Raw genomic sequence first — 288,358 nt, 5'->3', positions numbered from 1 at the left:
TATGTATGTATGTATGTATGTATGTATGTATGTATTAACACTGCACTTGGGTATACCTAACCCGGTTTCAGTTACATATATATAATATACAATAACATTACAATAATTAAAATAATAAAATTACAATAGTTACAACAATAAAAAATAAACGTAGCCTAAATTTAAAAAACGCAAACTTATGACAAAATCTGTAATGTTAATCTTCCGCTAGCCATATGATATTTTAATTGTATGTTACAGCGAGCATCCCGAAATGCGGCGGCTGCCAGGAGCTGATCCTGGACCGCTTCATCCTGAAGGTCCTGGACCGCACGTGGCATGCCAAGTGCCTCAAGTGTAGCGAGTGCAGTGGCCAGCTCAGCGATAAGTGCTTCGCCCGTAACGGCCAAGTCTTCTGCAAGGACGACTTCTTCAAGTGAGTACTCACTACAGATCAGCAGGAAGAAAATTGCTGATATACACCAATACTGACAAATAACTGTACCACCTTAATGTAACGATGGCAGAATCAGTCACGACCAAACAAGAGCTCTGCCTGTGGTGTGTACTCTTCAAAATACGATAAGTTATATCATTTTCTACTAACACTGCTACTGCTACTGCTAATATTTCTGCTACAGTTATTCCTCGGTATCTATTGGTTACCACGTGTGGAATTTGATCCAAAATTCACAAAATCAAAGTTCGGTAGAAGGTATTGGGATCTTAAGAAGTGATCAAAATCATTAGCACGTCTTATTGAGAAAGAAAGGTGTAGCCGGAAGATTTCATTCAATGGATTTACGGTGTATAAGACCACTCTATTCCTATAGCCTCTGAGTAAGGTTGCCAGATACTTATACACTGCTCCGTCGATATAGGAGAAAGTAAATGCTCTCCTACTTAGATATAACACGCGCAGAAAGTCCCTGCAATCGGCAAACGTCGTTTTTAGGTAGAGCCAATACCAGACTGTGTAGTCTGGTCTTGGTAGAGTCTGGTCTGGTCTTGGTAGAGCATGAAAATCAAGGAATATTATGGACAGGAAAACATCTATCATACGGGAATAAGTACAGTAGACTTTCCTAAGTTCCACAAACCAGAATTGAAATTTCAGTCCAATAAGGGTAGTGGGTGTGGCAGGTGAAATGAATACAAATTCTTATTTTTTATCCATCAACGAATACAAGACTGTACTTGCATTTCCTGCCCGCCCCGAGACTTGTGTATGCCCTCTAGTACCACAGTGGGTTTCGACAGTTCCGTCTCACAAACACATCAATTCACCGTCTCACAAATTCTCATTGTGGCGATATATAGATCCCCAAACAATTGTATAAATGAATTTTTAGACTATTTTGAACTATTTTTGTCTAATTCTAAAGACACAAGCAATCAAATCATTGTTGGAAACATTAACATACAAATTCTAAAAGACAAATTAGACAGTAATGGCAATAGGTACATGAATATCTTATTCACGAATATGGATTTGTCAAATTTTTACACATTATTACTCGGCCTGATTCTAAGTCTCTAAAAATTGTTCGTATCCTGCTTTTGTCCTCATTTCAAACAAATTTATTCTTTTTCATTTACACTGCTCCGCCGATTTAGTAGAATATTTTTGAGTCTAAAGAAAGCAGAAAACAATACAATGTAATCTGTAGTTGTGACGAGAATCCAAGCCCCCGCATAAGGGTATGGCGTCATGTCACAAAACGTTCACGTCTCAGTATTTCTGACAAAGTAAACATTATTCAACATCTAGAAAATAGTAAGGATATTACTGGAGAATTTAAGATAATATTTATTTATTTAATTCATTCATCTATTTATTTGTTTACTGTATTTATTTTATAGATAGATGTATTCTAGGAAATGCAATTAATTTTTATTAACGTTGTATCAGATTCACATTTTATAATGAATTAACAATTCTTAAATACAGTGGAAGCTCTTAAGAAATCACTGTATTCAAGAATTGTTAATTCATTATAAAAAGTGAATCTGATACAACTTAATAAAAATTAATTGCACTTCCTAGAATATATCTATCTATAAAATAAAATAAAATAAATACTTGCCTTGCTTTGATCACATATTTTTTAAAACAAATAGTAACTGGAAATTTGTGTCTGCAATTTTCTGTAGTGCTATTACCGACCACTATGCAGTTATTGCATTATTCGAAATTGGAATTAAAAACCCGAATACATCTCAGTATCCTCTCCATATAAAAAGAAACATAAATTACAGTAAGCTAATTTCGCTTATAGAAAAAGAGAATTGAGATTCCGTCCTTAACTGTGAAAATGCTGAAGTATGCTTTCAAGTATTCCAAAATTTAATATCTAATTATGTAGACAGAAGCACAGATGTATCTTACCTTAAAGTATCTTGTAAATTAAGAAGAATAAAACCCTGGATAACCACAGGTATCATTAAGTCAATCCGTATAAGAGACAAATTAGCCAGAAATATTAGAAAAGAACCTGATAATATAAATCTAATAAATTATTACAAAAAATACAGAAATACCCTAACTCTTATTATAAGAAACATGAAAACTCAGTATTATCAATATCAATTTCAGAAGTATCGAAATAATCCTAGGAAATTCTGGCAAACTATTAATGAAGCCACAGACGTAAATGTGAACCAAAATAGTATCATATTAGAGATTTTAAATGAAGAGGGAGAAATATTTAAAAACAAAAAGGACATAGCTAATGAATTTAATAAATATCTCTCAAAGGTTGGACATAGCATTGCATCGAAAATTAACAAATCGGCATTTAACACGGAAAATTATTGCAGTGGCCATAATAAGCACGCATCTTCCTCCATGTTTTTATCACCAGTAATCGAAGAAGAAATTTATAATATTGTTAAATCCTTAAAAAATAATGTCTCACCGGGAATCGACAAAATTACAAATAACACATTAAATATTATCATTAAACATATATTAAAACCGCTTGTTTATGTGTTCAATCTATGTCTCACCCAAGGAGTTTTCCCAGAATCTCTGAAAAATGCTGTAGTTGTACCGGTCCATAAGTCAGGGGAAAGAAAAAGTCTGAATAACTATAGACCTATATCCTTGCTCTCTAGCTTTTCAAAGATATTAGAGAAATGTTAAAAAAACAGATTAGTAAATTACTTAGATAAAAATGAAATTCTGTCCAAACATCAGTATGGTTTCAGAAATAAATAATCTACGGACGACGCAATTATTGCAGTCACTGGTAAAATTATGTAGGAGTTGGATAACGATTGTAAATGTTTAGGGATTTTCTTAGATTTAAGGAAAGCTTTTGACACGGTTAACCATCGTTTACTTGTGGACAAATGATTTGATATAGGAGTCAGAGGTATTGCGCATAAGTTATTTCAATCATACTTAAACAAAAGAACTCAGGTAACCAAAATTGATGATAATATCAGTGAAAAGCTAAATATTGGTATAGGTGTCCCTCAGGGAACAATTTTAGGTCCTATTCTATTTTTAATATATATGAATGATTTATTAAACATTGATTTGAAAGTACATAATGGCTCCTGTTATTCTTACGCTGATGATACGGTGGTGATTTTCAGTGGTTTAACTTGGGGGGACACTTATAAACATGCCAACGTAGGTGTAAATTTGATCAAAAACTGGCTTGATGCAAATTTGCTATCTCTAAATATAACTAAAACTACTTTGGTGCCATTTTCTTCAACAGTCTCTGGATTGAACAAATTGAAATCACTTTCCCATTTAAAATTAATAATCCACAACTCATTTTGTAAACTCTCTACAACCTGTAAATGCCCTTGCCCGGAAGAATCTGTAGATGTGAAATACCTGGGAATTATTGTTCATCAGCACTTGAAATGGGATAGACAAATCACCTTTTTATGTAACAGGATCCGTAAAACAATGTACAAATTTGTAAACCTTCGCCATTACTTGCCTACTCATGTATTACGTTTGGTTTATTTGGCTATAGTTGAATCTGAAATCCAATATGATATAATTGGATGGGGAGGCATTACAAAAACTGCTCTTTTTCCTCTAATTATGTTGCAAAAACGTATAATCAAAATTTTTTTGAAAAGGCGACTGGATTATCCAACAAATTTGATACATTCCGGATTGAATGTTTTTAGAATTGATCAAATTTATAAGTACTCTTTAATGAAATTCTATCATAGAAATAGAATGAATTTTGTAGCTTAGCCACATGATCATAATACAAGACGAAATGAAATTCTTAAATTATTTGAACCTAAATGTTTCACATCTGCTGCTTTACTACACAGCACAAATTATGGTCCACGGCTATATAATTCGATAATAAAATTTCATCCAGAATTGACTACTTTAAGCAATGAAATTTTCAGATCCAGAATTAAAAAAATATATATGACAGACTTCCCTGTATTTATATTATGTACCATGTATTGTAAAACAAGTTTATTCCTACACTAAGCATATTTTTACTATCTTATCTCGGTTACTATATCAAAATGACCTGTACTAGTTATACTACTAATAATGATTTAATATTAATCCACCAATCTCAACATCGTCTCTTTTTTCACTCAGTTATTACTAGTATTATTATTTACTAATTTTATTATCATCTTTATGTGACCTTTTTTCTTAAGTATTTCTTCTACAAAGTATGTATATTTATGTAACGGAACTGTCCCCAAACACGAGCTTTGCTCTTTCGGGATATTTTAATGTAACGTTTTTATGTATATGTTCTTAATTAAATTAAATTAAATTGAATTGAGTTGAGTTGAGAGTTGAGAGTTGAGTTATCCTGAAACAACTCCAGTCAAACTCGTTGCTCAATTTCTCGCCCAAGTTTTCTGCTCCGTATGCAGACGTCTCTACAAACTCTATGATACTTTAGTGTCTGTATAAATTTATACTGTTTCCAACAACAACAACAATAATTCTAATAATAATAATGATAATGATAATAATGGTTTTATTTAACCTGTTAGAGTTAAGGTCATAAAGCCTTCTGTAGTAAACTTTGAAATAGAGAACATTACAAATATACCAAATATAAGATAGTAGACCTATACAAAAAATTGAAAAACATGATCGCAATACTATGTGAACAATAGGCCTAAATCAGTAGACACTGTATATGACATTGCAACGATCTTCTATGCTTGAATCAAGAAAATAGGAAAAAGTCATTTCTTAGCACTGTTTCAATACAATTCATTATGGAAATTGTATTCCGGTGAGTCTAAATTGATAATTTGAATATTTTATTTGTGGTTTTTCAGTCTACTGTAAATTACTTATCTTGGTATAAATTTAAAAAAATTACAACATGTAACAATTTGTTTAATATTAATTTATATTGCAAAAGTTTTCGCCATTCTTGGCAATTTCAGGCATTCTTACAATATCTAAATATGTATTCATTTATAGATTAGGCTATATATAGCCAATGAAAATCTATAAATGAATACATGTATAGATATTTAAGAATGCCTGAAGATGCCAAGAATAGCGAAAACGTTTGAAATATAAATTAATATTAAAATATAAATTATTATATGTTTAAAAATTTGTTTTTTGACTTACACCAAGATAAGTAATTTAGACTAAAAACACACAAATAAAATGTAAAAAAACAACTGTTTCAATGGTTCAGAAGTCTTTCAAAAGATCGAGAAAGTTTGTGGAAAGAAAGGGAACTGGATTAACAACATTAGGAATTGGATTACAAATAGGGCCGTATTCATAGACATTTCGCAGCACGCGCTACGAGCGTACTAAGCTAGTCCCGGCTATCCACTGGTTATTAGTACAGAATTCAAATCATATCCTATCGCTAACACTGGTTTATGAATACGAAAAACGCTGATAATCTACCGAAAGCCCGCGCTAAAAATGTCTATGAATACGGCCCAAAGAGATTCGATTAAACTGAAATAATTATGGTTACTTCAACCCGTTTCTATATTTATTATGCCGCTGTGCTAGGGCATTACTAAAACTGCTACTTTTATTTCTGTGCTGCTACTAGAGAACTAGCGAAGGTGAGCAGATCTCCGCTATGCCATCGAATGGCATCATAATATTATTAATTCTTCACAGTTCAATTACCATGAAGGTTTAAATCTCATGTAACTGGGCAATATCAGCGTAGGCTTACTTTCCTGACACAGTTATAAATTGAAGGCCGTCCTTTGTGTCTATTAATTTACACTACTGTTCTTAAAAATGTTGGCATCTATGAATTTATCAACAGTAATCTCACTAGAGGTTTTGATTAATCTAGAGAAAATCATAACTCGAGTGGAATTCAATTGACTATTACACGATTAGAAGAAAGTATATAAAGATTAGAAGTAACGAAGTACTCCAATACAATAAAATATTAATTGATTTACGAAAATACAAAACTGTTTTCAAATTTATACCATCTCAACATTATAAATATTACGCTAGTAGATGGCAGTAGTGTGTTATGAATAGCTGTTTTCTTATCAGTTGTGCCAACTATGGAATCTTCATTGAACTCTGTGGACGGTTACTGGTCAAGAAGGCTTTGTTGATTCAGTTTCATTTTTATTAAAACAGTTGCATTCCACTTCAATTATCCCGATCCCAGTAATCAACGTCACTTGACAGATGATTTTGAATAAATCTTAGTATTAAACAATCTCTGATACGTGACTGTTCATAATATCATATAGCAGAAGCTATAACATAACCTAAATAATATAAACGAGTGTTAGAAAAGTTTTAATTAGGGATGATGAAATAAACAAGAAACATTTTAATTAACGATGACGAAATAAAAAATAAACATGAATGATTTTAAAAGAAACAATTATTGAAAGTAGGTATAATTTTCAAATTTGAATGTTTTAGTGGTTGGTGGTTCAGTTGATGTTATATTGGACGTGTGCGTAAAAGAAGTGAACTCGGTGATGTACATGGTGTATCCCTCAACTTACTCAGGATTTCCGAATGGTGCTCTTCATTTATTTGTAAACAGGGTTTCAGGAAAGATGCATAGCTATGACGAGTGATCTTTATTAATTCTTGTTCTTGTATGCCAATGTGAGTCATATTGGAAAGTGCTGTGAATCGACTGGAGTGGTTTGTAATTTTCTGTTTTTTGACGTCCAGACCATTGCAGTTTGAAATGTTGGCAAACAAAGAAATAAATGCTAGGGTAGTGATAAAAATAAACAAATGCTAGGGACGCGATAAAATTGTGCGATAAGCAGCCATGATTGGTTGAAAGACGTCCTTTCGTACCGTTTTATTGATAAAAAGTAGTGTGACGTAGTAAAAGTGTAATAGTCAGGGGAATGAGTCTTAAATAAATCGTGGTCCCGGTCTCGAAAAGGTTACGATTCATGGATTAGATACAAGCAAAACGGAAATTACATTCTCATGTAAAATTATTAATTGATGCTCACAGTCGAATTGTAATTAAGAAAATGACTGGCACCTGGAAAAACAAATGGTTATCAGAAATTGTATTAACTCTCATATAAAACTTGTAATTATCGTTACATATATTTGTTCTCAGGAATGTAATTCGTTTATTACTTACCGTCTCTGTTTGATTCGTTCCATGAGAGAGAACTGAATTGAAATTTTTACCATGAGTAACAGAAATACCCCTCAGAGAGGAATATAAATTTGATGGTTCTGTAATTGATTTTCTGGGTACTCAACGAAATTACGAAAAGATCGACACCGCCTTCAATTTTCTTTTCGAAGGGAGAAACAGTAAAAATAATCAGTTAATACATCAGAATTGTTGAGGGAAGTAGCGGAGTTCTTTATACAGGAACTACTCAGCTTGCTTCAAAATAAATATCTTTTATATTATTCAAAAACAGGATATTATAGGTCCTACAATTATATATTATATATACATATAATTCAGCTGAAATGAGTAAGAATTCCAGTAGAGTCAATTACTGTATATATACCGGGTGGCACAAAATTAACCTACATTCATTTTCTGTGTACTTACTTAAATGATTTAATTTATTTTGTGTTTAAATTGTTTTTCTTCTGTATTAACGCACAGTTGGAGTCTGTGTGAAACACTTTGACACACATGAACACACATCTCAGTATCTGTCCAAGAATTCAAAAGCATTCTAAATGTAACTCTCAGCTGTTCAAGAGATTCTGGTTTCCTACCGTACACTGAGTATTTCATCGCACCCTATAAGTAGGCGGTAGAAGTCCACTGGGTTGAAATCGGGTGAACGTGGTGGCTGCACACCTTCCTATCACTTTAAAGTTAAAAATTTGATCCAAGTACACAGGAACAACTGTAGCATAATGGGGAAGCGCTCCATCGTCCTAGAAGTAGAGTTCATGAAAGTTTTCCACATATATCATGAGTCTGGCACCACATGTAAACAAGCAGATCGTACCACTAACACTATGCCAACTGTCTGTTATACTCGGCGATAGGTTTTCGTTTGTTTCGTTACCATCCAGCAAAACTTTAATTATCTATGATATTAACTTTAAATGCCATTAGAGAAATTGCTGGTGCCAAATTACATACTGTACATTGTTGCCATGATATTACTACAATATTATACCTACATTTTAAGAGTGTAAAGTATCTTTTGCTCCATATATATATATATATATATATATATATATATATATATATAAATTATTGGACGTTTAAGAATTCCCCTTTTCAATATCTCGAATAATAATTGTTTTCTGATGTGCTTGATAAAAATATGAAAATATCCACTTCAGTAACAGATTAAGTTAAAACTCAGCAATTGAAATGGTACAATCAAGTAAAAAACAAAACGATGAACTGGAGACTGTAAAAAAATAAGTAGACCTATATTTCAACGGATAACAATTGAAAGAAGATACAGGTCCATCTGAAAGGAATGTTATTGGTTTGATATTATTAATGTTATTATTTAGTTATTTTCCAAACACATCTTAAAATAATGTATACGTCCGAAGTTTTGCCACTTATCTAAATTTTTATGAGATTTCTTGATCACATCTGTCAGTATAATACTCGCATTAGGCTATGTCCGTTTGCTATGTGCTTTTTGTCTTGTTCCAATGAACTTTGAATGCTCGTTTTGCAAAGACGTGAGAAGTTGTGTTTATTATTATTATTATTATTATTATTATTATTATTATTATTATTATTATCACCACCATTTATTTATTTATTTGTTTATTTATTTATTTATTTATTTATTTGTTTATTTATTCGCTCGTTTATTTATTTGTTCATTCATTCATTCATTCATCCATTCATGTATGTATTTGTTTGTTTGATTATTTATTTATTTATTTATTTATTTATTATTTTATTTATTTATTTATTTATTTCACATTGAGAGAAAATTTATTTTTATAATTTTTTTCTCCCTTTTTTTTAATTTTCTATCTTATGAAGTTGAATAAGTTATTCATAGTTAAGCAAGCACATTATTGAGTTCAGATTACTGTTTTATGTCCATCTTCACTCGTTGATAAGGGATCGGCATATTTGTCTTTATCGACTTTTATTTCAACAGCTTTACAAGAAATACCTTAGTGAATCTGAGAGCATTCTCTGTTGTGTTGCCTTTGAATATTTGTCCTGAAATGAAATGGGACATCCAGCTACTAGACATTCTATGGTTTCATCAAATTTTTACGAATCCTACACACGCTGTTTTCCTCTCTTCTAATTACTTTTATTGCGTAGCTCTTGGTCTTCAGTGTCTTATCTTGAGCAGCTATATAAAATATTCAGCTTCTCCCTTCAAATTACTGTAGGTACTTAATGAAAGTACTGTTTTCACAAATTAACTGTTCATCTGTCTTTTCTATTGTCCATGCTTGATTTTAATTACAATTTTCTCTCATCTCCTCAATTGGCTTCTGAATAATAATAATAATAATAATAATAATAATAATAATAATAATAATAATAATAATAATAGTAATAATAATAATAATAGTAGTAGTATTAATATTATTATTGGTATTATATTATTATTATTATTGTTATTATTATTATTATTATTATTATTATTATTATTATTATTATTATTATTATTATTATTATTATTCAAAATACTAAACTCACGAAACTAAACAAATAAAACTGAAGAATCAGTCATCGGTGTTTATGCCTAATAAAAGTATAAGCTTATTCTCTATTTATAATTTGAATAAAAATGTATTATAGGCCTACTACATTAAGAAACAGATAGGCCTATCCCTCTCCTGCTACTCATTTGAACTCCTCTTGTAACAATGACTCGTTCAGGCTTAAGATGTTATTAGGTTGACTGTTCGATAAAGATGCTTCAAATCAAGCAGTGAGTGTTTTTTTTTTTTCGTAAATATTAAATAACGTGTTCGTTTAAAACGCGCTAAAGAGCATTTTCAAACACTTTTAGTTGGCGAAATGTATTTTCAAAATATTGTAAGCAGAAATTAGTGACACGGGAAGTTCATCGATTAAGGAAGCTGTTTTATCCAGGATATAAGGTAGAAATTTCTAAGTTCGCCAGGTCTCCAAAGTTCGCCAATCGTCATTTCCATTAAGATACCATATTTGGCCAAAAGTTGGCAGCAGTAACTTGATGCATGATGCGTTAGAACTTCGTTGAATACACAAGGTGCCGATATAAGATTTGCTCTGCAAGTATTCGTTTCTTCCAACAGAATAATTAATGCATTTACAGAGTGCAATATATCATTTTAAAGCCTATTTTGTGTACTTCCTGGCTGTATTTATATATATACAGCCATATATATAGTGAAATCCTACTTTATGATATTATTATTATTAAATGTTGGAACTGTTCTTAAGTTCTCCACTGCAGCTTCTTTCATGGCCAACTTGGATCATTCGTTATTGCTTCTCTGGGATCGTTTTAAACATTTGGCGGTTTAAATAACTGATTACATTTTAATTTTAGTATTTAAATGAGTGATATTTTAGATATTTTATAGGTAAAATAATACTAAAATTATTAATAATGTGATAATTTATTAATGATAAAACTTTGTTTAATTTATAATATGACCATTTTTTTCTATATTAAAATATATTACATCTGTGCCCTGATGATATTAAAATATTATTTTAATTTACAATAGGAACACAAGTGGCGAACTTAGGGAACACATGCGTCTTAAGTTCGCCAGTTGCATGCCCCTGTCTCTTTCGTTTTTTGTAAGGTAAGGAGTACCTTACTCTTTACACAATTTTTATTGAAGATGCTCTTTAGTATGAACATTGCAACGCAATTTTTTTTATACTTTCGGAATATAATTTCATCATCAAATTAAAAATAAATTTGCTTAAGGTGGCGAAATTTGGAAGGTTTACATTTTATGTAAAGGTGCTTGCCCACTGAGGTGCGGTGACGAGAATGGAATACAATTTCTTCACCTAGGGAATCACATAAGGAGCGATTGTAGGCATCACCATCATAATTATTAACGGGGCTTTCTCAAGAGACTAATCTTCCATATTCTGCTTACATATTGCATCTCTCCTCTCCTGTCTATCTTGTGTCTCGTTTTCAAAATTTATCCACCCATCAAAACCTAGACATACGATCACAACACTCCTCAATATTATCCATTCCCTCCCACCGAACATCCTCATATTCTTGTTCTTTCACTGTGGCTGTTCCTCGGCTTTGGAATTCCCTACCGAGTAATGTCAGTGACTGTCAGACATCAAACCAATTTAAGAATAGGCTAACGCAATATTTTTCTAACAATTCTTGTTAACAATAATAGCTGTTTCAGGTTTCTCAATGTTTAATGGTTATATATTATATCACAGATAAATATCTAAATTATTTCATTATTATTATTATTATTATTATTATTATTATTATTATTATTATTACTACTATTACAGTAGAACCTCTATTATCCGTGGTAATGAAGGGGGTGGAGTGAACGGTTGATCGAAAAAATCGGATAATCCGTACCATGAAAATTTTGTAATTTCCTCCATGGTCTTGTATTTAACTCGCTAGATAGTGAATCAGAAGTTCACTAATTTAAGTCTGGTTGTCAACGACGGGTTTTTAAGGGACAAAGAAGCCCTTTGTAATGACTGTCTCAGGAAAGATAGGAATAAAGGAGGTCTCATGTTGTAGATTTACATACCTTTTTACACTTCATCCTTGTTTTTTTTATTAAATCGCGCAGTTGTAACTCCAATCTCGTCTTCTGATGCGAAATGAGCCACAGTTTCTCTTACTCAAACCATTCAATTATTTCCATTTTTTTTATAGTTAGCACAACACGTTTTCTGTTAACACCCGTGGAAGACATTTGATATACAAATTATATTATAGAACGGCAATTCGAACAGTAGACAATGCTGTGTAACGATAAAGACTTATAATAACACTCTCTAGCAAAAACATATGTAGAACCTACTAATATGATGTACAAAACAATACTTCATATAAGTTATTTATTTCTGAAAAAAAAGAGCAAGAAATAGACAGTCGGATAATCCGCCAATCGGTTAAAAGGGTGACGGATAATCGGGGTTCTACTGTATTATTATTATTATTATTATTATTATTATTATTATTATTATTATTATTATTATTATTATTATAACTATTTCTTACCAATGTTTATTATTGTCACACTAACATTACTTATCCAACTTTTATTATTTACTTTCATGTTGTTTTATGGTCTAGATATTAATGTAATAACTATGTAAGCAATTGTATTCAATTAGAATTAGAGTCTGGCTGGGCGGAAGAGAACGCCTATTGGCCTTAGCTCTGCCAGATTAAATAAATAAATTATTAAATTATTATTAAAAAAAACTGTTAAAGCAAAACTTTGATCATATCGTGTGACGATAGCTGAAGAATTGCTTCCGGATCGCATAGTTTTTGTATGTCGGAGGGAAACATTCTCCGTATGTGGGATAAACCTGATAAAAAATGGTCAATGTATTTACTCATAAATTTGCATTCTAAACTAAAAATATATAGAATATGTAGTGAATTTATTGCGGAAAGATTGGGATCTCTAGCGAGGGAATCGCTCTGAATAATACGAAGGGAAGATACTCAAGTAAACAAAGAAGTCCCCCACTGAATACCGTCTGGAAAAGCGAAACAATAAAAGCCGTAACCTAGTTGGTAGGATAGAATAAGAGACAGCATGCAGGGAAGAAACATGAATGATGAAGAATGTCTGGATGGCGGCCTCTGGAGGAAGAAGAGTGCATCTTACAGGCAAGGAAACCTAGGAAGAACACATAAATATTTCTCAGAATTGAATTAATAATAATAATAATAATATAATAATAATAATAATAATAATAATAATACTTACTTACAAATGGCTTTTAAGGAACCCGGAGGTTCATTGCCGCCCCCACATAAGCCCGATATTGGTCCCTATCCTGAGCAAGATTAATCCAGTCTCTATCATCATATCCCACCTCCCTCAAATCCATTTTAACATTATCCTCCCATCTACGTCTCGGCCTCCCCAAAGGTATTTTTCCCTCCGGTCTCCCAACTAACACTCTATATGCATTTCTTGATTCACCCATACGTGCTACATGCCCTGCCCACCGCAAACGTCTGGATTTAATGTTCCTAATTATGTCAGGTGAAGAATACAATGCGTGCAGTTCTGCGTTGTGTAACTTTCTCCATTTTCTTGTAACTTCATCCCTCTTAGCCCCAAATATTTTCCTAAACACCTTATTCTCAAACACTCTTAACCTATGTTCCTCTCTCAGAGTGAGAGTCAAAGTTTCACAACCATACAGAACAACCGGTAATATAACTGTTTTATAAATTCTAACTTTCACATTTTTTGACAGCAGACTAGATGATAAAAGCTTCTCAACCGAACAATAATAATCATTTCCCATATTTATTCTGCTTTTAATTTCCTCCCGAGTGTCATTTATATTTGTTACTGTTGCTCCAAGATATTTGAATTTTTCCACCTCTTCGAAGGATAAATCTCCAATTTTTTATATTTCTATTTCGTACAATATTCTGGTCACGAGACATAATAATATACTTTGTCTTTTCGGGATTTACTTCCAAACCGATCGCTTTACTTGCTTCAAGTAAAATTTCCGTGTTTTCCCTAATCGTTTGTGGATTTTCTCCTAACATATTCACGTCGTCCGCATAGACAAGAAGCTGATGTAACCCGTTTAATTCCAAACCCTGTCTGTTATCCTGAACTTTCCTAATGGCATATTCTAAAGCGAAGTTAAAAAGTAAAGGTGATAGTGCATCTCCCTGCTTTAGCCCGCAGTGAATTGGAAAAGCATCAGATAGAAACTGACCTATACGGACTCTGCTGTATGTTTCACTGAGACACATTTTAATTAATCGAAATAGTTTCTTGGGAATACCAAATTCAATAAGAATATCATATAATATTTCCCTCTTAACCGAGTCATATGCCTTTTTTAAATCTATGAATAACTGATGCACTGTACCCTTATAATCCCATTTTTTCCTCTCCATTATAATAATAATAAGAATAATAATAATAATAATAATAATAATAGCAACAATATTAATAATGATTGTATTTTTCAATAAGCCTACACCATAACTTACCATCACTATAATTAAGTACAGCCTACGAAGGACAATGTTCCCCGCTCTGAAATTGCAGTCAGATGGCTAACATTACTGTGATGGGTAGGACGTAACGTTGAAATATTTAAACGCATTCACGTGACTTTTCGCCCCTTTTCAGGATAATGAGTCTGATGCCAGGCGATAGTGCGCAGCGGTCTTTGTCGTGCACTCATGTTCGCGTGCACGGCCGTAATTTGAACTAGCCATATAGAAGAACGGTGTGATTTGAAGTGCGTCCCCTGGCCTTATTGATATATGATATTGCAGTCACACTTGCTCGGAACATTACTGACGGGACCAGGAGATTATGTTGTTTTTATGCCCTAAGCGTACTGAACAGAATGGGAGATTAGCGAGTTTTAATTACTGAAACATAATTTCAGCACTCGTTATTAAATAAGGCTTCGTATGACATTTTTACGGTCTCTGGAAGATCTTGTGTGATAAGTGGCCAACAAAACGGACACTCCGAGTAATGCAGCATTATTAACTATTTTACTTTCTCATTACTCGGGTTGTAAAGGGGGAATAACTTACTGTGGTATTGTGGAGCTACAAAAGTCAATTTCCAAATTGAGTGGAAGGATTCGGTTTTATCATCCCTGTCACCGAAGAAGTAGTTTCCGGCATGCGTTTGTGTGAAATGATTTCTCCTAAACTATTTTTAGGTTGTGCATAAGTTCGTAGCGTTTTTGTTTCGCATGTTAGTATTCCGGTTGCTATATGTTTATTTATCGATTGTCATTTTTTATTTGAAGTTCAAATGTTGTGCTTGAGTTTACATATTGAAGTTTTCATTTTTGCAGGTAGTGAGTGGAGCCGTGGACGCTAGAAAATGGAGTGTCTAGTTGAGAAAGTGGGACATTTCCGACACATTCTTCTTTTTGAGTTCAATAGAGGGGCGAAAGCAGCGGAGGCGGCCAGAAACATTTGCGTTGTGTACGAGACAATGCTATCGGAGAGATCACGGCAAGAAAATGATTTTCTCGTTCCAAGGAGGGTCGTTTTGATAATAGTGACACTCCACGTTCAGGAAGACCTTCGGGGTTTGATAAAGCGCGTTTAAACACGTTAATCCACAATGATGCACGTCAGTGTATCCGTGAACTGACAAATGTGGTTAACTGTGACCATTCCACCGTCGTGCGACATTTATTGCCACCAACTGAGACGTCTTGCACACACAATCCAAAAAAAAAAAAAGACCAACAAGACTGCGTGAAGTGATGCTACTCCACGATAACGCTTTTCCGCACTCTGCTAACCTGACACAAAACACTATCCAGGAGTTGGGTTGGGAAGTCATTCCGCACCTACCTTATTCACCTGATCTTGCGCCCTCAGCGTTTCACCTTTTCCGCTCTCTATCGAAAAACCTTCGAGGAACTTCCTTTCCGGATGAAAATGCGCTCCGAACATGGCTTGACGACTTCTTTAACTCAAAAGTGGAACCGAAAAATTACTCTAGCGTTGGCAGACTGTTGTAAATAGTAAAGGAGAATATATTGTTGATGATTAACTTCTCTCTCATGTGTATCTGATGTGTTTAATAAACTTATGAAAAAACTCTACGAACTTACGCACCAGACCAATATTTGACGGATTTTTTCATATTCAGTGCCTGTAAGTCAGTTTCCAAATTGAGAGGAAAGATCCGGTTTTATCATCCCTGTCACCGAAAAAGTAGTTTCCGGCATGCGTCTGTGTGAAATGATTTCTCCTAAACCATATGACGGATTAATTTTCATATTCAGTGTCTGCAAGTCAGTTTTCAAATTGAGCGGAAATATCCGGTTTTATCATCTCTGTCACCGAATAAGTAGTTTCCGACATGTCGTTTGTGTGAAGTGATTTCTCCTAAACTATTTGACGGCCACAATCTGTACGCCGGTCACAGCACGTTTTGAATTAACACTATTGAAATTATGAAAAATATTAAAATGAAGAGTTGGGATGGAATGGTGGAGAGAAATAGGAACACCCTTATAAAAACCCTCAAGAACCTTGGCGGAGTCGTATCTATGGTGGACAAAGTTATCACCGTGGTTCGAATGCGGGTCATCATAAGCCAGTGCTCCGCCAACTGATTTATCAAAGCGACTAACACATCCAATTTGTTTGAACTGGTTTGGTTTGTCGTCACATGTTATTTGAACCGTCAGTTTCAGTTTCTGATGCAGTCGGTTATTAGCTAATACTGCTGTAATTTCATAAAAAGTGTGGAATTAATGATTGTATGCGAATTGCGTCAAAATTTACCGGTTGGAGCTATTTTAAATTGCAATATCGTTCAAAGTCATCATTAATGCATGTCATAAATATGCATTCCTTTAATTTTGTTAAATATGACCTGTCTATTTTATTGTCGATAGATTTGAATTTCAGTCCGCGGAGTGCAGTAAAACCACTCTATCACTTGTCACCACAGGAATAGGGCCTCTCTATTGTGTTTCCGTCTGACTGAAGCAGAAGTGAAACCAAACAAACATATCCATTTATTTGTATTTGCCTTTCGAACCTGGAATAAATATCGCTGACAAACATGATGTACGGAACTGCTTGGAATTTTGTAGAATTTCGTTGCTGCTTGTGTTGATTTTAGAGTTGTTAGTTTGGCAATACCGTTAGTGACTACTTTAAGACTGATGACACTAATTAGTGCAATAAAGCAAAATGAATAATCTAAGAATGAGATTAATTGGTGTGAAGTATAAAAACACATAACAGGTAGTCCTACAGTTTCTCGCGAAAGCGCACTGATAAAAATACGAAATTAGTTTCATTTAAAAAAAAACTAATCGGAAAGTGTGACATAATAATGCATTAAGTTATGTCCACTATTTCCTTTCTTATCGATACAAAAATAGTACGGTCCACGCCTGTGGAGTAACGGTTAGCACGTCTAGCCGCGAAACGAGGTGGCCCGGGTTCGATTCCCGGTTTTTCCGGAGTTTTCTCTTAACCCAATATGAGGAAATGCTGGGTAACTTTTGGTGTTGGACCCCGGACTCATTTCACCGGCATTATCACCTTCATTTCACTCAGACGCTAAATAACCTAAGCTGTTGATAAAGCGTCGTAAAATAACCTACTAAAAAAATTAAAAAAAAATAGTACTGATGAGTCAAGTTACGTAGCAGAGACCGACTTCTCGAATTTGGATTATTTACTTTTACCAGTTCGATCACTCTTAAGTTTAATTTCTTTAATTCAGTTATTTAACAACGTTTTATCAATAGCGATGTTCTATAGCAGCGTTTCTCAAACTTTTTTGAAGTGGGGACCACTTTTTAAAGTCAGAACAGTTCCGCGGACCACCTTACTCTTGTTCCCTTCGAAAGCAAATTTATAATTTTTGTAACATATTTTGATACCAGTATACTTATATTTTTAAATAGAATTAAGATTCGGTACTTTGGTCCTCTGTTATGAATTCGGGTTGTCCCTGGCTGGGTTACAGGCGCAGTGCCAGATGTGCAGGGAAAAGATGGCGAGAAACACCACGTGTATAGTGCTTTAAATCCCTCTTTTGTTGCTGAGAGTAGAGTGGGAAGTCGATAGACGGATAGGGTAATAAATTTAATAAAATGTCAGTACTGGGAGAAAAAGTGAAATTCGATTGTCATTTTCAAACTTTGAAATTTTAAGCTACAGTGTGATACGCAATTCGTTTGAATTTTATTTTTTTCTGTCTTTTTTGAAGGACCACAAGGGCAGACCTCAAGGACCACAGGTGGTCCGCGGACCATAGTTTGAGAAACGCTGTTCTATAGCACCGTTGAAATTCGTGACAGCGAGATGGTATTTAACGATATGAGTTTGAGGATGGATTCGCCATGGGAATACATGACAATCTTCTCACGGTTAGGGAAAACCTAAAAAAAAAACATTAATAGGCAATTAATCCGAGCGGGATTCGAACTCACGCACAAGGCCACTTCGAATCATGAATAACGTTTATAATTAATTATTTCGATTTCTTAAAATTAAAAAATTCATATGATTCTGGATATGTAACTAGGTATTCTACAGAAAAACGTACACAGAATTTAACAAAGCCCAATTATTGTGTGCTACGTTCAGGCCTATACTCGAATTAAAGTAATGAAATATAATATGTAATTTATTTAAGAGTGTAATGTAATTCTATATTCATGGTACACGTAAGCCTAATCCATATGAGTCGCCTAGAATCAAACTGCACTTTATCCAAAAATCTGATTTGTCAGAAAAGGCGAAAAACTAGTGCAATTAGACTCCAAATGGTGATTTTATTACTAAAGTTAGGACAAATGAATTCCAGTTTGACTCCAAACGAGCAATTTATCACATTCCCTGCATATTTCTGCACTGAAACATAAGTACCTTAATCCCATATTTCATAATTTGAATGTTGTGTAGAATGGATGAACGAACGAACGAACGAACGAACGAACGAACGAATGAATGAAAAGTAGAAAGGAGGAAGTATAAGTTAGAAGATACATGATAGCCTACTCATCGCGTCATTGCAAGGCCTCTTGACACTCATCTTAACCTTTATGTGAGCTCCTAGCCTAAAGGCCACTTGTCCCACTTCGCCCTGTCTCACTTAAGGGACTTGACTAAATTTTTTCATGAGGAAAAACCGAAAGGAGTAGTCTACCCGCAACATCATATGCAGCTACTACCGCCGCTTCCCACATCTCCCGCAATACCGCTAAAGCCAAGTCCCCGAAGTCTGCCGAAAAATATTATCTTCCAGAGTCCTGAGACAGTTCTTGTCTTATTTTTAAAGTTCAATATAATTCTACACTTCAAAAAAAAGTCACTGACGTGAGAAAAAATGCTCAACAAATTCTGCAGGTTACAGTTAGGACACAAATGCAGGTATATTATACTATACTTCGGGTCTCTGCACATACATCTTTTATCATATTCAAATGTTATGTTTTATTTAACGACGCTCGCAACTGCAGAGGTTATATCAGCCTCGCCGGATGTGCCGGAATTTTGTCCCGCAGGAGTTCTTTCACATGCCAGTAAATCTACTGGCATGAGCCTGTCGCATTTAAGCACACTTAAATGCCATCGACCTGGCCCGGGATCGAACCCGCAACCTTGGGCATAAAAGGCCAGCGCTATACCAACTCGCCAACCAGGTCGACTATATCATATTTTTTTACCCTTAAAATGTAACGTTTACTCTGTACTTACTTAGAAATCATGTCCTACAGTGCCTTGAGTTGAGTTTTTGCTTGCCATTTTCATTTACAAATATTTGAAACATGCAGTGCAATGATTGAATCGATCTTTTTGTGCTTCCTGTAAGTCCCAACAGATGTCAGGAGCTTGATCTGTAATGATTCCACCTAGTGGCAAATTTGAAATTAAATGCATGTATGAAGTATAGTATACTATACTCCAGGACCCAGGAGGATACAAGAAGTTCTGCTACTGCTTAGATTCCATTACCAGTCGAAAGACAGAATTTGGAAATCCGAAATGTATACTGACGTGGAAAATCTGAAGGCTCATTAAATAGAAAATGGAACGAGACTGACCGCGTGGAAATCCGCGAGACATAAGTTCATATTGCATTTCTGTTTTCATGGTATCCCACATAAATTTCGACATTTTCCCAATTAAAGCCTTCACAAATCGGAGCCATGGTTTTCCCGTACTTCTGACCGAGCTTACTGAATCGTCACACTCTGCACAAGAGCTAGGATTCCTTTTCTAGCGAGGACAGCGACGACCTCTCTCACCAGTCGCTCTGCCCAGGTTTTTAACATCTTTTCCGACTCTGCCCTGCTGCTGTCCAGTTGTGCTGCTGATCATTTTTGTCGTACCTCGAGTGACGTCAGAGCAAACCTTTCATGTCAAAACGTTATAATTTCTCTCTCTTGTACCTTGAACATACATATTTCACGTCAGAACTGAGTGCACTATTAACAGGTGAGAAAACAGTTTTTACTGCATTTATTCAGAGGGAAGTGAATGAACACTGGTGGAAAGAGTACTGGCTGGAGTTAATTTTTTTATTGATTATTTTACGACGCTTTATTACATAGCGTCTGAATGAGATGAAGGTGAAAATGCCAGCGAAATGAGTCCAGGGTCCAGCGCCGAAAGTTACCCAGCATTTGCTCTTAATGGGTTGAGGGAAAACTCCAGAAAAAACCTTAACCAAGTAACTTGTCCCAACCGGGATTTGAACCCGGGTCCGCTCCACGATCAGGCATACTAACTGTTACTCCACTTGGTGGATGATACAGTTAATAAATTACAGAATATTTTATATGATGTTTTACACTTTCATTTAAGTACTATTATTATTATTATTATTATTATTATTATTATTATTATTATTATTATTATTATTACTACTACTACTCATCATCATCATCATCATCATCATCATCATCATCATCAACTGGCACTAGAACCCTGGGTGGGTTTTGTCCGCTCGTACAACAGTCCTCCATTCTGTCCTATCTTCAGTCTTCTTTCTCCAACCCCTCACTCCCATTATTTCTAGGTCCCTGATGACCCCATCCAGTCATCTCTTCTTAGTTCTTCCTTTCCACTCTGCCAGCGGATTTCTTGTAGGGCCACAACATCTATACCAAATTTCAGTATTTCGTTGCCAATCTCATTCATTTTACCTGGTCTCAACATCGTCTGTACATTCCAAGTCGCTATCCTTAAATCGTTTTTCCGTTTAGTATACAGGGGTCGTAGTCCGTTAAGTCCACCATCTGAGGCTGCTTATTACTACTACTACTACTACTACTACTACTACTACTACTACTACTACTACTACTACTACTACTACTTTATTTGGTTATTTAACGACGCTGTATCAACTACTAGGTTATTTAGCGTCAATGGGATTGGTGACAGCGAAATAGTATTTGACAATATGAGGCTGGGGATTCGCCATAGATTACCTGGCATTTGCCTTACGGTTGGGGAAAACCTCAGGGGAAAAAACCCAACCAGGTAATCAGCCCAAGCGGGAATCGAACCCGCAAGCCCGAGCGCAAACACCTTAACCGACTGGGTATTCCGGTGGCAGGTGGTTATATTATTATTATAATTAATATTATTATTATTATTATTATTATTATTATTATTATTATTATTATTATTATTATTGATACTTTATATAAAACTCTAGTTAGGAATAAGCTAGAGTTTGCGTCTGTAATATGGTCACCTCAGTTCCAGTCCCATCAGATGCAAATAGAAAGGATACAGAAAAGATTTTTACGTTATTTATATTTTAAAAAACATCACGTGTCGTCTTATAACAAGCAAATTTCATATAATTAGTTACTTTTTTACTTTAATTATAATCTCGACGATTAATAAATAGTCAAATTTTACTCTATAAGACTGTTAACGGTATATTGAATAACATTTATTTTCTTAAATTCCTTCAATTCAATGTAAAAAAAACAGAATTACGTCATAGGCAACCTTTTGTTATTCCCATTCCCTAACTGTTTTCTTCAAGAACTATCCATTGTTTGTTATGTATAATACTTACAATTCTCTATATCAGTAGTGTCAGAGTTGTAAGCTCCGAAATCGGTTGTGGTGCTAGAGACGTCCAGTCGGAGCGTGAACTTATGTCTGTGGAAGCACCGGAGCAAGCAACGAGTTATAGTGGAGTGCTCTTCTCCGTTTAGGCTGTGTCTGACAACGCTGCTCTATATTGACATTTGGCACTATATTAACTGCAATATTATATTCTAGCATCTATTACCGTTATGTATTTTCTTTCTTTCGTTTGTGTTGTTTGTTTTGTTTTTTTTTATCTTATTATGTATTTTGTGTATGTATCTGTGTAAGCCACCTGTAATTGGAAGCCTGCTTCTGTTGGTGGTGGATTTAAATAAATAAATAAATAAAATAAATAAATTATTATTATTATTATTATTATTATTATTATTATTATTATTATTATTATTATTATTTCGAAAACAAGCTTTTTACTCCGAAAACTTTTGTTCCCTGATATTTTAATCCAAATATTGCATCATATCAGCAACTCATTGTTTCTGAATTAGTCTCCACAGTTTGAAAGGGACCGAAAGTACTCACAATGTGTTCTCCTCGACACTGAAAGCCAGCCATTTCAGCTCCTCAGTGTGAGGAATGGTGAGTTGCAATAATGAGCGGTGCGCTTTGCTGTGGGTGCTCCAGGCGGTACGGGACCAAGTGCGCGGGCTGCGAGCAGGGGATCCCCCCCACCCAGGTGGTGCGCCGCGCCCAGGACAACGTGTACCACTTGCAGTGCTTCGCCTGCGTCATGTGCAGCCGCCAACTCAACACGGGCGACGAGTTCTACCTCATGGAGGACCGCAAGCTCGTCTGCAAGCCCGACTACGAGGCCGCCAAGACGAAAGGTACGTTCGGGTTCGGGTTCATTTCCCAATTAAAGTAACTTACATACTCACCTCCTAACCTTTCCAGTCTCTTTGGCACATACGACAGATCAGAAGAACTATTTCCCTTTATTCGTTCTTTTTTAAATAGTCTTTATTAAACACAAATGTGTGCAACTTTCAGCTATGTTTTATTTATTCTGGAGATCTGGCTCGGACCTCGCAGAGAGAGAGCGATTGTGAAATATTGGTGGAATTATGGAAATGGGAGAACCCAGAGAAGAGCCCTCAGGACCGTCTTGTCTACCACAAATTCCTTCAAGGCCCAGGGAGATTTGAACACGGGTCGCCACGATAGAAGACAAGCTACTCGGCCACGGTCGGACTTTTCGTCTTTTTTTCCCCCTCTCCTTCTGTGCGCCAGCCACGAAAACTTCTCTGACAAATAGCAAATAACATAAAAAGATCTCCAACTCAGTGTATGAGTATAGGCATACTTTCGGGAGGCTATTGAAGCGATGTTAAAACAAGCCAATAGTGGTAAAATCGGAACTATATCTCATTTTATACAGCCCTATCGGTCTTAAAGGTATCCATTATACAAACAATACTTACTATTCAAATCTGGCTTTCAGGTAGAAGCTCCCTGTGAAACAGGCTTGAATAATTTCAAGGAAAAAATTGTTCCGGGGCCAGGTATCGATCCCGGGACCCTTCGCTTAGCGCACGAATGCTCTACCGATTGAGCTACCCCAGGAACTATACACAACATCGTCATAATTCGTCCCACAACTCAAAATGGGTTGACAAGACGCCAAAACCCAACTTTGAGTGCACACAATTCTGTGTAACTTAAATTGTGGCTTTCTGTTAACGTACCTACAGTAATGGCTATATTATGCAAATCTGGCTTTCAGGTAGAAGCTCCCTATGAAGCAGGCTTGAATAATTTCAAGGATCCCGGGATCGATACCCGGCCACAGAACAATTTTTCTCTTGAAATTATTCGATACTTACTATTACTAGTTCATATTGCACTCCAAACGAGTGTAATAGTTTACACTTTACTCGTAAATGAAATATTTAACCATAATTTACATACAACATATGTTTTTTTATGTGTAGATATAGATATAATGGTTGAATATTAAACTGAAAACCATTGACAACACATTTTCGCCCTTACCCGATCTGATCACATCAACGGACTGTGTTTTTAATATTCAAACGTAATAGGACTAACAGATTTGCCAATAATTGAGTAGCTTAATATCAAAGGCGGACATCTGACCTCAGATCGAAATTTAGATAATGTGGATTCTTATACATTTTTTCATGCTCTTTTCAGTTATGGTGAACTATAGGCAAACTCTAACACTACATCTATAAAAATAAATTTTGTTAAAATATTACAAAGAACATTGTGAAACAAAAAGTGCCTCTAGATCAAAACTATGGAGACAACAGATGTCCGTCTTTGATATTAAACTACTCAATTATTCCTGACCATCTAAACAAATGTGGCTAACACAGTTACTTTGTCTTCGACTGAAATTGTAAATCGACTATACAAAAAGACGATTTTATAGTTCAGCAATAATAATATTAATGCCATAAAACTGACAAATCATATAAATAATGAGTTGGCTATTCATTATATACGTTAAAATTGTCAGATTGACAACACTTATAACCAGTTTCTTCCCATCATTCCGATCGGAACACAGCTACCACACCCCGACGCAATGCAGCAAACTATGAAGCATTTATGAGTATACAGCTTATATCTTAAGAGTTAAATCTCCTGGTAAAACTATACACCTGTCGACAGGTGACATCACCCACACGTAGTTCTATGTAAAGATATGCAGCAGAGTAAAGATAGACTATGCACTTGTCGACAGGTGATCTCACCCACACATAAAAGGTTTACCACAGTCTAATATATACAGTCACGAAGCTCAATACGTAGTAAATATGCATCCATAGATAGTTGCTAACCACTAGGATCGCTACTATCGCCTCATCACAGACAATGCGAAATAGTATCTGCACAGTCTATTGTTCCTAGCAACCTCAACAACTCAAGCTTCGTGACTGTACATATATACTAGACTGTGGTGTTACGTAAAGATATGCAGCATAGTAAAACTATGTGGATTTTTTAAATCTTAATATCTGACGCAGATGGGGGCTGCATGGACGGTGATCAGCCTAACAAGAGACCGCGCACCACGATCACTGCCAAGCAGCTGGAGACGCTGAAGCTGGCGTACAATAATAGTCCGAAGCCGGCGAGACATGTGAGAGAGCAGCTCAGCCAGGACACGGGCCTGGACATGCGGGTGGTCCAGGTGTGGTTCCAGAACAGGTCAGTAGTCTACCCATACCTTCAGTTCAACGAGAATCTGTTCATGGCGCTATGTTTCAGTTTTATCGTACAAGCTTATGTATTTCTTTCTTCTGGGCCAATATTAAGTACACTTGATGTTCATTCTATTTCTATTGGAAAAGCATTGCTCCGCCAATTAACAAACAACCTTCTATCAGAGGTACAGAGTTAAGGTAGGATTTTTCAGGTTAATTATATTGATCTATGTTGTCAAAGCGGCTGTAAGGGAGGTGTTCTCGAAGAATTAAATTAAACTAATTATTCTTGAACTACCAAGAGCATAAAATTATGTATAATGTATGTATGTATTTATTCACACTGCAATGGGTATATACCCGGTGGCAGTGATAACTAATTTCACTCAATAATGACAATAATAAACTTATTAATTAAAAATACAATTAATAATAATACTAATAATTAATACTAACAATAATTTATAATAATAATAATAATAATAATAATAATAATAATAATAATAATAATAACAGGGAACATCCTAAAATTAAATGAAGCACGATCACTTAAAATAACATTTAAAGTAAATCTAATTTGTATCTTAAACCTAAGTTCGAAGTAAAACCCACGAGTATGATATGTTCATATCTGCATAAGTTCCTTTCAATACTACACTCATTTCGCTGTCAACTCACTCACTGCACTGGAACTACGACACATTTCACTGATTCTATCCTGATTTCACTACCACTTCAAAAACATTTCACTGTTCAAATACTTTGCACTGCCATTATAAACTATAAAGCTTCACTGACAGGAAGACGTTTCACTTACACAACACACTTTACTGACACAACACATTTCACTGACACAACATAATTCTTCACTGATACAACACTTCAATAACAAAATATCATTTACACCCTTTAAATACTGTGTATAATTACCGTCTATTAGTAAAGTCCTTAAGCCTATTTTTAAATACATTTTTGGTTATTGGTAAAGCCTTTAGTAAGTCTGCAGGTAAAGCATTCCAGTACCTGATAGTACGATTGAGAAAAGAAAACTTTCCAGTGTCCGTCCTCTGTCTTCTTTCCCTCAATTTATATGAGTGGTCGTTCCTTGAAGAGTAATGACTATCAAATAACTACAAAGAGAAAAATATTGTAGTAATCATGACATAGAATAGATTTTAATACATTAGTAGTTTATTTCTTAAGCCATCGCCATTCAACAATTCCACTAATACAGTCTCTCACCTCCGAATTGTGATTATTTAAAACGGACATACACTAACATAATAACACGTAACTAAAATCAGACTATATACAGAGTATAACGAAAAAAGTGGGCAAAACTTCTGAGTTGGGCTTACAAGTATGATCATAATGTATTCCACTAAATACGCTAGATACGTTTGCTTGCTGGAATTATTTTGATGCATTCTGTTCACATTTCCTTAGATGAACTGTTCAAAATGTCGACCCCCTGACTGAATAGGCTACAGGCCGCAGTTCTCATAGAGGTCCTAAAATGTTCTCAAATTTCTGGCATAGTTTTTATTGTTTGACAGAAGAGTGCCTTCATTAACCACAGAAATCGAATACTCCAATGACTTTAAGTGCCCTTACAGGAAGTAGTGCAATGGGTGAGATCTGGTGAGCGTGGAGGCTAAGCATGTTCGACAAGCTGCGGCCTGCATTCAGACAGGAGGTCGAAATTTTGAACAGTTAATCCAAGGAAATGTAAACAGATTGCATCATAGGTCTAATAATTCCAGCAAACAAACATACTGGAGTGCAGTATGATCATATTTGCCATCCCTACTCAGAAACCAAGCATTATTAAATATTTGTTCTTCTATACATATGAGGAATCCATAACTGAATAAGTTTTGCCCACTTTTTTGGTTAGAAAAGTTCGCGTCCAGAGCAGAGCAGTTCAATTATATTCAATTAAATTAGTGTTTTGTTTCAGTTTTGTTTTAGTAGGTTATTTTACAACGCTTTATCAACATCTTATTGTTTAATCAAATTTAAAAGTGCCAAGATTTTATTGATAGTCTACCAATTTGATCGTAAAAACAGCAGACGATTATGGCCGGAATGTCTGACGAAGTTGTAGCACAATAATTAATATTCTAAGCGACGTTGTAGTTGGCGACATTTTCTTACACAGCGCTCTTAATTGATGATGTTTACGACTTTCCTTGTTTAAGACATTGTGCTGGAAGTCTGGGACAGAGAGGGTTGAGAGGTTGGGGTGGAAGCAACTACCCTGGTTTAGCTCCAGAGGAAGCCACCACACTGTGGGAGGAAGGGGGTGGTGTAGTCTCGTTCTTGTAAGGTTTTGGACCAACATCCCTGCACAGCTCCCACCCTCTCAAGACATTGCCTTCCGCCGTATATTGATCAAGGCAGCAGTGCGGGAAGGAAGAGGGAGACAGAAATTTTCTGAGAATAAATATGGCTTCTTTTTGACAGCCTCTCATATCAAGTCTGGGCACGCATCCTGATTGGTCCACTCTTCAATACGTCACTTTCATCCAACCCTCCCACCACCAACATTACTCTTTCTTTTTACTCGTTTCCGTTCTTTTCACGCACCCCTTCTCCGCACATCATTCCCTCTTGGGACTTTTGAAAAATCTAGAACGCTAAAGAGAGAGCTCCAAGAGAAATGGGGGTGGTTTAGTATAAGGAGGGTGAGTTGAAAAGGGGATGATCAGCAAATTGAAACGAGGCCGCCAGTCTACTGAAATGAAAAAAGGGAAGAAAAGAGAAGAAATCGCAAGGGGTGAAGAGGATATGTGAGGGTAGGGTGGTTGAGAAATAAAAGTATCTAGAAGACAAATGGAAAGGAAAAATCCATTCGACTTTGGGGTGGTTCCTATACTTCATGTATCCACCCTGTCTCCTCAGAAAACAAGCTAGTGCTTTCGTCATACAATTCTGGGCGCACGTCTTTCACAGCGCAGTTCGAAGTAGCAGGAATGGAGACACAGTAGACTCATTTGTTTCGAACTAAACTTTGCAAGTCTGTGTTTCTGTTTCCATGTCATGTAAATCAACGAGGCAGTAAAAAGTTTTTTTTTTTATCTGCGATTCGTTTTAAATAAATACTCGTAGTCTATTTGAACTTTCCGATTGAGAAAATTTAATTACAGATCCCCCACGACACGATTGCTAAAGCGCATGTATACTCAGTTGAATTTGTAATCGAATAACATTAACGATAGGCCTATTGCCTGATTTTTTGTTCATGTAAATGTGAACAATATGATGCTAAAAGATATCATGCGCTTTAATGTTCGGTGCACCATTTATAATCATCGATTACTTGCATATAGTTATTTGACACTTCATTTAACCAGGATAAAGTCTGTAGTGACTGACTGTTTCTACAAAAGTGACAAAAGGAAAACATCCATAACTCTGCAAAGATGATAGTTAACGTCTAAAAATTACTATGCTTACTCCGTCCGACATCCAAACAACGTATCCTATATTTTCGTGTTGTAGGCCTATTTCTTTTCATTTCGGCGCTGTTATATTTCCGAGTCGCATTTCTTTATTTTTCCGTGTTCTAAGATTAAAATCTTACAAAATGGAAGAAAAAAAAAACATAAAAAGTTCAAACAACTATAGGCCTATCCCAAAGTGAGTTTGAAATACAGACGTGGACAAATTATTAGACAAAATTAATTATATGTGCAACAAAGCTGTATTTATCGGCAGAAATAATAAACAAAAATATATTTTGGACAGAAATAATGAACAGAAAATTGAGTCTGGAGGTTACTAATATTTTGTGAACATTCCCTTATTCTTTATTAACACGTTGATTTTCTCAGGGATGCTGGAAACCAAAGTTTGGCACTTTCTTTGAATATCAGCATCATTTAGCCAGATATCAGACAGTGCTTAAATGATCCACGTTTTGTAGTAAGCCTCTTTTTGTTCACTTTCGTCTACAGTATAGATCACAGATTTTGAATTTTGTTCATGTCCCGTCTTCTTGCAGGCCATGGGAGAACAGACTGTTGAATATCTTCTGCAGTATATAATTAAAACACCAGTAGTACCAACACAGCCAGATTTTATTTTTTTATTTTATTGGGTTATTTTACGACGCTGTATCAACATCTAGGTTATTTAGCGTCTGAATGAAATGAAGGTGATAATGCCGGTGAAATGAGTCCGGGGTCCAGCACCGAAAGTTACTCAGCATTTGTTCGTATTAGGTTGAGGGAAAACCCCGGAAAAAACCTCAACCAGGTAACTTGCCCCGACCGGGATTCGAACCCGGGCCACCTGGTTTCGCAGCCAGACGCGCTGACCGTTACTCCACAGGTGTGGACAACACAGCCGGATAAAATATACTTAACCATTGGAAAAATATACCAGAAAATGTAAACAATCACATTTACAACAATAGAGACTCTATGAATTATACTGATAGTTGATATGACGAATTATATTATGTTTCCAAGAAAAACGTTTTAGTCTAATAATTTGTCCACGTCTGTAGGTAGTGATAGTTTTAATTACTAGATATAAAAAGTAATAAAAAAAGACAGGAATATCTATACCTCCAGGAAATTAATGCGAAAGTGTGTACAATTCAGGGACTCATTTACAAGAGAAAACTGTACATTACCCCAGCATCCATCCTTAAATCGGGTAATATCGGACAGTGAGTTTCTTTCATCTACCACCAGATGATAGTACCTGAATGACATGGTTACGTTTCTGTGATGTCGCATACAGAAACGTAACCATGTCATTAAGGTACTACAATACGGTGGTAGATGAAAGAAACGCACTGTCCGGTATTACCCGATGTCCGATACTACCCAACTCTCCCCTACACCTGAAGCCAAGCCTTGCTATTGCATTGCTCACATCACAAATTATTCGTACTGCAGATCTATGCATCCGTCCAGCGTTTCCATAATATCATTTTTTAATTAATGGCGGATACTTGACTTTTCGCCATTCGTCCATATGAAGCCAGTTATGTAGGCCAATTTACCGACAGAGTCGCTGCGAGAGTGCGCCTTAGGAGGCTGGTTCACTTTACACCCGTGATGAGATGAGATGATAATGGAGATTTTTTGGGATACCACAGGAGAACCGGAAGTCCCGGAGAAAACCCCTGTGTTACCTGGACCACGGGCTTGTCCAACACAAATTTAAATCGGAGTACGGTACGCCGGGAATCGAACTTGTGTCCACAAGAGTATGTCTAGTGTTTTAGCCACTAGACCACCATGGCAGCTTCTCTCTTAAAATATTGAAAATAGGCCTACCAATTATATCTACATAGACTCGTAATGTTGTAAGCAGCAGGATCAAAGAGTAAACAGGATTATCTCTGTTTTCGGAATATTCCCACATTACTGCAACCAAAGCCACCGTTTCTGGCGTGTGAAATAACAAATGGGAATGTTGAAAGAGAATATCATATTTCTGCCGCAGTGTGTGGGCGAGGAAGCTGACAGCTGTGATTGGCAGATTGCTGACGTGATTTATGTTTAGAAAGTGACACTACTCTCAGCCGAATTGGCAACAGATGCCACTGACTGGGCAATGTACTCAAGGACACACTCCAGAAACGCAAAATGCGAGTATCTTGCCTTTGCCACAGCCAGTGGGCAATAAGATTGACAACTGTGATTGGCGATTACTGATGTGACGTGTACGTGGATGGTACCGTTCCCAGCTGCACTGGCAACAAATGCTCATCGACTGGATTTTTACTTAAGGACACGCGCCAGAAATTCTGTAATACATCTGTTGCAACAGAAACGACAAGGCAGATTTCGAGAAACGACATATATCCTGAAATTTTCTGTTACTTGTTTCCTAGTAAGATTTCCCTCTTACACTAACACAACTTCAAGCTCACCGTCATTCCTATCCAAGTAATCCAAATAGAATAATTTGTCTTCCAAATTATCAGCTGTGAATCTGGCTGCCATTTTCATTTACTACCGTAAAAATTCTTAACTAGTGGTTAGGTAGTAATGTTACACTAACCGACATTGATGCGCTTGGACACTGTGCAAGTCTGAAATCATACTTACAAATCGTCATTTTTATGAAACCTCCTATGTGACAGGACAGAAAATATTTTTTCAGAAGGAAGAAAAAATTAATTAAAAATCATTATGCCCACACTGATCCTCGATGATATCATTTATGTTCATCATATTCACCAGCAGCACTGCAAGCCACCAACACCAAATGAAAGTGGAGAGGCCATGTTGCAAGACGGAAGATGAACTCAGAAAGTCACACTATGGGACCCCCGCATTGGCAAGAGATCAAGCGGAAGAACCAAGAAGAAGATGGGGCGACCTCTTCAGTGAACGTGCAGGAAGCCAATGGTTAAGCAGGGCAAGAAATAGGGAAGACTGGAAAAACATAAGAAGACAAGTGAACAGTAACTAAAAGCAGTGCGACAGAAACAGGATAAGTGAACAATATCAAAACAGTGCAGAATGTGAACCAAGTGAACAATTCGAAGCAGCAAACATCTCTTACGCGCAGCAGCTCACCGCGTGAGACAAATAGTGCTCTCCCTCTATAGGAGGAGGCCTTTGCCCTCAACGGGACATTTTTAGGCTAATCATTACATTTCATCATTTCATATTCACCAACGTTTTCTACCGAATTATTTTATCTTCTTATGTACGCCCATTAACTTTCAGTTAATGTCTTATTTCTCTTGAAAAAATTATTTTCTGCACTACCACATAATAACTATGTAACCAAATTGTATTCAATTATAATTAGAGTCTGGTTGGGCAGAAGAGAAGGCCTACTGGCCTTAGCTCTGCCAGATTAAATAAATTATTATTATCATTATTATTATTATTATTATTATTATTATTATTATTATTATTATTATTATTATTATTATTATTATTATTATTATTATTATTATTATTATAGGAGGTTTCGACGAAATACTGTTATGAAATTTCCGCCTAGTGTGGTCTATGGTCTTAATGTTAAAGAAGAATCCGGGAACAGAAAACATGATGGTAGAAAATGTTACGTGTCTTGTCTTGTTTCAGAAGAGCTAAGGAGAAGCGGCTGAAGAAGGATGCGGGGCGGACTCGTTGGAGTCAGTACTTCCGCTCCATGAAAGGCGGATCCTCGCCCCGCCACGAGAAACTGCACGACAAGGACGACAAAATGGACCTCGAGTCTAACTTCAGCCACACGCACGGTGAGGCAGGAATTTCTTATTCTGTATTAGAGTTCTTATGCTTTTTACTCCGTCATTTACTCTTATAGTATTTTACTTAAATTGCAGTAAATTCTAAATTTAAAATTACTGGAAAATGTTCACCACACATTTTTACAGTGCTTCCAGTAACATGTTGTAGTTGCTCGCCAAACTGCGTCAATTAGAAGTGCAGTAGTGGCAAAAAAAACCGGACCGACCCTTGTAGCTGATTTCAGAGCCTTGTTCACTCCAGAGCACGATAGACTGTTAACTAAGACTTTCGTGGTTCGAATCCTGCTTGGGAAGCTTATTCAAATGTATTACCAATACTTTTCGATTGCTGGTAAAATTCATGTTCTGGGAATAATAAGTTAATTAAGTAGTAAAATATCGCTACATTCGAAAAGTATTGAGAATAAATTTGAATAAGGAACAAAAAAAAGTTTCCTTCCCAGGCAGGATTCGAACCACGAAAGCCTTAGTTACCAGTCTATCGTACTCTGGAGTGAACAAGACTCTGAAATCAGCTACAAGGGTCGGTACGATTTTTTTTTACCACTAGGCTACTGTACATACAACAATTAAGGTAGGCGCTTACTTATCGGAAAAAAATTCGTTCGTTGCGTTCGCATTTGTATTATAGCATCGCTCATTTATCTGCATTTCCGAATAAATAATCAAATAGTGTTGTAATTTACTGCTAGAGCGCATTATTTCATTGTAGTGTTCTGAACTGAACCTGGAAATAAAATGAATAGCTCTGTAACTTAAATAAACTATGAAGGACATACCTGGTTAATTTAGTATTTTCCCAATCTCATCCCATATGTTCTAATTTCATAAATTATAAAGCTCTTCATACTGTTGGACTTAATAAAATAAGCTTCACGTCATCCATTTCATTATACCTTCAATATTACCGCGATTGGAGGTCTTGGAATCGATATATTTGCCATGATATTCTCTATTTCGATCTTGGTCCGTACCGGAAATCCGTTTAGAATTCTCTAATAAGAATTCTGATCGGAATCCGGTCATGCGAACAGAGGCGATACGGCCAAGTGGGCGATGCTCCATTTCAAATAATGCAAAGAATAAAAATCCGAACACGCCGTACGGATCTGTTGCGGTAAGTGGGCGCCTACCTTTAGTCATTTTATTTGCGTTCTACTGCTTGGCAAACCACAGTTTGTAAATTACGTTTCACGTCCAAAATTTACGTCACAATTACTGTGCTTAGCAGAACAGGTTCAAAACTCTAATGGCTTCTAAAGCCTCACTCACAGTGGCCGTTGACAATTCGGAATTTTCTTATTCCTCTTCTTCTTTTTCTTCTCCTTCTTCATCTTCAAAATCTTCATAATCATTGCGATCCTTATTTCTTACTTCTGTTACAATATCGTCCGTCATCTGTTTGTGTCTTTTTAACGTCATCATCGACTGTTGTTGCATATGCTCCAAAGTCACGGTGGTCCACGTCATCACAGTTACAATCATGAACGTCATCTTCTTTCTCAGTGATATTTAATCTTTGAATTGCTAAATTCTCTGCGTGGCGAAAACAGTTCTGGATCCTAATAATAGGCATATACGAGGGTGCTTCCAAAAGTACGGTAACAAGAGTTCTCGTGGACAAGGTTTATTTCATAGGCAGATATACTGATACACAGTAGTAGGGCACTGGTATGCATTACTTTTCAACAGTCACCATGCTTGTCCAAACACTTGTTCCATCGGTAGACCAAGGCATCGATGTTGGCATAGAAGAAATCTGTGTCAAGCCTCTGAAGCCACATCATGACAGCTTGTTGAACGGCCGTATCGGTGTTGAATCGCTTACCAAACAGATGCTTCTTCAACGGTCAGAAGAGATGAAAATCAATGTTCCAGGTCGGGGCTGTAGGGAGATTGGCCCACTACCTCCCACCGTAAGCGCCGTTTCGATACACCTCAACAAGTTGACGATGAATTTCTGCTGGTGAGATGCTTTCAGACGCAAAAACCGGATCGCACTACGCACTTCCGCTGTTGACTGTCTTTCCATGCTGGCAGTCATCTTACAACTGATATTGCGAGGATCTGACGCAATGCGCCATCTAACGACTGAGTGATAAGCTGTGGTCTGCTGCTGCGGACCTGGCGGAAAATTCGAAAAAGAGGGGGGATACGTCACCCGCGAGAGCTCTTGTTGCCTTACTTTTTGATTAACCCTCGTTTATGTAATTCACATTTAAATTGTTACAGTCTTCAAACAGTCATTTGAACACTTAAATTTAAATGTTACATATTAAATATTATATAATACTTATACAATAATTGTTTAATGTAGGAACTATAGGCCTAGGCCTACACGTTTCGAAGACGAGGCAGCAAGCCTCGAAACATGTATAGCTTGTACATTAAACAGCTGTATGTTATATTAAGGTTTTTAATATGTAACTGATTTAAATTTAAAAATGTTCAAATGACTGTTTTAAAATTTTATCATTTTAAATGTGAATTATATATAAAATAATGTGTACAGGATGGAAGTGAAATAACCCTGCAAATTTTCAGAGCGAATAGGTCATGTTGTATGTAACAAAAAACTATAATAGCCTACCATAAGGGTGGAAAGTTCGTAGTTTTCTCAGAAGAAAATGTTTTTTTCCTAAATGTTTATTACCCTTTTATTCGGTAACTATTGCCAGTAGGATCGTTATTTTTGTCCATATCTAATAAAGAATCATTTATCTGGCGTATTTCAATAGCGTGGACGGTGTTCATGTAAATTTAATTTAAAACTCACTAATTTCAAGCCACAGAACGATGCGAGCAGATTGCAACGTCGTAGCGAGAGAGGTAGGTTCGCGTCCAGAGACAGACCTGAGTTCGTTAACCTCTTACATCTATATTACGAGACGAAAGACGACTGTGTTAGCGGCGTTCTTGCCAGACTTTTGAAACTTCCAACTTAATTATCCAATTAACCGTGCATTTAATCACGAAACGTAATATAGGTTTTCTATTTCTTTAAGTGTACCCTGTCGTCCCTTTCAATCTGCAGAATTATTTCAATTCCACCCTGGATAATTAATATATAGGGCGTCCCATTTATCTTGTGCACATATTATAACTTTTTTGTTTGGATAGGTATTGGAATTTTTGTTTCTGAGAGTTATGTTAGAACGAGGGGCTAACATGAGTGTAGGTATTTGGTGCATGTAACTACATTATGGTACAAGATACACGTGACGTCATCAATTTTTCAAATAGCACTACATACTTTAATTATGTTACATTGATTACAACATTAAGACGAGTTCAAAAATGTATCACAATGTCACCTTCCCAATCAGTAACAATAACAAAATGCAAAATGAATGCCATCAGAATGTGCCCTTTGTTGTGGTACCCCATTCCTCTTGTGCATTAACTTACACAAAACGAATGACGACTGACGTCTGTACACGTCGTTTGCTGTGTGTTTGTTGTCTTAACATGTTAACAAACGACATTGTCGACGCCACAATCCACGTACAGTGGCCTGCACGTTCTCCGGACCTGTCGCCACTCGATTTCTTTCTTTGGGGAACTCTAAAGGACAGTGTGCACCAGAACATTCTGATAACACCAGACGACATGCAGCAACGCATTCGACAGATTTATGTGTCCATTCAGCCAGCGACATGCCGGGCAGTCATACCGTCTTTCGGGGAACGCCTTCGAATGTGCATTACTGTGAATGGTCACCATTTTGAACATCTTCTGATGACTCTCAAAGCATAATATTATCACATAGGAAGTACGTTTTGTTTCGTTTTGTTGTTGTTATTGATTAGGAAAGTGACATTTGATAAATTTTTGAACTCGTCTTAATATGTGTAATCAGTGTAACATGATTAAAGTATGTAGTGCTATTTGAAAAATTAATGACGTCACGTGTATCTTGTACCATAATATAGTTACATGCACCAAATCACCACACTCATGTTAGCCCCTCGTTCTAACGTAACGCTCAAAAACAAAAATTCCAATACCTATCCAAACAAAAAAGTTATAATAGGTGCACAAGATAAATGGGACACTCTGTATAGTGCATACACTTTACCTTCTCCCGCTCGCGGATGTAAAGCGGGCGAAGCAGTACACAGAGCAGCTGCACATATGAGAGCGGGGAAAGATAAAATGTATGCACTGTACATATAACTTATGAACACTGTAAAAATTGCATGTAACCTTCACACCATGCAATCGCAAAAAAAACTTCTGGATACGTTATTATTTACCATAGGCCTACATCAGATTGCTTTCACCAACGTTACAGTTTGATTCTGCTTCTTCTCGATGCATTCTATCATTCTTAATAAAATGAATTTGAGATAGTGGCATTTGTGGCTCGTTGTTATTTCTTGATTATTTCTTGTTCTTTTATTGCTGCTTCTTGGAATTAGGCCATAGCCTGTTTCCACTTGAAGAGACTGATTGTGAGTCCTTCTATCTTGTTAATGGATGGACAATAGATCTACTTCTTTCTTTAGGTAGGCTATAATATAATGCAGTAAAATGTGTAGTATTCTATCTGGTGACATTTTGTGTATATGTTCATACAAGATGAGTTTTAGGTTTTGTATTTTGTCCTTTAGGTTAAATATTTTCAATTATTCATCTCTTGTTCCTGATTATGTTTCTTGTTCATTAAAGTGTAGCCCGATACAGAACGCAGGATTTTCATTCGATCTTTCTTATGTCGGATATGTTAACTGTGTAGTTTTCACATTAATATATCAACATTGGTACCGTCATAAAAAAAAGGTATCCGCGTAACATGCCATGAAGGCATTTGGGGGGCATGGAGGTAGAGCCCCAAGCTTTCCATGACCTCGGCACTAGAATGAGGTGGTGTGGTCGGCACCACGCTCTGACCGCCTTTTACCCCGGGAAAGACCCGGTACTCAATTTTATAGGAGGCTGAGTGAACCTCGGGGCCGTTCTGAAAGTTTGGCAACGAGAAAAAATCCTGTCACCACCTGGGATCGAACCCCTGACCTTCCAGTCCGTAGCCAGCTGCTCTACCACCGTCATAGTTCTATAAAACTTTAGCTGCGTGGTTATTAGCCTAAAATCTTATTTTTGGTGTCCTCTATTGTCGTACACATGGGATAGAGCCTGTTTAATTTCTTGTTTATTTCGTTCCTTTGACCTAAGACATGCTGAATGCCGAGCAATCGGAATTACTTACCTGTGCTCTCGGTTTATCATTGATCGTTATTTTTCATCTCATGTGATCTATCTATAAGGTTGATTTTAATTGTTTTTGCCATTACCTAATGAGTTAATGACCTTACGGCGTGGAAGGTGCTAGTTAAATGAGAGTTTTTTTAAGGAACGAATTCTGAATGGAGGAATCGTCTATCATTTTGTTCCTCTGAGCTTAGATTGAAACAGCCTGCCTCTGGTTTAATTAACCCTGCCGCCAACCGTACAATAGGGTCAATTGTCTCGTGAAGGTGAGGTGAAACAAGTAAAACACTTAGAACAAATAATAAATTACCTGATAACATTTATTACGTTACAATTCAGGTAATAAGAAAATAAACAAAAAAACAACAAGGTTTTAGAGATATGAAAGATTACCTAAGATTAGAGAAATAAATGTATATACATAATATGTGAAGGGGAGGCTTAGTAATTATGGTCCACAAAGGGAACATACCATAAGAAAACAGACAAGATGGATGAAGCTGAATTTAACCCATCTACTGATCCTTCGGGACTGGCTTGCCAAATAATCTACCCTCAACTGACATTCGCCATTACAGACAAAAGCCGCATAATCTGTATTAACAGAAATTAAGTGTAAATTAAACTGATTCACAATCCTATCCTTAATGAATGTGGTAGAAGGTAGCAATATAAAAAAAAGCAAAAACAATAGGAAATATGCAACTGACTAATGTCAGCGGACTCTTTTAAATAAATACAAATTACGTAATAGTCTGTATGAACGTAAATATACATATATTAATGAAAAGAAACATACAATCACTAATAGTGAAAAACCTGTTACAATCGTGGGTAGGCCAGTCTCGAAATCAAGCAACAATGGTCTTCCTCCAACCATGATGCAGCCATCATCAAAGAATTTCAATACTCCACAGCCAGGGCACGACTATACAGTATGTAGTTAGCGACCATCCCAGCAGCAGTTCACATCTCTCCTCAGACCAGGTTATCCATTATACCATCACAAGCCACTGCTAAACTAAACTCCAGCCCCCAATGGCTGTCCCACAACCTCCCTCCTCGAGCGTCGTTCCAAGACTCTACCTCTCGTCAACCGTTCCTGTCTTCGGACAGTTGACTAGACAACAACAACATGGCAAATTCTCATCCCATTATCTGTAAACCACATTTACAAATAATAGCTTACATATTTTCTCAACATCTTTATATTAGAGTTCTCGGTTCCAACAAATAGATTAATTTCCTAATTGGAACAAGTTACCTGGTTGGGGTTTTCCGTAGTTTTCCCTCAACTCATTAAGAGCAAACGCTGGGTAACTTCCTGCTCTGGATCCTGGACTCATTTCGCTGGCATTATCACCTTTATTTCACTAAGACGCTAGATAACCATCGCAGTAGATAAAGCGTCATGAAATGAACCAATTAAAATAATTTTGCATAATATTTCTGTCACGTTTACGGTTTAAGAGTGTTCTAATATTTTAATTATTATTAAATCAGTTAATTAATGGATGTTTGGCAACATTGCTACGAGACGCTTGCTTCTAACGTCTAGCTACAGCGGAAAATAAGGATACTCACCCTGTGATGTTGATATTGACTACACAACCGTCCTCAGTGCTGCGAAGAAGGTGTTTCCATTCGTTGGCAGATTCTACTGCGATGTTGCCATTTTTTCTATAAATAAAGTTCATTTCCCACTAAATAAAAATAAATAACTCAAAATGGCAAAGGAAAATGCTGTTCCCTTGGTGTTAAGGATTTAGTCATCTAGGCCTACTGTTATTGAAAACCTTACATCCTTATATGCCTATATGTATGTATAAATATTAAATAATACAGGAAATATGAGAAAGCCTTGTCTAACTTAATTCATATTCATTGATTTATTACTAACAAGCAAACATTCTCATGAGGGCAGATAAAAAAAGTTATTTTTTTTCTTCCACGATGTTAATAATGTCAAAACAAGTGCTTATACAAATTTTGGCCACTCGAGCGCAATTACGAGGACAATCCAGAAAGTAAGTTTTCCTGGGGCTGTTTACAGAAAGAAAATACAATTTTTATAGAAAGGTTTATTGGAACAGATATAGCAATTGTTGAGCTATTTTTCAACATATTGCCCACTGGATTTGCGACATTTGTCATACCGTGGCATCAACAGAGAGGTGCAGACGGCTGTCACACACTGGTTCCGATCCCAGGCGGCAGACTTCTACAGCACAGGGATACAAAATTTGATCCACTGGTATGACAAATGTCTCAATTCCGGTGGAGAATATGTTGAAAAACAGCTTATCAATTGTTCCAATACATTTTTCCTTGATATTGTGTTTTCTTTCTGTAAACGGCCCAGGAAAATTTACTTCCTGGACGGTCCTCGCAATTGTGCTCTAGTTCCAAAATTTTATAAGCACTTGTTTTGACATTATTAACATGGTGGAAGAAAAAAAATAACTTTTTTATGTGCCCCCAAGAGAATGTTTCCTTGTACATTCAATTATTTTGTCAATAACTACGTTCGATCTAAAATATACCTAGACGTTTTATTGTTCTTTTTTATGATATAGATAGGTTACATTATTTTTAAGAGTTTCTTTTGCAACAACCTATCGAAAGCTTTTTCATTGTCTACGAATAAGTTATACGTTGGTAAGTTTATAGTACTTCTTGGTCCATGGGCTGCAATAGCGTTATAAACGAGGTAAATGTAGGATATGTCGTTTTATACAAGACCTAAAAGCATATACCTTATGAAAAATTAATGGATACCATATAATATTTGACTTTATAGATGAGGTGTCCTATTAGACTAGCTATGTTTTGTTTCCTTCCCTATCTTACATTTTTCTTGTATTTCGTTTTCCTTTCCCTTTCCTGTAATTTAATCTTCCTTGCCTTTTTTCCTTTTTCCGCTTTCTTTCGACATAACTTTTAGACAAATCTACAAAATTTGGTCTTCAGCACAAGTAGCTCTACTTTAGAAAAATCATGAAAGTCAACTTTCAAAATTATATTTTTCACAAGGTTTCCTCTTCGGTACGAAATTAACAGGCAGAGCAAAGCCCCTGCGTGCAGCCAGAAGGCCCCCCGGTCACGCTATGATGCGACATATGTGGAGGGCAGTCAGGTGGATAATACGTCACCACTACCCCTTACGTGACTTTTTATGTCGCTGCTGTAATTCAGGGGGAAAACAGCTTCTAAGGGGGTGGGCAAGGTGGATCTGATGTTTAACAACAGACACGGAGTCGCAGATACAAATCTGAGGACGTCCCGCATGAATCCCAAATGCGATTAAACCATCTGTTACATTATAATGCTATGAATAGCTGATACCATTTCATGGCTCGTCTGGTCACAATGTCCTCCCCCCGTTCGTGCAAACACACGCGAGCTTTTTTCTCCCTATTGGCTTTTTTAGCATCAACCTGGGCATTGGAGTGTGAATATCGTATTTGCGACACTTTGTGACGAATTTGAGGGATTCCAGAGCGGTATCTCTGTAGTCACATCATAACTTGTTACCCCGATACTGATGGCCTAATACCATACACAATGACGACCTTACGATACGAGCATTTTTATCTGTTGTACGACATATGACCTAACTTGTATCATGTTTTAGTAGGCCTATTTCATTAATTTATTTCTAGCTCCACTTGCTGTTCAAATACGATGTCCCTACTCTGTACTCTATAGAGCAGTGATGTCAAAGCAAGCGCATTTTTCTGACTTTGACGTCATGCGCGGGCGTCAAGCGCTAGGTATGGAAAGAGAAAGGATTACGTATATGAATAAGCAGCCTGTTGGATGAAGAAAACAGTGCAGTGGTGCACAAGCTATTTTCTATTGTCTGTAAAACAAAATTAGCCTACTAACACCAATTTCTTAATATTGCAGTTGTGTTCTAAACGTTAATAACATAAAAAGAGTTAAGAAGGAATATTCACATAAATCCCATGGTAGTACAACTATACTGTACTAAGTGAATGAAACACATCATTCATAAAGAAAATGATATCCCAAAGAAAGAGATTGAGTATGACATGGTAAGTTGGAATTGATATTGATGGTATCTTTAGCCTTGTAAAAGTAGTCAATAAACTAATCAAACCAATATTATAGTGCAAAGCAAAGTGACCTATGTATATGTTTTAATTGTAACTAATATTACATAACAAAAATCTTATCGCATTATGCTTTTAAGGTGATATTGGTGCGAAACTTCCCGTCATCAGAATATTAAATTATTTTCTCGAATTCTGCAGAAGCTATAGAGCTGACTTTTTTATAACACATGGGCATAAATATTTTGTTTATGATGTAACAGTAGTTGCCTTGTTAATTCAGTTCCTTACAAACATTTTCTATGCAAATATTTTCAAAAATTTTAATACCCTATCTTCAGTATGATCACGTAAGAATTATGACCATAGCATTTCTCAATACACTATCTTCAGTAATACGTATTTACGACACATTATATTTACGAAAACTTTCTTTCAGTACCTGTAAGGCTACAAAATAAACATATCTGAAAATTTCACTTTTCTGTAAAAAAGTTGAGAAAATATTCCTTTTGAATAAAAAGCAAGCTTGTGAAAAATGAGTATTAACATTAAAACTTACATTGTTATAATGCACTTATACTTCTCAGACAAATCTAATAATTAACATGGATACAGTTTTAATAAGTTCTCTTCCCTTTATCCATTGAATCAGTGCTGGCCATCCTGTATATAGCTCGACCAAGCGGCATATACTACCTCTTTCGTCTATCTCTTTCCCTGCCACTGTAAAGCGCTCAGGTTCTACTGAGCTCTAAAGGGCGCGATTGCGCCTATGGGCATCAATTGACATGACTGCTATAGAGTACAGTCTATTTTATTAACTAAAAACACCGGAAAATCTATAATGTAGTTGTGACATTAAGGCGGTAGTGCATAAGTGGATTAGTAATTTATCGGACTGCTGGAGTTGATGCTCTAAAATTCAAGAAATATGCATGTATTCTTGCACTTAAAATTACTGAAATATTCTAGGTATGCTCTAAAATCATTCATTCATTCATAGTTTTGTGCCCAATGGCAGATCTTTCACTGCAAACCCAGTGTTCTCAAATCTTTCCTATTTTACGCCTTCCTCTTAGTCTCCGAATACGATCCATATAGTACACTAGCTATCTTAATGTTGTCTGATATCTGATATCCTCTTCTGCCCCGATATTTTCTCTCATTCATCATTCCTACCAGTGCATCCTTCAGTAGGCAGTTTCTTCTTAGACAATGACCCAGGCAATTTCTTTCTCTCTTCCTGATCAATTTCAGAATTATTCTTTCTTCAACCACTCTTTCTAGCATAGCTTCATTTCTTATTCTGTCTGTCCATCTAACACGTTCCATTCATCTTCATAACCACACTTCACTTCGTCGTAATGTCCAGGTTACTGCCTCATATAAAGCCACACACCATACAAAGCATTTCACTAGTCTCTTACTAAGTTCGTTTTCCAGAGGTCCGCAGAAAATATTCTTTCTATTAAAAGCTTCCTTTGCCATTGCTATCCTCCTTTTGATCTCCTGGCAGCAGCTCATGTTACTATCTACTTACAGTACACTTCAAACATTTGAAAATGAAATAATTCATATGTCTGTAGTCTGACAAGCAAACATTCTGACGGGGGCAGATACGAAAGTTATTTTTTTTCTTCCACCCTGTTAAAAATGTCAAAAGAAGTGCGTATACAAATTTTTGCCACTCGACCGCAATTACGAGGCCGTCCAGAAAGTGGGGCCGTCCCTTGGGCCGTTTACAGAAAAAAAAATCACCATTGAATGGAAAGATTTATTGAGACAGATACAGAATTGTTGCGCTATTTGTCAGCATATCCCCCACTGGACTCGAGACATTTGTCATTCAATGGGCTCCATTTTTGTGTCCTTGTGTCGTAGAAGTCAGCCGCCTGTGATCGGAACCAACGTTTGACAGCCGTCTGAACCTCTCTGTCGAACCCATGACATGACAGATGTCTCAATTCCGGTGGGGAATATGTTAAAAAAATAGCTCAACAATTGATGTCTCTGTTCCAAAAATTTTTTTCAATGGAGTTGTGTTTTCTTTCTGTTAACGGTCCCTGACGAAGTAATTTTTTTAGGCCCTCGTAATTGCAGTCGAGTGGCCAAAATTTGTATAAGCACTTCTTTTGACATTATTAACATGGTGAAAGAAAAAAATGTAACCTTTTTATCTGCCCCCATCAGAATGTTTGCTTGTGAGCCGAAGTATTTATTGAGTTACTGATATATGCAGACCAAATATAAATTGTTATAATACAGGTAAAGTAATAATGACAATTTTAAAATAATAACATTTTCGTATTATCATTATAAAATAATACTGTTGGTATTAATATAAATAATACTTATAAAAAAATAAATCCTGGAACATATTTATTAATATAGTTGAATGGTTGCCCAGTCTATCTTGATATCAAAAATGACCTAGCAATTTTAATGGTAATCGCTCCTGAGGACCAGTGGCGGTTTCGGAAGGGTGAGTCAGAAGAGCCCAGGCTCACCCAGAAATATGATGTTTTTTTAATTCGAAATAACGGAGGTCAGACAAAGAACGTTCTTGACTATGATTGCGTCGACAATGTGCAAAATGAAATGCGACAGTGTACAGCAATAAATATTTAACAGGTTCAATAGGTATAGACCTACATGTATTGCTTTAATAATAACCTCAGAAAAACTGTAAAAACTTTGATGGTGTTTACAACCACTTAATTTTTTTAAATGTTTTTAATTTGTATAAAAAAGCAATTGAAAGCAGACATAAAAAGTTGTTTTGCTAAACAATCATAACTTTCTCACTGAAGCAAGAACATGAGTTGTGTCATATATGTAGGGCCTACTAGGCCTTTATTTAAGCTTACATTAATTGAAAACGCATGTTCATTTCAAAGTCTGCCATTCTCAGGAATAGGCCTATCATATGTTTGTTATTTCCTATGTATTCATCTCACTGACTATTACTTCAAGACTGATATATTTTACAGAACACTCCATTGAATACATTCAAAGAGTAACAGCTTCTGAATTAAGTTACATATTCTAAAAAATGAAGAAATACATTAGTACTATTGGTCAACAGAAAAGTTAACCAACACATTACGTTTTATCAGAATGAATTAGGTTAATGGTACATCTAATGTTATAAATTAAAAATAGTTGTACGGTACCTACGTAATTTGTAAATGTTGAGAACACTGCTGTAGATTGTTTATTATTGATTATGCCATACGTTTTAAGTTATCACTAGGGCTAGGATTTTGATGAAATTGCATCTTTTTTGTAGTAAGCCAGAAACATAGCTGCTTTAGTATTTATATGTTATGTGATAAACTGAGTGTTTTAAGACATATTTGTTAGGGCATTTTTTGCCTGTTTCAACTCACAAGAGCATCTTTTGTTTTATTCGGTCATTTTTTAGGCATTTTCATTTAATTTTGGCCATAAATCCCCAATATTAATGTAAAATAATATTTATTTCCTTTTCGATATTTTCTTTACATATTTTGTCCATAATACCCATTATTTTGTATAATATTCGTATTTTAATCATTTTTCTACACAAATATTGCCATTTTAACGTAGTACAACCCATGTAATGGATCAGTCCAACCACCCCTTCAATAAAGACTCCTCTATACCTGCTAATTTCGGATAAGAGTGGCCTTGTAGTAGACTACATGGAAACTAAAAGTAAAGTAAATCCATGGTGCTACAGCCCATGAAGGGCCAAGACCAACCAGCCGACTGCTGACCTCACGTCCATATGCCGAAGCAGAGGTGAACGATCATACATGGAAATTACATTAGGTAAAATAATTAATTAAAGTGTACTTACTTACTTACTTACTTACTTACTTACTTACTTACTTACTTACTTACTGGCTTTTAAGGAACCCGGAGGTTCATTGCCGCCCTCACATAAGCCCGCCATTGGTCCCTATCCTGAGCAAGATTAATCCAGTTTCTACCATCATATCCTACCTCCCTCAAATCCATTTTAATATTATGCTCCCATCTACGTCTCGGCCTCCCCAAAGGTATTTTGCCCTCCGGCCTTCCAACTAACACTCTATATGCATTTCTGGATTCGCCCATAGGTGCTACATGTCCTGTCCATCTCAAACGTCTGGATTTTATGGTCCTAATTATGTCAGGTGCGTGCAGCTCTGTGTTGTGTAACTTTCTCCATTCTCCTGTAACTTCATCCCTCTTAGCCCCAAATATTTTCCTAAGAACCTTATTCTCAAACACCCTTAATCTATGTTCCTCTTTCAAAGTGAGAGTCCAAGTTTCACAACCATACAGAACAACCGGTAATATAACTGTTTTATAAATTCTAACTTTCAGATTTTTTGACAGAAGACTAGATGACAAAAGCTTCTCAACCGAATAATAACAGGAATTTCCCATATTTATTCTGTGTTTAATTTCCTCCCGAGTGTCATTTATGTTTGTTACTGTTGCTCCAAGATATTTGAATTTTTCCACCTCTTCGAAGGATAAATCTCCAATTTTTATAGTTCCATTTCGTACTTACTATATTCTGGTCACGAGACATAATCATATACTTAGTCTACTTAGAAAAATATTATGTAAAATTTAATTTAATTACTAGTCTAAATATTAAGTAGTGCAAAACCTCTTTTCCTACTAAGCCAATTATGTAAGATCAATTTTTAGAGCATTTTAAGGGCATTTTTTAAAGATTTTTAGGTCATAAATGGATTGTTTTTAGGACATTTTTTCATGATTTATAGGTCATCAAAATCCTAGCCCTAGTTATCACATTTCATTAAGTTTTTACCAATTATTACCTCAGTGAAACAATGCATAATTTTAAATATATTTTTGAAAACTCCAATTTGCTTTGTTTCCTTATTTTAGACCTGAACAGCAACGACAGTTACGGGACTGTAGTCAACCTGGGGCTGGAGCAGGATGGGTCGTCGCCCCACAGCGCAGGGAGCCGCGCCCCGCACTTCACTCTCCACGGTGGCCCCGCCACGCCGCCCTACCTGTCGTCCAGCCATTCTCCCACGCCGCCCCACCCTGCGCTAGGACCCAATTTCCCTTATTCCACAGGAGAGGGCCTCGCCGTCTATACCACTTTGGGTAAGTATTCTACACAACGCTATCCTCAGACTCTGCGGCTTATACCCTCAGTTCCTTTCAAAGAGTTTGTAATGTATAACTAGAGACACCAACGGCGCTAGTTTCGCGTACAAAATTGAACCGGTGTTCGGTAGCCATTAAAGGGAGTTGATGCATCGCCAGGAGTGCGAGCAGTTCATGCTTATTGAGGAGTACGAATAAATATAAGTACACTTGAAGGGAAATAAGAAAATGGTGAGATACTGCGCCGCAAATAATTGTTCGTACATAGCTACTATTGTAGAATGCTCAGGAAAGCATGCATATCTTAATATTTGGAAGAATGTTCCAAATGCAGTTCCTCCTTTGAATGTGTTTACAGAATGTCGGATTATTTCTTGGATAAAGTTTTTCCAGAAACACATTAATCAGGTTTATAAGGTTGGTTTCAACAATGTATGTAAGGGTTAGGTGCCATCATATTACAGTGGATTATAATAGCAGAGTGAATAAGAAAATCCGCAGACTATATCTGTCTAAAACTGTTTTGTTTCACAATAAATGAATTAATCATGTAATTTCCGTATTGTACAGTATGTACTTCTAGTTTTTGGTTGTATTAAATGCAAAAAAGTAGTGAAAACATAGCTGATGGCCTAGCTAGGCCTATTATTACCACTACTACTAGGTTTACTATGACCACTACTACTACGCCTACTATTATCACTACTATTAGGCCTATTATTACCACTACTACTAGGTCTACTAGGCCTATTATTACCACTACTAGGTCTATTATTACCACTACTACTAGGTCTACTAGGCCTATTACTAATACTACTAGGTCTATTATTACCACTACTACTAGGTCTATTAGGCCTATTACCAATACTACTACGCCTACTATTACCACTACTACTAGGCCTTTTATTACCACTACTACTAGGCCTATTATTACCACTACTCCTAGGCCTACCATTACCGCTACTCCTAGGCCTACCATTACCGCTACTCCTAGGCCTACTATTACCGCTACTAATTCTATTAAAAAGTCTGACCTCTAACTTGGTGGTATCAACTACACAATTAATAGATTGTTGTATGATAAAATTTATTCTCATTATGTTTTAAATCAGTTTCCAGAATTTTTATGATCTCATATTTCACCACTAAATATTTTCTAAGCACCATATACCTTCACTCTTCCTTTGCATGAGAGGACTGAAATATAGATCATTTTAAATATTACAGTAAATAGCCATTATCATGTCCTTAAAACAATACTAGTAATACTGAAAATTAATGTTGACATTGCCATTATTCAATATTTTACATACTTATCCCGAGTGTATATGGGTGATTTAATTTATTTTTTTAGAATATCGCCAAAGATGAATCATTATAATACTTTAATAAATATAGCGCTCCTCTGCCATTCATGTTTATTTCATCACGATCCATCCTTGGTAAAAGATGTTTAAAACAGTGTCTATCACCAGGCTACATCAATGTATTGTGGTACTGTTTTCGAATTTCGCGCCGCAAACACTCCCTTTAATGGCGGATACTAGCCGATTCAATTTATGACATTTTTCTTGCCTGCCACTTACGGGTATGTGTCTCTAGTAAGTATTACAATCTCTTTGGTTCCTTTACTTTTATTTTTGTTTCGTCTCAAGAGACATTTCCCTGCGGAGACACCTCCAGTCTTAATTGTCGAGTCAAAGAGACATCTGTCCGCAAAGCAGGAACTTGGTAGAACGAGAAATAGCTTGTCGGTAATTTTTCCTAAATCAGAATTATTTTATTTATCCTGTGTAGGACAGCTACTCTACACTACCTCAATTGCATTACCGGTACCAGATTATTACTGTACTACAGCGGACAACTTCCGATTATCTGTGCCTGGATTATTCGGTTTGCGGATTTGATAGCCCGTAGTTATTTTTGTGATCAAATACTAACAACAACAAACACACGAAGAAAGACAGCGGGACGTCAAAGTACTGTTGTAAACGAGCTTGCAATGTTTTTTTCTTTACGTAGAACTACTGTACGTCGTTCTCCTCACTAGATGTGGGGGGGATAACTTGGAAATTGACCGTCACGTAACAATGCAACTCTTCCCTAGTGTTCTCCTTGTATTCCACTTTTGTAGTCCCCCTTGCCCTCTTTGCATTTCCCTTGTTCTCTTTGTATTCCCCGTGTTCTCCTTGTATTCTTCTTGCATCCCCTTGTTTTCCTTGTCTTCCCCTTATTTTCTCCACCTACCCCTCCTTCTCTTTGTCTTTCTCTTATTCTCTTTTTCCCCCATGTTCTCCTTGTCTTCCCTTTGTTATTCTTATCTTCCCCTTGTTCTCTTTATCTCCCCTTCTTCTCCTTGTCTTCCCTTTGTTATTCTTATCTTCCCCTTGGTCTCTTTATCTCCCCTTGTTCTCCTTGTCTTTCCCGTGTATGTTTTATTACTCTTGTCTTCTTGTATTCCTCTTATTCTGCTTGTCTTCCCCTTATTCTCCTTGTATTATCCATCTTCTCCTTGTAATCTCCTTGTTCTTATATTATTATCCTTATTCTCCTTGTACCCCCTTATTTTCCTTGACTTCATCTGTTTTTTTTTACATTCCTCTTTTTCTTATTGTTTCCCCCTTGTTTTCCATGTCTTTCCCTTGTTCTCCTCTTGTCCCTCTTGATCTCGTTGTCTTCCTCTTGTTCTCTTTGCTTTTCCCTCTTTTCTTTCTCTTTCCCTTGTCTTTCTTGTCTTCCCCTTGTTCTCCTTGTATTCCACTTGCCTTGTTCACCTTGCTTCATTTCTCACACCACCCACATGTAGTTCTACATAAAGATATGTACCATAGTCAAGTTAAGCACCTGTCGACAGGTGATCACACTCATATGCAGTTCTACGTGAAGTTAATTGTGTAGCATAGCAAAACTATGCACCAGTCGATCGTTTCCTCCACTCAGTCCCTCACTTCACACCTTCTCCCAAATACAGATCAAAAACATCTTCCTTGGAAGAGTTTAATCATATAAACAAGGCCGATATGAATGCATTGTTAGAAACTCCTTCCCGACCCATAAGTCTGTATACTAATATAAGAACATAGTCGCGAACCTTTTCATTCGTATTTTGCCTGTTGTGATATGCATTACTACAGGAGAGAAAAATGACAGGGAAACGTAAACGAGTTGTGTCAGTATCAGATAAAATAAATTGCTTATTTCCATATTATTAGCATTTTTCGTTTAATAGTGCATTATTATTATTATTATTATTATTATTATTATTATTATTATTATCATCATCATCATCATCATCATCATCATCATCATCATCATCATCATCATCATCAGAGACCGGAACTTTGGCAGAATGCTTTTTTAAATGTGTTAAATCTATCTTCATTTTGAAAGTAAATCTGTACGAATTATTATACCTTTGTGATTGAAACGTCACAGTTTTATGTTGCCTTTTCTGCCTTTTTTAATATAAATGCCTAATTTACAAAATAAATGCTTTTTTGCATTCATTTGATTATTTATCTATTATTTTTTAATTTATTATTAAAAATTGCTAACAGGTACATTTTAATTTATTTCTATAACCGCTACAATGAGAGTGACTTCACCAATAGTATTGTCTTTCAGTCTTCTTCATATTCTCTTTGCAATAACGAGTGCTGCCGTGCAAAAATGTATAACAGTAAGCGTTTTAATTATCGCTTGTGTTTATTTGACAAGGCAACAATGAGTGCGGGTCTAACGTTATTTTTAACGGTTATTTTTCTTTCAGTTTTCATTGCGACGTTATTGTAGCTAGCTAAATATTTCATATCGCAACGTATCATTAAACCAAACACAAAAAATGCACTTTCCAAGACTACTGGAAAGAAGATTTCTTTGCTTCCAACAGTAATTGCAACATCGAGTCGAAAATCTCAATTTGGATTCGACTTATGGAAAGTTTTTCTTGCTGCCGAAATCTCTTTGTGGAAAGTGCAAGGTTGTGGTGTAGTGCAAGGGTTTTTGTAATTGTCTTTTATTGCGTATTTTAGCTATTCATAATGCCTTTTTGCCTGCCTATTTTAGCTATTTGTGATGCTTTTTTGCCTGCCTATTTTAATGATTCATAATGCCTAAACTTCCGGTCTCTGATCATCATTATTAGGGTAGAGTAGCATAAATCGCACCGCTTCCTAAATGGCACCACTGTTAGTTTAAAACAAGTTACTGTAGTAGTGTAGCATCTAGTGGTATTGTTACAATCTACCATATGAACTTCCACCACGTCACTTGATTTCTGCCACTTCTTTGTGCTAGCAACGTGGTGATAGAGTATTTAATATACTCAGGTGGTTGTATATTTAGCTAACATTTTGTAACAAAATAACGGATTTGTATCCAAAGGAATCCGTAATCTTAAGATGTTATTGGTTAAAAGAAATATTAAAGAACATTTAACTTAGTACGATTTTCGAATATGTGGTGATTATAAGCTACAAATGAAGGAAATAATAACTTATGACGTAGTTTCTTAATTCGCATCACTTTGTAGGTGCCTAATTCGCACCGGTGCGATATGAGCAACTGTAGCAATTCTTGCCGTACAAAAAAGGCCCAAAAATTTTAACTGAACGAGGAATGCATCAGGTGGGTGCAATATCAAGTGGTGAAAAGGACGTTTATACAACAAGTGTGTGTTGTACAAGCGCACCAGATATTTTGTGCCATCTATGAAAATTTTTAAACGTCAAACTGTGCATCCTACATTATCAGCTGGTGTTCTTCCAGGATCGTTATTTGTTTGCTTTGATTCAGGTTACATCAACAGTGAACTATTTGTCGAATAGCTCAGACATTTTATTTGCCACTCAGACCTGCCATAGAAAAAAGTGCTGCTTCTGTATGTCCACCTATACGAACATTCCAAAAATTTAGAAGCTAGATTATCTCAGGAAAATGAAGTGTTCCTATTTCAGCTTCCTCGTCATAATACTCAGAGGCCCAGCCTTTAGATGTTTCTATCTTCAAACCATTTCAGACAGCTAAATCATGAAGCAGTTCTTAGGTGGCTTCGAGATAATCGTGGAGAAAAGGTGACTCAGTTTATAGTTTGAACTGCTTGGTGAAGCACATGGAAAATGTGTAACAATAAAAAAACGCATTCAGAAAGTTTAAATGTTAGGTAATTTATGCTCTATTTTTTCAATTTCATTTGAAGATGCGTTACTCTCTTTCATTAATTTCAATAAACCTGTAATTTGCATTTATTACATTATTCATATTAAATACTGTTCAGTATGTTCAATATTAAGCTTTCTTTCATCCTGTTCCCTGCAGTTAAAGAGGTGCGATTTAAGAAACCGCTGGTGCTATTTAGGAAACTAGTTGCCTACATGGCACCATTGACAAGTGTTTCGAAAATGTCATACTACTTCAAAAATATTAAATCAAATTCAAGGATTCTTTTTTATATGAAAGATAAATGTTCTGGGAATGTATTTCTGTAAAGGAATGCAGAAAATAAAAATTGTATTGTCCAATCAAAATTATAGATGCTAAAGTGGTGCGATATACGCAACCTTACCCTATAACTTACTGCATATAAGAGTATTGAGGCAGTGAAAGATCACAGATCTGTCCTTCAATGCAACATGTCTTCAGCCCAGGAAATTCTCTACATATCCCATGTTGTAGGTCAGGGGCCGCCACCTGGCACCCATCTGCCACCAGGACATCCGGGCCTTGCCAGCGGTCCAGCGTCTGACCTTAGCAACAGCAGCAGCACCCATGGCTACCCTGACTTTCCACCCAGTCCCGACTCTTGGCTGGGTGAAGTCAGCGCATCCTCCGGACCTCCTGCAGGAGGTGCAGCCCCCCAGTACTGACCCCCCCACCTCTCGTAGCGGAGGAAGAACTGTATCTCCAACGTATGTGAAAGGTGGAGTTACAGCGGACAGTCATTCTAGTCACTGTGCTGTGTGGTGCAATTAACTGATCATATAAGGGTCAGTACAAACATACAGATCGCATTCTGCCACTTCCTGGGGGATTATGAGTCTCTTCTCCACTATCATCACCCTTCTCGCTCAAGTTTTCATTAGGTTCTTGTGATGTTTTTGCTTAATACATAATATTTAGTTTGAATATACAACTCTTATCGCAGGCTTATAAGCTAAGTGATGAGCAACTGTACTGGAGAATGGGGAATAATGGTCATCTGAAACAAAGGCAGTAATAACTTGAAGACTTGTTGGCCTCTTTTAAACAATAGCGCGGTAAATCAATAAGGCAATTATAGTCCCATCGCTCTAATTTCCGGCAGCCAATCACGTTGCAGGTCGGCTGCATTTAAACGTGTGCGTCTTGTGATTCGCTGATGAAGATGTTAAGCATTTCCTAAGGCTGGATAAATACTTAATAAAATCGCCCGCCATTTTGGCTCTTTCGTTGGCGTTCGCAGAAAGCACATGAGGACGTTATTTGCCGCTCAATTATTTGCTGAATTACAGTGCGTTTGATTTATTATCATAGGAGCTACGACATGATAATGTTTAACGGTGTAGCAAATAGATCCCTCGCCTGGTTGCTCGGCAACGAAAGAACAAAAATGGCGAACGACACTACCTATCTAGACTTTATAGAGCCTTGACTCCCTAAGACGTAAGCAAAGAGGAGGAGTTACGCCGGGAATAACAGCGTCGCGACTATAGATTACTTGTTCAAATTGGTACACAGAAAATTTCCTGTATACAAATAAATGAACATAGTGAGCTTCGAACGATTAATTATTACCAGGGAACGGATTTATATGGACTAAAAATATATGAAATATGTAAATATATATGTAGTTATTTTTACCAAAATATGGAATTAAATATGGATTTTTACCAAAATATGGAATTAAATATGGACTTAAAATTATAAAAAAATGACTATGTACGTTAAATATTGGTACATTTTAATCAAACTAAACAAAAAATATAATGGACGTACCTTATCTTCCAATGTAGTTTCAACAAAACACAATTTTTATTGTCTGTTACCATAACAATAGGTTACAAACATTTCTTTCAAGTGCTGAAAAGTGAATCTTCTTCTATTGTCTCTGAGGATAGATTTATACTGACTAAAAGAGCGTTCGACGTCACAAGAAGTAACTGGTACATAATTCAATTTCACAATGTCTGCTGGGGATAAGTCCAAGTTAATCTTCACTGTTGATTCACCACTCATCACAGCAACAACCTTTTGTAGTTCTTCATATCCAGGGTTTTTTGAAAGTACAGTGTCCACCTTAGCTCTTACTGCATCTGCAACTTTACCTCTACCACGATTCAGTTGTTCCACAGTACTATTTATAATTTCAAAACTTTCAGATAGTGAAAGGTGCCTATTTTGGAGACTTTTGAGCGTTTTTATGATGCATGAAAATGTATGCTGAATGTGAGCTAAGTCATTCTTCACACTTATGTCACAGGTAACTGTTTTCGCAGTATCAATTGAGACTGCATCTTCAGAGTCCAATGCAAGGAGAACATTGTTAATAGAGTCTATATGTTCGGCATAATATTCAACTGCTTCTAGCCATGTACCCCATCTAGTTAAAATTGGCTTTGGTGGCAATGGAATTTCAGGGTACATTTCTTTCAACACGTTAACTCTACTGGGAGCTTTGAGAAATACTTTTTTCACTGATGAAATCAACAAATCTACTTTAGGGAAATTGTCTCTGACCACTTCTGCCACACGATGAAATGCATGCGCCACACAAGTAAAATGAGTCAATTTAGGATATACAACAGATAATGCTTGTCCAGCTTTGACCATATAAGGGGCAGCATCGCTAATAAAGAATAACACATTATCGTACATAATACCCTTTGGCCACAGGATACCCATAGCTTCGTTGAACAGTTTAACTATAGTTTTGTTATTGCACTTTTCTAGAACATCACAATGTAAAAGAATTCGTTCAGAATATTGTTCACTTAACAAACCGATAACTACATTACCAACAAGTCTACCTTCTTTGTCGGGAGTCTCATCAATGGAAACCCAAATTGAACTATCTTTAATTTCATCTCTTATCTTCTGTATTGTCTCATCGTAGATGGATGGAGCATACGTCTTCCTAAGTGTTGACTCATCCGGGATTGTATGTTGAGTATATTTTTCAAGGAATTCCCTGAAGACCTTATTCTTTAGTTTGTAGAGAGGAATATCAGCAGAGATGAGAGAACGGCACAGGTCGATGTTAAACTCAGATCTTACATTCGATGTTGTTGGTTGTGTTAAAAACAATTGTCTCTGCTTGGAATTTAGTTGTTTGTTGGCCTGATGTTTACTAGTTGTAATGTGTTGTTGCACCAGGAACTTTTGTGTAGATGATACTGCACACTGACACAAATTACAAAATAATATTTTATTGTCAGTTGATAAACCATCTTCTTTAAATTCTGAAATGTAACTTGTTAGTTTTGATTTTAAATTGACTGAATGACGTACTTTTGGCATATTTACCGTCTTTATAGTATGATTTACAAAACTGAACCTATGTGTACTCTGACTGGCATTTAACTGTTGAGCTGCACAACTGAAGTCTGTTAAAAATTTTAAATTAAATTAATACAGTTTTGTAACTTACTTTCCCATTGTTGATAGGACTGCTAATTTTCAAATAACTCTGATGTTAAAGGGATTACTGAACATGTGTTTAAATCTCTATTGTTGAAATGTATTTTTAAAAGTTAATGGAATTTTGTTTTGTTTTATTGTTAAACCTAATATAATATGGACTGTTTTATATGAAATATGGAAAATATATGGAAATTAACGAAAATATGTACTAAACTCTAAAATATGGAAAAATATGGAAAATAAAAGTAGGATTTTTCAACCCTACACATTGTGAAACATAAAGATAATGCAAAATATAAATTATATTAGCTTTATAAGTAAATATGTATTTACATATAAATCCTTTCCCTGATTATTACTCTACATTTCATATAACAGCAGCCACTTTTCTTTCTACAAGGTGTTTCAGGATAACTGTTCTTAATTTTCAGATGTGATAGAGGACATGTAATTAAACGTATATAAAGTAATGTCCGGAAATGTCTCTATATCGAGATAATGTGATAAAAATCAAACCTTTTCATTGACCTTCTTTTCGTCCATAGTAGTCTTCAATTGTGTTTCAATTATTCCTGCTGCCATGTAAACAATAAAATTTAAGTGGAACAGAAAAATTCTCTCCGGCACCGGGATTTGAGCCCGGGTTTTCAGCTCTACGTGCTGACGCTCTATCCACTAAGCCATATCGGATTCCCATTCCGATGTCAGATTGAATCCTCTCAGTTTAAGTTCCACTTCTTGGGTTCCCTCTAGTGGCCTACCCTCATGCACTGCGTCATAGATGTATGACAGAGGCACAATGTCCATACATGTGCAGAGGTGCACTCGTTATGAGTGACTAACTGGCCGGGATCCGACGGAGTTAGCGCCGTCTTAAATCACTAAGTGATTATTTTTCGCATATCATATATATTATTAATTCTGCATCATCATATGATGAAGGATGTGTGGAACAGAAAAATTTATCTCCGACACTGGGATTTGAACCCGAGTTTTCAGCTCTACGTGCTGACGCTCTGTCCACTAAGCCACAACGGATTCCCATTCCGATGTCAGATTGAATCATCTCAGTTTAAGTTCCACCTCTTGGGTTCCTAGTGGCCTACCCTCATGCACTGCGTCATAGATGTATGAGAGTGGCACAATTTCCATACATGTGCAGAATTTCTGCACGGAAATATCATATGTACTTAAGTACATGATAATAATAAATAAAATTTAAGTTGATTTGTTTTTTTTTTTTTTTTTTTCCTCGCTGTTATTTATACCCGCTTTAACATCTTTGATCATATCGCGAGTTAATCTTTTTGGTTGAAATCCGAAGGCCTGTGTACTATTGTTGAAACTGGTTCTATTGTTGTGAATTAGATGGAGACTGTATATGTATTACTGATTTGTTATGAATATGATTTTGGTGATGAATGAGACCGGTGATATTCAGGGATGTTGTGGCCCGAATTTCCTGGCATTTGCCTTATGGTTGAGGAAAAACCCTGAAAACCTCAACCAGGAAAATTCAACCCGACCGTGAATCGAACCCGGTTCCTCTGCTTAAAAGACCAGCATGTTGACCTCTACACCACAGATGTGATCTTGTTTTCATTGTATGTCATAAAATAACTTATTTCATATCTGTTTATAAAAGTTCAATCATTAAAAATGCATCGGTTCACAAATTTTAAGTTAGCGGACATGCATTATTGCTACGGAAATCCGATTTTCGCAAATGATTCATTTAACGAATTTCTGCTAATTGAGTCAAGAGATTTAAAATTGTTATAAATGTAAAAGAGATTCGTTCATACCTACGACAATTTAAGTTCTCAGAACTCAATTAGCAGAAATTCGTAAAAAAAAAGAAATCATTCGGAAAAATCGGGTGTCCTTAATTATTGTGGCTTATAGAGCAGCTTACGACAATGTTAATGACGTAATGAGACACGGCGAATTTATGCGAAGCGACATTCTGAGCGCACAATTCATGTTACACAATATTTTCAAGGCTTCAAGAAAGTGGCCAATTACTTTTCACGTTGAGATTCTTTGAAACCGTCAGTTCTTTCATATCGTTATATCTCAATATGAAATCATTTCTAGGCACCAATTTATAAGAAAAAAAGTATGCCGTGCCTTCTATCACATCTGAAAATTAAGAATTTATTCTAAAATATCCTACGCACATTTCTAATGGAAGAAATTTATTATATGTTTTCAATGGATAAGCAAAACAAAAATATTTGTATCTATTACGCAATTAGAAATGGTGAGACACAAAAATGTAATATAATTCTTCTTTTGAATGAATCCGGCTTAAACGAAGAATTTATCAAAAGCGTTTTCATTTTTAAACACGAAGAGAACAGTAGGCCTAAGCAAAACAATGTTTTTAATATTATTAATGCGACCATGAACGTCTCATTGTTATGATTTCTGTTACTCGTCATGCAAACATAATCAGAAGCAGAATTTCTTCTACGTATTTAAACACGCACACTATTTCTAATACAAAAACTAGCCAATTAATGCACAAAGTAATAGAACATTAAAACGATTCTAATATATTATACTTACACGAGTTTGTTTACGATTAATAAATTTAAAGCAATGAAGGCTTCATGAACAAGTGTTTTTATGGCAATGCTTCAGTCCAGAATTAGGCAAGGCTCCATATTACACGACCGGCTTATCCATAAGTAGGAAAGTGACACTTTCAAGTACGATTAATTATCACGAGTCAAGAAAACAGGGTGCCCGATGCTACCCGCTATCCTTTTCTATTGGAACGTTTTTAGTAACCAGAGGCGATTTTTAAAATTTGCATTATTGCTTTCTCTCTTCAAATTATATCATAAAAGAAACAGAGGTCCCATACTAATTTCTCACACTAAATTGCATAAATTATGGATGTATTTGTGTGTTTGTATGTCTTGTGTATGTTAGAGAGAGAGAACGAAAGAAATATATATATATTTTTTTTCTTTTCGTCATTATATATATATATATATATATATATATATATATATATATATATAATGACGAGAAGAAAATATTAAAGAAAGAAAAGAAGGATGAGAATGAAAAAAAGAAATAAGATTAACTTTTCATAAAACTACCCTTTAAACGCAAAGGAACTGTTCAGATTCTATTGAATTGTACCTTTACGTTAGTGCAATTGTATAAAGAAAATGACAGAAATCTGAAAGACTCGCAGCAAGTCGTACCAAATTCATATTGTCGGTGCAAATCTCATAGTGTGTGCTGATTGATCGAACTTCAGTCCCTTCGGTGATAAATTGTTAGCCAGTTGGCATAAATATGGCTAATCGAAAGGTAGAAAGAAAGAGAGTGGTAATAATACATTATCCTAACTTAAACGTACTCATATTGAAATTATAAAACAGTGTGCAAACACATAATTATTTTTTTATTAAAAAATTATTCCCTTTTTTTTTAATGCCAACATAACTTCGTGAAGCGTGCTTTAAAGAACATACAGTAAAATTTTCAGCTTCCTATCATAAATTTATGGAATCTTTAGTAATGTGAATACAGAAAAGTGGGCAAAATAAAAGTACGGAAAAAATAATTCAAAAGTTTGCATGCATTTTTAAACTTAATGAGCGCAACCTTTTTTAAGATGGCGTAATTAATGACACAACAGTCTTAAGGTTCTAAAACTTCATAAAAATGTAAAATAGGTATTATAACTTTATTTTCTACAAAAAAAGAATACTGTGATCTTTGACCAAAATTTGCCAAATTTCTAACAATCCATCCTCCCCTTAAAGAAAATCTTTAGAATTCTGAAATGATAAACCACACTTATTGAAAATAATGGGCTTATCTTATTCATTCTCGTCGAATGGACTCATACAAACTCGTTTCTAGAAAAGCCATAAATATTTGAAGTATAGGTCATTCGTCATCTCTTGAAACCTAACTGCGCGTCAGGGGAAGAAGAAAGTGGACTGAAGAGCTTCCCTCCCTCGCTAAGCTCCTACTTGTAGTCAGCGAGCTCTCTTCCCCCACCATAAGGTTCTTACTACATGCTACGGCGCACACAAGCATTTGGTTTCATGAGATAACGAATGATTTATAACAATTCGTTCTGTCGAGAGTGGACTCTTCAAGGTTCCGCCCGGAAATTTACCTACCATCACAGTATAAGAAGAATCAGTAGGGACAACTCTTGTCGGCACCTTTGATGTTGTTTGTACTAAATTCAAGCTCAGTAAGGTCTAGTTCTCAATGAATCCAACTATGTCGCTAGTATCAAATCACTATCAAAATATTAGTAAAATATTTATTTATTTATTTTATTGGTCAGTAATACGAATAATTTTGTATGTATATTATCTATCATTAGTATTATGTCGCTAGCAAGTCAAAATACTTACATCCATTGTTGACGTTCACGTTCGCACTTCACCGCAACGGACGCCATGATGTATTATGTTGTACTTGGATCAATTTTACCAACATAAACTTCAAACAGTGACTTGAACATTAGCGTCAATTAGTGAATATTTTCATGATTGCATACGGAAGTAATTATTATTATGGTTATATTGCCATTCCTTTGCCTCATGTCTTTAAAATTATTAAAAGATGAGTAATGAATGTTTTCAGTTAATATTAAATTATGCCAGACCTGTCGTACATGGAGATCCATCTGGTGGAGCCACCGGCGTGGCTCAGTCGGTTAAGGCGCTTGCCTGCCGGTCTGAAGTTGCGTTCGGGCGCGGGTTCGATCCCCGCTTGGGCTGATTACCTGGTTGGGTTTTTTCCGAGGTTTTCCCCAACTGTAATGTGAATGCAAGGTAATCTATGGCGAATCCTCGGCCTCATCTCGCCAAATATCATATCGCTATCACCAAACTCATCGACGCTAAATAACCTAGTAGTTGATACAGCGTCGTTAAATAACCCACTAAAATAAAAAAAAATCCATCTGGTGGAGGTTCCAGATAATACACCCGGTTTCGTGACATGCGCACTCAGAATTTGTTCCCACGAAATGGCTTAGGTGTCTTTACTGTATGTTCTCTATACTGTGCCTACCATGCGAACAATAGGGAGTGACGACGTTTCCTTTATCATGGCAATGTTACGTTTAGTAGCGCAGAAGAGGACCTCAAGTAAGAGCGCAATAATATTGCATGCTACCCAACGCCTCCAAGTATGCTACACGTGAAAATGACTCTCCTTCATTAGCCTCCACTGTTCTGTATTGTTCTTGACACTGTTGTATGATTGTCATTGCTTTGAATATGACGTGAATTTTTTACATATTTTATAGGATTTTGAAAATACTCGTGTGTTTATGTAGTCTATATTGGGGAAGGTTTAGAAAATATTGCACCAGTCATGAAATGGAATTATGCACAGGCTGCAATGTGTCTCCAACTCAAAGTTGCTCATCGCTTTTATAACGTATTATACCTGTTAAATAAAATTATATATAAAAAGTTATATATGCAGTCACTGAACGTGTTCTTTACTGCAATTTTTAATAAACAAATTTCGTTGTTACCAAATGAGGTACAGATAGGAGACGCGCCCATGTACATATGTCGGTTTTGCTTCAAGTAATACAGAAATGTCCGTTTATTTTGTTCTTAGTTCTTTGTTCCCGGGTAGAAATTCCAGAAATAACTTATCTTCATTACAATCAAATAAATTGCCCTGGACCAAAGGCTTTAAAGCAACTTCGGTTTTCGATTATTTGGTCTTTATTGAGTACCAGTAGACAATTTTCGGCAAAAAATTAAAGGTATTTTATCCTTATTGTACTCAAATACTCTATCCTGGACAATTTTTCTTAATAGATTAGTGTCTTTCATGGATAAGTCTCATATCAGTTTACTACAAATAATTATTTCATTATCCTGGGATATAGGCCTACAGCATAGAATAACTTACTAACTTTATATTTATATATTACAAATTTTTGTTTACACAATGAAGTATTTATTTCTACAGGTTGACATCCATGCAATTTTATAAATCATAATTTGTATCAAGAAAATTCGTAGGAAGAGATTCCGTAATCTCCAGACAGTGGCGAAACCAAATTACTTGGTTAAAGGGTCTTCTCTGTTGTATTTGTTGATAGCTCAGACTAACGAACAAACATATGAACAAATAAAGCATCTGATGTGGTGTTACGTCTTGTGTTATGATCAAGTTTTCTCTTCAATAATTGCCGTGTGTGACAAAGTTCTGGTAGATGTTTTCATTACAATTTTAAGAAGAAAGAGAGAATAATATCGAGGCTAGGAAGTGAGTTGCTTTCTAGACCTATGTTTCATCATGACACAACTCTGGTATCAAGGACTGCTGAGTGTGATGTACAGTCATATTGTTGCACGGTTTGTTTTTTTATCAGCTGTACTACATTGATCTGAGCCAGTATTGTCCAGGAGGTTTCTATCCATTATAACTGGTAGATGTATTATTTTTCTTTGTGTTAAATTATATTGTAATTTTTAAATTTGATTCAACTCACAAAGAAGTGTATCGCATAGGATTAAAAATATATAACAAGCTCAACAAGAAATACACATTTTCAGTAAGCCATATTTCCGGAAGTCACTAATTTCAAATCTCATACAGTCATACCTTTCTCTGAGGTTATTGGCGATAATAACATATAAATTTGCATAACGTGTTGAAAGAATGTTTTCGACATATTATAAACCCATTTATTTATATATTCATGGGAGTATAATTTAAATTACATTTGATGCAATTTCTAAAGGAAGAAATTTGAAGGAAATATTATACAGTTATATTCTATCACTTACAAGAACGACGAAGTTCAGAATGCTTCTGCATATACAAAATGATTTAAAACAGCAATGAGATATTTTATTAGAATAGAAGTAGGCTAACATTTTTTCATATACTTTAGTTTATCGCAAATGAAGTTAAACTGGTGATGTCGAAAAATATTTACGTTAACGTAAATATTTTTCGACATCACCAGTTTTCGATCACTCTTTAATCAATTCAAGAAAACATTTTTAAAAATACTCCTAAGTTTTAACTTTCCGTAAGGTTCGGATAAAAATTTATATAAATCATTTTGAAGAAATGATAAAATAATAAGCCACAACATTATTATCTTCGTTTCGGAAAATATGGCATCTTGTGAATTTGTGTAATGTCGGAATAGATCCACGCGGTTTGTCCAAAGGTTGGTAGATGGCAGTGATAATGAGTTCTAGACGATTCATTGTTCTGTACAAAGAGACATCGAAAACCCCTAGTTTGTTATTTGTCTGACGGGGATGTGACTCATAAATTATATAGGTCTGTGTGGAACAGTAGATCACTACAGGACATTAGAAGGAGTGGAGAGGAATGCGTAGTGTGGCGGCGAATAGTGGGACCGGCTTTTTTAGGAGGGAGGGAGGGAGGGAGGGAACATCCCACGCACTACGACCTGAGGTCTATTGTACACTCCCTGATATGGGATGAGTTGCGTGCGTACCGATCCTCTACGTGCACCCGACCTAACCACTTGACCCCCGTGGAACCGGCTTAGCCGAGGAGCACAGTCCACACGCAACTCATTCCATTACAGGTGCAAAAAAAAGTTCTTTAAACTGAAGTGCTTTAGGCCCTTACTTGCAACAATTTTATTTGTCAGGTTCTTAGCCATTTGTATGTAGGTTATGTTGACATCTTATAATTTCCTACTTATTTCTGTAAGTTATAGTGCCCGCCACATTTGAGAATGTGGTACGTAATTACAGGCAACGTCAGGCAATAATTTGTTGCGTATCATGCAATTAATTATTTGTATGTAAGCAGTTCATCTTTCATAGATGTTCAGCTAAACAATCACGTGTTTCCATACTTAATAATCAATAATTGTTGTATTTCTTGGCGTGAGTAATATACCACTTTTTTCTAAGATGAGACCTTAATACCTTTTATCTTCTGATATACAAAGTGTAAACGACATAAGCTGCCAAACTTATACAGCTGAACATTTAGGCCTACATTTAAAACTATTCAATTCATGATAAGTATATGTTAGCTAATATTCTAACAAAATTCACTTCCGCATCTTATCCTTACCGGAAGGATCCACTTGCTGTGATATGCTTCTTATGACAGTTATGTGATTGGTAATAAGATTATGGAAAGCTGTTCCAGACAGAGAAATTTCATGATAAGAAGGTTATGGAAAGCTGTTCTAGGCACAGTAATAATTTCAGAGGACAGGTTCCAGAATGCCGTTCTGCTGCATTCTGGCTGAAACATAGGCTAATCCTCGGTAATCTAATAAGTATACAATATTATTGTCACCAACACTTGAGCCAGCGAGATTGAGATATAACAAGATATTACTGCTGCCAATGCAAATTTTCCGTGGTAAGATCTGAAGCAAACTTCTCATCTTCACTTATACACGGTGTTCAGCAGTTGATGCTGTTATAGATTAACATCATACCACAGTCTAGTATATACAGTCACGAAGCTTGAGTTGTGAGGGTGCTAGGAACAATAGACTGTGCCGGTACTATTTCGTATTGTCTGTAATGAGGCGATGTTAGCGATCCTAGTGGTCAGCAACTATCTACGGATGCATATTTACTACGTATTGAGCTTCGTGAGTGTATATACTAAACTGTGATCATACCTCGGTGGCTTTATACTGGTAACAGTCCTCGTATTGTGAATATAAGCGTCACTAGTCGATAGAACTATGTGGATAATACTGGCTCTATTAAATCTTGTGGCCAGGTGAAATGTTTTCTCTTAAACGTGTTTAAATGAATAATTGTTTGCATCGGTGATAGTCACATGAACAATGAAAGCAGACAAACTAGTTTATGGTTTGTGTGGTTACTTTATGAGCACAAATATACAGTCACAAATACGAGAAAGATAAGTGTAAATACAGTCAATTACTAGATAAACTCTTGAAGTTGTAATCTCCTTTCCATTTTTTTTTGTATTAACCCTTTCTGACCTGAATTTGTTTTTTTGGATGAAAAAAAAATTATTTGCATCTATCTTGTATTCTGACCTAATAAAATAGGAATATTAGATATTTTCAGGAAAAAAAAGGATTTCAGATTCCATTTGGCATCATTGGGATGTCAGCCATCGGCGTGGCTCAGTCGGTTAAGGCGCTTGCCTGCCGGTCTGAAGTTACGTTCGGGCGCGGGTTCGATCCCCGCTTGGGCTGATTACCTGGTTGGGTTTTTTCCGAAGTTTTCCCCAACCGTAATGTGAATGCAAGGTAATCTATGGCGAATCCTCGGCCTCATGTCGCCAAATATCATCTCGCTATCACCAATCTCATCGACGCTAAATAACCTAGTAGTTGATACAGCGTCGTTAAATAACCAATTAAAATAAAAAATTGGGATGTCGATAAAGGGATGGAACAAGCAATGTACTATTATTCTGTTGCTGGAAAGGATATAATATTTAGTGATTCCAAATGGACTCATTCGAGCGGAAAGGGTTAAGATTTCTTACGAAAAGTTTTGAAAGATCTGTTTAAACTAATAAGTAATAACATGCAAACGTACTAATTTATTTTTATTTTATTTTCCAAAGTACTTTACAGTGTGTCCACAGGAAACCTCCGTGATTGCAAACGGGTTTATCGTCTATGTTGGTATTCGTATGTACATGAAAATGATGAAGTAAAAAAAAAACTTTAAAATGTTATAGTTCACACCTTACAGACACTCAATGTACGTCCTGGTTGTCACACAGCAGACATCAAAGCGATATTCCCACTCAAATCACACGTTCTCCAACATATCTATTGGAATGGACTCTTTGGCACCAGAGATACGATATCACAACTCAAAGATTTCTGAGGCGTTGGAGGTACATAGATGATGTTTATATAACTCCATAAGAAGAAGTCACAGACATTCAAGTCGGGGGACCTCGGTGGTCACTTGCAGAAGACGTTGTCTTGGTCTCCCACGCGCCCAATCCACCGTTCTGTCAGTTGTTTGTTAAGATGGTCTCGAACATTTGATACAATGCAATAAGCCAAAAATAACAAAATACTGGCAAACCCGAACAAACGAAACCCATAGTAACAGCTCCTATTCGCTTCTGCTGCCATTTATTGTTTATGCCGCCAATTAAACATACCGCAATATTCAAAACAGCAATTCTTTGAGTCGTCCTTTCTTATGACACTAGTAAAAAGTCCTTAATGTACATCGTTACGAAATTATAGTCGTTTTTAATCATGGAGGTTTCTGTGGACCTGGACATACTGTATAAAAAAGTTGTACTGTTCAATTCGACATGTTCACAAAAAAAATCACATTGTTAGCTTCTCTGATGCTGAAAATAAGATTTATGGCATGCCGTCTCGCATTTCCTCTCTCTGTGTACAGCTGTATTTTTCTAAACTATTGGACAAATTTTATTCAAATTCAATATCCACGAATTAATTCTTTCTGGAATTATATACATGAATTGCATTCATTTACCACAAAAAAGAAAATATTTAATGATTTAGTTAAAAATCAGCAAAATGGTGATTTGCACAGAATCGAATATAATGGTTTTCTTCTTCATTCTTTCTTCCACAAGATTAAAGAGAAAATATAACTAGTATATATAGCGAAAAAAATTGTCGCTTCATAATTAGTTATAATCTACAGAATTATGTTTCCATTTCAGATATTCCCTAAAGAGAAAAATAATGTCATCTTAGGCGTTTGGAAAATAGATCAAGAAATGACGTAGGCCTACGTGTTGCTTTATTTTCATATGTTCTGTGTAGAAATTTAGTTATCCAAGACCAATTTCAAGAAAAATAATAACGTTTGTCTACATTGCACTGTTATTAACATAGGATGAAATAATATATTTATAAATGGAAGTCTTGGGTAAGGAAACGTGATTTGAGAACAATAAAATAGGTTAACCCGCTGTAGTATAGGATGTGTTGTTGAGCATCGAATAAATTTACTTTTAACTGCTCCTCCACGCGTTAGAAAATGAAACGTGTTGGTTTGTTTTGTGTTCTCACTTACATTCAGAATAATCATTACCTTTTACCACAAAACTTACATGGGATACACTATTCTACTTTTCTGTAATAAAATCAGACAAATTTTAGTACCTGGAACATAATTCGCGCACCAACAAGGTTACATAGAAATGACTGTACACGATATATTTGCTTCTTCACTGTTTGGTATACTCTTTTAACACTTGTATAATCACTGATTAACATAACTTCTTTACTGTCTTAATATTATAAATACCTGACGACTAGTTTCGAGGTGGTGTCCCTTATTGTCCGAAGTCGACCACCTCGAAATTAGTCAGCCAGGTATGTATGGGTATAATATTAACAGAGTAAAGAAGTTATTGTTCGTCATTGATATAATTGCCTCATCTGTATTAAAATGGCTGTTTTAAATATGCAATAAGAACATATATGACGTTTCAGACGATATGCTTCTTTGAGATGTGAAATAAAGCTGTAAGCAATTTGAAGGAAGCCTATTTTAGTACTGGTACTTGTATTTTCGTGTGAAATTTTCTTTTACATCATTCATATAACAATTTCAATTCAGTGAAAATGTTATTTTACTAAATAATTAGAAATTAAAGCTGTAAAATATTTATATTGATTTTAGTTTATATTGCGAACATCTGTTGCAAGAAAAAGAGAAGAAAACTAGACTTTATTATAAGAATGTCATCACTTGAGAATTAAGTCACAAACCTGAGTATGATGTTTTATTAAATAATAGATGCAGGAAAGGAAATCAGATTGGAAAATTTTAGCATATATTTCCATAACTTCAAAAGTGCTTGTAATACGGTATGTTTGTTATTCACAACTGGCCACAAGATCCTTTGTATCATCTAGTCACTGCAGTGTATTGTCAACTTATTACATTTGCTTATCCAAAGATAATAATTCTAGTCATAATCAACTGGAAATGAATAATTATGTTTATTTTAATTTATAATAATATATGGGCTATTTGATTTTCAGTACACAATCTGACAAAAGAGTTTTTCTTCTCTTACCTCACCTTTTTACGCTCCTCCAAAAGTCATTTTCTTTACCGAAAACTTTCAGGTGGACGAGCTACTGAGTTTCAGTCTATTTGATCGTTTTCTTCATTTTTTTTAAATTCTAGAAATGTAGAAATCTTCTCACTATTCGTGAGCTGCCACAAGAGACAAAGAGTACTTAACCATACAAATGTTTACAAGTTCAGTGAACCATTAATTTTGTTTTGACAATGAAACTCCTACAAGTATATAGCTGCAAATACAAAAGATCTACGGTTCTTGAGTAATGTAATATTATAGTGAAGATATCATTATTCTAAGTTATAAATTCACTTTGCCCCGTATATGTAGGTGGTCGATAGCATTTAAGTGTGCTTAAATATAAAAAAAACATGTTTTAAGCAAATATAACATGTACATGTACTTATCGCGTACGCCCAAATGACACACATTTGGTCACTTAATATCAAAATCTGGGCGCAGGTATATTTCAAAACTTACGAGCAAACATTCTCACGGGGGCAAATAAAAAAAAGTTATTTTTTTCTTGCACCATGTTAATAGTGTCAAAACAAGATACAAATTTTGGCCACTCGAGCACAATTACGAGGGCCATCCAGAAAGTAAGTTTGCTTGAGGTTATTCACAGAAAGAAAATACCAGTTTCATGGAAATATTTATTGGAACAGATACAGCAATTGCTGAGCTATTTTTCAACATATTTCCCACTGGAATTGAGACATTTGTCAGGGAGTTGCGCGCGAAAGGATTAAAAATTAATCAGTTGCGCGCGAACTGCTTCGATGTAAACAAATCAGTTGCGCGCAGGCATTTTCCATGTAGGCACATCAGCTGCGCATGGAGACTTTCGTCCAACCAACGAGTTAGACGGGGGCAGATAAAAAAAAGTTATTTTTTTCTTGCACCATGTTAATAGTGTCAAAACAAGATACAAATTTTGGCCACTCGAGCACAATTACGAGGGCCATCCAGAAAGTAAGTTTGCTTGCAGTTATTCACAGAAAGAAAATACCAGTTTCATGGAAATATTTATTGGAACAGATACAGCAATTGCTGAGCTATTTTTCAACATCGTTGCGTCCAACAGTTTTCATTGAATATGTTGGCAACTCTAATCAAATCGATATTGGAGCTGTAATATCGACTAGTTAGAGAAGTTTTTGTTGAATATGTTGGTGACACTAATCTTATTGGAACTTTTATATGCAATGTGTGGCAGTGCTATAAACGTTTCGACCATAGACTTACTAAATAACCGCTCTAGACCAACGAGTTAGAAAGAGAGATATATAGAGTGGCCATTGCCCCGCCTTGTTTGAAGAAAATTGAACGACCGTCCGCCATTAACTTAAGCGCCCAAAACAAAGTGGGCGTGGCGATAAGTTAAATTGCAATCGCCAGCTGTCAAAAATTTCGTTTGCATAAATCAGTTAAACTGAAGTGGAAAAACCTAATATTTCGTCAAATATGTGCTAGTAACTTAATCTAAAATAAAGATCTTATGTACGCTAAATTCAAAACACTTGAGCTATTCCTAGAAGGAATAACCTAAGCAAAATTGTCATGTACGTATGACAAGAAGCCTAGCAAATATACTGAAGAAAATATTAATATTCCTAGGTTCTTTTAAATGCGACCCGCAAGATTACCTATAAAATGAACGAGTATGATTCGGTTGATTTTATTAAATTGTTTTCCCAGTCTCTACACGTTGCAAAACTATTTATTATATGATAAGATATAGAATGAAAGTAGGCCCTAACTCTAACTGTAGCAAACACCCTTTACCTCCAAGCTTGTAGTCGGCCTGGTTGGCGAGTTGGTATAGCGCTGGTCTTCTATACCCAAGGTTGCGGGTTCGATCCTGGGCCAGGTCGATGGCATTTAAGTGTGCTTAAATGCGACAGGCTCATGTCAGTAGATTTACTGGCATGTGAAAGAACTCCTGCGGGACAAAATTCCGGCACATCCGGCGACGCTGATATAACCTCTGCAGTTGCGAGCGTCGTTAAATAAAACATAACATTAGCATTCCAAGTTTGTAATTTGGATAAAACTAAAGTCGACCGTGAGCAGTCACTTATCTCTTGACCTCAAGATTGCGATGCGCGAAAGTGTTCAATTTTGGGTCGAGGAACAGCGTTCCTAGTGAGTATAGGTTAAACTATAAAACGTCTTTGGTGCTCGGGCCTGTATATTTATTTTTATATCCCACCCATTCCAGCTGCAGGTTACTTGCGACAGAGATAACAGCGGTGAGTAACTACCTCTGGAGTTCAGATTAACAAAATTCACCCTCCAAAATCTCTGGCACCCACATTTTTGTACTTCTGCGTTCCATATCATTCAACGCCATCAGAGTTTAATGTCATCATATCATGCAGGCTTGTATCGTCCTTAGCTCCTACTCCGCGGCAAAGTAAAGCACATTGTATTTATCTAAAAGGTATAGCTTATCGATATAGAGCAGTAAATTCTGGTATAAATTCAGTAGTACGGATAGTAACGCATAAACAGTTTCCTTCACAGTAACTTAAAGTGAACGAAAGGTACTTACATTACGTATGCTAAATTATTATTAGAACGAAATACTGTATTCACAAATAAAAAAGTGTCTACATAAAAATTCAGTTTCAAGTTGTGTTAATTATAATTAATGTTAATGTTCTGTATTTCCTTTTCAAGCAATTTAAAATATGCAATTCTAGGTTAAAAAGCAACATTACTATTGCATATAAAATGTGCCTTTACTGAGCGTTTGTAAAGGAATAGAAGACAGAGCTGGGGTGATACTGATGTGGAGGACAATAAGAATAAAAGATGACAACGATCAGGAGAAATAGTTACTACCATAAGTAACAACTTAACCACAACTTTTCGTTTACAGATACAACGTCCACTCTACATTAGGACCTACGTCCATTTTATTAGCTGTTTAATGTCTGTAAGTAATAAAATATCTCCTCAATTTTTACAGTTAAACATAGTCAATGGAATTATGCTTAAGAAAATCTTTGCGGTTATACAGTAGACGTATATGCACTTTCCTTAGAAAAGATGAAAGTATATAAAGAAGTATATTCCAGCATTTGAAAATTACAGCGCAAGGTATAAACTCGGATTTAAAGCTACAATTAATCTTCGTGAAATTCAAAATTAGTGCAATAAAAGCCGCTCAAGGATCGTTCCCAAATAGTATGGTAAAGGGATGTCTTTTTCGTTAAAACATTTGGCGTCACGCAGTAAATCTTAGACTTCAAAAATATTTCATAAATAATATAATTCGCATTGGCTTTTGTCGCCTTCTGATCTTTCCTCTTGTTTCATTGAAAGATGTAGAAGATAATTTAGACCAAATAGCAGACAGTTGTGAAGATGATGTCCAAGATCTTTTTGCATACATTGACAAAACATATGCAAGAGACCGTCTAGCAAAAGACTGAAGAGGGCTAGCTCCAAGATTTTCGCCCGCACTTTGGAATGTCTATGGCCAAGAGAAATGTTAAAATCTTATGTTTTATTTAACGACGCTCGCAACTGCAGAGGTTATATCAGCCTCGCCGGATGTGCCGAAATTTTGTCCCGCAGGAGTTCTTTTACATGCCAGTAAATCTACTGAAATGAGCCTGTCGCATTTAAGCACACTTGACATCGAGCTGACCCGGGATCGAACCCGCAACCTTGGGCATAGAAGGCCAGCGCTATACCAACTCGCCAACCAGGTCGACTGGCCAAGAGACAAATAGAGTGAAGAGTACTACTAAATTATGTGGAAGTGTGGCACTTCCGTTTTCAAAAAAATCATTAGAACACATCATTCAAACTTTCGGACGTTTTAGAACACATTGAAAAAATCGTCCGGAAATACGAGTACAAACGGCGATTCTACAGTTATCCGCGCGACACGTAAACATCAGATACCTTGTTAAAAAGGTAGTCTACATCCTGAAGCAACGATAACTAGAACAAATTGTGGGTAGATATTAAACATACTGTAAACATAACAACATTAACCTGTATTTGAAAATCATAAGCTACAAAATTAAATTGTATTCGGTAGAACCACAAGAAGAAAGAGAACATTAATAGCTAATGTTGAGAAGTCATCATGTTCATAGCTGAGAACATCAATATTGCTTCCACTTCCATCTTGGACCACGTGAACTTTGATTCACAGAACTTCTTCGCTAGGCCAAGAGCTGAGCACGGGTAAACCGTGGTCCTCCAGCCGACTACCTGTACAGCAGTAAGCCCACTAAGCCTACCCACGGTCCTCGTGAACTCTTGCTTCAGAGTTCGAGCTCGAGGCAGTGAACTCTAGCACAACAGAGACCGAGACCGCTAGCCCGCGGAGCCCAAGCAGACCTGCCTGCGAACCGCAGCGATTCCTTCACAGTTCGCTTCTTTACTTGATGCATAATATTTCTATAGCATAAATAATCTTATTCATTTGGGAATAGTACCTCAAGTTTCAAACAGTAGTCCCATACCTGGGCTGGGTGAAAAGAATTTTAGTACATCACGTTATTGTTTTACATCGAAGCTCCATAGTATAAGAATTATTTCATACTTATATAATTTTCCTTTATTAATTGTAAAATATTTTTCATTTGTTTTAGTAAGACAACATTAATTCTGTCATTAACAAAGGGATTGCAATACCGCATATTTTATTTCAAGATACAAAGTTACACAACATGAATTATGGTACAAATTGCACAATTAAATTATTAAATCGTATCCACATATCAGACCTAAATAAGAAAATTTCATATTTCAAGCGTATGATATATTCATATAGGTACTATAATTTGTATTCGATACATTCCATTCGGTGAAATCGCACAGAAAGAAATTCGCCTTGTTTAAATTGTTAGCCTACTTATTTATAAATGGCTTTCACAGAAACCGGCCCTCACATAAGCCACCATCGGTCCCTATCCTGAGGTAAATTAATCCAGTCAGTAGCATCATATCCCACCTCTCTCAAATCCATTTTAATATTACCCTCCCATCTATGTCTCGGCTTATCCAAAGTGTAGAGCGCTGAAATACACAACACAGTATGACGAAATGATATTGTTACGTTTTCATGGTTACCAATTACCTTTACGGTTATGGACATCTATTTCAAACGATGCATTTAATATCGTGCTAATTGTGACTTGATTAGTGGTTAACAAAGCGCGTGAAATGTGAGCATGATCAATCTACATCTGTAACAAATATCTAAAAGTAACGCTGTGACGTAAGTATAGCCTACAATGTGATCCGTAATCAAGTCTTCAGATAATTCAAGCAAGACATGGCATGGATCCTCAGTCTACAGCCTAACGTTTAGTGATCAATGAAACTTTTCATCAGAAAGATCAGTTTCATCCTTTTTATTAAATAATCTAAGGTTAGAAGTTTAATTGGCATTAAATTAACAAAGGCTATATGCTATGTATGCATATTACTTCCAGCACAATATGATTAATAACGTGGCAATAATTATAACTTGTGAGATACTAAAATTCAGAAGGGGTATTTAGTAAAACTTTACTTTCAGTGGACTTAAAAAATACAGCAAGGGACAATAAAATATAAATTCTTCCTACAATGTGATTTGTAATCAAGCCTTCGCTTACTTCAAGCAAGACATGGCATGAATCCTCAGTCTACAGCCTAATATGCAATAGGCCTATAGTGATCATCGAAACATTTATATACCGGTATCTAATATTAGAAGTTAATTCACATTAAATTAATAAGGTTTTATTCTATGCACATTATTTCCATGTAGACCTACTTATGTTTTCAGCAAAATATGGTTAATAACGTGGCAATTCTTATCAAACATATGCGATAATTAAATTATTTTCTGTGTAAATATTTCAAAATGCTTTGCTTTTCAGAACAGTAGGGAACAATAGGCCTAACGTACAATCTCTTACTACAATGTGATTTGTAAAGAAGAAACACGTTAATTCAAGACAGGTATGATTTATGAATCCTCAATCTACAGTATAACGTGTAGTGATCATCAAAACCTTTCATCAGGATCGCTTTTAATTTATATTGTAAAGTAGTCCTATATCTAAGATTAGAAGTTTCATTCATATTGAATGTGAATGAATGTATATTTGTCTTCAAGCAATATACTTTTTGGTGAGGCGGCACTTCACATTATTAGTACACAGTGCCGACTTACCGTTTTACACGCCTCGCGTACAAGTCATTTAGGAAATTACTTGTTTTTAATTTACTACTGCAATTCTTTCACTAGTCTTTTCTTGTCTGCCATCAATTCTTCCACAAGTTTACTCCTAACCCATTATTATACCAAAAATACTATAACCCCCTCCTGTATGACACATTTCCCCTCACTCTACATCACTAACTATTTGCACTTTTCACTGCTCACTTTTCCACATTGCTACTTTTAGGTCTTAGTTTTCTTCTCTCACGATTTATTTCCCCTCCACACCATTTCCTTAAGTCATACTGCTTTTTCGCCTTGTTTTCCCCTCTTCCTTCATCACTGCTCCCTGAACTACCTCCTACTTGCGTTACTCCACTTCTCGTCAGCCTCGATGTTTCATTCATATTACAGTATAAGGTTTTATTTCATGTATACTATTTGCGTGTAGGCCCAACGTTTCTTTCCAGCATAATATGATTAATAACGTAACAATCTTGTAGAACCTATGCGATATATAATTTCGGAAGAAGCATTTAGTACATAATTTTTCGGTATGATTATTTCAAAATACTTTGATTTTCATACAGTAAGATACAATCTCTTCTTACAATATGATTTGTAATGAAGTCTCCGGTTACTTGAAGAAGGACATGGCATGAATTCTCAGTCTGCAGCCTAATATATAAGTTAGTGATCATCGAAACGTGTTATCAGAAAGGCAAGTTCTGTTTTTTAATATGTTTTCTATATTTAAGATTGGAATTTGATTTCGGATTAAATTCTGATGTTTTTTTTTTTTTTTCCTATGAATATTAGCAATTCTTCAGAACTTGTGCGATAATTTAATTCGAAACGTGTATGAAGTACAAGTTTATTTTCAGTGTATGTATTTTTAAAAACTTTGATTTTCAGTACAGAAAGGAACAATAACGTAGAATCTCTTGTTACAATATGATTTGTAAAGGAACATCGCGTTAATTCAAGAAAGATATGTCATGAATCCTCAATCTATAGCCTAACATATAAGTTTAGTGGTCATCGAAACGTATCATCAAAAGGACCAGTCCTATGTTGGAATCCGAAGTATAATTCGTATTACATTATAAAGTTTTATTCCATGCATATTATATTTTGCGGGTACTTTTATTTCCAGCGCAGTATTTTTAATAACGTGGCATTCTTGTAGAACTTATGCGAAATTTAATTTCGGAAGGAGCGTTTAGTAGATAATTTTTCAGTGTGATTATTTCAAAATACTTTCATTTTGAGTCCAGTAAGATACAATAACGAAGAAACTTCACTGCAATGTGATTTGTAATGAAGGCTGGCGTTAAATATAGACATAGCATGAATTCTCAATCTGCAACCTAAGGTATAGTGATCATCGAAGCGTTTCTTAAGAAAAGCCAGTTCTATCCTGGGATTATAAGTTTAATCGGTATTACATTATAAGATTTTATTTTATGCGTATTATTTGCGTGTACTTTTGTTTGCAGCATTATATTATTAATAACGTGGCAATTCTTATTTAAATTCCGAAGGAGTATTTAGTACATTTTTAGTTGTTCTTTGCAAAACGTGTTATGTCCACTGATAATATTTGTTGGTTTTTTGCGACATGTTGTTCCTTATTATCTTCTCTATCGATAAAGCTACAAATAAACGTGTTCTGTCCATGGTAAAAAACGATTGCAGAAGTTAGGTGCAGATGCAAGGAATGTTTTGTCCTCCTACTATACAGTTACATAATGTATTAATTCCTCAAATATGTAAAATGTGTTTTGTTCAATCATAAATCCTCTGCTACCATTATTACATCTGCAACCAAAGTAATTACTGTCCAATAAATGATTCATTTGTGTACAATTCATGCTATTTCTTCTTTGTTGTGGTACCATGTTATTTTAATGATTTGAAGAGAATTTTAAAAAGAATGTTATAATGTTTTCAGCATTGAAGAACAGCTATGTACTGATTATTGTTAACAGGAAAAGTGCTTTTGTAGATACGATTGGAGTTTTAATAGTTGCCATTTAATACAGTGAATTGACAGTAATCATGAATGAGGAAAATAGAGTGGCAACCTCAAACAACAAAGTAACATCTGCTGCTCCCGACAGAGCTCGAAAAAAGACGAGAAATGAACAATCCTTGAAAGGAAACAAGGCGAAACGAATGAGGTTAGCTATGTTCAAATATTAGTATAAATAATTTATTTTATGCTCTATGATAACTTGTTTAGTTTATTATCGTTTCTATAATGCATGTAATTTTACAGTATTACTTTATATTGTTTCAGATACACTACAAACGTTTCCCAAGACCCCCAAATTGTCAGCATCCACAAATTCAAAATTCAGATGCTTTGAATTTACATTACAGGATGTGAGATTAATCAACCAGAAGTTCTTCCAGGAGCCAGATCTACATGCAAAAATGAAATGGTTCTGAAGTATGTGACGGTGCTATCACCAAAACGCAAACGATCTCGCAAGAATTCTTTCAGCAAGTCTGTATCAGTAAAATGTTACCGAGTAAATATGAAGGGAGGATAATGTTCACTCAGGTATGTACAGAGCGGTCTATGACATTCTCTACAACGCTCGGCAGCAAGTGAGCCCGGCACGGTGTCAGCGCTTGTCATTCCCGGTGAACGGGGTCCGCCACAGTCGAACGCTACATTCTTTCTTTCTCTGTCCCTGCTTTCTCTCTCTTTGCCTGCCTTCAAGGACATAGCACATGGCCACATTGCAACAGATAGCTGCTCTTCAGTTGTCTATGAGTTCTCTTGACGTTTGTAATGATGTACCTATGTCTTAGATGAAGATTGAAGATTGTGGCTAATAACTGTGGCTTGTAAACTTTTGTGATGCCATACTAAGCCCCAATCTTCATTCTTCATCTAAGACGTACGTACATTAATTCAAACGTCAACAGAGCTCATAGACAACAGAAGAGCAGCTATCTGTTGCAATGTGTCCTTGAAGGCAGGGAAAGAGAGAGAAAGCAGGGACAGAGAGAGAAAGACTGTAGCGTGCGACTGTGGCGGACCCCGTTCACCGGGAATGACAAGCGCTGACGCTGGGCCCGCTTGCCACCGAGAAGAGAATGTCATAGACCGCTCTGTAGAAATAATTCTGTTCCTAGAAGCACTTCAAATAGGAAGGTCTCGTCTTCAAAAATAATGTAACAAATTTCTCAAGCAAGGTGTTTGGTCTAAAAAACAAGAGGTGGCATTTTTCGAAATAACAAATTTGCCCATAAGAGACAATCAGTTAAAATATTAATTGAGAACCATCTCAGAGTCACTACTGCAGATCAGAAAATGCAAACCAACCATTTAAGCATTTCAGCTATGTGGGATGAGTACAAGAAAGCTCATGACTAGGAGCTTCATGTCAATTATGAATACTTTCGAAGTATATTTGTTAATGAGTACAAGATAAGCTTTGCAAGTCCTGCAACTGATTGTTGTTTAACATGTTTACGAATGAAGGAGAAAATTAAAAACTGTGCAAATCCTGCAACAAAAGATGATTTTCGATTACACCTTAAACTATATGAAAAGCGAACTGATGTATTTTTCTTCTACTTAAGTCTAACGAGGAAGAGCATCTTACTTTGAGCTATGACTGCCAAAGAAATTAGAATTAGTAGAATCTATTCCCATGATATCAGCCTCAACACTAAGTGCAAATTATATAAAACATTAATAAGACCAGTCTTGCTATATGGATCTTAAACCTGGGCAATTGGCAGTGCCGACAATTGTAGGCTGAGTATATTTGAGAGAAAGGTTCTGAGGACGATATACGGACCAGTAAATGATGAAGGCAGTTGGAGGAAAAGATATATGTAACTATGAATTATACCAACTTTTTAAAGCACCAGATGTTTGCAGAGAAATTAAAGCTAGGAGAGTCAGGTGGCTGGGCCATATCTGTAGGAAGGATGAAAAAGATCCTTGCAAGAAATTGACTCTCACTATACCTTTTGACACCAGAAAAGTAGGGAGACCTCAGCTAAGATGGCTGGATGAAGTGGAGAAGGATATAATAGCAGCAGGTGTTAGAGGATGGAAAACAAAGGTGTTAGATCGAAGGACATGGAAAAGCATCGTTGGGGCGGTCAAAGCTGGAACCCGGCTGTAGAACCAAAGAAAAAAGAAGAAGAAGAAGAAGAAGAATCTATTCCCCGTAGAATTGATGTAATTAAAAGTAAAAGTTGTCCTATAAAATACTGAAATCCCCTCTCTAAAGAATGAATGTAAAAATAACGTGAATATTTAAAATAAGCGTTCTTTTTTTCTCAGTAAGTTTTTATTATATTTATTTACTTTTCCTTCTCAGCATAAATTAGTTTAAAATTTTCTTGATATATTTTTAGCATAGAATGAATACGTCTTCTCTATGTAGATGGGTTCTGTTAAATTGTTGTGCGTTTATCAATATGTTTCATCATATGAAGCCAGTTGTGTAGACCAATTTACAGACAGTCATCCACGGTGCGCCATAGAAGACTGGTCTTCACTACACCCACTTCGAGAAGAGATTGTGGGAGATTTGTTAGGATACCTCAGAGGAACAGGAGCTTCCGGAGAATACCTGTGTTAATGGATGCGTGCTTATGCCGGAGATCGAACCTGGGTTCACAGGATTGAGTTCAGCGCTATAGCCACTGGACCATCGTGATGGTTTTGTATAATATGTATAAATATTGCTTGTGTGTGTGTGTGTGTGTGTGTGTGTGTGTGTGTGTGTGTGTGTGTGTGTGTGTGTGTATATATATATATATATATATATATATATATATATATATATATATATATATAAGTGCTCTGCCCATGGGCAGGTCTTTCATTGCAAACTCAGCATTTTCCAATCTTTCCTCTTTCCTGCCTTCCTCTTAGTTTCCTCATACGATCCATATATCTTAATGTCGTCTATCATCTGGTATCTTCTTCTGCACCCAACTTTTCTCCCGTTCACCATTCCTTCCAGTGCATCCTTCAGTAGGCAGTTTCTTTTCAGCCAGTGACCCAACCAATTCCTAAATATAATAATAAATTATTTGCAAATAAAATATACATATTTTGTGTCTATTTATGGAATTATCCGATTTACATCTTGAACACATTGCAATATTTGGTTTTCCCCGTTTGTTATAATTCTTACAACTTTATATGCAGCATTCAGAAGCCACCAGACTGAGGATCCTGATTTATGAAGGGAGAGTAAATGTAAGTGAAGGAAAAATGGAGGTAGTGCTCAAATGGTATTAATAGAAATCAAACTACTTTTGTATATTCACTAATACAATTTGTTTTGTTTTATTTTGTTTCTTTTGTTTCAGGCCCCGCTCATATCCTGTGCCTCATCGTGGCGAGCGGGTGAAACAAAGAATGATGCATGATGCCAGTTTTATTAATGGCTGAATTTTTTTTTTTTTTTTTTTTTTTTCCAATTTTCCGTGACTTGCCTTATTTAGGACACTCGATATTTTAATTAATTCATGTTTAGGCCTATAACAAATTTCTAAGATGTCACTTACATAAAATTTCTTAGTAAAACTTTACCTACCAACACAATAAATACTGTAAAATGGAAAGGTTAATGCGTCCTTCTTTGGCTAAACAGGATAACTACAAGTAGTGGTACATACATAAGGCCAGGTCATGGACGCTGTTGATCGGAGACTCATTAAAGTAAGTTAGAGATTACAAATTGACTTATTTTGTTTTTAAATACAAATGCATCATTGGTTATAATTTGTATCACACATCATTGACTTGAAATTATTTTTTTTCAGTAGAAATATTCAACGAAGTTCACATGAAATAGGTTCATAGTGAAGTCTTCTTTGTATTTGTTTCCATTTTCTCCTTTCGTCCATTTTCCCTGTGACTCAAGATTTCTTCATTTCCACACCTTCTCTGTATTCTATTGTTTCTCCTGCTGGTATCTTTATACAGCTTTTTAGACGAATCCAGTATTCATTGCTATTCTCAGGTGTGGATTTTAATGTAGCAGCTTTCTCTTGAAAATTTCTTCGTCACCTGTTTTCCTCTTATCTTCTTCAGACAAAAATCTACTTCGATTACCAACAGGACATGGTCTGAGTTAATATGGTAAAACCTTTGCATTTTTTTAAGCAATTTCGGAATATTTCCTGCACCAGTATGTAGTCTAATCTGATATCTGATTTCGTACCTTGGGCATGTCCAGATGTATCTTCTTCGTTTATGTTGTTGGAATAGTGTATTTTCAACATTCACTGCATTTCTCTTACAGATATTCACCAAAGATTCTCCTCTGTCATTTCTTTTTCCCAATCCACATTTTCCAACTGTTCGTCCATCTTGTCCTTCTCCTACTACTGCGTTCCAGTCGCCCATTAGGATTACGCAGCTCCCTTCTTCTCCTTCTCAACTATCTCTTCTATCTTGTCATAGCTTTCTTCCACTTCCTAATCTGCTAATCCACTACGTGGCATGTAAGTTTGCATAATAAATCCGCAAAACCAGGGTCGTCTTATATGGCAGATAAAAGAAAAAGAGATATTACAATTCTACATTAAAACCATTATAAAAAAACAACAGATCACATTCGTTGTCTGAGGCAAAGAGCTCGTAAAATATATCCTGACTTTCACTGTTGACAGCGCCATCATATAGGTCCCATTCTGAATGTGACGAGTCGGTTTCTACTGCGCCATAACCAGTCCATAACAGTCCTCTGTGCTATCCATCGCGTTAGAAATTCCATATTTCTTTTAAGGATTTTATCACTGTTTACACTTTCACTTTTTTCCATGACAGTTGATAGTTTGAGGGTATTTTAAAGGACAGATCTAAGCAAAACCATAATATTGTGCTTCAAATTTATACCTCGTATTATCTGAAGACCATCTTATTTGCGGATGCGGAAATATACGACAGTATGAATAACATTGGCGGACAACTGAATCCAATAGATTCAAAATCCCCTATATCTACTTTCACAAACTGAAGGATAAGTAGGATGAGTAGTGAAAAATTGAGGGAGTTTTCAACCTGACAGTGATTTTTAACAAACCTTTTGCTTTAAATTTAGTGGCTTTCTTAATTCAAACTATATAAATCATTATGTGGGCGTAACTCAATTATGAACAAAATGGTCTTTAGGGGGTTTTGAATCTAGGATTCAACTCATAGTTGTCCGGCTTTTTGTTACTGCTACAGAAAAAGTTTTTATAACTGTCATGAAAAACAGTCATGCTGTCTTCTCCTGTTATTCATCTTCTTGATTAATTCCTCGTCACGTACATGGGCACGAATTTGAGGTCCATTGATCTTACAAACCAGAAAAGGCTGAAACTATATGTTGCAAACAGTTACAATCAGTATTCAATGCTCTGAAAAACTGTTTCATCAGGTCAAACTTGATGTGAAGTGAGGGAAAAATGATTCTGTCTCGGCTAACGATTGGTTCATATCATATCATAAAGTCGACCGTGGTAAAACATGACCAAACATGCTTTCAGTTTTTTTTTTTTTTTTTTTTTTTTTTTTTTTTTTTTTTTTTTTTTTTTGTTACAGTAGAGTATAATTATTATCGAAATGTGAACGTGAGGCCAACAGCGGCTGGTCTGTCTGAGCTTTTGAAGGGCTGTGGCACCACAGATTATTATTAATGTTAATTGAGCACCCACGTGTAATAATGGGGTAAGTAGTTACGAAATATATTCATACTTAACCCATTATTGCATGTAGGTGCTCAATTATGTTCTTTCATGTCCTTTCAGTCAAAATACTAACAACAATACGGCCTACCACAGAGTTTTGCGTTATTTTGGATGCGAGTGTCGAAATACAATTTTAATATTTTATTGCTATCACTGAGTTTGAAACGGAATTGTAGCTGTTTTATCCGTATTTATTTTAACTTTATTAGTAGTGAATCATTTATTTGATTAATAGTTTGTCTTTGAAATAGGCCTACTTTTTATAAGCTACAGTTCATCGTCTTCTATAAGCAGTAAGGACACAAGGAGCAGAAATAAAGGATGCCGGTGTCGAAACACAATTTTAATATTTTATTGCTATTTGTTTTTCACTGGGTCTGAAACGGAATTGTAGTGGTTTTATCCGTATTTAGTTTAAGTATATTACTAGTGAACCATTTATTTGGTTTATCGTTTGTCTTCGAAATAGGCCTACTTTTTATAAGCTGCAGCTCATCGTCTTCTCTATAAGCAGGACGGACACAAGGAACAGAAATAAAGGATGTTCATATTACATAATTTTGTTCATTAAGAAAGCCCTCAACACTTAAAGATTTTTTCTTCAGAAAATATATTAATTACATATTAAATGTAAGAGAAAAACACTTTTCAATAATTACAAATATAATAGTAAAAATAATACACTGCAATTACTTACGCATTAGGTATATACAACAGAGAAACCTACACTTTTCCTTTAGAAAACAAAGGTTTGTTAAATCAGCGGATAAAAAACACAACAAGGGTTAAATGGCATCCCACTAAACACAGCTTCCTATGCTCTCCACATTCAGAAGACAAATATATGTACATGACAAGGAATAGGAGGCAGTTGTTGACAAGGCAGTACAAACAATTGCTGGTTTTCTTGCACATTTACAGAACAACATGAACTTCAGATCCTCACCTACGAAACTTAAAGCTTATGATATAATAAAGACAGTGTTAATTTCATTTTTTTTTTTTCAAGAAAATGCAGTTCACCAAAACTACAGTAAATAATTTAGGGACTTGAACAATAGGTTGTGTGAAACTGCATCATAAATTATAAATAAATGTTTTGATGGAGTACTGAAAGAACTTCTAGAAATTAACAGCTCGGAGAGACACCATTTGCCTCGTTTCACTTTATTAGCCACTGTTTCAACAGTTCCTATTTTTTCAAAGGGAATCTGCAAGAAAAGAAAAATACTGTACACGCCGCATGTTATGCCGGGCGTTGTTACACATTTATGCATGAAAAAAAAAATGCTGCTAACTAACAAAACTATGGACTTAACTTCATAAAATTTACATGAAATATGATAAATCAGTTGTCTTTTTCCTTTTGACATTGCAGTTATATGCGGCACATACAACAGGCATGTTTTTTCTTTGTTTTTTCGTAGTGCTTACCTCCGTATATACAACATTGTAAGCAGACGAATTTTTACAACAGTGGGCGCTTAGTTCATATCTGCTGTGTTTCGCGGTGGCACCGTAAAGAGCGCTGTACAGGACAACATGGCCACTCTATATTCTTCTCTTTCTAAGGGTAGGTACACGTTGGAGCAACGATAAACGATAAAAGAAATGACCTAGCGACGCTTTGGTATTATCCTAGATCATATATGTAACAGATATGTCGGGGTTATTGGCTTTGAGGTTAACAACTTTTGTCAGGTTTACTACGCTGCCATCTAGTTTTTACATAAGGAGTCACGTCATTATACCCATTTGAATTGCATTAGCGACTGTGCTGCCATCTCGTGTTCGTTTACGGCGGACGGGTGGCGATCCTGGCGGTTGTTCTCTTCAAAGTGCTGCCGATTTTAACGTAGGGAGGAGTTATCTGTTACATATATGATCTAGGGTATTATCAAAGAATCAAATGTTCATATCGGAGCGACGAGGACGCGGGAAGCGAACATTTTGATTTATCAGTAGAAGATATTCTATACATCCACTTAATGAAAGAAGATATATAGGAAATATCAGCTGCTAGGTTCAAGTTTAATATAACTTAAATACGTACAAAATTGAACCCGTTTCTCATCGTTGTGCTGTGATTGGTTATTGTGATCACATAATGTATCACGAATAAATACACAACTGATCAATTTGCCAATATCTACAACAATTAATTTAATATGCCGAAATAATAATAAATCTATTAATATTCGGATATATTGATAACCACCGGTCATTATACAGATCAATATTATCTTAATCAGAGATTATATGAACGACAAGAGCGAAGAAAATTTTCGTCGCTTTTATCGTGTATCTTCGCTTTTATCGTTACTTCAATATGCACACCTCAATGACAATGCATGCTTCAATTCTCTCTGATATAGCATCGCTGCTTCTTTTATCGTTTATCGTCGCTCGAACGTGTACGCACCAACGCGTTAGATACTATAGAGAGGCTAAAGACCTCTGATAAGCGCTCCCTGCGGAGGCCAACAGTACTATGGATCGTTCCCTAAAAAACATGGCGTCTATAGTACCGCCAGCCTCCGCAAGGAGTGCTTATCAAAGGCACACTGTAACGAGTTGGTACATGTATTATATTTTTCAGATACATCAATATTTAATTTAAACATTTCGCTATAGGTTTTGTAAAAAGCTGATTTATAAATGAAAAAGTAATAATTAAGACTTTAAAATTTCCAAAAATGTCTCATTCCCTCGGATTTAAATGAAATGTACCGTAAATCATAATATTCGTTGCTGGATAATTAAACCCTCTCAATACAGGTACCATTGCCGCAGAGAATTATAAGATAAGACAGACAGCATAAGCGAAATATCTGTATTAATAAGTTTGTACCATGAAGAGTTTAGTATTTATTGTGTTTATAGGGCCTACTCCAACTTTCTTTTTATTAATGCGTTAGGGCTCTTTTTGTTATCAAAGAGGAAAGATAGCACTTGCATCACACATAATTTGTCATTATTGTTCAAAATAATGTAAGAACAGTTTTATTCTGCAAAAGCCTCTGCTTAGTTGCGAGACACGTATGAGATCAATGCTTGTTTCAAATTATATTAGACTACACGATGTCTCCATCACGCGACAATATTTGTTTCAAACTATATTAGACTACATGATGTCTCCATCACGCGAAAAGAAGTGTACCTAGCTGTGGGTCCTGTTGTTTCTGATAACAATGTTAATCGTAAGTATCTTATCGTTTCAATAAATGTGGTGAGATATGATCGTGAGTAACTTTCTATTAGTGTCATTCTTTAATTATTATGTTGCATGCTAAGAGATTATTTGTAGTTTTAATAATTTCAGTTTTCAAAAGTTATCTGTGTTAATTCCAATTTCAAATGAATTTTTCTCAATAACTTTATTACTGGATATTTTTTTTTTTAATTTTCGCCACTACCTTTACTATATTTTACTCCTATTAGTTACATACGTCGTCTCTCTTGAAATCACCTGGTGAGCACTGAATTACATGATTTCATATTAGGTTAGACTAGCTGTAAGGTAATTAAATTTGTGACGAAGTCAAAAAATAATTTATTTTTCTTCTGCCGATTAAATTCATCCGTCTTTAGGTGCTTTGCTTTGGTTGCATCGAGTATAGCTTGTCATTTAATATCTGGGCTATATTTAGTGAAACTAATAAAACATAGGCCTACAGCTGTTATAAAACGTAAAGTTTTGTGTGTATTTTACTTTTTACTTATTAACATAGTCTTAATATGTAACTCAATTCACAATAATACTAACTTCATCACAGTCATTTCCTACAACATCCGAGCCACGCCCCTTTGTTTTGACTAACCGAAACATGGCGGACCAATGTTCAATTTTCTTCAACTTTCTGAGATCTTTGTCCTCTCTATAGTATCTAACTCGTTGGTACGCACCCTTACTCGTTGCTCTAGACGCAAGTGCATCAAGTTGGCCGTGGTTGAATGTAACAGTGGGTTTCAGTGTAGCCAACATAGTATGGTAGTAACATTTCTCACATTTATTTAGTATCATTTTGTTTTCATGTATTGTCCACCCTGCCAATCGTGTCGGTTGCTATCTAGTGGAAGTGGATCGTAGTAATTCTAGATAAATATGGCGAGTTTTAAAATATTTAGATTTTATATGTTTCGTGATATACTAAATGTGTTAATGTAATAATAATTATATATATATATATATATATATATATATATATGGTACAATAGGATTTGAAATGTGTTGTAGTTGTGATAAAAGTATTTAAAATTGGTTTATAGTGCCACATTGATAGTGATAAAAGTGTGCAATATTCGTTCAGTGGCTGGTGGATGCTCTAGATGACTGGTTCGAAAGTCAGTATGTTTTTGTTCCGTAAAGAAGAAGATTTACGCAGGGGGGTAAATAGTATTGTTTGAATGTGTATCACCAACCTCCAAATAAGAGGTTATGTAACATCAGTAGATGTGTTGTATAGCTTGAGAAACAAAAACTAATTAGTATTAATTTATTTCGCAAATACACGAGTTACATTTTGAAACCCAGAGTATTGAAAGAGAAGCATTAGTGATGATCCGAAGACTGGGAGATTAAGAACAACAATTATAACTTCCCCGTCTTAAGGAAGGTAAGGTGCAGTTTGTACAAAGAGAAAGTAATTAGGCTACATAATCTGGTAATTTCATAGAAGACGGGCACTTGGTTGAATATAGTAAGTATTACCAACTTCTTTATTTCAGGGTTAAATGTTAGTGATCTTTTAGTGACTTTTACATGTTAGTTCTAGGTTTTTGTACTAGGTGTCGCCGTGATTTTCTTTTAATTTTATTGGTTATAGTTGTCATTTGTTCTAGAATTTTCGTTAATTTTGAATGGATGATGACGTTATCAGTTGTTCTTGGTTGTTTGACGTGAGTGGTGTTATGTTGTGTCTGATGACTAAAGTTGAAAGTTTCTCATTTTATGATTTTTGTGATTTTCTTTCATTTGATTGATTATAGTTATCATTTATTCTAGAATTTTCATTAATTTTTCGTGGATAATGACGTCCTGTTGTTCTTGGTTGTTTGACGTGAGTGGTGTTACATTGTAGATTTGTCTGCATTTGTCGAATGCGCATCACCATGCTTACGAAAAGCCACTTTTCAGTGCCAATAATTTATTTTGTGTGCACAAGGTTGGAATTTTGAAGTAAGAGGGAAAGAAAGGAAACCGTGTTCTGAAATTTATCTATTAAATTTTGTGTCGATTTTGGTTTAGTTCTTTCGCTGGTGAAGAAGTATTGTGTTCAATGTTGAGAAGAAAACTGTTTTTCTGTGGTTTAAAGGAATTATTTACTGAATTTTCTGTAGATGTTAAGGTGTAATAAGTGTTCGAAGAGAATTTCATTTAGTGTAAACACGTGGTTTATTTATGCACAGTTGACTGTACGACAAAGTGTTGGTTTAGTTCTTTGCTCCCTGCATGGTTTAAGTTTAGATTGCCTTAAAGCCTGTGTCATTTGTACTGGAAGTGAAGTGGTTGTCGATGAAGACGTCGATGAGAATTGAATTTTATTTGATAAGATGATAAATTATTATGTTTTGTGTTTTAGTGATTTTTGGGGGTAAAGTGCGGACGAAAATTGCTAGAAAAGTACTACCAACTATGAAGTTCGAATGCCACCAAACGCCAAAAAAATCAAAGGCGAAAAATTAAATATATTTTAATTTTTTTTGGAGGGCTTGTTCTTCTTTAAAAATATGAATATATACATTTGATTTTTCATCTTTGATTTTGCGATGTTTGGTGACATTTGACTTCATAGTTGGCAGAACGTTTTTGGTAGTTTTCGTCAGCCATGTTGGGTTTTGCCCGTCTTCTAGGAAATTACCCATAATCTATAATAACTTCCTGTTCATTCATTCATTTATTTTATTCTCCACACCTGTAGAGTAACGGTCAGCACGTCTGGCTGCGAAACCAGGTGGCCCGGGTTCGAATCCCGGTCGGGGCAAGTTATCTGGTTGAGGTTTTTTCCGGGGTTTTCCCTCAACCCAAAACGAGCAAATGCTGGGTAACTTTCGGTGCTGGACCCCGGACTCATTTCACCGGCATTATCACCTTCATATCATTCAGACGCTAAATAACCTATATGTTGATACAGCGTCGTAAAATAACCAAATAAAAAATTTATTTTATTCCATAAATCTTACATGAGCAATGAAGCTTTAAGATGTAGAACAAGTCAAAATTTTACAATATTACAATTACAATTTTTACAAATTTTTATAGTTTAACAATTTAGTAATTTTCTACAATGTTCACAATTTTGTGCAATTTTTTACAACATTTTGGCGAGATGTAGTGAGATGAAGTGAGGTCCGAGGATTCGCCAAAATATTACCCGGCATTTGCCTTTTGGTTGGGGAAAACCTCTGAAAACCCCAACCAGGTAATCAAATCAAAGGGGTTGCTGCCAAGGACTCACCATAGACCATCCGGCTTCAGTCCCACGGCTGTGGAAAACCTCGGAAGAAACCAAAGACCAAAGGGGGATCCAACTCAAGCCCGAACGCAGCTCCGGATCAGCAGCCCAGCGAGTCTGCTGACTGAGCTACATCGATGGCTCTACTAAAAGTATACAATACATAGCCAATCAGATTATTAAATTTACAAACTCAAACAATCATTCATCAGTTGAGCTGTATGTATAATACAAAACAAGTAAGTTAATTACATTTAAGGCATAAACAATTCAACCAGTTGTGATATACAGAAATTGATAATACATATCATGCAAACTACTTCAAATTACAAACACAAACAATTTATCAATAGAGCTATATAGATTACTATTCAATTTAAAGCATATACAATTCATCGGCCAAAACTATACAAATATATACAATACAAAGTAGCATACTTTCATTAAGCTATACAAATTTGCACAATTAATATCAAGTAGATTAATTCAATTTATAATCATAAACAATTCATCAGTTGAGCTATACAGACTACTATACAATTTACAGCATATACAGTTCATCAATTGAGCTATACAGACTACCATTCAATTTACAGTAGGCCTATATACAATTCATCAGTAGAGCTACACAGACTAGTAAGATAGTAATTGTTAGCTAGTGTAATCTGTTAGTACAGTACTGTGGCTTGCTTACATCCTCAAAAATTCAAAATGATTGTTTTGCTCCAGATTTGAGGTTATGACCTCAACACTAATGAGACACATTGTTTACTGTTGTTTATGTTGCTTACATTTATAAACCATTATTAAATAAGAATAGCATAAATTCTTCAGACCATTTCCCCACTACTGCAGTTATGGCGTTTTTGCACACAATTGTATATAATCAATGTCGCCAATATAAGAAACAATTCGTCAAAAGTAATGTTAATATGTAATAATCTTCTAAATACTAAATACATTGGTTAATATGTCGATTTTATTTTTTTAATTGGGTTATTTTACGACGCTGTATCAACATCTAGGTTATTTAGCGTCTGAATGATATGAAGGTGATAATGCCGGTGAAATGAGTCGGGGATCCAGCACCAAAAGTTACCCAGCATTTGCTCGTATTGGGTTGAGGGAAAATCCCGGAAAAACCTCATCCAGGTAACTTGCCCCGACCGGGATTCGAACCCAGGCCACCTGGTTTCGCAGTCAGACGTGCTGACCGTTACTCCACAGGTGTGGACTAATATGTCGAAGGTTAGGTTTGGTTTGTTATGGTTTTTAGAGCTTGTTCTCATTAGAATAATCTTATAACAAATAATGATAGCTGGAGTATAGGAATTTTTTCCACGCCCTACATTAATTGCAAACTGGCATGATATAGTTGCTTCTGTTAGTAATGCAAAGACAACATGACAGATGTCAGTGGGAAATGGTCTAAAGTTTCTCCAAAGTCTTCACCATAGTTTAAGATAGTTTTCATATTAAACATTTATTTTAGACGCTGTGCCTTGAAAACATTCTGGCTGTCTTCATATATTTCTGAAGCAATATCATCCAGAGAGAATCCTGATGATCGTAGGAAACGTCTAGAAAACAATTTTCTTAAAGCTTCAGTAGAGGAGAGTTTATCTGAGGTATAATAAACAAATGGAAATTATATTGTTTAATTCTTTAGATGAACTTACTTATAAATTGAAATTGGACAGTGATTGGGTATTTGTGAGGAAAGATACCTGTGTGTGCTTGTTATTAATTTGTGAAGTTCCTCATCCCTGAATTCTGTGTTATGTTGTTATTAATAGTGATTTATTATTAACACTGCATGTGAAAGATAAACAAGTAAGAAGGATAGACAATGCAACTCTTCCAGTCATGGTAAGTGACATAAGTTAAACACTATACTGAATGACATTAGTGTTAGATTTAAAAATTTAGAATATACAGTTACTGACAAATTTGAATTGATTCAAGATTTGGTAATCAATTTGTGTACTGACCTGCCAGAAAAAGAGGAGACAATTAGTTTGCTAATTCAACAGGTTTCTTTATTAAATTGTAAGAGGTATTCATGGAAGTTAATAGTTTTCTGGTTACTGGTATGATAAATGTCTTAGTGCTCATGGATGAAATTCACTTAAAAGCACAGTTTGATTATAAGAGTGGAAATATAATAGTTGGTCAGGCAGAAGAAATTTACAGTGTGCTTCTATGTCAGTAGTGTCAGAGTTGTAAGCTCCAATACCGGTTGTGGAGCTAGATCGGAGCTTGAACTTGCTTATGTCTGTGGAAACACCGGAGCACGCAACCAGTCTAGTGGAGTGCTCCGCTCCGTTTAGTCCCTGTCTGACATTGCTGTTCTATGTATATGTTTTTATGGTACAAAGTTCGGACAGAAGTTATTTGGATGTAGCACACAACTTGTCTGTTGCAACCATAAAAGCTGAACATTTGTATTTGTTTGCAAGGGGTATTACTTATTTTAAAGCTGGAGGAAATAGATTTCTAGGTTTTTGATATTGTCTCAGATAACAATGCTATAAACAGAAAGACTGTTTCATTATTTAGTAACCTCCCAGGGCTGAAAGTAAAATACTAATTACCCAAATAGCAATGTCACAGAGTGACTCCTGTATACTTTATTTTTGACAGTGTACGTATTTTAAAGTGTGTCAGAAATAACTGGCTGAACCAAACAGATCAGTTATTAGATTTAAATGTTTCAGTGATGACATACAGGAAGGAGAGGCTTTTGCTGCTCTTAAGGCCCTTCATGCCCTAGAGAAGGACAATTTATTGAAATATAGTAAAACTCTGATACGTTAAATTATTAGTCATTATTCAACAGTATTTTGCATTAAATCATTAAAATGTTACAGTATTAAGGTAAGCAAGCCTTCGTTTATGGTTCAAAATATGGATTTTTGGATTTCTGGTGTTTATTGGTGTTTCAAGTGTTCTGAATGCGAATATGCGGCTTATAATCTATTCGGACCAAACTTGGATGTTTAATGAGCATATAATTGATTGCATGTCTTTTCTGACCACGCCCACTTTTGCAGACATTAATGTTTTTCGATATATTTCCTAAACCGTTGAAGATATTTTTATGAACTAACTCTTGTTTTTTGCGAGAAATTTCATATTTTCTGTTGATGCCTCTGTCAACTTTCTCTTTGGTCATGGTCATCTATGGTTTGGTTTCCAAGGAAACGGGAAGCGAGGTAAACGTAAATATTTGTTATTTTGTATTTGTGAAGGTAAAAAATGGGAAGAAATAAGAAGTTTGGAAAGAGAAAGTTTACTGGGAACACTTATACAAGAAAGAAGGAAGTTGCTAGTGATTTAATTAGTAATGAAAAAGTTAGTAATGTATTTAGTGCAGAAGAGGTTTGACCGAACACCCTTTGAAGCAAATGTAACAACTACCAGTGCCGGTAAGTGTATTACACCTCCTAGTTTATCGAAGAAAAACTTTCATCTTCCATAGAACTATTTGATGAGATGTGTGAAATGCAACAGTCTAATATTTGTGAAAATAACGTGTTGTTGTTGTTGTTGTTGTTTTCTAATGCCAGGCGTTTGACGAAAAGGACTTGCCAGATCATTAGTAATAGTGTGTGCAGTGTGGAGAAAGGAAGGCACTTTTCAAACATCAAAAGTTACCGCTAGTGGATATGAAGTGAATATAAGATTCATATATGGGCTACGCTATATTGGAAAAGGTTATGCTGGTAGATTGTGTGTCATGATGAATGTCTAAGCCCCATTCAAAATTTCATAAGGTGATTGGACATATTCAAGAATCAGCTGATAGTGTCTCAAAGACAGTATGTTAGAAGCATGTAAGGAAGCAGTGCAATGCAATGACAGTGATGATAAGATTCCAGTTGCAATAGATGGGATATGGCATAAGAGACGCCACATGTCAAACCATGAGTTGTGGTAGCTACTTCAGTTCATACAGGCAAAGTTTTAGATTCAGAATTGCTATCAAAATATTGTTATACATGCAAAAAGTTAGGGACTCATGAAGGTTGTGTAAAGAATTTTTATGGAAGCAGTGGTGGTATGGAGGCAAAGGGAGCTGTATGTATTTTTCAATGTTCCAACCAGACTCATGGTGTAAAATAAAAACAGTCCTTAGGTGATGAAGACAGTAATGGTTTTGTAAAAGTTGTGGAAAGTAAACCATATAATTAGGGACGATTGTACTGTGGAGAAACTGGAGTGCATTGGACATGTACAAAAGCGCATGGGTTCCAGGCTTCACAAACTCAAGAAAGATTTAGTGGGGAAGAAACTTTCAGATGGCAAAGGTGTTGGGGGATCAAAGAGACTTACAGATGGGATGATAGATAAATTACAAAATTACTATGATCAAGCCCTAAGAAATAATTTGCATAGTCTACAGGATATGAGGAGTGCAGTATGGGCTATATATTTTCACGAACTCTCCACTGACGATCATCCCCAACATGACCTGTGTCCTAAAGGTGACAATTCGTGGTGCCAATATAATAGAAAGGTACCTCATTATAAACACCATGGTTTACCAGAATCTGTTATGCTTGCCATAGAACCAATATATAGAGACTTGTACCATCCAGAGTTGCTAAAAAATGTTTGCACAGTAAGTTTCAAAATACAAACGAAGCATTTAACCATGTTCTGTGATGCAGAATCCCCAAAACAGTCTTTGGTAGTGTCAATACACTTAGATTAGGACTAAGAGATGTCATCATATGATCCAATGATGGAAATATTGGAAGAGTGGAAGTCTTACAAAAGTTGAGGATTGAACCAGGCTTCAATACCATAACATCTTGAAGAAATTAGACTCTCTTCGCATCAAAAAGCAGAAATGGTAATGGAGGAAATGGCAAAAAAAGGAAGAAAATTGAAGAGGAATAAGAAGAGAAGCCATGAGGACACAGAAGATCCAGATTATGGTGCTGGAATGTCCTAGCAGTGCACCTAAGTATGAGAATATTTGCCAAAACTTTAACTCCATTTTTCTCAATTGTACATTTTTTGTAACGTTGGTGTACGTTACATCAACACCATTAACACGTTGACTGCCACTTGACGTGTATATACGTCCCTATATGTGCTGTGAGACGTATATACGCTTCAAGCGGCAGTCAACGTGTTAAAGATAAATGCATGAAATTTGGATTGGACATTAGGAAGACCATAACTAATAATAATATGAAAGGAAATTTTTGTAAATTACTTAGAACCTGAGTTTTCAAATTTTGAATTACAAATTTTAAACACAAAATTAAACATTTAGAAAAAAATTAATAATTAAAAAACTAATAACATTTGATCAAAACTAGTTCGTATTATTAAAGATAAATGTATATTAAATAATCCCTGAAAATTTGGAGTTTGTACCTCAGATACATCCAGAATAAAGTGAAACTGAAATTTTAAAATTTAACATGGGCGGTATAGGGAGGGCTTGCTTACCTTAAAACACTTAAAAAGTTAAAATTCATGTTATCTAGACACGTTTCAGGACTTTGCCATGTTATCCTTAGTATTGAGTCAAATTAGCTATTCTTGCTGACATCTGGTTCTGATGTATATCGCTGGCTGACTCCAGCAATGCTACGTCCATAGATGCAAGTAAGGATCGCATTGGTAGTGCACGAGATGTCCACGCATGCGCACATTACCATCTCACAGCTTCCATGATTCTGGTGCAAGCCTCTCGTCGCGGAGGTAGTTCCCTTCGTTCTCCTCTTATACTCATTGTATATACGAATCTGTGACAGGTTAGGGGGAAATTTTCAGTAAACTATTACCTCACTGACAACAATTATCTTAAAATACTAAAAAGAGCAGATTTGTCTGTGTTTGTCGAATGTGCATCATCATACTTACGAAAAAGCACTTTTCAGTGTGCACAAGGTTGGAATTTTGGAGTAAGAGGGAAATGAAGGTATCCGTGTTCTGAAATTTATCCAGGTTAGGTTTGGTTAGTCTAGGCTTTTGTTAGTATATCTTGCATAGACGATCAACTGCATCTCCAGAAAAAAATCCCTTATAAATTCAACGATTTTCACTTCCGAAATCATAACTACTTCAGTGGTGCCTTGAGATGGGAACTGAACCTGTGTGAATATCTTGCAGGACTTGAGATCTCATTCAGGGAGGCCAGACGTGGAAGCAGAAGATGTTTACAAGAAAGCCAGAAAGAATTTGGTATAAACAAGAGGATAAGAAGATAGATTATGAAGATGCTGATAATCCGGAGTCTGAGAAGGAAATGGTTATAGGTTATAGTATAATAACTGTGAGTACTATAAATCTTTGCGCTTATTCCCTCAATTTTTATTATAGTCTTATATACCTATACTCTGAAATTAATTTTCCTTCTTACTCTTCTTTTCTGGCTCTACTTTCGGGGGTGGAAGTTAGCCTCTGCTGTGTGCCTCCATTTTTCTCTCTTCCATTCCGTGGCTTTCAATTCTGTTTTATCATAACAAGATCTGGCTCTAGACTACATGCATGTTGTCCTTGACCAGCATTAGTTTCTTGTCTCCTGGAGTGAAGTCCCCCTTTCCACATTTTCTCCAGTACCCAGGGGTCCTTCATTCACGTCATATATTCTATCAATCTTAATTTGTGAATGTATCGTGATCTTACATTGTAGTATTGAATTCTTTGTTATACATTTTCTCTGTCCATCTCATTGATTTCATGTGTGCTACGAATTGGTGTAGTTGTATTCAACCTTCACCGAAAATTTTAGCAGCACTGATTCGAAAAGGACCCCTAAATGTATTATTTTTTTAGGGCAAGGCATTAGAATTGCATGTTGACTTAAGATGGAAATTATAGCCATGTGAATATGTTGCAGATCTTGGGAAATTATCCAGGGAGGACCAGACTTGGAAGCACATCATGTTTACAAGAAAGCCACAGAGAATTTAGAGTAAACAAGAGGATAAGAAGACATTATGGAGATGTTGATAATCCGGAGTCTGTGAAGGAAATGGTTATAGCATATGGCTGTGAGTACCATAAATCTTAGAACTCGTTTTCTCAATTTTTATTACAGCCTTATACACCTATACTTACTTAAGGAACCCGGAGGTTCACTGCCGCCCTCACATAAGCCTGCCATCAGTCCCTGTTATGAACAAGATTAATCCAATCTCTACCATCATATCCCACTTTTCACCTCCCAGAGGGAAAAAAACCAAATGGGAGGATAATATTAAAATGGATTTGAGGGAAGTGGGATATGATTGTAGAGAGTGGATTAATCTTGCTCAGAATAGGGACCGATGGTGGGCTTATATGAGGGCGGCAATGAACCTTTGAGTTCCTTAAAAGCCACAAGTAAGTAATTATGTTAGGTGAAGAATATAATGCATGCAGTTCTGCATTGTGTAACTTTCTCCATTCTCCTGTAAGTTCATTCCTCTTAGTCCAAAATATTTCCCTAAGCACCTTATTCTCGAACACCCTTAACATATGTTCCTCTCTCAAAGTGAGAGTCCAAGTTTCACAACCAGTAATGTAACTGTTTTATAAATTCTAACTTTCAGCTTTTTTCAAAACAGACCCGATAACAAAAGCTTCTCAACCGAATAGTAACAGGCATTTCCCGTATTTATTCTGCAGTTAATTTCCTCTCGAGTGTCATTTATATTTGTTACTGTTGCTCCAAGATATTTGAATTTTTCCACCTTTTCAAATGACTATTTCGTTTATATGACGTCATTCCATTTTCGACCAATGAAGTGTAATGAAATTTTGAATTCCAACCAATCACAGTCACACTTTGCTATAATTTTTGCAGCTAGATTTATCGCTATCAATTTATCGCATGGTCGTTCTTTTGTTTAGTCATTGTCGCTGTTTCCCCGTAAATTGATGATCATGAATACATTAAGATGCACTACACAGTTAAACTTTTCTTTCAACTTTAAAGCAATGAATGCAAGGTTGATATTTAATATTAATTAATATATTTACACAGTGAAGACGATGTTCAAAACGGCGCACCATGTAGACACAAAATCTTCATGCATCTTAATTGAACGTACCTTTTAAACTTGATTCTTTCAATATTCTTCCCAGATTGCACACATACGCTATTGGAATAATGAACTATGTAGATGCAGCTTTAGTTCCGTTACACACTACAGCGAGATTGCATTTGTCGAGCTATAAAAAATGCTTTCGTGTAGCACTGATTGTGAGTTACGGTCGAAATAAGACACAGCTGACATTGGTCCTGCTCCCACAGGTAAAAACCTATAATTGTAGCCTATAAAATTTGTATTTTGTGAATGAAATTAAACAAGTAATAGAAAGTCAGATGTTCAAATTTATGTAACATCATCGCATATCAAACTCAAAGACCTTGCATAGTAATAATAAGGTCTTTGATCAAACTGCCTTCCGTATGGCGTAATAAAATTTGTGTTTTAATTAGGCCTATCCATACAGAGATGGCTTCGCTATGTAGCAACATGTCTCGCTGTGAATACATAAGCATTGGTATATAGCTGTTCCCACTGTTACTGTTAAATTAAATTATGATTTCAGCAGATAATGAAAATGTATTTATGTTATAATAATAAGAGAAAAGTCCAGTACATGTAATTAACATTGTTAAACCTGTATTTCGCTTTTCGCAATTGGCATTACTGAATAATAACATCGAATTTCTTTATTGCAGTAATTGATATTCATCTACGAGTATTTCAACTTCACAATGTCTGAATAGGTTAAGTATTCGTTAATATACAATTATTAACATTTCGTGATCGAATTTTAGGGATATATTATTTACATTTTTATTTTATTCACGAAATACTAATAAATGTCACTCGAGGTCTGAGATTTCCCAGATAAATCTCAGACCTCTCGTGACATTACTACAGATAATTTTCAATTTTTATATTTCTATTTCGTACTATGTTCCTGTCAGTGTTGGCATTAGCCTAATCGTTTAAATTTAATTGCAGTATGTCAAACAAAATATCTAAATTTATAAAAATCACTGGCGTAATTAACACCGTCTTCAAATCATCCCATGTTCAGAAACATACAAGGCTAAAGGTATATAAAACACTAGCTCGACCGGTCCTCACTTACGGTAGCGAGGCATGGACAATCAGAAAAGCTGATGAGCAAAGGCTGATGACAGCTGAAATGAGGTTCATGCGATGAACAGCGGGATGCTCTTTGCTGGAACACTGTAAAAATGTGGACATATTGCAGGAACTAAAAATGGATCCTATAATTAATTTTCTTCAACAATATCGACTTCAGTGGAAAAAACATGTCGAAAGGATGGATCGCACACGATGGCCTAAACAGATTCTTACTTATGTACCAAGAGGAAAGAGGAAATTGGGAAGACCACGCAAGCGCTGGCATGAGACCGTAACAGATCCTGCAGGGTCTAATACGTGAGGAATATGATGATGATGATTAAACTGCAGTTAATCAGTCAATTAAAAGTAATCAATTCCTACGTTATTTGCAATAAATTTTAATCATAATTAAATTCAATTGTTAATTGCAATTGAATCACATACTTATGTAATTGTTGTTAGTTGTTAATTTTTATCAGTGACTAAAAATACTGTCTGTAGCAGAAAGAGGAAGCTATTTTTACGAACTACTAATACATTCACGGGGAGATTTCTATACGCATCTACTGTGACTGATGACATGACTTCACCGAATGCCGTGTTGTACGTCGACAGTGCTGTAGTGTGTACTGTGTGCAGTGTTCAGCTGTTCACTACGTTGTAGTTGTTACCTGTGGAAACATAATGGTGGACACTGTGTATTACTGTATTTGCTGCTGTGTTTTCAACTTCCCATTGTGTATTTACAAATTGTACTACTTTATGGTGTTCGATTATTATTGTTATTGCCAAGTCAACGTTGTTTGAATATGAATGAATGGAGCCAAACGTGTCCCATTAAGGGCTATGGCCTCCCGAATGGGGGTAGCTTCTATTCCTAGAACCATATGGGGAGCTATTCCATGTGAGTTTTGTCTCTTCTAATAGTTGTGCTTGAGTCATTGTGCTTTGTTCATTTCGTCTTCACTATAATTCTATTTATACACTTTGTCACTACATTTTGTTCACTTCATTTCACTATAATTGTAGTCATACACTTTGGCACTCCACTTTGATCACTGGCCCACCGGATACAAACTAGTTCGTATTTTTCTTTCACTTGCGCTGTTTGATGTGGACGGAGGTGTGTGACTAATTAGTTAGCGTCTGCTCTTGTAATGCTCTCCAAGTCTGCCGGTCCCTCGCTGTTGTGGTCCAGTGTACTCCTATGACGTTCTTGAAGAGGTCCGTCCATCTCGTCTTAGGTCTACCCCTTCTTCTTCTTCTTCTTCCTGCTCAATCGTCAGGATGCCTTTATGACACATTGCTAGGGTAAAGTGGCTGGAAATACAAATGTTCGTTGCATATAAATCGCCAAGAAATTTGGAATAAAATTCCTGTTATCTAATGACTTGCACTGATGATAAATGTAACAATATCTTCGTCTTATGTGGTATATTATTCAATTCTAGGTTATACCGTATTGGCCCGAATCTAGTACGACCTCGAATATAATACGACCCCAAGTTTTCAGATGTTTTTTTTTAGGAAAATGAAAATATTACACTAAATACAATGTACACATTAAAAATGTTATAGAGTGAAAGAAAACTAATAAATTGTACCTTTATCTCCTGTAGTAGCGTAATTTATTTCAAATCCTTCATTACTATCGAATGTAGAATCTCATTGGTGGTTAGATTCCAATTGTTGACTAAATTAATAGCATGCACTGCATCTTTGTACAGTAAAACCTCGATTATTCGTTACCTTATTAACCGATTGGTGGATTATCCGACTGTCTTTCTCTCGCTATGTTTTTCTTTTTGCTGCACAAAATTATTAAGTACTGTGCAATATGTTAACACGCATTTTTTCTACGAAAGGTTATTACTAGCCATTACCGTTACACATTATGTAGTAGGAATGCTACTAAACCGGCAGTAGAATCACTTTTGGAAGGAGGTTTTTTTTTCACAACTTGTAAAATAGTCACTATCAGCTTTGAAAGAAATGACCCCAAGAACTTTCACACAACTGGAACCTATGCATCATTTAGTCATTCTGTGCAAAATTCTCAAAGAAAACGTGTTGAGCTGTTTGGGAAATGAAAAACTGTGGCTCATAGCGCATCAGAATACAAGATTGGCATTAGAAATATGCGCAATTTAATAGAATAAAACAAAGTAGTACATATTATTGTATTTCACTGTTCTCATTAGTTATAACCAGCATAACATTGTATAGTATGTAGTATGAAGGCACCAATCGTTGCAGTATGATAGGAATTTCAAATTATGAAACCAAGTATTATATGCTTAATTTATGAATAGTACATTATGCAACGAGCTTATAATGATAGTAAGTAAGACGCAAGTATGGTTGTTTATGAAACGAACGCAAGCGAGTTTCATAATATTCATACGAGCGTCTTAATTACCATTATAGGCAAGTTTCATACGACTTTTTATGCTCGACCATATTTCTAACTTGAAATTATTCAGATATATACATTTTATTTGTATCTGACAAGATCGGAAGTGACCTTGTTCTAGGTCGTGAATTGTGAGATGTGCGCAGACGCGAAAGTATTGATTTTTTCCGAGGAACAATAATGTCATTGACCTTGATGTAATCCCGTTAAACTTGATATAACCTTGATTATTGAATTCGACATTGAAAAATGAGATGATAAATTGAATTTATTTGAATATTATTTACAGTTAACGCTAATTATTATAATAACAGAACATAACCTTCTGCGACAGTATTGGATTTCCAGCCTCCGTGACTTTTCGCTAATTCTCTTTCGATTGCATATCCGAAAATAATCGATACTTGCGGTTTTATAACGGTACAAAGCTGACTTGTCATTGGCTGAACACCTGTAAGCTGAGTTGTCATTGGCTGAACACTTGTACTTTAATGAGTAGGTGTACTTTAATGACATGCATTAAAGGACTGCTACCAGGTGTCTAATTACTACATTTCGGCATGGTCGAGCATAAAATATTTTATGGTACAGATTATCCGATTTTTTCGATTAACTGTTCAGTCCACCCCCTTTATTACCACAGATAATAGAGGTTCTACTGTACAGTCATTTATTTACAGACTTTTGTTTTCGTATTTTACATGAATTTACTAAACCTACAAACAAACTTTAAATATGTTAAAATAAATTTAACCATTGTATGAGAGAGAATACAGTAATATTACAATACCAGTACAGTAACAAAAATCAGGAATAGGTTAGATCAGATTGAGTGTGTGACCTTGACAGAGCAGCAGGTCCAGTCCTGTAAGCGTCACAGAAGAAGACAATGCGCGATACGATGATAGTACAGTCTGCATAACGTGTAAGTAGACATCTTTCACATTTCAAATGGCTTAGGTCTCGATTATAATATCAGTCTGGTTTTCATGGTGCTGTTTTTATGCAAGAAACATTGTATTAGATTCTGGCCAATATGGTACATTTTGTCCGTCTGTTTCACTGATTTCATACGAGATGTGATCAAAAAATAAGGTAAGTTTTCAGCCTTGCAGATATATTTCATTTTACCATGACATAATTTTAATCCCTTTCAAATTACTCCCTGCCCACACACCACACTTATTCCTACGATCTTTCCACTGCTTGAAAGTCTCTTGGAAGTCCTCTTTCTTAATTGCACTTAAGACCTTCGTCACAGAGTGTTTAATTTCTTCTATGAATTGAAACTGCTGTCCTTTCAATACATTTTTTAATTTTGGAAACAGCCAAAAGTTACTGGTCCTAGATCAGGGGAATAAGGTGGTTGAGGGATCACTGTGATCGATTTTTGTGCCAAAAATTTAGTCACCAACAGTGCTGTGTGGCTGGGTGCATTGTCATGATGCAGGAACCAGCCATGATTTATGTTCATATTCTCTGGCAAAATGGTCTGAAGAAATCCGTAAGACAAAGAGGTCTCTGATGAGATATCTCTAATTGTCAGATGTCGTTGGCCCTAATCAAATCCCGAATTTTCGCTACATTTCCATCTGTAAGTGATGTTGACGATTGCCCATGGCCTGGTTCGTCATCCAGTGAAAAATTGTGGTTTGAAATCATTGAAACCACTTACAAACTGCCTTTTCTGTCACAGCAATATCACCATAGACCGTTCGTAGATTTTGGTGGGTTTCCCGATTCAGGAATCCTAGCTTTAAGCAAAATTTCATGCTGATGCATTGCTCAAATTTTGACATTTTTGCAAAATGAACAATGCTTCGAAACACGACTTGATTTACTCACTCCTCATGGGATTCTGGAATGCATCAGGCGAGTGGTTTATAGCTTGGCAGTTAGCTTGAAAGTCAGGGTAGACACCCCGCAAACTCGAACCACCCGTAACAGTTTGTGTAAAGCAGCGGTGGCTCGACTTACCTTATTTTTTATCACACCTCGTGCTATGAAGTGATATAGCTGTATTCAGTGTTCACCGAAAATTTTAGCACTATAGAATGGATTAGGACCCTTCAATCTATTAGTTGTTGGAGATGAGGCATTAGAATTGAGTGGTGATTTAAGATGGAAATCATAGCCGTGTAAAATATGTTGCAGGTCTTAGGAAATTGTCCAGGGAGGCCAGGCTTGGAAGCAGAGAATTAAGAATAAAGAAGAGGATAAGAAGAAAGGTTATGGAGATGCAGATAATCGAGAAGGAAATGGTTATAGCATAATGACTGTGAGTACTATAAATCTTTGACAAAATGTATAAGTGATTATTGTTCCGTCGAATTACTTATCTATTTATAATAAACCATGCTTTTCACATCAATTGCCCTGTAAATAGGCATTTATCACATTTTTCATACTTTTTGTATGCACGTTTTGAGACATTCAACCTATATCTTCCTAAATTTCTTCCTCCCTTATTATGTTTGCAGGACGTTGTCTCTGACACACTGTTCATACGCAATAACACGAGGAGGCTGTATAATACAACATGTTGTACCATATTGTACACCATGATTGCACAACATGGAAAATTTTTAATATCTCATCTTTGTGTATTCTATTCTAAAAACTTTTATATATATTCTGTCATTACCTACTGTTATTATATTTTTTATTAGGGACTTGATTATTTAAAACTCTAATGTTACATATATAACCTATATTCATAATTATATTTGTCACATTTTAACATTTTTAACATTTTACATTCTCATCAATTTACTTATACACATATATTAAGGATAACATGTTGAATTAACCACTTTTGAATGTGTTCATTACGTCTTATTTACCATTGTGAGACCTGATGATGCCATTTTCAATGGCGAAAACGTTTGTCTCCAATAAATCATTAATATATTTCATTTTCCTATATTTAAGGGCTCGAATGGTTCATTATAAATAGATAAGTAATTCGACAGAACAATCATACTTATTGGACCAAATATATCTTTGAAATAAATCTCTGAGCTCAAATTTTTATTATACCGCATTATTACCTATATTGTGCAGTTAATGTTCCTCCTTGTTCTTCTTATCTGGCTCTACTTTCCGGGGTGGAAGTTAGCCTCTGCTGTATGCCTCCATTTATCCCTCTTTCACTTCTTGTTTTACCATCCTGCTTTATAACAGCAAGGTCTGGTTGTACATGGTTGTTAGTCATTTTTATTCTCGGTATCCTGCAGTCCTCCATTTGCTCCAGATATCCTAGCAATCTTAAGTTTTGAGATTAATGAATCTAACAGTACTCTTTTCTTACATTATATTATTCAGTTCCTGATTATACATTTTCTTCGTCTCTGTTCACTGTCACTTATAGAACCAAAGACTATTCTAAGAAACCTTCATTCAGATAACTTTAGGATAAAGTCTAGAATCCGAATAATGAATTAAGACTTTGTTGTCCAGAAGTAAGAGTATATGCACAGCTCTTACGAGATTAAACGTTTAAAACCTTTGTTAACAAATTGCTTTGTATGCCAACCGTCACGTCTCTGATCCTCTTCCCCCTTTCTCTCTTTTCTTCTCTCCCTTCTTCTGTCAGCCACCACTTTGCTAGACTGCGGAAGTTTATGTAAATGCATCATTTTATTGTTGAATACAAGTATGTAAAAACATTGTATATCTTTGCTGATCATGTGTCATTGGTAGAGGCATAAAAATATCGCAATTGTGATAAACACAATAAAAATAAGAAGCTTTTTTTTGTATTTCATCATAATTGCAATCCTTTGAAGCCAGTTACATTATTGCGAATTAATGCTATTAAGGATATTACCGCGATGAGTTGTATTTTCGGAGAACTGCGAACGATTTTGAAGAATCTTTTCTTTTCAATTTAAGTTGAATTATTCAGATTTTGTTTTGTTCTTCAGGACATGGTCAGGAACTTTGTTTTTGTAGAGTCTGGCATACCATGAACTGTACATGCACACAGTATAATAATAATAATAATAATAATAATAATAATAATAATAATAATAATAATCAGGGAACGGATTTATATGGACTAAAAATATATGAAATATGTAAATATATATGTAGTTATTTTTACCAAAATATGGAATTAAATATGGATTTTTACCAAAATATGGAATTAAATATGGACTTAAAATTATAAAAAAATGACTATGTACGTTAAATATTGGTACATTTTAATCAAACTAAACAAAAAATATAATGAACGTACCTTATCTTCCAATGTAGTTTCAACAAAACACAATTTTTATTGTCTGTTACCATAACAATAGGTTACAAACATTTCTTTCAAGTGCTGAAAAGTGAATCTTCTTCTATTGTCTCTGAGGATAGATTTATACTGACTAAAAGAGCGTTCGACGTCACAAGAAGTAACTGGTACATAATTCAATTTCACAATGTCTGCTGGGGATAAGTCCAAGTTAATCTTCACTGTTGATTCACCACTCATCACAGCAACAACCTTTTGTTGTTCTTCATATCCAGGGTTTTTTGAAAGTACAGTGTCCACCTTAGCTCTTACTGCATCTGCAACTTTACCTCTACCACGATTCAGTTGTTCCACAGTACTATTTATAATTTCAAAACTTTCAGATAGTGAAAGGTGCCTATTTTGGAGACTTTTGAGCGTTTTTATGATGCATGAAAATGTATGCTGAATGTGAGCTAAGTCATTCTTCACACTTATGTCACAGGTAACTGTTTTCGCAGTATCAATTGAGACTGCATCTTCTGAGTCCAATGCAAGGAGAACATTGTTAATAGAGTCTATATGTTCGGCATAATATTCAACTGCTTCTAGCCATGTACCCCATCTAGTTAAAATTGGCTTTGGTGGCAATGGAATTTCAGGGTACATTTCTTTCAACACGTTAACTCTACTGGGAGCTTTGAGAAATACTTTTTTCACTGATGAAATCAACAAATCTACTTTAGGGAAATTGTCTCTGACCACTTCTGCCACACGATGAAATGCATGCGCCACACAAGTAAAATGAGTCAATTTAGGATATACAACAGATAATGCTTGTCCAGCTTTGACCATATAAGGGGCAGCATCGCTAATAAAGAATAACACATTATCGTACATAATACCCTTTGGCCACAGGATACCCATAGCTTCGTTGAACAGTTTAACTATAGTTTTGTTATTGCACTTTTCTAGAACATCACAATGTAAAAGAATTCGTTCAGAATATTGTTCACTTAACAAACCGATAACTACATTACCAACAAGTCTACCTTCTTTGTCGGGAGTCTCATCAATGGAAACCCAAATTGAACTATCTTTAATTTCATCTCTTATCTTCTGTATTGTCTCATCGTAGATGGATGGAGCATACGTCTTCCTAAGTGTTGACTCATCCGGGATTGTATGTTGAGTATATTTTTCAAGGAATTCCCTGAAGACCTTATTCTTTAGTTTGTAGAGAGGAATATCAGCAGAGATGAGAGAACGGCACAGGTCGATGTTAAACTCAGATCTTACATTCGATGTTGTTGGTTGTGTTAAAAACAATTGTCTCTGCTTGGAATTTAGTTGTTTGTTGGCCTGATGTTTACTAGTTGTAATGTGTTGTTGCACCAGGAACTTTTGTGTAGATGATACTGCACACTGACACAAATTACAAAATAATATTTTATTGTCAGTTGATAAACCATCTTCTTTAAATTCTGAAATGTAACTTGTTAGTTTTGATTTTAAATTGACTGAATGACGTACTTTTGGCATATTTACCGTCTTTATAGTATGATTTACAAAACTGAACCTATGTGTACTCTGACTGGCATTTAACTGTTGAGCTGCACAACTGAAGTCTGTTAAAAATTTTAAATTAAATTAATACAGTTTTGTAACTTACTTTCCCATTGTTGATAGGACTGCTAATTTTCAAATAACTCTGATGTTAAAGGGATTACTGAACATGTGTTTAAATCTCTATTGTTGAAATGTATTTTTAAAAGTTAATGGAATTTTGTTTTGTTTTATTGTTAAACCTAATATAATATGGACTGTTTTATATGAAATATGGAAAATATATGGAAATTAACGAAAATATGTACTAAACTCTAAAATATGGAAAAATATGGAAAATAAAAGTAGGATTTTTCAACCCTACACATTGTGAAACATAAAGATAATGCAAAATATAAATTATATTAGCTTTATAAGTAAATATGTATTTACATATAAATCCTTTCCCTGATAATAATAATAATATCATCATCATCATCATCATCTTCATTATCAATGTCAACGATTAGACAATGTCATATTGTTCTGGCGATGTCTCAGCAGGTGTCCATCTCTTCCAGGGTCTTCACACGTCATGTTCTTCTCTAGGACTAACTTTCAGGCAATGCGCTGACATCCATTCAGAATAGATGTTCTGTCCATTTATATTTATAATCGTAGATTTTATCTACCATATTTTGTATCTCCAAATCTTTGCTTATTTCAACATTCCGTGTTCTCTCCATATTACTTCCATTCACATATCTTAAGAATTTCGTTTCAGTAGTCTGTACTCTTCTTTTATTGTCTGCACTCATTATCTATGCCTGACTCCCATAAAGAAATGCTGGTATTGCTATTGTTTTACAAAGTTTTAATATTGTTTGTTTTCTTGTTTTTCTTGCTAGAGTCCTTTTCATGGTCCCATTTATAGCCTGGAATTTTGACAGTTTGATATTCAAATCTTTATCTTTTTCGTAGCTTATGTACCATCCTAGATACTGAATATGTGATATTTTGTTGTATTGAGTGGGGTCTTCCCTATTATTATTTTTGACCTCACTGAGTATTTTCCTCTAAAGGCCATCATTTTTGTTTCTGATGTGATATTTTACAATTATATTTATTATTGAGAAAGTCTGGAATTTGTATATGAATTTCTGGAGGTCGTTTCCATTCTCTGCTAACATGGTGATGTCATCTGCAGATAATATAGACCTGTTGTTTAATCTGTAGTTTCTACTAATTAGTATTCCTTCGTCTGCTAAAAGATTTTTCTAATTTGCATAATCTTATTTCTGCAATGTTCTGTATTCTCCTGGTCAGAATTTTTGCATAAATTTTATAACTACTATTTAGAAGGCTGATTCCTCTATAATTGATGGCAGAATAGTTTTTTGGTAGTTTTTTCTCAAAAAACAGCTTATGTTCGGGATTCCCATTTTGATGTTACTGTATCCGATGAGAGTCAAGGGGGAATACAACTCTGCATCCCATTCCTCGACATCGCCCTTATTTCAGGAGATTAGAGACTGAAACCTTTTAGGTAGGTCAGAAAATAAAGTTAGAGAAAAGTGCAGTGTATTTGGTCGATTTTACTGGTAATTAGTAGTAAACATGCGGGGATGCTACAGTTAAAAGGGCGGGTGTCTGAACCCCATTGTTGTCCTTGTGTAAAGTAAAGACTGTTTTGGAAGGTCAAAATGACCATTTTTTTTTTTAATTTGTTGGCCTCTACTGTCCATATGCCTGGGGCAGAGTGTTGTCCTCTACATTACTGAGAGATTTTGAGGCGCACTATTCACTGCTGCTATCAGATTTGTTCTCACCATGGAGTTATGGCGGCGAAAATGTTGGAGGGTTATGCGTAAAGCGTCGGTTGTTTTTTCTCGAAAATAAGGTTGTGTTCGCGATTGCCATTTTGATGTTATCGTGTAAGAAGTAAGTCAAGGGGGAGTACAGGGCCGCATCCCATTCCTCTGTATGGCCATTATTTCCGGAATTACAGACTCATATATTTTAGGTACCAGTACCCAAATTTCTTTTTTAAATTTGCCGGCCTCTCCCGTCCAAACGAACGGGGATAAAGAGTTGTCCTTTATACTAAACATAGAGTTCGACAAGCTGTATGCAACGCACTCTTCGGCTTTGTTGTCACTACACATACTGCGTAGATATGGCGGCTAGAATCTCAGAGGAAATGTTTTCTCGAAAATCAGAAAGTGTTAGCGATTGCCATTTTGATGCTATCGTGTAAGAAGTAACTCAAGGGGAAATACAGGGGCGCATCCCGTTCCTCGGTATGGCCATTATTTCCGGAATTACAGACACAAATATTTTAGGTAGTGGTACCCAAAACTTGAGGCCAGGAAAAAGTGTTATGGATTTGCCGGATTTTAGCGGTATTTACTAGTGAACAAGCGGGGATGCTACAGTTAAAAGAGTGGGCCTCTGAGCCGCTTCATTCCCCTTGTGTAGAAAAAATTCTGTTTTGGGAGGTCAAAATGACCATTTTTTTTATTTTGCTGGCCTCTTCCGTCCAAACGCGCAGGGATAGAGAGCTGTCCTTTACACTGAAGATAGACTTCGATGAGCTGTATTTAACGCACTCATCGGCATTGTTTTAACTTCACGTACTGCGGAGATATGGCGGCTAGAATTTCGACGGAATTGTGGTCTAAACCTTTCCCCTTTTTTTCTCGAAAATCAGAAAGTGTTCGCGATTGCCATTTTGATGCTATCGTGTAAGAAGGAAGTCAAGGGGGAGTACAGGGCCGCAGCCTGTTCCTTGGTATGACCATTAATTCCGGAATTAGAGGCTCAAATGTTTTAGGTACCCAAAACTTAAGGCTAGAAAAAAGTGCGACGGATTTGCTTGATTTTAACGATGATTACTAGGGAATTTGCGGGGATGCTACAGTTAAAAGGGCGGGCCTCTGAGCTGCTTCGTTCTCCTTGTGTAGAAAAAAGACTGTTTTGGAAGGTCAAAATGACCGTTTTTTTTTTAATTTTGCTGGCTTCTCCCGTCCTAAATCGCAGAGATAGAGCGTTGTCCTTTATACTGAAGATAGAGTTACATGAGCTATATTTAACGCACTCATCGGCATTGTTGTAATTTCCCGTACTGCGGAGTTAAGGAGGCTAGAATGTCGGCGGAATAGTACCTTCCCCTTTTTTTCCCAAATAACAGAAAGTGTTCGCGATTGCCATTTTGATGCTATGGCGTAAGAAGGAAGTCAAGGGGGAGTACAGGGCCGCAGCCCATTCCTCGGTATGGCCATTATTTCCTTTAGAGACTCAAATATTTTAGGTACCAAAAACTAAGGCTAGAAAAAGTGCGACAGATTTGCTTGATTTTAGCGGTGATTACTAGTGAACATGCGGGGATGCTACAGTTAAAAGGGTGGGCCTCTGAGCCGCTTCATTCTCCTTGTGTAGAAAAACGTCTGTTTTGGAATGTAAAGTGACCATTTTTTGAAATTTTTCTTCCCTCACCCGTCTAAACGCGCAGGGATAGATAGTTGTCCTTTATTCTGAAGATAGAGTTCGATGAGCTGTATTTAACGCACTCATTGGCATTGTTCTAACTTCACGTACTGCGGAGTTATGGCGGCTAGATTGTCGGCGGAATAGTACCTTCCCCTTTTTATCTCGAAAATCAGAAAGTGTTCGCGATTGCCATTTTGATGGTATCGTGTAAGAGGGAAGACAAGGGGGTGCACGGGGCTGCAGCCCGTTCCTCGGTATGGCCATTATTTCCGGAATTAGAGACTCAACTAATTTAGGTACCCAAAAATTAAGGCTAGAAAAAAGTGCCAAGGATTTGCTTGATATTAGCGGTGATTACTGGGGAACATGCGTGGATGATACTGTCAAAAGGGCGGGACTCTGAGCCGCTTCGTTCTACTTGTGTAGAAAAAAGTCTGTTTTGGAAGGTCAAACGATCACTTTTGAAATTTTGCTGGTCTCTCCAGTCCAAACGCGCAGGGATAGAGAGTTGTCCTTTATACTGAAGATAAAGTTCCATGAGCTGTATTTAACGCACTCATCGGCATTGTTCTAACTTCACGTACTGCGGAGTGATGGCGGGTAGATTTTCGACGGAATAGTGGTTTAAACCCTTCCCCTTTTTTTCTCGAAAATTAGAAAGTGTTCGCGATTGCTATTTTGATGCTATCGTGTAAGAAGTAAGTCAAGGGAGAGTACAGGGCCGCAGCCCGCTCCTCGGTATGGCCATTATTTCCGGAATTAGAGACTCAAATATTTTAAGTTACCCAAAAATTAAGGCTAGAAAAAAGTGCGACGGATTACCTTGATTTTAGCGGTCATTACTAGGGAACATGGGAATGTCGTCGGAATACCTTCCCCTTTTTTTTCTCGAAAATCAGAAAGTGTTCGCGTTTGCAATTTTGATGCTATCGTGTAAGAAGGAAGTCAAGGGGGAGTACAGCGCCGCAGCCCTTTCCTCGGTATGGCCATTATTTCCGGAATTAGACACTGATATATTTTAGGTACCCAAAAACTAAGGGTAGGAAAAAGTGCGACGGATTTGGTTGATTTTAGCGGAGATTACTAGGGAACATGCGGGGATGCTACAGTTAAAAGGGCGGGCCTCTGAGCCGCTTCGTTCTCCTTGTGTAAAAAAAAAAACCCGTTGTGGACGGTCAAAATGACCATTTTTTGAAAATTTGCTGGCCTCTCCCGACCAAACGCGCAGGGATAGAGAGTTGTCCTTTATACTGAAGACAGAGTTCCATGAGCTGTATTTAACGCACTCTTCGGCATCGTTCTATCTTCATGTACTGCGGAGTTATGGCGGCTAGATTGTCGGCGGAATAGTATCTTCCCCTTTTTTTGTCGTAAATCAGAAAGTGTTCGCGATTTCCATTTTGATGCTGTCGTGTAAGAAGGAATTGAAGGGGGAGAACAGGGCCGTGGCCCGTTCCTCCGAATGACCATAATTTCCGGAATTAGAGCCTCAAATATTTTAGGCACGCAAAAATTAAAGCTAGAAAAAAGTGCCAAGGATTTGCCTAATTTTAGCGGTGATTACTAGGGAACATGCGGGGATGCTACAGTTAAAAGGGCGGGCCTCTTAGCTGCTTCGTTCTCCTTGTGTAGAAAAAAGTCTGTTTTGGAAGTTCAAAATGACTATTTTTTTTAATTTTGCTGGCCTCTCCCGCCCAAACCCGCAGCGATAAAGCGTTGTCCTTTATACTGAAGATGAGTTCCATAAGCTATATTCAGCGCACACATCGGCATTGTTGTAACGTCCCGTACTGCGGAGTTAAGGAGGCTAGAATGTCGGCGGAATAGTACCTTCTCGTTTATTTCCCTAGTAACAGAAATTGTTCCCGATTGCCATTTTGATGCTATGGTGTAAGAAGGAAGTCAAGGGGGAGTACAGGGCAGCAGCCCGTTCCTCGGTATGGCCCTTATTTCCGGAATTAGACGGTCAAATATTTTAGGTACCGGTACCCTAAAACAAAGGCTAGAAATAAGTGCGACAGATTTGCTTGATTTTAGCGGTGATTACTAGGGAACATGCGGGGATGCTACAATTAAAACGGTGGGCCTCTGAACCGCTTCCTTCTACTTGTGTAAAAAAAACTCTCTTTTGGAATGTCAAAAAGACCATTTTTTTTAATTTTGCTGGGGTGTCCCGTCCAAACGTGCAGGGATAGAGATTTGTCCTTTATTCTGAAGATAGAGTTCCATTAGCTGTATTTAACGCATTCATCGGCATTGTTCTAACTTCACGTACTGCGAAGTTATGGCGGCTAGAATGTCGGCGGAATACCATTCCCTTTTTTTCTGGAAAATCAGAAAGTGTTCACGATTGCCATTTTGATGCTATTGTGTAAGAGGGAAGTCAAGGGGAGTACAGGGCCGCAGCCCGTTCCTCGGTATGGCCATTAGGTGCGTAATCAGAGACAAATATATTATGTACCCAAAAATTAAGGCTAAAAATAAGTGCGACGGATTTGCTTGATTTTAGCTGTGATTACTAGGGAACACGCGGGGATGCTATAGTTAAAAGGGCGGGCCTCTGAGCCGCTTCGTTCTCCTTGTGTAGAAAAGGCACTGTTTTGGAAGGTCAAAATAACAATTTTTTTTTTAATTTTGCTGGCATCTCCCGTCCAAACGCGCAGGGATAGAGAGTCGGACATTATACTGAAGATAGAGTTCCATGAGCTGTATTTAACGCACTCCTTGGCATTGATCTAACTTCACATATTGCCTAGTTATGGCGGCTACAATGTCGGCGGAAAATCAGAAAGTGTTCGCGATTGCCATTTTGAGCCTATCGTGTAAGAAGAAAGTAAAGGGGGTGTACAGGGCCGCAGCCAGTTCCTCGGTATGGCCATTATTTCCGGAATTAGAGACTCAAATATTTTAGGTACCCAAAAATTAAGGCTAGAAAAAAGTGCCACGGATTTCCTTGATTTTAGCGGTGATTGCTAGGGAACTTGCGAGGATGCTACAGTTAAAAGGGCGGGCCTCTGAGCTGCTTCGTTCTCCTTGTGTAGAAAAAAGACTGTTTTGGAAGGTCAAAATGACCGTTTTTTTTTAATTTTGCTGGCTTCTCCCGTCCAAAATCGCAGAGATAGAGAGTTGTCCTTTATACTGAAGATAGAGTTACGTGAGCTATATTTAACGCACTCATCGGCAGTGTTGTAATTTCCCGTACTGCGGAGTTAAGGAGGCTAGAATGTCGGCGGAATAGTACCTTCCCCTTTTTTTCCCAAATAACAAAAAGTGTTCGCGATTGCCATTTTGATGCTATGGTGTAAGAAGGAAGTCAAAGGGGAGTACAGGGCCGCAGCCCATTCCTCGGTATGGCCATTATTTCCTTTAGAGACTCAAATATTTTAGGTACCAAAAACTAAGGCTAGAAAAAGTGCGACAGATTTGCTTGATTTTAGCGGTGATTACTAGTGAACATGCGGGGATGCTACAGTTAAAAGGGTGGGCCTCTGAGCCGCTTCGTTCTCCTTGTGTAGAAAAACGTCTGTTTTGGAATGTAAAGTGACCATTTTTTGAAATTTTTCTTCCCTCACCCGTCTAAACGCGCAGGGATAGATAGTTGTCCTTTATTCTGAAGATAGAGTTCGATGAGCTGTATTTAACGCACTCATCGGCATTGTTCTAACTTCACGTACTGCGGAGTTATGGCGGCTAGATTGTCGGCGGAATAGTACCTTCCCCTTTTTATCTCGAAAATCAGAAAGTGTTCGCGATTGCCATTTTGATGGTATCGTGTAAGAGGGATGACAAGGGGGTGCACGGGGCTGCAGCCCGTTCCTCGGTATGGCCTTTATTTCCGGAATTAGACGGTCAAATATTTTAGGTACCGGTACCCTAAAACAAAGGCTAGAAATAAGTGCGACGGATTTGCTTTATTTTAGCGGTGATTACTAGGGAACATGCGGGGATGCTACAGTTAAAAGGACGGGCCTCTGAGCCGCTTCGTTCTCCTTGTGTAGAAAAGGGACTGTTTTGGAAGGTCAAAATAACCATTTTTTTAATTATGCTGGCATCTCCCGTCCAAACGCACAGGGATAGAGAGTCGTCCATTATACTGAAGATAGAGTTCCATGAGCTGTATTTAACGCACACATCGGCATTTATCTACTTCACCTACTGCGGAATTATGGCGGCTAGAATGTCGGCTGAAAATCAAAAAGTGTTCGCGATTGCCGTTTTGATTCTATCGTGTAAGAAGTAAGTCAAGGGAGAGTACAGGGCCGCAGCCCGCTCCTCGGTATGGCCATTATTTCCGGAATTAGAGACTCAAATATTTTAAGTTACCCAAAAATTAAGGCTAGAAAAAGTGCGACGGATTACCTTGATTTTAGCGGTGATTACTAGGGAACATGGGAATGTCGGCGGAATACCTTCCCCTTTTTTTTCTCGAAAATCAGAAAGTGTTCGCGTTTGCCATTTTGATGCTATCGTGTAAGAAGGAAGTCAAGGGGGAGTACAGCGCTCCAGCCCTTTCCTCGGTATGGCCATTATTTCCGGAATTAGACACTCATATTTTTTAGGTACCCAAAAATTAAGGCTAGAAAAAAGTGGGACGGATTCCACTGATTTTAGCCTTGATTACTAGGGAATATCCGGGGATGCTAGAGTCAAAAGGGCGGGCCTCTGAGCCGCTTCGTTCTCCTTGTGTAGAATAAAGTCTGTTTTGGAAGGGAAAATGACCGTTCTTTTTTTTATTTTTCTTGCCTCACCAGTCTAAACGCGCAGGGATAGATAGTTGTCTTTTATACTGAAGTTAGAGTTCGAAGAGTTGTATTTAACGCACTCATCGGCATTGTTCTAATTTCACGTAGAGCGCAGTTACGGCTGCTAGAATGTGTTCGCGATTGCCATCTTGATGCTATCGTGTAAGAAGGAAGTCAAGGGGGAGTACAGGGCCTCAGCCCGTTCCTCGGTATTGCCATTATTTCCGGAATTAGAGATTCAAATATTTTAGATACCCAAAAATTAAGGCTAGAACAATGTGCGACGTTTTTCCTTGATTTCAGCGGTGATTACTAGGGAACATGAGAAGGTCGGCGGAATACCTTCCCCTTATTCTCTCGAAAATCAGAAAGTGTTCGCGATTGCCATTTTGATGCTATCGTCTAAGAAGGAAGTCAAGGGGGAGTACAATGCCGAAGCCCGCTCCTCGGAATGGCCATTATTTCCGGAATTAAAGATTCAAATATTTTAAGTTACCCAAAAATTAAGGCTAGAAAAAAGTGCGACGGATTTGCATGATTTTAGCTGTGATTACTAGGGAATATGCGGGGATGTACAGTTAAACGGGCGGGCCTCTGAGCTGCTTCGTTCTCGTTGTGTAGAAAAAAAGTCTGTTTTGGAAGCTCAAAATGACCATTTTTTTTTAATTTTGCTGGCCTCTCCCGTCCAAAATCGCAGAGATAGAGCGTTGTCCTTTATACTGAAGATAGAGTTCCATGAGCTATATTTAACGCACTCATCGGCATTGTTGTAAATTCCCGCACTGTGGAGTTAAGGAGGCTAGAATGTCGGCGGATTAGTACCTTCCCCTTTCTTTTCCCAAATAACAGAAAGTGTTCGAGATTGCCATTTTGATGCCATGGTGTAAGAAGGAAGACAAGGGGGAGTACAGGGCAGCAGCCCGTTCCTCGGTATGGCCATTAGTTGCGTAATTAGAGACAAATATTTTATCTAAACAAAAATTAAGGCTAGAAAAAAGTGCGACGGATTTGCTTGATTTTAGCGGTGATTACTAGGGAACATGCGGGAATGCTACAGTTAAAAGGGCGGGCCTCTGAGCCGCCTTGTTCTCCTTGTGTAGAAAAGGGACTGTTTTGGATTGTCAAAATAACCATTTTTTTAATTATGCTGGCATCTCCCGTCCAAACGCACAGGGATAGAGAGTCGTCCATTATACTGAAGATAGTCTTCCATGAGCTGTATTTAACGCACTCATCGGCATTGATCTAACTTCACGTACTGCGGAGTTATGGCGGCTAGATTGTCGGCGGAAAATCAGAAAGTGTTCGCGATTGCCATTTTGATTCTATCGTGTAAGAAGTAAGTCAATGGAGAGTACAGGGCCGCAGCCCGCTCCTCGGTATGGCCATTATTTCCGGAATTAGAGACTCAAATATTTTAAGTTACCCAAAAATTAAGGCTAGAAAAAGTGCGACGGATTACCTTGATTTTAGCGGTGATTACTAGGGAACATGGGAATGTCGGCGGAATACCTTCCCCTTTTTTTTCTCGAAAATCAGAAAGTGTTCGCTATTGCCATTTTGATGCTATCGTGTAAGAAGGAAGTCAAGGGGGAGTACAGTGCCGCAGCCCTTTCCTCGGTATGGCCATTATTTCCGGAATTAGACACTCATATATTTTAGGTACCCAAAAATTAAGGCTAGAAATAAGTGGGACGAATTCCTCTGATTTTAGCCTTGATTACTAGGGAACATGCGGGGATGCTACAGTTAAAAGGGCGGGCATCTGAGCCGCTTCGTTCTCCTTGCGTAGAAAAAAGTCTGTTTTGGAAGGGAAAATGACCATTTTTTGAAAATTTTCTTGCCTCACCAGTCTAAACGCGCAGGGATAGATAGTTGTCCTTTATACTGAAGTTAGAGTTCGAAGAGTTGTATTTAACGCAATCATCGGAATTGTTCTAATTTCACGTACTGCGGAGTTATGGCGGCTAGAATGTCCCCTTTTTTTTCTCGAAAATCAGAAAGTGTTCGCGATTGTCATTTTGAAACTATCGTGTAAGAAGGAAGTCAAGGGGGAGTACAGGGCCGCAGCCAGTTCCTCGGTATGGCCATTATTTCCGGAATTAGAGACTCAAATGTTTTAGTTACCCAAAAATTAAGGCTAGAAAAAAGTGCCACGGATTTGCTTCATTTTAGCGATGATTGCTAGGGAACATGCGAGGATGCTACAGTTAAAATGACGGGCCTCTGGGTCGCTTCGGTCTCCTCGTGTAGAAGAATGTCTGTTTTGGAAGGTCGAAATGACCATTTTTTTTAAATTTGCTGGCCTCTTACGTCCAATCGCACAGGCATAGACAGTTGTCCTTTATACTGAAGATAGACTTCAATGAGCTGTTTTTAAAGCACTCATCGGCATTGTTCTAACGTCACGTACTGCGGAGTTAAGGCGGCTAGTAAGTCGGCAGAATAGTACCTTCCCCTTTTTTTCTCGAAAATCAGAAAGTGTTCGCGATTACCATTTTGATGCTATCGTGTAAGAAGGAATTCAAATGGGAGTACAGGGCCGGAGCCCGTTCTTCGGTATGGCCATTATTCCCGGAATTAGAGACTCAAATGTTTTAGGTACCCAAAAATTAAGGCTAGAAAAAAGTGCGACGGATTTGTTTGATTTTAGCTGTGATTACTAGGGAAAATGCGGGGATGCTACTGTTAAAAGGGCGGGCCTCTGAGCCGCTTCGTTCTCCTTGTGTACAAACGTGTCTGTCTTGGAAGGTCAAACGATCGATCACATTTGACATTTTGCTGGTCTCTCCAGTCCAAACGCGTAATGATAGAGAGTTGTCCTTTATACTGAAATAGAGTTCACTGAGTTGTATTTAACGCACTCATCGGCATTGTTCTAACTTCAGGTACTGCGGAGTTATGGCGGCTAGATTGTCGCCGGAATAATACCTTCCCCTTTTTTTCTCGAAAATCAGAAAGTTTTCGCGATTATCATTTTCATGGTATCGTGTAAGAAGGAAGTCAAGGGAGCGAACGGGGTCACAGCCCGTTCCTCGGAATTGCCATTATTTCCGGAATTAGAGACTCAAATAATTTAGGTACCCAGAAATAAAGGCCAGAAAGAAGTGCGAGGGATTTGCTTGATTTTAGCGGTGATTACTAGGGAAGATGCGGGGATGCTACAGTTACAAGAGCGGGCCTTTGAGCCGCTTCGTTCTCCTTGTGTAGAAAAAAAACTCTGTTTTGGAAGGTGAAAATGACCATTTTTGAAATTTTGCTTGCCTCTCCCGTCCAAAGTCGCAGAGATAGAGATTTGTCATTTATACTGAAGATAGAGTTCCATGAGTTGTATTTAACGCAGTAATCGGCATTGTTCTATCTTCACGTACTGCGGAGTTATGGCGGCTAGAATGTCGACAGAATAGTGGTTTAAACCCTTCCCCTTTTTTTTCTCGAAAATCAGAAAGTGTTCGCTATTGCCATTTTGATGCTGTCGTGTAAGAATGAAGTCAAGGGGAGTACAGCGCCGCAGCCTGTTCCTCGGTATGGTCATTATTTCCGGAATTACACACTCATATATTTTAGGTACCCAAAAATTAAGGCTAGAAAAAACTGCGATGGATTCCCCTGATTTTACCCTTGATTACTAGGGAACATGCGGGGATGCTACAGTTAAAAGGGCGGGCCTCTGAGCCCCTTCGTTCTCCTTGTGTAGAAAAAAGTCTGTTTTGGAAGGGAAAATAACCATTTTTTGAAATTTTTCTTGCCTCACCAGTCTAAACGCGCAGGGATAGATAGTTGTCCTTTATACTGAAGTTAGAGTTCGATGAGCTGTATGTAACACACTCATTGGCATTGTTGTAATTTCACGTACTCCGGAATTATTGCGGCTAGAATGTCCCCTTTTTTTCTCGAAAATCAGAAAGTGTTCGCGATTGCCATTTTGATGCTATCGTGTAAGAAGGAAGTCAAGGGGGAGTACAGGGCCGCAGCCAGTTCCTCGGTATGGCCATTATTTCCGGAATTAGAGAATCATATATTTTAGGTACCCAAAAATTAAGGCTAGAAAAAAGTGCGACGGATTTGATTGATTTTAGCGGTGATTACTAGGGAACATGCAGGGATGATACTGTTAAAGGGGTGGGCCTCTGAGCCGCTTCGTTCTCGTTGTGTAGAAAGAAGTCTGTTTTGGAAGGTCAAACGATCACTTTTGAAATTTTGCTGGTCTCTCCAGTCCAAACGCGCAGGGATAGAGAGTTGTCCTTTATACTGAAGATAGAGTTCCATGAGCCGTATTTAACGCAGTCATCGGCATTGTTCTAACTTCACGTACTGCGCAGTTATGGCGGCTAGAATGTCGACGGAATAGTGGTTTAAACCCTTCCCCTTTTTTTTTCTCGAAAATCAGAAAGTGTTCGCGATTGTCATTTTGATGGTATCGTGTAAGAAGGAAGTCAAGGGGGAATACAGGGCCGCAGCCCGCTCCTCGGTATGGCCATTATTTCCGGAATTAGAGACTCAAATATTTTAACTTACCCAAAAATTAAGGGTAGAAAAAAGTGCGACGGATTACCTTGATTTTAGCGGTGATTACTAGGGAACATGGGAATGTCGGCGGAATACCTTCCCCTCTTTTTTCTCGAAAATCAGAAATTGTTCGCGATTGCCATTGTGATGCTATCGTGTAAGAAGGAATTCAAAGGAGAGTACAGCGCCGCAGCACGTTCCTCGGTATGGCCATTATTTCCGGAATTAGACACTCACATATTTTAGGTACCCAAAAAATAAAGCTAGATATAACTGCCACGGATTTGCCTGATTTTAGCTGTGATTACTAGGGAACATGCGGGGATGCTACAGTTAAAAGGGCGGGCCTCTGAGCCGCTTCGTTCCCCTTGTATAGAAAAAAGTTTGTTTTGGAACGTCAAAGTGACCTTTTTTTTTAATTTGCTGGCCTCTGCCGTCCAAACTCGCAGAGATAGAGAGTTGTCCTTTATAATAATAATAATAATAATAATAATGATTTATTTTAGCTGGCAGAGTTAAGGCCGTAAGGCCTTCTCTTCCACTCAACCAGCAGAAAGTGTATATACATATGCATGAACTTACAAAGAATTCAACAATTTGATTTAGATGAGAGTTACATGTATACAAGAGTTATTTACGAATTAAACAACAAAATACTATGAGCTATTAATTAAACACTGAAATAAACTGTGTAGCAGAATTAAACTAAAATACATAGAATGTTAATATATTTCAAATGATATTAGATAATAGAAAGAGATTATTATGAGACAATTTTGAAAATGCAGCACAATCAGGATGATGTCTAAAGAAAAAAAGCAACAGTGTAATCAGTAATATTTTAAATCAGTATGAAGATAGAGTTCGATGAGATGTATTTAACGCACTCATCGGCAATGTTCTAACTTCATGTACTGCGGAGTTATGGCGGCTAGAATGTTGACGGAATATTGGTTTAAACCCTTCCACTTTTTTTCTCGAAAACCAGAAATTGTTCGCGATTGCTATTTTCTTGCTGTCGTGTAAGAAGGAAGTCAAGGGGGAGTAGAGGGCCTCAGCCCGTTCCTCGCTATGGCCATTGTTTCCGGAATTAGAGGCTCCAATATTTTAGGTACCCAAAAATTAAGGCCAGAAAAAATCGCTACGGATTTGCTTCATTTTAGCAGTGATTACTAGGGAACTTGCGGGGATGTTACAGTTGAAAAGGCGGGCCTCTGAGCCACTACGTTCTCCTTGTGTAGAGAAAAGTCTGTTTTGGAAGGTTAAACGATCACTTTTGAAATTTTGCCGGCCTCTCCAGTCCAAACGCGCAGGGATGGAGAGTTGTCCTTTATATTGAAGGTAGAGTTCAATGAGATGTATTTAACGCACTCATCGGCATTGTTCTAACTTCATGTACTGCGAAGATATGGCGGCTAGAATGTCGATGGAATAGTGGTTTAAACCCTTCTCCTTTTTTTCTTGAAAATCAGAATGTGTTCTCGATTGCCATTTTGATGCTATCGCGTAAGAAGGAAGGCAAGGGGAGTACAGGGCAGCAGCCTGGTCCTCGGTATGTCCATTATTTCCGGGATTACAGGCTCAAATGTTTTTGGTACCCAGAAATAAAGGCCAGAAAAAAGTTCGAGGTATTTGCTTGATTTTAGCGGAGATAACTAGGGAACATGCGGGGATACTACAGTTACAAGGGCGGGCCTTTGAGCCGCTTCGTTCTCCTCTTGTAGAAAAAAAGTCTGTTTTGGAAAGTGAAAATGACCATTTTTGAAATTTTGCTTGCCTCTCCCGTCCAAAGTCACAGAGATAGAGATTTGTCCTTTATACTGTAGATAGAGTTCCATGAGCTGTATTTTACGCACTCATCGGCATTGATTTAACTTCACGTACTGCGGAGTTACGGCGGCTAGAATGTCGGCGGAAAATCAGAAAGTGTTCGCGATTGCCATTTTGAGGCTGTCGTGTAAGAAGGGAGTAAACGGGGAGAACAGGGCCGCAGCCAGTTCCTCGGTATGGCCATTATATCCGGAATTAGAGACTCGAATATTTTAGGTACCCAAAAATTAAGGCTAGAAAAAAGTGCGACGGATTTGCTTAATTTTAGCGGTGATTACTAGGCAACATGCAGGGATGCTGTTAAAAGGGCGGGCCTCTGAGCCGCTTCGTTCTCCTTGTGTACAAACGTGTCTGTTTTGGAAGGTCAAACGATCACTTTTGACTTTTTGCTGGTCTCTCCAGTCCAAACGCGCAATGATAGAGAGTTGTCCTTTATACTGAAGATAGAGTTCCATGAGCTGTATTTAAGGCATTCATCGGCATTGTTCTAACTTCAGGTACTACGGAGTTATGGCTGCTAGATTGTCGCCGGAATAATGCCTTCCCCTTTTTTTCTCGAAAATCAGAAAGTGTTCGCGATTGTCATTTTGATGGTATCGTGTAAGAAGGAAGTCAAGGGGGCGAACGGGGCCACAGCCCGTTCCTCGGAATTGCCATTATTTCCGGAATTAGAGACTCAAATAATTTAGGTACCCAGAAATAAAGGCCAGAAAAAACTGCGAGGGATTTGCTTGATTTTAGCGGTGATTACTAGGGAACATGCGGGGATGCTATAGTCTCAAGAGCTGGCCTTTGAGCCGCTTCGTTCTCTTTGTGTAGAAAAAAAGTCTGTTTTGGAAGGTGAAAATGACCATTCTTGAAATTTTGCTTCCCTCCCCCGTCCAAAGTCGCAGAGATAGAGATTTGTCCTTTATACTGAAGATAGAGTTCCATGAGTTGTATTTAACGCAGTCATCGGCATTGTTCTAACTTCACGTACTGCGGAGTTATGGCGGCTAGAATGTCGACGGAATAGTGGTTTAAACCCTTCCCCTTTTTTTTCTCGAAAATCAGAAAGTGTTCGCGATTCTCATTTTGATGGTATCGTGTAAGAAGGAAGTCAAGGGAGTGAACGGTTCCATAGCTCGTCCCTCAGTATGGCCATTATTTCTGGAATTAGAGACTCAAATAATTTAGGTACCCAGTAATAAAGGCCAGAAAAAAGTGCGAGGGATTTGCTTGATTTTAGCGGTGATTACTAGGGAACATGAGAATGTCGGCGGTATACCTTGCCCTTTTTTTTTTCTGGAAAATCAGAAAGTGTTCGCGATTGCCATTTTCATGCTATCGTGTAAGAAGGAAGTCAAGGGGGAGTACAGCGCCGCAGCCTGTTCCTCGGTATGGTCATTATTTCCGGAATTAGACAGTGACATATTTTAGGTACCCAAAAATTCAGGCTAGAAAAAAGTGCGACGGATTTCTTGATTTTAGCGGTGATTACTAGGGAACATGCGGGGATGTTAGAGTTAAATAGGCGGGCCTCTGAGCCTCTTCGTTCTCCTTGTGTAGAAAAAATTCTGTTTTGGAAGGTCAAACGACAATTTTTTTTAATTTTGCTGGCTTCTCCAGTGCAAACGCGCAGGGTTAGAGAGTTGTCCTTTATGCTGAAGATAGAGTTCCATGAGCTATATTTAACGCACTCATCGGCATTGTTCTAACTTCACTTACTGCGGAGTTATGGCTGCTAGAAAGTGTCCGCGATTGCCATCTTGATGCTATCGTGTAAGAAGGAAGTCAAGGGGGAGTACAGGGCCGCAGCCCGTTCCTCGGTATGGCCATTATTTCCGGAATTAGAGACTCAAATATTTCAGGTACCCGAAAATTAAGGCTATAAAAAAGTGCGACGTATTTACTTGATTTTAGCGGTGATTACTAGGCAACATGCGGGGATGCTACAGTTAAAAGGGCGGGCCTCTGAGCCCCTTCGTTCTCCTTGTGTAGATAAAAGTGTGTTTTGGAAAGTGAAAATGGCCATTTTTTTTTAATTTTGCGTGCCTCTCCCGTCCAAACGCGTAGGGATATAGTGGTGTCCTTTATACTGAAGATAGAGTTCGATGAGCTGTATTTAACGCACTCATCGGCATATTTCTATCTTCACGTACTGCGGAGTTATGGCTCCTAGAATGTCGGCGGAATAGTACCTTCTCCTTTTTTTTTCTCGAAATCAGATAGTGTTCGCGAATGCGATTTTGATGCTATCGTGCAAGAAGGAAGTCAAGAGGGAGTACAGGGCCGCAGCCCATTCCATGGTATGGTAATTTTTTCCGGAATTAGCGACTCAAATATTTTAGGTACCCTAAAATTAAGGCTAGAAAAATGTGCGACGGATTTGCTTGATTTTAGCGTTAATTACTAGGGAACATGCGAGGATGCTACAGTTAAAAGGGCGGGCCTCTGACCCGCTTCGTTCTCCTCGTGTAGAAAAAAGTCTGTTTTGGAAGGTCGAAATGACCATTTTTTTTTATTTTGCTGGTGTGTCCCGTCCAAACGCGTAGGGATAGAGAGTTGTCCTTTATGCTGAAGATAGAGTTCCATGAGCTGTATTTATCGCACTCATCGGCATTGTTCTAACTTCACGTACTGCGGAGTTGTGGCGGCTAGAATGTCTCCAAAATCAGAAAGTGTTCGCGATTGCCATTTTGATGCTATCATGTAAGAAGTATGTCAAGGGGGAATACCGGGCCGCATCCCGTTCCTCGGTATGGCCATTATTTCCGGAATTACACACTACAATATTTTAGGTACCCAAAAAATGAGGCTAGAAAAAGAGGGGGACGGCTTTGCCGGATTTTAGGAGTTATTACTAGTGAACTTGCGGGGATTCTACAGTTAAAAGGGCGGGCCCCTGAGCCGCTTCGTTCTCCTTGTGTAGAAAAAATTCTGTTTTGGAAGGTCAAAATGACCATTTTTTTTAATTTTCCGACCACTCCCGTCCAAACGAATGGGGATAGAGATTTGTCATTTATACTGATGATACAGTTCGACGAGCTGTATTCAACGCACTCATGGGCTTTGTTGTCACTACACGTACTGCGTAGTTATGGCGGCTAGGATGTCGGCGGAATAGTGGTTTAAACCCTTCCCCTTTTTTCTCGAAAATCAGAAAATGTTTGCTATTGCCATTTTGATGCTATCGTCTAAGATGTGAGTCAAGGGCGAATAGAGGGCCGCATCCCGTTCCTCGGTATGGCCATTATTTCTGGATTTACAGACTCAAATATTTTAGGTACCCAAAAATTGAGGCTAGAAATATTGCGACGAATTTGCCGGATTTTAGCGGTGAGTACTAGTGAACATGCGGGGATGCTACAGTTAAGAGTGCGGGCCTCTGAGCCACTTCGTTCTCCTTGTGTAGAAAAGAATTCTCTTCTCGAACGTCAAAATGACCATTTTTTTTTAATTCTGTGCGTATTTTACCGGTGATTACTAGTAAACATGCGGGGATGCTACAGTTGCCATCCCCTTGTTTTCTCGAAAATCAGAAGAGTTCGCGATTGCCATTTTGACGCTATCGTGTAAGAAGTAAGTCAAGGGTGAATACAGGGCCGCATCCCGTTTTTCATTATGGCCATTATTTCCGGAATTATAGACTCAAATATTTCAGGTACCGGTACCCAAGAATTGAGGCTTGAAAAAAAGTGCGACGGATTTGCCGGATTTTAGCCGTGATTACTAGTGAACATGCGGGGATGCTAAAGTTAAAAGGGCGGGCCTCTGAGCCGCTTCGTTATCCTTGTGTAGAAAAAATTCTGTTTTGGAAGTTCAACATGACCAATTTTTTTTAATTTGCCGGCCTCTCGCGTTCATACGAACGAGGATAAAAAGTTTCCTTTATACTTATGATAGAGTTCGACGAGCTGTATTCAACGCAGTCATCGGGTTTGTTGCCACAACACGTACTGCTGAGTTATGGCGGCTAGAATGTCGGCGGAATAGTCGTTGAAACCCTTCCCGTTTTTTTCTCCAAAATCAGAAAGTGTTCGCGATTGCCATTTTGATGCTATCGTGTAAGAAGTAAGTCAAGGGGAAATACAGGGCCGCATCCCGTTCCTCGGTAGGGCCATTATTTCTATAATTACAGAATCAAATAATTTAGGTACCGAAAAATTGTGACTTGAAAAATATGCGACGGGTTTGCCGCATTTTAGCGGTGATTACTAGTGAACATGCGGGGATGCTATAGTTAAAAGGGCTGGCCTCTGAGCCGCTTCGTTCTCCTTGTGTAGAAAAAATTCTGTTTTGGAATGTCAAAATGACCATTTTTTTTAATTTTCCCGGCCTCTCCCGTCCAAACGAACGGGGATGGAGAGTTATCCGTTATACTGAAGATATATTTCGACGAGCTGTATTCAACGCACTCTCCGGCTTTGTTGTCACTACACGTACTGCGGAGTTATGGCGGCTATAATGTCGCCGGAATAGTAGTTTCCTCCCCGTTTTTTTCTCGAAAATCAGAAAGTGTTTGCGATTGCCATTTTGATGCTATCGTGTAAGAAGTCAGGCAAGGGGGAATACAGGGGCTCATCCCGTTCCTCGGTATGGCCTTTATTTCCGGAATTAAGACTCAAATATTTTAGGTACGTATGTTCTCACGAATTTGAAGACTCCTACGGATACGAAAATATTTACGTGTTCAGAAATCGTTCGAATCCAAATACCCTTTAATATTATAAAATTCGTACGAATTAGGAAATAAGTAGATTTGTGCCGATTCGAAAAATCACACGAATAATAGTAAAATTGTACAATTTCGAGTACTTATGAATCCAAATACTTCTTAGAATTTGAGGATTTGTACGTATCATATTATTTATGAAACCGTACGAATTCGGAAGTTATTTATTTTAAATTAAAATATAATAAATTAAATTAAAAGAAAAGAAATATTAATTAAGAGAGTTTTTCTCAAAAATCAGCTAGTGGTCCGGATTCCCATTTTGATGCTACTGTATCCGAAGAAGGTCCAGGGTGAATACAACACCTCATCCGGTTTCTCGACATCGCTATTATTTCCGGAGATCAGAGACTGAAAACTTTTAGGTATGTCAGAAAACAAGGCTGGGAAAAAGTGCCATGGATTTGCTCGATTTTACTGGTGATTAGTTGTAAACATGCAGGAATGCCACAGTTAAAGGGACGGGTGTCTGAGCCTCATCGTTTTCCTGGTGTAGAGCAAAGTCTGTTTTGAAATGTCAAAATTACCATTTTTTGAAATGTTGCCGGCCCCTTCCGTCCATATGCCTGGGGGGCAGAGGGTTGTCCTTTACACTGTAGATAGAGTTCGAGGAGCTCTATTCACCGGTGCTATCAGCTTTGTTCTCACTGTATATATGGCTGAATTAAGGCGGCGATAATGTGGCGGAATAGGGTTTGGTAGTTTCTTCTCGAAAATCAGCTTGTGTTCGGGATTCCCATTTTGATGTTACTGTATCCAAAGAGAGTCAATGGGGAATACATCACGGCAACCCGTTCCTCGACATCGCCATTATTGCCGGAGATTAGAGACTAAAAAAGACAATTTTCAAAAAAAACAAATAATGATTTTCCAAAAAATTTTTGAAAAATAATTTAAAAAACGAGCAGGATAGGGGCCGATGGCGGGCTTATTTGAGGGCGGCAATGAACCTCCGAGTTTCTTAAAAGCCACTAAGTAAGTAATTTCAAAAAGAAGTTTGTTGGGTTCTTTTATTTGTTTTAATTGTATTCTTTTTTTAATTTTTTTTGCTGAAATTCTTGTTTCAAAATTTTTTTTTCAAGAATTTATTTCGGAAATATCAATTTTTTTCAATTTTCCCTTTTTTTAATTCATGTATATAGTTTATTTGTTTTTTAATTTTACATTCATTATTGTCCATTGTTACATTGGTAGCCAATTTATACATTTTGCATTAGTATATTTGTACACTTATATACTAGTGCAATCGAACACTTTTGAATTCGTACATTCGTAAACTTGTACACTACACTACACATTCGTGCATTTGTGCATTCGTTCGTTTGTCATTCGTACTCTTGCATGATTTTATATTGATACATTCGTACATTTGTAATCATGTCCACTCGTACACTATTGCATTCGTGCATTTCTACCCCTCTACATTAGTGTACTGGTAGATTCGACCATTCTTATAATTTTCCTTTCGTACATTTGTAAACTTTTCCATTCGCACATTCGTACGATTCTCCACTCATACAATAGTACTCTATTCTTTCGTACATTCGTACTCTGTCAATTCGTGCACTCACAAACTTGTCAATTCTTATATTCCTATTGTCCATTCGGTCGTTCGTAAACATGCCAATCGCAGATTCATTATTGATAATTCTTATGTTTGTACGCTTGTCATCCGTACATTCGTACTTTCTACATTAGTACATTCGTACACTTGTGAATTCGTACATTTTGACACTTGCGCATTCGTACATTCATACACTATTCTATTCGTACATTTGTACATAAATATATTCGTACAATTGTCCAGTCGTACATTCGATCATTTTGCATTAGTATATTCGAACACTTGTGCGTTCGTACAAACGTACGCATGTTTCTCGTACACTTGTACATTCACTACACTTGCTCTTTCTTACAATTGTATACTTATCAATTCGTACGATTTTGCATTTTTATAATCGTACACGTTTGTATTTGTACATGAGTATGTTTGCCTTTCGTAGTCATACAATTGCCCATTCGTACGTTCGTACAATTGTTCTTTCGTACATGGGTTATATTCTCCATTCGTATATAAGTACTCTTCTCATTTCTGTACATTCATACTCTTGTCAGTTCGTACATTCTTAATCTTGTCTTCGTGGATTCGTTATACGTTTTCAACAATGGTACATCTAAATTACCACACTGCTACGAATTCATATATTCTCACGAATTTGTAAACTCGTGCGGATACGGGGATCTGTACGTGTTCACAAATTCGTGCCAATCCAAAGGCCCTTAAATATTCTAAAATTCGTACAATTTAGGAAATAAGTAGAATCGTACCAATTCGAAAAATCAAACGAATTCAAAGACTTACGAATCTAAATACATATATTCGGAAATTCGTACGTATTCGAAAATATGTACAATCGTATGAATTAGAAAAATTGTAGAATTTCGAAAATTTGTATCACAGCAAAAACTTGCACATTTTCGAAATTCGTACGTTTTTACATTCGTACGAATTCTGTTACTCAATCGCAATAGAAAATTCGTACGAATTTTAAATTACGTCATCAGATGAATTCAAATAGTCTGTATGAATTTAAAAAATTTGATAGACTCGTAAAATTTGTATGTGTTCGGAAATTCGTACGAATCCAAATATTCAGATATTTGAAAATTCGTATGAATCCGAATATTCGTAAAATCGTACGAATTCGAGTACTTATGAATCCAAATATTTGTTAGAATTCGAAAATACGTACGTATTGTATTATTTGTGAAACCGTACGAATTGGGAAATTATTTAATTTAAATTAAATTAAAGTATATTAACGTAAAATAAATTATAAAATAAATTAAATTGAAGTAAAAGAAATATTACATTACGGAAGTTTTTCTTCAAAATAAGCTTGTTTTTGGGGATTCCCTTTTTGATGCTACTGTATCGGAAGAGGATCAAGGGGGAATACAACACCGCATCCTGTTCCTCGATATTGCCATTAATTCCGGAGACAAACCTTTTAGGTAGGTCAGAAAATAGGTTTAGAAAAAATTGGAATGGATTTGCTCCATATTACTGGTGATTAGTAGTAAACATGCCGGCATGCTACAGTTAAAAGGTCTGGTGTCTGAGCCCCATCGTTCTTGTGTAAAGTCTGCTTTGCAAGGTCAAAATGGCCATTATTTGAAATTTTTCCCGCCTCTGCCGTCCATATCCCTGGGGGCAGAGGGTTGTCCTTTACACTACAGATAGTGTTCTAGGAGCTTTATTCACCGGTGCTATCGTACTTTACACTACAGATAGTGTTCGAGGAGCTTTATTCACCGGTGCTATCAGCTTTGTTTTCACTTTATATACGGCGGAGTTATGGCAGCGAGAATATTGGTGGAATAGAGGTTGGTAGTTTTTTCTCGAAAATTAGCTTGTGTTCGGGATGCTCATTTTGATGCTACTGTATCCGAAGAGAGTCACTGGGGAATACAACACCGCATCCCATTCCTCGTCATCGCTATTAATTCCGGAGATTAGGTAGGTCAGAAAATAGGCCTAGAAAGAAGTGCAATGGGTTTGCTCGATTCAAGTCGTGATTAGTAATAAACATGCGGGGATGCTACAGTTAAAAGGGCGGGTATCTAAGCCCCATCGTTGTCCTTGTGTAGAGTAAAGTCTGTTTTGGAAGGTCAAAATTACCAATTTTTGAAACTTTGCCGGTGTCTACAGTCCATATGCTTGGGAGCAGAGGGTAGTCCTTTACACTATAGATAGAGTTCGAGGAGCTTTATCCACCCGTGCTATCAGCTTTGTTGTCACTGTACGTACGGCGGAATTAGGGCGGGGAAAATGTTGGTGGAATAGGGGGTTGGTGGTTATTTTCTTTAAATTCGGGTTGTGTTCGGAATTCCCATTTTGATGCTACTATATCCGAAGAGAATCAAGGTGGAATACAAACCGCATCCCGTTCCTCGACATCGTCACTATTTCCGGAGATTAGAGACAGAAATCTTTTCGGTAGGTGAGAAAAAAGGCTAAAAAGAGTGCAATCGTACGAAATTGGAAATTAATTAAATTAAGATAAATTAAAATAAAATAATTTAATATAAAATGAATTAAATTCAAATAAAATCAATCAAAATAAATCAAATTGAAATTAATTAATTAAAATAAATAAAAATAAATACAAAAAAAATAAATAAAAATGAAATAAATTGAAACAAATTAAATTGAAATAAAGTAAATGATATGAAATAGAAGAAATGAAAAAATTGAAATTCAATAATATTACATTGAAATAAATAAAATAAAATGTAACTAAATTAAAATGTAGTAAGTCAAAATACATTATATCAAATAAAAATAAAGTAAATGTAATAAAATAAATTAAAAATAAAAGAAAATGAAAGAACAAATAAAATGAAATATTAAAAAATATAAAAAATGTTTAAAAAAATGTCTAACACAAAATTCCAACAAAAAAATGTAAATAAATGTGAAATAAGTCAAAAAGGAAATAATTAAATTGAATTAAAATGAATTATATGATAATAAAAGAATTTAAAATAAATTAAGATACGGTAAATAAGTATAAATCAAATTGAAATTAATTAAAATAAATTACAAAATTAAAATTAGATTAAAATAAAATAAATTAATTTAGAATCTAATTAAAATGTATTAAAAAGAAATAAATTAAACTAAAATAAAGTGAAATAAAATTTAAAAATAAAAAATAAATTAATGTAAATTAAATTATATTAAATTAAGATAAAGTAAATTAAGATAAATGGAATACACATAAAATGAACAAAGTTAAAATAAAGAAAATTTCTTTAAGTCAAATGAAATTAAAATAAAGTAAAACAAATTAAAATAAATTATATTAAAATGATAAATTGAAACATATTAAATTAAATTAAGTAAATAAAATATATCAAAATAAAATAAATTCAAGTAAATTAAATTAAAATAAAATCAATTATTTATAGTGAAATAACATAAATTAAAAGAAATGAAATTAAAATGAAATAAATTCAAACAAACTAAATTAAAATAAAGTAAATGAAATGCAATAAAAATACAGTTTAATATAATAAATTATAATAAATTGAATTATATCAAATTGAAATATATTAATTTCAATTAAAAGAAAACAAAAACAAATAAAAAGATTTAAAATTTAAAAAAATAATAAATTTCAAAAAGAAATAAACGAGATAGATATGAAAAAAATTTTGAAATAAAAAAATGTAGAGAAAACATCTTCCGAAAGGAATTGAAGGAAAAAAAATTTCAAAAAGAAGTTTGTTGGGTTTCTTTCATATGTCTTAATAAAAATTGTATTTTTTTTTTAATTCTTGTTATATAATATTTTTTATCAAATGTTTTTCTTTTTTGCAAAATGCCTTTTTTATTTCAATTTTTTAATTTTCTCTTTTTTAAATTTATTTATATAGTTTATCTAGTTTTTATTTTTACATTCGGTATTGTCCATTGTTAACATTCGTAGCCCATTCGTACAATTTTTTCATTATTACATTTGTACACGTCTAAACTAGTACAGTCACTTTTGAATTCGTACATTCGTAAACTTGTACACTACACTACATATTAATGCACTTGTGCATTCTAACATTCGTACGTTTGTCATTCGTACTCTTGCATAATTGCATATTGATACATTCGCACACTTTTCCTTTCGTACATTTCTAATCTTGTCCATTCGTACACTATTGCATTCGCACATTTGTACCCTTGTATATTCCTATACATGTAGATTCGACCATTTGTATAATTTTCCTTTCGTACATTTTTACACTTTTCCATTCGCACATTCGTACGATTCTCCATTCATACAATAGTACTCTATTCTTTCGTACATTCGTACTCTGTCAATTCGTACACTTCACAATGTTGTCAATGCGTACATTCGTATTGTCCAATCGTACGTTCGTGAACATGCCAATCCCACATTCATTATTGTCAATTCTTACGTTTATACGCTTGTCATTCGTACACTTGTGAATTCGTACATTTACACTTTTCCGTTCGTAGACTTCAACATTAATATATTCGTACAATTCTCCACTCATACATTCGTACATTTTACATTAGTATATTCGCACACTTCTGCATTCGTACGCTTGCCTGTCGCACATTTGTACATTTGTACACCACACTTGCCCTTTCTTACAATTCTACACTTGTCAATTCGTACATTAGTACAATTTTGCATTCGTACAATCATCCAATTCTACAATCGTACACGTTTTTATTTGTATATTCGTAGGTTTGCCTTTCGTACAGTCATACAATTGGCCATTCATACGTTCGTACACATTTTCTTTCGTACATGAGTCATTCTCCAATCGTTCGTAGGTACTTTTCTCATTTCTGTACATTCATACTCTTGTTAATTTATACATTTTTAATCTTGTCCATTCGTAGGTTCGTAATCTTGTCTTCGTGGATTCGTTATACGTTTTCGACAATAGTACGAAATCTAAATTACTACAGTGGTACGAATTCTTATATTCACACGAATTTGAAAGCTCGTACGGATACTTTAATCTGTACGTGTCCACAAATTTGTGCGAATCCAAATACCCTTTGTTATTCTAAAATTCGTACGAATTAGGAAATAAGTAGAATCGTATCAATTCGAAAATTCACGAGTTGAAAGACTTATGACGTTTTTACATTCGTACGAATTCTGTTATTCAACCGTAATAGAAAACTCGTACGAATTTGAAATTACATCAGATAATTAAAAAAAATGTATGAATTTAAAAAACCTGATACGGACTCGTAAAATTTGTATGTGTTCGAAAATTCGTGCGAATCGAGACATTCAGATATTTCAAATTACGTATGAGTTCTAGTATTAGTATCGTACGTATTTGAGTATATACTAATCCAAATACTTGCTAGTACTCGAAAATTCGTACGTATCGTATTTTTGAAATCGTACGAATTCGGAAAATATTTGAAATTTTACAATTTGTTACGAAACCGAAAATTCGTACGTTTTATAAATTCTTACGTTAGGGATATTCGTACGTTATCGAAGTTCGTACAAATTCCGCTATTCATGGCTAATACAAACTGCGTATGAATTCGAAATTTCTACAATAGTTCGAGTTTCAAAAAACACGCATTTAAAAACTCATACGGATCCGAAAAATAGTAAGTGTTCTGAAATCAGTACGAATCCAAATATTCAGATATTGGGAAGTTCGTACGAATTCGAAAATTAAAGAATTCGTGTACTTACAAATTCAGATACGAAACAAAGTGTTTGAAAATTCATACGTATCCTATTGTTAATGCGAATATTCATACGTATTCGTAAATTTGTGCCATTGTACGAATTCGAAAATTTGTATCACAAGAACTATACGTTTTCGAAATTCGTACGTTTTCGGCATTGGTGCGAATTTGAAATTACGAAGTAAGATGAATTCAAAAAAATTCGTACGAATATTGAAAAAGTCATAGGGACCCGTAAAATTTGTATGTTGTGAAATTCGTACGAATCGAAATATTCAGATATTTGAAAATAGTTAATTCGAATAATAGTAAAATCGTATGAACTCGATTTCTTATGAATCCAAACAGTTATTAGGATTCGAAAATTCGTGCGTATCGTATTATTTGTGAAATCGTACGAATTCGGAAATTATTAAATTTGAATTAAAATAAAATGAATTGAAATAAGATAAATTAAATGAAAATAAAATGAATATAAATTAGGAGAATTTCTCTCGAAAATTATCTTGTGTTCGGGATGCTCATTTTGATGCTACTGTATCCGAAGAGAGTCACTGGGGAATACAACACCGCATCCCGTTCCTCGTCATCGCTATTAATTCCGGAGATTATGTAGGTCAGAAAATAGGTCTAGAAAGAAGTGCAATGGGTTTGCTCGATTCAAGTCGTGATTAGTAATAAACATGCGGGAATGCTACAGTTAAAAGGGCGGGTGTCTAAGCCCCATCTTTGTCCTTGTGTAGAGTAAAGTGTGTTTTGGAAGGTCAAAATTACCAATGTTTGAAACTTTGCCGGTGTCTACAGTCCATATGCTTGGGAGCAGAGGGTAGTCCTTTACACTTTAAATAGAGTTCGAGGAGCTTTATCCACCCGTGCTATCAGCTTTGTTGTCACTGTACGTACGGCGGAATTAGAGCGGGGAAAATGTTGGTGGAATAGGGGGTTGGTAGTTATTTTCTCTAAAATCGGGTTGTGTTCGGAATTCCCATTTTGATGCTACTGTATCCGAAGAGAATCAAGGTGGAATACAAACCGCATCCCGTTCCTCGACATCGTCACTATTTCCGGAGATTAGAGACAGAACTCTTTTCGGTAGGTCAGAAAAAAGGCTAAAAAAATGCAATCGTACGAAATAGGAATTAAATTAAATTAACATAAAATAATTTAAAACAAAATAAATTAAATTCAAATAAAATCAATAAGAATAAATCAAATTGAAATTAACTAAAATAAATAGAAATAAATAGAAAAAATAAATGAAAATGAAATAAATTGAAACAAATTAAATTGAAATCAAGTAAATGATATGAAATAGAACAAATAAAAAAAATTGAAATGAAATAATATCACATTGAAATGCTGTGCCCATTTCTGACCCAACTGTTAGATTTGAGATGAGCCAGACCCAACCATCCGAGGTCAACAAAGAAAAACAACAAATTTATGAGCCTACTATTCCGTATTTTCGAGAAAAATATCAGATGGAAGGCACCTGGGAAGTACATGGTTTAATGATCGGAGCGAGGGGCACCATCCCACGATCAACTGTAAACACTATCAAAACATTTGGAATCCATGACATCATTCCAAAAATAATTACTTCATCCATTAAAGGGTCTGTGGCAATTCTGAAAAATCATTTATACGGAATATCATAATACCCCCCCCCCCTTTTCTATTCGTTAGTGTGTGATTGTTACAAATATATGTACAAATTTATTATTTCTTAAACTTAAGCTCCTAGTTCACATTTAAATTTGGCTCATCTATCTTACTGTAATCATTACTATTCTTATATGTGTGTTATTCTGTGTTTTTGGCAACCCAGGATGCCTGGGCAGACTATTTCTTGAAATAAATTATATATTATATATATTAATTCTGACACCAATATTTTGTTATACCATTTCTGACACCACAATTTATTGTTAAGCTCTATCATATCTGACACCAGTAATTTGTCGTGGCGCTTGCCGCGACAAGGTCGGATGGCTTATCTTCGAGATAATCGCGAGTTATAATCTCTATCAAAATAACACAAACGAATCAGACACTGCGTTATACTTTATAAACTGTTCTTTCTTGTGGATAGGAGGGATTCCTACTTAGAACGTGATTTCAGGTTTTCGAAATAATCACAAGTGTAGAAATTCACTATTACTAAGTTTATTAATAAGAATATCAATTTACTACAAATAAAATATTGAGTATTGAACGATTTGGAAAGTATGAAAATTTCTGCTAATTTAAAAGTACCAAGATGAACTAGTTACACGAAAAGTTTAAAGAATGATGTGATGATTTTACTTACAATAAATAGTAGGGCGAACCCTAATGCTGGTCCCAGTTGATGCCATATTCGTGAGTTTCTTCCTGGACGTCGGGAGCGCTACTCCATGACCGCTATGTTGACCAATAACTAATGACCGCGTTTTCCACGTTTCATGTCCTTTATAAACTCTCGAACCGCGTCCTTTGTGACGTAACAGAGTGACGCTATTTTACGCGCGAATCTTCTGAAAAAACGGTATTGCATTCGCTAAACACCACGCTTCTGATTCTTAACCATCATTTCAAATCGGCTTTTCCGGTCGTTACTTAGAACAATATGGATTTAAGGAACTTTCACGACTGAATCTGTTTTTGACTTGACCAATGGAAATTCAGAGTTTCGGAATCATCGCCAATTAAAATGTCTCGCGAGAGACGCTATATCTTCGCTATAAGTCAGCTGTTGCTAAGTTGACTTCGCGATAAAAATGCAAAATGCAAGCGTACGCATTTCTGCATGTTCAAGGCCTGGACTGTGCTGAGTTGCTGACGTTAACTAAACTGTGCTCTGTAATCTGTCGAAACAGGAAGCGAGGTCTATCGCATGTAAAGCATGTATGCATGTATTAATAATACGATTTCATTACTTTAAAATAAAGTGAAAATATATTGCTTATCATAATCCTTGGGCACAACAGAAATAAATAAAATAAAATGTAACTAAATTAAAATATAGTAAGTCAAAATAAATTAAATCAAATAAAAATAAAGCAAATGTAATAAAATAAATTAAATAGAAATAGTATGGAAATAAATTAAATCATATTAAAATAAATTAGAAAAAAAAAGAAAATGAAAGAACAAATAAAATGAAATAATAAAAATATACAAAAATTTATTTAAAAAAATGTCTAACACAAAATTCCAACAAAAAATGTAAATAAATTTGAAATAAGTTAAAAGGAAATATTTAAATTGAATTAAAATGAATTATATGATAATAAAAGAATTTGAAATAAATTAAGATACGGTAAATAAGTATTAATCAAATTGAAATTAATTAAAATAAAATAAATTACAAAAGTAAAATTAGATTAAAATAAATTAAATTAAATTAGAATCAAATTAAAATGAATTAAAAGGAAATAAATTAAACTAAAATAAAGTGAAATAAAATTTAAAAATCAAAATAAATTAATATAAATTAAATTATATTAAATTAAGATAAAGTAAATTAAAATAAATGGAATACACATAATGAACAAAGTTAAAATAAAGAAAATTTCTTTAAGTCAAATGAAATTAAAATAAAGTAAAACAAATTAAAATAAATTATATAAAAATGATAAATTGAAACATATTAAATTCAATTAAGTGAATAAAATATATTAAAATAAAATAAATTCAAGTAAATTAAATTAAAATGAAATAAATTAATTATAGTGAAACAACATAATTTAAAAGAAATGAAATTGAAATGAAATAAATTCAAACAAATTAAATTAAAGTAAAGTAAATGAAATACAATAAAAAATACAGTTTCATATAATAAATTATAATAAATTGAATTATATCAATTTGAAATATATTAATTTCAATTAAAAGAAAACAAAAACAAATAAAAAATTTGAAGTAAAAAAAAATTAAATTTCAAAAAGAAATAAAAGAGATAGATATGAAAAAAAAATTTAAATAAAAAAAATGTAGTCAAAACATCTTCCAAAAGGAATTAAAGGAAAAAAAAAAATTCAAAAAGAAGTTTGTTGCGTTTCTTTCATGTCTTCATAAAAATTGTATTTTTTTTTAATTCCTGTTATATGATATTTTTTATCAAAAGTTATTTTTTTTTTTGCGAAATGTCTTTTTTATTCCAAATTTTTAATTTTCTCTTTTTTTTAGATGTACTTATATAGTTTATCTAGTTTTTATTTTTACATTCGTTATTGTCCATTATAACATTCGTAGCCCATTCGTACAATTTTTTTCATTATTACATTTGTACACGTCTAAACTAGTACAGTCACTTTTGAATTTGTACATTCGTAAACTTGTACACTACACTACATATTAATGCATTTGTGCATTCGAACATTCGTACGTTTGTCATTCGTACTATTGCATAATATTATATTGATACATTCGCACACTTTTTCTTTCGTATATTTGTAATCTTGTCCATTCGTACACTATTGCATTCGCACATTTGTACCCTTGTATATTCCTATACAGATAGATTCGACCATTCGCATAATTTTCCTTTCGTACATTTGTACACTTTTCCATTCGCACATTCGTACGATTCTCCATTCATACAATAGTGCTCTATTCTTTCGTACATTCGTACTCTGTCAATTCGTACACTCACAATGTTGTCAATGCGTATATTCGTATTGTGCAATCGTACGTTCGTGAACATGCCAATCCCACATTCATTATTGTCAATTCTTACGTTTATACGCTTGTCATTCGTACACTTGTGAATTCGTACATTTACACTTTTCCGTTCGTAGACTTCAACATTAATATATTCGTACAATTGTCCACTCATACATTCGTACATTTTTACTTTAGTATATTCGCACACTTGTGCATTCGTACGCCTGTTCGTCGTACACTTGTTCATTTGTACACCACACTTGCCATTTCGTACAATTCTACACTTGTCGATTCGTACATTAGTACAATTTTGCATTCGTACAATCATCCAATTCTACAATCGTACACGTTTGTATTTGTATATTCGTAGGTTTGCCTTTCGTACAGTCATACAATTGGCCATTCATACGTTCGTACACATTTTCTTTCGTACATGAGTCATTCTCCAATCGTTCGTAGGTACTTTTCTCATTTCTGTACATTCATACTCTTGTTAATTTATACATTTTTAATCTTGTCCATTCGTAGGTTCGTAATCTTGTCTTCGTGGATTCGTTATACGTTTTCGACAATAGTACAAAATCTAAATTACTGCAGTGGTACGAATTCGTATATTCACACGAATTAGAAAACTTGTACGGATACTAAAATCTGTACTTTCCACAAATTCGTCCGAATCCAAATACCCTTTGTCATTCTAAAATTCGTACGAATTAGGAAATAATTAGAATCGTACCAATTCGAAAATTCACGAATTGAAAGACCTACGAATCTAAATATATATCTTCGGAAGTTCCTACGTATTCCAAACTATGTACATTCGTACGAATCCGAAATATCGTAGAAATTCTAAAATTTGTATCGCAAAAAACTAACATTTTCGAAATTCGTACGTTTTTACATTCGTACGAATTCTGTTATTCAACCGCAATAGAAAACTCGTACGAATTTGAAATTACATCAGATAATTAAAAAAATTTGTATGAATTTAAAAAACCTGATATGGACTCGTAAAATTTGTATGTGTTCGGAAATTCGTACGAATACAGATATTCAGATATTTGAAAGTACGTATGAATTCTAGTATTAGAATCGTACGAATTTGAGAATCTACTAATCCAAATACTGGCTAGCACACGAAAATTCGTACGTATCGTATTTTTGAAATCGTACGAATTCGGAAAATATTTTAAATTTTTACAATTTGTTACGAAACGGAAAATTCGTACGTTTTAGAAATTCTTACGTTAGGGATATTCGTACGTTATCGAAGTTCGTACAAATTCCGTTATTCATGGCTAATACAAACTGCGTATGAATTACAAATTTCTAAAATAGTACGAATTTAAAAAAATTAAGCATTTAAAAACTGATACGGATCCGAAAATAGTAAGTGTTCGGAAATTCGTACGAATCCAAATATTCAGATATTGGAAAGTTCGTACGATTTCGAAAATTAATGAATTTGTGTACTTACAAATTCAGATAGGAAACAAAGTATTTGAGAATTCATACGTATCCTATTATTAATACGAAAATTGATGCGTATTCGTAAATTTGTGCTATTGTACGAATTCGAAAATTTGTATCACAACCAAAACTATACGTTTTCGAAATTCGTACGTTTTCGGCATTGGTGCGAATTTGAAATTACGAAGTAAGATGAATTCATAAATTTCGTACGAATATTGAAAAAGTCATAGGGACCCATAAAATTTGTAGGTTTTGGGAAATTCGTACGAATCCAAATATTCAGATATTTGAAAAGAGTTAATTCGAATAATAGTAAAATCGTATGAACTCGATTTCTTATGAATCCAAACAGTTATTAGAATTCGAAAATTCTTACGTATCGTATTATTTGTGAAATCGTACGAATTCGGAAATTATTTAATTTAAATTAAAATAAAATGAATTGAAATAAGATTAATTACATTAAAATAAAATAGATATAAATTAAGGAGAATTTTTCTCGAAAATTAGCTTGTGTTCGGGATGCTCATTTTGACGCTACTGTATCCGAAGAGAGTCACTGGGGAATACAACACCGTATCCCGTTCCTCGTCATCGCTATTATTTCCGGAGATTAGGTAGGTCAGAAATTAAGGCTAGAAAGAAGTGCAGTGGGTTTGCTCGATTCTAGTGGTGATTAGTAGTAAACATGCGGGGATGCTACAGTTAAAAGGGCGGGTGTCTAAGCCCCATCGTTGTCCTTGTGTAGAGTAAAGTCTGTTTTGAAGGTCAAAATTACCAGTTTTTGAAACTTTGCCGGCCTCTACCGTCCATATGCTTGGGAGCAGAGGGTAGTCCTTTACACTGCAGATAGAGTTCGAGGAGCTTTATCCACCTGTGCTGTCAGCTTTGTTGTCACTGTTCGTACGGCGGAATTAGGGCGGGGAAAATGGTGGTGTAGGGGGTTGGTAGTTATTTTCTCTAAAATCGGGTTGTCTTCGGAATTCCCATTTTGATGCTACTGTATTCGAAGAGAATCAACGTGGAATACAAACCGCATCCCGTTCCTCGACATTGTCACTATTTCCGGAGATTAGCGACAGAAATCCTTTCGGTAGGTCAGAAAAAAGGCTAAAAAAGTGCAATCGTATGAAATTGGAAATTAATTAAATTAGAATAAATTAAAATAAAATAATTTAATATAAGATAAATTAAATTCAAATAAAATCAATAAAAATACATCAAATTGAAATTAATTAAAATAAATAAAAATAAATAGAAAAAAATCAATAAAAATGAAATAAATTGAAACAAATTAAATTCAAGTAAAGTAAATGATATGAAATAGAAGAAATAAAAACATGAAATTAAATAATATTACATTGAAATAAATGCAATAAAATAAAATGTAACTAAATTAAAATATAGTAAGTCAAAATAAATTAAATCAAATAAAAATAAAGTAAATGTAATAAAATAAATTAAATAGAAATAGTACAGAAATAAATTAAATCATTTTAAAATAAATTAGAAAAAAAAGAAAATGAAAGAACAAATAAAATGAAATATTAAAAAATATAAAATAATGTTAAAGAAATGTCTAACACAAAATTCCAACAAAAAAATGTAAATAAATTTGAAATAAATTAAAAGGAAATAATTAAATTGAATTAAAATGAATTATGTGATAATAAAAGAATTTAAAATAAATTAAGATACGGCAAATAAGTATAAATCAAATTGAAATTAATTAAAATAAAATTAGATTAACATAAAATAAATTAAATTAGAATCAAATTAAAATGAATTAAAAGGGAATAAATTAAACTAAAATAAAGTGAAATAAAATTAAAAAATATAAAATAAACTAATATAAATTAAATTATATTAAATTAAGATAAAGTAAATTAAAATAAATGGAATACACATAGAATGAACAAAGAGATTTCGTTTCTACACCAGGGACCCATGTTAACACCTCATTAATTAATGGTTGTCTAAAGCAAGCGAAAAATAATAAGTCTGATTGTTTTGTTGCTTTTCTTGATGTAAGCAAAGCGTTCGATTGCATAGGACACGAGCATGTTAAAAGATCACTAGCTATGAATTCTATGCCCTGTAACTTACGAAATTTAATAATTGAATTATTAATAAGGAACCAGATTCAAATTGAAATTGCTAACGGGAAAACTAAGCCCATTGAGGTAAAAAAGGGTGTTCCTCAGGGCAGTCCACTTTTTCCTACTCTATTCAACTTAGCAATCGACGGTATCATTAAGGACCTTACTGATAATGAAGTATCCCACGCCCATGGTTTTTCATTAGATCCTACTCTAGACAATCTCTCTGCCGTTGGTTTTGCTGATGACATTGCTTTGATTTCAAGTAGTGAAAATGGAATTACATCTCTGATTAGTTTAGCAGAAAGTAACCTTTCTACTCTTGGTTTGGCTATTAACCCTAGCAAGTGCAATTTAATAGCGATTAAAAGTGGTGTCCTATCCCAGTTTAATGTCATGTCCGGTAATGGTTCGCTCATTCAATCCATTTCTAATCCTAATGACCGCATTAAATACCTTGGTATTAATTTTAATGATGAAATCGTTTTTGATAAATGTGCAGTTTTTACCACATTCAGTAAAAATATCTCTAAACTTTGTATCTCCCCTTTATTAAAACCTGATCAGAAGGTCACGATTATGAATCAATATCTCTGGCCCACTCTTACTTATTCCTTACAGTGTGCTTCACTCTACCAAATCAAAACCAAATTTCTTAATGATTTAGATAAAGTCACCAGAGGAGCATGCAAAGAGCTTATTGGTCTTCCTCATGACTGCCCAGACGGAATGCTTTACTCCCCTAAAAAATATCGTGGTCTTTCGTTAATGAAAGCATCTTGGGAAGCTTATGTGCAACACATAAATATCTGTAATACTCTTCTTCGTGTTGATGACTCCCATCTCCACAATGTTAGGGACCTTGTAAGTGAAAAAGTTTCTGCTCTGTCAAAATTGAATATCACAGCTATTGATGCTATCAACTGGTCAGGTCGTAAAATTCGTAAACACTTAAGAAATGACGCATTCCAAACTTGGACAAACCATACCTTGCGTGGTAAAGGCGTTATTGTTTATAGTGATCTCCCCAAGGCTAACTCATGGGTAAGCAATCGAAAGGGCCTATCTTCCTCAGAATGGACCAATGCTTTAAAAATGTCAAGCAATATTTCGGCGGTTCGCGCAATACCGGGCAGAACTCTAAGCACAACCCGCTGCCGTCATCCAGACTGTAGCGAGCTTGAAACACTTGGACACGTGCTTGGACAATGCCCCAAAGGCGAGCTGCTGATCAATGCTAGACATCGTGTACGACATGCTTTGGCGATATCGTTAAAAACTTTAAATTGGGAGATTCATTAGGAAGTACATTGTGTATCATCAGATGGTTCTTTTAGACGGGCAGACATTATTGCTATCAATGGACGCTTAAAACGGGCTCTTGTTCTTGACCCTACTATCCGTTTCGAAAGAAACCTAAATCAGGCCACCGAAGTTGATATTGAGAAGAAGTCAATATATGAACCTTGTCTGCCGTATCTTTCTCAAACGTACAACGTCCCTCTTAAACAATGGTCCGTCATTGGTTTGCTGTTTGGCAGTAGAGGTTCAATCACAAAATTCACGTGGAATTATCTTAAGGAACTTCACATTCCTTTTGATTATGTAATGTCTATTCTTATAAATATTATCAAGGATTCTCTTCAAATATTACATCATCATCTCTATTTCAATTAATCAACTTATATTTGCCTTCAACAATTAAATTTCATTTTTCTTTAATGTATCACATCACATTATATTGTACATGTTTATTGTATTCAGGACCCTTGTGGTCACTCAAAATTCTTTGAGCTGATGTCTATAATTTAGAATTTTATTATTATTTTAAAGAAAATTTTTTAAGTCAAATGAAATTAAAATAAAGTAAAACAAATTAAAATAAATTATATTAAAATGACTAATTGAAACATATTAAATTAAATTAAGTAAATAAAATCAATTAATTATAGTGAAATAACATAAATTAAAAGAAATGAAATTAAAATGAAATAAATTCAAACAAATTAAATTAAAATAAAATAAATGAAATACTATAAAAATACAGTTTAATATAATACATTATAATAAATTGAATTATATCAAATTGAAATATATCAATTTCAATTAAAAGAAAACAAAAACAAATCAAAAAATTTAAAAATAAAAAATAAATAAATTTCAAAAATAAGTAAAACAGATAGATATGAAAAAAATTTTCAAATTAAAAATGTAGAGAAAACATCTTCCGAAAGGAATTAAAGGAAAATAATTTTCAAAAAGACGTTTGTTGGGTTTCTTTCGTATGTCTTCATAAAAATTGTATTTTTTTTAATTCTTGTTATATAATATTTTTTATCAAATTTTTTTTTGCAAATTGTCTTTTATTTCAATTTTTTTATTTTATCTTTTTTTTAATTTTTTATATAGTTATCTAGTTTTATTTTTACATTCGTTATTTTCCATTGTAACATTCGTAGCCCATTCGTACAATTTTTTCATTATTACATTTGTACACGTCTAAACTAGTACAGTCACTTTTGAATTCGTACATTCGTAAACTTGTACACTACACTACATATTAATGCACTTGTGCATTCGAACATTCGTACGTTTGTCATTCGTACTCTTGCATAATTTTATATTGATACACACTTTTCCTTTCGTACATTTGTGATCTTGTCCATTCGTACACTATTGCTTTCGCACATTTGTACCCTTGTATACTCCTATACAGGTAGATTCGACCATTCGTATAATTTTCCTTTCGTAAATATGTACACTTTTCCATTCGCACATTCGTACGATTCTCCATTCATACAATAGACTCTATTCTTTCGTACATTCGTACTCTGTCAATTCGTACACTCACAATGTTGTCAATGCGTACATTCGTATTGTCCAATCGTACGTTCGTGAACATGCCAATCCCACATTCATCATTGTCAATTCTTACGTTTATAGGCTTGTCATTCGTACACTTGTGAATTCGTACAGTTACACTTTTCCATTCGTACACTTCAACAGTAATATATTTCTACAATTGTCCACTCATACATTCGTACATTTTCCATCAGTATATTCGCACACTTTTGCCTTCGTACATTCGTACGCTTGTCTGTCGTACACTTGTACATTTGTACACCACACTTGCCCTTTCTTACAATTCTACACTTGTCATTTCGTACATTAGTACAATTTTTCATTCGTACAATCATCCAATTCTACAATCGTATACGTTTGTATTTGTATATTCGTAGGTTTGCCTTTCGTATAGTCATACAATTGCCCATTCGTACGTTCGTACACATGTTCTTTCGTACATGCGTCGTTCTCCATTCGTACGTAGATACTTTTCTCATTTCTGTACATTCATACTCTTGTCAATTTGTATATTTGTAATCTTGTCCATTCGTAGGTTCGTAATCTTGTCTTCGTGGATTCGTTATATGTTTTCGACAACAGTACGAAATCTAAATTACTACAGTGGTACGAATTCGTATATTCACACGAATTTGAAAACTCGTACGGATACTAAAATCTGTACGTGTACACAAATTCGTGCGAATCCAAATACCCTTTGTTATTCTAAAATTCGTACGAATTACGAAATAAGTAGGATCGTACCAATACGAAAATTCACGAATTGAAAGACCTACTAATCTTAATATATATCTTCGGAAGATCGTACGTATTCCAAACTATGTACAATCGTACGAATCCGAAATATCGTAGAAATTCTAAAATTTGTATCACACAAAAAACTATAACATTTTCGAAATCCGTACGTTTTACAATCGTGCGAATTCTGTTATTCAACCGCAATAGAAAATTCGTACGAATTTGAAATTACATCAGATAATTAAAAAAAATTGTATGAATTAAAAAAACCTGATATGGACTCGTAAAATTTGTATGTGTTCGGAAATTCGTACGAATACAGATATTCAGATATTTGAAAGTACGTATGAATTCTAGTATTAGAATCGTACGAATTTGAGAATCTACTAATCCAAATACTGGCTAGCACACGAAAATTCGTACGTATCGTATTTTTGAAATCGTACGAATTCGGAAAATATTTTAAATTTTTACAATTTGTTACGAAACGGAAAATTCGTACGTTTTAGAAATTCTTACGTTAGGGATATTCGTACGTTATCGAAGTTCGTACAAATTCCGTTATTCATGGCTAATACAAACTGCGTATGAATTACAAATTTCTAAAATAGTACGAATTTAAAAAAATTAAGCATTTAAAAACTGATACGGATCCGAAAATAGTAAGTGTTCGGAAATTCGTACGAATCCAAATATTCAGATATTGGAAAGTTCGTACGATTTCGAAAATTAATGAATTTGTGTACTTACAAATTCAGATAGGAAACAAAGTATTTGAGAATTCATACGTATCCTATTATTAATACGAAAATTGATGCGTATTCGTAAATTTGTGCTATTGTACGAATTCGAAAATTTGTATCACAACCAAAACTATACGTTTTCGAAATTCGTACGTTTTCGGCATTGGTGCGAATTTGAAATTACGAAGTAAGATGAATTCAAAAAATACGTACGAATATTGAAAAAGTCATAGGGACCCGTAAAATTTGTATGTTGGGAAATTCGTACGAATCCAAATATTCAGATATTTGAAAATAGTTAATTCGAATAAAAGTAAAATCGTTTGAAGTCGATTTCTTATGAATCCAAACAGTTATTAGAATTCAAAAATTCCTACGTATCGTATTATTTGTGAAATCGTACGAATTCGGAAATTATTTAATTTAAATTAAAATAAAATGAATTGAAATGAGATTAATTAAATTAAAATAATATAGATATAAATTAAGGAGAATTTTTCTCGAAAATTAGCTTGTGTTCGGGATGCTCATTTTGATGCTACTGTATCCGAAGAGAGTCAAGGTGGAATACAAACCGCATCCCGTTCCTCGACATCGTCACTATTTCTGGAGATTAGAGTCCGAAATCTTTTCGGTAGGTCAGAAAAAAAAAGTGCAATCGTACGAAATTGGAAATTAACTACAATAAAATGAATTAAAATAAAATAATTCAATATAAAATAAATTAAACTCAAATACAATCAATAACAATAAATCAAATTGAAATTAATTAAGAGAAATAGAAAAAATAAATAAAAATGAAATAAATTGAAACAAATTAAATTGAAATAAAGTAAATGATATGAAATAGAAGAAATGAAAAAATTGAAATTAAGTAATATTACATTGAAATAAATAAAATAAAATGTAACTAAATTAAAATAGAGTAAGTCAAAATAAATTAAATCAAATAAAAATAAAGTAAATGTAATAAAATAAATTAGAAAAAAAAAAAGAAAATGAAAGAACAAATAAAATCAAATATAAAAAAATATTTTTAAGATGTTTAAAAAAATGTCTTAACACAAAATTCCAACAAAAAAATGTAAATAAATTTGAAATAAATTAAAAGGAATTAATTCAATTGAAATAAAATGAATTATATGATAATAAAAGAATTTGAAATAAATTGAGATACGGTAAATAAGTATTAATTAAATTGAAATTAATTAAAATAAAATAAATTAAATTAGAACGAAATTAAAATCAATTAAAAGGAAATAAATTAAACTAAAATAAAGTGAAATAAAATTAAAATGTTATAATAAATTAATATAAATTATATTAAATTAAGATAAACTAAATTAAAATAAATGGAATACACATAATGAACAAATTTGAAATAAAGAAAATTTCTTTAAGTCATATGAAATTAAAATAAAGTAGAATAAATTAAAATAAATTATATTAAAATGATAAATTAAACATATTAAATTAAGTAAATAAAATATATTAAAATAAAATAAATTTAAGTAAATTAAATTAAAATAAAATCAATTAATTATAGTGAAATAACATAAATTAAAAGAAATTAAATCAAAATGAAATAAATTCAAACAAATTAAATTACAATAAAGTAAATGAAATACAATAAAAATACAGTTAAATATAATAAATTATGATAAATTGAATTATATCAAATTGAAATGTATTAAATTCAATTAAAAGAAAACCAAAACAAATTAATAAATTTGAAATAAAAAAAATAAATTTCAAAAAGAAATAAAAGATATAGATACGAAAAAATTTTTGAAATAAAAAAACGTAGAGAAAACATCTTCCAAAAGAAATTAAAGGAAAATAATTTTCAAAAAGGTGTTTGTTGGGTTTCTTTCATATGTCTTCATAAAAATTGTATTTTGTTTTTTTAATTCTTGTTATATAGTATTCTTTTATCAAATGTTTTTTTTTACAAAATGTCTTTTTTATTTCAATTTTTTTAAATTTTTTTCTTTTTTTTTAATTTATTTATATAGTTTATCTAGTTTTTTTTTACATTCGTTATTGTCCATTGTAACATCCGTAGCCCATTCGTACAATTTTTTCATTATTACATTTGTACACGTCTAAACTAGTACAGTCACTTTTGAATTCGTACATTCTTAAACTTGTACACTATACTACATATTAATGCACTTGTGCATTCGAACATTCGTACATTCGTAATCTTGTCCAATCGTACACTATTGCATTCGCACATTTGTACCCTTGTATACTCCTATACAGGTAGATTCGTCCATTCGTATAATTTTCCTTTCGTACATTCGTACACTTTTCCATTCGCACATTCGTACGATTCTCCATTCATACAATAATACTCTATTCTTTCGTACATTCGTACTCTGTCAATTCGTACACTCACAATGTTGTCAATGCGTACATTCGTATTGTCCAATCGTACGTTCGTGAACATGCCAATCCCACATTCATTATTGTCAATTCTTACGTTTATACGCTTGTCCTTCGTACACTTGTGAATTCGTACATTTACACTTTTCCATTCGTACACTTCAACAGTAATATATTCCAACAATTGTCCACTCATACATTCGTACATTTTCCGTCAGTATATTCGCACACTTGTGCCTTGGTACATTCGTACGCGTGTCTTACGTACACTTGTACATTTGTACACCACACTTGCCCTTTCTTACAATTCTACACTTGTCAATTCGTACATTAGTACAATTTTACATTCGTACAATCATCCAATTCTACAATCGTATACGTTTGTATTTGTATATTCGTAGGTTTGCCTTTGGTACAGTCATACAATTGCCCATTCGTACGTTCGTACACATGTTCTTTCGTACATGCATCATTCTCCATTCGTACGTAGGTACTTTTCTCATTTCTGTACATTCATACTCTTGTCAATTTGTACATTTGTAACCTTGTCCATTCGTAGGTTCGTAATCTTGTCTTCGTGGATTCATTATACGTTTTCGACAATAGTACGAAATCTAAATTACTACAGTGGTACGAATTCGTATATTCACACGAATTTGAAAACTCGTACGGATACTAAAATCTGTTCGTGTCCACTAATTCGTGCGAATCCAAATACCCTTTGTTATTTTAAAATTCGTACGAATTAGGAAATAAGTAGAATCGTACCAATTCGAAAATTCACGAGTTGAAAGACTTACGAATCTACTATATATCTTCGGAAGATCGTACGTATTCCAAACTATGTACAGTCGTACGAATTCGAAATATCGTGGAAATTCTTTTAAATTCGTACGAATTCTGTTATTCAACCGCAACAGAAAATTCGTACGAATTTCAAATTACGTCATCAGATAATTAAAAAAATTTGTATGAATTTAAAAAACCTGATATGGACTCGTAAAATTTGTATATGTTCGGAAATTCGTACGGATACAGATTCAGATATTTGAAAGTACGTATGAATTCTAGTATTATAATCGTACGAATTTGAGTATATACTAATCCAAATACTTGCTAGTACTAGAAAGTTCGTACGTATCGTAGTTTTGAAATCGCACGAATTCGGAAAATATTTGAAATTTTTACAATTCGTTACAAAACCAAAAATTCGTACGTTTTATAAATGTTTACGTTAGGGATATTCGTACGTTATCGAAGTTCATACAAATTCGGTTATTCATGGCTAATACAAACTGCGTATGAATTCAAAATTTCTACAATAGTACGAATTTCAAAAAACTTACGCATTTAAAAACTCATACGGATCCGAAAAATAGTAAGTGTTCTGAAATTAGTACGAATCGAAATATTCAGATATTGGGAAGTTCGTACGAATTCGAAAATTAAATAATTCGTGTACATACAAATTCAGATAGTAGCGAAACAAATTATTTGAAAATTCATACCTATCCTATTATTAATGCGAAAATTCATACGTATTCGTAAATTTGTGCTATTGTACGAATTCGAAAATTTGTTTCACAACAAAAACTACACGTTTTCGAAATTCGTACGTTTTCGGCATTGGTGCGAATTTGAAATTACGAAGTAAGACGAATTCAAAAAAATTCGTACGGATAAAAAAAAAGTCATAGGGACCCGTAAAATTTGTATGTGTTGGGAAATTCGTGCGAATCCAAATATTCAGATATTTGAAAATAGTTAATTCGAATAATAGTAAAATCGTATGAACTCGACTTCTTATGAATCCAAACAGTTATTAGAATTCGAAAATTCGTACATATCGTATTATTTGTAAAATCGTACGAATTCGGAAATTATTTAATTTAAATTAAAATAAAATGAATTGAAATAAGATAAATTAAATGAAAATAAAATGAATATAAATTAGGAGAATTTCTCTCGAAAATTAGCTTGTGTTCGGGATGCTCATTTTGATGCTACTGTATCCGAAGAGAGTCACTGGGGAATACAACATCGCATCCCGTTCCTCGTCATCGCTATTATTTCCGGAGATTAGGTAAGTCAGAAAATAAAGCTAGAAAGAAGTGCAATGGGTTTGCTCGATTCAAGTGGTGATTACTAGTAAACATGCGGGGATGCTACAGTTAAAAGGGCGGGTGTCTAAGGCCCATCGTCCTTGTGTAGAGTAAAGTCTGTTTTGGAAGGTCAATATTACCCATTTTTGAAACTTTGCCGGCCTCTACAGTCCATATGCTTGGGAGCAGAGGGTAGTCCTTTACACTACAGATAGAGTACGAAGAGCTTTATCCACCCGTGCTATCAGCTTTGTTGTCGCTAGACGTACGGCGGAATTAGGGCGGGGAAAATGTTGGTGGAATAGGGGGTTGGTAGTTATTTTCTCTAAAATCGGGTTGTGTTCAGAATTCCCATTTTGATGCTACTGTATCCGAAGAGAATCAAGGTGGAATACAAACTGCATCCCGTTCCTCGACATCGTCACTATTTCCGGAGATTAGAGACAGAAATCTTTTCGGTAGGTCAGACAAAAGGCTAAAAAAGTGCAATCGTACGAAATTGGAAATTAATTAAATTAAAATAAAATAATTTAATATAAAATAAATTATATTCAAATAAAATCAATAAAAACAAATCAAATTGAAATTAATTAAAATAAATAAAAACAAATAAAAATGAAATAAATTGAAATTAAATAATATTACATTGAAATAAATAAAATAAAATGTAACTAAATTAAAATATAGTAAGTCAAAATAAATTAGAAAAAAAAAAGAAAATGAAAGAACAAATAAAATGAAATATTAAAAAACAAAAAAAAATGTTTAAAAATGTCTAACACAAAATTCCAACAAAAAATGTAAATAAATTTGAAATAAGTTAAAAGGAAATAATGAAATTGAATTAAAATGAATTATATGATAATAAAGTAATTTAAAATAAACTAAGATAGGTAAATAAGTATAAATCAAATTGAAATTAATTAAAATAAAATAAATTACAAAAATCAAATTAGATTAAAATAAAATAAATTAAATTAGAATCAAATTAAAATGAATTAAAAGGAAATAAATTAAACTAAAATAAAGTGAAATAAAATTAAAAAATCAAAATAAATTAATATAAATTAAATTATAGGGAAGAGTTGGGTAGAATCGGACATCGGGTAATATCGGACAGTGAGTTTCTTTCATCTACCACACGATGATAGTACCTGATTGACATGGTTACGTTTCTGTGATGTCGCATAGAGAAACTTAACCATGTCATTCAGGTACTACCATATGGTGGTAGATGAATGAAACGCACTGTCCGATACTACCCGATACTCCCCTATTAAATTAAGATAAAGTAAATCAAAATAAATGGAATACACATAAAATAAGCAAAGTTAAAAAAAAAAAATTTTTTGTTTAAGTCAAATGAAAGTAAAATAAAGTAAAACAAATTAAAATAAATTATATTAAAATGATAAATTGAAACATATTATATTAAATTAAGTAAGTAAAATATATTAAAATAAAATAAATTCAAGTAAATTAAGTTACAATAAAATCAATTAATTTTAGTGAAATAACATGAATTAAAAGAAATGATATTAAAATGAAATAAATTCAAACAAACTAAATTAAATTAAAGTAAATTAAATACAATAAAAATACAGTTTAATATAATACATTATAATAAATTGAATTATATCAAATTGAAATATATTAAATTCAATTAAAAGAAAACAAAATCAAATTAAAAAATTTAAAATTAAAAAAAAATACATTTCAAAAAGAAATAAAAGAGATAGGAATGAAAAAAATTTTTAAATAAAAAAATTGTAGAGAAAACATCTTCCAAAAGGAATTAAAGGAAAAAAAAAATTTCAAAAAGAAGTTTGTTGGGTTTCTTTCATATGTCTTCATAAAAATTGTATTTTTTTTAAATTCTTGTTATGTAATATTTTTTATCAAATGTTTTTTTTTGCAAGATGTTTTTTTATTCAATTTTTTTATTTTCCCTTTTTTTAAATTCATTTATATAGTATATCTAGTTTTTTTTTACATTCGTTGTTGTCCATTGTTAACATTCGTAGCCCATTCGTACAATTTTTTCATTTTTACATTTGTACACGTCTAAACTAGTACAGTCACTTTTGAATTCGTACATTCGTAAACTTGTACACTACACTACATATTAATGCACTTGTGCATTCGAACATTCGTACGTTTGTCATTCGTACTCTTGCATAATTTTATATTGATACATTCGAACACTTTTCCTTTCGTACATTTGTAATCTTGTCCATTCGTACACTATTGCATTCGCACATAATGTACCCTTGTATATTCCTATACAGGTAGATTCGACCATTCGTATAATTTTCCTTTCGTACATTTGTACACTTTTCCATTCGCACATTCGTACGATTCTCCATTCATACAATAGTACTCTATTCTTTCGTACATTCGTACTCTGTCAATTCGTACACTCACAATGTTGTCAATGCGTACATTTGTATTGTCCAATCGTACGTTCGTGAACATGCCAATCCCACATTCATTATTGTCAATTCTTACGTTTATACGCTTGTCATTCGTATACTTGTGAATTCGTACATTTACACTTTTCCGTTCGTAGACTTCAACATTAATATATTCCTACAATTGTCCACTCATACATTCGTACATTTTACATTAGTATATTCGCACATTTGTGCATTGGTACATTCGAACGCTTGTCTGTCGTACACTTGTACATTTGTACACCACACTTGCCCTTTCTTACATTTCTACGCTTGTCAATTCGTATATTAGTACAATTTTGCATTCGTACAATCATCCAATTCTACAATCGTACACGTTTGTATTTGTATATTCGTAGGTTTGCCTTTCGTATAGTCATACAATTGCCCATTCGTACGTTCGTACACATGTTCTTTCGTACATGCGTTACTCTCCATTCGTACGTAGGTACTTTTCTCATTTCTGTACATTCATACTCTTGTCAATTTGTAGATTTGTAATCTTGTCCATTCGTAGGTTCGTAATCTTGTCTTCGTGGATTCGTTATACGTTTTCGACAATAGTACGAAATCTAAATTACTACAGTGGTACGAATTCGTATATTCACACGAATTTGAAAACTCGTACGGATACTAAAACCTGTACGTGTCCACAAATTCGTGCGAATCCAAATACCCTTTGTTTTTCTGAAATTTGTACGAATTAGGAAATAAGTAGAATCGTACCAATTCGAAAATTCACGAGTTGAAAGACTTACGAATCTAATATATATCTTCGGAAGTTCGTACGTATTCCTATGTACAGTCGTACGAATTCGAAAAATCGTAGAAATTCGAAAATTTGTATCACACAAAAACTATAACATTTTCGAAATTCGTACGTTTTTATATTCGTACGAATTCTGTTTTTAAACCGCAATAGAAAATTCGTACGAGTTTGAAATTACGTAATCAGATAATTAAAAATTTTCTATGAATTTAAAAAACCTGATACGGACTCGTAAAATTTGTATGTGTTCGGAAATTCGTACGAATCCAGATATTTGAAAATACATGTGAATTCTAGTATTAGAATCGTACGAATTTGAGTATATACTAATCCAGATACTTGCTAGTACTCGAAAATTCGTACGTATCGTATTTTTGAAATCGTACGAATTCGGAAAATATTTGAAATTTTTACAAGTTGGTACGAAACCGAAAATTCGTACGTTTTATAAATTCTTAGTTAGGGATATTCGTACGTTATCGAAGTTCATACAAATTCGGTTATTCATGGCTAATACAAACTGCGTATGAATTCAAAATTTCTACAATAGTACGAATTTCAAAAAATTTACGCGTTTAAAAACTCATACGGATCCGAAAAATAGTAAGTGTTCGGAAATTCGTACGAATCCAAATATTCAGATATTGGAAAGTTCGTACGAATTCGAAAATTAAATAATTCGTGTACTTACAAATTCAGATAGTTGCGAAACAAAGTATTTGAAAATTCATACGTATCCTAATATTAATGCGAAAATTCATACGTATTCGTAAATTTGTGCTATTGTACGAATTCGAAAATTTGTATCACAACAAAAACTATACGTTTTCGGCATTGGTGCGAATTTGAAATTACGAAGTAAGATGAATTCAAAAAAATCGTACGAATATTGAAAAAGTCATAGGGACCCGTAAAATTTGTATGTGCTGGGAAATTCGTACGAATCCAAATATTCAGATATTTGAAAATAGTTAATTCGAATAATAGTAAAATCGTATGAACTCGATTTCTTATGCCTCCAGACAGTTATTAGAATTCGAAAATTCGTACTTATCGTATTATTTGTGAAATCGTACGAATGCGGAAATTATTTAATTTAAATTAAAATAAATTGAATTGAAATAAGATAAATTAAATTAAAATAAAATAAATATAATTCAGGAGAATTTTTCTCGAAAATCAGCTTGTGTTCGGGATTCCCATTTTGATGCTACTATATCTGAATAGGATCAAGGGGGAATACAAAACCCCATCCCGTTCCTCGACATCGCCATTATTTCCGGATGTCAGACTGAAACCTTTTAGATAGGTGAGAAGATAGACTAATTAAAAAAAATAGTGCAACGGATTTGTTCGATTTTACTGGTGATTAGTAATAAACATGCGGGAATGCTACAGTTAAAAGAGTGGGTGTCTGAAGCCCCTTCGTTGTCCTTGTGTAAAGTCTGTTTTGAAGAATCAGAATTACCATTTTTTGTAACTATGCTGGCCTCTACCGTCCATATGCCAGGGGGCAGAGGGTTCTCCTTTACAGTACAGATAAAGTTCGAGGAGTTCTGTTCACCGGTGCTATCAGCTTTGTTCTCACTGTACATACGGTGGAGTTATGGCGGCGAGAATGTTGGCGGAATAGGGGTCGGTAGTTTTTTCTCGAAAATCAGGTTGTGTTCGGGATTCCCATTTTGATGCTACTGTACCCGAAGAGAGTCGAGGGGGAATACAACACCGAATCGCGTTCCTCGAAATCGCCATTATTTCAGGAGATTAGAGACTGAAACCTTTTAGGTAGATCAGGAAATAAGGCTAGAAAAAACTGGAATGGATTTGCTCGATTTTACTGCTGATTAGTATTAAACATGCGGGGATGCTACAGGTAAAATGGCGGGTGTCTAAGCCCAATCGTTCTCCCTGTGTAAGCAAAGTCTGTTTTGGAAAGTGAAAATTACCATTTTTTTAAACTTTACCAGCCTCTACTGTCCATATGCTTGGGGGAAGAGGATTGTCCTTTACACTACAGATGGAGTTCGAGGAGCTCTATTCGTCTCTGCTATCAGCTATGATCTCACTACAAACGCGGAGTTATAGCGGCGAGAATGTTGGCGGAATAGGACCAGAGAGTTGTCCTTTACAGATAGAATACTGTATTCAGAACTATGACTGAAATATAAATGCGTGAGAAGTTTATTAAGTGTAAATGTGTTGTATTGAACGTGATATATTTACTTAATTGGTGCTGCGTGTACATTTGTGAAGTTATTCCATTTCTGAGTTTCATTAGCTCAGTTACGATACGCAATGCAAATCCGATATATGTGGTGCATAAGCATAACGAGATTGCAGATTCGATCAAAATTTTCGATAACGCTGTGAATTACATTTTTAGAAAGACGGGTTAGTGGTGTAGTGGCTTGAGCGCTGCACTTACAATCCTGTGGATCCATGTTCGATTCCTGGTGTACCCCTCCCCGATTTATTACTTGAACGCGGTTATACAGGGTTTTTCTCCTGTAGCTCTGGTTCCTCTGTGGCATCCATACAAATCTCCATCACTTCATCTCATCAGGGGGGTAGTGTATAATGCACCCTGGGCAACAACACTGACAGTAAATTGGTCTACACAACTGGTTTCATAGGCGTCAATGACAAAAAGCCAAATATCAGCGATTGGAAACAAAAAAAACATCTTCAGAAACCTAGCTATTTTCTCCTTGTGCAACAATATATTCATATTTTGTAATGGACATTCTACAGGTGAAGCCGATTTTACTTTGAGTAAACGTAAGTTTTTAATTTTCTCTCTGATTCTAGCATATGGTTAATTCCATGTGTGACTTACACGATATTTGTCACACTTCAAGGAACTAAAACTCGAGCTACACAAATCATTTATCATTAAAATTTTATTTCATGGTCTTACGCTATTCATCAAAGAGTGCGCTTTTTGCCCATAGTTAACAAAAGGAAAGACATTAAGGGGGGAAAAAACTGATTATGACTTACACTACATTGAAAAGACAGGTAGTTCTGCACCAACAACACTACTGTCAACCTTTGCTCTACTACTACAGTTACATGGATGTTGATGTAATATCTTTTAAGGTAGTCATAGATTGCGTACATAATTTATATCTGTCAATTTTCCGTACTCCCTCTTTTCCGTAACACCTACTCTTCTTACTTCACCTTCTTCTCCTTCACTTCTCCCATTTGTGCTTCTTTCCTCTTCACCATTCCATTCTTCATTGCCGTGAATTTTCTCCTCCATTTCCTACTTTTTCACTTTCTAGTTCTTAATATTTTCTATCTCTTCTTTTCCTCCAACTTCCTGACCTCCGTCTTTGTCTTCTTTTCTGTCTCTTTCACCTTCTCTTTCTTCCAATCATGTTCATTAGAAACATGAAGATATTGCACATTTCCAGCTGAACATTGATATTGTTTGCAGGCTGTCTTCTTGGCTAGATGGTAATACGTTCTTGGACTGCCTGAAATTGATGTCCCCTGCACCTCGCAGATTGGCATCAACATAGCTGCAGCAACTGTGTCCGGCTGCCATCATACAGCCTGAGTCCTCAGCCACACGCCTAGAGTGACAGTGTGAGAATTAAACAAGCTTGAACCAGTGACTAGTTTTCCCTATACGTAGAAGTGTATGTATTTATTTATTTATTTATTTATTTATTTATTCAAGTCATGAACTAATGACTAGTTTTCTTATACATAGAAGTGAATTTGCTTCTTTTTTTAAGTAATAAGTTTTGTCTGTTATGTCGATATCCTACCATTGGATCACATTTCTCTTATAATAGACCCAAATAATGGCTCTCCAAGAAACCAATTCAGATTAAATGCATTAATTCCACTGTCAATATTTGTTTAGATATTTGTTATATATTCAATGAATAGAGGAGAAATAATAAAACAATACATAAATTGCATTACGTTCATTTCACTTTCAATAATATTCACAAACCTTATAAATAATAATCAATTCCTTAAAACTTTAAATCAGTGAAGGGCAAGCGAGCATTACCTCACCCTCGGCATTATGCAACCCTGTCTCTCATTCAGTGGCGACTCTTTGTAGAAGCTAGCTCCAATGTCGAACAGAAGTATTATGTCTCAACAGTCGTCGTCACCTTCAGGAAGAATATCATTCACGATTTCAAGACTGGAATGTATGGAGTAGGATTTTAAGATTTTTATAGCCTAGTGGTGAGAAAAGTCGTTCTCTTTCTGGAACTGATCCGAGTTTTCCAGTTTCAAGAACGTACTAGTTCCAAAGACCAATTTCGAAATAACAGGAAGCATTGAACACAATTTAATAATCACCAAAATAGCCTATTATGTTGTTTCAGAACTAGTTCCGTTTCGAAAATCCCAGACCATAATGCAATTCGAACTATGACATCTATGACAGTCAGGTTTATGTTCAGTAATTTATACAAACTATAAAACATCGCAATGTTTTGACCACTCCTGTTAAATAAAGGTTACTAATAGTATGTGTCCATGTCGTGATTCTCAATGTGATCCTTATAGTGGTGCTTGTTGTCCATGTTATGTTCCTAATAGTTATTCTTGTCGTTTTCCTTTCGTCCTTGTGGTTTTCCATATAATGGTCATTGTTGTCTTTGTCGTGGCAATTTTTTGGTTCTTGTCTCTCTCATAGTATTTATCGTAGTCCTGGTCTTATAGTAATTATTATTGTGTTCATTGTCATTGTCCTAGTAGTGGTCTTTATCATGAGCCTTATTGTGGTCATTTTCATTGTCCTTCTACTGGCCCTTATCGTGATACTTATTATGGTCATTATCAGGGAACGGATTTATATGGACTAAAAATATATGAAATATGTAAATATATATGTAGTTATTTTTACCAAAATATGGAATTAAATATGGATTTTTACCAAAATATGGAATTAAATATGGACTTAAAATTATAAAAAAATGACTATGTACGTTAAATATTGGTACATTTTAATCAAACTAAACAAAAAATATAATGGACGTACCTTATCTTCCAATGTAGTTTCAACAAAACACAATTTTTATTGTCTGTTACCATAACAATAGGTTACAAACATTTCTTTCAAGTGCTGAAAAGTGAATCTTCTTCTATTGTCTCTGAGGATAGATTTATACTGACTAAAAGAGCGTTCGACGTCACAAGAAGTAACTGGTACATAATTCAATTTCACAATGTCTGCTGGGGATAAGTCCAAGTTAATCTTCACTGTTGATTCACCACTCATCACAGCAACAACCTTTTGTAGTTCTTCATATCCAGGGTTTTTTGAAAGTACAGTGTCCACCTTAGCTCTTACTGCATCTGCAACTTTACCTCTACCACGATTCAGTTGTTCCACAGTACTATTTATAATTTCAAAACTTTCAGATAGTGAAAGGTGCCTATTTTGGAGACTTTTGAGCGTTTTTATGATGCATGAAAATGTATGCTGAATGTGAGCTAAGTCATTCTTCACACTTATGTCACAGGTAACTGTTTTCGCAGTATCAATTGAGACTGCATCTTCAGAGTCCAATGCAAGGAGAACATTGTTAATAGAGTCTATATGTTCGGCATAATATTCAACTGCTTCTAGCCATGTACCCCATCTAGTTAAAATTGGCTTTGGTGGCAATGGAATTTCAGGGTACATTTCTTTCAACACGTTAACTCTACTGGGAGCTTTGAGAAATACTTTTTTCACTGATGAAATCAACAAATCTACTTTAGGGAAATTGTCTCTGACCACTTCTGCCACACGATGAAATGCATGCGCCACACAAGTAAAATGAGTCAATTTAGGATATACAACAGATAATGCTTGTCCAGCTTTGACCATATAAGGGGCAGCATCGCTAATAAAGAATAACACATTATCGTACATAATACCCTTTGGCCACAGGATACCCATAGCTTTGTTGAACAGTTTAACTATAGTTTTGTTATTGCACTTTTCTAGAACATCACAATGTAAAAGAATTCGTTCAGAATATTGTTCACTTAACAAACCGATAACTACATTACCAACAAGTCTACCTTCTTTGTCGGGAGTCTCATCAATGGAAACCCAAATTGAACTATCTTTAATTTCATCTCTTATCTTCTGTATTGTCTCATCGTAGATGGATGGAGCATACGTCTTCCTAAGTGTTGACTCATCCGGGATTGTATGTTGAGTATATTTTTCAAGGAATTCCCTGAAGACCTTATTCTTTAGTTTGTAGAGAGGAATATCAGCAGAGATGAGAGAACGGCACAGGTCGATGTTAAACTCAGATCTTACATTCGATGTTGTTGGTTGTGTTAAAAACAATTGTCTCTGCTTGGAATTTAGTTGTTTGTTGGCCTGATGTTTACTAGTTGTAATGTGTTGTTGCACCAGGAACTTTTGTGTAGATGATACTGCACACTGACACAAATTACAAAATAATATTTTATTGTCAGTTGATAAACCATCTTCTTTAAATTCTGAAATGTAACTTGTTAGTTTTGATTTTAAATTGACTGAATGACGTACTTTTGGCATATTTACCGTCTTTATAGTATGATTTACAAAACTGAACCTATGTGTACTCTGACTGGCATTTAACTGTTGAGCTGCACAACTGAAGTCTGTTAAAAATTTTAAATTAAATTAATACAGTTTTGTAACTTACTTTCCCATTGTTGATAGGACTGCTAATTTTCAAATAACTCTGATGTTAAAGGGATTACTGAACATGTGTTTAAATCTCTATTGTTGAAATGTATTTTTAAAAGTTAATGGAATTTTGTTTTGTTTTATTGTTAAACCTAATATAATATGGACTGTTTTATATGAAATATGGAAAATATATGGAAATTAACGAAAATATGTACTAAACTCTAAAATATGGAAAAATATGGAAAATAAAAGTAGGATTTTTCAACCCTACACATTGTGAAACATAAAGATAATGCAAAATATAAATTATATTAGCTTTATAAGTAAATATGTATTTACATATAAATCCTTTCCCTGGTCATTATCATTGTCCTTGTAGTGGTCCTATAGTAGTCATTGCTAGTGTCCTTGCAGCTCTTATCGTGATCCTTATGGTGGTCATTGTTTTTCTTAAAGCGGTCCTTATCTGGTCATTGTCATAATCTTTGTAGTGATCCTTATTGTAGTCATTGTCATTGTTTTTTGTGGTTCTTATTGTGATGCTTATCATGGCGCATATCATGATCCTTACCATGTTCTTTTTCGTTGTTCTTGTCTTTGTTTTCTTGTTGAGTTCCTCGCTATCTTAGTCATCTTTACCATGATGCTTTCGTGGTCTTTTTAATCCATGTCGTCGTTATCGTGATCGTTGTCCTCGCCCTTGTGATCCTTATCGTTGTCCTCATCTTTTTTTCTTTTCTTGGTCCGTATAGTGGTCCTTGTTGTCTTTGTTATGTTCCTTATCGTGGTCCTTGTCTTTATCCTGATGCATATCATGGCCCTGTTTAGTGCAGTAATCCTTATCGTCCTTCTTGTCTTTATCATGGTCCTTGTGGTATTTGTTGCCTTTGTCGTGGTCGTAATATTGGTATCAAACACTTTAGATACTTAATACTGGAATCAATTTCGTTATCTTTGTTGTGATCCTTACCGTGGTCTTCGTTATTGTCATGGTCCTTTTCTGGTTTTTGTTGTAATCCATATAATGGTCCTTATGGTACACGTCGTGGTCCTTATCGTGATCCTTGTGATGCATGTGATCCTGATCGTGGTCCCTGCTGTCCGTATTGTGTTCCTTATTTGATTATTATTGTGGTGCTTGTGGTCCATATCACACTTCTTATTGTGTTCCTTGTTGTCCTGGTCTTTGTCTTTGTTCTTGTCATGGTCCTTATAATAACCATTGCTGTCTTTGCCGTGGTCCTTACAGTGGCCCTTGTTGTATTTCTCATAGTCCATATCAAGGTCCTGGTTCTTGTACTGATCTTATTGTGGTCCTTGTCTTTGTTCTTTTCGTAGTTTTTTTTATCTTTCTCGTGGTCCTTGTTATTTCATAACAACATTATTATCTCCCTTTCGTAATTGATTTTTTATCACACGGTTCTTTCCATACTTTCATAAAAGATAGAAAATCGCGGATGTAATCAGGAACATGTACCTGAAATGAACAGTTAACTGATAGCATTCTGACTAGTGTGTACTTTGGAATAGGACCAGATGTCTTCCTGCATGACTTCGTCGATATCATGTGAACCGCACTATAGAACTAAGACTTTCACATCACCAAGAGTCATCTCATTCTTTTTTGGGGAACTGTACTTTACATTTCAGCACTCAGATTATTTTCATTTCTGTGATTATAAATGAAACTATTTTAAATAAATGATTTCCAATTGTATTGTGATGGCATTTTATTAATTTTTCCATGAAAATAATTTATTACGCCGCGTACAAAATCGTGTAAAAATTAGTTTTCCGACACGACGTAAATTACGTAAAATATGTATCATGTAATTAACGCAGGCAAACTTGGAACTAGGATTTTCGGGCTGAACACGCTACGTTCTCCCCTTCTGAACAGCAAAAGAACGTCTTCCCACATGAGAGTCACTTTCAGCAAATACATACTAATTTGATAAGCCAGGATTCCACCACTAATACTGAACATATGGTTTGCGCACATCTATGAAGAGGGGAAGAGGAGTAAGGTGCTTATGTCACACAGCGCGATGAGCACTGCCAAGGCTGTTGAGCCACCAATCTTCAAATGAGGCACTAATGTCCATGGCTGCAATATGGTATGTAAATTGTTACATTTTTTTTTTCATTAGACTCCAATGACTTCAGCATAATAATAGACAGAATCTTACAATTTGAAATGTTATTTGTTCTTGTTGTACGAGTATATTAATAGCAAACAATATGAATGAAGCTGATTGACGATCAATCATAGTGATTGCTTAATATTGAAACACATCTGCAAATACATTGTAATTAAGAAGTCCGCATTCCTCCATCATACTCACCTCTTAAGTAACTACTGAACATTCAGGGAACATTTGGCTGGAACTTGAAAGTATCTGGATGGTTGAAAGGTATGTTATACTCGTACAGTATCATGCAGAACAACCGGTAATATAACTGTTTCATAAATTACAGAGTTATGAAAATATCCTCTCCTCTCTGCCCTTTTGTCCTCATGCCCTCTGCCCTCTTGCCCCGATACCCTCTTCCTCTCATGCCCTCTGCCCTCATGCCCACTGCGCTATTGCTCTAATGCCCTCTGCCCTCATATGCCCTCGTGCCCTGATGTCCTATGCCCTCTGCCTACATGCCCTCTGCCCTCATGCCCTCGTGCCCTGATATCCTCTGCTCTCTGCACTCATGCTCTCATGCCCTCTGGCCTCTGCCCTTCCTAAACTCCGGGTTCCGGTTCCAAAATCTCTGGGTTCCAAGTCCAAAACTCTGGGTTCCAGGTCCAAAACTCCAGGTCGCGATCCCAAAACTCCGGGGTCCATTTCAAAACTCCGGGTTACGGTTCCAAAAGTCAGGGGTTCCGGTTCAAAAACTAGGGGTAACATTTCCCAAACCTCGGGTTCCGAATATCAAACTCCTGGATCCCGTTCCCAAATTCCGGGTTCCGGTTGCAAAATTCCGGGTCCCGTGACCCAAAATCCGGGTTCAAATTCCAAAACTCCGTGTAGCGTTTAATACATTCCGGGTTCCGGCTCCTAAACTCCGTATCTCAGTTCCAAAACTCCGGGTTCCGGTTCCAAAACTCCGGGTCCCGGTTTAAAACTCGGTTCCGGTTCTGAAACTCTGGGTTCCGCTTCCAAAATTCCGGGTTCCGGTTCAAAAATTCCAGGTTCCGGCTCCTAAACTTCTGGATCCCGCTCCAAAACTCCGGGTTCCGGTCCCAAGAAACTCCGGGTTCCGGTTCCAAAACACGGGGTTTATTTCCCAAACTCCCGTTCTGGTTCGAATCTGGTTCCAACGGGTTCCGTTTCCCAAACTACGGGTTCCGCTTCCAAAACTCAGTGTTCCGTTTCCAAAACTCCGGGTTCCGGTCCCAAACTCTAAATTCCGGGTTACGGTTCCAAATTCCGGGTTCGGATCAAAACACCGGTTACCGTTTCCCAAACTCCGGGTACCGGTTCAAAACTCTGGGGTTTAGATTTAAAAAATACTCCGGGTTCTCGTTAAAACTCCGAGTTCCTGTCCCAAAACTCCGGGTTCCGGTTCAAAAACTCATGTATCCAAACTCCAGGTTCCGGTTCCAAACTCCGGGTTCCGGTTCAAAAACTCCCAGTTCCAAGGCTCCGGGTTCAGGTTTCAAAACTCCGGGTTTCGGTCCCAAAACTTTGGGTTACTCTTCCCAAACTCTGGGTACCAATTCCCAAGCTCCGGGTTCCGGTTCAAAAACTGGTTCCAAAGTTCCGGGATCGCGTTCCTAAAGTCCGGGTTCCGGTCCCAAAATTACGGGTTCCATTTCCAAAACTCCGGGTTTTGGTTCCAAACTCCGAGTACAAATACCCAAACTCCGGGTTCTGGTTCCAAACTGCGGGCTTTGGTCCCAAAGCTGTTACTCTTCCCAAATTTCGGGTACCAATGCCCAATTTTTCAAAATTCCAAAATTTACAAATACAAAAAATTCGTACGAATTCGAAAAATTGGTACGGGATCAATATTTTTCAAAATTAAAAAATTTTCAAAATTAGAAAAAGAAAAATCGTACGAATTCAATAATTCGTACGGGTTCAAAATTTTTCCAAATTAAAAAAATTATAAAATTCGTGAGAAATCGAAAATTCGTACGGATTCCAAATTCCAAAATTTACAAAAAATTCGTACGAATTCGAAAAAATTCGTACGGGTTCAATATTTTTCAAAATTCAAAAATTTTCAAAATTAAAAAAAATAGAAAATTCGTACGATTTCTAAAATTCGTACGGGTTCAAAATTGTTCCAAATTCAAAAATTTTCAAAATTAAAAAATTAGAAAACTGGTACGAAATAAAAAATTCGTACGGGTTCAAAATTCCAAAATTTAGAAAATACAAAGAAATTCATAAGAAAAGTTCGTTACGAATTCTTACGAATAAAAATTTCGTACGAATTCCAAAAATTCCAACGTTTATAAAAATTTTCAAACTCCCAAAATTTTCAAAATAAAAAAATATATAAATTGGTACGAATCCGAAATATTCGTACGGGGGTCAACATTTTTAAAATTTTTTATTTCTTTGTCTTCGAATTCGTGCGAATTTATTATTATTTTTTTAATTTTGAAAAATTGTGTACTTGTTTGAATTCTGGATAATTTTGAAACCGTTGCGGTTTCCAAACTCCGGGTTCCGTTTCCAAACTCAGGGTTGCGATTCCAAACTCTGGTTTGCGATTCCAAACTCCGGGTTATTGTTACCAAACTCCGGGTTCCCATTTCAAGAAAATCCGTGTTCTCGTTAAAACTCCAGGTTCCGGTCCCAGAACTCCGCGTTCCGGTTCCCAGACCCCGGGTTCAGGCTCCCAAACTCCGGGTACCAATCCCCAATCTCCGAGTTCCGGTTCAAAAACTCTTGGTTCAAAGTTCCGGTTCCTAAGCTCCATGTTCCGATTCCAAAACTCCGGGTTCAGGTTCCAAACGCCGGGTTACGGTTTCAAAATACTCCGGGTTCCCGTTAAATCTCCGGGTTCCGCTCCCAAAACTCCGAATTCCGGTTCCCAAACTCCGGGTTCCAGATGAAAAACTGGTTCAAATTTCCGATTCCTGAACTCCGGAATCCTGTTCGGAAAGTCTGGCTTCCTGTTCCAAACTCCGGGTTCCGGTTCCAAAACTCCGGCTTTCTGTTTCAAATTCCGGGTTCCAGTTCTAAACTCAGGGATCCGTTTCAAAAACTCCGGATTCCGGTTCCAAAGGCGGGTTACGGTCTCAAAATACTCCGGGTTCCCGTTAAAACTCAAGGTTCCGCTCCAAAACTCCGGGTTCCGGTTCCCAAACTCCGGGTTCCGATTCCCAAACACCGGGTTCCGGTTGAAATACTCCTGGTTCAAAGTTCCGGTGCCAAAACTCTGGGTTCCTTTTCCAAACTCCGGGTTCCCTTCCAAACCTCAGGGTTCCGGTTCCAAACTCCGCGTTCCGGTTACAACACTCCGGCTTCCGGTTCCAAACTCTGGGTTCCCGGTCCAAACTCCGGGTTCCGGTTCCAAACTCTGGTTTCCCGTTCCAAACTCGGGGTACCGGTTCCAAAACTCCAGGTTCCAATTCCAAACTCCGTGTTACGTTTCAAAAACTCCGGGTTCCGGTTCCAAATGCCGGGTTACGGTTTCAAAATACTCCGGGTTCTCGTTAAAAGTCCCGGTTCCGCTCCCAAAACTCCGGGTTCCGGTTGCCAAACTCAGGGTTCCGATTCCCAAACTCCGAGTTCCGGTTGAAAAACTCCTGGTTCAAAGTTCCGGTTCCTAATCTCCGGGCTCCAGTTCAAAACCTCAGTGTTCCGGTTCCAAACTCCGTGTTCCGGTTCGAAACTCCGGGTTACGCTTCCAAAACTCCGGGCTCCGGTTACAATCGCCGGATTACGGTTTCAAAATACTCCGTGTTCTCGTTAAAAATCCGCGTTCCGCTCCCAAAACTCAGCGTTCCGGTTCCCAAACTCCGGGTTACGATTCCCAAACTCCGGCTTCCGGTTGAAAAACTCCTGCTTCAAAGTTCCGGTTCCTAAACTCCGGGTTCCGGTTACAAAACTCAGGGTTCCGATTCCAAAACACCGGGTTACCTTTCCAAAACTCAGGGTTCCCGTTCCACACTCCGGGTTACGTTTCCAAAGCTCCGGATTCTGTTTCCAAAACTAAGAGTACCGGTTACAAATTCCGGGTACCAATTACCAAACTCCGTGTTCCGGTTCAGAATTTTTCAAAATTCCAAAATTTGCAAATAGAAAAGTTGGTACGAAAAATTTTCCTACAGTTTCGTAAAATTCGTACTGATTCAATATTTTTTAATATTCGAATAAATAAAAAATTAGAAAATTCGTATGCATTCAAAAAATTCGTACGAATTATTTCCAAAGAATTTGTACGGGTTCAAAATATTTAAAAATTAAGAAATTTTAAAAATTAAAAAATTCGAAAATTCGTACGAAATAAAAAATTCGTACGGAATCAAATGCCAAAATTTACAGAAAAATTCGTACGAATCCAATATTTTTCCAAATTCAGAAATTTGCAAAAATAAAAAATTGTTAAATTTGTACGAACTCGAAAAAATTCGTACGGGTTCAAAATTTTTCAAAGGTCCAAAATTAACAAATACAAAAAATTCGTACCAAAAAATTCCTGCGAATAAAAAATTCTTACGGGTTCAATATTTTTGAAAATTAAAATTTTCAAAATTAAAGAAACCGTACGAATTCAAATATTCGTACGCGTTCAAAAGTTTTTCAAATTAAAAAATTTTGAAAATTAAACAAAATAGTAATCGTACGAAACCAAAAACTCGTACGGATTCAAAACTCCTAAATTTACAGAAAAACTCGTACGAATTTTTCGAATTCGTACGAAATCAATATTTTTTCAAATTCAAAAATCTCCAAAAATAAAAAATTCTAAAATTCGTACGGATTCGAAAAAATTCGTACGGGTTCAAATTTTTCAAAATTAAAAAATTAGAACTAGGGGTTCCGGTTGAAAAACTCTTAGTTAAAATTTCCGATTCCTAAACTCCGGGTTCCGGTTCCTAAACTCCGGGTTCCGGTTCCAAAACTCCGGGTACTCTTTCCAAAACTCGGGGTTCCGGTTATAAAACTCCGGGTTCCGATTCCCAAACACCGGGTTCCGGTTGAAAAACTCCTGGTTGAAAGTTCCGGTTGTAAAACTCTAGCTTCCTGTTCCAAACTCCGGGTTCCGGTTCCAAGACTCCGGGTTGCGGTTTCAAAACTCCGGGTTCCCGTTGCAAACTCCGGGTTCCGTTTCCAAAAAACCAGGTTCCAGATCCAAACTCCGTGTCACGTTTCAAAAATTCCGGGTTCCGTTTCCAAACACCGGGTTATGGTTCCAAATACTCCGCGTTCGCGTTAAAACTCCGGGTTCCGCTCCCAAAACTCCGGGTTCTGGTTGCCAAACTCAGGGTTCCGATTCCCAAACTCCGGGTTCCGGATAAAGAACTCCTGGTTCTAAGTTCGGGTTCCTAAACTCCGGGTTCCGGTTGCAAATCCCAGGGTTCCGGTTCCAAACTCCGGGTTCCAGTTCCAACACAACGGCTTCCGGTTCAACACAAAGACTTCCGGTTCGAAACTCCGTGTTACGCTTTCAAATCTCCTGGTTCCGGTTACAAATGCCGGGGTACGATTTCAAAATACTGCGGGTTCCCCTCCCAAAACTCAGCGTTCCGGTACCCCAAACTCCGGGTTCCAGTTGAAAAACTGGTTCAAAGTTCCGGTTCTTAAACTCCGGGTTCCAGTTACAAAACTTCGGGTTACCTTGCGAAATCACAGGGTTCCGGTTCCAAATTCCGGGTTCCTGTTCCAGACTCCTGGTTTCGATTCCGGCTTCCTGTTGCAAACTCCGGGTTACGTTTCCAAAACTCCGGGTTCCGGTTCCAAACGCCAGGTCGCGGTTTCAAGATACTCCGTGTTCTCGTTCAAACTCCGCGTTCTGCTCCCAAAACTCAGCGTTTCGGTTCCCAATCTCCGGGTTACGATTCCCAAACTCCGGGTGCCGGTTGAAAAAATCCTGGTTCAAAGTTCCGGTTCCTAAACCCCGGGTTCCGGTTAAAAAACTCAGGGTTCCGATTCCAAAACTCCGGGTTACCTTTCCAAAACTCATGGTTCCAGTTCCAAACTCCGGGTTCCCGTTCCAGATCCCGGGTTTCGGTTCCAAAACTCCGGCTTCCCGTTCCAAACTCCGTGTTACGTTTCCATAACTCCGGGTTCCGGTCCCAAACGCCGGGTCGCGGTTTCAAAATATTCCGTGTTCTCGTTCAAACTCCGGGTTCCTCTCCCAAAACTCCGGGTTCCGGATCCCAAACTCCTTGTTCCGATTCTCAAACTCCGGGTTCCGTTTGAAAAACTGGTTCAAAGTTGCGGTTCCTAAACTCCGGGTTCCGGTTCCAAAACTCCGTGTTCCCTTCCAAAACTCAGGGATCCGGTTCCAAACTCCGGGTTCCGGTTACTAAACTCCGGCTTCCGCTTCCAAGCTCTGGGTTCCGGTTCCAAACTCCGGGTTCCGGTTCCAAACTCTGGGTTCCGGTCCCAAACTCCGTGTTCCGGTCCCAAACTCCGGTTTCCCGTTCCAAACTCCAGGTTCCAGTTCCAAACTCCGTGTTACGTTTCTAAAACTCAAGCTTGCGGTTCCAAACGCCGGATTACGGTTTCAAAATACTACGGGTTCTCGTTAAAACTCCGGGTTCCGCTCCCAAAACTCCGGGTTCCGGTTGCGAAACTCCGGATTTCGATTCCCTAACTCCGGGTTCCGGTTGAAAAACTCCTGGTTCAAAGTTCCGGTTCCTAATCTCCGGGCTCCGGTTGAAAACCTCAGTGTTCCGGTTCCAAAACAACGGATTCCGGTTCGAAACTTCGGGTTACGCTTCCAAAACTCCGGGTTCCGGTTACAAACGCCGGGTTACGGTTTCAAAATACTCCGGGTTCTCGTTAAAAATCCGGGTTCCACTCCCAAAACTCAGTTTTCCGGTTCCCAAACTCCGGGTTCCGATTCACAAACTCCAGGTTCCCGTTGAAAACCTGGTTCAAAGTTGCGGTTCCTAAACTCCGGGTTCCGATTCCAAAGCTCTGGGTTACCTTTCCAAAACCCGGTTCCGGTTTTAAGCTCCGGGTTCCCGTCCCAAACTCTGGGTTTCAATTCCAAAACTCCGGCTTCCGGTTCTAAACTCCGGGTTACGTTTCAATAACTCCGGGATCCGGTTCGAAACGCCGGGTCACGGTTTCAAAATACTCCGTGTTCTCGTTCAAACTCCGGGTTCCTCTCCCAAAACTCCACGTTCCGGTTCCCAAAGTCCTTGTTCCGATTCCCAATCTCCGGGTTCGGTTTGAAAAACTGGTTCAAAGTTCCGGTTCCTAAATTCCGGGTTCCGGTTCCGAAACTCCGGGTTCCGGTTCCAAAAGCCGGGTTACGGTTCCAAATACTCTGGGTTCTCGTTAAAATTCCGGTTCCGCTCCCTAATGTCCGGGTTCTGGTTGCCAAACTCCGGCTTCCAATTCCCAAACTCCGGGTTCCGGTTGAAGAACTCCTGGTTCAAAGTTCCGGTTCCTAAACTCTGGGTTCCGGTTCCAAAAGTCAGGGTTCCGATGCCAGACTCCGTGTTCCGGTTCCAAAGCAATGGCTTCCGGTTCGATACTCCGGGTTACGCTTCCAAAACTTCGGGTTCCGGTTACAAACTTCTGGTTACGGTTTAAAACTACTGCGGGTTCCGCTCCCAAAACTCAGCGTTCCGGATCCCAAACTCCGGGTTGCGGTTGAAAAACTGGTTCAAAGTTCCGCTTCCTAAACTCCGGGTTCCGGTTACAAAACTCCGCGTTCCGATTCCAAAAATTCCGGGTTACCTTTCCAAAACTCAGGGTTCCGGCTCCAAACTCGGGGTTACCGTTCCAGACTACGTGTTTCGGTTCCAAAACTCCGGCTTCCGGTTCCCAACTCCGGGTTACTTTTCCAAAACTACGGGTTCCGGTTCCATACGCCGGGTCACTGTTTCAAAATACTCCGTTTTCTCGTTCAAACTCCGGGTTCCTCTCCCAAAACTCTGGATTCCCGTTCTCAAACTCCGTGATACGAATCCCAAACTCCGGGTTTTATTTTAAAAACTCCTGGTTCAAAGTTCCGCTTCCTAAACTCCGGGTTCCAGTTTCAAAACTCAGGCTTTCGTTTCAAAACTCCGGGTTCCAGTTTCAAACCTCCGGCTTCCGATTCCAAACTCCGGGTTCTTGTTCCAAACTCCCGGTTCCGGTTCCAAAACTTCGGCTTACGGATCAAAACTCCGGGTTACGTTTCCAAAACTCCCGATTACGTTTTAAAAATACTCCGGGTTCTCGTTAAAACTCCGGGATCCGCTCCCAAAACTCCGGGTTCCCTTTCCAAAACTCAGGTTTCCCGTTCCACACTCCGGGTTCCGTTTCCAAAACTCCGGGTTCCGGTTCCAAAACTCAGAATTCGTACGGGTTCAGAATTTTTCCAAATTAAAAAAATTAGAAAATTCGTGCGAAATCGAAAATTCGTACGTATTCAAAATTCCAAAAATCACACAAAATTCGTACGAATTCGAAAAAATTCGTACGGGTTCAATATTTTTCCAAGTTCTAAAATTTTCAAAATTAAACAAATTAGAAAATTCGTACGATTTCTAAAATTCGTACGGGTTCAAAATTGTTCCAAATTCAAAAATTTTCAAAATTAAAAAATTAGAAAATTGTTACGAAATAAAAAATTCGTACGGATTCATAATTCCAAAATTTAGAAAATACAAAAAATTCATAAGAAAAGTTCGTACGAATTCTTACGAATAAAAAATTCGTACGAATTTAAAAAATTTCTACGTTTAAAAAAATTTTCAAACTCCCAAAATTTTCAAAATAAAAAATATATCAATTGGTACGAATCCGAAAAATTCGTACGGGGGTCAAAATTTTAAAAATTTTTAAATTCTTTAATTGTCTTCGAATTCGTGCGAATTCATTGTTTTTTATATTGAAAAATTTTGTACTTGTTTGAATTCTGGATAATTTTGCAACCGTTGCGGTTCCCAAACTCCGGGTTCCGTTTCCAAACTCAGGGTTGCGATTGCAAACCTCGGTTTGCGATTCCAAACTCCAGGGTATTCTTACCAAACTCCGGGTTCCAATTTGAAGAAAATCCGTGTTCTCGTTACAACTCCAAGTTCCGGTCCCAGAACTCCGGGTACCGGTTCCCAGACCCCGGGTTCCGGCTCCCAAACTCCGGGTACCAATCCCCAATCTCCGGGTTCCAGTTGAAAAACACCTGGTTCAAAGTTCCGGTTCCTAAACCCCGGAATCCGGTTCGGAAAGTCTGGCTTCCTGTTCCAAACTCCGGCTTCCCGTTCCAAAACCCCGGCTTTCTGTTTCAAATTCCGGGTTCCCGTTCTAAACTCCGGGATGCGTTTAAAAACTCCGGGATCCGGTTCCAAAGGCGGGTTACGGTTTCAAAATACTCCTGGTTCCCGTTAAAACTCAAGGTTCCGCTCCAAAACTCCGGGTTCCGGTTCCCAAACTCCGGGTTCCGATTCCCAAACACCGGGTTCCGGTTGAAAAACTCCTGGTTCAAAGTTCCGGTGCCAAAACTCTGGGTTCCTTTTCCAAACTCCGGGTTCCGGTTCCAAAACTCCGGGTTCCCTTCCAAACCTCAGGGTTCCGGTTGCAAACTCCGGTTTCCGGTTACAACACTCCGGCTTGCGGTTCCAAACTCTGGGTTCCCGGTCCAAACTTCGGGTTCCGGTTCCAAACTCTGGTCTCCCGTTCCAAACTCCGGGTTCCTGTTCCAGTTCCAAACTCCGTGTTACGTTTCAAAAACTCCGTGTTCCGGTTCCAAACGCCGGGTTACGGTTCCAAAATACTCCGGGTTCTCTTTAAAAGTCCGGGTTCCGCTCCCAAAATTCCGGGTTCCGATTCCCAAACTCCGAGTTCCGGTTGAAAAACTCCTGGTTCAAAGTTCCGGTTCCTAATCTCCTGGCTTCGGTTCAAAACCTCAGGGCTCCGGTTCCAAACTCTGGGTTCCGGTCCCAAACAACGGCTTCCGGTTCGAAACTTCCGGTTACAAACGCCGGATTACAGTTTCAAAATACTCTGTGTTCTCGTTAAAAATCCGCGTTCCGCTACCAAAACTCAGCGTTCCGGTTCCCAATCTCCGGGTTACGATTTCCAAACTCCGGCTTCCGGTTGAAAAACTTCTGATTTAAAGTTCCGGTTCCTAAATTCCGGTTAGAAAACTAAGGGTTCCGATTCCAAAACTCCGGGTTACCTTTCCAAAACTCAGGGATCCGGTTCCAAACTCCGGGTTCCCGTTCCAGACTCCGGGTTACGTTTCCATAACTCCGGGTTCCGGTTCCAAACGCCGGGTCACGGTTTCAAAATACTCCGTGTTCTCGTTCAAACTCCGGGTTCCTCTCCCAAAACTCTTGGTTCCGGTTCCCAATCTCTGGGTTCCGATTCCCAAATTCCGGGTCCCGTGTGAAAAACTGGTTCAAAGTTCCGGTTCCTAAACCCCGGGTTCCGGTTCCAAAACTACGGGTTCCCATTCCAAAACTCAGGGTTCCGTCTCTAAACTACGGGTTCCGGTTGCAAAACTCCGGCTTCCGGTTTCAAACTCCCGGATCCCGTTCCAAACTCCAGGTTCCGGTTTCAAAACGTCGGGTTGCGGATCCAAACTCCGGGTTACGTTTCCAAACCTCCGCCTTTAGGTTTCAAAATAATCCGGGTTCTGCTCCCAAAACTCCGGGTACTGGTTGCCAAACTCGGGATCCGATTCCCAAACTACGGGTTCCGGGTGAAAAACTGGTTCAAAGTTCCGGTTCCTATACTACGGTTACCGGTTACAAAACTCCGGGTTCCGCTTTCAAAACTCCGTGCTCCCTTTCCAAAACACAGGTTTCCCGTACCAAACTCCGGGTTTCGTTTTCAAAACTCCGGATTCCGGTTCCAAACGCCGGCGTACGGTTTCTAAAACTCCGGGTTCCGGTTCCACACTCTGGATTTCGATTCCCAAACTCCGGGTTCCGGTTCAAAGTTGCGGTTACAGAACTCCGGCTTTCTGTTCCCAAATTCTGGGTTCCGGTTACAAAACTCCGGATTCTGTTTCCAAAACTAAGAGTACCGTTTACAAATTCCGGGTACCAATTATCAAACTCCGTGTTGCAGTTCAGAATTATTCAAAATACCAAAATTTACAAATAGAAAAGTTGGTACGAAAAAAATTCGTACCGATTCAATATATTTTAAAATTCAAGAAATAAAAAAATTCGTACGCATTCAAAAAATTCGTGCGAATTCTTTCCAAAGAATTCGTATGGGTTCAAAATTTTTCAAAATTAAGAAATTTTCAAGATTAAAAATTCGAAAATTCGTACGAAATAAAAAATTCGTACGGATTCAAAATTCCAAAATTCACAAAAAATTCGTACAAATTCGAAAAATTCGTACGAATCCAATATTTTTTCAAATTCAGAAATTTGCATAAATAAAAAATTGTAAAATTCGTACGAACTGGACAAAGTTCGTACTTCAAAAGTCCAAAATTAACAAATACAAGAAATTCGTACGAAAAAATTCGTACGCATAAAAAATTCGTGCAGGTTCGATAATTTTCAAAATTAAAATTTTCAAAATTAAAGTAATCGTACGAATTCAAAAATTCGTACGGGTTCAAAAACTTGTACGGATTCAAAACTCCTAAATATACAAAAAATTCGTACCAATTCGAAAATTTCGTACGAATTCAATATTTTTTCAAATTTCAAAAATTTTCAAAATAAAAACTTCTAAAATTCGTACGATTCTAAAATTCGTACTGATTCGAAAAAATTCGTACGGTTTAAAATTTTTCAAAATTCAAACATTTTCAAAATTAAAAAATTAGAACTCCGGCTTCCGTTTGAAAAACTCGTAGTTCAAATTTCCGATTCCTAAACTCCGGGTTCCGATTCCCAAATACCGGATTCCGTTTGAAAAACTCCTGGTTCAAAGTTCCGGTTCCCAAACTCTAGCTTCCTGTTCCAAACACCGAGTTCCGGTTCCAAAACTCCGGTTTGCGGTTCCAAAACTCCGGGTTCCCTTCCAAAACTCAGGGTTCCGGTTCCAAACTCCGGGTTCCGGTTACAAAACTCCGGCTTCCGGTTCCAAACTCTGGGTTATCGTTCCAAACTCCGGGTTCCGTGTCCAAAAATCCAGGTTCCAGTTCCAAATTCCTTGTTACGTTTCAAAAATTCCTGGTTCCGGTTCCAAAAGCCAGGTTACGGTTCCAAATACTCCGTGTTAAAACTCCGGGTTCACCTCCCAAAACTCCAGGTTTCGGTTTCCAAACTCCGGGTTCCGATTACCAAACTCCGGTTTCCGGTTGAAGAACTGGTTAAAAGTTCCAAACTCCGGGTTCCGGTTTCTAAACTCCGGGTTCCGGTTGCAATGCTCAAGGATTCGGCTCCAAACTCCGGGTTCCGGTTCCAACACAACGGCTTCCGGTTCGAAACTCCGGGTTACGCTTCCAAAACTCCGGGTTCCGGTTGAAAAATTCCTGGTTCAAAGTTCCGGTTCTTAAAATCTGGTTTCCGATTCCCAAACTCCAGGTTCCGGTTCAAAAACTCCCAGTTCCAAGGCTCCGGGTTGAGGTTCCAAAACTCCGGGTTTCGGTTCCAAAACCTTGGGTTACTCTTCCCAAACTCTGGGTACCAACTCCCAAGCTCCGGGTTCCGGTTAAAAAACTATTGGCTGCAAAGCTCCGGGATCGCTTTGTAAAGCCAGGGTTCCATTTCCAAAACTCCGGGTTTTGGTTCCACACTCAGGGTACAAATACCCAAACTCCGGGTTCTGGTTCCAAAGTCCGGGCTTCGGTCCAAAGCTGTTACTATTCCCAAATTTCGGGTACCAATGCCCAATTTCCCAAAATATACAAATACAAAAAATTCGTACGAATTCGAAAAATTGGTACGGGTTCAATATTCTTCAAAATTCAAAAATTTTCAAAATTAGAAAAAGAAAAATCGTACGAATTCTAAATTCGTACGGGTTCAAATTTTTTCCAAATTAAAAAAATTAGAAAATTCGTGCGAAATCGAAAATTCGTACGTATTGTAAATTCCAAAATTTACAAAAAATTCGTACGAATTCGAAAAAATTCCTACGGGTTCAATATTTTTCAAAGTTGAAAAATTTTCAAAATTAAAAAATTAGAAAATTCGTACGGTTTCAAAAAATTCGTACGTGTTCAAAATTGTTCCGAATTCAAAAATTTTCAAAATTAAAAAGTAAGAAAATTGGTACGAAATAAAAAATTCGTACGGGTTAAAAATTCCAAAATTTAGAAAATACCAAAAATGCATAAAAGTTCGTACCAATTCTTACGAATAAAAAATTCGTACGAATTAAAAAATTCCTACGTTTAAAAAAATTTTCAAACTGCCAAAATTTTTAAATTAAAAATATAAATTGGTGCGAATCCGAAAAATTCGTACGGGGGTCAAAATTTTAAAAATTTTTAAATTCTTTAATTGTCTTCGAATTCGTGCGAATTTATAATTTTTTTAATTTTGAAAAATTTTGTACTTGTTTGAATTCTGGATAATTTTGAAACCGTTGCGGTTCCCAAACTCCGGGTTCCGTTTCTAAACTCAGGGTTGCGATTCCAAACCTCGGTTTGCGATTCCAAACTCCTGGCTATTGTTACCAAACTCCGGGTTCCCATTTCAAGAAAATTAGTGTTCTCGTTAAAACTCCAGGTTCCGGTCCCAGAACTCCTGGTTCCGGTCCCAGAACTCCGGGTTCCGGCTCCCAATCTCCGGGTTCCGGTTCAAAAAGTCTTGGTTCAAATTTCGGGTTCCTAAGCTCCATGTTCCGATTCCCAAAACTCCGGGTTCAGGTCCCAAACGCCGGGTTACGGTTCCAAAATACTCCGGGTTCCCGTTAAAACTCCGGGTTCCGGTCCCAGAACTCCGGGCTCCGGTTCCCAGGCCCCGGGTTCCGGCTCCCAAACTCCGGGTACCAGTCCCCAATCTCCGGGTTCCGGTTCAAAAACTCTTGGTTCAAAGTTCGGGTTCCTAAGCTCCATGTTCCGATTCCAAAACTCCGGGTTCCGATTCCCAAACTCCGGGTTCCAGTTGAAAAACTCCTGGTTCAAAGTTCCGGTTTCTAAACTCCGTAATCCGGTTCGGAAAGTCTGGCTTCCTGTTCCAAACTCCGGGTTCCGGTTCCAAAACTCCGACTTTGTTTCAAATTCCGGGTTCCCGTTCTAAACTCCGGGATGCGTTTGAAAACTCCGGGATCCGGTTACAAAGGAGGGTTACGGTTTCAAAATACTCCGGGGTCCCGTTAAAACTCAACCTTCCGCTCCAAAACTCCGGGTTCCGGTTCCCAAACTCCGGGTTCCGATTCCCAAACATCGGGTTCCGGTTGAAAAACTCCTGGTTCAAAGTTCCGGTGCCAAAACTCTGGGTTCCTTTTCCAAACTCCGGGTTCCGGTTCCAAAACTCCGGGTTCCCTTCCAAAACTCAGGGTTCCCGTTCCAAACTCCGGCTTTCGGTTCCAAACTCTGGGTTCCCAGTCCAAACTCCGGGTTCCGGTTCCAAACACTGGTTTCCCGTTCCAAACTATGGGTTCCGGTTCCAAAAATCCAGGTTCCAGTTCCAAACTCCGTGTTACGTTTCAAAAATTCCTGGTTCCGGTTCCAAAAGCCGGGTTACAGTTCCAAATACTCCGCATTCTCGTTAAAACTCCGGGTTCAGCTCCCAAAACTCCAGGTTTCGGTTGCCAAACTCCGGGTTCCGATTCCCAAACTATGGGTTCCGGTTGAAGAACTCCTGGTTCAAACTTCTGGTTTCTAAACTCCGGGTTCCGGTTGCAAAGATCAGGGATTCGGTTCCAAACTCCGGGTTTCGGCTCCAACACAAAGGCTTCCGGTTCGAAACTTCGGGTTACGCTTCCAAAACTCCGGGTTTCGGTTACAAACGCCGGGGTACGGTTTCAAAATACTGCGGGTTCCGCTCCCAAAACTCAGCGTTCCGGTTCCCAAACTCCGGGTTCCGGTTACAAAACTTCGGGTTACCTTGCCAAAACTCAGGGTTCCGGTTCCAAATTCCGGGTTCCCGATCCAAACTCCGGGTTTCGGTTCCAAAATTCCAGCTTCATATTGCAAACTCCCGGTTACGTTTCCGAAACTCCGGGTTACGTTTCCGAAACTCCGGGTTCCGGTTCCAAACCCCGGGTCACGGTTTTAAGATATTCCGGGTTCCTCTCCCAAAACTCCTGGTTCCGGTCCCCAAATTCCGGGTTCCGTTTTAAAAATTACTGATTCAAATTTCCGGTTCCTAAACTCCGGTTTCCGGCTCCAAGACTCCGGGTTCCGGTTACAAAACTCCAGGTTCCCTTTCAAAAACTCAGGTTTCCCGTTCCAAAAACTCCGGTTTGCGGTTCCAAAACTCCGAGTTCCCTTCCAAAACTCAGGGTTCCGGTTCCAAACTCCGGGTTCCGGTGACAAAACTCCGGATTCCGGTTCCAAATTTCGGGTTCCCGTTCCAGACTCCGGGTTTCGGTTCCAAAACTCCGGCTTCCTGTTTCAAACTCCGGCTTCCTGTTTCAAACTCCGGCCTCCGGTTGCAAACGCCGGGTTACGGTTCCAAATACTCCCAGTTTTCGTTAAAACTCCGGTTTCCGCTCCCAAAACTCCGGGTTCCGTTTGCCAAACTCCGGGTTCCGGTTTTCCAAACTCCGTGTTCCGATTCCCAAACTCCGGGTTCCCGTTGAATAACTTTCTCAAAGTGACGGTACCTAAACTCCGGTTTCCGGTTCCAAAACAACGGCTTCCATTTCATAACTCCGCGTTACGCTTCCAAAACTCCGCGTTCCGGTTACAAAATCCGGGTTACGCTTTCAAAATACTCCGTGTCCTCGTTAAAAAACCGGGTTCCGGTTCCCAAACTCCGAGTTCCGGTTGAAAAACTCCTGGTTCAAAATTCCGATTCCTAAACTCCGGTTTCCGGTTACAAAACTCCGGGTTCCGTGTCCAAAACTCCGGGTTACCTGTCCAAAACCCAGGGTTCCGGTTCCAAACTCCGGGTTCCTCTCCCAAAACTCCGGGTTCCGGTTCCCGAACTCCGGGTTCTGATTCCCAAACTGAGGGTTCCGTTTGAAAAACACTGGGTTCAAAGTTCCGGTTCCAAAACTCCGGGTTCCGGTTCCAAACGCCGGGTTACAGTTTCAAAAATTCCGGGTTCCGGTTCCACACTCGATTTCGATTCCCAAATTGCGGTTCCGGTTCCAAAACTCCGGATTCTGTTTTCAAAATTCAGAGTTCATGTTACATATTCCGGGTACTAATTCCCAAACTCCGTGTTCCGGTTCAAGAACACCTTTTTAAAGTCATAATTAAAAAATTAAAGAAATTGGAACGAATAAAAAAATTCGAATTCGAAAAATCCCTACGGGTTCACAATTTTAAAAATTCCAAAATTTACAAATATAAAAGTTGGTACGAAAAAAATTTGTAAATTCTAAAATTGCTCCGAAAAACATTCGTACGAATTCATAAAAATTCCTACGGGTTCAAAATTTTTCAAAATTAAAAAATTTTCGAAATAAAAAAGTTCATACGGACTCAAAAATTCGTACGGATTCAAAACGCCAAATTTTACAAAAAATTCGTACGAATTCGAAAAAATTCGTACGGTTTCAATATCTTTCAAAATTAAAAAATTTCAAAATTCGTACGATTTCTACAATTTTGAACCCGTACGAATTTTTCCGAATTCGTACGAATTTTTATTTTTTGGAAATTTTTGAATTTTGAAAAATATTGAACCCGAACGAATTCGTACGAATTTCAATTCGTACGAATTTTTATTCGTACGAATTTTATTCGTACGATTTTTTTCGTACGATTTTTTTCGTACGAACATTTGTACTTGTAAATTTTGGAATTTTGAAAAATTGTGAACCCCTAGGGAGTTTTCGAATTCGTACGAATTTTTCGAATTTGTTCCTAATTTTTTTCGTACCAATTTTTTCAATTTTTTCGAACGAATTCGAAAAATCCCTACGGGTTCACAATTTTCAAAATTCCAAAATTTACAAATATAAAAGTTGGTACGAAAAAAATTTGTTAATTCTAAAATTCGTCCCAAAACTTTTGTACGAATTCATACAAATTCCTACGGGTTCAAAATTTTTCAAAATTCAAAAATTTTCGAAATTAATTCGTACGGACTCAAAAATTCGTACGGATTCAAAACGCCAAATTTTACAAAAAAATTCGTACCAATTCGAAAAAATTCGTACGGTTTCAATATCTTTCAAAATTAAAAAATTTCAAAATTCGTACGATTTCTACAATTTTGAACCCGTACGAATTTTTTCGAATTCGTACGAATTTTTATTTTTTGGAAATTCTTGAATTTTGAAAACTATTGAACCCGAACGAAATTGTACGAATTTCAATTCGTACGAATTTTTATTCGTACGTTTTTTTTCGTACGATTTTTTTCGTACGAACATTTGTACTTGTAAATTTTGGAATTTTGAAAAATTGTGAACCCCTAGGGAGTTTTCGAATTCGTACGAATTTTTCGAATTTGTTCCTAATTTTTTTTCGTACCAATTTTTCCAATTTTTTCGAACGAATTCGAAAAATCCCTACGGGTTCACAATTTTCAAAATTCCAAAATTTACAAATATAAAAGTTGGTACGAAAAAAATTTGTTAATTCTAAAATTCGTCCCAAAACTTTTGTACGAATTCATACAAATTCCTACGGGTTCAAAATTTTTCAAAATTCAAAAATTTTCGAAATAAATTCGTACGGAATAAAAAATTCGTACGGATTCAAGACTCCAAATTTTACAAAAAATTCGTACGAATTCGAAAAATTTCGTACGGGTTCAATGTCTTTCAAAATTAAAAAATTTCAAAATTCCTACGGTTTGTAAAATTTTGAACCCGTACGAATTTTTTCGAATTCGTACGAATTTTTATATTTTTTTATATTTTAATTTTGAAAAGTATTGAACCCGTACGAATTCGTACGACTTTTTATTTGTACGAATTTTTTTCGTACGAACTTTTGTACTTGTAAATTTTTGGATTTTGAAAATTGTGAACCCGTAGTGGTTTTTCGAATTCGTTCGAAAAAATTAAAGAAATTGGTACGAAAAAAATGAGGAACAAATTCGAAAAATTCGTACGAATTCGAAAATTCCCTAGGGGTTCACAATTTTTCAAAATTTCAAAATTTACAAGTACAAAAGTTCGTACGAAAAAAATTCGTACGAATTGAAATTCGTACGAATTCGTAAGGGTTCAATACCTTTCAAAAATCAAAAATTTCCAAAAATTAAAAAAATCGTACGAATTCGGAAAAATTCGTAGGGGTTCAAAATTTTAGAAATCGTACGAATTTTGAAATTTTTTAATTTTGAAAGATATTGAAACCGTACGAATTTTTTCGAATTCGTACGAATTTTTTGTAAAATTTGGAGTTTTGAATCCGTACGAATTTTTGATTCCGCATGAACTTTTTTTATTTCGAAAATTCTTTAATTTTAAAAAATTTTGAACCCGTAGGAATTTTTATGAATTCGTACGAATGTTTTTCGGAGGAATTTTAGAATTTACAAATTTTTTAGTACCAACTTTTATATTTGTAAATTTTGGAATTTTAAAAATTGTGAACCCGTAGGCATTTTTCGAATTCGTTCGAATTTTTTTATTCGTTCCAATTTCTTCAATTTTTTAAATATGACTTTAAAAAGGTGTTCTTGAAGCGGAACACGGAGTTTGGGAATTAGTACCCGGAATATGTAACCTGAACTCTGAATTTTGAAAACAGAATCCGGAGTTTTGGAACCGGAACCCGGAATTTTGGTATCGGAATCCAGTGTGGAACCGGAACCCGGAATTTTTGAAACGATAACCCGGCGTTTGGAACCGGAACCCGGAGTTTTGGAACCGGAACCCGGAGTTTAGGAACCGGAACTTTGAACCAGGAGTTTTTCAAACGGAACCCGCAGTTTGGGAATCGGAACCCAGAGTTCAGGTAACCGGAACCCGGAGTTTTGGGAGAGGTACCCGGAGTTTGGACGAGAACACGAAGTATTTTGAAATCGTGACCCGGGGTTTGGAACCGGAATCCGGAGTTTTGGAAACGAAACCTGGAGTTTGGAACCGGAAGCCGGAGTTTTGGAACCGAAACCCGGGGTCTGGAACGGGAACCCGGAGTTTGGAACCGGAACCCTGAGTTTTGGAAAGGTAACCCGTAGTTTTGGAAACGGAACCCGGAGTTTTGTAACCGGAAACCGCAGTTTAGGAATTGGAATTTTGAACCAGGAGTTTCTCAACCGGAACTCGGACTTTGGGAACCGGAACCCGTATTTTTAACGAGGTCACGGAGTATTTTGAAAGCGTAACCCGGATTTTGTAACCCGAACCCGGAGTTTTGGAAGCGTAACCCGGAGTTTCGATACGGAAGCCGTTGTTTTGGTACCGGAACCCGGAGTTTAGGAACCGTCACTTTGAACCAGTTATTCAACGGGAACCCGGAGTTTGGGAATCGGAACACGGAGTTTGGAAAACCGGAACCCGGAGTTTGGCCACCGGAACCCGGAGTTTTGGGAGCGGAACCCGGAGTTTTAACGAGAATCCGGAGTATTTGGAACCGTAACCCGGCGTTTGCAACCGGAAGCCGGAGTTTTGGAACCGAAACCCGGAGTCTGGAACGGGAACCCGGAATTTGGAACCGGAATCCGGAGTTTTGTACCCGGAACACGGAGTTTGGAACCGGAACCTTGAATTTTGGAAGGGAACCCGGTGTTTTGGAACCGCAAAACGGAGTTTTTGAAACGGAACCCTGAGTTTGGAACGGGAAACCGGAGTTTTTGAAAGGGAACCCGGAGTTTTGGAACCGGAACCCGGAGTCTTGGAACCGGAAACCGGAGTTTAGGAATCGGAAATTGGAACCAGGAGTTTTTAAAACGGAACCCAGAGTTTGGGAACCGGAACCCGGAGTATCTTGAAACCGTGACCCGGCGTTTGGAACCGGAACCCGGAGTTTCGGAAACTCAACTCGGAGTTTCGAACCGGAAGCCGCTGTTTGGGACCGGAACCCAGAGTTTGGAACCGGAACCCTGAGGTTTTGAACCGGAGCCCGGAGATTAGGAACCGGAACTTTGAACCAGGAGTTTTTCAACCGGAACTCGGAGTTTGGGAATCGTAACCCGGAGTTTGGCAACCGGAACCCGGAGTTTTGGGAGCGGAACCTGACTTTTAAAGAGAACCCGGATTATTTTGAAACCGTAACCCGGCGTTTGGAACCGGAACACGGAGTTTTTTAAACGTAACACTGAGTTTGGAACTGGAACCGGAACCCGGAGTTTGGAACGGGAAACCAGAGTTTGGAACCGGAACCCGGAGTTTGGACCGGGAACCCAGAGTTTGGAACCGCAAGCCGAAGTGTTGTAACCGGAAACCGGAGTTTGGAACCGGAACCCTGTGTTTTGGAAGGGAACCCGGAGTTTTGGAACCGGAACCCGGAGTTTGGAAAAGGAACCCAGAGTTTTGGCACCGGAACTTTGAACCAGGAGTTTTTCAACCGGAACCCGGTGTTTGGGAATCGGAACCCGGAGTTTGGGAAGCGGAACCCGGAGTTTTGGAGCGGAACCTTGAGTTGTAACGAGAACCCGGAGTATTTTGAAACCGTAACCCGTATTTTGGATCCGGATCCCGGAGTTTTTAAACGCATCCCGGAGTTCAGAACGGGAACCCGGAATTTGAAACAGAAAGCCGGAGTTTTGGAACCGGAAGCCGGAGTTTGGAACAGGAAGCCAGACTTTCCGAACCGGATTCCAGAGTTTAGGAACCGGAACTTTGAACCAGGAGTTTTTCAACTGGGACCCGGAGTTTGGGAATCGGAAACCGGAGTTTGTGAACCGGAATCCGGAGTTTTGGGACCGGAACCCGGAGTTTTAACGGGAACCCGGGGTATTTTGGAACCGTAACCCGGCGTTTTGCAATCGGAACATGGAGCTTAGCAACCCGAACTTTGAACCAAGAGTTTTTGAACCGGAACCCGGAGATTGGTACCCGGAGTTTGGGAGCCGGAACCCGGGGTCTGGGAACCGGTACCCGGAGTTCTGGGACCGGAACCTGGAGTTTTAACGAGAACACGGATTTTCTTGAAATGGGAACCTGGAGTTTGGTAACAATACCCAGCAGTTTGGAATCGCAAACCGAGGTTTGGAATCGCAACCCTGAGTTTGGAAACGGAACCCGGAGTTTGGGAACCACAATGGTTTCAAAATTATCCAGAATTCAAACAAGTACAAAATTTTTCAAAAATTAAAAAAAAACAATAAATTCGCACGAATTCGAAGACAATTAAAGAATTTAAAAATTTTTAAAATTTTGACTCCCGTACGAATTTTTCGGATTCGTACCAATTGATATATTTTTTATTTTGAAAATTTTGGGAGTTTGAAAATTTGTTTAAACGTAGGAATTTTTGAAATTCGTACGAATTTTTTATTCGTAAGAATTCGTAACGAACTTTTCTTATGAATTTTTGTATTTTCCAAATTTTGGAATTTTCAACCCGTACGAATTTTTTATTTCGTACCAATTTTCTAATTTTTTAGTTTTGACAATTTTTCAATTTGGAACAATTTTGAATCCGTACGAATTTTCTAATTTGTTTAATTTTGAAAATTTTTGAACTTTGAAAAATATTGAAGCCGTACGAATTTTTTCGAATTCCTACGAATTTTGTGTAATTTTTTTAATTTTGAATACGTACGAATTTTCGATTTCGCACGAATTTTCTAATTTTTTTAATTTGGAAAAATTTTGAACCCGTACGAATTTTTCGAATTCATACTATTTGTATTTGTAAATTTTGAGAATTTGGGCATTGGTACCCGACATTTCGGAAGAGTAACAGCTTTGGGACCGAAGCCCGCAGTTTGGAACTAGAACCCGGAATTTGGGTATTTGTACCCGGAGTTTGGAACCAAAACCCAGAGTTTTGGAAATGCAACACGGACTTTAGCAACGCGATCCCGGAACTTTGGAACCACTAGTTTTTGAACCGGAACCCGGAGCTTGGGAATTGGTACCCAGAGTTTGGGCAGAGTAACCCAAAATTTTGGGACCGAAACCCGGAGTTTTGGAAACTCAACCCGTAGCCTTGGAACTGGGAGTTTTTGAACCGGAACCCGGAGTTTGGAACCGGAACCTGGAGTTTGAAAACATGAGTTTTTGAACCGGAACCCGGTGTTTTGGGACAGGACCCGGAGTTTGGGAAACGGTAACGGGTGTTTTGATCCGAACCCGGATTTTGCAACCGTAACCCGGAATTTAGAGTTTGGAACCGGAACCCGGAGTTTTGGAAACGGAACACTGAGTTTTGGAACCGGAACCCGGAGTTTTGGAGACGGAACTCTGGGCGTTGGAAACTGATTTGATCCAGAACGGGAGTTTGGGAAAGAAACACCGTGTTTTGGAACCGGAACCCGTAGTTTCTTGGGACCGGAACCCGGAATGTGGAACGGAAACCCGGAGTTTGGAACCGGAAGCCGGAATTTCGAAACGGAACCCTTAGTTTTGAAAAGGGAACCCGGAGTTTTGTAACTGGAACTCGAAGTTTTGTAACCAGAACCCGGAGTTTAGGAACCGCAACTTTGAACCGGGAGTTTTTCAACCGGAACCCGGAGTTTGGGAATCGGAACCCAGTGTTGGGAGAACCCGGAGTTTGAACGAGAACACGGAGTAGTTTGAAACCGTTACCTGGCGTTTTGAACCGGAACCCGGAGTTTTGGAAACGTAACCCGGAGTTTGGGAACGGAAGCCGGAGTTTTGTAACCGGAACGCGGAGTTTGTAACCGGAACCTTGTGCTTTGGAAACGGAACCCGTAGTTTTGGAAAAGTAACCCGGAGTTTTGTAATCGAAACCCTCAGTTTTTATATGGAACCCGGAGTTTAGGAACCGGAAATTTGAACCAGGAGTTTTTCAACCGGAATCCGGAGTTCTAATTTTTTATTTTTCAAAAATTTTTAATTTGACAAATTTTAAACCAAAAAAATTCGTACGAAGTTTATAATCGTACGAATTTTAGAATTTTTATTTTTGAAAAATTTGAACTTGAAAAATATTGAATTCGTACGAATTGTTCGAATGCGTACGAATGTTTGGTTTCGTACGAATTTTTTAATTTTGAAAAAATTTTAACCGTACGAATTTTTTAATTCGTACGATTTTTTCAATTTTGAAAATTTATTTTTCAAAGATATTTAACCCGTACGAATTTGTTATTCGTACTAATTTTTTGTACGAATTTTTTGGGATTTTGAAAAATTTTGAACCCGTACGATTTTTTTCAAATTCGTACGAATTTTGCAATTTTTCTTTTTTTGCAAATTTCTGAAATTTGAAAAAGATTGGATTCGTACGAATTTTTTGTAAGTTTGGAATTTTGAATTCGTACGAATTTTTTTTTATTTCGTACGAATATACAAATTTTATATTTTGAAATTTTTGGGAATTCGTACGAATTTTAGAATTGGTACGAATTTTTCCCTACCAACTTTTCTATTTGTAAATTTTGGAATTTTGAAAAATTGTGAACCCGTAGGGATTTTTCGAATTCGTACGAATTTTTTTAATCGTAACTATTTCTTTAATTTTTTAATTATGATTTTAAAAACGTGTACTTGAACCGGAACACGGAGTGTGGGAATTGGTACCCGGAATTTGCAACCGGAACTCTGAGTTTTTGAAACACAATCTGGAGGTTTGGAACCGGAACCAGGAATTTGGAACAGGAAGCCGGAGTTTTAGAACCTGAACCCGGAGTTTGGGAATCCAAATCGAGTGTGGAACCGGAACCCGGAGTTTTGGAAACGGAACCGGGAGTGGAACGGGAAACCTGACTTTTGGAAAGAGAACCCGGAGTTTTGGGAGCGGATCCCGGAGTTTTAACGAGAACCCGGAGTATTTTTAAAACGTAATCGGGTGTTTTGGAAACGTAACCCGGAGTTTTGATCCGGAAGCCGAAGTTTTGGAACCGGAACCGGAAGTTTGGAACGGGAACCCGGAGTTTGGAATCGGAAGCCGGAGGTTTGCAACCGGAACCCGGAGTTTAGAAACGAAACCCTGAGTTTTGGGAAAACGAACCCGGAGTTTTGAAACCGGAACCCGGAGTTTAGGAACCGAATCTTTGAACCATTTTTAAAACAAAACCCGGAATTTGGGAATCAGAACCCGGAGTTTGGGAACCGGAACCCGGAGTTTTGGGAGAGGATCCCGGAGTTTGAACGAGAAAACGGAGTATTTTGAAACCGTGACCCGGCGTATGGAAACGGAACCCGTAGTTTTGGAAAAGTAACCCGGAGTTGGGAACCGGAAGCCGGAGTTTTTGAACCGAAACACGGAGTCTGGAACGGTAACCCGGAGTTTGGAACCGGAACCCTGAGTTTCGGAAAGGTAACCCGGAATTTTTGGAATCGGAACCCGAAGTTTTGTAACCGGAACCCGGAGTTTAGGTAGCGGAACTTTGAACCAGTTTTTCAACCGCAAACCGGAGTTTGGGATCCGGAACGCTGAGTTTTGGGAGCGGAACCCGCAGTAGTTTGAAACCGTAACCCGAAGTTTGTAACCGGAACCCGGAGTTTTGGATGCGTAACCCGGAGTATCGAACCGGAAGCCATTGGTTTGGAACCGGAACACGGAGTTTGGAATGGGAACCCTGACTTTTGGAACCGGAACCCAGAGTTTAGGAACCGGAACTTTGAACCAGGAGTTCTTCAACCGGAACCCGGAGTTTGGGAATCGGAACCCGGAGTTTGGCAACCAGAACCCTGACTTCAGGGAGCGGAACCGGAGTTTTAACGAGAACCCAGAGTATTTGGAACCGTAACCCGGCGTTTGGAACCGGAACCCGGAGTTTCAGAACCGGAACCCGGAATTTAGGAACCGGAACTTTGAACCAGTTTTTCAAACTGAACCCGGAGTTTGGGAATCGGAACAAGGAGTTTGGGAACCGGAACGCGGAGTTTTGGGAGAGGAACCCGGAGTTTGAACGAGAACACGGAGTATTTTGAAACCGTGACCTGGTGTTTCGAATCGGATCCCGGAGTTATTGAAACGTAACCCGGAGTTTAGAACCGGAAGCCGGAGTTTTGGAACTGAAACCCAGAGTTTGGAACGGGAACGCGGAGCTTGAAACCGGAACCGAGTTTTGGAAAGGTAACCCAGAGTTTTGGAATCGGAACCCGGAGTTTAGGAACCGCAACTTTGAACCAGGTTTTCAACGGGAACCTGGAGTTTGTGAATCGGAACCCGGTGTTTGGGAAATGGAAGGCTGAGTCTTGGGAGTGGAACCCGGATTTTTAACGAGAACCCGGAGTATTTTGAAACCGTAACCCGGCGTTTGTAACCGGAACCCGGAGTTTTGGAAGCGTAACCCGGAGTTTCCAACCGGAATCCGTTGTTATGGAACCGGAACACTGAGGTTTTCAACCGGAGCCCGGAGATTAGGAACCGGAACTTTGAACCAGGAGTTTTTCAACCGGAACCCGGAGTTAGGGAATCGGAATCCGGAGTTTGGCAACCGGAACCCGGAGTTTTGGGAGCGGAACCCGGAGTTTTAACGAGAACCCTGAGTATTTTGAAACCGTAACCCGGCGTTTGGAACCGCAAGCTTGAGTTTTAGAAACGTAACACGGAGTTTGGAACTGGAACCTGGAGTTTGGAACGGGAAACCGGAGTTTGGGACCGGATCCCGGAGTTTGGAACCGGAACCCAGAGCTTGGAACCGGAAGCCGGAGTTTAGTGACCGGAACCCGGAATTTAGTAACCGGAACCCGGAGTTTAGGAACCGCAACTTTGAACCAGGAGGTTTTCAACCGGAACCTGGAGTTTGGGAATCTGAACCCGGAGTTTGGGAAATGGAACGCTGAGTTTTGGGAGTGGAACCCGGATTTTTAACGAGAACCCGGAGTATTTTGAAACCGTAACCCGGCGTTTGTAATCGGAACCCGGAGTTTTGGAAGCGTAACCCAGAGTTTCGAACTGGAATCCGTTGTTTTGGAACCGGAACACTGAGGTTTTCAACCGGAGCCCGGAGATTAGGAACCGGAACTTTGAACCAGGAGTTTTTCAACCGGAACCCGGAGTTAGGGAATCGGAATCCGGAGCTTGGCAACCGGAACCCGGAGTTTTGGGAGCGGAACCCGGAGTTTTAACGAGAACCCAGAGTATTTTGAAACCGTAACCCGGCGTTTGGAACCGCAAGCTTGAGTTTTAGAAACGTAACACGGAGTTTGGAACTGGAACCTGGAGTTTGGAACTGGAAACCGGAGTTTGGGACAGGATCCCGGAGTTTGGAACCGGAACCCAGAGCTTGGAACCGGAAGCCGGAGTTTAGTAACCGTAACCCGGAGTTTGGAACCGGATCCCTGAGTTTTGGAAGGGAACACGTAGTTTTGGAACCGGAACCCGGAGTTTAGGAACCGGAACTTTGAACCAGTTTTTCAAACGGAACCCGGAGTTTGGGAATCGGAACAAAGAGTTTGGGAACCAGAACCCGGAGTTTTGGGAGAGGAACCCGTAGTTTGAACGAGAAGACGGAGTATTTTGAAACCGCGACCCGGCGTTTGGAACCTGAAACCGAAGTTATGGAAACGTAACCCGGAGTTTGGAACCGGACGCTGAAGTTTTGGAACCGAAACCCGTGGTCTGGAACGGGAACCCGGAGTTTGGAACCGGAACCCTGAGTTTTGGAAAGGTAATCAGGAGTTTTGGAATCGGAACCCTGAGTTTTTTAACCGGAACCCGGGGTTTAGGAACCGGAACTTTGAACCAGGATTTTTCAACCGGAACCCGGAGTTTGGGAATCGTAACTCGGAGTTTGGGAACCGAAACGCTGTTTTGGGAGCGGAACGCGGAGTTTGAACGAGAACACGGAGTATCTTGAAACCGCGACCTGGCGTTTGGAACCGGAACCCGGAGTTTTGGAAACGTAACCCGGAGTTTGCAACAGGAAGCCGCAGTTTTGGAACCGAAACCAGAAGTCTGGAACGGGAACCAGGAATTTGGAACCGGAACCCTGAGTTTTGGCAAGGTAACCAGAAGTTTTGTAACTGGAACCCGGAGTTTAAGAACCAGAACTTTGAACCAGGAGCTTTTCAACTGGAACCCGGAGTTTGCGCTACCGGAACGCTGAGTTTTGGGAGGGGAACCCGCAGTATTTTGAAATCGTACCACGGCGTTTGTAACCGGAACCCGGAGATTTGGAAGCGTAACCCGGAGTTTCGAACCGGAAGTCGTTGTGTTGGAACCGGAAGCCGTTGTGTTGGAACCGGAAGCCGTTGTGTTGGAACTGGAACCCGGAGTTTGGAACCGGAACCCTCAGATTTGCAACCCGAACCCGGAGATTAGGAACCCGAACTTTGAACCAGTTCTTTCACCGGAACCCGGAGTTTGGGAATCGGAACCCTGAGTTTGGCAACCAGAACCCGGAGTTTTGGGAGCGGAACCCGGAGTTTTAACGAGAACGCGGAGTATTTGGAACCATAATCCGGCGTTTGGAAACGGAACCCGGAATTTTTGAAACGTAACACGGAGTTTGGAACTGGAACCTGGTTTTTTGGAAACGGAACCCGGAGTTTGGAACCGGAACTCGGAGTTTGGAACGGGAACCCGGAGTTTTGGAACCGCAACCCGAAGTTTTAGAACCGGAACGCGGAGTTTGGAACAGGAAGCTAGAGTTTTGCAACCGGAACTTTGAACCAGGAGTTCTTCAACCGGAACCCGGTGTTTGGGAATCGGAACACGGGGTTTTATAACCGGAAACCTGAGTTTTGGAAAGGGAACCCGGAGTTTTGGAACCGGAACCCGGAGATTAGGAATCGGAAATTTGAACTAGGAGTTTTTCAACCGGAACCGGGAGTTCTAATTTTTTAATTTTGAAAAAATTTGAACCCGTGCGATTTTTTTCAAATCCGTACGAATTTTAGAATCGTACGAATTTTAGAATTTTTTATTTTTGCAGATTTTTTAATTTGAAAAATATCGAATTCGTACGAGTTTTTTTGTAAATTTAGGAGTTTTTAATCCGTACGAGTTTTTGGTTTCGTATTACTATTTTTTTTTAATTTTCAAAATTTTTTAATTCGAAAGACTCTTGAACGCGTACGAATATTTCAATTCGTACGGTTTCTTTAAGTTTGAAAATTTTAATTTTCAAAAATATTGAACCCATAAGAATTTTTTATTCGTAGGAATTTTTGGTACGAATTTTTTGTATTTGTTAATTTTGGACTTTTGAAAAATTTTGAACCCGTACGAATTTTTTCGAGTTCGTACAAATTTTACAATTTTTTATTTTTGCAAATTTCTGAATTTGGAAAAATATTGGATTCGTACGAATTTTTCTCTAAATTTTGGAATTTGATCCCGTACGAATTTTTTATTTCGTACGAATTTTCGAATTTTGAAAATTTCTTAATTTTGAAATATTTTGAACCCGTACGAATTCTTTCCAAAGAATTTTTTGAATGAGTACATATTAAAAAATATTGAATCAGTACGAATTTTACGCTTCTGTACGAAAATTTTTCATACCAACTTTTCTATTTGCAAATTTTGCAATTTTGAAAAATTCTGAACCGGAACACGGAGTTTGGTAATTGGTACCCGGAATTTGTAACCGGTACTCTTAGTTTTGGAAACAGAATCCGGAGTTTTGGAACCGGAACTCGGAATTTGGAAAAGGAAGCCGGAGTTTTAGAACCGGAACCCGGAGTTTGGAACGGGAAACCTGTGTTTTGGAAAGGGACCACGGAGTTTTGCAACCGGAACCCGAAATTTTAAAACCGGAACCCGGAGTTTTGTAACCGATACCCGGAGTATAGGAACCGGAACTTTGAACCAGTTTTTCACCCGGATCCCGTAGTTTGGGAATCGGAGCCCGGAGTTTGGCAACCAGCACCCGGAGTTTTGGGAGCAGAACCCGGAGTATTTTGAAACCTTAACCCGGAGGTTTGGAAACGTAACCCGGAGTTTGGATCCGGAACCCGAAGTTTTGGAACCGGAACCTAGAGTTTTGAACTGGAACCCGGAGCTTGAAACCGGAATCCGGAGTTTTGTAACTGGAACCCGTAGTTTAGAGACGGAACCCTGAGTTTTGGAAAGGGAACCCAGAGTTTTGGAACCGGAACCCGGGGTTTAGGAACCGGAACTTTGAACCAGGAGTTTTTCAAACGGAACCCGGAGTTTGGGAATCGGAACCCGGAGGTTGGGAACCGGAACATGCAGTTTTGGGAGAGGAACCCGGAGTTTGAACGAGAACACGGAGTATTTTGAAACCGTGACCCGGCGTTTGGAACCGGAAACCGGAGTTATGGAAACCTTACCCGGAGTCTGGAACGGGAACCCGGAGTTTGGAACCGGAACCCTGAGTTTTGGAAAGGTAACCAGGTGTTTTGGAAATCGGAACCCTGAGTTTTGTAACCGGAACCCGGAGTTTAGGAACCGGAACTTTGAACCAGGAGTTTTTCAACCGGAAGCCGGAGTTTGGGAACCGGAACGCTGAGTTTTGGGAGCGGAACGCGGATTTTTAACGAGAACAGAGAGTATTTTGAAACCGTAATCCGGCGTTTGTAAGCGGAACCCGGAGTTTTGGAAGCGTAACCCGGATTTTGGAACCGGAACACTGAGGTTTTGAACCGGAGCCCGGAGATTAGGAACCGGAACTGTGAACCAGGAGTTTTTCAACCGGAACCCGGAGTTTGGCAACCGGAACCCGGAGTTTTGGGAGCGGAACCCGGACTTTTAACGACAACCCGGAGTATTTTGAAACCGTAACCCGGCGCTTGGAAACGGAACCCGGAGATTTTGAAACGTAACACGGAGTTTGGAACTGGAACCTGGAGTTTTGGAACCGGTACCCGGAGTTTGGAACGTGAAACCAGAGTTTGGAACCGGAACCCGGAGTTTGGACCGGGAACCCAGAGTTTGGAACTGGAAGCCGGAGTGTTGTAACAGGAACCCGGAGTTTGGAACCGGAACCCGGAGTTTTGGAACCGGAACCCGGAGTTTGGAAAAGGAACCCAGAGTTTTGGCACCGGAACTTTGAACCAGGAGTTTTTCAATCGGAATCCGGTGTTTGGGGATCGGAAACCGGAGTTTGGGAACCGGAACCCGGAGTTTTGGAGCGGAACCTTGAGTTTTAACGGGAACCCGGAGTATTTTGAGACCGTAACCCGCCTTTGGAACCGGAATCCGGAGTTTTTGAAACGGATCCCTGAGTTTAGAACGAACCCGGAATTTGAAACAGAAAGCCGGAGTTTTGGAACCGGAACCCGGAGTTTGCAACAGGAAGCCAGAATTTCCAAACCGGATTCCGGAGTTTAGGAATCGGAACTTTGAACCAGGAGTTTTTGAACTGGAACCCGGAGTTTGGGAATCGGAACACGGAGTTTGTGAACCGGAATCCGGAGTTTTGGGAGCGGAACCCGGAGATTTAACGGGAACCCAGAGTATTTTGAAACCGTAACCCGGCGTTTGGAACCTGAACCCGGAATTTTGGAATCGGAACATGGAGCTTAGGAACCGGAACTTTGAACCAAGAGTTTTTGAACCGGAACCCGGAGATTGGGGATTGGTACCCGGAGTTTGGGAGCCTGAACCTGGGGTCTGGGAACCGGAACCCGGAGTTCTGGTACCGGAACCTGGAGTTTTAACGAGAACACGGATTTTCTTGAAATGGGAACCCGGAGTTTGGTAACAATAACCCGGAGTTTGGAATCGCAAACCAGAGTTTGGAATCGCAACCCTGAGTTTGGAAACGGAACCCGGAGTTTGGGAACCGCAACGGTTTCAAAATCATCCAGAATTCAAACAAGTACAAAATTTTTCAAAATTAAAAAAATAATAAATTCGCACGAATTCGAAGACAAAGAATTTTAAAATTTTCAAAATTTTGACCCCAGTACGAATATTTCGGATTCGTACCAATTTATATATTTTTTTATTTTGAAAATTTTGGGAGTTTGAAAATTTTTTTAAACGTAGGAATTTTTGGAATTCGTGCGAAATTTTTATTCGTAAGAATTCGTACGAACATTTACGAATTTTTTTGTATTTTCTAAATTTTGGAATTTTGAACCCGTACGAATTTTTTATTTCGTACCAATTTTGTAATTTTTTAATTTTGAAAATTTTTGAATTTGGAACAAATTTGAACCCGTACGAATTTTAGAAATCGTACGAATTTTTTAATTTTTTTAATTTTGAAAATTTTTGAATTTTGAACAATATTGAACCCGTACGAATTTTTTCGAATTCGTACGAATTTTTTGTAAATTTTGGAATTTTGAATCCGTACGAATTTTCGATTTCTCACGAATTTTATAATTTTTTAATTTGGAAAAAATTTGAACCCGTACGAATTATTGAATTCGTACGATTTTTATTTTTCTAATTTTGAAAATTTTTTAATTTTGAAAAATATTGATCCCGTACCAATTTTTCGAATTCGTACGAATTTTTTGTATTTGTAAATTTTGGAATTTTGAAAAATTGGTCATTGGTACCCGAAATTTGGGAAGAGTAACAGCTTTGGGACCGAAGCCCGCAGTTTGGAACCAGAACCCGGAGTTTGGGTATTTGTACCCGGAGTTCGGAACCAAAACCCGGAGTTTTGGAAATGGAACCCGTAGTTTTGGGACCGGAACCCGGACTTTAGGAACGCGATCCCGGAACTTTGGAACCAGTAGTTTTTGAACCGGAACCCGGAGCTTGGGAATTGGTACCCAGAGTTTGGGAAGAGTAACCCAAAGTTTTGGGACCGAAACCCGGAGTTTTGGAACCTCAACCCGGAGCCTTGGAACTGGGAGTTTTTGAACCGGAACCCGGAGTTTGGAACCGGAACCTGGAGTTTGGATACATGAGTTTTTGAACCGGAACCCGGAGTTTTGGGACAGGAACTTGGAGTTTTAACGAGAACCCGGAGTATTTTTTAAATCGAAACCCCAGAGTTTTGAACCGGTACCCGGAGTTTGGGAAACGGTAACCGGTGTTTTGATCCGAACCCGGAATTTGGAACCGTAACCCGGAATTTAGAGTTTGGAACCGGAACCCGGAGTTTTGGAAACGGAACACTGAGTTTTGGAACCGGAACCCGTTGGAACCAGATTTGAACCAGAACGGGAGTTTGGGAAAGAAACCCCGTGTTTTGGAACCGGAACCCGGAGTTTCCTGGGACCGGAAACCGGAGTTTTGGAGCGGGATCCAGAAGTTTAGGAGCCGGAACCTGGAATTTTTGAACCGGAACCCGGAATTTTGGAAGCGGAACCCAGAGTTTCAGAACCGGAACCGAGTTTTAAACTGGGACCCGGAGTTTTGGAACCGGAACCCGGAGTTTTGGAACTGAGATACGGAGTTTAGGAGCCGGAACCCGGAATGTATTAAACGCTACACGGAGTTTTGGAATTTGAACCCGGATTTTGGGTCACGGGACCCGGAGTTTCGTAACGGGACCCGGAATTTTGCAACCGGAACCCGGAATTTGGGAACGGGATCCAGGAGTTTGATATTCGGAACCCGAGGTTTGGGAAATGTTACCCCTAGTTTTTGAACCGGAACCCCTGACTTTTGGAACCGTAACCCGGAGTTTTGAAATGGACCCCGGAGTTTTGGGATCGCGACCTGGAGTTTTGGACCTGGAACCCAGAGTTTTGGACTTGGAACCCAGAGATTTTGGAACCGGAACCCGGAGTTTAGGAAGGGCAGAGGCCAGAGGGCATGAGAGCATGAGTGCAGAGAGCAGAGGATATCAGGGCACGAGGGCATGAGGGCAGAGGGCATGTAGGCAGAGGGCATAGGACATCAGGGCACGAGGGCATATGAGGGCAGAGGGCATTAGAGCAATAGCGCAGTGGGCATGAGGGCAGAGGGCATGAGAGGAAGAGGGCATCGGGGCAAGAGGGCAGAGGGCATGAGGACAAAAGGGCAGAGAGGAGAGGATATTTTCATAACTCTGTAATTTATGAAACAGTTATATTACCGGTTGTTCTGCATGATACTGTACGAGTATAACATACCTTTCAACCATCCAGATACTTTCAAGTTCCAGCCAAATGTTCCCTGAATGTTCAGTAGTTACTTAAGAGGTGAGTATGATGGAGGAATGCGGACTTCTTAATTACAATGTATTTGCAGATGTGTTTCAATATTAAGCAATCACTATGATTGATCGTCAATCAGCTTCATTCATATTGTTTGCTATTAATATACTCGTACAACAAGAACAAATAACATTTCAAATTGTAAGATTCTGTCTATTATTATGCTGAAGTCATTGGAGTCTAATGAAAAAAAAAATGTAACAATTTACATACCATATTGCAGCCATGGACATTAGTGCCTCATTTGAAGATTGGTGGCTCAACAGCCTTGGCAGTGCTCATCGCGCTGTGTGACATAAGCACCTTACTCCTCTTCCCCTCTTCATAGATGTGCGCAAACCATATGTTCAGTATTAGTGGTGGAATCCTGGCTTATCAAATTAGTATGTATTTGCTGAAAGTGACTCTCATGTGGGAAGACGTTCTTTTGCTGTTCAGAAGGGGAGAACGTAGCGTGTTCAGCCCGAAAATCCTAGTTCCAAGTTTGCCTGCGTTAATTACATGATACATATTTTACGTAATTTACGTCGTGTCGGAAAACTAATTTTTACACGATTTTGTACGCGGCGTAATAAATTATTTTCATGGAAAAATTAATAAAATGCCATCACAATACAATTGGAAATCATTTATTTAAAATAGTTTCATTTATAATCACAGAAATGAAAATAATCTGAGTGCTGAAATGTAAAGTACAGTTCCCCAAAAAAGAATGAGATGACTCTTGGTGATGTGAAAGTCTTAGTTCTATAGTGCGGTTCACATGATATCGACGAAGTCATGCAGGAAGACATCTGGTCCTATTCCAAAGTACACACTAGTCAGAATGCTATCAGTTAACTGTTCATTTCTGGTACATGTTCCTGATTACATCCGCGATTTTCTATCTTTTATGAAAGTATGGAAAGAACCGTGTGATAAAAAATCAATTACGAAAGGGAGATAATAATGTTGTTATGAAATAACAAGGACCACGAGAAAGATAAAAAAAACTACGAAAAGAACAAAGACAAGGACCACAATAAGATCAGTACAAGAACCAGGACCTTGATATGGACTATGAGAAATACAACAAGGGCCACTGTAAGGACCACGGCAAAGACAGCAATGGTTATTATAAGGACCATGACAAGAACAAAGACAAAGACCAGGACAACAAGGAACACAATAAGAAGTGTGATATGGACCACAAGCACCACAATAATAATCAAATAAGGAACACAATACGGACAGCAGGGACCACGATCAGGATCACATGGATCACAAGGATCACGATAAGGACCACGACGTGTACCATAAGGACCATTATATGGATTACAACAAAAACCAGAAAAGGACCACGACAATAACGAAGACCACGGTAAGGATCACAACAAAGATAACGAAATTAATTCCAGTATTAAGATCTAAAGTGTTTGATACCAATATTACGACCACGACAAAGGCAACAAATACCACAAGGACCATGATAAAGACAAGAAGGACGATAAGGATTACTGCACTAAACAGGGCCATGATATGCATCAGGATAAAGACAAGGACCACGATAAGGAACATAACAAAGACAAGGACCACTATACGGACCAAGAAAAGAAAAAAAGATGAGGACAATGATAAGGATCACAAGGGCGCGGACAACGATCACGATAACGACGACATGGATTAAAAAGACTACGAAAGCATCATGGTAAAGACGACTAAGATAGCGAGGAACTCAACAAGAAAACAAAGACAAGAACAACGAAAAAGAACATGGTAAGGATCATGATATGCGCCATGATAAGCATCACAATAAGAACCACAAAAAGCAATGACATTGACTACAATAAGGATCACTACAAAGATTATGACAATGACCAGATAAGGACCACTTTAAGAAAAACAATGACCACCATAAGGATCACGATAAGAGCTGCAAGGACACTAGCAATGACTACTATAGGACCACTACAAGGACAATGATAATGACCATAATAAGTATCACGATAAGGGCCAGTAGAAGGACAATGAAAATGACCACAATAAGGCTCATGATAAAGACCACTACTAGGACAATGACAATGAACACAATAATAATTACTATAAGACCAGGACTACGATAAATACTATGAGAGAGACAAGAACCAAAAAATTGCCACGACAAAGACAACAATGACCATTATAAGGAAAACCACAAGGACGAAAGGAAAACGACAAGAATAACTATTAGGAACATAACATGGACAACAAGCACCACTATAAGGATCACATTGAGAATTACGGCATGGACACATACTATTAGTAACCTTTATTTAACAGGAGTGGTCAAAACATTGCGATGTTTTATAGTTTGTATAAATTACTGAACATAAACCTGACTGTCATAGATGTCATAGTTCGAATTGCATTATGGCCTGGGATTTTCGAAACGGAACTAGTTCTGAAACAACATAATAGGCTATTTTGGTTATTATTAAATTGTGTTCAATGCTTCCTGTTATTTCGAAATTGGTCTTTGGAACTAGTACGTTCTTGAAACTGGAAAACTCGGATCAGTTCCAGAAAGAGAACGACTTTTCTCACCACTAGGCTATAAAAATCTTAAAATCCTACTCCATACATTCCAGTCTTGAAATCGTGAATGATATTCTTCCTGAAGGAGACGACGACTGTTGAGACATAATACTTCTGTTCGACATTGGAGCTAGCTTCTACAAAGAGTCGCCACTGAATGAGAGACAGGGTTGCATAATGCCGAGGGTGAGGTAATGCTCGCTTGCCCTTCACTGATTTAAAGTTTTAAGGAATTGATTATTATTTATAAGGTTTGTGAATATTATTGAAAGTGAAATGAACGTAATGCAATTTATGTATTGTTTTATTATTTCTCCTCTATTCATTGAATATATAACAAATATCTAAACAAATATTGACAGTGGAATTAATGCATTTAATCTGAATTGGTTTCTTGGAGAGCCATTATTTGGGTCTATTATAAGAGAAATGTGATCCAATGGTAGGTTATCGACATAACAGACAAAACTTATTACTTAAAAAAAGAAGCAAATACACTTCTATGTATAAGAAAACTAGTCATTAGTTCATGACTTGAATAAATAAATAAATAAATAAATACACTTCCACGTATAGGGAAAACTAGTCACTGGTTCAAGCTTGTTTAATTCTCACACTGTCACTCTAGGCGTGTGGCTGAGGACTCAGGCTGTATGATGGCAGCTATGTTGATGCCAATCTGCGAGGTGCAGGGGACATCAATTTCAGGCAGTCCAAGAACGTATTACCATCTAGCCAAGAAGACAGCCTGCAAGCAATATCAATGTTCAGCTGGAAATGTGCAATATCTTCATGTTTCTAATGAACATGATTGGAAGAAAGAGAAGGTGAAAGAGACAGAAAAGAAGACAAAGACGGAGGTCAGGAAGTTGGAGGAAAAGAAGAGATAGAAAATATTAAGAACTAGAAAGTGAAAAAGTAGGAAATGGAGGAGAAAATTCACGGCAATGAAGAATGGAATGGTGAAGAGGAAAGAAGCACAAATGGGAGAAGTGAAGGAGAAGAAGGTGAAGTAAGAAGAGTAGGTGTTACGGAAAAGAGGGAGTACGGAAAATTGACAGATATAAATTATGTACGCAATCTATGACTACCTTAAAAGATATTACATCAACATCCATGTAACTGTAGTAGTAGAGCAAAGGTTGACAGTAGTGTTGTTGGTGCAGAACTACCTGTCTTTTCAATGTAGTGTAAGTCATAATCAGTTTTTTTCCCCCTTAATGTCTTTCCTTTTGTTAACTATGGGCAAAAAGCGCACTCTTTGATGATAGCGTAAGACAATGAAATAAAATTTTAATGATAAATGATTTGTGTAGTTCGAGTTTTAGTTCCTTGAAGTGTGACAAATATCGTGTAAGTCACACATGGAATTAACCATACGCTAGAATCAGAGAGAAAATTAAAAACTTACGTTTACTCAAAGTAAAATCGGCTTCACCTGTAGAATGTCCATTACAAAATATGAATATTGTTGCACAAGGAGAAAATAGCTAGGTTTCTGAAGATGTTTTTTTTGTTTCCAATCGCTGATATTTGGCTTTTTGTCATTGACGCCTATGAAACCAGTTGTGTAGACCAATTTACTGTCAGTGTTGTTGCCCAGGGTGCATTATACACTACCCCCCTGATGAGATGAAGTGATGGAGATTTGTATGGATGCCACAGAGAAACCAGAGCTACAGGAGAAAACCCCTGTATAACCGGGTTCAAGTAATAAATCGCGGAGGGGTACACCAGGAATCGAACATGGATCCACAGGATTGTAAGTGCAGCGCTCAAGCCACTACACCACTAACCCGTCTTTCTAAAAATGTAATTCACAGCGTTATCGAAAATTTTGATCGAATCTGCAATCTCGTTATGCTTATGCACCACATATATCGGATTTGCATTGCGTATCGTAACTGAGCTAATGAAACTCAGAAATGGAATAACTTCACAAATGTACACGCAGCACCAATTAAGTAAATATATCACGTTCAATACAACACATTTACACTTAATAAACTTCTCACGCATTTATATTTCAGTCATAGTTCTGAATACAGTATTCTATCTGTAAAGGACAACTCTCTGGTCCTATTCCGCCAACATTCTCGCCGCTATAACTCCGCGTTTGTAGTGAGATCATAGCTGATAGCAGAGACGAATAGAGCTCCTCGAACTCCATCTGTAGTGTAAAGGACAATCCTCTTCCCCCAAGCATATGGACAGTAGAGGCTGGTAAAGTTTAAAAAAATGGTAATTTTCACTTTCCAAAACAGACTTTGCTTACACAGGGAGAACGATTGGGCTTAGACACCCGCCATTTTACCTGTAGCATCCCCGCATGTTTAATACTAATCAGCAGTAAAATCGAGCAAATCCATTCCAGTTTTTTCTAGCCTTATTTCCTGATCTACCTAAAAGGTTTCAGTCTCTAATCTCCTGAAATAATGGCGATTTCGAGGAACGCGATTCGGTGTTGTATTCCCCCTCGACTCTCTTCGGGTACAGTAGCATCAAAATGGGAATCCCGAACACAACCTGATTTTCGAGAAAAAACTACCGACCCCTATTCCGCCAACATTCTCGCCGCCATAACTCCACCGTATGTACAGTGAGAACAAAGCTGATAGCACCGGTGAACAGAACTCCTCGAACTTTATCTGTACTGTAAAGGAGAACCCTCTGCCCCCTGGCATATGGACGGTAGAGGCCAGCATAGTTACAAAAAATGGTAATTCTGATTCTTCAAAACAGACTTTACACAAGGACAACGAAGGGGCTTCAGACACCCACTCTTTTAACTGTAGCATTCCCGCATGTTTATTACTAATCACCAGTAAAATCGAACAAATCCGTTGCACTATTTTTTTAATTAGTCTATCTTCTCACCTACCTAAAAGGTTTCAGTCTGACATCCGGAAATAATGGCGATGTCGAGGAACGGGATGGGGTTTTGTATTCCCCCTTGATCCTATTCAGATATAGTAGCATAAAATGGGAATCCCGAACACAAGCTGATTTTCGAGAAAAATTCTCCTAAATTATATTTATTTTATTTTAATTTAATTTATCTTATTTCAATTCAATTTATTTTAATTTAAATTAAATAATTTCCGCATTCGTACGATTTCACAAATAATACGATAAGTACGAATTTTCGAATTCTAATAACTGTCTGGAGGCATAAGAAATCGAGTTCATACGATTTTACTATTATTCGAATTAACTATTTTCAAATATCTGAATATTTGGATTCGTACGAATTTCCCAGCACATACAAATTTTACGGGTCCCTATGACTTTTTCAATATTCGTACGATTTTTTTGAATTCATCTTACTTCGTAATTTCAAATTCGCACCAATGCCGAAAACGTATAGTTTTTGTTGTGATACAAATTTTCGAATTCGTACAATAGCACAAATTTACGAATACGTATGAATTTTCGCATTAATAATAGGATACGTATGAATTTTCAAATACTTTGTTTCGCAACTATCTCAATTTGTAAGTACACGAATTATTTAATTTTCGAATTCGTACGAACTTTCCAATATCTGAATATTCGGATTCGTACGAATTTCCGAACACTTACTATTTTTCGGATCCGTATGAGTTTTTAAACGCGTAATTTTTTTTTAAATTCGTACTATTTTAGAAATTTCGAATTCATACGCAGTTTGTATTAGCCATGAATAACCGAATCTGTATGAACTTCGATAACGTACGAATATCCCTAACTAAGACTTTCTAAAACGTACGAATTTTCGGTTTCGTACCAACTTGTAAAAATTTCAAATATTTTCCGAATTCGTACGATTTAAGAAACACGATACGTACGAATTTTCTAGTACTAGCAAGTATCTGGATTAGTATATACTCAAATTCGTACGATTCTAATACTAGAATTCATACGTACTTTCAAATATCTGGATTCGTACGAATTTCCGAACACATACAAATTTTACGAGTCCGTATCAGGTTTTTTTAAATTCATAGAAAATTTTTAATTATCTGATTACGTAATTTCAAACTCGTACGAATTTTCAATTGCGGTTTAATAACAGAATTCGTACGAATATAAAAACGTACGAATTTCGAAAATGTTATAGTTTTTTTTGTGATACAAATTTTCGAATTTCTACGATTTTTCGAATTCGTACGACTGTACATAGTTTGGAATACGTACGAACTTCCGAAGATATATCAACTCGTGAATTTTCGAATTGGTACGATTCTACTTATTTCCTAATTCGTACAAATTTTAGAATAACAAAGGGTATTTGGATTCGCACGAATTTGTGGACACGTACAGATTTTAGTATCCGTACGAGTTTTCAAATTCGTGTAAATATACGAATTCGTACCACTGTAGTAATTTAGATTTCGTACTATTGTCGAAAACGTATAACGAATCCACGAAGACAAGATTACGAACCTACGAATGGACAAGATTACAAATGTACAAATTGACAAGAGTATGAATGTACAGAAATGAGAAAAGTACCTACGTACGAATGGAGAATAACGCATGTACGAAAGAACATGTGTACGAACGTACGAATGGGCAATTGTATGACTGTACGAAAGGCAAACCTACGAATATACAAATACAAACGTGTACGATTGTAGAATTGGATGATTGTACGAATGCAAAATTGTACTAATATACGAATTGACAAGTGTAGAAATGTAAGAAAGGGCAAGTGTGGTGTAAAAATGTACAAGTGTACGACAGACAAGCGTTCGAATGTACCAATGCACAAGTGTGCGAATATACTAATGTAAAATGTACGAATGTATGAGTGGACAATTGTAGGAATATATTACTGTTGAAGTGTACGAATGGTAAAGTGTAAATGTACGAATTCACAAGTGAACTAATGACAAGCGTATAAACGTAAGAATTAACAATAATGAATGTGGGATTGGCATGTTCACGAACGTACGATTGGATAATACGAATGTACGCATTGACAACATTGTGAGTGTACGAATTGACAGAGTACGAATGTACGAAAGAATAGAGTACTAGTGTATGAATGGAGAATCGTACGAATGTGCGAATGGAAAAGTGTAAAAATGTCCGAAAGGAAAATCATGCAAATGGTCGAATGTACCTGTATAGGAATATACAAGAGTACAAATGTGCGAATGCAATAGTGTACGAATGGACAAGATTACAAATGTACGAAAGGAAAAGTGTGCGAATGTATCAATATAAAATTAAGCAATAGTACGAATGACAAACGTACGAATGTTCGAATGCACAAGTGCATTAATATGTAGTGTAGTGTACAAGTTTACGAATGTACGAATTCAAAAGTGACTGTACTAGTTTAGACGTGTACAAATGTAATAATGAAAAAATTGTACGAATTGGCTACGAATGTTACAATGGACAATAACGAATGTAAAAATAAAAACTAGATAAACTATATAAATAAATTTTAAAAAAGGGAAAATTAAAAAATTGAAATAAAAAAGACATTTTGCAAAAAAATACATTTGATCAAAAAATATTATATAACAAGAATTAAAAAGCAAAAATAAAATTTTTATGAAGACATACGAAAGAAACCCAACAAACTTCTTTTTGAATTTTTTTTTTCTTTAATTCCTTTTGGAAGATGTTTTGTCTACATGTTTTTATTTCAAAATTTTTTTTCATATCTATCTCTTTTATTTCTTTTTGAAATTTAATTCTTTTTTTAATTTTAATTTCTTTAATTTGTTTTTGTTTTCTTTTAATTGAATTTTATATATTTCAATTTGATATAATTCAATTTATTATAATTTATTATATTAAACTGTATTTTTTATTGTATTTCATTTACTTTATTTTAATTTAATTTGTTTGAATTGATTTCATTTTAATTACATTTTTTTAATTCATGTTATTTCACTATAATTAATTAATTTTATTTTAATTTTATTTTCTTGAATTTATTTTATTTTAATATATTTTATTTACTTAATTTAATTTAATATGTTTCAATTTATCATTTAATATAATTTATTTTCATTTGTTTTACTTTATTTTAATTTCATTTGACTTAAAGAAATTTTCTTTATTTTAACTTTGTTCATTTTATGTGTATTCCATCTATTCTAATTTACTTTATCTTAATTTAATATAATTGAATTTATATTAATTTATTTTAATTTTTTTATTTTATTTCACTTCATTTTAGTTTAATTTATTTCCTTTTAATTTAATTTATTTTATTTTAATCTAATTTTATTTTTGTAATTTATTTTATTTTAATTACTTTCAATTTGATTTATACTTATTTACCGTATCTTAATTTATTTTAAATTCTTTTATTATCATATAATTCATTTTAATTCAATTTAATTATTTCCTTTTAACTTATTTCAAATTTATTAAATTTTTTTGTTGGAATTTTGTGTTAGACATTTTTTAAATCATTTTTTTTTTTATTTTTTAATATTTCATTTTATTTGTTCTTTCACTTTCTTTTTCTTTCTAATTTATTTTAATATAATTTAATTTATTTCTATACTACTTCTATTTAATTTATTTTATTACATTTACTTTATTTTTATTTGATTTAATTTATTTTGACTTACTATATTTTAATTTACTTAATTCTAATTTAAGTTAATTTACTTTATTTGATTTTAATTTGGTTACATTTTATTTTAGTTTATTTATTTCAATGTAATATTATTTAATTTCAATTTTTTTATTTCTTCTATTTAATATCATTTACTTTATTTCAATTTAATTTGTTTCAATTTATTTCACTTTTTTTTTCTATTTATTTTTATTTATTTTAATTAATTTCAATTTGATTTACTTTTATTGATTTTGTTTGAATTTAATTTATTTTATATTAAATTATATTATTTGAATTTAATTAATTTCCAATTTTCTTACGATTGCACTTTTTTAGCCTTTTTTCTGACCTACCGAAAAGATTTCTGTCTCTAATCTCCGGAAATAGTGACGATGTCGAGGAACGGGATGCGGTTTGTATTCCACCTTGATTCTCTTCGGATACAGTAGCATCAAAATGGAATTCCGAACACAACCCGATTTTAGAGAAAAAAACTACCAACCCCCTATCCCACCAACATTTTCCCAGCTCTAATTCCGCCGTACGTACAGTGACAACAATGCTGATAGCACGGGTGGATAAAGCTCCTCGAACTCTATCTGTAGTGTAAAGGACTATCCTCTGCTCCCAAGCATATGGACGGTAGAGGCCGGCAAATTTCAAAAATTGGTAATTTTGACCTTCCAAAACAGACTTTACTCTACACAAGGACAACGATGGGGCTTAGACACCCGCCCTTTTAACTGTAGCATCCCCGCACGTTTACTACTAATCCACTTAAATCGAGCAAACCCATTGCACTTCTTTCTAGCCTTATTTTCTGAACTACCTAATCTCCGGAAATAATAGCGATGACGAGGAACGGGATGCGGTGTTGTATTCCCCAGTGATTCTCTTCGGATACAGTAGCATCAAAATGAGCATCCCGAACACAAGCTAATTTTCCAGAAAAAACTACCAACCTCTATTCCACCAACATTCTCGCTGCCATAACTCCGCCGTATATACAGTGAAAACAAAGCTGATAGCACCGGTGAATAAAGCTCCTCGAACACTACCTGTAGTGTAAAGTACGACAGCACCGGTGAATAAAGCTCCTCGAACACTATCTGTAGTGTAAAGTACGACAGCACCGGTGAATAAAGCTCCTCGAACACTATCTGTAGTGTAAAGGACAACCCTCTGCCCCCAGGGATATGGACGGCAGAGGCGGGAAAAATTTCAAATAATGGCCATTTTGACCTTGGAAAGCAAACTTTACACAAGAACGATGGGGCTCAAACGCCAGACCTTTTAACTGTAGCATGCCCGCATGTTTACTACTAATCACCAGTAATATGAAGCAAATTCATTCCAATTTTTTCTAAACTTATTTTCTGACCTACCTAAAAGGTTTCAGTCTCCGGAATTAATGGCAATATCGAGGAACGGGATGCGGTGTTGTTTTCCCCCTTGATCCTCTTCGGATACTGTAGCATCAAAAAGGGAATCCCCAAAAACAAGCTGATTTTGGAGAAAAACTCCCTTAATTTATATTTCATTTATTTCAGTTTAATTTATTCTATAATTTATTTTACTTTAATTTAATTTAAATTAAATAATTTCCCAATTCGTACGGTTTCACAAATAATACGATACGTACGTATTTTCGAATTCTAACAAGTATTTGGATTCATAAGTACTCGAATTCGTACGATTTTACGAGTATTCGAATTCATACGAATTCTCAAATATCTGAATATTTGGATTCGTACGAATTTCCGAACACATACAAATTTTACGAGTCTGTATCAGGTTTTTTAAATTCATACAGATTTTTTTAATTAATCTGATCACGTAATTTAAAATTCGTACGAATGTTCTATTGCGGTTCAATAACAGAATTCGTACGAATGTAAAAACGTATGAATTTCGAAAATGTGCTAGTTTTTGGTGTGATACAAATTTTCTAAATTCTACAATTTTTCTAATTCGTACGATCGTACATATTTTCGAATACGTACGAATTTCCGAATATATGTATTTAGATTCGTAAGTCTTTGAATTCGTTTGAATTTTCGAATTGGTACGATTCTACTTATCTCCCAATTCGTACGAATTTTAGAATATTTAAGGGTCTTTGGATTGGCACGAATTTGTAAACACGTACAGATCCCCGTATCCGCACGAGTTTACAAATTCGTAAGAATATACGAATTCGTAGCAGTGTAGTAATTTAGATGTACTATTGTTGAAAGCGTATAAGGAATCCACGAAGACAAGATTAAGAACGTACGAACTGACAAGAGTATGAATGTTCAGAAATGAGAAGAGTACTTATATACGAATGGAGAATATGACGCATGTACGAAATAACAAGTGTACGAACGTACGAATGGGCAATTGTATGACTACGAAAGGCAAACGTACTCATGTACAGTTGTCAAAAAAAAAAGTGGCCGCACTCGTGAACAGCGAATATTTTCAAAGTTCACTTCGGGTCGCGGCGATGTTACACGATGCATGTGCTTGTACAAGCAGTTCCGGAACTATGAACGTGTTCCATATCTGCGCCTCGTAGACCAGCAGTAGAGTGCTTGTTTAATAATTCAAAGGTTGTGGGTTCGGGCCTTCTTCAAGTTTTCATTTTATTTTTTAATCGTTCTTTAGCGATGTAAATGATATTCAAATTATCATTTATATCCAGTTATCGTTCTTTATGGATATCACATTATTTATATTTTGTTATCGTTCTTTAGAGATACGAATAAAATTCAAGTCATTATTTGTATTCCGTTATCGTTTTATAACGACATGAATAATAATAATTATTATTGTATCTCCAATGGGGGTTAGCCCTATTTTACATATGTATGTTAGGGTTACAGTTTTATACACAAAAAAAAGATAACCATAAAGAGAAATGGAAAAGAAAATTAAATTAGCTTACGCGATGTAAACAAGACATAAACAATCCATAAATTAGGCATTGCGATTGCAAAACAAACATCAGTTATCAATTTGAAACATACAAAAATGTGAAATTCCGATATGAATAATATTCACGTTTTTTATATTGTTATCGTTCTTTACCGATATAAATAATATTCAAGTTATCATTTATATTCTGTTTTCCTTCATTAGCATTATAAAATAATACTCAAGTCATTTATATTGTTATTGTTCTTTCGCAATATAAATAATCTGTATTTTATGTAAGTAATTATTATAACACAAATAACCATCTTTCTTTGTAAAATAGGTTATTTTATTTAGATAATTAAATACGTATTATATAATATCTTATATTAATTAAACAAACCGATATTTATCATTTATATTCTGCTATCGTTCTTTAGTGATACTGTATAAATAATATTCAAGTTATTTATATTGTAATCGTTCTTTAGCGATATAAATAACATAAATTTAATATTAGGTTTGGAAAAATCCAGTTGCATAATACTGGTATTAGTTTTTCTTTTTGTATTATTACATTATACTATCTTGAACCACAATAAAATGAAAAGGAGTAACGAGTAATTGAACCTGAGACGTTGACATCTAAATTCCGACGTTCGTCCGCTGAGCTACGAGGGCAAAAGTATAGAAACATTTTCGGAAAAATTGGCCCAATCACACTCAAAGATTTTCTGATGATTCGTAGAAGCTAGTCCAGGATGCGGGGGGCAAAGGCTAATTGAGATTTCCCGGTCTCTGATCGGGTCAATCATCCTGATAGAATTAATATTTAACCCTTGCCTTGACTTTCGGTGAAGTCCGGAGGGCCCAATTAGTCAAATCCAATCTCCTCATCTCCACGCTTGGCCCCCTGGAATTTAATAAAATGCGAAAGAGATAGTGGTGTGCGGAAAGCAACGGGATGTTACCGCACTTAGACCTATCCTTCCCAAGAAAAACTGCAAACATGAACAAAGGAAGCTTTTAATAGAAGAAGAAGGATCTTCTGCGGGCCTCTGGAAAAAGAACTAAGGAAGAGACTAGTGAAGTGCTTTGTGTGGAGTGTGGCATTGTATGGGGAAGGAACATGGACATTACGACGAAATGAAGAGAAACGAATTGAAGCATTTGAAATGTGGATGTGGAGAAAAACGGTGCGTGTGAAGTGGACAGACAGAATAAGAAATAAAATTGTGTTTGAAAAAGTGAGTGAAGAAAGAATGATGCTGAAACTGATTAGAAAGAGAAAAAGGAATTGGTTGGGTCTCTGGTTGATGAGAATAATAGACGACATTAGGATATGTGGATCATATGCGGAGACTAAGACTATGCGGAGAAAATAGGAAAGATTGGAGATTGCTGGGTTTGCAATGAAAGACTTGCCCATGGACAGAACACTTATGTATGTATATTCAGAATGCCTGGAATATCGTGTCTAAGAACATTCGCTATTTGTAAAGACTAGTCAATTCCATGCCCACTCGATTGCAAGATGATCGAGGTAAGAGGAAGATAGACTAAATATTGAATTGTGGCTTTTTGTTTTGTTTTTTGAACGCTGAATTGTTTGAATTTTTTAAGGCCGACGCCAGTAAATTTGTTTTGTTTATGCCACGAAATATATTTTTATTGAGAATAAAATCTTTTTTCTTTCTATTTGCAGCCACAATATCATAATGATAAAGTCATGGCATAATATATTAATGAACCTGATGTTAATTACTAAAATAATCGTAAAAGAGAAAGGAGCCATTATGTATAGTTTGTCTCTCTCAAAAACAGAACAAAAAAGAACATAAAAAGCACGACATTATAGTCGAACGCAGGACCTCATGAATAAGAAGCCTGAACGCTATCATTACGCTATCGAATAACACACAGAATACTTCAATTATAACTGTAGATATCAGGCAACGTGGCCCAACAACATGTAACATCGCCTGTCTCCAAATTGTAGCGAAGATACCCGAAGGGAACTTTGTTTCAGGAGAGCGGCCATTTTTTCTTTTGACAGCTGTACAAATACAAATGTGTACGATTATAAAACTGCAAGATCGTACGAACTGACAAGTATACAAGAAAGAGCAAGTGTAGTGAATGTACAAGTGTACGAGAAACATGCGTACGTTTGTACGAACGCACAAGTGTGCGAATATACCAACGCAAAATGATCGAATGTATGACTGGACAATTGTACGAATATATTTATGTACAAGTGTACGAATAGAATAGTGTATGAATCTACGAATGCGCAAGTATCAAAATGTACGAATTCACAAGTGTACGAATGTACTAATGTAGAAGAGTACGAATGTACGGATGACAAGCGTACAAATATAAGAATTATCAATAATGAATCTGCGATTGGCATGTTTACGAACGATCGAATGGACAATAGGAATATAAGAATTGACAAGTTTGTGAGTGCACGAATTGACAGAGTACGAATGTACGAAAGAATAGAGTACTATTGTATGAATGGAGAATCGTACGAATGTGCGAATGGAAAAGTGTACAAATGTACGAAAGGAAAATTATACGAATGGTCGAATCTACCACTACACTAATGTAGAGGGGCAGAAATGCACGAATGCAATAGTGTATGAGTGGACATGATTACAAATGTTCGAAAGGAAAAATGTGCGAATGTATCAATATAAAATCATGCAAGAGTACGAATGACAAACGTACGAATGCACAAGTGCACGAATGTGTAGTGTAGTGTACAAGTTTACGAATGTACGAATTCAAAAGTGTTTGATTGTACTAGTATATAAGTGTACAAATGTACTAATGCAAAATGTATAAATTGGCTACCAATGTAACAATGGACAATAATGAATGTAAAATTAAAAAAATAAAGAAACTATATACTTGAATTAAAAAAAAAAAGGGAAAATTAAAAAAAATAAATAAAATTTCCAAAAAAAAAATCTTGAAAAAAAATATTTAAAAAATTTGAAACAAGAATTTAAGAAAAAAAAAATTAAAAAAAAAAGAATACAATTAAAACAAATAAAAGAACCCAACAAACTTTTTTTCGAAATTACTTACTTAGTGGCTTTTAAGAAATCCAGAGGTTCATTGCCGCCCTCAAATAAGCCCGCCATCGGTCCCTATCCTGCTCCTTTTTGAAATTATTTTTCAAAATTTTTTTGGAAAATCATTATTTGTTTTTTTGAAAATTGTCTTCTAATTACTTTCTTTTGAAAATTTTTTTCTCTACATTTTTATATCAATTTTTTTAATTTTTTTTTTTCAAATTATTTTTGAAATTTATTTTTTTTTAACATTTTACATTTTTAATTGGTTTTTGTTTTCTTTTAATTGAATTGATTTCAATTCAATATAATTCAATTCATTATAATTTATTTTATTAAACTATTTTATTGTATTTCATTTACTTCATTTAATTCCTCACTTCAGTGAGAGATACAAAATGAATATTAATACATGGGAAGTGAAAGGACTTCTTTCTGGCGCTAGGGGAACTTCTTTTAAGTTAACCGAACCCATTCTCCTTTCTCTTAAATTTTCTAATGAGGACATTAACAAAATTTGTCTAATGGTATTGAGAGATTCATTATCCATTTTACACAATCACTTGTATAGAACTACGTACTATTTTTTTTTTACTTCATTTCATTACTCTTCATTGTACTTTCACCTCAAGTTTCTTCGAAATCAAATTGTACTTCATTTTTATATTTATAATTGTTCCATATTCTCTCCGAAAATCATATTGTATTTTATTTTTAATTTAACCTCTGTTTTGTATTATGGATCCTAGTGATGAGCTGTAGATGTCGGCCAGATATCTAAAATTGTGGAATTAGTTTTTTTGAAAATCATTATTTTTTTACATTTTTCATTATTTCATTTTAATTTTTCTTTAATTTTTTATTTTTTCCATTTTTTTCTAATTTAATTTATTTTATTATATTTACTTTACTTTAATTTAATTTGTATCAATTTATTAAGTTAATTTATTTTATTTTATTGTATTTTATTTTTATTTGATTCAATTTAATTTGTTTTGACTTATTTATTTTAATTTATTTTATTTTAAGTTAATTTAATTTATGATAATTTATTTCATTTTAATTTAGTCACATTTTATTTCATTTATTTCAATTTATTATAATTGAATTTACTTAATTTATTTACTTATTTTATTTCATTTCATTTACTTTATTTCAATTTAATTACTATCAATTTATTTCATTTTCATTTATTGCATTCCATTTATTTTACTTCTATTTATTTCAATTTGATTTAACCTAATGTATTTCAAATTAATTCTATAAATTAAATTTATTTTATCTTAATTTACTTTATATTATTCAAATTTCATTTAATTGTATTTAATTTATTTTAATTTATTTCAAGTAAATTTAATTTGATTTATCTATATTGATTTCATTTTCATTTAATTCATTTTACATTAATATTATTTTATTTTAATTTAATTAATTTCCGATTTCATACGATTGCAGTTTTTTCTAGCCTTATTTTCTGATATACCGAAAAGGTTTCTGTCTCTAATTCCCGGAAATAATGGCGATGTCAAGGAACGGGATGCGGTGTTATAATCTCCCTTGACTCTCTTCGGATACAGTAGCATCAAAATGGGAATCCCGAACACAAGCTGATTTTCGAGAAAAACCCTTTTAATTTATATTTATTTTATTTTAATTCACTTTAATTTAATTTAAATTAACTAATTTCCGAATTCGTACGGTTTCACAAATAATATGATACGTACGAATTTTCCAATTCTAACAAGTATTTGGATCCATAAGTACTCGATTTCATACGATTTTACTAATACTTGAATTCAAACGAATTTTCAAATATCTTAGTCTTTGGAGTCGTACGAATTTCCGAACACATACAGATTTTACGGGTACGTATGAGTTTTTAAATTCGTACGATTTTTCTATTACGGTTGAACAGAACCCGTAAAAATGTAAAAATGTACGAATTTCGAAAATGTACTAATTTTCGGTGTGGTACAAATTTTAGAATTGCTATGATTTTTCGAATTCGTAAGATTGTGCATATTTTCGAATACTTACGAATTTCCAAATATATGTATTTAGATTCGTAAGTCTTTGAATTCGTGTGAATTTTCGAATCGGTAAAATTTTACTTATTTCCTAATTCGTACGAATTTTAGATTATTAAAGGGTATTCGGATTCCCACGAATTTCTGAACGCGTACAGATATTCGTATCCGAACGAGTTTTCAAATTCGTGAGAATATACGAATTCGTACCAATGTAGTAAAATTTAGATTTCCTACTATTGTAAACGTATAACGAATCCACAAAGACAAGATTACGAACGTACGAATGGACAAGATTACAAATGCACCAACTCACGAGAGTATGAATGTACAGAAATGAGAAGAGTACCTATGTAAGAATGGAGAATATGACGTATGTACTAAAGATCAAGTGTACGAATGCACAAATACAAATGTGTACGATTGTAAAAATTCAAGATTGTACCAATGTACGAATTGACAAATGTACAGTTGCAAGAAAGGGTAAGTGTAGTGTACGAATGTACAAGTGTACGACAGACAAGCGTACGAATGTACGAAAGCACAAGTGTGCGAATATACTAATGTAAAATGTACGAATGGACAATTGTACGAATATATTAATGTACAAGTGTACGAAAGGAAAAGTGTATGACTATACGAATGCACAAGTGTCAAGATGTACAAATTCACAAGTATGTGAATGTACTGATGAGAGGAGTACAAACGTAAGAATTAATAATGAATGTGCGATTAGCATGTTTCGGAACGTACGAAAGGACAGTACGAATGTACGAAGTGACAAGATACGTGAGTGTATGAATTGACAGAGTACGAATGTACGAAAGAATAGAGTACTATTGTTTGAATCGAGAATCATATTAATGTGCGAATGGAAAAGTGTTCAAATGTACAAGGGTATGAATGGGATGGTATACGAATGGACAAGATTACAAATGTACGAAAGAAAAAGTGTGCGTATGTATCAATATAAAATTATGCAAGAGTACGAATGACAAACGTACGAATGTACGAAAGCACAAGTGCACGAATGTGTAGTGTATTGAACAGGTTTAAAATGTAGGAATTCAAAAGTGTTCAAATGTACTAGTATAAAAGTGTACAATGTACTAATGCAAAAGTGTACGAATGGGCTACGAATGTAACAATGGACAATAACGACTGTAAAATTTAAAAAATAGATCCACTATATAAATAAATTTAAAAAAAGAGAAAACTAAAAAAAAAATTACAAAAAAAAAAATAATTTTTTCTAATTAAAAAAAATATTTTTCAAAAATATTTCAAACAAGAATTTAAGAAAAAATTAAAAAAAATACAATTAAAACAAATAAAAGAAACCCAACAAATATCTTTTTTAAATTATTATTGACATTTTTTTTCGGAAAATCATTTGTTTTTTGAAAATTATTTTCTTTTAATTCATTTCTTTTGAAAATTATTTTCTCTAAATATTTTTACTTTTTAAATTTTTTCATTATATCAATTTTTGTATTTCTTTTTTTTTTATTTTGAAAATTAAATTCTTTTCCACATTTTAAATTTTTTAATTTGTTTTTGTTTTCGTTTAATTGAATTTATTTTTTTCAATTTAATATAATTCAATTTATCATTTATTTTATTGAACTATATATTTTATTGTTTTTCATTTACTTTATATTAATTTAATTTGTTTCAATTTGCTTCATTTTAATTTAATTAATTTATGTTAATTAATTTTATTTTAATTTCATTTGACTTAAATTAATTTCCTTTATTTCAATTTAGTTTAATTTATGTGTATTCCATTTATTTTAATTTTTTATTTTGTTCAACTTTATTTCATTTTAATTTAATTTGTTTTCTTTTAATTGATTTTAATTTAATTCATTTTATTCTAATGTTATTGTACTTATTTCAATCTGTTTTATGTCACATTCTTTTATTTTATTTTATTTTAATTCTAATTAATTATTTCCTTTTAACTTATTTCAAATTTAGTTCATATTTTATTTCATTATGAATAATTTTTCTTATTGCAATTTAATTAATTTTATTTTTATTTTATTTTTTGTTTGAATTTTGTATTTGACAATTTTTTTAAATCATTAGTTTTTTATATTCTTTAATATTTCATTTTATTTTTTCTTCCATATTTTATTTTATTTTATTTTTTTTAGTTTTCTAATTCAATTTAATTTAATTTATTATACTTACTATAATTCAATTTAATTTGTTTCAATTTATATCATTTTAATTTACTTTATTTTATTTTATTGTATTTTATTTTTATTTGAATTAATTTAATTTACTTTATTTCATTTTAATTTAATTATGTTTTGATTTATTTATTTTAAGTTAATATAACTTAATGTATTTCAATTTTTTTATTTCTTTTATTCTACCTCATTTGCTTTCTTTCACTTTATTTCATTTCCATGTATGTTATTTTATTTACTTTAATTTATTTTAATTCAATTTACTTATATTAAATTATTTTATTTTAATTTAATTTACTTGTATTAAATTATTTTATTTGAATTCAATTAGTTCCCGATTTCGTACGATTGCACTTTTTTCTAGCCTTATTTTCTGACCTACCGAAAAGATTTCCGTCTCTAATCTCTTGAAATAATGGCCATGTCGAGGAACGGGATACGGTCTAGTATTCCCCATTGAGTCACTTCGGATACAGCAGCTTCAAAAAGGGAATCCCGAACACAAGCTGATTTTGGAGAAAAAAACTACCAACCCCTATACCGCCAACATTCTCACCACCATAATTCCGCCGTATGTAGAGTGAGAACAAAGCTGAATAGAACTGCTCAAACTCTATCTGTAGTGTAAAGGATAATCCTCTGCCCCCAGGCATATGGACGGCAGAGAGCGGCAAAGTTTAAAAAAAAAAGGTAATTTTTACCTTCCAAAACAGACTTTGCTCTACACAAGGACAACGATGGGGCTCAAACACCCACCCTTTTTCTGTAGCATCAACGCATGTTTTTCTACTAATCACTAGTAAAATCGACCAAATCCATTGCACTTTTTTCTAGCCTTATTTTCTGACCTACCTTAAAGGTTTCAGTCTGTAATCTCCAAAAATAATGGTGATGTCGAGGAACGGGATGCGGTCTTGTATTCCCCCTTGACCCTATTCGGATACAGTAGCATCAAAATGGGAATCCCAAACACAAGCAGATTTTCGAGAAAAACTGTCTTAATTTATATACCTTTTATTTTAATTCACTTTATAACAATTTATTTTATTTTAATTTACTTTAATTTAATTTAAATTAAATGTCCCAATTCGGGCGTTTTCACAAATATTACGATATGTACGAATTTTCCAATTCTAACAAATATTTGGAGTCATAAGTACTCGAATTAGTACGATTTTACTAATATTCGAATTCATACGAATTTTCAAATACGTGAATACTTTGATTTGTACGAATTTCCGAACACATACTAATTTTTACGGGTCTGTAGGAGTTTATGTAAATTCGTACGAATTTTTTTGAATTAATCTTGTCATAATTTCAAATTCATAGGAATATTCTATTACGGTTGAATAACACAATTCGTACGAATGTAAAACGTGCAAATTTCGAAAATGTACTAGTTTTCGGTGTTGTACAAATTTTTTAATTTCTATGATTTTTCTAATTCGTACGATAGTACATATTTTCGAATACATACGAATTTCGGAAAATATATATATTTAGATTTGTGTCTTTGAATTCGTGTGAATTTTCGAATCTGTACGATTCTACTTATTACCTAATTCGTACGAATTTTAGTTTATTAAAGGGTATTTGGATTCGTACGATTTTCTGAAAACGCACGGATTTTCGTATAGTACGAGTTTTCAAATTCGTGAGAATATACGAATTCGTACTAATGTATTAATTTAGATTTCCTACTATTGTCGAAAACGTATAACAAATCCTAGAAGACAATATTACGAACGTACGAATGGACAAGATTACAAATGCACTAATTCACGAGAGTATGAATGTACAGAAATGAGAAGAGTACCTATGTACAAATGGAGAATATGACGCATGTACGAAAGAACAAGTGTACGAAAGAACGAATGGGCAATTCTATGACTACGAAAGGCAAACGTACGAATGTACAAATACAAATGTGTACGATTGTAAAAATGCAAGATTGTACGAACGCAAAATTGTACTAATGTACGATTGACAAGTGTACAATTGTAAGAAAGAGTAAGTGTAGTGTACGAATGTACGAACGCTCAAGTGTACGAATATACTAACGTACGAATGAATGAATGGACAATTGTACGAATATATTTATGTACAAGTGTACGAATGGAAAACTGTATGAATGTACGAATATGCAAGTGTCAAAATGTACGAATTCACAAGTGTACGAATGTACTAATGTAGAAGTTTACGAATGTACGGATGAAAACCGTAGAAACGTAAGAATTAACAATGAATGTGCGATTGGCATGTTTACGAACGTACGAATGGACAATACAAATGTACGAATTGACAAGATTGTGAGTGTACAAATTGATAGAGTACGAATGTACGAAAGAATAGAATACTATTGTATGAACGGAGAATCGTACGAATATGCAAATGGAAAAGTGTACAAATGTACGAAAGGAAAATTATATGAATGGTCGATTCTACCAGTATACGAATGAACAAGGGTAGAAATGTACGAATGGAATAGTGTACGATAGGACAAGATTACAAATTACGAAAAGAATAGTGTGCGAATGTATCAATATAAAATTATGCAAGGGTAAGAATGACAAACGTACGAATGTACGCATGCACAAGTGCACGAATGTGTAGTGTAGTGAACAAGTTTACGAATGTACGAATTCAAGTGTTTGAATGTACTAGTATACAAGTGGACAAATGTACTAATGCAAAAGTGTAGGAATGGGCTACGAATGTAACAGTCGACAATAGGGAATGTAAAATTAAAAAATAGATAAACTATATAAACAAATGGAAAAAAAAAATTGAAAAAAAAATGAAAATTTCCAAAAAAAAAATTTGAAAAAAATTTCAAACAAGAATTTTAGAAGAAATTAAAAATATATATACAATTAAAACAAATAAAAGAAACCCAACAAACTTCTTTCTGAAATTATTTTTGAAAATTTTTTTGGAAAATAATTATTTGTTTTTTTTGTTTCAAAATTATTTTGTCTAAATTCTTTTATTAAATTTATTTTTTATTCCTTTTTTGAAATTACTTTTGAAATTTAATTTTTTTGGTGTTTTAATTCGTTTTTGTTCTGTTTTAATTGAATTTAATTTATTTCAATTCAATATAATTCAATTTATTATAATTTATTTCATTAAACTGTATTTTTTATTGTATTTCATTTACTTTATTTTAATTTAATTTGTTTCTGTTTATTTCATTTCAATTTATTATATTTCAATTTATTTTATTTTATTTTATTTTTTATTCCATTTACTCTAATTTAATTTATTTTATTTACATCATTTCAATTCAATTAGTTTCAATTATTTCATTTTAATATTTTAATTCATTTTACTTTATTTTATTGTAATTTCATATACTTAAATTATTTTATTTAAATTTAATTTGACTTAAATTAATTTCCTTTATTTTAATATAGTTTAATTTATATTATGTATTCCATTTATTTTAATTTACTTTATCTTAATTGAATATAATTTAATTTGTATTAATTTATTTTAATTTTTTTTATTTTAATTCGATTTGTTTAACTTTATTTCATTTTAATTTAATTCTATTTATTTTAATTTATTTTAATAAGAATTACATTTACTATATCTTGATTTATTTTAAATTCTTTCATTTTGATACAATTCATTTTAATTCTATTTTATTATTTACTTTTAACTTATTTCAAATTTAATTTATTTTATTTTAATTTTTTTGTTGGAATTTTGTATTTGACTTTGCTTTTGAAAACCATTAGTTTTTTATATTTGTTAATATTTCATTTTATTTCTTCTTCCATTTTTTATTTTTTTATTTTTCTAAACTAATTTATTTTAATATAATTTAATTTATGTCTGTATTATTTTAATTTAATTTATTTTGTTATATTAACTTTATTTTAATTTAATTTGTTTCAATTTATTTGATTTTAATTTAAATTATTTTATTTTATTGTATTTTATTTTTATTTGATTTAATTTAACTTATTTAGACTCAACTTATTTTAATTTGTTATTTTAATTAGGTTTAAGTTAATTTATTTTGTTTTTTAATTTCGTTACATTTTATTTTCTTTATTTCAATTTAATTTGTTTTCAATTTACTTCATTTTTATTTATATTATTTTATTTTTATTCATTTTAATTTGACTTGTTCTAAATTAATTTATTTTATCTTAATTTACTTTATTTCCTTCAAATTTAATTTAATTTAATTATTTTAATTAAATTTAATTTGATTTACTTTTATTCATTTTTTTCATTTTTATTTATTTTATTTTATTTTTATTCATTTTAATTTGACTTAAGTTAACTTGTTCTAAATTAATTTATTTTATCTTAATTTACTTTATTTCCTTCAAATTTAATTTAATTTTAATTATTTTAATTAAATTTAATTTGATTTACTTTTATTCATTTTATTTTAATTTAATTTATTTTATGCCAAATTATTTTGTTTCAATTTATTTTAATTTAATTAATTGTCGATTTCGTACGATTGCACTTTTTTCTAGCCTTATTTTCTGACCTACCGGAAAGATTTCAGTCTTTAATCTCCGGAAATAACGGCGATGTCGAGAAACGGGATGCGGTGTTGTATTCCCCCTTGACTCTCTTCGGATACAGTAGCATCAAAATGCGAATCCCGAACACAACCTGATTTTCGAGAAAAAAATACCAACCCCTATTCCACCAACATTCTCGCCGCCATAATTCCACCGTATGTACAGTGACAACAAAGCTGATAAACACCGGTGAATAGAGCTCTTTGAACTCTATCAGCAATGTAAAGGACTACCCTCTGCCCATGGACGGTAGAGGCCGGCAAAATTTGAAAAGTTGATAATTTTTACATTCCAAATCAGAATTTAAACAAGGAGAAAGTGGGGGTTCTGACACCCGCCCTTTTAACTGTAGCATCCACGCGTGTGTACTACAAATCACCAGTAAAATCGAGCAATTCCATTGAACTTTTTTCTAGTCCTATTTTCTGACCTACATAAAAGGTTTCAGTCTGTAATCTCCAGAAATAATGGCGATGTCGAGTAACGGGATGCAGTGTTTGTATTCCCCCTTGACTCTCTTCGAATACAGTAATATCAAAATGGGATTCCCGAACACAAGCTGATTTTAGAGAAGAAACTACCAACCCCTATTACGCCAGATTCTCGACGCCCATAATTCTGCCATATGTACAGTGAGAACAAAGATGATAGCACCGGTGAATAAGTAGAGCTCCTCGAACTCTATCTGTAGTATAAAAGACAACCCTCTGCCCCCAGGCATATGGACGGTAGAGGCCGGCAAAGTTTCACAAAATGGTAATTTTGACATTCCAAAACAGACAACAGGACAACGATGGGGCTCAGACACCCGCCCCCTTAATTGTAGTATCCCTGCATGTTTACTACTAATCACCAGTAAAAACGAGCAAATCCATTGCACTTTTTTCCAGTCTTCTTTTCTAACCTACCTAAAACGTTTCAGTCTCTGATCTCCGGAAATAATAGCGATGTCGAGGAACGGGATGCGGTGTTGTATTCCTCCTTGACCCTCTTCGGATACAGTATCATCAAAATGGGAATCCCGAACACAAGCTGATTTTCGAGAAAAATTCTCTTAATTTATATTTCTTTCATTTTAATTTAATTTATTTTATAATAATTTGTTTTGTTTTAATTGATTTTAATATAACTTAAATTAAATAAATTCCGAATTTGTACGGTTTCACAAATAATACGATACGTACGAATTTTCGAATTCTAACAAGTATTTAGATTCATTAGTACTCGAATTTGTACGATTTTACTATTCGTGTGAATTTTCGAATCGGCGCGATTCTACTTATTTCCTAATGTGTACGAATTTTAGAGTATTAAAGGGTATTTGGATTCGCACGAATTTCTGAACACGTACAGATTTTCGTATCCGTAAGAGTTTTCAAATTCGTGAGACTATACGAATACGTACCAATGTAATAATTCAGATTTCGTACTATTGTCGAAAACGTATAACGAATCCACGAAGACAAGAGTACGTACGTACGAATAGACAAGATTACAAATGTACCAATTGACCAGAGTATGAATGTACAGAAATGAGAAGAGTACCTATGTATGAATGGAGAATATGAAGCATGTACGAAAGAACAAGTGTACGAACGTACGAATGGGAAATTGTATGACTGTACGAAAGGCAAACGTACGAATGCACAAATACAAATGTGTACAATTGTAAAAATGCAAGATTGTACGAATGCAAAATTGTACTAATGTACGAATTGACAAGTGTACAATTGTAAGAAGGAGCAAGTGTAGTGTACGAATGTACAAGGGTACAACAGACAAGCGTACGAATGTACGAAGGCACAAGTGTGCGAATATACTAATGTAAAATGAACGTATGTACGAATGGACAATAGTATTAATACATTAATGTACAAGTGTACGAAAGGAAAAGTGTATGAATGTACGAATGTGCAAGTGTCAAAATGTACGAATTCACAAGTGTACTAATGTACAAGTGTACGACTGTCCGGATGACAAGCGTACAAACGTAAGAATTAACAATAATGAATGTGCGATTGGCATGTTTACGAACGTACGAATGGACAATACGAATGTACGAATTGACAAGATTGTGAGTGTACGAATTGACAATACGAATGTACGAAAGAATAGAGTAGTATTGTATGAATGGAGAATCGTACAAATGTGCAAATGGAAAAGTGTACAAATGTACGAAAGCAAAATGATACGAATGGTCGAATCTATCACTATACGAATGTACAAGGATACAAATGTACGAATGCAATAGTGTACGAATGGACAAGATTACAAATGTACGAAAGAAAAAGTGTGCTAGTGTCTCAACATAAAATTATGTAAGAGTACAAATGATAAACGTACGAATGTACGCATGCACAAGTGCATGAATGTGTAGTGTAGTGAACAAGTTTACGAATGTACGTATTCAAAAGTGTTTGAATGTACTAGTATACAAGTGTAAAAATGTACTAATGCAAACTGTACGAATGGACTACGAATGTAACAATGGACAATAACGAATATTAAAAATTAAAAAATAGATAAACTATATAAATAAATTGAAAAAATTAAAATTTCCAAAAAAAAAAAACATTTTCCAAAAAAATAATAATCTGAAAAACAAAAAAAAAATTCAAAAATATTTCAAACGAGAATTTCAGGAGAATTTAAAAAAATACACAATTAAAACAAATAAAAGAAACACAACAAACGTCTTTTTAGAAATTATTTGTGAACCTTTTTTTTTTTGGAAAATCATTATTTTTTTTTAAATTATTTCCTTCTATTTAAGTTCTTTTTAAAATTCTTTTGTCTAATTTTTTTACTTTTTAAATATTTTATTACATCTATTTTTTATTCCTTTTTCTTTTTAATTATTTTTGAAATTTAAATATTTTGTTTATATTTTTAAGTATTTAATTTGTTTTTGTTTCCTTTTAATTGAATTGAATTTATTTGAATTTAATATAATTCAATTTGTTGTAATTTATTTTATTAAACTGTATTTTTAATAATAATAATAATAATACTAATAATAATAATAATAATAATAATAATATGTAAAGCGCCCAATGGGCAAAAGTCCATATGACTCTAGTCTAGAAGTGTTGAGATATACACTGAGTGTCACACTGTTCACTGCACTGACTCTAGTTTGTACAAAATTGAATAAGCGATACTGATCTCTTGTTACAATACAAGGCGTCGTACGTGTCACATTGTTCACTATACAGTACACATATACATTCGTGGCAGGCCTGGTGGAAAGACTTCCTGGTGCAGTTGCGATGGTGGAAACCATGGATCGCAAAACGCGTCACTACGTGCCTCAGTTCATATTCTGCTCGCATCCACTCCTTATTTACCATGGCGTCAGTATTGTAGAAGCTTTCACTTATGGAGTCCCTCTTCATTCGGAGCTCTCGTAGCAGTTCCTCACATGCTGGTGCAGATGGCAGTAGCATTCGCAGTCTCAGATCTTCAACCGAGAAAGTTTCCCTGGCTAAGACATATGCATATCTTGATAGAGAGAATTTTGAAACTCCTAGCACCCTTTCCAGGTACTTTGGTTTCAGGCTTTCGAGCTCTTGTAGCTGTCTGCGTGATATATATTCCCATATGATTTCTAACCCATATGTGAGTGAGGATAGTACTTTAACTCGAAAGAGTTCCATAGCTGTATTTATTGACATTCTTTGTAGATGTCTAATGTCACTTATGCTTCTGATTGCGGCTGTAAGTCTTCCCTTTAGACGGACTGAAAAGGTTGACCCGGTTACGCATTTCATTTACTTTATTTTAATTTAATATGTTTCACTTTATTTCATTTTAATTTATTTTATTTCAATTTACTTTATTTTAATTAATTTATATTAATTTATTTTATTTTAATTCAATTTACATTAATTTAATTTACTTTATTTTAATTTATTTTATTTACTTTATTTTAATTAAGTTACTTTCAACTTATTCCATTTTAATATATTGTTTATTTTAATTCGTTTTACTTTATTTTAATTTATTTTAATTTGATTTACTTAAATTATTTTATTTAAATTTCATTTGACTTAAGTTAATTTCCGTTATCTAATTTAGTTTAATTTATGTGTATTCAATTTATTTGAAATTACTTAATCTTAATTTAATATAATTTAATTTGTATTAATTTATTTTAAATTTTTTATTTTACTTCACTTTATTTTAATTTGATTTGTTTAACTTTGTTTCATTTTAATTTAATATACTTTCTTTTAATTTGTTTTAATTTGATTCCAATTTAATTCATTTTAATTTGATTTATATTTTTTTTACTATATCTTAATTTATTTGAAATTCTTTAATTTTAATACAATTTATTTTAATTTTGGTAATTTTCCTTATTGCAATTTAATTTATTTTATTTTCATTTAATTTTTTGTTGGAATTTTGTATTTGACTTTACTTTTGAAAATAATTAGTTTTTTATATTTGTTAATATTTCATTTTATTGTTTCTTTCATTTTTTATTTTTTTATTTTTCTAATTAAATTTATTTTAATATAAATTGATTTATGTCTATATTTTTTAAATTTAATTCAATTTATTTCATTATATTTACTTCATTTTAATTTAATTTGTTTCAATTTATTTGTTTTTAATTTAATTTATTTTATGTTATTGCAATTTATTTTATTTTACTTATTTTGACTTAATATTTCAATTTATTTTATTTTTATTTTATTTCATTTAAGTTAATTTACTTTAATGCATTTTAATTTCGTTACATTTTATTTTCTTTATTTCAATTTAATACAATTTAATTTATTTCAATTTTTTTCCTTCTATTTTATTCCAATTTAATTTGTTTCAATTTACTTCATTTTTATTTATTTTATTTTTATTAATTTTAATTTTTAACTTAATTTGTTCTAAATTAATTGTATTACATTAAATTTATTTTATCTTAATTTACTTTATTTCAGTCAAATTTAATTTGATTGTATTTTATTTATTTTAATCTATTTTAATTAAATTTAATTTGATTTATTTTAACATAATTCATTTTATATTAAATTATTTTATTTATATTTATTTTAATTTAATTAATAATAATAAGATTTATTAAACACAATATGTACATTGTTACATTTTACTCAAAAGTTGCCTTCTTTTGCGTAGAACGTTAGTGTCTCAGTCCTTGCTTGGCAGGTTAGTATATGATACTGACTGCAGCTGTGCCCACAAAGGGTGCAGATGCACTGCTCTGAGGCCGAGTGGTATCCTCGTTTGGCACAGATCCTATGGTGGAACCCGTGGGCCGCCGTCCTCGTGAAGACGTGACGTAGCTCGAAGTTAGGCTTCTTCCATTCTTCCGTGTTCATGGCTGGCGTCTGAAGGAATTCCTGGTCCACGTCTGCTGCTTTTTCTTCTCTGTCCCTAACGTGGGCCTCATATGCTGGTGTAGGTTGAAGGCCGTTGCTCGTCATCAGCTCTCTTACGAAGAAATCCGTGTCCATTAATAGGTATACCAGCCTCGTTTGCGTTGTTCTTGACACATGAAGAGCTCTTTTTAGGTATGACGCTTTCATGGCTTCTAGCTTCTTCAGGTTCGCTGAGGTTAAGTGAACCCATATATTTTTCAGCGCGTAGCTAACTATTGGAGCGATCTTGATGTAGAAGAGGCGCAGGGCTGTGGTCGTGGAGAGCTTTTAGAGCTTCTTTATGTCGTACGTAGTCTTGATCGCCGCCGAGCATCTTTCTTCTATGTGCTTAGTAAATGACTTGCCTGTCACTTGCAGTGTTAAGCCCAGATATTTGTATGAGTTAACAATTTCCAGTTTCTCATTACCATATGTGAAGATGTCCGATCTGGAGACGTTTCCGCCTTTTCTGAACTTCATGACCTTTGTTTTCCCTGTATTTTAATTTAATTAATTCTAGATTTCGTACGATTGCCCTTTTTTCTAGCTTTATTTTCTGACCTACCCAAAAGATTTTAGTCTCTGATCTCCGGCAATAATGGCGATGTCGAGGAACGGGTTGCGGTGATGTATTCCCCCTTGACTCTCTTCGGATACAGTAACATCAAAATGGGAATCCCGAACACAAGCTGATTTTCGAGAAGAAACTACCAACCCCTATTCCGCCACATTCTCGACGCCATAATTCAGCCGTATGTACAGTGAGAACAAAGCTGATAGCACCGGTGAATAGAGCTCCTCGAACTCTATCTGCAGTGTAAAAGACAACCCTCTGCCCCCCCAGGCATATGGACGGTAGGGGCCGGCAAAGTTTCAAAAAATGGTAATTTTGACATTTCAAAACAGACTTTGCTCTACACCAGGACAACGATGGGGCTCAGACACCCGTCCCTTTAACTGTAGCATCCCTGCATGTTTACTACTAATCACCAGTAAAATCGAGCAAATCCATGGCACTTTTTCCTAGCCTTGTTTTCTGACATACCTAAAAGTTTTCAGTCTCTGGTCTCCGGAAATAATAGCGATTTCGAGAAACGGGATGCGGTGTTGTATTCACCCTGGACCCTCTTGGGATACAGTAGCATCAAAATGGGAATCCCGACCACTAGCTGATTTTCGAGAAAAACTCTCTTAATTTATATTTTTTTTATTTTAATTTAATTTATTTTATTTTAATTTAAAATAAATAACCTCCGAATTCGTACGGTTTCACAAATAATACGATACGTACGAATCTTCGAATTCTAAGAAGTATTTGGATTCATAAGTACTCGAATTTGTACAATTTTCGAATCGGCACGATTCTACTTATTTCCTAATTCGTACGAATTTTAGAATATTAAAGGGTATTTGGATTCGAACGAATTTCTGAACACGTACATATTTTCGTATCCGTACGAGTCTTCAAATTCGTGAGAACATACGAATTCGTACCAATGTAGTAATTTAGATTTCGTACAATTGCCGAAAACGTATAACGAATCCACGAAGACAAGATTACGAACGTACGAATAACAAGATTACAAATGTACCAATTGACCAGAGTATGAATGTACAGAAATGAGAAGAGTACCTATGTACGAATGGAGAATATGATGCATGTACGAAAGAACAAGTATACGAACGTACGAATGGGAAATTGTATGACTGTACGAAAGGCAAACGTACGAATGCACAAATACAAATGTGAAAGATTGTAAAAATGCAAGATTGGACGAATGCAAAATTTTACTAATGTACGAATTGAAATGTGTACAATTGTAAGAAAGGGTAAGTGTGGTGTACGAATTTACAAGTGTACGACAGACAAGCGTACGAATGTACGAAGGCACAAGTGTGCGAATATACTAATGTAAAATGAACGAATGTACGAATGGAAAAGTGTATGATTGTACGAATGCACAAGTGTGAAAATGTACGAATTCACAAGTGTACGAATTTACTAATGTACAGGTGTACGAATGTACGGAAAGACAAACGTACAAACGTAAGAATTAACAATAATGAATGTGGAATTGGCATGTTTACAAATGTACGAATGGACAATACGAATTTACGAATTGACAAGATTGTAAGTGTACGAATTAAGAGTAAGAATGTACGAAAGAATAGAGTACTAATGTATGAATAGAGAATCGTACGAATGTGCAAATGGAAATGTGTACAAATGTACGAAAGAAAAATTATACGAGTGGTCGAATCTGTGTACGAATGTACAAAGGTACAAATGTACGAATGCAATACTGTACGAATGTACAAGATTACAAATATACGAAAGGAAAAGTGTACGAATGTATCAATATAAAATTATGCAAGAGTACGAATGACAAACGTACGAATGTACGTATGCACAAATGCATACGTGTAGTGTAGTGTAGTGTAGTGAACAAGTTTACGAATGTACGAATTCAAAAGTGTTTGAATGTACTACTATACAAATGTACAATGTACTAATGCAAAATCTACGAATGGGCTACGAATGTAACAATGGAGAATAACGAATGTAAAATTAAAAAATAGATAAATTATATAAATAAATTTAAAAAAGAGAAAATTGAAAAAAAAAAATAAAATTTTCAAACAAGAATTTCAGAAAAAAAAATACACAATTAAAAGAAATAAAAGAAACCCAACAAACTTCTTTTTAAAATTATTTTTGAAAATTATTTTGGAAAATCATTATTTTTTTTTAATTATTTTGTCTAATTTTTTTATTAAATCTATTTTTTTATTTCTTTCTTGAAATTATTTTTGAAATTTAATTTTTTTTATATTTTAAATTTTTTAACTTGTGTTTGTTTTCTTTTAATTGAATTTAATTTATTTCAATTTAATATAATTCAATTTACTATAATTTATTTTATTAAACTGTATTTTATATGGCAAGTAAGATGGCGGACGAAGCAGAAGTACGTTTTGAGAGTGTACTTAAAAAGCTTGAAAACATTGCTGAAACATGCGGATACATGAAGGAGACAAAAGTGGAGATAGCAGAAGCGGTGAGTGTCATCAGAAAATGTTTCATAGCATGGAAAACAAGTGCACAAAATGAGCAAAACGAAAAGAAAAGGCCTCAAAATGAGGTTAGCACAACCAACAAGGAAGACACGCAGAGAGAAGACAGCAGTTCGGAGAGACAGATGGCGGCATCTATTGACCCGGAGCAAGACGCTGGAAACAGAAACCAACAACTACCGACACCAAGCAGCCAGACAACGGACCAAGAGCAAAGTAGCAGTGCTAACCACGATGAGGCAGAAGAGGACCTACATGAAATGACACTGTATGACATGGAAAGAAAAATCACAGATAAAATATCAGAAAAGATTCAGATAATGATGGAAAACTTTTCAAGTACAATAAATAAGATGATTAAAGAGGAAATAAAAATCCCAGCTCCTCAAACACAGGACCCTTACCAACGTCCATGGGCTATAAAACAGAACACACTAACCCAATCTGAGAAGATCGCAACCACTCATGAGTCAAATGGAATAAATAACACCGTAGAAGAAGAGGGCTACACCTTAGTGCAGAATAGAAGACATAGAGTAAAGCAGATCATCGGTACCGGAATGGCAATGGACACGGAACTGACGGCGGGAGAGAGAAATGCCTGGATATATGCATGGTGTCTCTCACAACAGACGACAGAAGACAAGATCAAAACCTTCCTAAACAAGAAGGGCATGCCACACGAATGCATTATGTGCGAAGAACTGAGAACATTGGAAACAACAAGGTGTTGAAAATCGGAATACCATTCCAACACCGGGCGGACACCAAAAACCCAGAGTTCTGGCCAAAGGGAGTAGTAATACAGCCTTTTCGTTTTCTGCACGGCAGAAGGACGACAGGAGTCGACCTCCCAACCTCAGACCCACCCACCTCGCACATGTAAATACCCTTTCCCACCAGAAACCTCATCAGACCCAACCAAAATGGAATGGAAAACGATCCTATGGAATATAGAAGGACAAAAGAATGTAATGAACATAGTAATAGAAACAGTACTACAGGAATATGACATTGTCATTCTCACAGAAAACTTAGGAACAAAACCAATTGTGGTACCAGGGAAATACGCCTCACATGCACCAGCAACGCAAGGAGAAACAGGAAGACCCTCAGGAGGAGTATCGTGCTACTACAGCCCAAGCATAGGACAGAAAAACCTTGAACACACAGAGAAGAACATGGTAATCGTGAAAACCAACATCGTCACCATAATCGGACTATACTTCAACCCGAAGACAGACATCGCAGAAGTGATGGACTCCACAATAAGCGCCATTAAACATACGAACCCAGAAGAAACAGTTATTCTAGCTGGGGACTTCAACTGCAGGTTGGACACGAACAACCAAAGATCCAGAATTCTAATCGACAATCTGGAGGAAGAAGGTTTCAGGCTACTAAACGATCCAGACCAGAAGACATACTACGCCAAAAATGGCAGCAGTACAATCGACCTGGTCTTTATAAAAGGAAATAACACCAGAGTGACAAGTCATTACGCCCACATGACATCAGAACTAACAACCCTCAGAAAACATATCCCAATAGTAACTAGTATCGAAACAGAAAAACTAACAAAAAATAAGATAACACAACAGAGTACCAATGTATCAAGGAAATTAAATATACAGAAATTGAAAGAAACAGAACAGGAAACCCAATCAATAAGGGAAATCATCAGAGAAGACAAGATAACAGAAGCAACTGAAAAAGTCGAACACCTAACCATGGCAGCAACAACAAAACGGACTCAGAGAAAGGCAAAACCTTGGTTTGATGCAGCATGCTACAGGCAAAGGACCGAAACTCTCACCACATTACACCAAGCAAAGTTAACAAAATAGAGCAAGGAGCTGAAACTATATGCAGTTTCCAGGACAAAATATAAACTGCTCCTAAAGCAAAAACAAAACCAATTCACCGAAAAAGTAGGGATAGAGACAGCAGAGATGGCAAAGAGAGACCCTTTTGTGGCTCTCAAAAGAGGAAAACAACACATACTCCAAACATACAAATGGAATCCTGGCTCAAACACTTCCAGGTGACTCTGAACCCAGGAAATAAAGACCAAGCCTACGACAAAATAAAGCCACCCTCAGACAAAATACCACACCCAATCACGAAGCGAGAAGTTCTTAGCATGATAAGGAAGCTCAAGAAAAGCAAAGCAGCAGGACCTGATGGGATCTACAAGGAGTTCCTCAAGGAATCAACCTCAGAACTAACAACGACATGAATAGAGCTACTGAACATATGTGTACAGCTAGGTGAAATCCCGAACGCATGGAGACAGGTCACATTAAAGTTTCTATACAAAGGAAAAGGGCCCACAAACGATCCAAACTCGTACCGAGGAATCGCTCTAGAAAACAACCCCTTCAAACTACTGACGAACATCTTAAATGCAAGGCTAACAAGGGCAAAAGACTGGAAAATACCCGAACAGCAATTTGGTTTCCGAAAAGGTCTAGCAGTGGAAAACTTACTCAAAAACATACACGAAGTCCTGATAAAACCTAAACAGAAGTTCTATGCCGTTTTCGTGGACTACAGTAAAGCTTTTGATAATGTAAACAGGAAGCACATGATTAAAAAGCTAGGAAACATGGAAGAACTGGATGGACACACCCTAACACTGATCTACAACATACTAGCTCAAAATGTCATAACGATAGATGACTCGGTACAGAAATCAAAGGAAGTCACTCAAACTAGAGGAGTTCTTCAGGAGGACCCTTTGAGCCCCCTCCTATTCAACGTGATGACAGCAGACATAATCCAGATATGTCGCCCATCAATAAAAATGTATATCTACGCCGATGACATGGTGCTTGGGTCAATGGATAGGGAAGAGCTACAAGAATCAATACACAACCTCGCATTATGGGCCAACAACTTATCAAAAACTATGCAGATGGTATTCAGAAAGGGTGGTCGACAGGCTGAAGGTGACCACATCCAACTCCAGAACAATGCTCTTCAAATCACAAACGCCTACAAATACCTTGGAGTAACACTCCAAACAACAGCAAGATCCTTTAGAATACACACGAAAGAAACAATGGCAGCAGCAATAATAGCTATCCATGACATACAGAATATCACACAACTGTCACTTGAAACAGCCATGAAATTGTTTGAAGCAAAAGTGCTCCCCATCTTAACATATGGAATACATATCACATGGACTAACCTTAGCTACAGAAATCTAAACCCTTTAGAAAAAGTGAAAGCAAGATTCCTAAAAGCCGCAATAGGTATCTCAAAATTCGCACCATATAGACTAGCATATGAGTTAGCACGCGAAACTTTCCTTGTAGAAGATCTACGCACCAAGTTCCTACTACCATCTACCAAACAAGAAGCAGCACTGAAAGAGGAAAGACAACAGAAGAGAAATGAAGTTCCGAACGACTTCTACGCAATGGACGCGATGACCGATCGGAGCTGGACTGGACCAAACAACAAGATCCACAGTACAGTGACAAGACTGGCAGTGCATGGTTATCACCACAAACTCTGCAGAAGGTCAAACTATCACGACCCATCACTGGAATGCGTGTGTAAACTATGTGACAAACCATGTGCAAGATACCACTTCAGTGAGTGTTTAAAGAGAAAATCGCTGCTGGAATACAGCAGAGCCCAGAACTAATGCATATTTGTGTGCACTTCTCATTATTATTATTATTATTATTATTATTATTATTATTATTATTATTATTATTATTATATTGTATATCATTTACTTTATTTCAATTTAATTTCTTTCAAAATATTTCATTTTAATTTAATTTATTTTAATATATTTTATTTTATTTTAATTAATTAATATTAATTTATTTTATTTTAATTTAATGTAATTTATTTTATTTTAATTTATTTTATTTACTTTATTTTATTTCAATTTGATTTACTTAAACTAGAAATGTACAATATGGACGTTATTGCATTACAAGAGATAAGATGGCCGATTTTATCAGAGTTAGAATTGGCGGAAATGAATGAGCACAATGAGTGAATAATACTTTCACAGCCCTGAGGTGAACCGAAGCCAAATTGATTCGGTCTAAAATATGCACTAATTTCTTCTTTGACACTAACACAAGCTATTTTGGATACCAATCTTCGGAAAGTGTTCCCAATGGCAATAGGTCTGATGCCACCATCCTTCTTATTGATCGCAATAAGGAAAGCTCCGTAAAATACAGGACAAATCCCAGGATCTAAGTCGCCATGTAACAGAAAATTGCAAAGGTCGGTTAACGAAGAAAGAAGCCATTTACCGGAATCACCTGCAGATACAGAAACCAGATCCTTAAGGTGTTGAGGTCGTAAACCATCGATACCAGCCGCGGAACCTTGTGGAAAGCTCTGTAGAGATTTCAAGATGTCTTCGCTGGTAACTGATAGACGAGGTGCTGTAGGATCAGGAAGGTCAGGGAAGGAGGAAGGTCTAGAAGGAGGTGGATGTTTAGATTTTAAAACATCATATGTAGCAGTTGTTGGATCTGCAACTCCCATATCCGAAGATAAGAAGCAAACAGCGCCACGGATATCTCCTTCCGAAACTTTCTGTTCTATACGACGGACGTGATTAGGAGAATCACCTTTATATGATCGATTCCTGACATGAGGAGGATTGGATGGGAAGTTTGTCACATTGTCTTTGATTTTAGATATTAGAGATTTATTACCAGAACGATCAGGAACTCGAAGAGCTAAATATGCGAAAAGAAATAAATCATGCCAGGAGGTAGTAGTATTGTGCGATAAACAAAAATCAATTTGTTGACTTAAGCGATTGGCAGCTGAAGATCTAGCGCCTTTAGGTATTTGGCGTAATACATTAACATTTTTCTTGTAGGTACTTAGTTTAGAGAAAACATCATCTATAGAATTAGGTGTAGAAGAATCTGGAATAAAAGATTGAGAATGAACTCGAGAACAATGAATCTTTAATCCTCTAGCAGATTTGAAAATTTTGGAATCTGTAGAAGGACAAATAGGGCATGAAAAGAATCCTTCCGTAATATTATTGGAAGAAGGCCTTGAATCGATCAAAACATGAGAATTATTGACAGAAATGTCAGACGAAACTGTTGGATTATGATTCAAAGATTCATGACATTGGGCAATGTGAAGATTGATACCCCGTTGAGAAAAAGATTTGCCAAATGCCTTACATAGAGCTGTTGAAATCAGGCAAGGAGTTGAAATGGTAGAGGAAGAGCAAATATCATTCATATTCATATGGTGTTGAATTATCTTGGATATTGAGGATTCGTTATCATCAGTATCGCCCATAAGGTAATAATTTGTTCTATATTAGAGCTATAATTAATGTGTGAAGTCACTGGGTCTTCGTTCTTCTGATCTGTATCGTATAATATGTCTTCATCAATATTATTTGGCGATTCTTGCATAGAATCGTGACTGCGGGCCAAGTGAATATTAATGCCTCTAGTAGTAAAAGTTTTTCCACACAATTGACTTTCAACAAAAATAGGCGAATAAGCAATACGTTATTCCTTGATAGTAAAGCTCCTCTTCGTATGCAAGTAACATGTACAAAACTTGAATTGTTTACCTTAGTTACAGAATGACTGAATATCTGGACGAAATTATATACACATATGCCATCACTTCACAGAATTTACACGAAACAAGCAAAGCAGTACTTGACTGGTAGTGAAGATCACACAAAATAATAAGTAGTAAGACAAAAAAAAAAATTAGAGCTTTGTATAATCGATAAGAAAGTTAATGTTGTTAAATCCCAAAAAATGTTCTTCAAACCAAGAACAAGAAGATGAAATCAAGGATTTCATAGGTAATAGGCAAACGTCCACCTTACTAACATAATCATAGAAGAAGCAGCCACTAAATCACAATAATATAACACTTCAATATCCAAAAATCCAGCAGTTGAAGAATAATGAACTAATATTTCGGATAATCACACAGGTAAGCATAAGCATCAGTCATGGCCTTCTCTGTTTAATTTATGTGTATTCCATTTATTTTAATTTACTTTATCTCAATTTAATATAATTTAATTTAAATTAATTTATTTTATTTCATTTTAATTGAATTTATTTTATTTTTATTTTATTATTATTTAGTTTATTTTAATTAATTTTAATCTGAGTTATATTTATTTTCTATATATCCTGATTTATTTTAAATTCTATTACTTTAATATAATTCACTTTAATTCTATTTAATTATTTCCTTTTAACTTATTTCAAGTTTAATTTATATTTTACTGTAATATTAATAATTTTCATACTGCAATTTAATTTATTTCAAGTTAATTTTATTTTGTGTTGGAATTTGTATTTGACATTTTTTTAAATCATTAGCTTTTTATATTTTTTAATATTATTATTTTATTTTCTCTTTCATTTTTTATTTTTTTACTTTTCTAATCTAATTTATTTTAATATAATTTAATTTATTTCTATATTATATTAATTTAATTTAATTAATTTTATTATATTTACTTTATTTAAATTTAATCTGTTTCAATTTTATTGATTTTAATTTAATTTATTTTATTTTATAGCATTTTATATTTATTTGATTCAATTTACTTTAATTTATTTTGACTTAACTTTTTTTAATTTATTTTCTTTTAATTTAATTTAACATAAGGTAATTTGTTTTATTTCATTTTAATTTTGTTACATTTTATTTCATTTATTTTAATTTAAAATAATTTAATTTATTTTATTTTGTTATTTATTTTGTTATATTTCATTTACTTTATTTGAATTTAATTTGTTTCAATTTATTTCATTTTTATTTATTTTATTCTTATTTCTTTTAATTCATTCTAATTTGATTTAACTTAATTTGTTTTAAAATAATTCTATTAAATTAAATTTATTTCATGTTAATTTACTTTATTTTATTCAAATTTAATTTAATACTATTGTATTTATTTTAATCTATTTCAATTAATTTTAATTAGATTTACTTTTATTGATTTTATTTTAATTTAATTTATTTTACGTTAAATTATTTTATTTTGATTTATTTTAATCTAATTAATTCCCGATTTCGTACGATTGCACTTCTTTCTAGCGTTATTTTCTGACCTACCGAAAAGCTTTCAGTCTCTAATCTTCGGAAATAATGGCGATGTCGAGGAACTGGATGCGGTGTTGTATTCTCCCTTGACTCTCTTTGGATACAGTAGCATCAAACTGGGAATCCTGAACACAAGCTGGTTTTCCCGAAAAAATTACCCCTATTCCGCCAATATTCTCGCCACAATACTCCACCGTATGTGCATTGAGAACAGAACTGATAGCACCGGTGAATAGAGCTCCTCGAACTCTATCTGTAGTGCAAAGGACAACCCACTGTCCCCCAGCATTTGGACGGTAGAGGTCGGCAAAGTTTAAAAAAATGCCAATTTTCACATTCCAAAACAGACTTTACACCAGTACAACGATGGGGCTAAAACACCCGCCCTTTTAACTCCACCGTATATACAGTGAAAACTAAGCTGATAGCACTAGTGAATAGAGCTCCTCGAAATCTATGCGTAGTGTACAGGACAACACTCTGCCCCCAGCGATGTTGTCGGCAGAGGCCGGCTAAGTTTCAAATAATGGTCATTTTGACCTTCCAAAGCAGACTTTACACAAGCAGAACAATGGAGCTCAGATACCCACCCTTTTAACTGTAGCATCCCCGCATGATTACTACTAATCACCAGTAAAATCGAGCAAATCCATGCCACTTTTTTCTAGCCTTATTTTCTGACCTACCTAAAAAGTTTCAGTCTACAATCTCCGGAAATAATGACAGTGCCGAGGAACGGGATTCTGTGTTGTATTCCTCCTTGACCCTCTTCGGATACAGTAGCATCAAAATTGGGAATCCCGAACACAAGCTGATTTTCGAGAAAAACTCGCTTAATTTATATTTCTTTCATTTTAATTTAATTTATTTTATAATAATTTAGTTTGTTTTAATTGATTTTAATATAATTTAAATTAAATAATTTCCGAATTCCTATGGTTTCAAAAATTACACGATACGTACGAATGTTCGATTTCTAACAAGTATTTGGAATCATAAGTACTCGAATTCGTACGATTTTATTAATATTCGAATTCGTACGAATTTTCAAATATCTGAATATTTGGATTCGTACGAACTTCCGAATTCAAATTTTACGGTCCGTACGAGTTTTTTTAATTCGTACGATTTTTTAAATTCATCTTATGTAGGAATTTAAAATTCGTACGAATTTTCTATTACGGTTGAATAACAGAATTCGTACCAATGTAAAAACGTACGAATTTCGAAAATATACCATTCTTCGATGTGATTCAAATTTTCGTATCTCTACGATTTTTCGGATTCGTACGATTGTGCACATTTTCGAATACGTACGAATTTCCGAAAGTGTGTTTTTAGATTCGTAAGCCTTTCAATTCGTGTGAATTTTCGAATCGGTACGATTCTACTTATTTCCTAATTTGTACGAATTTTAGATTATTAAAGTGTATTTGGATTCGCACGAATTTCTGAACATGTACAGATTTTCGTATCCGTACGAGTCTTCAAATTCGTGAGAATTTACGAATTCGTACCAGTGCAGTAATTTAGATTTCGTAGTATTGTCGAAAATGTATAACGAATCCACGAAGACAAGATTACGAACGTACGAATGGACAAGATTACAAATGTACCAATTGACCAGAGTATGACTGTACAGAAATGAGAAGAGTACCTATGTACGAATGGAGAATATGACGCATGTACGAAAGAACAAGTGTATGAACGTACGAATGGAAAATTGTATGACTGTACGAAAGGCAAACGTACGAATGTACAAATACAAATGTGTACGATTGTAAAAATGTAAGATTGTACGAATGCAAAATTGTAATAATGTACGAATTGACAAGTGTACAATTTTAAGAAAGGGCAAGTGTAGTGAACGAATGTACAAGTGTACGACAGACAAGCGTACGAATGTACGAACGCACAAGTATGCGAATGTACTAATGTAAAATGAATGAATGTACGAATGTATTAATGTACAAGTACGAATGTACGAATGTGCAAGTGTACGAATGTACTAATGTACAACTGTACAAATGTACGGATGAGAAGCGTACAAACCTAAGAATTAACAATAATGAATGTGCGATTGGCATGTTTACGAACGTACGACTGGGCAATACGAATGTACTAATTGACAATATTGTGAGTGTACGAATTGATAATGTACGAAAGAATACAGTACTACTGTATGTAGAATCGTACGAATGTACAAATGAAAAAGTGTACAAATGTACGAAAGGGAAATTACAGGAATGGCCTTATCTACCATGTATACGAATGTACAAGGGTAGAAATGTACGAATGCAAGTGTACGACTGGACAAGATTACAAATTTACGAAAGGAAAATTGTGCGAATGTATCAATATAAAATTATGCAAGAGCACGAATGACGAATGTACGAATGCACAAGCGCACGAATGTGTAGTGTAGTGAACGAGTTTACGAATGTACCAATTTAAAAGTGTTTGAATGTACTAGTATACAAATGTACTAATGTAAAAGTGTACGAATGGGCTACGAATGTAACAACGGACAATAACGAATGTAAAATTAGAAAATAGATCAACTATGTAAATAAATTTTAAAAAAGAGAAAATTGAACAAAATTAAAATTTCCAAAACAAAAAAAAAATTCAAAAAGAAAATTGAAAAAAAAATATATATATATATTTCAAAAAAAATTTCAAACAAGAATATCAGAAGAAATTAAAAAAAAATACAATTAAAACAAATAAAAGAAACTCAACAAACTTCTTTTCGAAAATCATTATTTGTTTTTTGAAAATTTTCTTTTAATTAATTTCTTCTGAAAATTATTTTGTCTAAATTTTTTTACTTTTTAAATTTTTTTATTATAACTATTTTTTATTCCTTTTTGAAATTATTTTTGAAATTTAATTTTTTTTATATTTTAAATTCTTTAATTTGTTTTAGTTTCTTTTAATTGAATTTACTTTATTTCAATTTAATGTATTTGAATTTACTATAATTTATTTTATTAAACTGTATTTTATTGTGTTTCATTTACTTTATTTTAACTTAATTTGTTTCAATTTATTTCATTCTTAATTTATTTTATTTTATTACTTTATTTTCATTTAATTAGTTTCAATTTATTTCATTTTAATATAATTCATTTTAATTCGTTTTACTTTATTTTAATTTGATTTACTTAAATTATTTTCTTTAAATTTCATTTGACTTAAATTAATTTCCTTTATTTTAATTTAGTTTATGTGTATTCCATTTACTTTAATTTACTTTACCTTAATTTAATATAATTGAATAAATCTTAATGTATTTTATTTTTTTTTATTTCACTTCACTTACTTTATTTTAATTTGAATTGTTTAACTTTATTTCATTTTGATTTAATTTATTTTCTTTTAATTCATTTTAATTTGATTTTAATTTAACTTATTTTATTTTAACTTTATTTGATTTATATTACTTTATTTTAATTTGATTTATATTTATTTACTATATCTTGATTTATTTTAAATTTTTATATTTTAATATAATTCATTTTAATTCTACTTAATTATTTCCTTTTAACTTATTTCAAATTTAATTTATTTTATTTTAATTTAATTTTTGGTTGGAATTTTGTATTTGAATTTTTTTAAATCAATAGTTTTTTATGTTTGTTGATATTTCACTTTATTTTTTTCTTTCATTTTTTATTATTTTATTTTTCTAATTTAATTTATTTTAATATAATTTAATTTATTTCTATATTATTTTAATTTAATCTATTTTATTGTATTTTATTTTAATTTGATTTAATTTAATTTATTTTGACTTAATTTATTTTAATTTAATTTATTGTATTTTAATTTCGTTACATTTTATTTTCTTTATTTCAATTTAACATAATTTAACTTATTTCAATCTTTTATTTCTTTTCTTTGTTTCATTTACTTTATTTCAATTTAATTTGTTTCAATTTATTTCAATTTTATTTATTTCATTTTTATTCATTTTAATTTGATTTAAATAAATTTGTTTTAAATTAATTGTATTAAATTAAATTTATTTCATCTTAATTTACTCTATTTTATTCAAATTTAATTTTATTTTATTTCATTTAGTTTAATCTATTTTAATTAATTTTAATTTGATTTATTTTTATTGATTTTATTTTAATTTAATTTACTATATATTAAATTATTTTATTTCAATTTATTGTAATTTAATTAATTCCCGATTTCGTACCATTGCATTTGTTTCTAGCCTTATTTTCTGACCTACCGAAAAGATTTCAGTCTCTAATCTCCGGAAATAATGGCGATGTCGAGGAACGGGATTCGGTGTTGTATTCCCCCTTGACTCTCTTCGGATATAGTAGCATCAAAGTGGGAATCCCGACACAACCTGATTTTTGAGAAAAAATTACCAACCCTTTTTCCACCAACATTCTCGCTGTCATAATTCTGCTGTATGCACAGTGACAACAAAGATGATAGCACCGGTGAATAGAGCTCTTTCAACTCTATCTGTAGTGTAAAGCCCTACCCTTTGCTCCCAGGCATATGGATTGTAGAGGCAAGCAAAGTTTCAAAAATTGGTAATTTTGACATTCCAAATCAGACTTTACACAAGGAGAACGATGGGGCTCAGACACCCACTCTTTTAACTGTAGCATCCACGCATGTTTACTACTAATCACCAGTAAAATCGAGCAAATCCACTCCACTTTTTTAGCTGTATTTTCTGACCTACAAAATAATGGCGATGTCGAGGAACGGGATTCAGTGTTATATTCCCCCTTGACTCTCTTCGGATACAGTAACATCAAAATGGGAATCCCGGAGACAAGCTGATTTTCAAGGAAAAACTACCAAGCCCTATTCCGCCACATTCTTGCCACCATAATTCCGCCATATGTACAGTGAGAACAAAGTTGATAGCACCGGTGAGTAGAACTACTCCAGCTCTAGCTGTAGTGTAAAGGAGAACCCTCTGCCCCCAGGCATATGGGTGGTAGAGGCAGACAAAGTTTCAAAAATTGGTCATTTTTACCTTCCAAAACAAACTTTACACAAGGATAATGATGGGACTCAGACACCCACCCCTTTAACTGTAGCTTTCCCGCATGTTTACTACTAATCACCAGTAAAATCGAGCAAGTCCATTGCACTTTTATCTACACTTATTTTTTGACCTACCTAAAAGGTTTCAGTCTCTAATCTCTGGAAATAATGGCGATGTCGAGGAACGGGATGCGGTGTTGGATTTGCCTTTGACTCTCTTCAGATACAGTAGCATCAAAATGAGAATCCCGAACACAAGCTGATTTTCGAGAAAACACTACCATTACTCTGCTATATGCACATTGAGAACAAAGTGGATAGCACAGGTGAATAGAGCTCGTCGAACTCTATCTGTAGTGTTAAGGACAACCTTGTGCCCCCAGGCATAGAGGCCAGCAAAGTTTAAAAAAGTGATCATTTTTACCTTCCAAAACAGACTTTACACAAGGCAATGATGGGACTCGGACACCCACCCTTTTAACTGTATCATCGCCGCATGTTTACTACTAATCACAGTCAAATCGAGCAAATCCATTGCATTTTTATCTAGTCTTATTTTTTTTTACCTCCTAAAAGGTTTGTCTCTAATCTCCAGAAATAATGACGATGGCGAGTAACGGGATGCAGTGTTGTGTTCACTCTTGACTCTCTTCGGATACAGTAGCATACAGGGGCATATTTTGCGGGCTACCGGGGCTACCTGCCCAAGGAAATTACAAAAGAAAAAGTTTATAATATAACATAATGTAATAATTTTGTATTATTAGTTTTACCATAGTAATTAAAATTAAAGTAATTGTTAGATATATTTTGTGTAATAATAGGGTCAGCGGTAGCCCAAACCCTTTAACCAGTATACGCCACTGGTAGCATCAAAATGGGAATCCCGAACACAAGCTGATTTGCGAGAAAGAACTACCAAGGCTATACAAAGCCCCTTTGGAAAACGTATTATGTCTCTTTCTCGTGTTCAATTTTACATTACCTCATTAACGTGTTTCGGCCTGTTAACGGTCATCTTCAGAACTGGTTATTGCTGGTCTTGGCGCTTTTTGTTTGTGTTTCCTATGGGGGTGTGTTTGGTGTAGTGTAATGTGGTGTCAAAGAGTGTGTGTCTTCTGAAATTGAGTTGTGTATTGAGAATTTCATTTGGATGTGTTTTTGTGTGTCTATATATTTCGTATTGTTCTAGTGTGTTTAGTTTCTGGCTTTTTGGTTGAATGTGTAGAATTTTCATGTCTGTGTTGATGTCTCTGTAGGTGTGGTTTGCATTTGTGATGTGTTCTGCCTATATGGAAGTGTTTTGTAGTTTTGTTATGGCTGTGATGTGTTCTTTGTAATGTGTTTGAAATCATCTGTCTGTCTGTTCTATGTAGTTGTTGCAGGTGTTGCATTTGAGTTTGTATACGCCTGTGTGGTTGTATTTGTTTGTGTGTTGAGATGTTTTTGTAGAGTATTATTTGTTCTGTATGCGATGTTGTAATTTAATTTCTTGAATGAGGTTGCAATCTTATGTGTGATTTTGTTTCCGTATGTTAGTGTGATGTATTTTTTGTGTTTTTGTGTCTGTATTGTATTCTTATGCCTTTTGTGATTATGTTTTGTCTTTCTTATTATGTTGTCTATTATGTTGGGGTTGTGTCCGTTTTCTTGTGCTACGTATCTGATTGTGTTTAGCTCTTCTTTGTAGTCATGCTGGTTCATTGGTATGTTGAGTAGTCTGTGTACCATTGTTCGGAATGCAGCTTGTTTGTGTTGTGTTGGGTGATTGGATGTGTTGTATATGTGTGTTGTTGTTGGTTTCCTGTATACTTTGAATGTGTGTTTGTTGTCGACTTTTGTTATTGTGACGTCTAGAAAATGTATGGCTTTGTTTTTTCAATTTATAATGTGTAGTGTAGCTTTGGGTGTATTTTGTTTATGTGGTGATGTAGGTTTTGGATCTGTCTTTTGTTTCCTTTGCATAGTATTAGTATGTCATCTACGTATCTGTGCCAATATATGATGTTGTCTGCGTGTTTGTTGTCTTTGTTTAGTATATATGTCTGTTCTATGTGGTGTATGAATATTTCTGCTAGTATGCTGGATATGGGTGATCCCATGGGTAGGCCTTCAGTTTGAGTGTAATATTTGTTATTGTATGTGAAGTAGTTTCGTTTTGTGATGGTGTCTGTGATGTGGATGATTTCTTTAATATGTTCTTGTGGTGTGTTGTTGTTTTTGAGCATCTGTTCTAGTATCAGTAGTGTACCTTTTATGGGTATGTTTGAGTATAGGTTAGTTATGTCGAAAGTTGCTAATGTTGTACTGTGTGGGATATGTTTGTCTTTTATTTTATTCACTAGGTCTATGTTGTTTTTTATTGTTGTCTGTTTTTCGAATTTCATGTTGCTTCTTATGATTTTGTCCATGTATGTGGCTAGTTTGTGTGTTGGTGCATTCCGATGATTGACTAATGGTCTAATGGGTATAATTTCTTTATGTATTTTCGGTAGTGCGTTTAGTTTAGGTGCTACTGGTTTGATTGGTTTTAGTTGTTGTTTCATGTTGCTTGGAATTGTGTGTTTGTTTTTGTTTATTGTGTTTTTTATTATGTTGTGGTGCTGTCGGCCAGGTTGGCGTAGATGGTATAGTGCTGGCCTGCTATGCCTGAGGTTGTGGGTTCGATCCCGGGCCAGGTCGATGGCATTTAAGTGTAATTAAATGTGACAGGTTCATGTCAGTAGATTTACTGGCATGTAAAAGAACTCCTGCGGGACAAAATTCCAGCACACTGGCGACACTGATATAACATCAGCAGTTGCAAGCGTCATTAAATAAAACATAACATTTTTTTTATGTTGTGGTAGTCTGTTGTGAGGTCGCTTTTGAGTTCTGTGATGTTCTCCTTGAAATATGTTTCTATTTTATTGTGTATGTCTTGTTTGTGTAGGATTACTGTGCAATTTCCTTTGTCTGCTTTGATGAAAGTTAAGATTATTTTCCTGTTGTTTTGTCTTCAAGGTGCTTATTGTTTTATATTCTTATGTGTTTGTTGTAGGTTTGTTTATTTTGTTTATGTTTTTATTATGTCTTGTCTTATGTATTCGTGATGTTGTCTTTGTGTGTTTTATATTGCTGTTTCTGTGTTTATGATGGTTTTTATTTGTTGTTCTGTTCCTGTATTATTTGGTTATGTTGTGTTTTAATCCTTTTTCTAGTAATCTAGTTTCTTTGTGGTTGAGTGTTATGTTGGTTGTGTTGAATATTCTTGGGTGGAATTTGTGTTTCGTGTTGTATGTTGTGTCTTTAGCATTGCTAGTTTATTGTTGTGTCTTTTTTTTATTTTCTGGCTTATTTCTGTAATTATTTTGTTTGTGTGTTTTATAACCTCCTCAAGTTCTGTGTAGTGTAGAGTGCGTGCTAATTGTAAATGTAGTTTGTAGGCATTTGTTTTATGTTGATTTTTTGTGTAGTGTAGGTGTTTAATGTTATTTTGTATGTATGTTCTTTGTGTTGTGGTTTTTGTCTTTTGTACTGGGTATGATGCGTTTTTATGTTGATTTCTGCGTATTTCGGTGTTAGCTGTTGGTTTAGGCAATCATGGTTAAAGTATATGTGGTGTGATGTTTTTAAGGCTTTTATTCGCTCTGACCTGTGATGTTTTTAAGGCTTTTATCCGCTCTGACCTGTATTTCTGTTTTATATGATTCATCTTGTCATCATTAAACATCTTGATACAGTGTTAAAAGTTATGTAATCAAGATGTATAATTAAAACCCCTCTTCTGCCAACATTCTCGCCCCCATAACTCCACTGTATATACAATGAGAACAAAGCTCATAGCACCGGTGAATAGACCTCCTTGAATTGTATCTGTAGTGTAAAGGACAACCCTCTGTCTCCAGGCATATGGGCGGTAGAAGCCGGCAAATTTAAAAAAAATGGTCATCCTGATCTTCCAAAACAGACTTTTCTCTACACAAGGAGAACGAGCAGGCTCAGAGACCCGACCTTTTCACTGTAGCATCCCTGCATGTCTACCGTTAATCACCAATAAAATCGAGCAAATCCGTTACACTTTTTTGCAGACATTTTTTTTCCTACCTACAATATTTCAATCTCTAATCCCCGGAAAATAATGGCCATATCGAGGAACGGGATGCGGTCTTGTATTTCCCCTTGACCTACTTCGGACACAATAGCATCAAAATGAGAATGCCGAACAGAAGCTGATTTTCGAGAAAAAACACTAAGGCTCTATTCTGCCAACATTCTCGCCTCTATAACTCCGCCGTATGTGTAGTGAGAATAAAGCTGATAACATTTTAGACTTCAAAAATACTGTAGTGAATAAAGTTTTTTCCTCAAATGACCTTAAATTTTGCACATGAGGTCATAAATATGTTATAAATATAATAATGTATTTGAGCACAGAGGAATTAGCAAAGAAGATGTTGGTAGAGAAAAAAAAAAAGAGAGTCCTGGCAAGAAAAAAGGAATATATGCAAGGTTCACATTTTAACATAAAGTATGCTTATCAGTCCACTCTCTCTAGATACACATTGTTACATTAAATTTTGACAAAATAGTTTGAGTATATAGCACTAGGCATACTTCATAAAAGCAGAAAGACAAATAAGTATCTCACAAATAAAGGTCAAAATGCAGATGGTCAGACTATGTAGGAGATTTCAAATTTAATGTCCTTTTGAAAAAAACCGAGGTTTCAGTGATCGCTCATTTCTAATCTCAAAATATTGGTATAGCTTTTGTCTACATTCTGGTATAGTATTTCAGCATTATTCTGAATCACTTAATTTTAAACATACAGTAAAATCCCTCGTAACCAGCACCCAAACAACCGACAATACCAAAACAACAGCACTTTTGGCTAGGCAAAAAAAAAAAAAAATTAAATCTGCCACATTGTCACAGTCTGGGCCATCAGTGTTGCCACATTAGGAAGTTTGCACGAACTTTCGTTTTCAGGGAATATTCAAACCTAAAATTAGTGCATTATTTGTGACGTGTGATGTGTATTAATGAGAAAAATCCACACAGTTTTTTTTATGTTTATTGAGTTATGAACATGTGATAGACAAATAAACTTCACATGGCTGCAGTTTCAACATTTGGCAACATGAAATACGAACCTTTTTTTTTTTTTTGTATATATCAGTATTTATTTATTTTTTTTTTTTTTTGTATATATCAGTATTTATTCAATTATCCGGCAAAATCTCGTATCCGGAACTAGCTGGTGCCTTTGGTGCCGGTTAAGAGGTATTCTACTGTATTATAAGCAATAAATAAAATATCCAACACTTACTCATCACTCTTCTGTTGGCTGTTTTCTCAAAAGTCAGCAAATCTTTTATCTTCATCTCTCTCAATGTCATCACCACCATCCTGTTGGTCTCTTGTATTTCATCACTGTCTACAGCACCAAACTCACCATCGCTGCTTCCAGCTCTGTTACTACCTTCCAGATTATCCAGTGTTCTTATCTGCACAGAACAACACATTTTACCATACTGTTGTGTATTTTTTTTACAGAAAATGAAATTGCTGACCAACTTGTCATGAAAAGATGAGCAATAATATAAGTAAATTATCCGAATTCCACAATTATATTATCCAAATTCATCATATGAGAATATTAAATAAATCAATGACGATCATAATTGAAGGGTTAGGGAGTAAAAGATAGCAAGCACCATGACAGTAGTTTTGAGAAAAGCACAACATAAGTTTCCTAATTTTTATATTGAAATAGAAAAAGTACAAAATGAACATAGAAAGCAGACAACGTAAATTACTGAAATAGATGTTAAGTGCATTTTTGAAGCACTTAATAGTATGTATATTCATAACTTTGTAATTTATAGTTAGTGATTACTGTGTTACCCTTTTTTTACATCAAGCAGCAGTATACTTATTGACATGTTATTCATAAACACAAAGACTATGAAATTAAATAAAAAGGACTACTCTTTAAGGATCTAGTACAGACATGCTCATGGTGGTCATATTGCCAAGTGGGCACCCAGTGCAACAGGCAGGCTGGCACAGGAAACCTGTTGTACATATAAACGGACAGTGCCACTCACTCAAACTATTGTAACGTAGTAGTAACATCACTGGCAATTTGTAACATGGATATGTCTACTGATACAGTATGTAATAACTTATTTAATCTCATAGAGATAAGTTCAACATGCTTTTTCTTCTCCTCTACCAGTGGATTACAGCTACAATATCAAGAATACAATTAAAATTAAAGGATCATGCCACAGTAAGTGATCACTATGCAGTGAAAAATAATTTTAATCTTATGGTTGCTTGTTATATGTCAATTGAAAGCCTATTTCATGTAGTTTGAAGATATGTGAATCATAACAGCTGTTTCCTTTAGGCTTGCCACTTTCTTCATGATTATTTATGGCAGTCAAAACAGTCAACAAAAGGAAATTCTTGCCAGTTACGCAGTTGCATGGAAAGTTGCAAAATCATTGAAACCTTTTAGAGATGGGAAATTTGTTAAAAAATGTTTAATAAATGTGGCTAGAGTTATGTCTCCTAAACAAAACTAACAATATGAAAACATCAATTTGTCTCGTCGTACTACAGGAAGAAGTATAGAAGATATTTCATATCTGGTGGATGAGCAACTAAAATCTAGTAATCCCAATTCATAGCGCATTCACTTGCTTTAGATGAAAGTTCGGACATTACTGATACTGCACAATTGGTGGTGTTTATTCGAGGAGTGAAAGATACATCAGGTCAGGAATATCTGCTTGATTCGATTTCTATAAAAGGGGGAACAACTGGAAAAGATCTTTTCAAAGCATTACATCACTGCTGTTTCGAAAAATACAAATTGGATTTACACAAACTAATATTAGTTTCGACAGATGGGGCTCCTGCTATGGTTGGAGAAAGGAAAGGTTTAATAGAAAGGCTGAGAAATTACTTAAACAAAAAAGGCGTAGGTGAAACATTGGCATAAACGTAATACGGCGAATGCCAGTAGGGGAAGTTATCCCCACCTGCGCCGCTCGGCACCTCGCTCGCATGCTCTCTCTCTCTACTGTCTCTCTCTACTATCTGTCCCGCTTCGATGGATCACTGCCTACCACAATGTAATACGTACAAACAGGGACGCATTAGACACCTACCACAATGTAATAAGTACAATCGATGGATCACTGCCTACCACAATGCAAGAACTCCATGCTCCTCAGCCCACCACATGTACTAACACAACACAAACAACAAAAGTGGGCATTAGACAACAGCATAAAAAAACCAAAGGGAAAAACAACACTCACCTGTTAACTTCGCACTGCCCCACTGTCCAATGCACACCATCAGTTCGGCGTTAATTTCATATTTTTCCTACAGGTTGGACACTCGTAATGACTAGCAAGTAGTCCATGCTCCTTACAGTACCTTACCGTATCCGCCTTCAAATTCTCCCTGCACACTTTGAGGAAGAAGTACACGTCTTCGGTATGGCTCATCACAACACGTGGTTCCGTCTGTACACGAAGCTGGACACGGACACAATGGAGCTCTACCAGCGAGCGTTAACACTTATGCCACCCCCGCAATCAACCCCTACCAAGTTACATTTACAAGCCCGCCACTTCTACCCTCGGTCATTGTCCCCAGCGCAATTCTTCTGCAATATGTTATGGCAGTTCCCTTAAACATAAATACATTCATTTTCCCTTCTACCCCCAACTCGCCTCGGTAGCCGAGAGGTCTAAAGCGTGACCAAAAAGCGTGCGTTTAGCGTTTAGTTACGAACTTACTTGGATCGAACCTTACCCTCTGCGAAGTTATAAGAAAAAAAAAAAGAGAGAGAGAGACGAGAGGCTGGAGAGAGAGAAAGGGAGAGGGAGAGGGAGAGAGAGAGAGAGAGAGAAGAGGGGCAGACAGGACGAAGTTCCTCTTTTGGTTCATAGATGTCGCATCTTTTTGTTCCACTTTCCTACACTAGATGTCCCCCACCCTAAACCCCTGTTTCCGCTCTTTCCCGCTAGAGTGTGTGGTGAGCTTGTAGGGGAAAAGTGGAAAGGGGTCGTGGGCAGAGCTTAGCGTTCGCCGTATTACGTTTTTCCCGAAACATTAAAAACTTTTCAATGTATAATACACCAATAAGCACTATGTACTAAACCAATAAACATGAAAACTATAATGGACGTCATGGTAAAAATCATAAATAAAATAAAATCAAAATCTCTTAGCACATCACAAGTTTCGATAATTCCTGTAGAATTTAGGGGAAGGATATGAAGATCTGTTATATCAGTGTGAAATTAGGTGGTTGAGCAGAGGTAAAAGTCTAGGGTGGTTTTTAATTTGTATAACACAATTTCAGACTTCATGAGGAAAGAGGTATGTTGTTTTAACTGGTGTAGGTATTATTTATAATATTTTATTATTCGAAAATAATTAATTCTTTGATAATTCTTTACAGGACAAGCTAATTTCCTAACTAGAAGACGAATATTGGGTCAATGACTGGCTTTTCTTGTAGATATATCAGAGCATTTGAATAGCAAAACCAGACCATAGTACACATGTACAATCTGAATAAATCTTTTGTGTTAAACTAGATATATTGGAGAGGAAATTTAATGGATGCTGACTGTTATTTTTTTCCTTGTTTAAATGCACAATCCAGTGCTTTGTCGGTAGACAGCTTGAAGAAATACACTCACATGCTAAATAAATTTAAAGTTGATTTTAAAAATAATTGCTTTAAAGATTTCAAAAAGTTGGAAAATGAATTTATTTCCCAATCCTTTCGCCATAAACATAATGAAAACCAGTTTGGATTTACAAATGGATCATAGATACCTATACAGACAGACACTTTTCTTACAATTAAATGTGAACGCTTGGAGGGTATAGAAATATATAAATGTGTCTGTCAGTCAAAATATACCCGCCATAAGTTGTTTGCTTCAAGAATTGCTTCTATGTTTGAATCGACTTGCATTTGTGAGCAATTCCTTTCACAAATGAAACATGTGATATCTAAAAACAGATCCCGAATAACTAATGAAAATCTTGTAGCGCAACTAAATATAGCCCTGACTGAAACTGCTCCAGACTTCATAAATTTGCTCAGTCAGCATGGATCTTAAGGTAATTATCATTTATTTTTATACCATCTTTATGTAATGAAATGTGTACAATTAATTTAATTGTAAAACATTGATGAAAGCATGCTCAACACATGGCAGAGATAATGTGTGTTCATACCTTATATTATGTTCCTATTACAGTTAGCCATACACATGAAAGGGGCAAAGTACATTCCCCTACCACACAAACTCTCCTCTGTGTAATGGATAGTATCTCAAGATCTGCCCACCACTGCTCTATGTGATGCACGGGACATCTGGAAGCATATTTATGGTTTTAGTAAAACAGCAGATAAATGCAAATGGAATACCGGTACTTTATATATGTACTTCTAACTTCATATATGAGTCATTCCACATCAAATCGCATAAATTTAAACTCGAATTGACTTTTATGTCTCTGATTTAGATAAAACAAATTTTACACAGTTTACTATGGATTGAAACAAGAAATACGTGTTTTATTATTGTTGTCTATCTCGATTATTGTAGTAGATATGTGTTATCAAAGATTCTGAAATAGTTCGCACATCATTATTGTTAAACGTGATTATCTCCACTAATAATCACCACAGAGGTTTGCTCTTTGTCTCAATTTGAAGGTGACAATACATACTTTGTTCTTCGCATAATAATATAAAATATAAGTTTGTTAACTTAAAAAAAAACATTTAAACATATAAAAATATGTGTTAATGGCAGTGGTTTACTTTAAAATTACAGAAAAAAATCCTTAAATATCTTTAAATTATTTATTATGCAGCCCGCATAAGTATTGTTGCAACATGATATGCAGGTGCAGCTGCAGATGAGAGCTGTGTGACCACTCTACACTGTTCTATGGTCAGAATATCACTCTTTCACGTAATTTATGTAATATAATACTGTATTCAAATATTGTTTTTGTAAAATATACACTTGTAAAAGTGATAACTACAGTTTACATAACACTGTACTTTTAAAACTGATCACCTACAACCAATTCTATTTAATGTCCACCACTTTACTCACACTTTGAAGTAAATAGTTCTTTATTATGGCCTAAGAATGAAGTTGTAAGGTATGTCGTACCACTTTTGCTTCTTGGTACCTTGAGTAGAAAATATTGCTATGTTTTTTTTATATTCATTAATGGTAAAAAATTTAAAAGTAATATTAGAAATGTTTTTTCTCAGCCCAGTTATACAGTTTCCTTGGTGTTACAATAGAGTCTATACCGGGTTGAAGAGTAGTTGTCATGAATTTTAAATGCTTTACAGTCACAATCATGCCGTGGTATGAAAGAAAAATTTCACAACCTCGAGCGGGATTCGAACCTGCGACTTCCTGCACTCTGGTCAGGCGCTCTACCAACTGAGCTATCGAGTTCGTCTCACGCTGAAGGCTTGAAATTATCCTTTCATACTGGCGACTCTGTTACAGAGTACTGCCCATAGCATCTGATCTAGTCAGCATTGCTCATGGGTGGGAAGAAACATTACAAATGTAATCTTCATCTTACGATATTGGATGACGTATATACGTCCGTTGATGTGACATATTAATGAATTTTAAATGCTTTACAGTCACAATCATGCCGTGGTATGAAAGAAAAATTTCACAACCTCGAGCGGGATTCGAACCTGCGACTTCCTGCACTCAGGTCAGGCGGAGTTCGTCTCACGCTGAAGGCTTGAAATTATCCTTTCATACTGGCGACTCTGTTATAGAGTACTGTCCATAGCATCTGATCTAGTCAGCATTGCTTATGGGTGGGAAGAAACATTACAAATGTAATCTTCATCTTACGATGTTGGATGACGTATATACATCCGTTGATGTGACTAGCTTTCATAGCAAGCCGCTTAATGGTACCTCCAATACCATCACAAGCCCCTTTTCCATGTGATGTAGTGAAAAAATGTCACTCAACAAGGATCCTAGACTCATCTTCGTGGTAACATACGTTGGAAAAATTTGTTTCATTCTTGTATTGGGCACTCGGTCCATTGGACATGTAAACTATTTTGTTTACAAATTCCAATTCCTGCTTCAAAAAATGTATTAGTTTGGTCTGGAAAAGATGTACAGCACTGGTATCATGTTTTAAATGTTCTGAAATTACCAACAAAATTATGTTTAATTTCATTATTCTCTTTGTAGTACGCGACAAAAAGATAGATTGTGGCCTGATTATTGGTCCAATGGATTCCCTGTTGCGAATCTTGGACAAAAGAAGTATAATTTTCTGAAAAATCATATAGAAGTATAATTTTCTGAAAAATCACATATCACCATGCACTCTCCAGACACTAGTTTTTCATTGTGCTCTCTTAAAAACAAATTTTGCTGCTGTGCTATAAACGTGTGATGCAGTAAATTTAATTGTTGGACAATTTAGCTAGGAAGTCTTCAACTGGTGACAGCAGGGTTTCTACATTTGTTCGATCCACTGTAACCCATTGTCTATAGGTAATTTCTTCTACTGACTATTCAAAGAGTTACCATAAATGCTGTGTCATTTTTTCAGTTCTTGGGCAAGCATCACATTTCTTTAAATAACAGTTGGATGATGGAGGATTGCAGATCATTTGCGACAAAAACAGTCTTTATAATTAGTGAGAATGAGTTCTGAATTTGCAGTGAGACGAGAAATATTAATCCATCAAGCATTAATTTAACATTTTCATGATGAGCACAACACAAACTGCGTGCGTGCCACTTGTTCCAGGGAGTACACAGTCCTTTGGTTTGAGTTCGCAAAATTTTGAAAACCCTATTTTGATATCCGGATATTGCTCTTTGAAACACTGGTATGTTTTCTTAAGATTACATAGTATTAAATCTTTTCTGTTTGTGAACTCTCTTTCCAATTTCTTTAACTGAAATACAATTCTCTTTATCAGCCATAAGCCTCCTTACATCACCAGAATTATAAAATTGAACAACCTTCTCATTTATAATTAATGTTCCTAAACTTTTTCCCAATTTATGATGAGTAGCCAAAATCTCCCTTTCTGCTGCTACTTGTTTAGAAATTCGTATCATGTGAGTGGCGACATTAAAATGCTGTTGAATTTAGGACAAACTATCAAAAATTGTTAATATATTTTGTATTTTGATATTTCTGTCGTCTGTTTCATGGAAGGAGCCTATTAGTTTCTGTATTTATATCTGAATTATTTGAATTTTCAGCTGAAGTTGAGTCTTCTCTGATATGAAATATTTTATTTTTAAGTGAATCTGTAACTTTCTGCATTTTTTGTTTTGGATATATTTCTTAGATAATTTTTTCTTCTTTATTGGCGATTCTCAATCGTCATTAAGCTCTCACACATCTCCAATAAATTATTTTTAAAGTTATTTCTTACTCGAAAGCAATCTGAAACCAATGTAGTTCTATGTAAAATATAATAGATTATACTTATATATTTTTTTTTAATTTTTTAAGTAAGCTGTTATAAAAAAATAATTGTTTAAAAAGTGATCCTGTAAAACAACCTCATTAATAGAACAATTGATATAATTGCCCATTTGTTCCCATTTCAAATAACACCAACACTCAACATCTATGATGCATAGAATCTTAACAATGAGCATTTTCATACTGCATTGCGCATGAATTTGTCATATAATTAAATGGGTATAAATAGTAAAATATTAAAGTATGATCCCAGAACAAATTACAGACCTCTTATTTTGAACTGCAGAACATAATTTAGAAGATTTAAGTAAATACTAAATGGTCACGTTTCGTACACAGCTGTTTGATTTGACGTGGAATGACTCACATACAACACAACATGATACTGTACCTATTTCGAAAGTCTTTGGAATTATTGTTAGATATTAAAGGGAAACTGCTAAGTGTTGGTAGGACATTACATGCTTTTAGAACTAGAGATTATCTGTTTATAGTAACACCGCATCACTGATAATGTCTTTCGTTGCCTCCTCATTACTTCCTCTCGCTGTGGCTATCGCAGCTGTATGCTTCGGTGCGCGGTCTCACTCAATCTGTGCCTTCCGACCCAAACACACCATCAGTAAATTATTTGCACAGCGACTTCTTATTCGAATAGCATTCTAATATCAATGCAGTTCTACGTAAAACATTTCAAAGGATATAATGGTATTTTTTTCCTTTTTTAGAAGTAGGCCCCTGATATATAGAACATATTTTAAAAATATAACCCCTAAAAGGGGCCCATTTTATGTTTTGACTGAGCACTAAAAATTAGTACATAATAGTGCAATTGTAGCACTTTAAAATGATATAAATACGAAATTTCTATGATTTATAGAATCTTCAGTATAACCATTTTCATAATACGTTGCACCCTAATTTACGGAAAAAGTAATATTTAATAAATGACTAAATACTTGTGCCCGCCCGAAAAAACTGCACATAGGTTATTTAATTTAATCAATAGAATATATAAAAAACTGGAGCAAATACTAAGTTCTCATGATCTGTGGAGAAACTTCCGGGCTTATACCGTGTTGTCTTGGTGCTAGTAGCTGACATTCCGACCGCTGTGCTGTGGTCATCCTCAGAGCAGTGGATGACCGCAACACAGCAGTGGAAACATCAGCTACTAGCACCAAGACAATGCAGTATAAGCCCGGACATTTCTCCACAGACCATGTACACTAGTTGCGGAAGTCTACGCCAACACTAAGTTGTCATGTTTCATAGGTGTTTGATTTGATATGGAATTACTCATATTATCGTGGAAAAAGGAAAGGCAATTTGCCCAATGTAGTAGGCTACATGCTGGACAATTCCATGAAAAGGTCAACCTGTACCCTGAGTCATTCCATGTCAAAACAACAAAGTTTCGAATTAAAATCGCCTTTGACCTGTCAGATTTTGATTGAACTTACTATATCAAATGACCTTACATAGTTATGAATGGAAATCTGAAGATATTTTTTTGTTTTCTGTTCAAAAGTTATTGACTATTATTTTTTATCGAAAATGCTGCATCCTGAAGTAAATTAATTATTATTTATCATTTTCTCTGGAACCAGATGAGACATACACCTGACCAATGTCTCATTTTAAAGCTCTTTCACTGGATTTAATATGTGTAACATGACAGGGGTTACAATATAAAAATTGTTGTTAAACAAATACAAGTTTTAAAAAATCACAAAACTACTTCGTACCATCATCTTACACCTCGCAGTGTTCCATTTTGGGACCATAATGGGATCAGATGATATAAGTGTCGCAGATCTTTTTGGCATTTGTGAGGAAAGAGAAAGTTAGCGAGTGAGCCTTTATTGTGGTGTCCTCTGCAGGAGTGGGTCAAGCAATGGGCTGGGGTAGACGGGGAGGAGCAACGATACTAAAGGAAAATATGCTCAGTTGCTTAGAAGAAATTGACGTGTAGGCGAGATGCCACCGATACTTTTTAAACTAAAATATTGTAGGCCTACTAAAATGGGATGAACAAGAGAGATCGTTCTCAATGTATACAGTTTTGAGGAAATAAGCATAGTAGTAAAAATAATATACAGAGAATAGCAGAGGCAAACAAGGTCTCTAACAAAGGTAAAGAGGAATTTGTCTGAACAAAAATAACATGAAGTTGAAGGTACATCAATGAGTGCATCAGGAAAGAAACAGTCGATGGCAAAAGACCACTACATATACAGGGTGTTAAAAAAATACGGGGCATAATTTCAGGTATGTATTTCCCACATGTAGACAATCAAAATAGTTCATTACAACATGTGTCCGGAAATGCTTTATTTCCGAGTTATGGCCTTCACAACATTGAAATTCACCGTTTTTCTTTCCGCAGGTCGTTGCCGTCAAAGGAGACATTAAGAGGGCACTCTGACAGTTCATTCCGAGGCGAAGGTTACATTCAGTGTTGTGTAGGCATTAGACTGTGCGACATATATTCAAATCAAGAGCTGGCAGAGATACACTTCATGCACGGTAAGGCGGACGGCAATGCTGCGCTGGCTCGTCATTTGTACCAGGAGAGGTACCCACAGCGACAATGTCCAGATCGGAAGACATTTGTACGTCTCCATTACCGTCTGTGCGAGTATGGAAAATTTAACTCTCCTGGTTTGGGAAGGGGACGACCAAGATCTACAACTTCAGAAGTACAGGAGGAGATTCTGGAGGCTGTGAACATGACTCCTTCTATCAGCACACGAAGGGTAGCATTGCAAGTCAATGTTCCTCATACAACTGTCTGGAGACTGTTGAAAGAGTATCAATTGTATCCTTATCATTTGCAACGTGTACAGGCCCTGTCACCAGCAGATTACCCTGCACGAGTTAGGTTCTGTCAGTGGTTCTTGCAGCAGTGTGGTGTAAATCCGAACTTTCCTGCCTTAGTATTATTTACAGATGAAGCACAGTTCACACGAGATGGCATAACAAATTTCCACAATCAGCATGTATGGGCATATGAAAACCCACGTGCAACTGTTCCATCTCATCACCAGGTGCGGTTCTCCCTCAACATGTGGGCCGGTATCATTGGTGATCGATTAGTTGGACCCCATGTACTTGTAAACAGACTTACTTAAGGGGACAGGCGTACACAAACTTCCTGGAGAACCCCATACCTCATGTTTTAGAAGACACTCCACTGATCAATCGTCAACACATTCACTTCTTGCATGATGGCACTCCTGCACACTTCAGTCGTATGGCTCGCCGGTACTTGGATCGAAGGTTTCCTGATCGATGGATAGGTAGAGGTGGCCCAATTGCTTGGCCTCCACGCTCACCTGATCTGAAGCCTCTCGATTTATACTTGGGGCCATTTAAAATCATTGGTTTATTCGTCTCCGGTGCCTGATTTGGAATCCCTTCGGAATCGAATTCTGGCATGTTCTGAGGACATACGCAATACTCCTGGAGTTTGGGATCGTGTTCGCAGGTCAATGAGACATCGATGTGAGGTCTGTATTCAAGCAGGAGGTGGACATTTTGAACATCTTCTGTAATGACAACGACCTGCAGAAAGAAAAATGTTCCAGTGAATTTCAATGTTGTGAAGGCCATAACTCGGAAATGAAGCATTTCCGGACACATGTTGTAATGAACTATTTTGATTGTCTACATGCGGGAAATACATACGTGAAATTATGCCCCGTATTTTTTAAACACCCTGTATTGATAAGTGATGACTGTGACAAATGCGTGATACGATGAACGATTCACAAATTCTATCTTTTGCACAAAATTTCTCTTACAATTTCGAAGTTCTTACCCATTCTACGTGAAATCACTCATCACTGATTGGGGGGCACTAGTTTAAAGAGTATTTTAAGAGAGTTAGAGTTCAAGTGTAAGAAGATGGGGAAAAATAGAAGTGTTACTGATCCAGAGGTAAAGAATATCATCCCTATTAGTCATAAAGTTTAGAGAGAAAGGGTGATCCATCATCTATGGGTAAGATAAATGTATAAATAGCAATCACAATGATAAAAGGATAGGATGAAGATCATAATAACAACAAATTACAATGAAAGCAGTAGTGATAGTGTAGTGAAAAAAAAGTTCTAACAATAACAAAATGCAGTCTGTAACGTTTTATTAGATTTGGTGCTCGTGACTTATTGGCATTACAGATCTATTTACACGAGTTCTGAGTGTACTCCTACTGTCACGGCGATTGGCAGACGGGTATCAGTTGGGGGTTGGAAAACAATATGCAAGGTGGATAGTGACTCACTTCTTTGCTTAACATTTAAAATTTCAGGGGTCAAAAAGATCTGCGATACTTATACAAGGAGTATAAGTTTTATATGTAAGAGGAAATAACCAGCATATCTCATCTAGCCTTTGACAAAAGTGTAGCATTGGACAAATCTAGCTGACATATTACCGGAAGTTTTAAACAATATGAAATTAATTTCTATTTTTAGTATATATTAACTCAAAAAATGTATTTAATTTACAAGAACAAAATATTTCTTTTATCAGCTTACCTCAAAACATTAAATACATGTAGTATGTCCGATATGCTGGAGGTCTTAGCTGCTGCTGACTTAAGTGTATCAGTATTCTGTTTAGTGTAGAAAATACTTCATTTTCTTAGCAATCTTCTTTTCATCATCAGGTAGAACATAAGCCTAACAAGTTAGTGTGTAAGAATTCGCTTTGCATATTACATCAGTAGAAGTATCCAGAGCATGTCAAGTGTTGAGGACTAGTTAAAAGAATGAGAAAGTTCTCATAGGTAAAGAAATGTAACTTTCACTTCATTTTCGTTTCCATTTTTTTCCCTAAAACATAGCTCAACCACCATCTGCCATTGTACATAGAAATTACATAACTATTCAGTTCACCGAAATCTAACATCTAACATGAGGGATGATTGAATAGCAGTTGATAATAGTCCAAAGGTTTTAGCATAAACTTTTGCTTCACACCTTGAGGAAATGGAAGCATGGAGCTTTTGAGTTCCTGGAATCGCCATAATCTTACTGAATTGTGAAACGTTCAGGCACTGTGTACTCTGACTAGTTGGTAAAAGTATTGAGTAACCAATACTTCAATAATAAAGTATTGCCCTGCCGTAGAAAGTTATGATCGGGTTGACAGTCTCTTTGATAAGGTGATACAAGAAAACACTTTATGTAAATCCTTAACTCACGCCAATAACATTTATTTACAACACAGTAAGAAAAATGGATGTGAACCAATGTCTCACGAAAACGTACAATCACTTATCATTCACCCCTCCAAGTAGGTTTGTTGATCATTGCAGTTCACTGACCTGGCATTCATCAATACATGCACTAGTAATGCCATCTGTTTTCCCTAGCTGAAATCATGAGTAATAAATTCGACAAGCCCTAGCTTGTCTGACATAGTATAAATCTCAGTTACCAAACCCACTATAACTAATGTAGCACTGTTTGAGGAATGCCAACTTCTAACCTCGCACTCTTTAGGATACCAAACTCTTACTATAATTCACACATAACCAACTCTATCATTATACCAAAAACCTGTTACAATCCAATGCTGAATCGATCTCGCATCCAGCCCAACAATGACCTCTCTCTTCCACTCTCATATTTCCATTCTCACACAGTACACCGCTCCACAGACTGGAGACCACTATTATGGGCTATAAATCACAATCCCTGTTCGACACCCGACGGCTCTGCCATCACATCACAGCTAGTTACCCGCGATCCCATCGCGAATAGCCACAACACCAACTCACAGCTAACCCAGCTGTCGCCCAACCTTCCTCCACGAGTCGTTCCACCAGACTAAAACCCTAAACGTAATTCTCCCTTAAATTCAAACTGTTCGTTAATGCTCCTTCGAAATAACCAATCACAAACCAAGCCCAAGTCACGTGATCACTAAGGTTCGCTCCTTATACGTGAGGAATAATAGAGCAATAATAAAAGAAAAGAAACAAACTATCTAAAGGAGAAAGTAAGACTGAAAATGGAGAAGAAGTAGAGCCATCTATAAAAAGTAAGGTAAACTAATACCAAAAATAAAATAATAAGAATAGAAAGGAAAGAGAGAAAGGAAAAGGAAAATAAAAAAGTAGTGTGCCGAAATAAAACGGCACAATTGTAGTGCCAGCTGTCTCTTTTTTTATTTACTCTTCTTGCATAACATATACCTATTATAAAGTCCATGGTCTTCAAAAGTTCATGGAGTTGAAATGGTGTTTTGATCTGATTTTGTTATGGCCTTTGCAGACTTGTTCTTGCTGCCTCCATCTTAACTCTACTACCCATCACATCACACGGGCCTTTACTGTGAGCTGTAGCTGAAAAATGTCATTCTGCTTCAAGTCCAAAATCATTTTTTGTGATAGCAAAGGTTTAAAAAGTTCTCTTAAAATATTTGTATACGGTATTGGGCAGCTAGGTCATCTAAAAAAGAAAAAAACCTTCTTCACTTCATCATTAAATTTCGACGTTAAAATCTGAATAAGCTTTTTTTTTTGAAATAAGTGAATGGGCACAGTGTTGTTCCATGGACTTTACATATGTTATGCAAGAAGAGTATAGTACATAGAAAATAAATTAAAGCTTACACTACAATTCAGTAAGATTACATTGGTCTACATCAATTTTGCTTACATTAAGTTAAGAGTTGATTTTTATTAATTCGAGGGTGCTGAATCCATAAATCATATCCATTTTGCACCATCATCTCAGGTTTTTTCACAAATGGTGACTTAAGTATTGTCCTTTTTTTTTTTTTTTTTTTTTTCGCAGATTCCTGTGTTAACTTAATTAGTGTTTGCTGAACTGATCATTAAGCACCATTTTGCACCATCACATCAGGTTTGTTTCACGAAATAGGGAATTTCATGTATTTTTTTGTGTTGTTTAAAAAATACAAACTTAATGTATTTTTCTTCGTTGTAGATTCCTGTGCAAAATGGCTGTCGGTCGTCGAAAGTGTATAAATGATCCAGACATATTTTGTTACATTTGTGGCTGTTTTACAAACCAAAATAAAGAACAAATGTATCAGACTTTGTATTCAAAGCTTATTATGCATATTTTGGGGTTAAACTCTCGGTGATCAGGACAAATGTTGGACAACGCATAAAGTGTGTAGAACATGTGTTGAAAACCTGAGACAGTGAACGAAGCGGCAGAGATAAAACCTCAGTTTTGAGTTCCAAGGATGTGGCAGGAACAGCAAGATCATGTGGAAGACAGCTACTTTTGTATGGTTGATGTATCAGGCTTTAACAAAAAGTCAAAACATTCCATTCAATATCCTAACTTCTTGCGATCAGCTATAACAGACCATTCCAACACAGCGTTTGAGGGCTAGGACGTCCAGACGCTACTTTGTGTCTGGCCAGGGCGGACCCGCATTTCTCTCTGTCACTGAGGCTGTGGTAGTGTACAAATGCATGCGATCATCTACTCTTCCCATCGTCTGTTCGATTATATTCTTGGGGCATTGGATTATGCGTTCCATCAATCATTCATTCATTCATTCATTCATTCATCCATATGGTTTACTATTGTTTGTGCTTAACTGTTTTCAATAAGAATGAAGAGAAGTACGTCAACAGTCGGTTCAGGATTTAACCCCTCTCAGAAGGGCTTGTATCTTGTCTAATCTGACGACAACAATGTTCAATATTTAGTATGTCATATCAATGTACGGGAAAAACGTACAACATTAAGCGTCACTTTGAAGTTATACATTCTGATACCCACCCTCTTATTATTGGCGAAGAAAGGAAGGCATTAATAACGAAACTAAAGGCCAAAATGCAGTCTTCTTACGACGAGGTAAATATCATTTCAACCAATTAAGTACTCTAAAGGCAACATAATTAAATTAATGGCTATAGTAAGTTTATTTTGAACAGTTGTCAACAATGTATGAGAATTATTATAAAAACGTTTGTTAAACTGTTAAAGAATACATTTAACTATGTATTTATTTTCTGTATAGTGACAATGTCATTAAAAATTCATTTTTCACTTTCTTTCGAAGCACAATGAGTGAGCCAAGTTCCGAAAGAGCTGTCCATGCAAGCTATATTGTTGCTCTAAATATCTCCAAAAGTAGCCGGTCTTTTACGGATGGAATGTTTGTTAAGGAGTGCATGATTTCAACTTCAGAGATATTATGTCCTTTCCTGGTGCCGTTATTTGAGTCAATTAGTCTCTCTCCACAAACAATCTCTCGCCGCATGCAGGAACTTAGTGAACATTTTTATGACGCTCTTTTCTGTAAATGTTGAGCAGGCTCCAGTCAAATTCCAAAGAGAACTGATAAGGCTTCAATGTCACACAGTTTTGAAAGATAGATATTACAATATTCCAGGAAGCCTGGCCTCCCTCTCAGCGATCGGTATTCCATCTCTTTCCCACTCACTTACTGTCTCGCTCCAGGACTCGGCACGGCTCATGTGAACCCAGAGCTGCCATGCGGCATCCTGGTGGCTGCCCACTTGGAATAGTCTCAGCCATAAGACCCATAAGACACAGTGATAGTGTTCCTAGCCCTATTTTCAAAACATTTTAAACTTCCAGTGACGAATCTAGCATCCTGACAAAAGCAGATAGTAATGATGGTGACTTCGTGGTGTCTGATGAACGCATTCTGCGCAAGCCTTTCACTCAAGGTGAATTAAATGACCTTGTGTGTGATCTTGATCTACCGAAAGCATCATCAAAATTATTGGGTTCCAGATTAAAAGAGAGGAATATGTTAATCCCCGGAACAACCATCATATACTGACAAAGAGAGAAGAGCCTGGTAAAATATTTTCAGATGGATGAACAGTTTGTGTACTGCAGTGATGTAAAAGGACTCATTGAAGCTATGTGATGTGAATACCTTGCAGAGGAATGGAGGCTGTTCACTGACAGCTCGAAGAGAAGTTTAAAATGTGTGCTGTTGAATAATGACAACAAATTAGCATCTATTCCTATTGGTCACTCAGTGAAAATGAAAGAAGCATATGAAACAATGACAATACTTCTCCATAAGATAAAATACACTGGTCACTGCTGGACTGTTTGTGGTGACTTAAAGGTAATATTGCTACTGCTGGGTCAACAAGGAGAGTACACAAAATACCCATGTTGCATGTGTCTAGGGACAGCTGTGCAAAACAAGAACACTGGATAAGAAAGGAATGGCCTACTAGGGAGATGTTTCAAGTTGGAGACAAGAATATTAAGCATGAGCCTCTTCTTGATCCCAATAAAATACTATTACCTCCACTGCATATCAACTTAGGCCTAATGAAGTAATAAGTGAAGGCTCTGGATAAAGATGGCGCTTGCTTCAAATTATATCTGTTCGATATTTCCATCAGTAACACATGAGAAGTTGAAAGCAGGTATTTTTGATCGCCATCTCATGTCATGATATGAGTTGGGATGGCATCACAAGACCTGTTTGGACTGTATTTTTTCGAAGAGAACATGGAAATTCTTATTGGCACATGTTGCAAACATGGTTAATACCTCAGCTGCAAGAGAAGAGATCATGGATCATCTGTGGTGTTACAGCAGAAAAGGTCTGCAGCCCAGTTTGCTATTCAGGTGTGTGAATTCATTGATGAACAATTTCCAGGTCGCTGGATTGGGCGTGGATCAGCAACATCTCCAGACCCATTGAAATGGCCCCCACGAAGCCCGGACTTTACCACACCGGATAACACATTGTGGAAAATAATCAAGTCCCATGTCTTTCAACGTCAGTACAGGACAAAAGAATTGCGGGAAAGTGTGGAGGAAGCCTTTTGAAACATAACTTCTGAGATGCTCCACAACATGTCAAGGAGAACATGGAGATGCATAGATCTCTGTGTACAGCATGCTGGTGCACATACAGATCCATTGGATACATAATTTGTTCATGTAAGTGGGAAAATTTCAGTATACGGATTCCTCACTGACAAGTATATCTTAAAATACTAAAAAGAGCAGATTTGTCTGCGTTTGTCAAATGCGCATCATCATGCTTACAAAAGGCACTTTTCAGTGTCAATAATTTATTTTGTGTGCACAAGGTTGGAATTTTGAAGAGGGAAAGGAAAGAATCCGTGTTCTGAAATTTATCCACTTTAGATGAGGTGAGGTTAGATAAGACAACTAAGCTCTATCATGGAAAGGTACAATCAGTTAAACCTAATGAATGCAATGCACCCACCAAAAACAGAAAATTATTACTGGATATTCACTAACGATAAAAACTGTTTATAATGGTGTTGTACAAAAAAAAATAAGTTAGGTCTATGTACGTACTATTGTACGAGACGAGGTAACGATAAAGATTATTTATAATGCTGGTTTACAAAAAACAAATGTACGTAAGTTTATTGTAACCTTTAATTAAAGCACCGTGGAAGGTAAACGACGTTTTATGGGATAATTAAATTATACTGTGTGTTGGCGGCCTCTGTTATATTTGGTGGGGATCCGTTGATGCATATATCCATTCTTACCTCATTCGTGTTGACGTATATCATATCCAGTAACTAGTTTCTTTCCACTACGCTGCCGCGATGGTATTTTCTTCCGCCAAATTCACATTCGTCGATCTGTACATGCACAACGTAACCAGGACCACTATTCTTCCTCTGTTGACTGTTTATCATCTCCACGGAAATGATATACTTCAAAACAGTAGCTGAACAGTCAACCATAATACAGAGTTTGTCATATATCGTTTTTAATTTACCGAGGTTTTCACAAAACATTCTTAACGTTTATATTTCTATATTTATTTACACTTACTATATTCACCCGCGCAATTTCCAAAGGTTCTGCAAAGGCAGCCATGTCAGTAAAGTGAAATTACTCCAAAGGCTTGTCGAAATTCCCCAAAATTACCATTAATTAATAAACTTTCCCTAATTCACAAAACAGGCTTGCCAAGTCTATGGACAGGCCATGGAGCGTGAGCGTACACCAAAGATTATTTATCAAACTCTTTGGCCACATCAACATCGGCGAACTTCGTAGGTGAATAGTAAATTGTTTTATATAGCTGACCATGCCTGATCAGCTGATAATGGATGATAATCTGATAGCGTTACAATATAAGTTTTGCTTTGAAAAAACAAGTACGGATCTTAAAAGTAGCTAATATCGTGTTTAGAAATATAGAGGCTTGTTTTAATTCATTTATATTGAGACATCTTGAAAATGATCCCACCAAATTTAAAGGAATTTTTCCAAAGACGTTGTAATTATATATCTAGACACACAATTGGCTCTGGTGTCGTGTACAAATTTTAAACCTCTCGCGCAGGTTCGCGCGACGCCATGTTTTGGGAGCACGAATGATTGTTTCTATAAAGCATTCGGAGTTTAGAAAATACCATTGAGTATATAGGCGTTTTCTTAGTGGATTTCCTCCTTCACTGTAATATAACTAAACTTATTTACGTATTTTCTGACGTATAATATAAAATAACAGAAGTAAATCCAAATATTGTCACTAAGCATTGTTTTAAATATAAACGCCTTATATTGCTCATAAATAGACTTATTAGTTTATTTCTATTTCCTATGACCGAATACATGGCATATTTTTACTTATTTTTTTATATACGTTAGAAAATACGTAAATAATTTATTTAAATTATATTACAAAGAGAGGGATGTCCGCTAAAAAAGTCTTTATACCCAATGGTATTTTCCAAAAACCTAACGCACTGTAATAATAATCCTCAGTGTTTTGACTCTTCTACTGCAGACATTGATTGCAATTTCCTCATTCTTACATCATTCTCAATAACACAATATTGTCAAAATGTGATTGTATTCATTGCTGGCTTAGTTGTTAAATAATTAATAAAAATATGGTGTAATAAATCTAAAGACTCAATTTATGGTACGTAGCCTACCAGCAGTAAACAGAATCTCTTTTATTATTTTTTTTAACGAAAGAATAATGGGAGTCTTGTCATACCATCATCATAGAAATATGCCGCTTAAGTGAAAGAGCGATTATACAGATGTTGACAGGTCAATGGCATATTACCACCCACTCTTACATCGTGTGAAAACAATGTGCTCTAGAAGTAGAACACTTGTACAATCTTTCTACACTTATAGGAACATATTTTAGAAAATGGATTCCAGATTCCTCCTGAGAATCATATTTTAAACTTGTTAAACTGACTATAAAAGTACATAAAGGTCTACTGACGTAGCTCAGTGGGCTAAGGACTGTCGGTCCGGAGTCGCGCTCGGTCGCGGGTTCGATTCCCGCTGATTTCCTGGTTGGGTTTTTTTCTTATATCCCCAACCGTAACGTGAATGTCAGGTAATCTATGGCAGATCCTTGGCCTCGTCTCGCCAAATATCTCGCTATCATCAATACCATCGATGCTAAGTAGTCTAGTAGTTGATACAGCGTCATTAAATAACCAAATAAAAGAAAGTACTACATAAAGAGAAGATTTTAGCACACAGTTTAAGGTTACCAGTACAACACGACTTTACATAAAAATGTTGTAAGACAATATTTAACGGAGTCAATAATAATAATAATAATAATAATAATAATAATAATAATAATAATAATAATAATAATAATAAAATCAATAGGCAAGATGTTCTGCCCACTAGGCCTGAGTTCTATTATATGACTAATTGACTAATTCACGCATGTGACGTTTATTTCATACTACAGCTGTGATAATAAGCTATTGCACGGTAGGCCTACTTATATTTCTAACTAAAACATTAGGTACGTGTTTCTAGTTTACAGGTGTAAAATATGTGATACGGAAGCGAATAAATATTGTTCATTTCTCGTCTACATCAAAGTAAACGTGTTTACAATGTAGGCCTAATGTAACGTCTTACACAGGCAGTGTTTTGTTAATAAGTTAATACTAATAATTTTCTTTTATCTGAACTATTACTACAATATGCATTTTGTATTTCTGTTCGCTCTATATGTTGTCAAATAACTATACAACATCGTTAGTTAAGGTATCAAATTGTTACAGTTTTCTTTCGTTTCATGTCAAACTAACAGTAACTAAGCTTGATTATGTCTTTAACGTAGTCGTTTTAAATGTTAATAAGATTTTTTTTTTCATTTATTCATTCAGATTGATTTATAAGAGACACCAAACATACATATTAAACATTCAGCATTGCATAGTACAGCCGTCTGCTAGCCGGTGCTTCTCCCAAAGCATGGCGGTGGACGCAAGCTTCAATTTGTCCTTACTCTAAACATCTGCGCAGCCTCGGCTATAGGGGCTCGAATATTTCAGACTTTCTCCCGAATAATTTAATTTTGTTTTAAGTTTAATTGAAAATGATATTGTAAAATTAGACCCAAAAACTTTGTTCAGAAATAAATAAGCCCAACTGAAAGATTAGCAATAACTTTAAGGTAAATACCAATGATATAAACACTTTGGGTCAATTTCTAAAACACGAACGAAGTCGTGGTTCCAAACCTCGACTTTTATAAAACCGCGATCGAGGTCTGAACCCTTGGGATTTCTGAAACGAAGTCGAGACGCGTCTTGAGAAGAAACCGAGGCTCGTGAGTTAAACTATAAAACGCCTTTGAGTTTTATGTATGGCAACGCAGCTAAGAATCGATTTTTATTCTGTAAACAGTCGATATTGGAAAGAAATTAACATCGAGATTAATATTTTTATTGAATTGTAGTAAGTCACATTCTTTTGTTTTCAGCTAAGTTATTAAGTTATTATTATATTTAGTCTGCTAATTTACATAATACCTGGAACGTCAAAAACGCGCCACTAACCTGCAACTGCAGCGAAAAAACCGTGCCGCTAACCCAACACCAGAGCGTCAAAAAAGCGCCGCTATCCCAAACTAGAGCGTCAAAACACGCCGCTAAGCCACCCCTAGAGCGTCAAAAAAGCAACAACTCAAACCTACAGCGTCAAAAACGCGCCGCTAACCCACACCTGCAGCGTCAAAACCGCGCAACTAACACAACACAAGAGCGTCAAAAACGCGCTGCTATCATGAACCTAGAGCGTCAAAAACACGCGCCGGTAACCCACAACTGCAGCGTCAAAACCGCGCAGCTAACACAACACAAGAGCGTCAAAAACGCGCCGCTATCACAAACCTAGAGCGTCAAAAACACGCCGCTAAGCCACCCCTAGAGCGTCAGAAACGCAGCAACCCAAACCTACAGCGTCAAAAACGCGCCGCTAACCCACACCTGCAGCGTCAAAACCGCGCAACTAACACATAACAAGAGCGTCAAAAACGCGCTATCACAAACCTACAGCGTCAAAAACGCGCCGCTAACCCACACCTGCAGCGTCAAAACCGCGCAGCTAACACAACACAAGAGCGTCAAAAACGCGCCGCTATCACAAGCCTAGAGCGTCAAAAACACGCCGCTAAGCCACCCCTAGAGCGTCAGAAACGCAGCAACCCAAACCTACAGCGTCAAAAACGCGCCGCTACTCCAAATCAAGAGCGTCAAAAACGAGTCGCTAACCCAATTCTAGAGCGTCAAAAACGCGTCGCTTACCCCAACACTTGAGCGTCAAAAACGCGCCGCTAAACCAACAGCAGAGCGTCAAAACCGCGTCACTAATCCATCTCTACAGCGTCAATAAAGTGCAGCTATCCCATACCTAGAGCGTCAAAACCGCGCCGCTAATCCAACATTAGATCGTCAAAAACGTGATGCAAACCCTACTCTATAGCGTCAAAAACGCATCGTTAACCCAAGCCTATAGCGTCAAAACAATACCGCTAACCTAAATCCGGAGCGCCAAAAAGGCGCCGCTAACCCACACCTGCAGCATCAAAACCGCGCCGCTAACCCAACACTAGAGCTTCAAAACGAGCCGCTAACCCAAACCTAGAGCGTGAAAACCGCGCCGCTAACCCAACACTAGAGCGTCACAAGCGTGATGCGAATCCAACTTTAGAGCGTCAAAAACGTGCTGCTAATACAATACCAGAGCGTCAAAAACACACCGCTAAGCCACCCCTAGAGCATAAAAAATGCAACAACCCAAACCTACAGAGTCAAAAACGCGCTGCTAACCCAACTCCAGAGCGTCAAAAACGCGTCGCTAAACCAACACCAGAGCGTCAAAACCGCGTCACTAACCCAAATCTACAGTGTCAATAAAATACAGCTATCCCATACCTAGACCGTCAAAACCGCGCCGCTAACCCAAGCCTATAGCGTCAGAGCCATTCCGCTAACCCAAGTTTGGAGCGTCAAAAACGCTCCACTAACCCACACCTGCAGCGTCAAAACCGCGCCGCTAATCCAACATTAGAGCGTCGAAAACGAGCCCCAAACCTAGAGAGTGAAAACCGCGCCGCTAACTCACACTAGGGCGTCAAAAACGTGATGCGAATCCAACTTTAGAGTGTCAAAAACGCGCCCTAAACAACCCCTAGAGCGTTAAAACCACGCCGCTAACCTACAACTGCAGAGTCAAAACCGCGGCGTTGCCCCAACACTGGAGCGTCAAAAACGCGCCGTTGTCTCAAACCTATATCGTCAAAAACACGCCGCTAATCCATCCCTAGAGCGTTAAAAACCCTACAACCCAAACTTACAGAGTAAAAACGCGCCGTTTTTCCAATACAAGAGCGTCAAAGACGAGTCGCTAATCCAACTTTAGAGCGTCAAAAACGCGTCGCTAATCCAACACTGGAGCGTCAAAAAAGCGCCGCTAAATCAACACCAGAGCGTCAAAACCGCGTCACTAACCTAACCCTACAGCTTCAATAACGTGCAGCTAACTACAGAGATACGTCTATATTCTAGTTGCATGGATATATTCGTATTATCAATTTTTTTAAGAAAGCAGATATACTGCTCGCCAGTCGATGTCGATTGAGCATAATTGGACAGAATAAATTAAATCGCGTATTAAAACAGGTAAACCTACCAGATAGAATATTGAATAGCGTAATAAAGCAGGTAAACTTCCCAGATACAACATACTCATGTCTCACATTAAATTTAGTCTGTCGAAGTTTCTTGAGAGTTCCACTATACGCTGGATTAGTGTAGTTACGCAATTTAGAAGGCCTTGCTTTGAACAAGGATGTTTTCATTTGGAATACCTATTAAATTTTACACAAAAGTAACAATATTTTTTCACAACGAAAAAGTTGTAGTATTCTATAATTATGTAAATGTTCTGTACTAAATTTGTTTAACAGTTCTGACATTATTTATAAAAATGTCGTATAGTGTGAAAAATACACTCTTTTAGCGTCAATCGAGAGGAGGCTTTGGAAAGAGAAGTCAAAGCAGCCAAGATGAAAGGAAGAATTACATACTCATTTGCCGATGTTTGCATAGCAACAATATCGCCAAGTTAACCTAAATCTTGTATAATAATTTTCTTTGTTTATAAGTTATCACAAATTTTGATTAACTTAAAATACGCATGAGGAACATCAAGTTGTGGCAAATATATAGGTATGCAATTCAACGCATTTATCTTTAATTCCTTTTGTGTTATCTGTGAGGAAAATTCTAATTACTTTTCTAGCAGTACACTATAATGGAAATTGGCAGTTTCACATCGATGGGTAAGAATATAAAGACTGTAAGTCCATAAAACTCAATTTGCTGGAAATGCAAAAATAAGTTTTTGAGAGTAGGCAATTATGGGATTTTACCTTGTTGTCATAATCGTTTTATGACATTTCCTTCAAGTAAGGACATAATACCTTTGTCCAGAATGGAGATTACACCAAGACAAGCCAACCAGTACCAATAACTTTTTTATATACAAGTTTTGTGCTCTTAGCCATCGACATTGTCTCAATTATGTATTAAAGAAGCACAAATATATTATAGTAAACTAACTTACTATTGAGAGTGAAATTGTAACACTTAACCGATGTTTGACTGGAATTTCGATCACTATTAACTAAACCAGCTTATCTTTGTAATGACATGGAATAATATTGAGCTATTTATTTTTCTGTAGAAGAACATTTATTACTTCAGTTCGTGCCAGAGTTCAAGAGGAAATCAACAAGTCAAAAACAAGAGTGACAACAAAACCCTGTGCTCCCAACAAAGTGAGTGAACTTGCAGAGACATGTATTGTGGATCCCCGTAAACCGGAGCCATGCGTTGTTATCGTTGGTGCAGGCATTGCTGGTCTGTCTGCAGCTCACCGTTTGGTGCAATGTGGAGTTAAAACCGTTTCAGTTTTAGAAGCCACTGACAGGTTTGTATTCATTACTATTTTGTATCTTCTAGAGTCGACGGCAATTCGGAAGGCGGTAGTCTCCTAGCGTTTGCGTCGAGAGAGACAGATAGAGAGGGCAAGGCAGCGTACAACATTGCCACATCGTACTTCACGAGCACGTGCAATACAAATAGTGCAGGAGAGAATTTAAATTATCAAAAGACAATAATGACCTTACCCGTTGATTACTGTAAGCATGACACCAAACAAACCCTCTTTCCTTCACTAACAATATTCTTTGCACGCTTCTCAATCCCACACCACATGCTTCTACAGTAGTTACTTGCGTGTTGGCAACGTTGCAGTCAGCATCAAGATGGTCGGCAGCGTTCTGCTCGTCAACGTTTTTAAAGCAATTATACATCTTAAACACTATTTTCCGCGCCTGCCTGTGCAATACTTGTCTTTTTACAGTCTCTTCTTCCATTTATTTATCTTACACACATACAGTAAATGTTAGTTTTACTTATTCAAGGTATTGAAACACACGTGAACAAACGAACTCTGGAAGTACTTGTTATAGACTGATTCTGATTGGTTCTACTGTACAAGTTTGTGACGTCACATACCAGAAATGCTACGGCGCATGTAGCAGCTGACCGCCTTCCGAAATGTCGTCTAGTCTAGTGACTGGAGAACTAGACTTTTGATCCTGTGAGCCCATGTTGATCCTGCACATACCCACGTATACCCAACTTGTGTTGGGCAATCCCTCCACCCTCAGGTAACACAGGGGTTTTCTCCGAGCGCTTCGGTTCCCTTGTGGGATCCCAACAAATCTCCAGTATCGTGGGTGTAGTGTAGGCCAACCAAGGTTGTGAGGGTTCTCCCGCTTTTCCCTCATCGTTCCATCAACACTTCCTACAATTTCCCTTTCATTATCACGTCTCCTTCTCGAAAAGTAAGGAATCATTTGAGTTGCGTGACATCGAATCGATCATCCGCCATGAGATGGATATTACTTGCAGTTTGCCCAGTGGTAATGGTAATGGATTCTAGACTAGCGGTTCTCAACTTATTGTACGCGTACCACTGATGGTATGTGAGCCTTGCTGAGTGGTACTTAAAGTGTGAAGTAAAAATCGGAATTAACATAAAATATAAAAATATGTCGCTGGCTCAATATTACAAGGTTCTGTGTCTATATCAGGACTATTACTACATACACCCTTGTAACATTTAGCCAGCGATATAGCTGTTTTCAAACTTCAAACAATGCAAAGGTAAATAAAATATCTCAATAATGTGCACTTGAAATAAAAAGACTTTATTATTGTGTCTTTAATATTTCTAATTCTTGGCCAATTTCACCAGACCTCGTTAATATTAATCCAATAATATTCAGTAAAATATACAGTTAGTATTAAATTACGGTAATTCAGAATAATGGAGGATTTTATTTGAACTATAACTTGCGTACGGTACTTTTAAATCGTGATTTTAAAATCTAAATTTGTGCACTGTAGAATTCATCGCGAGTTTTTAGTCGGTAGATCTGATGATAGTTTTTAATTTTTAATGAAACAATGAGAATTGTCACTTCATTAAATCCAAAGCTACGAACTCACGACTATTTTTCATTCTGTGCAGTAGACTGTGTGCTGAGCATCGTTCAGTTTTATTTCATACCGAAATTAGGTACCTGTAGCTGTCGAATGGGAGTGTATTGAGCCGTCTGTTTATAGTTGGGTCAAAAGTGCAGATTTTTCTCTCTGACACTTCAGATTTAAATCATCACTGATAAACTGTGGCTTGACCGATTGGCCTATCTTGCAGATATATTTTTCCGCCTCAACCAACTGAAAAAGAGCTTGGGAGGTGCAAGAACTTCATTATCCTTAGTTCAGAACAGTTCATTAAAGACACAGATTATATAAACATATCTTCATTACCATTGTTGGATGTTTTTTAAAGAGAAAATAATAATCCATTTTGAATCTTGCGTGCACTACTTTTAACACTTGAATATAATTAATTAACTAGCGGACTTACTTGTGTTAAATATGTAAGTTTGTGCGGCTTACAGCTGTTTCAGTGCTTCACGCACCATCCTCAGAGCCTACTATATGTAAGCCGCACAAACTTACACATTTAACACGAGTAAGTCCGCTAGTTAATCAATTAAGAAAATAATAATATTATTCTTAATAGTGGACTGGCGGTGAATATAAAGAAGCACTGTGGGAACCTAATAACAGATTTCGAGGTACCTACATTTTCCTAAAAACTTGACTTCAGAATTTTATACAGTATATATATATTATTATATTATTATAATGTACCGAAGTACATATGATATTTCCATGCAGATATTCTGCGTCATCATACGATGAAGGAGTAGAGGGAACCCAAGAGTTGGAACTTAAAACTGAGACGATTCTTCCGACGCCGGGGTGGAATCCGGTGTGGCTTAGTGGATAAAGCGTCAGCACGTAGAGCTGAAAACCCGGGTTCAAATCCCGGCGCCGGAGAGAATTTTTCTCCGTTCCATTACTCTTTCAGAATTTTAGATTAGTCACCCATTTTCTATTGACGACACCTCACCATAATCCATAACAACTTATTATTATCCTTAGTTCAGAACAGTTCATTAAAGACACAGATTGTTGTTGTTGTTGTTGTTGTTTTCTAATGCCAGGCATTTGACAATAAAGTCATTTGACCTCTTGCACTCCAATATTTTTCAAAGATATTATCATGACCAGCCACTGAAGCACGGATTTTGAGGTGTTCCGAATACATTTCTTGGTTTGAGTTGCACAATGGGTAGTTAGGGGACAGATATATCCCAATTCTATGCAGGTGTTTGGCCAAACAACCATGGCATGTTGCCAATCTAAATGCAGCTACAGACGATTTTCGTGGTAAATCGGGAATTAACTGTGGATTTTGATGCAGAGACAGATTGTAGAAACACTTGTTCATTACCATTGTTGGATGCTTTCTAAAGTGAAAATAATAATATTATTCTTAATAGTGAACTGGCGGCGAATATAAAAAAGCACTGTGGGAACCTAATCACAGATTTCGAGGTACCTGAACTTGACTTAAGAATTTTAGATTAGTGACCCATTTCCTATTGACGACATCTCACCATAATCCACAACAACTTCTGAGAGAGACGAACTCTCTTATAATGGAAGTTTGAGGCAAGTGATCAAGAATCAAGAGATAAGAGACATTTGGTAAGAAAGAGGAAATGAATATCCTGTCATCTCAGAAAAAGTCGTAAAATTTGTTATGGTGTTCACAGCTACTTACCTTTGTGAATGTGGGTTTTCTTTTCTAATCTGTTTAAGAAAATAAGTAGCCTAGTTGCAGGAATAAGTTGAATGTTGAACCTGAATTTAGACTCAAATTAACTCAATTGAAACCTGATATAAAGATGCAGAGTTTTGCTAAACAAGTACAATCTTAAAATTATTCAAGTCTGCTTCACAGGGAGCTTTAGGCCTACCTGGAAGCTAGATTTGCATAATATATAGACTACGTTTCCGTAGCTACGTTAACAGAAAACCACTATTTCAATCCATCTTGAATCTTGCGTACTTTCAACACTTAAAAATAAATGATTGATTAAATGGCAAACTTACTAGTGTTAATTATATAAGCTCGTGTGGCTTACAGCTGTTTCGGTGTATACTGTACACCATCATCAGAGCCTACTAGATCTCGGCGTCATCTCGACATCGCTGCCTGTTGTTTTGACTCCACTTTTCAACACGCAAATGCACCCCTACAACAGGCAGCGATGTCGAGATGACGCCGAGATCTAGTAGGCTCTGATGATGGTGTACAGTATACACCGAAACAGCTGTAAGCCACACGAGCTTATATAATTAACACTAGTAAGTTTGCCATTTAATCAATCATTCACTATTTCAAGTCACACAGAGTTTGTGTGCACTCGATGTGGGTTTCTGGCGTCTTGTCAGTCCACTCGAGGTATGTGGATATAAAAGGAAAAATTGAGACGTTGTCGGATGAAATTCGGGTAGCTCAGTCGGTAGAGTGTTGGTGCGCTTAGCCAAAGATCTCGGGATCGATACCCGACTCCGGAACAATTTTCCCCTTGAAATTATTCAAGTCTACTTCACAGGGAGCTTTACCTTAAAGCTAGATTTGCAAGTACAGTACAGCTTTGACGCTGACACTGTTTTTATTTATTTCTAGCATTAGCAGGGATATTATATTGTGTTTTTGATTATTTTAGTATTTAATCATTTGCTATTAAGTAACAAATAGGACTACGACTATGTGCATTTTTACATATATTTGATGGAACACTCCAATGAATAAATTAGAAGAGGAACTGTTTCTTAATTAAACACGCCTAAATAATCAATCAATTATTGGTATTTACGGTAATTATGACCCTGGGAGTGACACATCACGCTTTCTCATAATAAATTTGGTTAGTAGCACAGCCAATATTCTAATTTAAAAATAGTGGTACGTCATTAAAAAAGATTGAAAATCGCTGTTCTAGACGACTCATAGATCAGCATAAAAGGCACAGGAGCCCTCCCCTGTGTTCTTCTTTTCCTGAGACAGATATGACGATTCATGTAGGTAGCCTATAGCACACCAATACCAGAAGTACGGTATACGGATTTGATAGCTGGAGAGGAATATATGGTGTGACGGATGATGGAGCCACTTTAGACTGGTAGCACAATCGGCAAGCAACTCACTCCATCACGAGTATTCAATAACCCTACTTGAGCTGAAGTGTTTAGGAATGCTCTATGTCCTGGTAAGCACCAATACATCTATACAGAGTGGAAGTGATGTAACAATAGCCAGGGGCGAATGCTAGTCACAAAAGTTAGGCTTGCTGTTTTATTCATAGGGGAAGATGGGAGGATATAATAATTCATAATTAACCCAGAAACGAATGAATGAAAGGGGACGAAGAAAGAATGAATGATGTTTAAAATGGCAGGCAGGGTAAGCATCCCATGCCTCCATTGGTTCCTCGACATGCAATTCGCTAACTTTAGATCGAGGTACCCAGCTATAAGCCGCTTGCCCTCTCATCTAACCGTAGTGTATTTTCCCCTGTGAATGATTATATGAACATGTACACGCTAACAGTTGAATTGTGAATGAAATGAATAATTAACCCAGATAAGACTGACGTCCTATATATAGGACGGAACGTTTTATTTTTTTAACATTGCTGTGTAAGATTTTCATAGTCGGCAATCATGATACCATAATCCTTATGTGTTATAAATTGCCTCCAATTTTTTTTTCTTATATTTAGACTGTCATAGTCATTGTTATTAACATATTTGTGTGAAACGTCCTGTGTCCTATATATAGGACGTCAGTCTTATCTGGGTTAATAAAAATAATCAGACCCACATAGCCTAAATAATTTATTTTATAATTATGAAATCATTGTGAGTCATGGATCATATTCGCTTATCAGTTGTAGAAGTTCGATATAATATAACCAATGTGCCCAACAAAACAGTTTATTTAGTTTTTTTTCGACCCTGCCTACCAATGCACATTGTTGTATTGAGTTGCACTGAACGAGCGCACATATTCTCTATAATGTGTCTTCTCTTGAATAGTCCTTCGGGAAAAATGGATTTAATAATAAGGTTTCAATAACACACAATTCCGAACTCATTGCAATACTTCAAATTAATGTTTAATTAATAATACATGCAGGAGCTAACACATGCATTCCGCTCATACAATTACATTGCACTCGCAAATCACAGCACATTCCCGCTGTCCATACTGCTCTGTGTAACGTTAAGGGCTACCCTCAACGGGGGTCAGTTTAATATTATTATCATTCTATTTTTATATCAGGCCTAGTATATAATAATACTATGATTACAAGCAGTGTAGCCTTATTTACTTTCGTCTGCGTACTGCTTGGATCCACAATTAGCGTCGTTGCGCTTCAGTTTTCTGTTTTGGGAATAAATAAAAATAATATCGGTTGGTGTGTTCCTATAAGCATTACTACACTCAAGAACACAGCAATTTGCATTACCTTTCCGCTTTTTAGGATCATCCATATTTCTAATCATTTAACCTGAGATGTTAAGTGTATTCATACGCTTCAAGCACAACTCTATCGCTGCTGTCCCGCAGTTAGTAACAACAGTCGTCACCAGAGGAGCTTGCACGGTGCCTATGCAATGTTCCAAAAATCAAAATAAATTTTAATATACGTAATCCAATTTTGAGAAATACACATTCTACGAAAATACTGGGCTTGCACAGCAAGCATAGCATGCCCTGAGAAATCGCCCCTGACAATAGCATATATTAAAATAAATAAAAATATATTACGGTATGCGTTTGTAGATAAGTGCATGGTTAATTAGACAACTAGGCTGTAAATCTGCGTAGTTTGGCAGCAGCGCATCGCTGGCTCAACCTAAGAAAACACACAAGCATTTGGTTTGAATGGCAGCGTTCAGTCCCGTAGTCACTGTAATAGGGTTGCTACATTTCCTAATGACAGGAAATAACGATATGTGTTAATCTTTTTATTTAGTTTGCAAGAAACTCGTCCATTTTATTTTTAAACTGTAAAGGGATAAATCAATTTTTTTTAATGAGAGAGCAAAAATCAGAATAGTATGGATAGTACTAATCGAGTAAAACAGCGTTAACATTAAGGGGATTTTTTTTCTGAGAAGAGTATTCATTTGAGACGAGTACAGTAGTCGAATTTTTTTGTTGTACTCTATCCAAGGAGTAAGCTGTTAAAATCTGCAGGGTTATATCACTTGCAACTTTTATATCACAGTTTGTAACTATTCTTTGCTTCACACAGTTCACACAATTTAATTTTTAAGAGAGTAGATATTATTCCGGTGAAGATAAATATTCCTAACACTAATTATTACTGATTAGGGCACACGTTTCATAGAGGAGCGAAACAGAATCAATATTGAAATGAAGATTAGTGAAAACTTGATAAAGTCATGAAAATTGTCGGTTTTTACACATTGACAAGAAGTCTATGAAGTAATTTTCGAGGAAAATTGTGAACTAAATGCAATAGTCATAGTTAATTATTAAACAATACTGATGATGGAGGTTTTTTTTCCGTTCAACCTCCTTCTGTTGTAGGACTTCATAATTATCAATGCCTGTAGCGCAGGGAACGATTCTATGGACCACACACACTACAACCGAGACACTCACAGGACAGAACATTAACGAAGGACATACGTAGTACATCCATAACCGGGAAGGATTCTTCGCTATCCGGCCCGGCGAAAGTAATAATAATAATAATAATAATAATAATAATAATAATAATAATAATAATAATAATAATAATAATAATAGGTATATTCTGCAAACAATGGCATCATTTTCTAATACCATTTCTCTTGCTTTTTTCATAAACCAACCTGAGTAGTAAATAAATAAATGTTTTATGATTTGTTTGCAGACTAGGTGGACGCATTCACTCATGTTGGATTGGCGATGTGGTGGCAGAAATGGGAGCTCAGTACATCGAAGGCGGATGCATCGCAAATTCAATTTTCACGTTAGCGTCACAAGAAGGTCTTTTAAAATCCCCGCTTCAGCGTCAAGATCTAAGCCGAGGCTTGTTCTGTACAAGTGACGGAAGGGCCCTCGATTCCTCCTTGAGCATCACGGCATGCCACATATTCCAACAAATAGAGAGACAGGCCACAGCTCTGTTCAGCACGGAGGGCTGCGGGAATGACCATGGCTCACTTCAAAATTTCATGACCATCCGCATTCAACAAGAGCTCCTCAAGTTCCCAGAAGTAGAACGTTACGATGCCGCCAGAATCATGTACGGGATGTCGAACTGCGTTCGCTGTCGCTGTGGAGATGATCTTTCTCTCATAAGTGCTGACAATTTTGGAAGTTTTGTAGAGATTCCAGGTGGAAACATTCGTGTGCCTTTGGGCTTCGTGGGGGTTCTGGCACCTTTATTGAGGGACCTTCCTGACGACATCATCCACTACAAGAAACCTGTAGAGAATATACAATGGGATTTACTAAACAGTAAAAGTCCACGCGTCATCGTAAAATGTTGTGACGGTGAAGAATTTCCTGCCGATTATGTAATTGTGACCGTCTCGCTTGGTGTGCTCAAAGCCCAGGCTGAGAAACTATTCTGCCCAACTCTGACATACGAGAAAAAGACAGCTATTAACAAGTTAGGTTATGGGAAAGTCAGTAAGATTTTCCTCCAATACGAGAGACCTTTCTGGGTATGGAAAGAAGGTAACATAAAGTTGGCGTGGTCTCCTGAAGAACTTGAAGACCGCACAGAATGGGCTAAAGGTTTGTGTATGTTTGAAGAAATGGCTGGCAGTCAGCATGTGTTATGTGCCTGGGTTGCGGGCCAAGAAGCTGAATTCATGGAAAATTGCTCAGATGAAGAGATAGCGTCATCGATGACAAGGATCTTACGTCGATTTACAGGTGATCCTTCACTTCCATACCCAAACAACGTACTTCGTTCAAAATGGTGCACTGATCCTTACTTCCGTGGAGCTTATAGTTACATGGGTATCGAGTCTTCAGTTCGACACCAACGCGATTTGGAAGCCCCATTTCCTAGTCCTAGTGAGTCCAATATTCCCAAGCTCTTCTTCGCAGGAGAAGCTACTAGTCCGACCCATTATTCAACGGTGCACGGCGCAAGATTCACTGGAATTCGAGAAGCTGAAAGGATACTTGATCTTACTAGGAGGCTTAGAGGACCTCCAAAATCTGGATCTTGAATTATATGTGACTGAAATTCTTTGCACTGTAGCAAATTAATTGAATAAAACTTCAGGTTATTATACGAATTCCAACATTCTATATATACTATAAATTATAAGGTGTATAAATAACAACAAGAATTTTGATGTAGAACCCGAAGATTATGGGTGTAAGTCCGGGAAATGAAAGGTGGATTTTAAGGGCAATGAAATCCTTAACATGGCTTCATTCGGAAAAAAATTAGATTAGGTTATAGCACGTAAAATAACTCTAAGACTATGGCACGTAAAATAACTCTAACATTAAGTAGGATTCCAGAAAAAAATTACAAATGTGTATACAAACGGACGAAAAAACGAATAAACAGCATGCCAAAAATTCTTCGATATAAGGAATAAAAAAACAAGTACTGTTTTTTACATAAAAATGAGTAATATTTTGAAGCATTACAATAAGTTATTTCTTTCGTACTTGATAAAATCGGAAGTAAATTGCTGATTTCACTTAACTACAATGAGCTCAACACATCAAATATTATTTTCACTGTACGCATCCCAAGGACGAATGAATTACAAAAATGTGTCATCTATAAAACAAACCATTATATTTAATAATTTGATTAATTAAATAAGGATTTACTCTGAAACAAGATGATATGGGTTGTGCTCAAACTGAAGGAGTTTATACTGAGGTCAGAGTACAATATTTTTCGAATAGGAACCTGTGGTCTCCGAAGTAGTTCTTTGTATAAGGTCATAATGTCAGAACCTAAGAGAGAAGTGAAATGCCTTTTTACATTGAAATGAGAAATATAGGCTAATTACTCCTTTTTTCCACAAATTTAGAAAATTAAACGATAATTACCTGAAATGGCATGTTTACCATACTTTTCTGCGTGATGAGAAGTTAAATGCCACTTTACATTGAAATGAGAAATATAATTACTACTTTTTCCACAAATTAGACAGTCTTTCCCTCATGAAGTGCACAAAACTATTCGTCTTCCCATTCCTGATGGTAGTAATTTCCAGAGAAAAGACATTTTTACGGCGAAGATTACAAAGGTATTATTTGGAGTTACGTGTCATCCTACTTTCCGCGAACGCCACAGACGTATCACAAGCAATGTTTAAGTTTGAATTCTTCCTTCCCCTACGGAGAGAACTGATGTGTGGTGAATTAAATTAGTGACGTCATCTCTCATTGAGAGATAGTCTCCTACCCATGCGCATCAATCTACACTAACATTCCTACCGAGGCAAACAAGTTATTTTTTTTTTCATTGCTGACATAAATTAATAAACTGTAATTCTTCTATATAATATACCGTATACTAATTTACAAAACTTATTAAATACGTATGTAAATGCATGGACATTTTCCAAGAATAGTTGTCTTATTACAAAATTAGAGTCGATGGCAATTCGGAAGGCGGTAGTCTGCTAGCGTTTGCGTCGAGAGAGACAGATACAGAGAGCAAGGCTGCGTACATTGCCACATCGTACTTCAAGCGCACGTGCAATACAAATAGCACTGGAGATAATTTAAATTATCAAAAGACAATAATGACCTTACCCGTTAAGTACTGTAAGCATGACACCAAACAACCCTCTTTTCTTCACTAACAATATTCTTTGCACGGTTCTCAATCCCACACCACATGCTTCTGCAGTCGTTTCTTGCATGTTGGCAACGTTGCAGCCAGCATCAAGATGGCCGCCAGCGTTCTGCTCATCAACGTTTTTAAAATAATTATACGCCTTAAACACTATTTTCCGCGCCTGCCTGTGCAGTACTTGTCTTTTTACAGTCTCTTCTTTCATTTATTTATCTTACACACATACAGTAAATGTTAGTAGTTCTTATTCAATGTATTGAAACACTCACACGTGAACAAACGAACTCGAGAAGTACTTGTTACTGACTGATTCCGATTGATTCTACTGTACAAGCTTGTGACGTCACATACCAGAAATGCTACGGCGCATATAGCAGCCGACCGCCTTCCGAAGTGCCGTCTAGTCTAACACTTGACAATGACATTTTAACGTAGCCCCCCCTCCCCCAAGTTAATGTCTCGCCCTATCTCTGCTCCTCCCAGATTAAAAATTCTGACGCCGTTCCTAGTCAATAATAAGAAATCGAATGACGATGTAGATGTTATTGTCAATATTACGTGCATACATTCATCTAATCTTAGCATACAAGGAACGTGTTGCCACAATTTTGAACCGTCGGAAGACATTCTCAAGTTATTCACTTCAAAAATGTATATAGCCTACAAATGATTTACAAAATGACAGTTGTGGCACTACTTCCCAGTCGGAAATACCGGAGATGACAGTAGACTAGTAGAAGCAGAAGAAATTTCAATATAATTTAATTAGAGGGTGAGCAGTTATAAAAAGAGGTATGCACAATACAATTGTTATATGGCCACACTACCCCATTATCTCCTGGTTTAGTTGCCTCATGAGTGATGCCTTATTGGTGTCACGAGGTTTAAATCTGCCTTCGGACAGTTAAACTTAAGAACAAATCTCCCCTTAATTTTAATCTATTAATATATATTCTGTTATATGGTAGGGATATATTTAATAACTTGAAAATTGACGTTGTTGTTAACACAAATATGTGTCTCAAGTTGTCTGATTAGGCATATAGACTTTTTTATTTGAGGCATATATTATTATGTCTTTAGAGGCGGCCATATGAAAGTTTAGAGATTGGCGACATTGCAGTACAGTAACACCTCAAAAAAATTTTAATTGTGGTTCATTTAACGACGCTCGCAACTGCAGCGGTTATATCAGCGTCGCCGGTGTGCCGGAATTTTGTCCCGCAGGAGTTCTTTTACATGCCAGTAAATCTACTGATATGAGCCTGTCGCATTTAAACACACTTAAATGCCATCGACCTGGACCGGGATCGAACCCGCAACCTCGAACACAGAAGGCCAGCGCTATACCGACTACGCTACCCAGGCCGATGTAACGCCTTAATACAGCGACTTGACCTAACAACAATCTGGTCATTCTGAATGTAACCCCAGATCACATATACGAGTAGATTGTTCATTCCTATGTTAAAATCGGCAGCACTTTGAAGAGAACAACCGCCGGGATCGCCACCCGTCCGCCGTAAACGAACACGAGATGGCAGTACAGTCGCTAATGCAATTCAAATGGGAGTTATGACGTGACTCCTTACGTAATAACTAGATGGCAGCATAGTAAACCTGACAAAAGTTGTTACCGTCAAAGCTTATAACGCAGAGCAATCTGGGTATATATGATCTAGGATGTAACCTAAGAATCATGCTTCTGTGGCAGTGATCACTTGAATTTTGCAGTCCGTGGATATCCAGAGTACATACCGCAATCGTTTGCGCCAGCAAATCAGCCATTGTTATTCCAGAGCGTGCTATTGCCGTATACAGTTGAATCGGGAATGAATGTAGCCTTAATCGGAGTATTTTTCCCTCAGGTCTCCCAACTAACACTCTATACGCATTTCTGATTCATACCTACGTGCCCTGCTTATCTCGAACGTCTGGATTTAATGTTCCTAATTATGTTAAGTGAAGAATCAGTGAAGAATACAATGCGTGCAGTTCTGCGTTGTGTAACTTTCTCCATTCTCCAGTAACTTCATCCCTCTCAGCCCCAAATATTTTCCTAAGCACCTTATTTTCGAACATTCTTAACCTTTGTTCCTCTCTCAAAGTGAGAGTCCAAGTTTCACAACCATATAGAACAAACGGTAATAATAACTATTTTATAAATTCTTTCAGTTTTTTGAAAGCAGACTAGATGACAAAGCTTAAATCAGACAGTATAGAGTTAATGTAGGAACGTTAACATGGCGATCATAATACAAGTCTCGTCGGAGAAAAAATGAGTATGAGCCTCACAGGAGGCTGTGGTAATTCTTCAAACTTTCATTTGCTTTCATCTAATCCGGGCACCGAAATTTTCTAGTTAACTTACAGAACTAAATAATGACATAATATTATTTAAATAGGGCTCTACTATTTATGGCTCTCAGTTTAGGACGTCTGTTAATTAGAATTGATTCAAAGCTGATATTTAGTAATACGTTTATATCCAGAAATATCTCATTAAATATTTCTGACACCGTAATTCGCAAACGGTGCAAGTTTTTGGGAAATGCTGTTGTAAATATATGCAAGTTTCAGTACAAAGAAAATAAAAAATACGATAATCTGATAAAGCGAAATCAACATGTTTACATATACCTAAGTTCACTATTTGGACTATTCAATCATCAGAAGAAACAGGCAACACAATGGGACGGAGAAAGAGAAGTCGTCCATCAAATAGCAATGGCCCAAATGGCACTGGATGTAAGTAGCAAAATCTGTCTTAATAATCTTCCACTAGAAAGAATAAATTCATTTAATTTTTAACCATAAAATTATTAATGAAGACGGATATCTTAATATTTGGCCTGTGACTTTCCTTATTTTTCAGTATAATGTATATTGTAAATTTTATTTCGATTTGTTTTATTTTAAATTATATTTGATCTAGCTTTGTATTTATCTCTTTTTTTTTTTGTTTTAGTTTATACTGTAGTACTCTGTAGCATCACTCTCGATGTCCGTCTGAGTGGTTGTGTCTGCAGGGTTGTCAAAACGGGGAAATCACGTGACAGTTACTGAACGGGTCTTTTTCTTTCAATTATTTTGAACAGTTGTATAATATTACGTAGACTTCCAATTCCGTACAGCAAATATTTTCAGAAAAGAGCTTAATAGCCCAGCCATTAGCCTTTACAGAGGGGCCAGCAGAAATCGGGAAGGGGGATTTATTTTTGTATTGGGTTATTTTACGACGCTGTATCAACATCTAGGTTATTTAGGGTCTGAATGATATGAAGGTGATAATGCCGGTGAAATGAGTCCGGGGTCCAGCATCGAAAGTTACCCAGCATTTACTCGTATCGGGTTGAGGGAAAATCCCGGAAAAAAACCTCAACCACGTAACGTGCCCCGACCGGGATTCGAACTCGGGTCACCTGGTTTCGCGGCCAGACGCGCTGTCCGTTACTCCACAGGTGTGGACTCGGGAAGGGGGAATCGAACGGATAATACAAACAGATAAATTATGAGAAAGTACTTATATTTCTGTGACATTATGTTTATCCATGTGATGTATTCCATTCTAAAATACTGCCGTCATATGGCATGTAGGTAATCATAACTTCGGTGGATTATCCAATACAATGTAATTGACCATACTTCTGTTGCTTACTTTCAGGAAGGCGATGTAACGAAGGCCGAAATTATTTTGAAACATGCCTTAAAAATTGCTGACGAAAACAAAGTTCAAGTTGGTGTCACCTGTGTGTACGATATGCTAGCTACTATCGCCTACAAAGAGGGCAAAATCAAGAAAGCTGAACATCTAGTTATAGAAGTAATAGAGCGCCTATTGTCTTTCGGTTTCCCAGAAGACGACAATCAGGTTGTTAATTTCAGCCTCAAGCTTAGTAGGATCTATTGGAACCAACAACAAGATGAATTAGCGGAGATTGGATTCCAGAACTGCTTACAAGTGCTCAAAGGAAAGACAAGAGGAGGCTTCCAAGACGAGGAAACAGGAGTGTTATGGATTAGTATCTTGTTCTGGTATGGCAAATTTCTATTAGGAAAAAACCGCTACGAAGAAGCAAAGAAAAGTTTCGAATTGGCGTACGCAGCCTCGGCTCAAGTTAAAAGTGTCCTGCCCAGTCAGATTATGGTTATTCTGTATCACCTGAGCGAGATTTCAATAGTGACACACCGCTATGACGCAGCTATCAAGCAACTTTTGAACGCCATTATATTGGGGAAAGATGGTGGTAACAATGACCAGCTGCCATTTTATTACGTCAAAGTAGGTGAAGTGTACTTTCTTAAAAGTATGTATAGTCAGGCGAGGATATGGTGTGAGAATGCTAAAAAGAGAGCGAAAATGGTAAGAAATAAAGATGCTGAAAAGGAATCTAATAATTGCCTCCAGAAGTTAGACGCATTGCACTTGGCATGAGATTATTTTTTAAGGTCTATTGGCAGAAATTTTGGAACAGTTTCGTCTTTTCTTTACTATATATTTTTTTGGCTGGATTAATGTCTGTATTTAATATGTGTACAATACAGTACTTCATATTATACTAAGCATTTACTTCAATGTAATTAAATAAAACTTTGTCACAGAAAATACGTAACTCCATGATACAATACCTTCACGTCCGCGAGACTTGATGCACCATCCAAATTTCGAAGCCACTTCTTGGATGTTACCAGAGAACACAAGGAATAAAGAACTTCTATTGGATCCTTTACGAAGGGTCATTCTTCAGTCTTTAAACAAAACAGATGTTTCCATTTTCCTGCTTTCCCTGATGACGCAGTCGACACATTACTTCCGAAACTTAGCATGCTTTTACGCACATGACATGGTGGAAAATAAATCACGATACATGTCTATTTACCGATCTTGTGCCTCCCTTGTCTGTCTGTCTGCCTGCCTGCCTGCCTGCCTGCCTGCCTGCCTATCTATCTATCTATCTATCTATCTATCTATCTATCTATCTATCTATCTATCTATCTATCTATCTATCTATCTATCTATCTATCCATCTATCCATCCATCCATCCATCCATCCATCCATCCATCCATCCATCCATCCATCCATCCATCCATCCATCCATCCATCCATCCATCCATCTATCTATCTATCTATCTATCTATCTATCTATCTATCTATCTATCTATCTATCTATCTATCTATCTATCTATCTATCTATCTATCTATCTATCTATGTAATATACCTATATACTACTATTGACAAATAAGGTAGGTGTCCGTGATATGGCCATGCTAAGGTTTGAGAATTTTTCTAGCAGCCATTTTGAAAAAAAAATGTAAGCCACTTTTTTCTTACTCGTTCTCAGTCTAATGGACTTTCTTAAAACAATTTCTTTTCCCCATAAAAATAGCTTTAATTATCCAAAAAGTCCCAAATTCCAAAAGTCTACCTAGTGGCCATATCAGGAACATGTGCACATGATATGGCCACCCTTGTTCCATGTTCTACAAATCGTGATTGTTTTCAGTTTGATAGCGCACCTGTGCTAAAATTAAATAATTTTGGTATAAAATGAATAAACATGACACTTAATAATATTTTTTATAATTAAAAAGTGTAGTTAAAACAGGTTTTTCCATAAAAAAAAAGTACATTGTTTTTCTTAAAATACAAAATTTTTGCGTAATCCCAGCTATAAGGCATGCAAATTTGTCAGGTGAAAAAATAAAAGTGAAATGAACTTGATATGGCCATGGTGCATTTGATATGGCCATATCAGGAGCAGGTAAGCTTTCACGAAAATCGTTTGATTATGAACAACTCGTAAAAGATACGCCATCAACGACAACACCAATCAACAGAACATTAAAAACTGAATGGAGTACAATGGTTTTCATGAAACAAGTCTTTGAAAAACATGCATAAAACAAAGGAGACTTACCAGAGAAAAATAAGAAGAGATCACATGAAAACCTCAAAACAGCCAACTGACGCCATATTGCTCAACCTGACTGGATGGAAAACGATCAAGTGACATACCAGGATGCCCTTTCACTGGATGCTGCTGCAATGTAGCGGATTTTTTGGTTAACTAATTCACAATAGGGGGGGGGGGCATATCAGGAACATGGCCATAACAGGAGCACCCACCTTACAACTGCTACACATAAACAAATTATATAGGGTGTAAAAGATATAAACTGCCAAAATTATATAGACTGTACATCTTAGTATAATAAACATGATGTATAGTGAAATTTTCTTTTTAATTTCTAAAACACCGTGTTTTTAGAATTGATAGTAGGGGAGAGTCGGGTAGTATCGGACAGTGCGTTCTTTTCATCTACCACCATATGGTATCACCTGAATGACATGGTTACGTTTCTCTATGCGACATCACAGAAACGTAACCATGTCAATCAGGTACTATCATCGTGTGGTAGAATGAAAGAAACTCACTGTCCGATATTACCCGAGTCCGATACTACCCGACTCTCCCCTAATGTAATATTTACTGTTCAAGTAAATTGGAACGTCATTGTCAATGACCTTCCGTCCAACACACGCTAACACCACCACAATAGAATACCCTGATTTGTAAACAAGAATATCACCACAGTTGTAATATACGTGGCAGATCGAAGTAAATACTGACGGTCTACTATAATTTCCAAAAACGTTAGACTCACAGGTAACTTTTTCTAGGAAAACCACAAAAGTTACAGAAAAATTTTATTACAGTTTTTTGTTCAGTAATTTATGCTCTATCATCAGTGTTTTTTGGCAGTTTATGTCGTTTACGCCCTGTATATGATTCACCTTACCAAAAAATATAATTATTACTGTGACTTCCTTTACATCTCCATCCTTGCTTTTCTCTGCTTTCGTCATATTTTATTGATATTCCTTCTTTTCGCTTCTTTCTATCCATTATAGCTATTCAGTATATGTAATTGTAGTGGTAATTCTTCAACCGCTTTCAGTGTCAGTCACGTTACTTACCCACTATAGATCCGACAGTTAATTCCAGTATCTCCAAAACTGAATGCCGCTTGAATATAAAACTTTCATTCAGAGCAGTGGTTCCCAAACTTTGTTCTCCTGCGCACTTCAGGTTGGGAACCACTGACCTAATGAAATACAGGGTGTCCGGGAAAGGCCTGACGAAAAAGAAATAATTGTATATCTGAAACTGTTACAATTATTACCTCAATGTTTTCACAGTTAGAAAGAGAAACTCAATAAGTTTTGTTACCTAGCAGCATATTACACGCTTGCGCATGAGAAAAAGCTCGTTCTGCGCAGCGTATATAGTCAGTCTTGCTCTCAGAGCTGGGAGTGCAAGTTGTGCGTGTACCAAGTGAACAGCCGAACAATGTTTACCACAGTAGAAAAACCAGAATGCGTTTTGTGACTGACTGAATTTAAGTCAGTCAAGCGTGTACAACGTCGTTTCCAAACGGACAAGAGCTCACAATAACAGGTAACACACACCTGCTCTGTCCCACAACTACCACCAGAAACTGTGTTTCAACAGGACGCAGCCCCCCACACTATGCTAACAATGTGCGCGCTTTCCTCGATGACACGTTTCCTGACCGTTGAATTGGAAGAGGCGGACCTACACCATGGCCATCATGGTCGCCGTACATGACCCCACTGGATTTCTTTCTGTGGGGTTTGTGAAGGACGTGAGTTACGTGGCCGAATCTACGAAGCAATAGGACTAGTCACACCGGAGATGCTTTCGTGTGTGTGGCAGGAGATTGAGTATCGCCTGGACATAGCCCTGGTCACAAATGGTGCTCATATAGAGGTACATTAAAACTTATTGTGTCTCTCTTTGTAAGTGTGAAAACATCACGACAATAAATGCAATAGTTTCAGAGCTATAGTTATTTATTTTTCGTCAGGTCTTTCCCGGACACCCTGTATAATAGAAGGGGCACAAAATTGAAGAGTTACTCAACAACTCAAAATAAATATTTGTAGGCTATTGAATAAGATACTTAATGAAATGGAAATGGTTTGAAGTACATGAAAAAAATTTCTTACGTAGCTACATAACAGAAAAGGGGGGGGGGACATATAAAGCCTATTTATTTATTTGTACGAGATTCATGAATGTATTTGTGCCCTGATCACAGGTTACAAATATTTTAACATTAAAAATGCTGAAGAAAATAGTAAATCTCTGTGCCAGGTCTTCTCTAGTATGCATTTATTATTTGGACAAAAAATTAAGTACAGTACCTTCAAGTCACAGTAATTAGTAAACTTACTAAAACAACAATTCAGAAACATTTTACTGGAACGTAAAAGTCACAAACTATAGCAAGCATGCCACAACAATTTTTTCCAAACATTGAATTGTAGATATAAAATATTTATGAAAGTATATTAAACATCCTTTGTAGTCACTTTTACTTCTGTATTTTACAAACTACAGAGGTGATAGACAAAGCTGCAAAATATACATCTAAGTGTACTGACGAACAGATTTCTTAAGATACATGCCAAATGTCTGTACATAACACTGTCCAAAGCACTTATATTCTGAGACGTAGTTTTATTTATTTATTTTTTTCTTTTTGGCGAAACAGTATAAGTAACTTTTTTAAATGATAAAACTGTCCAATACAAAATAATGTTCCGTTCAAAATAGGCTGCAGTAATAGTCTTCATATTTTTTTTTTCTTTACTTAACAAAATACGGTATATCATAACACTATTGACAGAATGACTTCGTATCAGTGAACATTTCACTATCTCAGTTTAAATCCTGGTGAGCAAAAGTTACATTTGTGGTACCAATGCACTAAAGTATTCATGAGGAAACTTATATTGTACACTTAATATCACTTGCACTATTATGTTTGAAATTCCACAGGATTTAAATTTTGATTCCAGAACAATGAAGACTAAATGTTTCCATTTATTTATTCATAAAGTAATATTAAACAGATAATTTTATAGTCTACAAGTTGCAACAGAACTGTTTCCGCTGAGTAGAGAAGATAAAAATAAATGAAGAGTGATAAGAAAAAGTATTTGGTGTTATAAAAAGAATTTGCAAAACACTCAATGTAGACACTGAAGTAGATTTCAGTTATTATTCAAACCTACAGGTCAAATACAATAATACAAAAGAATAAATATAGAAGAGTGGTGAGAATAAAGAGACAAACAATATAGGAAAAGTATATGATGTTACAAGAAAGTTGTATAAATGCACAGACTATAACTACAAAATTATACACTGTTTAAAATAAAAAAATCAGTCACTTTTATAATTGTATGAAATGCATGCATTTGTAAACCGAAAAATGATACATTAGACTGTTCTCTACAAAACTGACATTAAAAATCAATGAAAAACTTAGTTAAGTGACATATACAGGATGTTTGATGTAACAGATACTGAATACAAAGTGTAAATGAGTTCAACAATGAAACATTTAACATGATATTCTTCTTGTAGACCGTGTTTAATATCGAGAATTGCCCCATCTGACATAGAGGGAATTCAAATCTTGGCTCAATGGAGCCACTTCATTGAACAGATCTGGGATCAATTGGAACCACGTGTATGGAAGAGGAAACAGCCTCCAGAAACCCTCCAAGCTTTGTAAGAAACACTTTTGCAGGAGTGGTGACTTTTACCTCAAGACAGCATCTGGAGCCTGATTAGAAGGACAATTCGTCG

At 36.0% G+C, this 288,358-nt stretch overlaps 5 protein-coding genes across 11 annotated transcripts in view; 4 read left to right on the top strand and 1 right to left on the bottom strand.

Moving 5' to 3' along the window:
* The window catches only part of Lim3 (Lim3 homeobox protein), a 180,253-nt gene extending 126,461 nt beyond the window's left edge, over positions 1 to 53,792 (top strand). The window contains exons 3-8 of the mRNA XM_069834210.1: positions 241 to 415; positions 22,834 to 23,036; positions 25,203 to 25,386; positions 32,450 to 32,604; positions 46,797 to 47,024; positions 52,701 to 53,792. Of these exons, the coding sequence (XP_069690311.1) occupies positions 241 to 415; positions 22,834 to 23,036; positions 25,203 to 25,386; positions 32,450 to 32,604; positions 46,797 to 47,024; positions 52,701 to 52,891 (1,136 nt within the window). The 3' untranslated portion in view covers positions 52,892 to 53,792. The remainder of the gene's footprint in view (positions 1 to 240; positions 416 to 22,833; positions 23,037 to 25,202; positions 25,387 to 32,449; positions 32,605 to 46,796; positions 47,025 to 52,700) is intronic.
* Positions 53,793 to 85,928: 32,136 nt separating this feature from the next.
* Positions 85,929 to 156,099, top strand: LOC138706388 (uncharacterized). Of its 5 annotated transcripts, none has more exons than XM_069835622.1 (6): positions 85,929 to 86,219; positions 89,551 to 89,686; positions 94,191 to 94,353; positions 94,921 to 95,074; positions 101,742 to 101,865; positions 155,607 to 156,099. In XM_069835622.1, the coding sequence occupies exons 3-5, from the start codon at positions 94,234 to 94,236 to the stop codon at positions 101,858 to 101,860; spliced, it is 393 nt and encodes a 130-aa protein (XP_069691723.1). In that variant the 5' UTR covers positions 85,929 to 86,219; positions 89,551 to 89,686; positions 94,191 to 94,233; the 3' UTR covers positions 101,861 to 101,865; positions 155,607 to 156,099. The 5 variants fall into 5 exon arrangements, with proteins under 5 accessions (XP_069691723.1, XP_069691724.1, XP_069691722.1 ...); XM_069835621.1 differs by lacking the exon at positions 85,929 to 86,219 and adding an exon at positions 86,865 to 88,210; XM_069835619.1 differs by lacking the exon at positions 85,929 to 86,219 and adding an exon at positions 86,865 to 88,297.
* Positions 155,150 to 284,618, bottom strand: LOC138706389 (uncharacterized). 3 transcript variants are annotated; one of them, XR_011333975.1, is made up of 4 exons: positions 284,594 to 284,618; positions 247,750 to 247,888; positions 243,800 to 243,977; positions 196,848 to 197,324 (listed from the first exon to the last, which is right to left on the bottom strand). XR_011333975.1 is itself a non-coding variant. In XM_069835625.1 (3 exons), the coding sequence occupies exons 1-3, from the start codon at positions 261,584 to 261,586 to the stop codon at positions 155,465 to 155,467; spliced, it is 321 nt and encodes a 106-aa protein (XP_069691726.1). In that variant the 5' UTR covers positions 261,587 to 261,891; the 3' UTR covers positions 155,150 to 155,464. The 3 variants fall into 3 exon arrangements, 1 of the variants encoding a protein (XP_069691726.1); XR_011333974.1 differs by lacking the exon at positions 284,594 to 284,618 and adding an exon at positions 261,563 to 261,891 and having other exon boundaries at positions 196,850 to 197,324; XM_069835625.1 differs by lacking the exons at positions 196,848 to 197,324; positions 247,750 to 247,888; positions 284,594 to 284,618 and adding exons at positions 155,150 to 155,583; positions 261,563 to 261,891.
* Positions 267,385 to 277,128, top strand: LOC138705689 (peroxisomal N(1)-acetyl-spermine/spermidine oxidase-like). The gene is made up of 3 exons (XM_069834269.1): positions 267,385 to 267,535; positions 268,053 to 268,298; positions 275,758 to 277,128. The coding sequence occupies exons 1-3, from the start codon at positions 267,504 to 267,506 to the stop codon at positions 277,070 to 277,072; spliced, it is 1,593 nt and encodes a 530-aa protein (XP_069690370.1). The 5' UTR covers positions 267,385 to 267,503; the 3' UTR covers positions 277,073 to 277,128.
* On the top strand, positions 281,021 to 283,271 carry LOC138705688 (tetratricopeptide repeat protein 19 homolog, mitochondrial-like). Its single transcript, XM_069834268.1, has 2 exons — positions 281,021 to 281,421; positions 282,338 to 283,271. The coding sequence occupies exons 1-2, from the start codon at positions 281,092 to 281,094 to the stop codon at positions 283,106 to 283,108; spliced, it is 1,101 nt and encodes a 366-aa protein (XP_069690369.1). The 5' UTR covers positions 281,021 to 281,091; the 3' UTR covers positions 283,109 to 283,271.
* Positions 284,619 to 288,358: the final 3,740 nt, after the last annotated feature.

This window comes from Periplaneta americana, chromosome 9 (assembly GCF_040183065.1).
Source record: "Periplaneta americana isolate PAMFEO1 chromosome 9, P.americana_PAMFEO1_priV1, whole genome shotgun sequence".
Lineage (NCBI taxonomy): Eukaryota > Metazoa > Arthropoda > Insecta > Blattodea > Blattidae > Periplaneta > Periplaneta americana.
This window is presented reverse-complemented; position numbering and strand designations above follow the sequence as displayed.

Excerpts from the sequence above, each read along its gene's own strand:
- LOC138705689 (XM_069834269.1), top strand. The coding sequence starts at position 267,504 with ATGAGGAACATCAAGTTGTGGCAAATATATAG. Across the intron at positions 267,536-268,052 it reads AAGTTGTGGCAAATATATAG|AAGAACATTTATTACTTCAG; the intron begins GTATGCAATTCA and ends ATTTTTCTGTAG. Across the intron at positions 268,299-275,757 it reads GTTTTAGAAGCCACTGACAG|ACTAGGTGGACGCATTCACT; the intron begins GTTTGTATTCAT and ends ATTTGTTTGCAG.
- LOC138706389 (XM_069835625.1), bottom strand. The coding sequence starts at position 261,586 with ATGATATACGTCAACACGAATGAG. Across the intron at positions 243,978-261,562 it reads TATACGTCAACACGAATGAG|ATAAGAACACTGGATAATCT; the intron begins GTAAGAATGGAT and ends TGTTCTGTGCAG. Across the intron at positions 155,584-243,799 it reads AGCCAACAGAAGAGTGATGA|CTGGAAATGTGCAATATCTT; the intron begins GTAAGTGTTGGA and ends ATCAATGTTCAG.
- LOC138705688 (XM_069834268.1), top strand. The coding sequence starts at position 281,092 with ATGGCTCTCAGTTTAGGACGTCTGTTAATTAGAATTGATTCAAAGCTG. Across the intron at positions 281,422-282,337 it reads TGGCCCAAATGGCACTGGAT|GAAGGCGATGTAACGAAGGC; the intron begins GTAAGTAGCAAA and ends GCTTACTTTCAG.
- LOC138706388 (XM_069835623.1), top strand. The coding sequence starts at position 94,234 with ATGTTTACAAGAAAGCCAGAAAGAATTTGGTATAAACAAGAGGATAAG. Across the intron at positions 94,354-94,920 it reads TAGGTTATAGTATAATAACT|ATCTTGGGAAATTATCCAGG; the intron begins GTGAGTACTATA and ends AATATGTTGCAG. Across the intron at positions 95,075-101,741 it reads AATGGTTATAGCATATGGCT|GTCTTAGGAAATTGTCCAGG; the intron begins GTGAGTACCATA and ends AATATGTTGCAG.